We start from the raw sequence: 223,837 nt of genomic DNA, 5'->3' as shown, positions 1-223,837 counted from the left end.
ATCCACAGAAGTGCAGAGTAGTAGGATTACATCTGACAATCCCCTACACCTGGTGACCCCCTATCTAATAGTGGCAGTACTGTCATTCCATATACCCCAAATCTCATCTAGGAGTATAATTGTCAGTCTGGAAGTGGGAAAATCAGCTTTTGCTTTCAGCTCTGTTGCTAATCATCTGTTTCATATGTGTAAGTTAAATTTACCTGTTCAGTTTTTTAAGTCTCAGCGTTTTCTGTCTTGCTTTAACTCACATCCCCCCGCCCTGTATTTCCTGTTTAGATTCTAAGCGTTTAGGGGAAAGGACCTATATTAGGTGTTCACACTGTGATTAAAACAACAGGCTCCCTTATCACAGAAGATTGATGATGTATGCGAACAGTAATACATCTGGAGGTTAGTTTTAAGATTGAGTGTTTAGCAATAATATGTATCATATTGCCTCCTTTGTTGATGCCTAAGGGTGAGTCATCTCCTTCCAACTGATTTATGATATATCAAAATTCAAAAGTTATTATCACGTGTATGTGAAATGTGTATGAGAGAGTCTTTCAGATGGAGACACTTAAGCTTCTGCTTCCCTCTAAACCTTACATGGCTATCCATCCCGCTGTACTCTCTCATTGTGATCTCTGCTGAGACACCTTGCAGTTTAAACTCAGCAAAGAGCAACTACAGAGACTGAGGTGAAAAGCACTCAGGTCACTAACCACTTATTTTATGCTTTATTGAAGAAGAATAGTCAATATTGGAACAGTCTCACTGTTGAGGCAGACACTTGAAAAATAATACGCTGGAAACACGCATTTCCTTAATATAATCAATAACTTGCCTTCCATGTGAGAAAATTTATGCTATTATTTTTTCTCTTAGTTCTTGCAAAGCAGAAGTTATTACAAAGTAATTAAAAAGCATTGGCAGATAAACTGTAGACTAGGTTGAATCCTCAACCGTGCAGATCAGTTCTGTCCATGTGCAGTAGGTGTAATTCTGGTGCAAACCTGCTGTCAATGAAGTTATTCCACTGAAACTAGTGGAAACCACTTCTTGCTCATATTAAGAAAAAAAAAAAGGAAACTGGGAGCATAGATTAGGTCTCTGAACCATCAAGCTACAACACTTATTTTGTATTTTTAAAATAACTGCCACCACTTTGAACACACACCTCTGCATGAATACACCACCCATGAGAGAGCTACCAAGTGTGCCTGAAGGAGTTCCAAAATTCAAAGGAAAGTTTCATGAACTTTCCTGCTTTTCATTTCCATTCACAGGGACTTCTAATTCAGTCTCTGGAGGCTACTTTCCAACAAATAACTTATCTCTGAAGTTAACTCCATTATACATGCACATGTACTTGCTAGAGATTAAAGAAAAAATATTTTCTGTGAAGATTTTTTGAACACTTTTATTGATGTGATTTTCTTCATTTTATCTTCATATATATATTCATTCATATATATCTGTAATTCAAAGAGCTAAACAGTTGTCTAAGGCACTTGGAACTGTGTATAGCAAGAGTATCCTCCAGTACTGTAAAACTAGACAGCACACTTTTTTTTTTTGCTTGTTAAATAAAAACACCATAAACAAGCATAATATATGTAGCATATAAAAAAGATAATTCATAGTCTATTTTTCAGAGGACAATGTTTGAATATACGCGCGCACGCGTGTGTGTGTGTATCTGTAGGTATATACTACAGTATAGATAAAACCCCAAGAAGCAGCTATCATTCATTTGTAACAATTCCAGTTATTTACATTCACACTTATCAAAATACCTGTGTAAAATGCAGTATCAGACCAGCCACATCTTAAAGTTACCATATTCAGTCACTCTAAGTCAAGCTGCTAAAATACAAGTAAATGCATTCGTTTTATAATTGTTATGTAAAATACATACTGCATAAGCTGAAAAGTTTTTGGTATTAATTCTACACAGCCTCACACCTTTTGAAAGTCATTAAACACGTGGAAAGTACATTTTAAAATGCCAGCAATTCTAAGCTGATAGTGTTTCGCATACATTTTTTATAGTTATCAATAACTATCCAGCATGGAGGGCAGTGGGGAACCAAGTCTTGAATTTTGTTTTCCTCGTTTTACTTGTAAATAGGGTCATCTAGTGAAATTCAAGTGTGTTACTTAGAGCATTATTTCTTTCTATTTTTAATCAAAATAATAAAACAGTAAGTCTAAGAACTGGCTTAGTGCCTATTAATAGGTGACACTCTCCATTATGTGCTGCAAAATTTTAACTCCAATGAATTCACATGAAAATTTAATTTCAGGTGACTGTGTCCTGCTCATAGTGTATTCAGCATGTAAAAACCTCCTGGCTTTACTGGATCCTAATAAGATCCTACTGGATCTTAACCACCTGCACTGGTGTGGATGGGTTATCAAGCCCTCCTGTCATGGTTTAGCCCCAGTCAGCAGCTAAATACCACACAGCTACTCGCTCACTTCCCCCACCCCTGTAGGAAGGGGGACAGAATCAGAAGGGCCAAAGTCAGAAAACTTGTGGGTTGAGATAAGAACAGTTTAATAATTACAATAAAACAGTAATAATAATAATAATAGTCATATAATGAAAAGGAAAATAACGAGAGAGAGAGAGAGAGAGAGAGAGATATGAAACCTTGGGAGGAGGGAAGAAACATCAAACAAGAAATGATGCAATTGCTCACCACCCGCTGACTAACGCTGCGATTGCTCCAGCCCCTGCCAGCTGCCCCAGGTAACATACTGGGCATGACGTTACATAATATGAAGTATCCCTTTGGCCAGTTTGAATCCGCTCTCTTAGCTGTGCCCCATCCCCTCCCGGCTTCTTGTGCACCCCGCAGAGCATGGGAAGCTGGAAATGTCCTTGACTAGTATAAGCGCTTACCCAGCAACAACTACATCAGTGTGTTATCAACATTATTTTCATACTAAGTCCAAAGAACAGCACTATGCCCTCTGCAGTGAAGAAAATTAACTCTATCCCAGCTAAAACCATGACACCGCCTTACTGGAGTCATCTCCAAGAGGTGTCCTTGCAGACGTGAGTGGAAGAGTCATGTGTGCAAGGATTCTTAGCACTCAGTAGCACCCCGCCGCAGTGTATTGCAGCTCTGCCAGAGAAATACGCATTCTTGAATGCCAGTGTTTAAGGCACAGTTGGGCCTACAAAGCATGACATACTAATATTGCCATGATTTACTGTTTGAGCAATTGCTCCACGAAAGGCTGGGAAGGGACGCAAATTTATTAGCTCCTGGGTGTACAGCAGTGTGGGCTGCAGCATTCTTGCATCTCTCCTGGATTTGTAGTTTGGTTGTAAATGGAATTCTACTTCTCTTTTAGGGGAAAAAGAAAAAAATCTTAAAAGCTGCTTAAACTGTTGTAGGCAATTAGCATGCTCCGTCTCCGCACCCTCCCCACCCCCACTCGTACAGTTAGATGCCCATTCGAATAAGCCGTTAATACCTTTGGGTTTCAAATCACACCAGGTAAAGTTATTGTCCAAAACACAGTATTTCTTTAATTCAAAAATGTATACAAGTTTACAAATCAATATACCACCACACAAAGTAGTGACAGGAAGAGGAGATATGTTCAGCAACATCTTACTATATCATACCAATGTTCAAATATGTTAAATTTGACTTTTAATATAAAGAATTAATGATTGAACAAGGAGATACAGAGAATACCATTACTTTCTTTGTTCCTATCCAATGCAATATTTAGCTTCTAGAAAATAACGAAATATTGGTGAAATGCTGTATCTAGTTCATATGAGCTCTATTTCCATTATAATCCTGAAACAAGATGGGAACACTGACAAAGTGAAACAAGATCTTACTAATCATTAAAGTTAATAAATAGAAACCTGTCAAAACATTACAGTGAAATATTTTCTTTTTAATATATCTCTCCCATTTTCTGTATAGCTACGCTTCCATGAGATTTTTTTTACAGACACCTGTTAAGTAGAAGATTTAAACTATTCTGGGGAATTTACTTTGCTTTTTATTTGATCCTCAAAATATTTTAGTATTAACCTAATACAAACTTTTTGTTCTTGTTCATCAAAAGCTAGGTCCCAGCAGTGAGCATTGTACTGAGTTTTGTACAATAAGAATAAGGGTAGCAACGATAATGGAGCTAAATGTGGGAGCTTCTAAAGGCAGGAGGCAAATTTATTCTGTTTTTTACCCTGAGTATGTCTTTATTTTAGTTTACAGCAGTGGCACAGGTCTTAACTCCTTGAGATATGAATAAAAACAGATGATGTGAAAGCATTAAAAGACGCAGTTCTGGTATACCTGACAATTTAATGCAGAAGTAGACTTTCAGTTTGTTTTACTTTATCATTAAAGTGTTAACAGGCGCCAAGACATGGGCTCATATTCTAGTCTCTACTTAGGATGCCAGCAGTGGTCAGCCAGACCTGTCCTGGTACAGTCTGCCAGGTACCGCAGTGGCAGCGTGGCTCTCCCTACCCTGCCTCCGACCGGCTGCCAGCTGCAGCTGATGAGGGGGTTTCGGTTGAGTCCCAGGCTGCCAGACGAGATCCACCTTTTTAATCTGTGCTAGCTGGATCTTCTTTCCATTTAAGATGATATGAAAATGTGGCTCAGACCATATTTATCATCAGGTTAAGTGACAGCTATTTCAAAACAAGTTCTCTGACATAGCTGTTGTATTACTAGTGACAAGATGTGGGTTTGAAACATCCCTGCTGGAAACAAAGCACTAATCACCCCTGGAAGGAGGGCTCTAATTTCTGTAATATCAGGGACATTTTCCTCCCTTTGTTTCACAGCTTTAATTTGGTTTTCAAGGGAGAAAACAAAAAAGTAAAAACAAGAAGTCATCCGATACGGTTTTTACATGTCAACACTGAGGTTGTGGTGCTTCTCTAAGAGCTGCCCAGTGTGGCCGAAGCAGAAGGTTGGGCTGCCCTGCCCCACACCACATCAGAAGTCGGTAGAGTCCACCACAGCAAAGGACACACACAACTGTAGGTAAAGGCTAAACCCAACAAATAAATGCAATCTGGCGGACCTACAAACGGCTGTGAATAATTCAGTGATTTTGAAGAGACACTGCTCCTGGTCCTACCTTGTTTCAAATCATTGGTCAAAATGGTATTTAGTGTAAATAATCATATCATTTAGCTTAAATAATTCTTTTTTTGGTACTTGTTGAGTCAACACATGTCACAATTAGAGGAAATTCAGGCAGACTATTCTTCATTTGAAACAATGAATTTCAGTTATAAGAACTAATATATATTACCTGAAAGAAGAGAGAGATGGGAGACATTCTAGAACCATTTCAATTTGTTATGTGAAGAACAAATTAGGATTTAATTAAGTATCCATTCTTCTGCACTCACAGCAACATGCTGTGATGCGTGATCCTACTAATAATTGTTTAAGCTACTTGTTTTCCCTTTGTGTGGATGTAAGCATTGAGTTCATACCTGATTCTGTGGAATATAGGTATGTGTGTAAGGTTTGTCATATGTTGTGGATGATATTTAAAGGATTTGTCCAAGTTGATAAAAATTAACACATTGATCCCTTTTAGCAAGCTGGACTGTACTATGTGTTGCATGGAAAGTGTTATTTTTTTTCTTTGCCTTTTTTACATATTTTTATTTTTTTCCTCAAGGATTACTCACTCAGGAATTTCTCACGACTTATCCTGATCTTCCCCTTCTTACAGGCAATGCAGCACCCTAGAGAGTTAGGTACATGATGTATTATTTCCAACAGGCTGTTGTAGCAACTTGAAGACATTTGAAATCAATACAGAGGACTAGGAGATAAACTGACTACAGGCAGCTCAATAAGGTAAAGCAAACTTGCTTCACTGCACACAGTGACATACCAAAATCTTGTTATTTTTTATTGCATGGATAACACTTTACAGCTGTTGGTTTTCTGCCAGTTGATATTATAAAAATAGTATATACAATTCGAAGTCTGTGTGTGGGTACAATACACAATGGATTTTTATAGTTCTAATTCTGCAAATATACTACATTTTTACATAAGACCCAATAAAGACAACTCTTTTTGTCCAGTTACATAAATTTGCTTAACCAGTTTGCTGAATTGTGGGCCAAAGAATGCATCTGACATTTTATCACAAAAATATTAAGACATTACATATGAAATTAAAGATTAGCTCAGCATCTCTACCCAGGCTAGTAGTCTGCCTCTAGCAATGGCTTGTAGTGAATACTTTACAAAAACCCCAAATCCAAATCCAGAAGGAGGATAGAAGAAGCCTAAGTAATACCTCACCTACGTATCCTCATGTCTTCTGTCAAAATGCTGCTTGAAGAAGTTAGAGCCAGAAGCTGTATCCTCATCTTTGTGTTTTAATTCTTAAATGAGAAGGTGCCACATGTCTTGCCATCCATGGTCCAGGCCTAGTATAGAGGTATGTCTTCTTGCAAACTCAATTCATTCACTTCATCCTAAGAGTTTAACAAGTTATAGTTCGCTTATGTAACCTGTATGTATCCTGGCATGTCAGTGGAACTACTGTCATATATAAAGTCTGTACAGTCTGACTTCACCTCTGTCCAAGTTATGCTGCCTGTGCAACAGCTACCTTCCTGCCTTTAGTATCTTGGCTGCTTTCAAATGTTTGAAAGTGATTAAGGCAACACTGAGGTCTATTTAATTGCTCCACTTGTTTCCTTTGAAGTGAAATACTTACTGTGTTTTATACTTCAAAGTCAACATAGTAGGCCTCTATACGATTTTGGACACACATTTCTAAATTTGGCAACAACGACAACAAAAAGTTTAATCAGGAGAACTATTTATTAAGTGCTACTGTAAGTTTTTAAGTTTACTCTAAAATTCTAAAAACAAAAACTTAGGATTCTACCAGAATTGCTGACAAACCTTAACGCTAATGGCCTGATCATTCCTCCATGATTTAGTGCCAAAGAATACGTTTTCGCTGCTTCCTTGATGTCGAAGTGGTGTTTCTATATTTATAAAATGATGGGCCTCACAGAAGCTAAACTGTTTTCTGCAAATGGAATCCTAATGCCTCTTATTGATTCCATTAAAAAAAGAAGGTGCTGCTTCCTTTTCTTTGCTGCAAGCATGTAGATGGTTATTTTATTTGGTTATTGATAGTTTGGGGTCCATACGTCATTGGGTTTTTACTAAAATGTTAAGTGATCCTAAGTGTCATATACCTCTATCTTTTTTAAAAAAGGTTTGTCACTGTCTTTAAAAATAATAGAGTGCCAGCTGTTGCAAAGCACTCTCCTGTTACTAGAATTGCTCTTTACTAAAATAATCCACTCCATTTATGCAAACCTGGTCTTGTAAATATCAGTAAAGAGGGAGATCTAATTTTAGCCACCAAATTGCCTTCCTGCCTTTAGGCTGACATCTAAAACAGCAACCTTCAATTTTATAACCTAAAAACATTCCACAAGAATCTACTGCAGGTTCTGAGGTAAAAATGACATCTACACAGACCTTTTATTGCCTGAAAAAGAAATACTTACACTTCATAATTAAAAACTAAACAGGGCACATAAAAGACAAAAATAAATTGTAATATGTACACACATTAGAAAGGATAAATAGCAAATATATAGTAATACTGCTTTAAATGTATGCATATGTGAATTCCAGACCCCCCAAAAATGTTGTGTACATTAATTCAAAGGATAAATAAGTGCTAATATAAGAAAGAGAATTTCTTAGTGTAAACAACGCCACAGGCTTTTTAATAGGCTTTTGGGCCAACTTAGAAAAACCATGTATTGCCTTTCACACTCCATACCACTTAATTTTAATAGTACTGTATTCACATATACAATTTCAAGATAGTATAAAAAATTATTAATCTAAGAAGCATTCTTCACACTCAACAAAAACAGGCTGCAGACACTCTAAGGATTTTCCATTTGCTTTTACAAAACCACTGGCTGAAGACATACTGACACATCTGGGAGCTCTTCTTCCAAGCAGTGCAAGAGTCTTTAAACATGAGAAGTCACATTAGTAATCACTGCTGAAGCCCACCAGTGAACACTTTTGTACCCAATTTCAATTCTGATTTTGGATTCCCACTAGCATGATGTCAAAATTGTCACCACTGCCTGCCACAGGTGAGAGAGATGATGATCCCTGTGGTTTGAATGGCAAGTGACAGCAAGGAGTGTTTCTAAACATGAAGCATTTCATTGCATTCATAGTGTCACATTATTTGTCCTTCAAATCCTGTTTATGTATTTCTGAGCATCCAGAGTATGTCAACATTAAAAACCCCAAAATATATGACTTGTTCTGTATGAATGTTTGGTGTAGTTTCCTGAAGCATGCTCATTGCAATTTTAAAAAAGACAGCTGAGTTATACTAGGACTAATTTCTGGCAACTGTATTTACTGGCACCAGAGAAAATTACAGTTCTTCACTAAAGTACTGATGACATGAGGACCTGTGGCCTGCTGTCTTTCTAAGACAGGCTGCAGCCACTAAACAAAATACATGCACAGTTGCTCATACTCTCATCTTTTTTTTTTAAAACAATTCCTCCCACTGGCCAAGTGCATCGTTAAGCAGTCCCATCCATTCCACTTTTCTCTGTGGACTGACAAGCAAAGTCTCTCCTTCCCCATGCTCTCAGTCCTCTTCACACTCCTCCCTCTCAGTTACCCTCAGTCACAACGCTATGAAGTCTGATGAGTTCCTGGTAGCAGGCTCTCAAGCGATTGTCTTCAGCTCTTCCTGACTTGTGGAGCTCCGAAGAAGTCCACCGATTCATTTGTGTGGGCTAGCCACAGAACCATGGTTTGCCTTAACACTGACAAACACTTCATGTGGGTTCTCCTCCTAGACAAATAATTTGTCCATTGGTAAAGACGAGGGCCACATCGTTCGTTAACCTCAGGGTAAGCTGTAGCACACACTCACACTCAGTCAAGTTCCAGTGCAATCTCAGGTCTTCAGGACACAATGATTTCCCCAAAGAAAATTGTTACATGAAATGTGGGGTGTGGTCAAACAGTTACGGACGATGAAACCTGAAATGATAAATCATTTAAAAACTTAGAATTATATTATTTAAACTGACAATTACACCAATCCTCATCCTGCTCTCACAGTTGTTTATTTTTGTTGCTTGAACAGAGTTATTCCTGATTTTCCTGGTCTACATTGGATTAGAGTCAGCCCTATCACCCCTCACTGTCTGTCTCTCTCTCTACTAGGAAACCAAACAGGGCTATGGCATGGCTCGGGCATGTATGGTATATGTCTGTCTCTCCATACCATTAACCTCTTACTGTGGTCCCTGGCACAGTTTTGCTTGGGTCAATCAGCACTCCTCCAGATACTGCCTGGGCATGGCTGGGATTAGCACAGGCCAATAGGCAGGCTGCGTATGGGGGGGGCATCACCCTGTTTTTGGGTGGGGGAGAAGTTAACTGTATGGATTCAAGCTGTCCCAAGCCTGCTGGCCTCAGGGCCAGAGAAGAGTCTCCAGTCTGTTTTGTTTACCAATATAGATTTAGCCACGGTTGCATCCACTATTTGGAGACACTGTCAGTAAATCAGAAAAGCTTTGCTAAGCCATAAAACTTAAATTTCTGGTTTTTAATCCTTCTGCAAAATGAAGCTAACAAAAATTTTGTATTTTTTTAAGTAAGCAACAAATTTTATAGCACTGCAGATGCTTTCTTCCTATTAACAGCAACCAGCTGTGGCACATGAAGGTCCAAATACACCTCACTATTTTTCAGACTTTTAGGTAGGGTGTGTACATCACTCCAGATAGCCTGTATGATGGATAGTGAGGTGGGTTGCTTCAAAGTGTGTTACCAACCTTTCTAGAATAACTTAGGAACCTACAGCAATTGAAATTCTAACTCAGCTTAAACATAATGACTCAAAGGCAAGAAGGGCATCAGTATCAGGTGTTCAACATATCGACCACCACACTTCTAAATCTCTGTTTAAATGACTTTAAAAATGCATCTATCCATGAGGTAAGATGGAGCAAATTTACAACAGCATAGGTAGTGATGTGCCTAACACAGTAGATTTACGTAAGTTTTTGTTTGGCACATTTTCTCTTAACAGTTCCAGAGAAGAGAAAAGAAACAAGCCACACATGACCCCTGTAATGTGGTACAGTACAATACAGGGATGTACTTCTCAAAGAAAGGAGGTGTACACACGAGCTGACAGTCATAGGTATGCAGCTTATCTGCTAAGCGAGGGTACAGTGCCTTGCAGAAAAGACACTGGGTTTTTGTATTTGTGTAGAATAACTATATATTGGACTATATATAGCATTTGCATTAGAAACTCTTTATAAACATCTACTAATATCCTCTTCTCAAACTTTTATTTATTTATTTTTAGGAACTCAGTGTCTTGGATTCAAGACACTGTTATTTCGTAACAGAAGGAATCGGTCTAAATTATTGGGAGTATAGAAACAATTCAACTGACAGCCATTATGGTAAATTATGAACAATGAAAACCAGTGTTTTTTCTTTCCCAAGTTTAACAGTGAATTTTAACAATTCAAAGATATTGTAAATACTGGTTGTAATATTAGTGTCTTATATTCAATATGTAAAAATAGAAGAAACTATATGCTATAAGCTATTTTTGTTTAATAGGCAGCTTCCTTCTTGTCTCATTCTACCATAGAGCTTCACGAATAAGCCTTTGTTAACCATCTGCCAATGCAAGTGCCTTTTGGTTTATATTCTCTCAGTGATCTCCTTGAAAAAAAAATGAAAAGATGAGTAATTCATTCTCTGGCTAGCGACTTTTGCCTACAGTTTTCTTAAAACAAATCACTTCTGTTGTATCAATCCAAATGTAGTGGTGAACTACATAATTGCTAATGAGAGGTCCCAGAGGAAACAGAATCTCTTTTTATTTTCAAAATTGCAATTGACTTAAAACATCTGCATCTAATTCTGCTCTTAATTAGCTGCTTCTAGTGTTACTCTGCTGACTTCTGTGCAGTGGTTCTACAACACGACCAATGAAAAAAAGAGAGGGTGGAGAGGGAACAGAGTGCGCCTGATTTCCCTCAGGTTGAAATTCTTCCAGGACCCTATAGAATCATTGCCTATATTTATGACAATTTGGCTGTGCCTATTTTTTACTCCATATTCCAAAGCCCTTCTCAAAAAACATAATTCACTTTTTAACTCATCACTCCATTGGATCCCTCATATTTTTGGTTCAGCTCTCAAGAATCCAATTGTAATCCGTCTCAACTGTTTTCAATTCTCATGAAAAAATATCCAATTCTTTTTGTGTGACTCATGCCTAGCTGTACTTACGCTTCTATATTGCAATGCAACTCAAAAACATAACAATGTAAGCAGGGGGTTGCACTCCATCTCTCTCAGCACACAGCCAGGTTTCTATTCCTGCTCGTTTTCCTTCTCTCCTTTGGGATGCTAATTTTTTTCAAGTAGTATTTTTATATATTCTAAAGAAGATATACTACCCACTACCTGAAGAGAAAATTACATCAGAAGCCAAATGAAAATATACAAATCCATGTTTGAAAAGGACATTTTCTAATGTTCAGAATGTGATGCAAGATTAAAACTCTGCCTCATAGTTCATCTCCTGGCTTAGGTTTGCTGTCTGTGAAACTGGTTTGTTTTTCTAAAAATTAATTTATTCATGATATGTCTACACTGCAGTGAGTTTATAGTATTATAGAAAAAATCCATGTTTTGGTAAGAAAAAAAATCACTGAAGTTGTGAAATCAAGCACTGAACTAGGAGATGCCAGAAATTACCAAGCACCCATCTCCCCTTGTCGATTTCCCTTGTGACACTCTCTTTCATTACAGGATTCACACTCACTTGCTCTGATGCTGAGTTTGATTGAAACAGTAGTGGGAACAGGAAGGGACCCAGACTTGGGCAATTATTTTTATCTGACTTAACTCTGCATGGAAGTGAAGACCATACTACTATGTATGTGATGTTGGCTAATCCCAAGAGCAAGTTTTTCTCACTGGTGGCTATTTTCAGTCTTTATAACTTAAAAAATTACTGACAGATGCGATGGGGATGGCAGAAAGTGCCTCCCTGCCCCTAGGAATAACTCTGCCAAATTTGAGCTCCTGCTAAAAATCGTGGACACTTCAGAGCTCTTTAAATAGTAATGCTTCAGACAACATCTTGGTGTTAACCAAAGCAGAGAACAAACCAAATCCAGATTAACACATTGAAAGTAGCAAAGATATTAGAATCTGTCTTGTTCCCCAGAAACTGCTGCCAGGAGCCTAGGTGACCCTTAGGAAGCTCCCCAGAACATGGGTGAGCTTTTCTGATGTTCAACACATCATCTAGTTTTCACTAACCAAACACATCTACTAAAATGTATACTTTCATGAGCAAGGGAGTACTGCCAAAGAAGGACATGCCATTGTTTTTGTGCCTAAGGACTCTTAACTTCATCTGTGAGAAACGCTGAGTCCCTTCAAAGGATTATTTTTCAGATGTCCCAAACAATCTTTTTTCCACGTAGCAGCTGATCCACTGCAGTCACCTTCACTGCTGTGTCAACTACCCAGCTTCAGGGATGGAGCCAGCAACACTGGGAATCCCAACAGAATCAGTGGTGGGATTCTGGTGGGATTCAAGGGGACTTGTGGTAGGAATCCATGCAAGTCATGATACAACTGCAGAGGCCTTGCAGAAAGGCAGGGGTTCCCTGTCATACTCATGTCTCTGACTTATGCATGAAGAGGGATTCACCCACCTGGTAAATTGCCGACTTTCTTCATGTACTTCCATTTCTGTGCTTTTAAATTCATTCAGTTCTTTCCGTATTGCTGCCTAATAAACAATAATGACATATGCAGTCATGAGAAATATGAATCTTAAAGCAAGTAGAGTCTGAGAGGAACCTGGCCCTACTCTTGCAGGTTCCCTTACAGTTCCCATTTTACAGTCTCCCTTACTGTAATCCACAGCCACAGCTCTTATATATTTCTCCTCATCAACACAAATGACTTTTTTCAATTACAGCTATTTGAAGCAGTAATACACTACAAAGAGGCCCAAAGCACCAAACACTAACAATACACAAAGAAACACCAAATCTACTGCAATGGGTGAACCAACCCACCACCGAAACGCAGCACTTGCTACAGATAAAAACGGGCAAGGCACTGGGTTACCTCAACAGTCACCTGCTGGGTGTGCAATCTGAGGGGATTACATCTCCAGGCACAGCCCCTGAGGAGCTGGTGAGTCATGCTGCCTGCACAGCCACTGTACACACAGCAGGGGCCTTGTATCTCCCCACTGAAGACAGGAATTCAGGAATGCAAGATGAATAGGATTTTTTAAGTGGAACTAGTCACTCGGTTTGATCAGTTTTATGTAAAATTACATGAAATATTTGGGCATTTAAGGCTTGTGTTTTCAGTTAGCATATACTAAAGAACAGCAGAAAATCAGTGCACTTTGTAAACAACTTGTTGCTTATGTTAGAAGAGTGATAAGCAATTTAGTTCATCAGATAATACATGCAATTTCTGAAATATTCTAATATATACTACAAGGACTTTTGTTTCTATGCCATGCGCTTTCCTACCTTCACTGTGAAATGAAATGACAGTTTATTCTTACTCACTCTTTCACCATTTTAAATAAAAGCAGTATAATTTCATTAATCCCTAAAGAAATCTCATCTGGTATGCATGCCTTTCAATGCAAAACAGACAAGCAGCATGATTAAATTATAGCATCACCAGACTGCGGTCTCATAAATGAGAAACCTCATTTTAAGCAGGGGATGGTTCTGTTTAGCCACAACAGCATGCTTACATGAGGCTTCTGTAATAGCTAGGAAAGAGACAGCCATTTCTGAGCACCAAATCAGCAGCAAAGACACCAGAGCTCCAGCTCCATAATATAGTTCCAGTACAATTTTCTGCTCCCACTGGCATTAGAAAAATTACTTCCTTGGGAAAAAAGGGCAAGGGAGTTTCCTGGCAGCCCAAGGTCTGCCTTTCTGCTGAGGCCAACAAACATGGGGATCACAGAACCAGCCTTGGGCACCTCTTCGTTACGAAATGAAATCAGATTAAAAACTGCTACCCTAAAGTAGGTAGGAAACACAAGTGTTTTTCTAGTGCAGTTTACCCTGGTTGGACCTAGGTGAAAGTGGGGTTGCTGGGTGATCTAACCTCCCGCAGACTACCTGAGGACTAGAATGTGCTCAGCACCTCTTAGAACCAACATTTACAAACACTTCTGGGTACATTTTTAATGTCTCCACCTTGACTTGATATGACGTTCTCCTTTGATTATCAGGTGAGCTGGCATTAATATTAAAATAGAAGTGGAAATAAAATCAGTGCTTCACAGTCCTTACCCACAAGACAGTGGGCTCTTGCACATATCACTTTTCATGACAAGCACATCTCATAGGCTTTCCATAAAAGTTGCTTCAGATCCAGTGCTAAGGGCCAGCACTTTTTGATACATAAATCCTACAGCTTTCCTTTTATGAAGTGGTATAGGAGGGAAATGGAAGAGTTTTTTATGGCAATCTTTGAATGATTTGGTTTTTAAAAGAGAATCACAGAATCATTTGTCTCATCCTTTGTAGTTAGGCAGAGGAACTATTAACTGTAGCATGTTGGGGGAAAACTTACCAAGATGGCATGCTGCACACATACAGTCAGCTCCTGCACTGACAGTTGTGCCCAAGAACCCTTAGGAGGATGGAGCGACTTCTCCATTTTTCACTTTAATGAGCTGCAAAAGTAACTCTCGGTGGCAGTGAGGCAGGCTTCTGCCTGCAGAAACCTGGTCTGAATTCCATGGGTCATGGCCACCTTCGCTAACAGTGTGTGCCTAGCTTAGCAAGGCTTTAAAAATGCAAGAAATTCTGGCCTGAACTGCCATAATGGAAGTGGCAAATATGCTATTAATAGGCACCTGAGTGGGTTTTCTTAGCTGCAAGCAGTAGATGCAAAGTAGTACCATGGCAATCTCACTGCCTCCAGCAGATGTCATTTGTGATGTTGGCATTAAGAGAATGTAAACCAGAGGAAAGCCCCCCCCAAAAGTGACAGATGCGAGCATTTTCTTATAATCTACATTTGCCCCTTGCCTTGTCTGCGGGAGTTAACCTGGCCCAAGGCTTGTCGGCACGACGGTCATAATCCGGAGAATCTGTGACCTCCACGTACTCATTAAATCGAAGGATTCTTCTTGCTTGAAGTTCAGCCACTGTAGGCCGCAGGCTGAGCTGTAAGCAGGAGGCAAAAAATAGTACATTTAATAAGATGAAATAAAATAAAATAAAAGCAGAGGGTATGATGTAATCTCAAGAGAACTTTAATGGTATTTCTAAATAGGGTCACTTTCAGGTGTCTAAAAAAAGGTACCATCCTGGGAGCACTGCACGGGAATGGGGAAGCAGCACAACCTAATTTCTTCAATTATAAAAATAGCCTTTGTCGGGCAGGTCACAGACAATCATGACAGTTATCCCTGGAATATTAATTGTGACTTTGCAACTGTCACACTGTTTACACCACTAGGCAGTAGGTCCGTTTGCATTAATGATTACACAGTCTGCTGTGTTCAACTATAATATTGAAAATAAGGAGGATTTGGAGGTGTCTGCCTAACTAAAAAAATTGGGTTTGAACATCTGGGTGTCATTATGATGCCAAACTGTTTCAGTCACCTCAAACAATACTCCCTTTAATTAACTAAGGATGATCATATTAAGGAAACTTTATTTTTGCAGAGAAGGGCAGACTAGGGATACGTATGAAAACTCCCCCCATCCTCTCCCAGAAGTCAGGGCAGCAGATCCATAGCTGCCTGATTTCCAGGGACAATGAGCACAACCCCACCCGCAGCGGCCAAGACCACTGACGTGGTTAGAAGAACGGTGAAGGGGTTTCTGAGGGCCCACACTGGTTTGCTGCCCTGCTCTAGGGAAGAGTGGATCTACAGGTGTGGCTGCCCTCAAACATACATGACAGCAGTGGTCATGCTCACAGAGGAAACACACGTCATTTCTCTCTCCTGCTTACAGGGACAAATATTAAGCACAGCCAGACTCCGTATGCTTTTCCAGGTATGCAAAACCGGACAGGATGGAGTTTCCCCAAAGTGGACTTGGCTTGTACTGCTTTTTAAACAGGTTTCTAATCTGGGGGCATGAGTGATGGACATTTGCAGTAATATATACACACTGATTTTTAGAATCTTATAAAAAATAATCCTATGTACACAAATACACAATACAAAAACACATCATCACCTTTCTACTGAGTCTACGTTTTATTTCTCTTTTGGCTTCCTGTTCCTCTTCTTCATTCTTCTCTGTTTTCAGAAGAGATAAAAAGGAGTGAATAAGTATTATAACTGCACATACTGTTTTTCTCTTGGTTGAAAGCTTCAGGACTTCAAGTCCTGGCTCATGTTTCCTCATATTTCTGGGTGATCCTGCATGTGTTGTCTGCTTTTTGGATTTTGTGTGCTCTTATTTCTTTTCCCTATCCTCATTTCCCCTGATTCTGCAGACATCTCAAGTCACCACTTTGGGTCAGGAACACAGCGAAGAGGAGGCGTCTGTCATTTTCTTTCTGTGTAACAGCAAACAAGAAGTACCCTGAAAGAGCTGCCTAATGTTTCAATTACTTGTTCTAACATTAAAATCACTGTTGCTTTTATTTCCAAAATGCCACCTTTTGACTTTAGAGTCTAATTATTCATAAGGGTCAAGCAAACAGTTTGCTCTGAGTATCAGAATCAGCCGAGTGTCTTCTACTGCTACAGGATGCAATGAATCAATGACAATTCATTACATTGTTATTTGTTAGTGCAAAATGGGTTTGTTACTTTATAATTGTTTTTTCTGCTTTTATAATGCAGGCATATAATTCAGCACTCAAGCCCTCTTGGTTAAGGGCCACTAGCTAGACCAAATGAGTGAGTACAGCAGAAAATTAGGTGCATTTTTTGAATGTATTTGGGCATGAGACTGGAATGTGCTTTTAACAAATTTCTGTGCTAACCAAACTTGATTTGAGTGTCAGTGGAAATCACACAGGCATGTTCATATGGACTCAGCAGTATTTTAATTGATGTACATTTTGAAGAATATTTTTTGCCCTTTCAGTCTACCTCTGAGGGTTATGTGCAAAGTTAACTTTGTTGTGGCTGAAATATCCCACCTAGAGATATCCATAAAATTCTGATCCTGTTTTATTCATGGTTGGAGGTTATGGACTCCACGTTGCAGTTCACAGCTAACTATAAATTTAAAGTAATTAATCTGTCTATTGTGGATGCAGCTAACCTGTACAGATGAAAAGGCAGTTTTAAATCTTGGTATAGTCCAATTTTCCCTGTCTGCTATGGCCAGCCTGCTCTGTTAGTATAGGCAACCTGGCCACAGAGGATCTTCTGTATCATGACTGACTGATACGGTGGAGACAGCTCGATGCAGGTCACCTCATGGTACCTGCAGATTTCCTTTGCTGACTCAAAGGCTCTCATGTAAGAAGAAACAAAGGAAAGGGGAAGAGGAACAAATTATTAAAAAAAACCCCAAACAAACAAAACCCAAAAGAAGAAAGTTACAGTAGGAAAAAGGTGACACCAGCCCAAGGCCTGCTCTGTGAGAAAAGTCCAACAGCAACCCCAGGTTTCCATTAGCAAGATGCAATCACACAGGCTTGCTGCCAGGATTAGGTTGGATCTAGTGTTGACGGTGATTTTACTGAAATACTGAAATGTGAATGTTATTTATAGTTTTTAACAGTTTTTCACTTAAATGGTGAAGAAATGGATAGTCTGTTTCCACAGAGGAAGTGTAAACTGACTAAAAGTGAAGAATGGAGAGTTAAAGATTGAGCTACATTTAAAAAAAATTTTAAAATATACCTATCAATAAACAAGTTGGGTGTATTTAAGGACTTACAACTTCAAATGAGAACTGTTTTAACATCACCTAACAAAATCAAAAGCTCTCTAGCTGTTTTAGGACAGGTAAATCATCTTAGTCTTTTATTTAAACATACTGTCTTTGCAATCAATAGACATAATAACTGAGGTAATTAAACACAAACTATTAATTTGGGGTTCCATTCAGCTGGGAATCATTTGACATAAAAAATTCTGTTCCTTCATGAACTGAGTTGCTTAAGTCCTACAGAAATTCTCCAGTAGCAGACACAGCAGAAAAAATGCAGCTGGATATACACATTGCTGTACTGCCTTTTCCTTAATTTAGTTTATAAAATACATTCTGTGTTATTCATATCTTGACATTTCTTTGCTATCTAAACCATGCTGTCTCCTAAGAAGCAGCAATAAGGCGCCTGATGTAAGCAACAGCGGCTCACACTGCTTAATGTGTACCTTAAGAAACAACTACCAACAGCATGGCCACATGAAATAGTTTTTCTGTATTTTGGAGGAGGATAAAATAAATCAGAAAAGTTGATCTGGACATTTAGGGAGGTTGAAGGTTAGCTGCCTATCCCAAGTTGTGAGGCTACGTCCCTGTGGGCTGCAGACCCAGAGTACAGATGACTGCATGAAGGGGTGGCTGGACATGGGAAATCACTGAGAAATGGTAGATGAGCAGGGCCATCATCTTAGCTGCTGGGCAAAGGGTCCAGGCAGGTCCTCGAGGAGGCTGGTGAGGAGGGCTGGAAGCACACCTTTCAGGTGACAGCTCTAACAGGAGGGACCAGGAGCTTCCTTCATGCCTGGGCAAAGCAGGTGGGGATTGAACCCATGGGGAATAGTCTTCTGCGTTGAGAGGTCATGGGGCAGGATGTGATTTATATATTAAAGTGATTTTACTTCTAGGAATAAAACTCAAGAGCTAAAGGAAAGGGACTGAAATCTGGTGGCTGCTGCTAACATACTGAATCCACTGTTTAGCAAACGGTCCTCCATCTATGGCACTGACTGGTACCTAAAGCACCTATTTACCATCTCCAGCCTGCTGGGCAGGGTTTTGCATTAAAGCCAGTGCTGCAGAAACACTGCCCTGATAAAAATTCCTACCAACAATAACACCTACAGCGTATTTATGGTCTTTTAAGGTAAAAGTTTTGAAAGTTGCTGTAGTGAGTTAAGAAGCTGTGTGGTGCTAAAAAGAATGGGTCTGGTGCTCCTGCTTCCTTCAGGTGTTGTGGAAAATTCCAGCCAGAGGGCCACGTTTTGGCAGCAGGTATGAACTGACTCACTTGCCCAAACAGGAACACATTAATGCATAGGAACAGACTTCTGACTGCTTTCCACCTTAAAAGCAGATCTAATCTGTGTGATGTGGAGAAAAAAAATATAAACACAGCATTGCCAGCTGCAAGTCCCCTCCTCAGATGTCCCGCTGCTGCCGTACTGGCAAAGGATCAGCCCAGCAAGTGCCCTTTGCTTGCACAAGTCCCCAGTTAGATCCCAGCAAAACTATGGTTTCCCTGCTTCCCTGCCTGCAGCTCCTAGGAGGTCAAACTGGGATTTGACTCCTATTTTAAACAATTTTGTTTAGCGTTACTTACTGTGGCCTTTGAGTTAAAAAAAACACTAATCAAAGCAGAACAAGCAGTTTTCCTGGCACCTATACATTATTGCTCCTGCAACTTCTGCCATATTAAATCTGGTCACTTTCTGTTCTGTTGGACGTTTGTTTCATACCAGAAGGGGAAAAGAGAAGAGACAAATTGCTTTGCCTGAGGACTGCTCTGTTCTTGACCAGAAAGTACTCCTGGGGCGTAAAACCGAACTTTCCATTGTGTCCCTATGGGATTAGCTATGTTTAGACTTCTCTGTGGGCTTGCTAGGGAAAGGGGAAGAAAAGACAAATAAAGCGCTTGCCTCTTGCAGTGCTCTGGAATGCACAAAGTGGTTTCTCTTTCCTGGTTTTGCAAGCAAAGATAACCACTAATATTGCTTAACTAGCATCAAGAGCTAAACTCTGTTTTCCACAAAGCCAGGACTGGCAGGCATGCAGGTGCACAGTGCAGGAAGCCCACTGGCCCTCACAAATACAGGAAAATACAGTTATCTTAGTCCAAAATTCCTGGAAGAATAAAAGTTTCTTTGCCATAATGCAATATTGTAAATACTACTGGCTCAAAGCCAGTACACAAGAAACCTGTCTTTATTAAAAACACAGGACTTTATCTATTCCTTCAAGTGGACTCTTCAGTTATCGTAACTTTGTTTTAGTGTGGGAAGACTCGGAAGTCTGGATAGTTTTATCCAAATTGTTTTTACAGAAATCCGCCTGCAATGTCTTGCGATTGTATTCTGTAACAGGATTTTCAGTAACTGGTTTATCTGGAAGTATTATCAAAACAAAACTTCTTGCAAGACAGATTTCCTCGCTGACTGGAAATATAAAAAAGGAGAAAATGCGGACTTTTTCTGAAACTCTTAAAAGTTTTGGGTTGAACTTAATCCTGAAATAAACATTTAGACCTTTACCACTTCATGTAACCTCAAAGTCTGATAAATATTATGCAAAACAGTACTTCCCTTAGCTGCAGTTTACGTACACACAATAATATAGTCCCTTCTCCCCATCCATTGCTTAAAAATAGGAGGAAGGAAGCTTTATGAAAGAAATCCCAATTTACAGAAGCTGCCTACAACAACAAAGGCATTTAAGAGATGTAAACATTTTTGAATGATCCACAGGAAGGGAATGTAATAATTTTTATAAATAATACAACTGTCTTAGAGCTGAGAGAGAACGTGCACCCTGAAAGGGCTCTGAGTCAGACTGTCATCATAAACCATGGCTTGCTTTGGTTCACTTTGCTTTTTACAGATCACTGTCAACTCAAAATATTTGGTATTTTGGTAATGAGCAAAAAGCAGCTTTGGATACTCTACATGCTCATCAATGACTGCAATTTTTTGTGATTTATAATGCTGCTTCCCAGCCTTGATTCTTGCTCTCCCTTGCCTCTTTAAGACAGCCCCCCAGCAGCAAGGGAGAATGGCTGGAGGTATTGAGTGCAAAGCCTGGTAAGTTGCCAAAAGCTTAAAGTAAACAAGCTGAAACAGGAGAAGAAATCTATTAACTGCTTTCTAGTCTTGAGCTACTTATTGCAAAATCGGTGAATGGAATAAACAACGGCAAAAGGGCTATTAAGTACATCACAGGTTTGTTGCTAGATTAGTTATCTAGAGATTAGCCAGCCAGAGAGGGCAGTAAGAAAGCCCAGCTGGTGCTTCCAGCTCAGTGGCCAAATCCTGGCCCACCAAAGATGTTTCGGAATTACCTTTCTCACATAGTCCAGTAAAAGCGGTTTGTCATATAAAAAAAGTTAGTATTTCAAATTTTATTTACCTATGCAATCTATAGGTTCACAAATTACAGTCTTAGAAAGTCTGTTCACATTATGTCTTGGACAGGAGCCCCTTGAACCCTCTCCTGTGCACCATAATACATGTTGGTTATGTAGCTTCCCTTTTCAATATGACATGGCCCTATTTGGCTTTTGAGAGCTTAAACAACAGCAGTAGGATTTCATTAGCATGGATGGTTGCCTGAAAGCCAGTAATTGCTCTGTCTCCTTGATTTCCTGGCCTGAGCAGGTGACAGAGTGATCAGTCCGTGGCCTTTGTTGGGTAGACAGCCCATTTTCTTTTCTTCCATTAGCATGCTGTGCAGCGGGGATGCAACCAATGAACTCTGAATGATTGTTGGAAATAACAGCATTATACCTGCTCTTTCAGTTACATCGAGTGTGGAAAGTTCTTAGAGCTTAAGAATAGATGACTTTTTGGATTTGTTGCTATGTGTGAAATGCTTCCATATGCATTTTCTTCATTTATTTCTTCTACTTACATATCACGTACTAGCTACCCTTACAGAATGAACACAGAGCTAGAGAAGCTGGGCATGACAGCTGTTACAGTGTGTGTTTAGGTAACACCCATATTATGGAAAGATTCATAAAGGGATACAAAATATACCTGTTAAGAAGTGCTTGCCAGCCTAAGAAGAAAACCAACAGAAGTACATGGGAGAACAGGTACAGAGGGTAAACACCCAATGTACTTGTCCTGGTTTCAGCTGGGATAGAGTTAAATTTCTTCGTAGTAGCTAGTATGGGACTATGTTTTGGCGTTTTGCTGGAAACAGCGGTGATAATGTGGAGATGTTTTAGCTGTTGCTAAGTAGCGCTTACGCTGGTCAAGGACTTTTTCAGCTCCCTGTGCTCTGCCGGGTGCACAAGAAGCTGGGAGGGGACACAGCCGGGACAGCTGACCCCAACTGGCCAATGGGATATTCCATACCATATGACATCATGCTTAGTAAATAAGCTGGGGGAAGAAGAAGGAAGGGGGGGACATTGGGAGTGATGGCGTTTGTCTTCCCAAGTAACCGTTACGCGTGATGGAGCCCTGCTTTCCTGGAGACAGCTGAACACCTGCCTGCCCATGGGAAGTGGTGAATGAATTCCTTGTTTTGCTTTGCTTGTGTGCACGGCTTTTGCTTTACCCATTAAACTGTCTTTATCTCAAACCATGAGTTACCTCACTTTTACTCTTCCGATTCTCTCCCCCGTCCCACCAGGGGGGAGTGAGCAAGCGGCTGCGTGGTGCTTGGTTGCTGACTGGGGCTAAACCACGACAGTACTTCATTCCTCTGCCTCTGACTATTTGAATGAATGACTTAAATTTGTCAAGAGGTATACCGAGGAAGGATTTAATAAATGGGAAGATGTACAGTGAGAATGTCTCATGCAAGTTTCAGTACACAAGATGTCGGAAGTGGATATGAAGGCTAGCATGCTGAAGTAGTCAGCACTGCCACTGAATGCTTCACTTTTCCTCTTTCTACTTGACCTTCCAGCCTCTGCCCTTATATCCCACCTCTGTCTCCTACTGATATTCCCTCCTCTTCCTCATAAAAATTAGGTGGAGGGGTTTAACCAGCCTAGAAATACTTCTAAGGGGTATCTAAGTCATTCCTGGTTTTTGGGACCAGCTTCAAGAAGTGGGATTGAGACAAGCAAAATTCAGCATCTTGAATACATGCAATTTTCACAGCTTTTACAGGTTAGTATATAGATCTAGTGTTGACACGTTATTTTCTAGAACATAATTTCTCTCCAGTTATGGCTCTAACACTAGAGCAACAATGATAGGCTTCTATATGAATCCAACACATGCTCACTTTCTAAGTAAATGCTGGCTGAAACCTATAAACCTGAATAAAATACTTACGCTTTAGGATATTTCTTTGCTCTAGCTCTTCAGTTGTAGGCCTCTGGCTAAGTCTCCTGTGAGAAAAAAGTAAGTGACTGATTTAAAACCAGATCCAAATAACACATTATGATTTGTAATAAAGCTTAAAAGGTGTTTCTCATATGGCCATGCTATTCTTTGCCAGCCGTGGTATTCAACAACACAGGTAATTTACAGACACAGTTACAATAACTGTGCATGCAACCACAGTACCAAGTGGCCATTTGTTTTAAAAGATGTACTGCTGCCACTTGAATGCATAAATAACTGATACTTGCATAATATTACAGAAATTGTACAGGCAAATTTAAATTCCTCATTTACAGGTAGAATTTTATTAGAGTTCATAAACCTTTTTTGTCCCCAAGCACCATAATTATGATAAGTTGTGCAACCATAAGATTATTCTCAGATATTTTGAATGCAAACCCTATTCATTATTTTAAAAAACAAAAACCCACAACATAAGCTGTGCACTCCTCACTGATTTAGATGTATAATACAATTGGGAGTTTTAACTTAATTTTGTTTAGTTACCTATATATAACAACTGCCATTTAAAAAAAAAGATATATGAATTTTCTGGTTTGTATAGTGGAGAACATGGTTGATGCCTCTGTGTTTACTAAATGGGTTCACCTGAGAAAAGGAGCAAGGAAAATTTCAGCAATGAAATTAATCTTGCATGTGTGTTAAGGATAGATGCCTCTCTGACCTGCAACCCTCACACAGTTCACTACAGATTATTTTCAGCCTCCTTAAACCTATCTCATTCAAACCATGTTTGGGCTTTCAGATTTGGTGGGGAGAACTGGCAGGTTTACCCCAAGTAACCAGCCCCCAGTGTAGGAAGTCCCAGGCCGGGACCTGACCCAACCCTGACCAAAGTATGGGAACAGGTTTCCCATCAGACCTCGATGCTGCTGGGTGCTGACTACCATGCCAGGAATTTTTAAGGAACTGGCATCAAACTTGGCTGTGATTTCAGGCATGAGCACTGCCCTGACACACATGGATGCAGACTCCTGCCACCAAAGCAGAGCTGCGTGCGAGGAGCTCAGGGTGGGGACTGGAGCAGCTCCTGCAGTTCAAGCCCCTGAGGGAGCATCAACAAGTAGGATGTGATCACTGGAGCTAGGATTTGGTCAGGAAAGCAGTGATAACAGCCACACCGCTTTATTAGCAGAAGTAAAATGACCCTTGGGCTCTGCACAATAGATGTATCACTCTTACGGTTAAGCGTTGAAATAAATGACTTAGCCAGCCACCCGGTTCGCAGAGCAATTCAGCTCATCTTCCAAGTGCTGATGCAGGACTGCTGTACTCTGTACTGGAGCAGTACCAGCTGGACTACCCAATATCTGGAAATCTCGAACAAACACAGGACATCCTCCAAATCTGCCTAGACAACATTTCTGAGCACAAGAGAAACAAGGACAGGTCTGGGAAAATCCAGATATGTTGTAGTCTATTCTTAGAGACCATGAAAGCCAAAATTAACATTTATGAGCGTCTTTTTTTCAAAAGTTTGTAAAAATGCAAGTGAAGATTAGTCTCTTTTATGCAATGTTCTCAAGTCCAGGAAGAGAAGGTAACATATATCCCCCAGCAGTTAAACAGCATGAGAAAGACATGCCTCAGAGGTGAGCACAGTAAAACACTAAACACTGACCTACAAAATCAGCCTCACTCTATTTCTTTTGCTGGAACGAGCACATGAATAAAGAAGGAGTTAGAGAACAGGGGGAGGATGGGGAGGGCCAGGAGGGACAAACAGGCACAGGCATGCTCTGTATGTCAGGAACTACTACTCCACCTGAGATAGGGAATATACAAATGCAAGTCCCTGTAACCAACGTGAAAAAAAAAATTTGAACCATGGCACTGATTATTCTGGAGTCACTCTTATACTCTTCCTCTTTTTATAAAAACCCAGAAGCTCTCAGATTTGTTTCTTGCAGAACAAAAATGCATTATTGACATTTTGAAGTTTTTTGAGAAATGAAAATACTGTTTTCCAGGCAGTTGTACCACAAAGATCCTGCACCACACATTGGGCTGCATTTGAAATGCGAACCCAGTGTTCTTGATTGTCTTCCTCCACCTCCGCCTAGTGAAACCGCATTTACCCTGCCACGGATACCTCACTAGCTTCGTTCCAATCTGATGTCTGATTTCCTGCCTCTCCTCTTCAGATGTACGCTGCAAGATGTTTTTGTCTTCTAGTTCTTTCTTAGATGGTCTGTTGCCAAGTTTGATAGCAAGAGTATCCCTGCGACGAATTTTACTTGCCAAAGAGCCTGAGGAAAGGACGAGGAGGGTAGATTTAGTTCATTCATGCTTAGGTTACAGACACAAACTCTGAGTAAGAACTTTAATACCTCCCTAAAGCATTCTTGTTCCCACATGCAGGAAAGAAATTTTAATTAACATCAAAAGAAAAATAGTTTTAGCTTAGCTCACAACAATAAAAAGCTGAAAGACTTGGATGAAAAAGCTACCAGCCAAATTGACAGAGGAATTTTACAAACATCACCTGTCATCTGTGAAGTGATAGGATAAAAATGCCAAATCCACACATAAGTGTCTTTGAAGTCTGATACATTACAGGTTGGTTTATTTATCTACTCAATATATTTAGCAACCTGCTGCTCTTTTTTCTTCATCCTTAAATAGTTTAGTCTCTTTCTCTCATCTTTTCCCTCATTCTTTCATTTTTTTTTCAATTTAATACCACTTAGTTCTTGTATAGTGCTTTTCATCTTTAACTAATTTGTAAATTAAATGAAAAAATACAGTTTAGAAAAGTGCTCTGAGTGTTTGTAAAGTAACCTAGCAGGAACTCCCAGGCACCAAAGCAATCTGTTTATCCATAAAACAGATACAACAGGGACAAGGGCTGTGCAATTTTGCCAGTGTTAGCTTCAGCCAGCTGTGGAAGGAAGAGTGTTTTTCATGGCCTTTAGTCCTTCCTTTGTCTCTTGATATTCTGGCCAAGGGGGCTGCATAGGTACTAGGTTGGCAGGTTTTCATGACTTTAGACAGTTGGGTAAGGCCACAGGCTCCCAGCTCACTTCTCATAAGACACTGTTCTGCTGTCTGAATATAGGAATTTTTCGTTGCCACCACTTTGGATCATATTCAAACAAAACGCAGAACTGCAGAAGACTTCAGCCTCTTAAGCTAGCTGGCACTTCACCCTCTGCTGCACCAGTGTCCAAGGAAAAAAAGTGTTCGTTTTCCCTCACCCACCTCCAGTACACAGCACTTTCGTGTTCAGGCCTTCTTCACTAAGCACAGTGAAGCACCTCTTCCTGCATGGCTGTGGGCAAGGCTCTCAAGACATGCTTTGATGGTGTTTTAATTCTGACATAAGGCCACCCTGCAGGTGGTAGGGGTAGGGTTGCCCTCCTCCCTACTGCTGGCAGGTCTTTGCTGTCACCTCCCTTGCTCCAGCAAAGGTGCAACCATGTGGTGAGCTGGGTCAGGGAACCGATTCTACTGAAGATCAGCCACCGCTGAAAAACCAAACATGAACACCGGCCTAAGGGAAAAAGGAACATCTGGGAGCAGGGATGAGGCAGAGGGTGGGCAGCGCAACACCCTTCAGCAGCAGCAAGGGCTTCTGCCAAACAATATATGGTGATAATTCAGCCATGACCCTAGATGAAATTTCAAAGCTGTGAACTTAGAAGCAATCCACTGTGATCTGTTCTGACTGCTAAGGTGTTTCAGTGATTAAAAACACCCTAATCAAAGAGGAACAAATGACTTTCAGACAGTGAAGCTGCTGACCAATGAGCCTCCTCTGTTGTCTACCCCCGCTATTACTCCCACAAGAAACTCTGGGATTTCTAGGGCAGTTCAGTTGAAAGCTACACTGGTGCTTTAACAGTAGAGGCTCATGACATGGGCAAGCCAAATCAATGGCTCACTGACGCCCTAACGTGCAGGCCTTGTTCCATCCTCATGGTCTCCTGATCCTGTTCCTCCCACCTCCACTCCCATCTGTGTAATGCTTGATCTGGTCCCACCACTGCACAGGCCCAGCAGGTTTCTGATCACAATTGTCTGGGAGAAGCAGAACACTCATTTCTCAGTAGTGGTAAAATATTAAATAATCTAAAACAATTCCATGCAGCCATATCCTCCTCTCTTTACGTTGCACTAGTATGGGTCAGGCACGCTCGTGTAACGCAATGTGCAAAAGGTAGCCTGCAACTCCTTGGCAGGATGCCCTGCCAGAGAACCAGATCCTGGAACAGAATCACTCATGGACTGATGTGCTTGCTAGCAGCTCTATCCCAAAGTCTTTGCTCTCCTGAAGGACACAATTTAATGGAGGCAGCTGCACAAAATCTTGCTGAGTATAGATGTCTTTGGGCTACACTCTATCAGTAAACTCCGGTTAGCAATCTGGATACAATCAGAGTAGGCTCTCTGAGCCAGCCCAGGCCAAATATACGTATTAGATACATTCAAAGGTGACCACCCCTTCCCACTACGCCCTTCTTGTCAGGAGCTTACTTTCAGCACTTGCACTATCATCATCGTCGTCGTCGTCATCATCTGTGTATAGTATTGGTCCATCAGAGTCCGAGTCACTGCTGTGGCTCTCTCTGCTACTTTCACTCTCAGGAGGGGCAGCAGCGTCAGAAGCCTCCTCTACTGGTTCAGAGTGTGCCTGGTCAGATGCCTCCACTTCTGGGTCTTCTTTGGTAGCCAAGCTGTTAATTCAGGAGCAGACATGGTGTCACATTAATGCAAACAGCAGAGAACACAAACGGGAGACAGACAGTATAAGCAAGTATGAAAACAGAAGTTCTGTAACTCAAACTAACCTCTTTCTAAAAAACAGGCACATATAAAACATATACAAAGTATGCGTATGTGTATACGTATCTGTATGCATGTAAGTTAGGAAAAAAGATGCAAACAGTCTGGAATGATGTGCTGCAAAGCCTGTATAAAGAAAAACCCTAATTCTTTTTTATTTCTTGTGGGATGGGACCAATAGTACATAAAAGCTACTAAGAAGAGAAAAACAGCTCATAAAGTTGGGAGTGAGAGAGTGAGTTGGAGAGTGGATGGGAGTGCAAAGCTTTCTGTTCTGGGAGCCTAACTTTATTTAATGTAAATACAGTTTCACTGTTGTTATGTCCAAAATGTTCATGTCTGTCACTGATGAACGTGGAAATCAGCAGCAGAATGCTCTCTGCCTTGGGAAATCTTTATGTAAAGGAAGGGTAGTGCAAGGGGAGAAGCAGCACAGGAATGTAATGCTGGCACAGAGATACCATCAAGAATTTAAAAGAAAATCTCTAGGCCACTGGCATTAGACTAAATTCTCTTGGGTTGTTATGAAAGATGCTGATTCTTGTGGCAGGGAAAAGACATAAGCTAGTTTGTTTTTTGCTGCCAACTATTTTGCTTAAAAAATGTAATTATGACCTTGCTCTTGACTCGATTTTATAGTATCTGAGACTTAGACAAGTTATTAGGCACCAACAGCCCAAACGCCTACTAACCGAAGCCTGGAACTGTCATTTTCAAGTCTGCAAGTAAATTCAGCTATCAAATTGAGAGCTTTAGCAGTAAGATATTTAATGATATCCACAAAAAAAAAAAAAACAACCTCCTCGTAATTCAGCATCATTTCTTGTTTGCCTTTATAAGAGAGAAATTAAAGCATTATCAGCTACCAGCTGGACTGCTGACTGCAGTGGTCACATTAAGCCACGCAACGATGAAGGAGGCAGGTTATGAGCAATGACCTTCTGGGGAAACATGAGGTACTGCAGGTGAATGGCTCAAAGACATTGGCAAAGAACAAATTGTGCTGGGATGCAACACTGCCCTGGGCCTCCAAGGAAAGGACACAAACTGCTACCAGTCAGCAGAAGAAACAGACAGATCCCCATGTACCTACAGTGTCCCTTACAGGAAGAAATGTAGCTTCCTTGGCTGTGGGTCTTACCACTTACCCATGACAGCCATACATCTTACCTTGTTGTGTCTTCTCCACTAGCATCTGGACCGCCGTCCAGGGCTGTACTGCTCAGGCTCTCATCTGTGCCATGCTCAGTCTGGAGAAGAGGTTTAGTATCTGATCCAGGGACGACTGGCCCTGCCGCACAGCTGTCTGACACATCTTGGGCATCTGAGGGGACAGCAGGCTGACCGGCTGCAGCAGTAAATGGAGGTGGAAGTGGAGGTGGAGGAGGGGCAGCGGTGGGAGGAGGGGGGACGACGAGCTTGCTCGGTTGGTCTGCATCCTCCGTTTCAGAAATTACTATGGAAGGTTGCTCAGGCTCGGGTTTTTCTGCCTTTGCGTCCAACCTGTTGGCAGAGGCACCTGAGGGGGAAGAAGTAGCCCCATCTGGCGCTGTTCGTGGGGCTGACTGTTTCCCAGGCTTTTTCTTGCCCCTGGGAGTCCCTGAAGTGCCTGATTTGCTGGAAGTCTCCTTAGAGGCTTTGGGATGAGATGATGTGGACGAAGGAGATGGTGATGAAGAGGACTTGGAGACTGGTGGTTTTTTTGTGTGAGAGGAACTAGCTAAAATAGGAAAAGATAAAGTGTTTTACAGTCTTGCAACTATATGATTTTTGCACTGTTCTTTCTGCATGGATTGATGTGTGCTGATATTTAAAAAATGAAAAAATGAAAAAATTACACTTGATACTTCTACAATCCTACATCTATATTCTTGAGATGAGTAAATGTTGCAGTTCAAATTTCACCTTTAAGGTAGAAAAAACTGGAACAATTAATACTTGCCCAAGAACAATGGAGGCGATCAACCTCACAAATGGGTGTTTGAGTCTAGTATTTTTGCATTGGCCCATTACATCTTGCCCGGACATCATCTAAAAAGTCCACTACTTATTCCAAATGTGTTTAGTGCCCTATTTAAAAAAAATTGCTACCAGACAGAGAAAACTGCCTGACCTTTCCTATTACATGAAGTTTTGGTCTGAGCACTAGGAGAACACCATGATTTTCCTTATGCTTTTCAGTCAACACCTCAGGACCATTATGGATTTCAGTTAATTACCTTTCACAATGTTATTGCAAGTGGTATGCTCCTAGTTAACAGCAAGCAGCAGAGGACAGCAAAACAAGATGTACTTTCATGTCTAGCTGGGCATGTCCATAAAACAGAGGCAGAAACCATTGATCTCACTCTGCACAAATGATCTCCAGAAGGGAGGAGGCACTGAAGGCCTCCTGTATGTACTGGAGGTCTTCGTCTTACCAGTGACCAACTCAGGTAGCCTGGAAAATGTAGTGACTCAAGGTTTTGACACTAGCTGTACAAGCTGGCCAGCGATGTCGCGGTTTCATGCTGTGATACTTACTATACTGAAGCATATATGTGTCAATGCCCAAGTTTGTAAGAGATTTCAGCTAGCCTAGCCTGCATACCCACGTGAATTCCAGTCACATTTCTTTGCCTGTGTTGATGCACCCGTTATCTGGACCAGGAGCTTCAGACTTCTGACTTTCATTTTAAAAGCAATAAAAATGACAACCATCTTAACGATTCAGTCTTTTTCATCAAAATGCATCCAACTCAAACACTTCTGCTGTAGTAAAAATGCATTAACCTCAAGAGAACAAATGAAAGCATTATAAAGCTACACAGCAGCCTTGCGGCTAAGCCTACCGAGTAAAACAGAAAGTTGTAATAGAAATCTGCTGAAAGGCCTACTTTACTTATAAGCATTTAAATAAAAACAAAACCCCAGCAGATTAGGATAGAACGAAAAATACAGATACTAGCCCTAATAGGCTCACAATATAAAAATAGCTTTCACAGTGAGACTATTCTCAGTCTCAAAGAAGATGGAAAATAATTCAGACGACACATTATTCTGTTATTTTATGTAGCTGAATGTTATGGTTTATAAACATTTAGAGCCCTGTGAGGCTTTCAGTACATCTGGAAAAATCTGCAGAAACTCATGACTTCAGGCAAATCGCTGTCCCGCTTTGCGCTGCATGGTAAGTGTAAAGGGCACAGTACAGAATCTACTGATACTGCCCTAATCATCCACAACTACAAATCACTGACTTATCGGCATATCAAAAGAAAGCAAAGAAATGGTATACACAGCAGTTCATAATTGCAGTGGAAATAGATGGTGGCTCCACCTGCATATTATTTAACAGAAACCTTACTGAGTAAGTGCACGGTAGTAAGAAAGGGCTCTGGTTCTGATCCAGCAAAGCACTTAAACACAGGCTGGATGTCAACAGAACCGGTTACATGCTTACACTTAAGAACACCAGCATAATACAAATACACAGACACACTAAAATTGTTGCTGGGAAAATGTCAAAAGATGTTCCCACTGAAAAAACCCTTACATTATTCTCAGAACCTTTCTGGACCTGCAATCAGATACAGCAACTTCAAAGATTTCTCCCAGGGAAAATCCCCCCTACCCTTTCAAGTGGGTCAAAAGTGCTCTTCCTATTGTTTTCTTTGACTGGGTTGGCTGACAATTTTCTGTCATGCCTGTTTTTCAGCAGAAGACTTGAATTTTGTTTAAATGAAGAATTTCATGGCTGTTTCTTGCCTTTTGGCATGTGTCCATGCTCACGTTTAAGTCTCCCCTTCTCCCAGCGCCACTCTTTCAGTTAGGAAACCTGCTGTGGTGCCCTCAGGAGAGCCATGGCTCAGTTGTTACTCATATTCCTCTGCTTCTTCATGGGCTTGGATCACTGGCTGTATCATGCGTTCACTTGCACAGGGATCTGATAAAGCTCTTGTACATCAGCTCTATTTATTAAGTATTGCTACTTCAAATGGACACAACGTATCTAATGTTGGAAGAAATTACCCATAGAATATGTACTATTTTATATAAGGGATGCAGTGATGTATTTTATATCCATATGATCTCATGCATTGCACAACATTTCAGCAAGGCTACTAAAATACAAAGCTGGAATCTGAATGTGTTTTAATTTAAGAACTGAGCTATCTGAGAGTTTGTTACCAACCACTGGTCTAAACATTTCTTTATGTGATGGGTTGTTTTATTTATGAAAGGTCTGCTATTATAAGGTTCCTTCACCTGGGAAGAACCAAGTTTTCCAGCTGAATGTGAAATACAAACAGCAAATTCTGGGTTTTCAAAATATTTATTCTTGTGGTTGTCTGATACAGTAGGGACAGCTAATACCAAGTTAATGGGTATTTTATGGCAAAGTTATTATTGTAACTCTAGCAGTCTTGCAATGTTTTCAAACAGTCCTCTTCTGTGTGCTTCAAATATGAAATGTGCCAAAATGTACAAGCCACGAAGAGGTGTACTTGGAGAGAAAACTGGAGGAACTGAAGGGCTTTGAAAGACTGACAGACGATTGAAAACACAAGGCTTGTATAAGTTGGCCAATGCATATATACAGTCCGTTCATCATATTATTGCTTGTGTTCAAATTATATTTGGATGTTTTCATTTTGGTCATCACCTAAATTATAACCATCCAAAGTCAAGATCAGTACCTTAAGAACAGCTACTTATAATCTTTACCATAACATCACTGCTGAATTTTGGTTTGAAAGTGTAGTGATAAACACATCTGCTATGTGCCTGATGATGGACATTTTCCATTTCCAGTGCATATTTAGAATCACAGTAAGCCATCAACAAGCTCAGGGAAGCCCAGCTATTTCTAATTAATTCTTTTTTTTTTCCCAGCCAAAACAACTGCTACTCAACAGTCTTTAAAGATGTCTTAATGGTTTTATCCTTTACATCTTTGAGATCTTCTAATCTTGCCAAATTAATCAGAATAGTAGATATTTCCAGCAGAAAATTACAGCAATATCAAGGTAGTTTTACTTTGGGGCAACTCAAATGTTTGGTTTCAGAAGCCACCTTCTGCTGATTCTTCAGCAGTTCTCTGGGTCATTCTGTTGCCGGCAATCACTCTTGAGCTGGGAATTCAATATAGTCTCTGATGTGCTTGGTGTTGTGCATACGTTCATTAAACAGCAAAGTGATTTGTCTGCTGTCTGAGGTGTTTGCAGACAGCAGAACCAGAGCTCAGAGGGAAGCTAGCTAAAAAGATCCGTGGCATGCTCTTTAGTAATGCTGCTATGTACAAAGGCAGAAGTTATCTTAAGACCAAGCCAAGCACCCCCATGCACATGCACCCACTGTAACTGGCACTGCCTGTGCAGTACTCACCAGCTTCTCGATTTGCACTGTGACTTGTTGGCTTGGGCGGTGGGAGAGGAGGCTGCTTAGCAGGAGCCTTTCCCTTTTTTTTAGCATGAGGTGCTTCGTTACTTTTATGGCTGGTGGTGGTGGAAGCAGCAATAGCATTTTTTGGTGCTAGCGGAGCTTTTTTAGATTTAGGCTTAGGCTTGGGTAGTGGTGGATCATGAGATGCCGGTACTTCTGGGCAGTGATCAGTAGGGCTCTCTATGGATAAGAAAGTGAACAGAAGCCAACTGACACAGACATACGCCACATACATTCAACAGCAAGCCTGACAACAATGTCTACTTTTTGCTGCTTGAGCTCTTGGGAATCAGGAGAGAATTCTTCATCTTTTGCCTCTTACTGAAGAGGCAAATATCTCAGAAAAAAATTACCGTCATCTCAATTCAAGTCCTTCTCATGGAGGACTTCTGCCCAGCACTTCTCTCAGTCTCATCTCTTCTAGACCTCCAAAGATCACCCCTAACATCCAGTATCCTCAACTAGACCACTGGCTGCAAACTAAACAAGGGAAATGCCATTTACTCCTCTAATAAATTCCCTTGGCTTCTTTCCAGCCTTCTGAGATCAACAGACTATAAAACTCAGATTCATGTGATTCTGAATGTGAACAGGGCCATTCTCTCAACCACGGGTTCAAATATGACTATGCAGCCGAAAGTTTCCCCTGAAGCAACCCATTCTCCTAAGCTGCAGGCTGCTTGCTCATGGCAACTTTATTCTGGGTATATTTCCCAGAGTATTTCTACCCCTCAGAAAGAGATGAAGCTAAATCATATAGGATATCATTTGCCATGGGAATGTTCTTCTCTCCTGCAAGATCTTTGGGTACTGTTACAAGACTGCACTTTCAAGAATCAGCAGTTCCTTAGTCAACTGGAATTTGGACTGTACCTACATTATGTCATGCAATAGGAATGTAGAGTGAAAGAGGACCCAATGTCCACAATGTGCATTTCAGGAGACTTGACTTTGGACTAGCTTCAGGGTAGTTCTGTAGATTGCATGCCCAGTAGTCATAGGAGCGCAAGTTCCTGAATGTATCTTTTGGCTTAGTTTAATCCAAAAGAAACCTGGCTTGTGTGCTCTCCAAATCAAAAAATGGTAAGTGGGGATGACCAGGAAATTCACTTCAAAAGTGCATGCCTAATGCCAACTATAATGTTAATGTAGGTGAGCCATTTATAGTCAACATAAAATTTTGCAACATAATCGCTATGGTCATAAGACTATGATTGCAAGACATCTGGGAACAGGTACAGTTCCCAGAAGGAAATCTTTATCTATTCAATTACACGAACTCTGTGCCCATTTCGTCTCAAGATAGCCTTCCCAAACCTTCCAGAAAAAGACTATTATAAAAGCAACAGCATACCATCAGAATCACATGGGCTTTATTTGCATGCTACTAAAAACTATGGTGGTTGGGGAAGAAAGGAGCCAAGCAAATACTGCAAGGACTTCTAAGAGTCCCTTTTATCACTCAAGAGGAAACCAATTAATTTCTTGCAGTATGTTGCTGTTAGAGCCTAATGCTTACACACATTAAATGGCCTTTCCTGGATCTCCTGGCCGTTCCTTGCTCTCTTCCTTCCCATGTATAAGATTCCCAAGAGATAAGCAGCACCTTTTCATTTTAAGATTAGTAGATGAAAAACAAATGATGTGTTGGACAACAATGACATTCTTCATCTTAGAAACAAAGCCTTTTCAACCTCTAGCGTAAGGTTTGTTAACATGAACCTAATGCATCACCTGCAGTTATTAAAAGCAACATGCACACATATGTCTCTTCATGAACTGAAGAAATGAACGTTAACTGTCCAGTGTCTTCCTCCTTTATTTCCACCCCATTCTAGACTAATATGCTTTTGCTAATGTTTTGCAAGAACAATTGCATAGCAACCTTTTACAGAGTCTAACAGAGTCTTTCTAACAGAGTCTTTCGAGCACAGATTCTTGAACTGCCTCTTTGTTTTCCAGAGAAAGAACTCTGGACCAGAGAAAGACTTTGTTACATTTTGTTCTCCTCTTTTTTTTTTTTAGCAAAAAGCATCTCCTTGTGAAATTCTACCTACCTTCATTCAAAGTTGAAAAATGGATTTAATTCTGAAAAAACAGCATATTTTAAATTTTTAATTCCATGAATAACAAACACGGTAAGAGAAGATAAGATTTTCTAGTTGGAAGATCTTGAAGGACATGATGATCAGAAAGAATTTTAAGTGTAAACAATTTTTTAATATACCCTTTACTTATAGCTCCAGCAGGCTAAAATTTTAGTTACTAATAAGAAAGAATTTAAAACTTGTGTACTCACACACCATTACTGTGTTTTGTTTCCAGTCATATTAGTAGAGAAAATATTAAAAAGAGAACGATAACTTAGTAAGTATTATACCATTCACCATCTTCTGAAGTAATACAGTGCAATTATTTAGAATCTCAGTCACTCTACATTAAACTATATAACTTATTAAATAATAACTTATTAAATAATATGTATTAGAATTTATCTTCTGATTTAGGAAAAAATGTATAAAATATAAGGCTAAAGCTTTACTTAGTTGCAAATAAACATATCTTAGTGACAACCAACTATTTTCAAATTTTCTTTAGATACAGGACTAAAAACTATAAATTAAAAAAATTGGAGCAGTTAATTCACAGCAAAGTTCTTGCTTGCAGACTTCAGTTGTGATAAAAACTGGCAATTTAAGTAACATTGATTGTAACTGAAATACCTTGCCATCTCTGGAAAATCATCTTTATCTAGGACAGCTCTTTTATGTACATCATACCACAGACTGGCAGACTCTTTCTGCACAGCAGCAACCTACCTGCTCAGATAGTTACAGCTCTGATCTAGTCTTGACTGCCCCTTGATTATGTACATGCCCTTTTCTTGGCCTTGACCAATGAATCTTCTTTTTGCTCACAGCCATGAGGAAAGCTGTGGTGAAGATGATTGCCTTTCACCATATCATCCCTCTTGGCATCTTACTAGCTTTGTCATTTTTATCTTTGTTAGCTTCATCTTTTTTACCTCATCAGATATAAACTTGACTGCTCTCAGTGTCAATCCAATCTTGCCCAAACTATTTCTCATTTACCCTTGAGATACAGATTTCCAGTTCCTACCTGACTAGTCCACTATAATAGCTTTTGCCAGCGACAAGCCAAGTTTTGAAGCGGATGCTTTTCATTGCTTTGCCTCCACTGCCCCTCAGGCTTTGTGAACATTCACTGACCGTCCTCCTGCAAATTCCTCTCTGCTGTGATGCCAAAACTGACAATTTTTAGGCTGTCAGCATTGCACTTGTTATCTTGGTCTGGTCCCCTCTTGTTTTTCAGTGCCTAAACCAATGTGTCCTCTCTTTTACTGCGAGACTACAACACTTTTTACTACCACACTTTTTTGTGTTTCTCTGCATTTATGTAAGACACTACAATAAATTCCTGGTATATACATAAGTACTGTAGTAATACAAATAACTAATGATGGCAACAGTGGCTTGATCGCAAACAGTGACAGAGATGGTCTGATGTCTGTAAATGGCTCAAGATACAATTATGTTGTAATTGCACCTCTCTAACATGATTCTGCTTGAATATGGACCCTTAGTCTTCATGCCTGCTCTTTCTTTTGCATCTTTTGCCAAAACAAGGAGGCAGCTGAATCAGTTCAGACCCATCTATTTGTTCAAGCCAATCCCCCAGGTACCTCAGTACCAGCTGCAATGTATTTTTATTGCTGTTGTTTTTCTTAATGTAGACATCTGTTCATCATGAACTGACCTTTTAAGAAAAGGTCTACAAAAGACCATCAGATAGGAATATCTTTTTTTCACTGCTGTCTTGATCAAGATATCTGCTGTAAAAGGAATCTGCCTATAAATTACTCTTTAAATAGGAAAGAAAAGCAAATGTTAATGTCTCATTAAGCATTTGAATCTAGAATATATTTATGTTTAGAATAAATTTTTCAAAGGCCAGATTTTCAAGAAAGCTCACCTCACTTTGAGACCAGATTTTCTTGTTCCCACAAACTGTGACTGAGGCCAGACTCTTAAGAAAGCTGTGTTCTCATGTAAACACCTAAATGATGGTCAGGGTTACAGAGTACTCAGTGTACAACAGCTCTTGTGGGCACTCATCAAGTCTCAAAGACTTTCAGAGAGGTGTCAGCATGCCATAGGCACTGGAAAATCAGGTGGCTTATTCTGGAAACTAAATGTGGGACCTTTGCCAAACTCTGGACCAAACGGACCTATGAAAATCCTGGGCATAGTTTCCAAAGCCATATATGACTGGTTTGTATAATACAAGAATTTTTTCTTTTCTTTTGTGAACTTCTAAGGAACCAAAGGCCAAAGCTTTTCTACCCCAGGATTTTGTCATATAGTACTGGTATTTTTGTTTCTACAGCTAAAACAGTGACATGGAGCTAGCTCATGGAAAACCAGTAGTGCTGCAACACAAGCATTTAATCAATTGCAAAGCACCCTTCTCCGGGAAGATGAGCACAACTCAGTGGAGTAACTCTATGTAAAATGGAAGTTAGAAATAACATATGATTTGTTGTCTTTTGCAGGATGACTCCCTGCAAAATGAAACTCAAGAGTTTTGAGACTCACAAGTTTCCTTTCCAGCCTATGCAGAGAGCTGTGTTTTGATTAATCAAAACATTCAGCATGTTCTGTCATCCAGAAACATGGGACACAGAGCAAGACAAGGTGTCTTCTGTCTCTTTTTTGGACTCACTCACTGTGCTGATGCAGGTAATCAACTAATACAAATCCTTTCATAAACTGCAGATTTAACCAGCTCCATCTTTTGTTCCTGTTTTTGTTTCTAAAATTCTGTTCAAGAAAAGACCCATTCTAATTGTTAGAAAGCTTCCTTTAATTTCCAGCCTAGATGTATTTCAAGCCACCGTTTATTCCTTTCTACTTGTGCCAGCATTGTCCTTTAGCCATGCTCTCTCCTGGCTATATACCAACTTGTTACATTCATCAAACGCACTCAGGCTCTCTCAGGCTCTGTTTTGCTAGGGTGAACAAGAACAGCTGCCTCATGATGCTTTTTGCAGCACTCTCTGCAGTTTTGAATTCATCTTTCTTGAAGATGGATGAGCAGATCTGTACATCTGCAGACTTACAGATCTTACATACTTTATAATTTCAACAGCACCATGTGCAAGAGGTCTTGTAACAGACAGTGTAGAAAACAGAAGAGGGGAGAAAGGGAATAGGTGTAACATCTGACCTAAGGCAGCCACGTTTAGATATTTTGCATTGGTTCCAAGATAAAAAGAAAAAAAACCTGCTGACTGTCATTTTAAATGGCTAACTGGCCAACTTTTGCATAAAAAGTAAGCTTTCAAATCTTAAATTAAGAGAGAATACCTAAAACATCTTCACTGTCAGCCACATACTTTTACCATTTCTTGGTCTATGGGAGACTTGGAAAGTGAAAGGCATGTAGGCTTCTACATTCCCTTATACTTTCTGTATCAATATGCTCAAATAATTCAGTGGTTACTTCACTAAAAGCACGTCTACAGTCTTACTTCTGGAGCGACGTTAGGATATCTTTCCTATAAAAGAAAAAAAATAGCAGCTTTACAAATCAGGAGCTTTTCTCTGCCACTAAGTCAGCCTACTGTCATGAGCCAGCCTGGCTGACTTAGTGGACAGTCTCTGCCCAAATACAGCTTTATCTAGAGTAGCTTTCCTTTTAAGAAGATTTGGATTCAGCCTCATTTACATAGTTCAGGTGATGAATCAAAGATATACTATTCTTAGAAGAACTGGTTTTACTCAGCAAATAACTCAGCTGGAGGGAGAGATTCTTTGGGAGTCAGACAAAAAAGCCCCTCTTTTATGTATGGTGCGCATATAGATGATCTACAGAGCTCAGGAGTGTAGGAAGCCAGCTAGGCACACAAGAGGGAAGAAAGTCTGCCTTGTCTCTCACAGTGAGTGGTTTGCAGCATTAGTCTTCTGAGAGAAAGGAGGCTCTTTTCTGAGACCCTGGAAGGTGAGGAATACTATCTTAAACTCAACAGGTTTTGTTCCACTTCGGGGAAATAAAGCAAAGACCTCTGAGAAAAGGAACCTAGAAATTTTGACTTTGAAGAACATTCCTTGGCAGACAAACTAAAGCGTTGGTCAGCAACAATGCATGCTCATAAGACCAGAGCTTATGCTTCCAAGCTTCTTTTTTTTGGTTACCTATGAGAAAAAGAAAAGATTAAATTTAATGGCAGATTTAAGGGAGAGCAGACAAAGTATAGAGGAAAGAATGTCTGACCCAACATACCAAGACCTGGAACTTTTGCCAGCTCTCATATTGGAGTTATCCCGTGGGGAAAAAACACTCTGCACATGTATCCCATGATTTCATTTGGAAAAGGGACTACAAACTGTTTCCTCTACTGAAAGACATGAGCAAACCTGAGAGGATCAGTCTGCTATAAATGGCATGGGAACATTTCAGAAGCTTATGCTCCATGTCACCCATAACACCTACAGCACCTGCAACATAGCTCTAGCTTCCTGCAATGCAATTATTTATCAAAGCAGCATCTAATATTCCTGACTAAAGGTACGCAAAATGAAACTTCTTATTACTTCTTTCCAGGCAGTATCTTTCTAATAGTTATTGAGCCTTTCACTTCTTCAAGCCCAGGCTAACCATGAAATGTGGAAGTATCTACCAGAATCATGAAAATATTAGCTTGCTCTGATATAAATGAGTAAGATCTAAGTTTACAAACTGAACTCAGATACAAACTCTGGGCTCTCTGGTACATCTGTGTGCCAGAGACATCCTGGGAGGGTGGAAGGGAGAAAAGCACCTCTCACACAGTACCAGGAGGTTTTACAATGTGCAGCATGCATGCTGTGTCAGCATGCTATGACCCTATACCTAGGGAGGCAAACAGTGACAATTTTGACGCCTATTCTACTGCTGTGGCTTTTGGTCTTCTGCAACACTGCTGCAGGGGGCAGGAGGCAGAGTGACTCCTTGGATCCCCTTTGCGATGCTCGTACCCCACCTGGAACCTGGAGCGCTGGGGTCTGTAGGGGCTGCTGCAGCCAAGCACCACAGGTCAGGAGCCCTGGCACAATGGTACAGTCCAGTCTGCTGCCCAGGCAGCCAGGGTGTACTTTGGCATGATGCCTCTTTATTCGCTGCTCTGTATCCTTTCCAGGGTGCTCACAGAGAATGGCTACAGAGAATGGCTCTTTATTTTCTGCAAAAGATGCTATTAACTTTTGTTAGTCAAAACAAAACTGAAAAATTCAGAACTCAACCCAGCACAAACATAATGTGAATAAATGATCTAGGAAAAAGATTTCTCTGATTTCTCATCTGCAAAGCTTTATCCATCAATTACCTGTTTTATGTAAAACTGTCACCAGCTTCTTATTACCCTGCCATAAGAGAAATTTCCTTTTAAACACCCTGCTTGGATGACTGACATCTCATCGTTACTATAAACAGTAACAGTTACGCTTTTAAATTGCCAAAGGGAACTTATTCACCAAATACAAAAGGCACCTGCGAGCTGACAGGAAGCAGATGGGTGTACGGGTTATGGAACTGCTTCACAGCACAGAGAACAGCGTTGGGGTCGTCTTCTTCACCCATTTTTACATTGCATGGCTGACCCTACTGTTTGCCCTGTTGATACTGTACTTCTGTGGCTCATGCTGAAACAACTTTTTTCCTTTAACTTCTTTTAACTCCTAACATATTCAACATTCTACCATGCGTTGCTGCCAACTCTCGCTATTAAACCCATATTATCACAATGTTCCTTTATCACTTGTTCTTTTTAAGCTTCCAGTTCCAGCAGTCATATTTATCATATTTATCATATGTATATGAGAAGGACATTTTCAAACTGCACTTGAACAAGATGGTAAGTAAAGACCACCACCATTTCATAAAAACATTTTCAAATAACTTCAGAACTTTCAGGGACTGTGATGTATTTTTTGGAACATTTTGATTCAGCTGGAGCTGGAACTGCAGCACACCGTGCTACTAAACAGCAGGAATTAATCCAGTCTTCAGGTTTTATAAACATGGAAAGTGTATATAACTTCCTTCAAGATTTACACGTAAGAGTTCATGACTCTAAAAAGCCTAACATTAGCCTCACTGAAGATGAACTCCTTTCATCCATTACTCCCAATTGTCCAGCTGATAATCACTCCTCCTGTCTTTGTTCTCATGATGGACGGTTGTGATCTGGAACACCAGCATGTTTTATGGTCTGGGCAGAAAACAGTGAGGTAGGTATTCCTGCTTCAGCTCTTATCTTGATGCTCCGTGAGCATTAGCAAACCTCCACTCTCCAGTTAATTCCTCTCTCTGCCAGTGGGTGTGGGTGTAATGCAGACCTACTGCATCTTCCATAAAAAAATCACCGAGGGTTAATCTGTCAGGTGAGATGCATCTGTGAGATGCAGCGGGCCTTACTCTTCCACTGAGTTCAACAGACTGGCTCACCTTCTATCCAGTGAGTCATACTGGGTCTGCACTGTGTATCACTGTTGCTGATGTGTGAAACTGATTCTTAACACCTTTTTTGGGCAGTCTATTCCTCGGCAATAAATCTACCTTGCTCCTTTTCAGGAGACTCAAGATGTTTATGCGTAGAAGAACTCCATGTTTAGATGTAAGAGGAAAGTATACTTGAAGTGTTTTGCATCTTCTATATGGTCATATTGACATTCTATGAAGCCCAGAATACCAAATTTACTCATTTTTTGTTTTCCTTCTCCCTCCTCCATATATACTTCAGAGAGGGACTGGAGTAATAGCTATATATTCTTCTGTACTGAGTCTACTCCAGTACAGCTATCATTTTAAATTTCTCTCTGTCAGGTCAACACAATATATAGGGAGTGCAGAGTGTAATAATGTGTTTGAAATAGATATTGAACCTTTCCTGCTTCACTGGAGTTCTACATTCTGCAAAGACAGGTAGAGGGGATTTCAACATAGTTAGGAATGTGTGTTTCTAAAAAAAACCCTGTACCTTAGGAAAAACTTCAAGACTTGACAGTTCTAAAAGGCTGTATTTAGGGATGCATAAATTAATAAGTGGTCTTATCTAACCCCAAAGTTAACCTGAACCATTTTAAAGGAGTTTTCCATGGCTTTATAACTCATTTTCCCTGACCCAATACACATCTGGTTCTAGTTGGCACCAAAAGATAGTCATATTTAAATGTCATGAAAAAGGCTAATGTTGTATTTCTGTCTTGTTGGGAGACAGGAAGTACTAGAAATCTCATAAGAAAGGCAGTTCTCCTTGGACATCCAACCACTTTTTACATAGTCAAGTGATTTACATAGTTCAGAGAAGAATTCAGATTTTTGTGTTAGCCAAACTAACCCTCTCAACCTCTGGAGGCTCATTCATCACTTGGTAGAGGTTACCAGAAGACACTGGAAAGGCTGCTCCGTCTAACGGCCAGCCATAAAGTTCTTGATCTTTTGCACCCTTGCACCCTCCAGGAAAATCCAATAAATTGAACAGTATTTAGAACACTTTTTGACAAGGAAAAGAAGTGGTACACTATTCAAGAGGCTAGAGAAAAAGAAACCTTATCCAAGTCCTGTGATTCCGCATTTAATCTTCAGCTTTTTCTTACTCAGTCAAACTCTTGTTACCACGATAGATCTGAGTAAAGGTAACAAAATTAATATGGACTTTGGGACTGCTAAATATCTAGCAGTATTTGCTGCAATTTGCTGCAATATAGAAAACCTTATAGTCATAAGGTACATTTTCCATAAATGACCTAGGTTCAGTTCACAGTAGTGATATAGCCTCTTGAATGCTTCTGAAGAGCTGGACTGCAAGTGTTTAAGATTTATGAAAATCATCAGGAATGAGTTGCTGAAGTTACTTTCAAAATGATACATGTTTTTTAAGTGGCTTAAACACTTCTGGACTTTCAAACCATAAGCCACTTCTACAATGACATTGCAAGGTGGTGTATACGCACTTAGTGTCTTCTTTCACAAAAGGAAAACCTGAAACCAAAGCTTGCCCATGGCTACAAGGAAAGGCTCACACTGAATTTAGAAATCAAATGTCTCCGCACCCATTTGCATACTCAGACCATGCTTCTCTTTATGACCTTATTATATCCACAGTAAAAGGCATGCATACCAGTGATGAAATACTGATGTTTTACAAGTCGTCTTGGCAGGTTCTGCAGGCATCTTTGTGGCAGAACAGAACTCACAGCATGTATTGGTGCTAATGGAAGAACATGTTAATATTTTAAATAGGTGAAAAACAATTTGTGACAAATGTGTTCATTTACCTTTTTGATCATCTCTTTTTCCTTCCAGTAATGATGCTTTCTCTGATAAAGTACCATTATCTCCACTGCCTTTTACCACATTTTCTTCCTGTACGGTTACTTCACCAATGGCTATGGTGTGTCCATTTGAAGTTTCAAAATTCACTGTTATGTCACCATCTGAAATGAAAATTAAAAAGCTATTATCTAGTTTAACTTCTTCTTTACCATCTATTGACAACATACAGCATCCCTCTGCTTTCAAGGTTCCATGGAAGCAAAGCAGAAAGACTTACTGAAATGTGAAACGTGAGGCTGCAGATCTGCTCTGAAAAGTTAATGCTGTAAAGGAACTCTACAGGCTTCCTCATTCTTTGGTTGGAGACCTCTGCAGTAGTGGGCCTGGAAGTGCACATGGGTTTTCAGGTCCAGCTTCTTGCCTGTAGACATTAGCATCCTGTTCTCTTCCTCCCTGCATCTAGGTTTACACAGCAAAGAAATGTGTGCATGGACTACAACGGAGCTGCAACGTGTTCCAACAGGCCCCAAACCTGGACAATTAGGGGGCAGAGCTGCAGGACTACTGTGGTGCATCCAGTAGGTAAATCAGCCAGCAATTCAGACAAAAGTTCTCAGAATATGTGTGCCGAATTAATGAATAAAATACATAACCAAGTCATTATCCAGTCTTAAGAACCAAGGTGAGGTCTTCCTGTATCACTTATTACACCATTATTAAATTCTGCAAGTCAAATTCTTTCCCAGCTCTGATGATATTTTACTCACTTACCCAGACCACCTAAAAAAAACTCTTTCTCTTCCCTATTTGCCTCTATGTTCCTGAAAAATGCTACATACTCTTGCTGGCTCACGGCTTTTTCTCTTCCCTTATTTACTGATTTGTCTCTTCCACACATTTTAAAATTGCTGCTGATTTTCTTCTCTGGTCATTTCTAGGGCTTGTTATCCTTATGTTGCTCACACCACACCTGCAGTTCACGTAGATGATTGCTTTGCTTCTGCAGGATACTCTTGCTGTTGGTCCAAAAATTATGCAAATCTACCTGGGGTCTCTTCTGGTTCCTCCCGTTGTTTCTTCATTAATTGTGGTGATTCCACTCTCTTTTTCTCCTCCTCTTCCTTGCTGTGTGCTATCAGACCTGGATGCTTGGCAGTTTCCTGGTTTCAACACAATTATGCAGCCTCCACGGGTTAAGCTGATGGTTTCATTCTCACACATGCTAACTTCAACTTGACGTGTAAAAACTAAGTTCTGCCTTCTTATCCTTGCCTCATCCCCTATAGCTGACAGTCACACAAGGCTTCCTTCTTACCTTACCACAACAATCAGTTTCTTCAGCTCCTCTCTTCCAGATGTTCATAAATCCATTCTTTCCTCTCTGCCTTCACATGTGGCATCCATGTCATGGTTCTGTAAACACCTCCTGCCTCCAAGTGGCACTTGCCACTTTGCACTTCTTTCTTCTTATCCCAGGTGAGTCAGACACTTCTTCACATTTCTTACCTCTCACATTTCAAGACTCCCCTGTAATTTCCCCATCTAGCTTTCACCTCCGTAGTCATTCCTTCTACCTACCTTCATACTGCCCAACTACTGTCTTTTCTGTATCTCTTTTTTTAGCACCTTCAAACCAATCCTTCTTAAGACAGGAAGAAGACGAGAAAATTGTTCATCTCTACATCCTTTTCTCACTTTGTTCAACCGCTGTAAGGGATCCAAAGTCCCATCCCCTTTCAAGGACATTGATGACCAAAGCATACACACTTTTATCACAAATGATAGTATTTATGTTCAGACTGTTTGTAACCAAACTGAAATGTTAACACATTTCATTAACTGTCCCAGCAATCTAAATGCAATTTACAGTCACCAATGGACAAAGCCACACAGCTCCCCAGCAAAGCATGTAGCAAAAATATGTAACAAATTCACAGAGGGAGAAATTGAGGTATGGAGAGTTTGCATTTCTTCTTTTAAGTCAAAGACAGTGACAGAGACAAGTTCAGAAGCCAGCTATGCTGAACGCCATAGCCTCGTAATTAGTGAAACACTGTGAAGACAAGTGATGTCACACGTGGACAAACAAGCCCTTTACTTCTAGATATCAATGTGTACGATACAACCCTACACATTGATAGATTCACAATTCTTCAGCGCAGGCAGAGTAACACAATTTCTAGGAGAAAAATATTTTTTGCAATCATGGAGTTCTTAGACTCCTTGATAAAATGACGAATGGCTTAATTTTAAGCTACAGAAAATTATTTTACTCACTTGAATTTTATTTGATCTAGATTTCTAGAAAATCAAGAATATTAGAAAGAATACCACTAGAAACGTAAATCAGATGTAGCACAGAGGTGTTAACCATGGTTTACTCATACTTTTCGAAACACAAATTCTGGTTAACACCAGTTACTAAAACTTATAGCATTTTGAAACATGTCGTGTCTTCCACGCAGTTTTATGTTTGTGCCATTTGTGATTGTGGTGCCTGTGACAGCAGTGGGATCTGTACGATCCCAGCACTGGTACTTTTTGATACCTGAAACGGATGCGCTTGATTTGCTTGGGGATCTCAAAGCCTCTAAAATTTTTTCAGCCAAAATTTCTTGTATTGTACTCCAGTTGCTTTAGACAGCAGACCTTGACTCGAAAAATAGGTTAATCACTAATTAAAAAAATTCTGAGAAGCAATAAATAGGAACCACAGGAGTCACATTATTTACAGGGAACATCAAAATACTTAAGGATATGACCAGAAGTCAGATGGTGGACCTATGGGAGAAGCAGTTACAGAACACAAATCTCTCAACTTCAGTTTGTTGTCAGCTGGACCAAATTACCTCTCACACTCCTCAGCTTTGTCTCCCCGTACCTATTTATACTACAAGGGAACAATGCAATAGTGGCTTTATCACCCATGTTTAGCACTGAGGAACTAAATTCTAGGTAATGTGTTATCACCTTGCTCAGGCATTTCCTTCAGCACTCCCCTTCTTATCAGCTCCTCTCTGCTTTGTCTTGTCGAAATCTTCCTTTCCAACACTAAAGAAAAAGCACAGTTAAGAATAGATTTATTCTCATACTGCTGATGCTTGTGAAAAGTTTAGAAAAATATTTTTGTTTTAAAGAAAACCTGAGAAATCTTGTTTTTTCTGATTCTGCAGGAGAAACGGTCTGGGTTTTCATGGACAGTCTCTGAAAATATTCTCCCACAGTTTCAAGCACGGAAGGGGGGATTCATCTGACCCAATGCCTTCAGCTGAGCAAGGCTCTGTGAGGCTTCCTTTACAGTCAATGGAAAAAGGTACTTCCAGAGTGACACTGAACTCATCCTAGCACAGATGTTCAATACATAAAAGCGCCTCTTTACCATTGACTGAGGTGACTAGCTCAGCTGGAGACACCTCCGTCAGCTTCATATATGTTTTGAGTTGGGAAAGACAAATCCTGCTCACAGCAAGCAATCCACAGAGTAGCCTTTATGACATGCCAACTGTTTTAAAGGAAAAAAGAATAACCTTAAACAGAAGCTAGAAAGTTCTGTTCTAAAATGGAATAACATCCTCATCCAGGCTGGTCGGCTTGCATGGAAAAAACTGCAGTGTCCTGTTTTTTGGGTTAAAAAAAAGCAGCATACAACACACAAAAAAAAGACTGTGACAGGAAGCATTTCATTATTTTGTTTATTTCCCATGGGAAAAATGCTAAATAGTTTTATAGGGAAAAGCATTTACAGATGGCAAAATAGAGTAACTCCCTACTGTGCCCCACTGCCAAACCAATACAGTTTTGGTCAGTGACCTGGGAGGCCACTGTAATGATCCATGGAACCATGGTGCACGTCCATAAAATGTGAGGATCACTTGTAAAATCCTGTCTTTGTTGTTAGGAAAAGTTAATCTTCCATCCTGATCCTGTTTACATATGGACATCAAAAGCCAAGTGACGTTTGGAACTCAAGCTGAGGGCATGCAGCAAAGCTTCAGCCGTGCTGGACTTCATCCTATTAATGCTATGGGATAGGGTTATTTATCTCATCAACAAATTCAGACACTCTGGTAATCCAATTACTCTCTAGGGCCAGTCTAATTGCTCTATGCAGATTAAATACTGCAAGTATTGTCAATCTCACTTGCACCAGCCCAGCCGGAGTCAACAGCCATAGGGTGAAGTGAGGGCTCCTGTGAAGGCACAAAGAGAGGCAGTTTGGTGCTTCGAAGAAATTTACCTTCTATGCATAGCAGCTGATAAACATCTCTCCCTGCAGCAGGTAACCCCAGCTGCTGACTTGCAACCAGGCTGGCTGAACTTAGACGCCTGAAGGCATCACTTCTCACAGCTTCCCGCTCCTCTTCTCTACCAGGGAAGAGGATGGTTGAACAGAAGATGAAGCAGATACTGTGCTTCTCCAATTTACAGCACCGGTTTTATTTCTCACACTGCAAAGTGTGAGGATTCAGCAAATGCTCCACATGGGATGCATTTCCCTGCCAAAAAAGCACCGACTCCTGGAAGAAGGACTGGGGGCAGTAACCATTTTGAGTGGCCCAGCTCACGCTCTCCACGCCTGTGAGATCAACCATGCATAAATGCAAACAGTACTGGCACAAGAACATGTAAGTTGGCATTAGGTCTGTGTTTATATACTCAGGTACTTTGTGGGATCTGTCCATTAAAGGTCAAACCTTCACGGCATTCAAATCACATTTGACAATACAAAGGAGCCCATGAGTGTGGCTGCAGACTCTCTATGTAAGCCAGTGTCCTTGGGGACAGTGTGGTAGCCTGAACTCAGATCTGGTTATACTGCCTTGGGTCCTGATCCTAAATTATTCAGGAGCTCTTCCAATTTTTCTCAATGACTCTTTAAGGTATATGCCTTGCAACTGTGTGTCACACAAGTTATATGGCATGGCCAACAAAGCACAGGAGCATGCCCTATCCTTGCAAAAAGTTTTTCATGTAGGTGAACATATATATTCTTTTATTATTATTTCAGCTTTGCAAGTATAATTTACTTCCTACTACTTTTCCTCTCTGCTTACTTTTTATGTCTGTTTTCTTGGGGACAGTAAAATGACATGGTCTCTCTCATAGATTTATTTGTGGGACTTAATCCATACCACTTGAACACAATGATGCTCTTTCCATCAAGTTCAAGAACATTGACTCAGACCCCCATCAATGTCTCTCTCTAGTTTTCAGGATGATATATTTTGTCAGTTCTACAACATGGAATTAACAACTGTATCAAATTAATGATCATGGAAAATGTCAATTGGCAATAAAAGACATTAACTCCTTTACTGGAAGACCTCAAAGCATTTCATTAACATTACATAGGTTTCATAACACCCCTTAGACATAACTATCTCCATTTCACAGATTAGAAAATATATGAAGAGATAAGAAGCTTAAGCCCCAATCCTTCATCATGTAAAATGCTAGGCCTTAGTGGTGTTTTTATTTAAACTGATTAAGCTCAGTTAATTCAGTTTGAAAAGATAATTTATTTAAAATATTGTTTGGCATATGGAAAGAACATTAGAAATCATGCTAATATTCACTATGAATATTATAATTTTAATTCCTACAAAGAAAAGGCATAATTTTTATTTAAATCAAAGACACCAAAAATATCGAATCATAGAATCATTAAGGTTGGAAAAGACCTCCAGGATCACCAAGTCCAACTGTAATATGTCCCCTTGTATAAGAGGAATGAGTAGCCTGTCTGCTTATGAACCTATACTGGGTGCTATTTAGCCAGAGTGGACTCATTATTATAATTTATTGCTTATTACGGGCTTTGGACTATACAATACATTTCACATTTACACAGAGAAGTATTTTGATTACCACAGCCCAACTGCACTGAGCTATAAGGGCCTCAAATTACTCAGTTGAGATAATCACGTTTGACTACTGCTATGTTTCAGTAAACTCTCTTATTTTAAGAGAGTTACAGTGTCAAGCATTCAGAAGTCAGGAAATGTTTGAATGAAGGTTGATGGGTATGCAGATGGTACAGCTTTTATTTGCTTGTTACATATTTTATCCTTGCCATCCCTGCCTTGTTTAGGATACAGTCTGCACAGTGTTCAATGAATGGTTTCTTTGCCTAAATTTTTAACCTTACCTTTCAACCTGGGGCCCAGACCTCATCTGAGGAACAACCTAAACCTTCATTTGAACAAAAAACTCTAAGCTTTCCCAAACGTCATCCCAGCAACTGAGTGAACCAAAGACAACATGCTTTTCTCCTTGATGCCCAAGCGAGATACACAAAGGTGTTATCATGACTGTATAGATAGGCAACTTATGGCATAGAAAGATTAAGTCATATTATCAAACATGCTGACATTTGTTAGTGTTTAATTTGAGGTACCTTTTCACATGTAATATCCCACATTAAAATTGTGATAAAGAAGTAAAACAAAGAAACAAAAAACCAACCCAAAGCATAGGAATTCTAGCTGAATTGCCTACTTATGGTTCAAAGTATCTAATCAACAGAAGTGAAGCTCCGAGCACTGGCCATCTGCTGCTGAGCTAATAGAACAGACAACTGTAGAAACAGTTATCATCTACCTGAACCGCCTGGGATGCGTTTCACTATTTGTCACCTTAGAAACAGTTCAGTCTCCTGAGTTCTGTACAGGAAGAGAACTGTAGTTCAGTGCTTCCACCACTGATCTGCTTGGCATGCTCCCTCCTCTCACCACCTCTGTCATGACTTCATCACCTGGGTCTTTTTCCTTTACTTGAGAAGTTAAAACTTCTTATCTTTGGTTTCCAGACCTACCTCTCTTCTCTTCCTCTTCTTCTAGTAGAACTTGCCATGATATGCTACCCATTTGCTTCTCCCATAAGCATACCTTTGTCTCTCTATTCCTGCTGATCATCATTTTTGCAATCTCTGATCTTACAAGCTATTACCTATTCCTCACTCAGGAGTAGATGACTAGTAGTATCCTGGAACAAATATATGATAAATACTGTTAGCTGTACCACCATCATGTGGACATCCGTAAGCTGAGTGACCAGCTGATCTTATTACTACAAATCTTTTCTGTCATATGGGTATATAATAATGTGCGTGTATATATATAGATATCTGTGAATATATATATCTTAATATATGTCTGTGATATATATGATATATAGATATATATGTGTATATAGAAAAGTGTGAATATATATAACATTTCAACATTAACGTCAACATATTGTTTATAACATTAAGCAATAATAAAACAGAAGTAACCATTTCTCCATCTGTATACATGTACATATTAAGATTGATTACACAAACAAGTCAGTCCTGACTGTCAGTGTAATTGGTTATCAGTCCTTGCCTGCTGAGGAAGGCTGAGATGAAGTGGGCTCCACTCTCAGACTTCGTGCTCCAGCAGACTCAAGAAAGCTCATGCCAAAATCCTTCTCCTACTGCAGTCAAAAGCAAAGCTTCCCCTGACTTCAGGTGTAACTGTCAGGAAGCGTGTGAATTTGTCACACTGTATGCAGCCCTCATTTACTTGAGTAAATCTTACTCGTCCAAGGGATCCCACAAACATTTGAATTTTTGGCCCAATACAAATAATAGTAACAGTAATCATAAGAACAGTTTACCTCAAAACCCAGTTTCCATCCCTCCCTCCCTATCCCCTCAAAAAAGACTGCTTAGTGATAGTCAGCAACTACAAACCTCAAGCAGTCTTAAAACCCATTCTCTGACTCAAAGAGTGCTGTGAGGTTCTGGATATTCTCCAGATTCTAGTTTTTCTCTTCCAAGAGAAGCTCGAGAGAATTCCAGTTTTTGATCTTCCTCTGACCTAGTAAGAGGTAAAATCACCTTCTGCTCCCTGTCTATAGATACTCTTGCAGCAGAGCTTTGTAGTGGCATCTACTTTGTGCCAAGACACAAACTGCTGCCTTCTTTTCCCTCACAGCAAAACACTGTGGAGGGGAGAAACCCTTGAGCTGATGCCATTTTCTGTTTGTTTTTACTTAATTTTGAAAGCCCTCTAGGCAGAGTATATACTACCAGTGCCCAGAGAACAGATTTGCTGAGATACAGCATGGAAAATATGTTGCTAAAGAAAAAATTCCAACCATCATTCCCACATCGGCATAAATACTTCCACATCTAGTCCTCCATCTTTTTTTGATGTTTGTTGTGTTTGCTGTTTATTAACATCTTTCAGTTGCTAGCATAAGAGTCACATGAGATTTTTGTCAAAGCACTGCATGGCACATATTCTGGCAAGGCTGTAGCAAGAACCTATTTCGAAAAGCCTACTGAAAACCCAGATACAGCAATAAAAGCTCTTTCCAATAGCCCACATTCTGCCTTAGAAGAAACTCCTTATTCAGCTGCATACAAATTTATCAAGTTGTAGCCCTGTTAAGAGAATAGGCCATAGATGGGACGATCATCGTACTGTCCCATGGTTTCAGGCCAGGAAATCAGCTTCCTGCATGTAAGATGCACATACACACATGTACGTACACATACCCTGTTCTGTAATGTAAATACATGTCTGACTGAGCAGTCTGAGGAAGAATATTTCCTGTAGGATTTTTATTTTGTATGGATGTTTCCCATTTCTTTTTCTAGTTAGACAAGCAAATTTCTTCTGCTGTGTCAGTCAGCATGTAGCAAGGGGCAACTTGCCAATAAATGCATCTTCTCAGTCTCCCTTGGTCCTGGGTCTGTTTCCTCAAGAAATACAGGGATAACTACTTTTAATTTTTTTTCCCCTGAAACTACCATCTGAGGCAGGATGAATGCAATCCAAACAAGTTTTCATTTCAAATTCCAGCCTCACAGGAAGCACATGCACAAATATAAGTGATGCCATACATACATAGAGTTGAAAAGCGAATTAATATCTCCTTATAGCTCTGGGGCTTCCTGACAGTGAAATAGTCCCGAAACATGTAAAGATATGCTTTCGCTGCAAGCTAACCTGATTTGCACTGAAAAGCTACAGCTTATTAATGATGCAGCCGGGGACTGCACACTGTCTGTTTCTACGATTTCTGGAGACACAACTCCTTATAGTTAGTGCTGCAGAACAGTACAATTAATCCCTATTATTCTCTATACGGAAATATGTGGAGAGGTCATCTGCATTTCTGGCCAAGGCAGAGGACTACTAGCACTACTTGCAATCACTACTTGCAATCACTAATTGCACTACTGGGCAATCAGCATGAATGAAAGATCTACCTAGGCCACAGCTGGCTGCTAGCGTAGGACAGAGAGTACAGCCAGACTGGGAAGAAAAAGCTTTGTACGAAGATAGGAAGGTAAACAGCAGTAACACCTAAGCAAGACTATAAACTATATTTGCCTTGAAGATGTACTCCAAATCTTTGCTCTGTAGGGATTAATCAGTACTTAGATACATTCTTCTTTCTCAACATAAAAGCTCTGGGAACTGTCATATAGCAAAATGCCTGAATTTGTAGGTTACATGTTAGAGAGTCACACGGGGTAAAACTCTTATATGAAATTTAGGGGGGAAATAATTTGGGAACCTTTTCTTTCTTTTTAACACTCTTAAAATTAATATCATCCAGGTTTACTTTCTTTCCTTCTCCCTAGCTTAGTGAGCCAGTCTTGCTGGTGAAAGCCAAGATTTTCAGATATTACAGAACTCCCAGAGCTTCATTTTAAGAAAAAAAAAAAAAAAAAAAAAAAAAGAAATCACTAAATATTCTCATGGTTGGCAAAATGCATGTAAACTGGGGCATACAAATACAAGCTGATATATTGAATGTAAAAAATAATACAGAAGTTTTGAAAACCTGAAATTAATTCCCTATGTCACTATGTTTGTATAATTCCACCCAAATAAATTGAATTTTACAGTGTAGCAGGATGATTAAGCAGAACTTTATTAAAAATAGAGCATATATACTCTATAAAACATCAATCTACTGAATAACGAAAAAATATAAAAAATTCCCAAACCTCTTGTATAACATGTTACGTTCTGTTTGCCAAGACGTGCATTGAATTTTGTATATTTACTCCTCACAAATGATATAGGCACTGAAATACTCTAGTTTACATAATTCAGAGCATTATAATGGTTTTGTGGTTTATTAGCTGTTTTACGTTAGTAAATATAATAGCAGCCTTTACTATGTAAGAGCCTGAGTATGTACTACACCATTATCTAGCAGGATGCTAGATAAACAATGGAGTAAAAAATGAAAGGTTTTTCAGGATAATTTAAAAGTCTATATAGAAGATATTTCTAGATACACGAGGTACATTCAGCACTTATTGAACCAATTGTGTTGGTTGCTTTTTTGCCACAAAGGACTACTAAATACAAAGTCTTGTGACTGGACTTAGATTGGGGACTTCAGTTAGTCAACTAAGTGTTACCTCCTCCTGCATTAAACTTTTCCCATCCGCTACTCCATTTACAGAGATACTTTATTGTGCAGATAATGAAATTCCACTTTACAATACATAATTACATATAATCATTCATTCAATTGACCAAAAGAGCTCCCACTTATATGATCTATGGACTATACTTATTTTTCACCACCAAATCTGTTCTTCTGCCAATTTATAGTGCAAACTCTCCTAACTTCTATGGATTTCTGTTCAGCACACTGGTGCTCTCCATTTTCAATAAAAGACTGATCACAAAATAAAGTTTTAACTTTGAAAAAAAATACAAGGTGGTCTATGTTACTCTTTTAGTTTCCAGACCTGAAAGGCAGTGTTGCAAAACCACAGCTGAAATGAAAAAAATCCAGTTGTCTAAATTTTAAGAAGTCATCCAAAAGAGCGGCTCTGTTTTTCCTCTCTGCTTCACTGCACTTTATTGATAGTAATCACAAGGCTAAGACACAAATGCAAGTGGTAACCTTTGCAGAAAAGTAAAAAATACTTCTTCGTGTTATGTTTTGCTGGGTTTGTTTTTAGCTAGATCAGGTTTGTGATCTGCTCATCACAAAACTGGTGCCAGTACACAGGAGGCAGTGAAGTACAGAGACACAGCTGAGAGAACTGGGAAGACAAATTATCACTTGAAAATTAGTTTTGAGGAAGTTAAGATGGACACAGCTTCCCAATAATTACTTTTCCCTTAAGAGTAATAAATTCAGCTATGCACTGAGAGCACACAGTGGCAAAACCAGAGACTCAGAATGTAGAATGTTACACGTATTCTGCTGTAATACTACTAGTACCTTAGCTCTGATGGTCTAGGTATATCGATGTAGCAGGTTCAGGGAGAGACATGACAACCCTTATTACAAACTACTGTAGCTGTATAGCACCTGAAAAAAGATATTTTGTGGCTCAAAGTTTGTCTGTTTTTATCTATAGCATAATTTTAAAGCTTGATTTTCATTACAGTTCTGAAATTATTTAATGTTCTCTGTCCATTACACCTACTATTAGGCACCTCCATTTTTCAGGTGCTCTCCTTGAGATAAATTGTCCTTAATAACTCCATCTGAAGTCAGTACCAGTGGGAACTGTGGGTTCTCCACACTCCTGAAAGGACTTGAGGAACCACACCATTATAAACAAGACAGGCAAATTAAGTACAAGCAAATAACTACAGAGGCACTTTTGGAAATGTTAACCTTAACTTCTTTGTGCCAATTCCCTCCTTTTGTAAAAGAAATATAAACACATGCTTTGCCTTGGTATTATAAGAATTGATGTGTCATGCTTGTAAGACTGCATTGAGGCCTTCTAAAGAAAGACAGTACAACATAAGTAATACTGTATCTAACATTAATTTACCAGATACTGATTCGTAAAAAATAACTGCAAAATGACATATGCATAATTATTTAATGGCATAATGATTTAACACCTGCTAATATGTTGTGACAGTTTGGGGAATCTGTGTACACTTATCAACGGTAGTTATTCTGGAGAATTCACTGCATATAAAATCACATACCTGTCCAACAGTACCTGCAGAACATTCAGGAGTCGTTAACTAGAAATAGCTTTGCTCTAGCAGTATGATAAAAGTACTGGGGAAGCTGAAGGAAACTGGAAGCAATGATGGAGATAGCAGACTGAGGGGATTTTTTTTGATTACCACAGTGGAAGAAATTGTGGGGGTTTTGCTGCAGGGTACCCAGGAGAAAAAATAAAATCTTTAAAAAAGAAAAAAAAAAAAGAGCGCCTGAAAGAAGGATTTGAGGATCTCAGAAAGATTGTCCAAAACTTCATTTGGTATCTGGAGTGATGATGGCACCAGAGAAGATGTCTTCTTTTTGCCTTTGTGTAAACAGAGCATGTTTTAGAAGTTACACTGCAAAACCAGAGAGCTCCTTGCTGTAATTGTCAGGGGTTGCTATGTGTTTAGAATGTCAAGCAGTGACCTCCTAAGAGTTCAGGAGAGCCTCTGAGGACACTTTAAGCAATTAGTATTGGTTTTACTGCCTAGAGCCATGGAAGACAGTGGACAGACAGCTTGCACTTTGGTAATGAATCTGAAGAGCTCATAGATGCTCCCTGGACTCTGATTCGGTTTGAGTTTAGAAAAGCACAGCATCAAATGTCTGAATCCCAAAACGGAAGTTTGGGATTTGTCTGGAGAAAGCTTGGCCAGATCTGTGACACACAGACACACACACATGTATGCAGGGTGGCATGCAGTCTCCTAAACGTGGGTGTCTACAGCCACTTGAGATGCCCTGGGGTTTTGGAGATACCTGCACAGGGATGGCAAATACGATGTAGAACCTGCTGGGAGAGTGGCCAGGACACCCCAGAGCATCTCAAGTGGCACCAAGCAACTGTGTTTAGCTAACTGAATCCTAGCCTTCAATCTTCCTCTTTTTCAGAAGGAATGCAAGTCAATCAGCATTTTATTTCAAACCATTCTTCAAGCCTTGCCAATGGGGGGGTGAAAGGGTAGCGCAGCCCGTACGAAGGCAGTGGTCGCAAAGCTGGTCCTCGTTCTCTGCTGGGCACAGCCACGTCTGCTTCTACCCTCTGAACAGACCAAAATTCTGTCGCCATGAGGCAAGGTTTGTTTCATAACCCAAGTTACTGACTATTAGGAGGACATAGAGACACTTCCAACATATTTGAGGATATGTAATACAGAGCATAGTGTTTCTTAGTTTAAAAAAAGAATACTATCAACATCAAAAGAATATCACATAGAATGTATAGTAAACAAATAAACTACATATTTCTGATGATAGAAGCTGAACACGGTTAGATTTTCCCTTGTCAAGGATCAAACTGTTTTTCTGTATGTCAAATACTGTGCCGAAATAATCCCTGCCTTCTAACAAGCTCCAAAAGCTTTTCAAATACTACTCTGCAAAGCTATCACAGTGTTTTCTACTCTTTGCCACCAAAGGGTCACAGACATACCTGCTGACGTTTCTCTGAATTTGTCACTAGTCTTCTTCTTCCGCCATTTCCAAGGTTTAAAGATTTTGCCGATGGTGGAGAGTTTGCCCTTCCTCTTGAAGGGGGGAGTTTGGGATCCTGGGGCTGATCCATCCGAGTTAGCGATTGAAGCCTTATCCAAACCATCAACTGTATAAACAAGAAAAGTAAAGGTAACTGAAGGATGGGAAACAAAATGGTACCCGACACTAAACTCCTCCACTATCCGATTGCAACAGGCTGTGTGTGGGTCCATGCCTTTTTTGTTCCAGAAGGCAGCCAAAAGACACTTGACTGCAGCCTGTAGTCACAAGCCAGTCCCCACCTAGCCCTGGCCATCACTGCTGCTTGGCACCTCAGCTGCAGCAGCCCAGAACTTGCTTCTCATGACACGCATCTGGCACACCCACATGTTTCTGCAGGTTTTCATTGCTACTGGAGAACTTCTTTCGACAAATATTTGGGTGACTTCTTCCCTATAGAAAATGTCACCATATGGAAAATGAAACCCTTACAACGTGAAAAACACAAACTATTTCTTTTGGGTAAAACAACTTCTTTCTTAAACAAGCTCTAAAGATTACTGTTCTGGCAGTAGAATGGAAATAGGTCCATTTGATATCCCTGATAATCAGTCATTCACAGCACAGCCTGCCATGAGTCAGGCTTCTTATTAACAAAACGTATTTAACAATAAGCTTTTGGGCTGTAGCCAAAATTTAAAGAAGGATTACTTTTCTGCAAAAACATATTGAGTGATGTGAAAGCCAATATTTATCATTGATGGCTGCAACACGGAGTTTTGTGAACCAAATTAGGACTCATTCCACAACACACTGTAGCATACAGTTAAAATAAATTTCCCAGAAATTTCCGTGAGAAGTCTACTGTTATCTCTTTTTAATACTGTTATTTCTTTTTAAGAACTGAGGTTTCGTAGAGCCTTGCATTCATGGTCCTGCAAGCACTTCAAATGTGCTTAATTTCATTCACGTGAGCAGCTTCATTGAAGTAACTGCGCTTACGTACATAAAATTAATCACAGACTTAAATGTTTGCAGCATAAGGGCTCTGTAATTGCTTTCATTCATCTAAACATTCTAATTATAACCAATTCAGAACAGAGTTGATGCCACTGTCAACAGTAATAATGATAATCAGAGATCATTAAATCAGAAAGTGCTATTTGGAGAAGGAAATATCACTGTCCCCATTTTACAGATGGAAAATATGAAGTACAGAATTGTTAAGTACTTAATTTTGTGTTTGCCAAATGGCTTCCTGAATCCTGGTCCTGTGTCCTAGCTGCTAAAAAGATACATATTCAGACACATAACATCATGGTACAATCTTATTATTCTGTTTCTCAGACAAATGGCATTTAATGAGTCCTATATTTGTTCTAGACTTTAGATTGATCCAGGATGCTAAAAAAAAACCCAAATAAAAATCTCTTCTGTGAGAAAGCTGATGTCATGCAATCAGAGCCCAAGAAACTTTATTTTCAATGTTTTGAAATAAAGTACTGGGAAAAAAGATCCATTGTATAATTTCATTGAAATCTATGAAGTTAAAACCAGAGATAAATTTGTATGAAAATTATAGCATTTAAATCAATAAATCTGAGTTATGCTATAAAATGTAATAAATCCTGTACTGTCAGAGAGATGGAACAGAGAGATGGGAAGCTTCTCCACGGTAAATTACTGTTATTCAGATGCACTGGAATTTAAAGCTTTTTTAAAAGTGTTTTCCTTGGGTACTTTCAGGTCTATAACATGGAGATAAGATGGAAGAAAGGCTTGCAAATGGGCTTTAAATGTAAAAAGCCAAGATTCTGGTAAAGACCCAGACACATCTACCCCTTGCACAAGTATAAAACCCCAGCTTCCTCACTTTTGCATCCTAGAGAACATTACAGAGCGATCTTTATGGAGGGTTAAGCTGAGACTCCCTTAAAACGAACCAGCTGCCACCCTACAGACCCTGAGAAGCCCGGTGAGAGGTGGGGCTGAGAAGACCACTGAAGGCAGCATGCAGCTCTGCATTGAGAGAGAGGCATGGGACAGCAGAAGGACCCCTGGGGGTGTGCCTCACCTGGAATTACGGATCACACTTTTGTCTAGGCTTACAGTCGCTGCCCATGTTGTACAACCCCCTATGGAATACAGAAGCCCCTGCTGGAAACTGTGGATCTGAGAGAGAAGTACCTTTACTTGGAGGGGAGTTACAAAGATTTGAGGGCTAAATTTATCCTGGTAATTCCAGCTGATATAAGGAGCAGCAAGGGCCACAGACTGCAGCTGGGGAGAGTCAGCTTAGACGTAAGGCAAACACTTCCAGGAGGTGAGTGGCACAGGACCGGAAGAGGTCTTGGGCAGTTTTAGAGGCTCAGCCGGTGAGCCAGGGCTGACCTCACCTACTGTCAGGAATAGTCCTACTCCAGTTGAGGGACTGGACTGAGTGACCACCCAAGGTCCCTCCCAGTCAAGATTCCCATGGTGCTACGTGATGTGGAAAGACACAGTTGCTCTCTGAAATCTGCACTAGTAAATCCAAAGAATCAGAAGTGAAGTGCTGAAGCAGAGAGACCAGGATCTGGTGGCTGAAGGGTTTTGTCCTGGGACAGGAGCCAAGCATTATCTCACTGGCAGAGGCAGCCCATTGTCTCATTGGAGGGAAAAGCTACCCGCTCCTTGGGGGCAGCGGGACAAAACTCATGTTCTTGTGTCTACTGGCTTAGAAAAGCTGGGTTACTGATGTGAAGAGCCTGCACCCTGGTGACAGACAGCACGGTCTTTATTAACATAGATCTTTTCAAATCCTCCTGGGTCATGGAGTCTAGTCTACTGCAGGCAACCACTTTCACAAAAGCCTCATCTAAATTTTTTCCTCCAGTGCCTACCAGCAGAACTGGAGGAGGGTCATGGCTCCAATAGCTGCCCACAGAGAAACATGGATTTGCATCAGTCCCTGCTCTGCCCTCTGCTGAAGATGTTTAACTCTGAAATAATGATGATATTCATCCTAGCTAAAGAAATCTGCCTGCTTCAAATGAGCTAACATATGAAAAAAGGGATCCATTTAGTGGTGATTAATTCTGTTTGGGAAGACTGCACCTTTTGAAAACAGGATTCAACATTAACTCCTTCTGACAATAAAAGATGAGGAGTTGATTTATCGAATGAGTTTAACAAGTGCTCATAATTGGGAATTTACTAAACCATTGACCTTGTACTAGTGCCTTCATTTGAAGAGAGGACCGAAATATGTATCTGGAAAGGAAGAATAAGTATGACCAAACACCATAGATTGATTTCAGAAATAACCTAAGATAAAGTAACATTTCTAGGAAAAAGGACTTATTTATATTCAAAAGCAATCATAAGGTAGCACATTTTACCAATTAATAAACTGCCTAGGAAAAAAAAAGCCCAAAACTATTTCAGCAATGACGTTCCAGAGCATTTATGGAAAGATCTTTTCAAAAGCTATTACTCCTCATCTTTGAAACACTCAGCAGGAAATTTTAAGATTTACAGTTTTCTTTATGGGTCATGTACTATTTAAGAATAAAGTGGTGTATTTTTCACCTCAGAGAACTTATGTATTAATCATTATAAACGTTATACATATTCACTGAGACGAAAGGAAACAGCTTTCCAAGATTAGAAGAGCTTAATCAATTGTGTTATTCTTTTATTTGTACAGTGTCTTGAAGTCCTGCCTTTTTCCCACCATCTTAAAAAAGCCAGTGAATCACTTTGTCGCCTTCAATAAACGTAATTATTAAGTTTGACATTAGGACTTTTGACTCTACTACCTGATATGTTGTTATATCCCAGTCCTTTGCCCTGGGTGTAGATTTTACATCTGAAGGATAAAAGTATATATAAGAAGGATAAGAAGTAAGAAGGATAAGAAGTAAGTATATCAACCATGCATGTTGATGCCATGCGAAGAAGAGATCTTGTAAAAGACCAACAACAATGCTGAGATACTGTGAAGCCAAATCATGCTAGCACAGGCCATAAGCTAGATGAAGGATACAAAAAGGACAGCTTCTCCCTGAGCTTGTGGGCAGCCAGCAAAGATTAGATCAGTTTATGGATGACCAAAACTTTCCTAGAAACACCCAAAGATAGAAATGCCTGAACACATCTTATCCTAGGAAGGCTACTTGCATTAAGTAATGCTGATCTCTGTAGCTGCCTAGGAGACACTTTTCTGCTGTGAATGATCTCCAGAGATGTTGTGCAGCTGAAGCAGGCATGTGTATTTATCACAGTTTTCCCAGGGCACGGTACACGTCAGCACTTAGACGTTCATGTCGGCACTGACACACACTAATACCTTCTTCAGGTAAGAAATTACAGCTAACTTTACAAATGCAAAATGCAACAAAAAACTAGCCATCAGATCATTTCAAGCAAGTCTAATATAGATTCCTCTCAAGTAAATAGCTTTTTGAAAGCTTTGACTTAAAAAGCATTCATGATCAGAAAAAGAGGGCTACATTTATGCCAGAAGTTGTCCTGTATTTCTGCTTTTGTGTATTTTTGCTCTTGGCAGTAAAAGTGGAAAGTCAGTAGTAGAACCTAACGTCATGACTAAATACCAGGAGTAATACAAGATATATGGGACACTTCCCCCCTTCCCCTTATGTCTACATGCTATTCTTTTTCTAGTAGAACTGTATTTTAATAGTTATGAGAACAAAATTCCTTGCCTGTAGTTTACTATTGGTAATATGAGTCACTGATGATTTAAAAAAGGTCAAAGCTAACTACAGTAGGAGTACACTCAAAAGATTTGTCTGTAGAAGAATCTTTCACTGACTCTGAACAGTTTTCAGATTCTTTCTCACATTAGTCCACATTCCCATTTAGTCCCAACAAGACAGAGTTTATTAGACAGACTTTGTTGTAATCTAGTAGGGAACGTCTTATAAAATTGCTGTTTAATAATTCTTATCTGAATGGTGTTTTAACAGAGTTTGGTGTGTTGTGGCCAACAACAACACATGATATGAAAAACATGGATCATTTTAATTTAGTCTTACAGAGACTCCAAGCTGATAACAAGTACACTGGAATCAATGTTAATAAGTGAAGTTTAATTAATTTATTCTTGTCACAAAGATTCTTAAGATCCTGGAGTAAAAAGCACTCAGGTTGACATCCAAGAAAAGAAGTAAGGCAGAACTTAGGTGCATATGTCAAAAGTTATGCTATTGGAAGCCTGAGAAACTCTGCTCAGATGCTTCCTGACTCTGAAGGTACAGATGCCGTAATTCATGACATTAAAACTATCTGAAATCTCTGCTCCTCTGTATGTTAAACATCATCCCAGACTACAGTTTCAGAGCAGAGCGGCTTTGGTGATGAAGTTAGCCTGTGAAGTTTCTTCTCTGTGTTTCCATCTGCTCATTCCCGATCCAAAGAAAATATGCCATCCCTTCAGTTGTAAAAATACAACTGTTATTGGGCTTCATCACAAGTAGATCTCTGAATGATCCCAACCAAAAATGCCTCCCCCTTTCCACTCTCTTCCCTTTTTTAAAAGGTTATTTTTAATCTGGGCCACTTCAGTGTTTTAGTCTTCAGCACAATCCTACAAATGAAGTGTCAGGGCTGGGTGAGGAGTGGGCTGTGGCCTGGGGAGGGAGCTGGTGACTGGGCTGAGCAGGCAGCCTGTGTCAGCTTCACAGCCGCAGCCAGGATACCAGGACACCCCAGCCACAAACCTGAGAGCGCTACACAGCCTGGCACATACCACGTGTCTAAACCTGGGTAAGTCCACAAAATAAGCATGCTTTTGCATTCGCAGGGTAGGTGGAAGACTTGGGTTCCTCCCCCTTCCTGAACAAATAGCGTTGAAAACTACTATCCTTCCCTTCCCAAAGAAGAACACCCTAACCAGGAGTGGGAGTCATGGTTCTCTGCAGAAAGTAGTTTTGAGGCCATTCAGCCACGGGCAAGAGAGAGAACACCACGAGGAATGTGATGTTGTACTCAGGTAGTGTAGGGGAATAGACAGGGATCGGCGACTGGAAGATCACGGGATGTGACGGAAGGATAGTCTCCTCCCCATAGGAGTGGCAGGAACAGGAAGCGCAAGAGCTATATAAGCGTGTGATGCAGTTAAATAAACGGACATTTTGTATCCATCATATTGATGTCTGTGCATCACTGTCCCCAGGGTGGGTAGAGCCCTGTGTCCCGGAGATATGCGGCCCAAGATAAGTTCTCCCGTAGAAGCGTACAGCTACAAGGTAGCTAAGTTCATTCATTTACAAAGATATGGGAATTCATATACCTCATGAGTGATGCAATGTGTATGGGCCTTCTGCAAGAAAAAGATGCTGTAGTTTAGATGAGAATGTAAAATATCTTTCTCATACTAAAAAAAAAAAGGTATTACAGGATCGCAATGCTATTAAATCTTCCAAATGCATAGTCAGAAGTGTTTTTTCTTTCCTCTGTCTCTCTACTCCCCTCACCTGCACCATTCTCCACAACTGATCTACTCTTGCTGGAGCACTGGGATATATGTTTAAGGGATCTTTCTCACATTGGTGCTGTTAAGTATAAGACGCTACCGCAGAGCGGCAAGTTCTCTTCTCTTCTGACCCCTCTGGGTGCTGCACCTTTCATATCCCTCCTCCCAGCCACTCGCCTCTCAAGATTCACCCACCTGCACTGCAGTTCTGCCTTGGATCCTTGTCAAGAGAAGCAAGGCACAGAGTGGCCAGATGAAGGAACGGTCTTCCTCCAGCCTCTCCTCCCCAGCACTGGGGAACATGACCAGGAGGGGAAAAGGCACAGAACCAAGTGTTCCCCAATATCAAGGTACTAAGGTAGTACTGGCATCTAATACTTTCACTAGCATTGGTTATCTTGCAGTATCACCACGGTATCACATCACCCTTAAAGTGTGTGAGGATAAAACCTTTTTGTTGTAATGCAGATGACTCAGGGCATTGCCACCTCTAACCACAAATGAATTAAGAAACACAACAGAAGATGCAGTGGCTTCAGTTCAAAGCTACCCTATCTGTGGATTTGGGTCTGAATGATTTCTATGCTTATTAATGACCAGTTAGCTTGTACAGTTATTTTTCATCTTCCTCCCGCTGCACCCAGCTACCCTGCTGCAAAAGTCATCTTGGTTTATTGAGACCTCAAAACCTCTTGTGACAGCGTTATGATTTTCTATACAGTCTTGCCAAAGGGCACAGAGTTGAAAATCATGGTTTTTATGCCAGCAAAATCAGCATGTTTATGCAGCTGCATATTATCCCCATTTAGTGACAAGAACAATAACTCATTGACTTGCTATAGAGTATGGTAAGCTGCTTATTCCTGGAGCTTACTGGAAAAAAATCAAGTCATTGCATGGTGAAATGTTTGACATGGTCATTAAAAACCAGAAGTCATTCTGACACTATCAATGTAATTTTCAATAAATCTCTCAAATTCTGTAATGTTATATCGATTTTTCCTGACCAGAACCAGATGGAAAGACGGGTCTTTTTTCTTTCTCCCTTTTTATTTTCTACTTCGAAAGGAAAAAATGCAACTAATCCCCAGTGGATAAACTGACAAATGGGAGAGCTATAATCTGCCTCCGAGCAGCACAATGAATTGGCATCTGAATGCTTTTGCCTTGCCATACATCTGGAGTTTAACTTTGGGGAAACTCTGTCATGAGCTAATTGACTTGATTGTGTTTTAATTAAATGAAAGGAAAGAGCTGAAGTTCAGATGTAGGCGGCTGAATGGTAGTTTCCATATGGAACTGCCAATATTGCAAAATGTTAATTGGACCTCCTGCTGGTGATGAGCTAAACAGGCTGGGTAGCGGCTACTTCAGAGGGATGCTGGCTGCTGCCTTAAAAGAGCCAGAGGGGGTCCCTCCTGGGATAACCACGGCTGGAATGGATACAACTGCCTGAATGCCTCCAGGTTTCTAGAAGGACACATGCACGAACACCTTTTGGGTTGTCGGAGTCACACACGGACCAGCAGTGCCGAAGTGCAGAAAGAGCTTCAGGAGGCTGAACCCTGCACCTCCCATCTCGCCACAAGCAATACGTTACCTCGCTGCAGAAAGTCAAACACTGCAAGAGGTGGAAAATTCAGCTTTGTTACATCTGAGACAAAAGGACATACTCTGTTCTGCCCCTGCGATCAGTCCCTGCCTAAGCTCTGCAAAAAGCACAGGTGTTGCTACACAGGTATTTACAAGGGAAGGAAGGGAGCCTCTGCTCCCCTGAAAGTGATAGCACAGACATCCAAGGCTCCACGTTTCAGAGAAAAAGCCACGTGGCTTAGAGAGATGCTCAGCCACACTGTCCTCTAAGCAAAGTCCCAAGCAATGGTGCTGCCTCCCACATGCATTTATTCTAGTTCTCGCTCCCTCACCTGTACACCTGTGATTAACTTGCTCAGAGCCTGGAAGAGCTTGTTTAGCTTTCTGTCTCTTAGGTAGGAAGCCCTTGCCCCGTGAGAAACTGGTCCCCAGCAAGCAAGGAGTGGACTTTACCTTGGCTTCCTACTACCTTACACAAGAAACAGTAAATAAAACAGTGTTAACTTTAGGGCTTGAGATGTGCTTGTTTCTTCACTGGGGTAAAAAGCACCAAGGAACTATCTGCTCTTTTATTTTTTTTCTGGTCACAATAACCACACCAACTTAAGTGCTGATGGTTATTTTGTCAAGTTACAGGCTATCACATTACCACATTAGTTACCACAAGTTGTCTCTTGCTAATGCAACCCAAATGCAGATAACGCACTTTTAACGTGCAGCTTCAGAGTTACTTCATGGTATGGTTTTCAATCCCATTGGGTTAATTCTACAGGAAAAAAAAAGCAAAGTTATGGTTGTAGGGCACCCTACAGACACTGGAAATACCACAAGCAATACAGCTAGTCAGGGCTACCCAGCCTTACCAAATAACACCTCTCATGCAGAAACCTGTGCAGAGCTCGTCTGCTACATCTGTGCTGGCATGTGAGCTGCGGGGGTTCTACAGCGCATTAAGCACTGCAGTTATACCTCTACAATTAGACCACCTCTCTTCTCACCTCTTTCTTGTGTCAAAACACACTAGGGATTTGCTTAAGGTCTGAAAAAAATAAGGACCTGACCTTATGCTTACAATATGCCCAGAATCATGTGTTTGCAAATTCATTATTTATGTTTTGGAATCTTGCAGTCCTTATTAGAACACCTGCACTACTTCCTCCTCTTCAACCAAATGATTAACTTCCATCCTTTTAGCTTCCTAAGAAAGGAATAAGAGAATGCTCAGCAATCCCATTATACAGGTTTGAAAGTGATCTGGCCAAAAATCTTCTTGTTACCTCTTCTCTGACCTGAACACAGCTGGCTCTGACCAGAAGTAGGGGGATCACAGGTTTAATGCAGGCTGCTTATTCCTTTTTTTCTACCCCAATACTTGAGTGAATGGAAATGGAAAATTTCCAGACAGTTATATTTTCCAGATAGATGAAACATCAGGTCAAAGGTAAAATTCTGGATCTAAGCAACTTCTCCACAAAACGAGGGGAAAAAAATCCAGGCACAGTAACAGAGATGTGGGAGGACAGAAAAAACAACAACTAAAAGCAGGGTACATAAAAGAGCAACCAAACTACTTTGAAGAGCTGAGGATTGAAAATCAATGCTTCTTGTGTCAGAATATTAAGGGATAAATCTCCTGGGAGTACAAGGTATAGATTTCCATTTCTAGTTTAAAAAGTTTTTGGATAATTTTGTAATTCCACCTAAAAGTAAGCTGCACGTACTTATCTTGTTAAATTCTGTAATATTTTTAAAATGTCACATGTGAAAGCCAGAACTGCAGAACCAGAAATATTTCCTTATTGACTTTTCTTGGTATAGCCTTAATATGGGGGAGGAAAAAACAACAACTATAATGAGTTTACAACAAACATTTTTATCTACAGGCAAGTGGTAAAACTTCCCAGCAGACAGTGGCTAGAAGTATGAAAATAAACTGAAGCAAGTACGTGGCCCCTCTCCTGTGCGGTAATAAACGGGAATTAAAAGAGAACATTTTCATGGTAATTAATAGGTAGGTAATACTGACGCTGAGATAAAACCAGGCGAAGTGTGTCACAGGGAAGCCTTTGGCCCTGTTCCCACTTCTTCTGCTAGTGGCAAAGTTACTCTCCATCCCCCCCAGAATGGGCCAGGAGCTCTTGGATGCCCTGCCTGAGCAGCAGCGGCGCCCACTGAGGAAAGGGAAGGTGGGAGAATGTTCCTGGTGCTGGCTCGTCCCAACAACAGAGCCAAGGTGATAGGTATGCCATGTCACTGCCCTGCTGGAACGTCCCATCCCCAGTGTTCCAAGGAACTTGACAAGATGAGAAACACAGCCCACAGGAATCTGGGGAAAGGGAAACTGAAGGAAGCAAGGCAAATGCAAACCTTGTGGTCTAGTGCAAACTCTGCTGAGCAGCCCCCATACTGTCAGGCTGCTAACTCATGGGCATGTCTAGATGCTTACCTACAATGCCCCTTAATAGCCCGTTTGCCTTCAGAGAGTGAACCAGCACACTCTGAGATGGCCCTTGCTATTTGCTATCCAAGCTCAGTCAAAAATGTAGTAAAATGGTCAAAGCACAGCCAAAATTACTTGGCTGTTTCTAGCTCCTCTACTCTCCATATGCAAACGCAAGCTTGGGGCTGCTTCAGATCTCAGCTGGCTCGTTCCTCTGGAGGCATACATCATCCCAAGGGAGGGTTTTACTCTGTTAACAACTCGCCTACCCTGCAGCATTAGCTAAAGAACCCAACTGCTGATCCCTCTCTGATGCCTTTAGTCGTTCCCTCAGTGTGCCTGGAAAGACAGAGGTGTTTCCCCACAGCTCGCTGAATGTGTCTCCAGAATCCACCACCGCTGTCGGCAGAGGCCGCATGCAGGTATGGCTTGACAGAGACACTTCCTGCCCACACAAGCGGGTTCCTGGTCATCTCAGCCTGTGTTTTCACACCACCACAACAGAAACATCAGCTGAACCACCAGAGCGGTGCTGTTGACCGTTTGTGAGGCTGCAGTTTATCACTGCACTGAGCCAGAAGAAAAATAACCTTTTGCCTAGGCTTTTAAAACTGAGTCAGTTTCTACTACTGACACAGGAGGGTCAGGCAAATAGTTTTGCTGACCAGGCTGAGCTGGTGGTGTGCTGAGGAGCTGGGGCAGGAACAGAAAAGGAGGGGATGGGGGAGAAGTTTGGGAAGAGATGGAAGACTTCTGCCACAAAGTCAGCCCCTGAGCTGACACCACTGCCAGTGGGTGTGAGAGCTGCTCCTCACAGCAGCACACCGCAACCCCTTCACCACATCCAACGCTGAAGCAATGACGGCTTGAAGTGCTGACACCATTACCTATTTTCCATTTCCCATGAAGGAAGCTAGGGAAGGAGATACACATCTCCCCTCCCCATCCCACTCACGCCAACTCATGCCAGACCACCCAGCACCCTTACTAAATATAATGCTGTATGAACATTACACATGTGCTTTTCCCTTTATTATTACTAACTTTAACCAAACCTTTCACAGTTAACATGGCTATACATCTGAGAGCAGGTTTGGTTTTGTGGGCTCTGATCCCAGTGCTTCCTTGCACTTAAGTACTGTAACAAGGAGCTCTTGATCTACAAATAACAGAACATTTACATACAAAAAACCTTAGGAGCAATTTGAGCAGTCGTGTAATTAAATCCCCCATACGGGACAGCCCAGAACTCGCTGTGCTGCCTTTTAAAAGTGACATTTTCTTTTATACTGGCACCACTTCAACACCTTTTTTTCTAATACAGGAAACAGCATATTGCACTTGTCCAAATGTGTGTAAGTCAAATCCGAAGCAAATAGTTTCTTTTTGTCACCCCACTGGCCTCAGAACCCCGCGGGGGAGGTCAAGGACACTTTTAAATCCAACCAGCAAATTTCTGAGTGTTGCTGTCACTGCAAATGTTTGCACAAGCTATTAGCTCTACAGTCTTTGTAGAGCAAACTGTTCATTTTTAAATTCAGTTTTTAGCTGCCTTTAAAATGTTTGTCTTTGTTGCTAGATACTGGCTTGGATAAACGATAATAATAAAACTCCAACACGCTCAGAAGAAACTATTAATGATTAAGCACAGTTCCTCTCAAAATGCCCATTTGTCAACTCTAAAACCACAGCCTGTAAAAATTGTTCATATCACCCTGTACCTATAATATCACAGTTCTGAATACAGTGTAAGTCATCCTCTGCTATGAGGAAATGGGAATTGCCAAGTTGCAGCTGACTTTTATTCCGCATCATATTTCATTACTCTCTCCATCCCTGGACGCACAGCAAACAGCTGTTTTATTCCCTGTATCTTGTTCTTTATTAGGGCAAGGGTGGGGAAAATCAGACACAAGCTGACATATTTGTCAGCCCAGCTGCTCTTCCTTTGCCAAGTTAAACTCGGACACTCAGGGGCATGTTCATGTAAAAGGACAGGTCTGCATGCAGTTTGTGATGGGATTCAGCTATACTTCAAAAAAATAGCTTCCTACTTCCTACACAATAAAAAATAGTAATTCCATCAAGCAAGCTTGTGGCACCGTAAATCAGTACAGCAAGACCCAATGGAATTATCGTACTATCTTTATGTAGATTTGAAGGCTGCATTGAAACACATTTTGGACTACAATTTTTCCATGGAATCAGTGTTTACAGAAGCAAGGCATGGATAATCAAAAAGCTTTGGTTGGAACAAACTGCAAATGAGAAAGCTGCTCCCTTTCAGCTCTGCACACTGGGATGCTGTGCTGGGAGAGCACCCTGTTTGCAGCACTCCCTGGGGGTGCAGACACTCATGGAGGTAGGGTTAGAAACCAGGATCCCACTTCCCTGTGGGAGAGCCAGCAGTGCTCCCCTTTTAGGCCAGGCACCAGCCCAGGACTAACGAGAGCATCAAGTCCTCCTGGGAGGGAAAACGGCTAAAGAAAAAGGCTTGGTGAGGCCTTGGATGGGGAGACGTCTTGTTGTCAGAGAAGGCACTGGGAACATGCTCAGGTCTTCCAGCAGATCCTTCCCTTAGGGAGAAACAACTGCTCTGTAAGAGCATCATCAACATGGCAGATACATAATCAATACCTTCATTTCCCCACTTGCTTGTCTCATGCTGTATTCGAGGTCCCCACTTCTCCTCTGCTCTCTGTTAATAATGAATGATTGTATTATTGCAGTGCTTAAGAGAACTGGTCATAGATCAGGACCTCTTTGTGACAAAGCTGTACAAACAAAAACCATCAAGTTCACTCTTGCTCCAGCTCTAAGTATAAAACGAAAGGGAACAGCTTGAACAACAGATTCCAAATTTTTCCTTGCCACCTGCTCAGCTGCTGCATTTTTAAGAGTTTTTAGCTATCCAAAAGTCCATATGATTTTGTTTGCAGCATGTCCTTTTCTACCACCTCTCTCATTCAGACATAGGCATTGAGCAATCATAAAATACATCTTTGACATCTGTAGGCTAAAATAAAATGTCAACTTGAACTTCTGTGTGCCAGTTTAAACTGAATTGGTTTACCTGGAGCTGGACGAGCATCCCTTGAGTCTGAAAGCAACTTCCCACAGAAGAAATACCAGACCCTGTTTTCCCCCCGCCAATGCATTTCAGCGCTACGCCATCACAGAGCCTAACAACATTCATTCAGTACTTAGCTTCCATGCACATCATTAGCAAGAGTTTCAAATGCCACCAGTGGTGACGCCTGTTTGCCTGGTGGGGGGGGGTGGTGATCTGAGGCCACCCAGCTACACCAGCATGCACCACTGCCTGGGAATACCTTTCCTTTCCTTTTCCTACTGAGCCAGGCGCAGTTAGGAGTGAGCAGTCATTGCAGCCCAATGAGAAATTTTAAGTCTTCCAGTTACCATTAAGATGTATTCAAGCTTGTCCTGAATCAGATAATATATTGATTTATTTCCTTTGTACAAAACCCTATACAGACATCAAGAATAATTTAGCCTACTTTAGCCAGACTAATGCTGACAGAGGTCACTCCCACTGTATGGAATGACACATTTCACTGTATTTCATATTTTCCTAAAAACTGTCTTTAAACCCTAAAAACCTCCAGCTTTCCTTAAAAAGAATTTTTTTAAATTATTATTTATGACTGCAGAGGTAAACCAGACTAAATGACCCTTGAGTAATTACAAGCCAGAATACGAATGAAAACACCAAAATTGTTTACTTTAAGAATCTGAATGAAATTGAAGCCGTTCTCATAATTATCAGTATGTCATAAATTTTGATTACTCAAATTCTGTGGTATCTTTGTGAGTGCCATGACCATGCTGATACAGATGAACTGAACACAAAAGCTGTGTTTAGCCGCGTGCTTAAAAGTGCCATAGTAAGAACTTGATTTAAAAAAAAAGGTGGTGCAAAAAGCCTGAATATGACTGGCAAGGCCTGCACCTATTGCTAGCAACTCCAAGCAGCACTGGAAATTCAAAATCCTCCCAAGTAAAGTATGTACAGCAGCAAGGTTCACCAAATTCTTTGGCTTTATTTAAGCTCTGTAAAGTCTTCTTTTTTAAACTACTACCAAATGTTTTCCTAGAGAGGGAACATTATGTGACGGAGTGCTTGCCTGTTTCCAGCGGTCCCTGGGAAAGTGAGCCATCCCTTAGGAAAGCCTACAGGAATACTTCAGAAATTCCTGCTGGCAGTTTTTGCCTGTCCTGACTGTTTCTCGTGCTCTCATCTTGGGCTTCCCGCAACTCACTCAGCGGCTGATGCACTCAAGGGAGAGAAAGGGCTATTTATCTGTTCATTTAATAATGAATTAACATGTGGATAGAGTCTCCCACAAAGAAATGAGCAAACACTGAGTTTCCACTGGTGGTCTTTCCGTGGTGGTCTTTATCCAAGCGTTTGCCCAGAGGTGGGTAGCCCATTCCAGCAGCCAGGGCTCACCTGGGTCCCTGCTCAGCATCCCCCAAAACGGCATCGCTGCGGGGAATCCTATGAGGGAAAGGAGAGCAGAGAGCCTCCTGATGATGGGATGCTCTCGCCCCCACACCAGCAGGCTGCAGCTCTGGGCTGGCAACCGGGTCGAGCCTAGTCCCCATGCACTTCTGCAAGGCATGACATTTTCACAGTCACCCTCCAAGTGCCAGTCCAACTGCATGGCTTGTTCAGCTCCAACCTCGACCAAACGAGCAGAGGGCCTTCCTGCAGCCCCCAGCAATTTACCTCCCTCATAAAACACCTCCTGGAAAATTCTCTTTGCCATGTTGAACAAAGCTGCTGCCTAACTCCATCTCCAGCAAAACACGCTTTGTGTAAGAGCAGGTTTTGAAATAGAAAGAGGTTAATTATTACTCTTTAAGACAGCGCTTTCAAGCAGCTTACAAACAAATGACGGCAACTTTCCCGAGCTTAGGGGAGTGGCAGTGATATTTTGGAAATGAAAAGAAGCGATAAAGTGTTCAGTCACTTTTCTTGCATTGAAAAAGGTTAGTAATTTCCCCTAAACCTCCCTCTCATTCTTGCAAACATTCAAGTACCCAGCATACATATTCAACGTTTTTAGACCCTGCACTTGCTTTTCACCCTAGCTGGATGCTGAGCTCCAGGAGGGAGTGGCAGTTTTCACCCCAGGAGGGACCCAAAAAGGGACTGGCACATCATACCATGCAGCTCCTGCCCCGCACAGGCATTGCCTGCACGTGGCAGCTGCTGAGCTGACGGCAGCCCAAAGTAGCCGGCCTGTCTTCCCCCTTACATGCAGAAGGTACAGAAGGACATTGCTGGCTAGTCATACTGAACCTTTCACAGGCGGTGCTCACAAGAGCTAAGGTATTTCAGAGAAAAAGCTGAAACCGTGATGAAAACATATAGAAACCACAGAAGTAAAACTGAAGATTTCTGTGTTTGGTAAGAGATTTTCTGCATAGCAATACAGACGTATAATACAAGGAATGTAGGTAAGCACAACAGCACAGCCTGACTCAGGCTAAAAAAAATTGCTAGAAAAGCATCATTAACCTTCACTGAATATTTTCTTGTTCTAGAAGAAATAAAATTAAATTTAAACCAATTGTTAACTGGCTCTTTTTTCTTAAACTGTATAAGATCAGGAATAATATACCAAACTTGATCAGCAGAGCTATGCACAATGTAACTAACTGGAAGGTTTTTTTGCAAACCTTATGACATTTCATGTTTTTACGAATAGCAGTCACCGGGAACCAGTTCTATATGAATTTTCACTTAAACCAAAACTTTTCAGTTTCATGTCTGTGGACACGTATACGGCCCATACATCACCTTGGCATTTTAAAGACTGCCCTGTAGGGTTCTGACAGGCATCGGCATGAGGAGGAGCAGCCCAGCTGAACACCCAGCCAGTGACCCACTCTAAGTCAGCCTCCGCCAGAGTGGCTCGGCAACGCTGGAGCATCCTACTGAAGGGTTGGGTCCCTGGTTTGTGTCAGGGTCCCAGGGAGAACGGGATCCTATTTCAGGCAACACTAGCTCTTAAGAGGATGAAGAACCTTCAGATGTCTCCTTGAAGATTCCAATACAAAGAGCCTCCTTCCCACCGAGCTCCATCACTGACACTGTCTTCCTGCTCCAGTCAGTCCCTATGCTAACTTTAAGCTTCTGTCTGTTAACCCACCTGGGAATCAAAGATTTAAGTGGACTTTTAATTATCTTTCATCCCAACACAGAATTTTAAGGTATAATTGCATTTTGGGGAAGTTTGGCTTTGAAGGGAGAAAAAAAAAAAAAAGAATAAGAACAAAAAATAATGCATTACTATAGCACATACATCTTCACACTCAGAGAAAGACAAAAGACTATGTCTTAATTTACTCATGTTTTCAGGAATACCATGGTTTATCACTAATACCGCACAATTCTATGTAGACCAGTGCTGCAGCAAGGGCAGGAGGAAAGACAGGCACCAGTGCCAAGGAATGGCCACCCACAGGGCTGCAGAGCAAGCCCAGCTGTGGCTCACAGGGATGTGCGGTTCCACCCCCCAGCCACAGCAGCACCCCAAGCTCAGCACCTGTTCCCTGGGGAGGCTGCTGAGCACAGGAAAACGAATTTATGAAATATAATGTGGCTCTTGCTATTTGTGCAGATGAAAGCTCCTCATTACTGTAACTACTCTGGAGGCCATGGCCCACATGCTGGCTTTTGGAAAAGACCTTTGCCTCCACATAATATTATGACAAACCCACCTATTTCACAACTAAAACAAGCTAGAACTTAAATCCAGAGCTAAACGTACAGTTGCAGAATATGAGCTAAATGTACAATGGCAGAATACTGTCTTTTGCGTGCTTTGGTCAAGCTGCTGAAAAGAATATCATCATAATTTTATATGAAGTCAAGGTACTTTTCTGGGGAATACCTGGATGTTGTTTTTATAAGCACAGAACTACCTGCTAGTAGAAACAGGCGAGTAATCAGTGAAAATGCTGGAAGGACAACAACTAAAAGAAACATTAGTGTAGGTTTTTGTGCAAGGAAAAATCTCTCATCAATAATTTCATTGATATGACTAATTTGGGTGGCTCTCTTTTCAGGCAATTGTAGCAATGCTAGATGAAATGAAGGGCTGTATCCACAAAACTGGAGGATCCCATTTACCTCCTAGGACACCTACCCAGAACTGGGGAGACCGAGAACAAATACCTGCTATTGAAGAGGCTTTTAACCCAATCCTACCCTAAACCTACCTTACTCTACCAGCAGGGAGCTCTGGGGAGCATTGGCTGCTCACAGCTTTGGCAACTGCACTCTGCGCTGGGTTAAAAACTGGCTGGACGACCGAGCCCAGAGAGTGGTGGTGAATGGAGCCAAATCCAGTTGGCAGCCAGTCACGAGTGGTGTTCCCCAGGGCTCAGTGTTGGGGCCGGTCCTGTTAAATATCTTCACTGATGATCTGGATGAGGGGGTTGAGTTCATCCTCAGTAAGTTTGCAGATGACACTAAGCTGGGTGGAAGTGTCGATCTGCTGGAGGGCAGGAAGGCCCTACAGAGGGACCTGGTCAGGCTGGATCGTTGGGCTGGAGCCAACGGTATTAGAATCAACAAGGCCCAGTGCTGGGTCCTGCACTTGGGTCTCAACAACCCCATGCAATGCTACAGGCTTGAGGAAGAGTGGCTGGAGAGCTGCCTGGAGGAAAAGGACCTGGGGGTGTTGGCTGACAGCCGGCTGAACATGAGCCAGCAGTGTGCCTAGGTGGCCAAGAAGGCCAACGGCATCATGGCTTGTATCAGGAATAGGGTGGCCAGCAGGAGGAGGGAAGTGATCACGGCCCTCTACTCAGCACTGGTGAGGCCGCACCTCGAGGACTGTGTGCAGTTTTGGGCCCCTCAGTACAAGAGGGACATTGAGTTGCTGGAGTGTGTCCAGAGAAGGGCAACGAAGCTGGTGAAGGGTCTGGAGCACAAGTTGTATGAGGAGCAGCTGAGGGAACTGGGGTTGTTTAGTCTGGAGAAGAGGAGGCTGAGGGGAGACCTTCTTGCTCTCTACAACTACCTGAAAGGAGGTTGTAGCAAGGTAGGGGTTGGCCTCTTCTCCCTAGTAGCAAGCGATAGGACGAGAGGAAATGGCCTCAAGCTGCACCAGGGGAAGTTTAGGTTGGTCATTAGAAAAAACTTCTTCACCGAAAGGGTTGTCAAACATTGGCACAGGCTGCCCAGGGAGGTGGTTGAGTCTCCATCCCTGGAGGTATTTAAAAGACAGGTAGATGTGGTGCTTGAGGATATGGTTTAGTGGTGGACTTGGCAGTGATAGGTTAGTGGTCGGACTCAATGATCTTAAGGGTCTTTTCCAACCTTAACAATTCTATGATTCTATGATTCTCATCTTCTCTCATGTCCACTGACTTCATGTGCCCCTCCTCCAACTGCAAACAGTTCTCTACATCTAAACCCAGTTACTGCTACCAGAGCTTTGGCTTCTGTTTTAACTGATAAAAGATGAGAACTATTTTTAAAAATTGTCACAGTTTTCTTGAGAACTGTGCCACAGAAGTTTACAGCAAAATATAATGTAAACCATAATCTGATACTAAAAAACTTTTGCAATTATATGGGACTGTACATATGTGCATCTCTGTGGGAATTGAGCCATAATTCTCAGGCTAGAAAAAAAAGTTCCTGTAAATATGGCAGAAGAAAAACCATCAACACAATATCAACAATAATTGCGTTAAGATGTACTAATGGTTGGCTTTCCCACATAACTTCAGAGCAAGCTGCTGGGCTAAAGAGGGCTACTGGAAGTCCTCATAAAGACTTTTCACTTTGCTATCCATCTCCTTGAAAGGTCACCACTTGCACTGCCTCAGCACTACCTGAACTTCCCTCCCTTCTTTCTCACCCCAATACACCCTTTTTTTTCCCCCCACCCCTCAGAATGACATTTTTTGTGTCTAAACTTTTGTTGTCACCCCATATGTTAAAAAAAAAGAAGCAAAAATCGTAGGTGCAAAGATTGAATTATAAAGAAATCCACAGAGTAAGACAAAATAAACCTCTCCAGATTTGCAGGTTTTCCCCACACTGACATCTGGGCATGTAAATAATCGCTTAAGCCAGAATGAATGGGCTCCATGCTGGTATTTTTTTACTGAGATTGAACCGCCTGGTATTTATTTGTTTTTAAGAAATGGCTAATTTAATTAGCTCTACTGCCTCTGTTCTTCCTCCATTCTCCCCTCACTCCTATGTGGAATTTACTGCATAAGGAGTAAAATAATTAAACCAAAAGTAAGAAACCTCTGACCTCATATATACAGAGGGTGCATAAATTCTTAAGGGGTTAAAAAAAAAACCTGGTCTGTGCCACCAGACACCTCAGTGCTGACAAAAAGATACTGGGACCTCAGTTGTGCCCTGCTGGCATATATCCCCTGAAACAAGGCCTCAGGGGAAAAAAAAAAGTTGCCAAATATGCTGAACAGTAGCATTCCCATCCAGCAACTGTCAGAGTGTACAGATTTTATCTGCTAAACCACAGGCAGGCCGGGTCTGAGGAAGCTGCTCCCCTCGAAAAGCTAAAGGAATAGTCAGCCACAGCATGGGGTTAACTCACTAGCTGTCTTCAGCTGTATTCCTCCACTATGGTGAACTCAACAAAGGACTTAATTTATTGGGTTTTGTTCACTGCATCTTCTGGGGATGTTTCTTGCAATGTTTTTCTTCTGTGGTTGAGGAAAGCCTGAATGCACTGTAGGCTCTTGCTTGCTTGAGAGAGAGAGAGATATGTTTTTTCTACAAACATCTCTCTTAAGGATGACTGGTTGAAAGGTACAAACACAAAAATCCACAGCCTGATTTTGTTAATTTGTGCTCACTTAGTTCCTTGGTCTATGGCTTTCAGGTCTGGGATGCTCCATCTGTAGCAAGGTGATGGGATAACAACATCTAATTTTCACACAAGACCATTCTCAGGACAGATTAATGCTCATTGAAGAGTTCAGAGTCAGGAGACACAAACCCTTCCAGATCACGCCAGGGTGGAAAGCTATGGCCTTTATTATTACAGGCTAACAGATTCTGCATGAAGCACTTGGGAAAGGCTTGCACGTTAGCAAGGCTGAGCTGAGAGGCGGATAACTTCTGTCTAAGGGAAGGTAAGTGTTGGTGGGTGCATCTTCAGCCCCTGCAACCATTTCCAAACTAATAACCAGTCTATGCACTAGATAGTGTGCAGTGCTATACATGAAATTTTGTGTCCAGCTTCTGCTAATTAGAGAAGCCTGCAAAGCCCCAAACCTTTGCTTAATGGTTTAAAATGTACTGAAAATAATGCTTAGCTTTTGGAGGCTTTCCAGCGGCCTACCTCTGCATTCTCAAGGGTTTTTTCATCTTTCACGGATGACAGCTAGAAAGGTACATGCTTTTTTCCTCTTCTTTTCCTTTCAAAAAGACATGATCTTAGAGACCCAATACTGACATTGATTATTTTTATCTTCAACACATTTTATTATGCATTTCAAACTAAGCTACAGAGCTTCCAGGTGCATTAAATGTTTCAGAAGCAAACTCTTTGTCTTGCTGGGTCCGGCTGAAATATGCCCTCCTCTTCTCTGCCCTTGCCTCCAGTAGTGATGGGAAATTAAATCAGCAGGAAGAGCAGTGCCAGAAGGGAGTTAAGAGAGAGGTGTTGCTGTAAGTGTCCAAGATATTTGTTTTTCCAGTTTCAGCTCTCTATGAATTCTCCCAAACTTTTCCAACAACAACCTTCTTCATCTCTTCAGAATCATGTTCACTCTACAACACAACACTGTTACATGATGGTATTGTCCAACAAAAGGCTTGAAAAGCCAAGTGTCATGGTCATGTAGTTTCTGCAGTGCTTTGTAGTTAACACCTCTCTCCTTCTCCTGCTGGCTCATGTTCCGCTACTCTCTATGACTTTCTTCTCCAACTAAAGTATAGACCATTTTTCATTTCTGTTTGGTCCTTATCCAGCTCTTGACAAGCTGGCTTGGATATGAGAGTCTTAGTTTTCCATTTTATTGTTCACCCCCTTGCACAGATGCAGTCTCTTTCATTTCTCACCATCAGGCCTCATATATTTCTTCCATGCCCTATTTCCATGTGTCAAAAGCAGCAATATTCAAATGAGAAACAACAATAGCATATTCTTCCCAAGAAATTGAATCTGGTGTCTTGTAAGAGTCAGACCAGCCTTCTAAAACTTTTCATTTTAAGAATTTAAAGCAGAGGACCTACTCTGCAATTAGTCTGCAATTGTTTTAAATAACGTACAGATTTTTAATACTAATTATTAATACTAATATTTTCCTTCTTTTTAGCAATCATTTTAACAATTCATTGGAAAAGGAGGACCATGCATGGTGGTAGGTACATGTAGGACAAGAAAACCGCTACACCCTTCTCTGTATCAACATAAAAGAGGCCAGATTAGCAGTGCACTACAACACTGCTTCACATTTTCAGAACAAGAATATCCTTAGCATCCATGCCAAAACCAACACTTCCTTTCCCCCAGAAATGCAATAAATCTAAAAAACTCCAAGAAACAAACCAGTAATCTTCAGACACATTGAATGAATTTCCAGGAAAGGAAATGCACAGCTAGTTTTGAATTATTACCAATGAAATAAATTATAACACATTACATATGTATAATTTAAACATGCCCAATTTCTTGGCAATGGTTTGGGTTTTTTTTCTCCTTGTAAACACAGCTAGTATCTAAAAATCATTTCCCACCAGCTTACAACAACTTTAAGTGGTAACGTGACTCAGACTACTTGACTATATCCCACTGAATCTGTGTTTCATAAGCACGCAATGAAAGTGTCATTTCTTTGTTGACTCATCCAGGATCTGGGGGGGAAAAAGAAGGGAAAAAAGCCCACAGGAGATTATTTTTCAGCCTAGATGACTTTATATTGCTTGTTATGACAGAAATGCTTCAGGTAAGTTGATCTCTGGGATTTATAAGCAAGGAAAGCAACTGGGAGAAAAGTCACAAAATGGACCGTCCCTCACTATTCATGGTCACATATTTTTAAGGTGCTGCATTGGTGAACTTCACCAGTTTGGTGCCCAAGCATTAGAAACCCCTGTGCATCCCTTAGACAGTAGGGGTGGGAGGTCTGCAAGTCACACTGTAGTTTACCAGGGCCTCATGGGCAAATGCTAGGTAGGAGTAATTATCTCCGGAAACTCACTCCCCACAGTGTCTGCAAAAACTGACTTGGGGCACAGAAGGACATAACCTAGGGCTACAGCATCATGACTCTTCCATAAACTGCTATGCCTTTTGGTATCCGTGCAACAACACGCACCAACTTATATTGGTATCTAGGATACATCAGCAGAAGCTGCAGCCTGCTGAGGATGCAGACACGGACACTGGCACATGGCGCTGGCTTCCCAGCTCCTGGTTTGAGAAGGAAGATCACTGGTGCACCCAACTGCAGCAGGCTGAGCTGGAGTGCAAAGCCTGGCTCCTGTCGCCGTGGTTTGTTTCCTCAACACACCATCCTCTCCAGTGCCAGGCTGCCCTCCCGTGAAGCTTCCTGGGCATTCAGACCCAATTTCACTCATCACAAGTGCTATTTGACTTAGTTCAGCTGGTTACTGAACTGAAGTTGGGATCCAAATTGCTTTCTGTTGCCAGCCCTTGCTCCGCAGCCACCCAGGCAGAGGGAAGGAGAAGAGCCCTGTCTTCTTCAGCAGAAAAGGTCAAGTGAAATGACAATAATTTCAGTGTGCATCACAAAGTTATGGGTTGCAAACCCCCCCAAGCACAACCAGGGGTGAGAAATCCCTAGTCAAGAGTTAATTTTCTGAGCTGAAGCTTCAAGCATTAAAGAAAAATTCTTAAGGCTGAGTGTCTCTGTGCATCTCTAAGCCTTGTCAGCAATGGTTTAAGCTGAAACAGAAATTATATGATTGCAGTGAAAACATCAAATTTCATGGTCTATCAAAGTTATTCTAATCGTGCAAATTACCTAATTGGCTTAAATCAATGAACATTACAGATTGTCCGTATTTTTCATGAATTATTTCTAGACTATGAACTATGTGATTTGTTCGCACAGAGCAGTAATACCCCAGGCTTAAAAGCCCAACCAGCGTCTAAGGTCTCTGCACCATTCGTGGACTTTTACTGGGCAACACATTAAAACATTCAGATCCAGAAAATACAAAAAAGGTTAAATAATACCGAAACGAGGATGGTCTGTCTACATGACAAGGATTTGCTGACAGTTTGGGCAGTTTGTCAGAATGAAGACAGGCATCTTGCAACACTAATGAAAGAGGCACATTCTCAGGGGTGAGGGATGCAGGCTGATCTTTGGGAAGAAAACTGGTTTTGCTCACACAGTTTCAAATGTTAAGACAGTTATATCACAGTCTAACTCTGCTTGACAAAACACCGCTCTAGTTCATACGAAACCAAAGCAGGAATCAGAGAAGAAAAATGCAACACACCCCTTGCTGTTTACATCTTCTCATACAGAACTCCATTTTCACAAAGCTGTCATTGACATGGAACTCTGTATTAATACTCCAGTCTGCCAAGTAACAAAGTGTTATCACAATTTTATAGTATTATGTAGAAAAGTATTATCCAACATATACTTAGTCAACCCTTTAACAATATAGAACAGACAGCAATTCATTCTCTTCACATTTTTTCTCATTTTACTTGTGTGCAGCCTGACAGCATCCCCTAGGCTTCCACATAATGACAGAGCAACCTAGATCCTCATTTCTCCCTAGCTTTTTTTCCGCACTTACACTGATCATCACAGCTGTTCAAAGCAGTGAGAGAATACAAAGTAAGACTTCCACTTCTGACAGAGACTTCATTTCCAAGTACCCAAAAACCAAGTCAGAGACAGAAGAAATTCATTCCTATGGACAGACCTTGTATAAAGCCTGCAAGCAAGCCAAGTCTTAAATCAAAGTTTCTAATGAGCCTCCCCATGATGGACAGACGTAGTTGCACTGCCTGTGCAGACTGTTAGTCCAAAACACTCTGTGGACATTTAAATCCAGAACAAAATGGGGGTGGGGGGTGGGGAACCAACAAACAAAACCCACCACCAAACAAACAAAACCAACAAACCCAAAAGAGAACACCCAGCACTGTTACCCATGTGATTCTGGCCAGAGACAGTGCAAAGAGAAACCAGTCCATCTTCACACCGTGCATCACCTTGATGTTCACAGTGACCTTCCTACCTAGCTCCTGCTGAACCATTTCTGTCATACAACATTGCAGGAAATAGCACACTCTGGAGCCCCACTGTAATTTTACATTCACTCAAAACCACATTTGACAGTTTAGGGGTTGTAGAATTCATCTAAGAGGTGGCTTAATTTTGTTCTTTGCGTTTGATTTTGTTTTGGGGGCAAAAACCAAAATAAAAACACCCTCACTGTCTGCCTACCTTTTCTGCTGATGATTTGTACTAATATTTTCCTTCTCTTCCTTCTTCAGTTTAGCACATATTTTTAACATCAATATCTTTATGTGGCTTGAAAGCAGACCTGACTGATGGCTTCGCAGCAGCATTGGCGAAACTGAATTCTGTCGACTCAGGGGCAAAGACAAAACTGAACTGCCTCCTTCCCCGACACACACCTCCTCCCTGGCTGCTCTCTCAGCAGGGGCAGCAGCAGCCAGCCTCGGTCTCTGGGATCTGCCAGGGGCAAAGCAGACCAGAGCCACCACTGCCTGTTACTAGAGGCATTATATCGTCACCAGCAAACTACCCCCTCTCTGCCTAGTGCTGGCCCTGCCCAGACCCACGCAAATGAAAATCCCTCTGCCACACTGTCATGATCCCCATCAGAAAAAGCACAGGATCAGTAATCCCCCTTATGTCAACTAGAGAAGGCAATGAATGAACCTTCAGAAATCACTTCTCTCTACGGGACTGAATGGCAGCTGGTTGGGGCATTTCTGTGGATCAGATATTTTTTTAGCCACTGTTACAATTTGAATACAATGGGTAGAAATATGTTCTAGAAGCTGGCTGGCTGCTGAAGTATTTATTTTAAAAATGCATCAGTGATTGTCCCAAAGCATTAAGTGCACTCTATTTTTTTTAATCATCACCACCAGCATGTTCTAAAAAAACAAACAAACCTTAAAGTGAAAAATAAATCCAAATCCAGTATTGAATCAGAAGTATTTTCCAGAAATGTTACTGTTTCTTCATTTTTTAAATAATGAGAAGAATTAGTATGCAAAATTAATGAAGGACAACTCTATGTAGGTAAAAACATATTAAAAAAGATATAAATGTCCACGTCTCTTCCACTTTTAATAGGCAGGACTGTGATATGGCTCAAACAGTAATGAGGACCTGGGAGCTCTTTGGTTTCTTCCTGGTTGTGCCTTAGGTCCACCAGGTGATCACAAGCTAAGTTGTCCCACCTCCTTGTGCTCAGTTTTCCCATTTAAAGCAACAAATATTATAAGAAGGACTAGAAAGTGTTTTGAAATCTGTGAAAACACCACCTAAGAAAAATGCTATATTAGCAAGGAGCAGTAAGAAAGCCAAGGAAGAGGACCTAGGAAGGAAGGACAATTGATCCAAGGGATGGCTGAGATCCAACGAAGTGGGATCGGTTGTCAGTGGGGCTTAGCACAGGGGGCTCAGAAGGAAATTAGATCTCCTGTGAGCTTTTCATGTGGGGGAAGTATCAGGGTGGTCATCTGAGAAGACAACTCTACACAAACTCAGCCAGCCCACGGAGCTCTGCCACACTGCTTGCGCTGACCTCTTGGGACCCAGCTCTCATTCTCCTCATGGTACACGAGGAAGCTGATGATTAACACTGCGAACAGGTGATTAGTGGCTACCAAATATCAGTGCATGAAGGCATATCAGCAAGCGTGCCTGACATGAAAGGTCACGTACCCTGGCAGCTAAGTGAGGAGAATTCCTGCTCATCTTTGAAGCAGCCTCACAGTCAGAAGAGGTGAGACACCAACCTGGGGCCTGTTGAGCATTAGGCCTTTATTTTCACACGCACATATCTTCCTGCGGGTCACACACAGTTCCTGTGGTGTGGCTGGTCCCCCGTGTCCTTATAAGATCTCTGCTCTCGGCCATGCCCCACAGCAAAGGCTCAGATTGCAGCCTCCTCTGCAGTGAGTTATCAGTGCAGCTGAGAAGCTCAGTCTGGGCCAACTGGCAGCAACTGCTGAGGCATCCAGGGCACAGTTTTGCTCTGGCAGATCACGAGTATATGGCAGCACCCATGAACACGGAAATACATTTTATATTTTATAAATATGTTCTATTTACAAATGTGTACAATTTTTTTTTCTCTAGAAATAGCAATTCATTCCAGATGGTGACACTTGGACTCTAACTGACAGCACAAATCAGAATGGTTTTGGGTGCCGAGACCTACATTTTTAGTAGTTGCTATTACTTTTGGTATTTCAGCTCAAGACACACAAGGACCAATTTTTTAAATGAGCTGTTACAGTTCCCATTAGTAGAAGGCAAATTTGTGGCCACCCATTCTGTCTGAAAAACATGGGCTATTTATGCCTTTGACTAGGTGTCTAAAATATCCACTGATTAAGTGGATAAGTGCCCAAAGTCTGAGGCAAATTGCCTACTTAATTAACCCAAATTCTGGAGCTGTCACAATTGTAGCCCCACCTGACATGACTGGTAGGATGAGGAAACAGCTTCCCATCCCAAGATCCACAAAAGCTGAAAAGTTTTGATGTAAATTTAGCAGCAACTGAAAACAGAGTTCCCTTTGTACTTACAACTCCTCCATAATTTACAAAAGCATAAAGAAGGAAAAAAAGGGAATAGGATTCCCACTGCAGTATTACAAGGGTTCAGCCTCATTTCTCCCAGTCAATTTAACCCTTGGAAAAAGTAAGGATAATGAGACTCTCTGCCCAGAACTTCCTTTGTGGCTGCGGACAAGTCATTTAGGGCTTCGCATCAAGTGGGACTTGACATCTCAGCTTTCCACTCTTTTAAAGTGCACCAATAACGGAAATGACTGGCTAACAGGTGTGTTGTACCTCACTGTGCCTGTAAATACTTTGAGATGCCCTCCTGTAAAGTGCAATGGTGTCAAAGTTCTTCCGCTTTTGAAAGGAAGAGAAGCTGGAAGAGAAAAATCAACTTCATTTTTTCCTTCGTTAAGAATTATTACTGCAAGGGCTTTTGCCTGCGCATTCAGATTTGTAGTGGACTGAGTCAGGATGAGAATTTAAGGCTACGGCTGAATATCTCCATGTCCCACTCCTCGGGAACAGAAGTGTTTGCTCCAGAACAGCACCCTCTGTAAGGCTCACAAGTAGCTACTACTGGAGAGCCCTACTGGAATAACCTCTCTTGCTAGGCAAGTCCCAGAATTGCTGCGCTGATAACCAATTAGTTTGTTTACCCAACACCTAAAGCCACTGAAACAAATATTAGTTTTCCATTTCATTTCAGGATTAAGATAAGGTTGCCCGGTTAAGGCAGTTGCAATTCCTGTGCACAGTCACAGGTGAAGCTGCTGTATCTTTGTCAATGAACAGGAAATCCCATAAAGCCAAGAGAGATGAAAAAGAACAGTCTGAGAAACATGCTCACTTCTGACCTATGACAATAATTTCACTGAGTGCCAAGGTCAACAAACAACAGGATCCTTCCAGTGACTGCTTTCATCTCGTGGGGGGAGCTGGGTGGGAAACGGTTTTCCTGTGCTATCAAAGTACATTTTCATGTCCTTGAAGAAACTTTGGGTCTGTAATAGGATGAAACGCAAGCCTGACAATTTGTGCTCTGTTTCTGTAAAATACATACGATGGGAGGAACTCCCACCCACCCCAGAGTAAACAGGCAATGGATTACGCACTTGGCACTGCAGGTCAGCACAGGGATCTGACCCCAGTCTTCAGCTGGTACCCCTGAACACCCTGACCATTGGGGCAAGAGGTTCCCAAGACCTTCCCTTTGCAGCTTGTCCTTCCCCTCCACATACCCTCTGCTGTGCTCCACAGACTCCGTGCTGAGCTGACTGACCTCTGTAGATCTGTTTTTACTGTAGGTTTCATTCTCTACAAGGTATCGCTATTCAAGAAACAACAAAGATCTTTTGCCACCTAACTAGGTCTGCTTTTAAGTGTTATCTTCCCAATATGCCAATCATGCTTCCACTTGAGGACCTGGCTGTTTCCCAGTACCGTGGTTGGTACTGAACTCACCAAGAACAAATCCAAAAAGAGAGAAAAAAAAAGACTGAAAAACGTGCACAGCTCTACTGCCCTTTGATAAGCTGTAGATCAGAAGGCAGAAGTGATAGCCTTTGCACATGATGGCTGATAACCCCCAAAAGCACTAAAGTCCAGCCAATGAATGGGGAGAGAGCACGTTAATCAAGTCCCGCCAGACACAGGAAAATCACAGAAGAGGAAGGACGACAAACAAGGACAGCACGCACTCCTTCTGTTCCACATCTCTATACTGTCTTCTTGAGCCCCTCTTGCTATCACTGTTTGCTCATATTTGCTAACCATGACAAATAACATACAAGCTTTGGAAAATCTATCTAAATGACTGAAAAGCTGGAACCGAGGAGAAGGAGCAAAGGATTGCCTGGTGGGTGTCCACAGGCAGCTAAGACCTGCTTTGCTGCCCATCTACCGCTCACAGTCATGGGAGATGATCAAAGCCCTGATCCTGCTGTCCAAAATACTTCAACACCCACTCACCTGCAGCTGATGGCAAACTCTAGCGAGAGAGCACTGCTACTAAAGAAAGTTCCAATGGGGCACAAAAATCCAATTCTTCCTCTCTTTAAAAGCACTCTAATCCATCTGGTATGAGCATACATTTGCCCAGTCGAGAAGGACTTTGAGTTTTATGGTTAGGCCTCAGTATTACACTTAACCCAATGGGAAAGTGCCCCTAGGACCTTGGTCTGTTTAAGTACTTTGGTATATATTTCCCTTTCCAAGAGTAAAATCCTTTGTTTAAAGTAAATCTTAAAAAAAAATGCAGGACATTGGCTGGGGTCCATACTGACTCTTGTATTATGCATATATTTTATCTCTTCTAACACTCTGTGACTTTCAGGAAAAATCTTTTATTTCTATTTTCTACCTCAAACCGTGTTCACTATATCAGTCCACAGGAAGGCCCCATGGTGATTTACTAGTGGTGCCCTCCCCTGCACCCAGCCGACAGCCCCTCTGAACCCCGCAGGGGCACAGCAGGGATCAGAGGGCAGGATCTGAGTTCTCGCAGGCTGGCATGGCTGGGGAAGAAAAAAAAAAAAGGGAGCAAACAGGCAAGTAACTTCTCACAGCTGCTTTTGTGTGGCTCACTGGGGATCTGAATGCACTATTGATTCCCTAGCACTAAAACAGACTTGTAGCCCCTGCATGTGCAAGACAGGGATTGCCTTCAACTCTAATCTCTAGCAGCTGTCAAAGGCTTAAGTGGCTTGTAGTTGGCTGGCACGCCAAAATCAATGAAGATTTTAGGACTACTTGCCTAAGGGGCAACCAATCTGAACTGGAACCACTGGAAGTCACTCTCCTGCCCTGATTAGAGCTGGATGGGGCCTCTCAAACTTTGCAACGTACTAAGCATTCAGACCTTACCTGTGCTGCAGACTAGAGAAAACAAATGACTGCACCCCCAAGAATCCATGCCACCCAGAAACCTACCCACCCACATGGTTTCTTGTTGAGAATATATTCTCCCAACGTTTTCACTGGGGCTGAAAGTGCAGTGGGCCTGCTCTTCTGTGAAACCTCCCGCAGGCACTACTACTGGTGTCCCGTCACAAGTGCGCTGCTCTTAAAATGTCAATAAACAGAATTTACTTGGCAACACTGAGGCTGCATCACCACAGCTTACATCTTCAGGTAACTGTCTCTTACTGTTCCCGACTGAAAATCTTGGTTTCAGTTAGGAAAGAATTCGAGGGTGACTTTTTCCTTCCAGCTAGAACTAGAAATCCCATCCAATTATTATTGTCCATTAGCATTCTGCAGAGGGAATGCCGGCGCCACAGCTATGGCTATCATCAGCCAAGATATGGGCCCCCTCCCAGGCAAAATACCCTCGCAGCAGAGTTTTGCATGTAAGGGTTGGGACACATTTTTGTACAGGAAGCTTAACAAAAACTTTTAAGCAGTCCATCTGTTTCCTTACATCTGTTTCCCGACGCCTATCTTGATATAATTCTAACGTGCTGGCTGCTGGGTAAAACCTTCAACAGGATGGTGAAATTTATTGGAAATAGTCAAATTTCTCTTTCATGCAGTGTTTGGCACGAGAAAAAAATCATCCAAGATTTTGACTGGGATGGTATGACTGGAAAGTTGTTCCACTGGCAACATAATGGAGCTTTTCTGAAAATGTATGTGTTATTCCTAAAACTATTCTTGGAAATACCCGTGAAGGAAAAAAAAAAAAAAAAAAAAGAGGAAAAGGAAAGTTTGTTGCGCTGTCTCCTATTTCACAAAACATTCCCACGTTATTAGCAATAAGCAAATTAAGAATAAAGTACTGCCTTCAGGATTAAAGTCTAGAACAGTATTTGCTTATTCTTTTTAAAAGGACGGAAAGGAAACAGGCGCTGAGGAAAAACATGCGTGCAGTGACATTTTCGCAGGAAACTTCAAACCTCACTGCAGTCGATTAAGATTCTACATCCTATTGTAGGGTGGGGACACCTTCCCACTTCTGTGGGAAGAGACCCGCTCTGTTTTTCCGCCACTAAAACGCACCAAGTTATCCTAACCTGCCTCCAAACAGCACTCCCGAGCAGCTCGTCCTATCTTCAAAAACTCGCAGGCAGCTAGGGCTGCTTTATTGCGGTTGGGGGAGTTGGGAAGTTTCACTTACACGCGATTTATTTATTTTCAATAGTCTGCTTACCCATAAAATGTCCCGGAGCCAGAAGCAACCAGATGGGCGGGTTAGCGGCCGCGCTGCTGGACGAGGTGCCAGAGCTCCTAGCCCCCCGCCCCCCCTCGCAGTACTTATTAAAGGGGGGAAAAAAGGACCCCCAAGCCCCGGGGTTGGGGCACCGCGGAGCCCCTGGCCCCCCGGGGCTGCCGAGCCGGGCGGAGCAGCGCGGGTGCAGCCGCCCCTCCCCGGCAGCCGCCGCCGTCCCCGCCGCGGTCCGAGGGAACCGGCCGCCGCCTTCCCCCCCCCCCCCGCCGCCGTCGGCGCCCCGCTCCCCGGTGGCGCCGCCGGTACTCACCGCCGGCCGGCTCGGGCAGCGTGGAGACCGAGGTCTGGCCCATGGCTTGAGCCGGGAGGCGCTCACGCCGCCCGCCGGGCGCGCAGCCTCCGCCGCGGCTCTCTCCGGGGGGCCATCGCCCTTCTCACCGGGGCCGCGCTCCCCGCCGCGCCGCCCGCCGCCGGGCGGGGGGGTGGGGGGCGGCGGCTGCGGCGGGGGGCCGGCGGCTGACTGTCATTGCCGCCCCGCCGGCCGGTCCGTCCGTCGGTCGGTCGGTCGCGGGCCCCCGGCAGCAGCTCCGCTCCCCCCTCCCCGGGGCGCCGCCTCGCCCCCGCCCGGCCGCGGAGGCGGCTCCCCGCCCATGTCCCTGCTGCGGGGCGGATCGTGAAAGTCTTTAATAAATAATAATAATTAAAAAAAAAAAGAAAAAAACCCACAATTATACGGAGATTGGGAAAAGCGGCGCTTAATTGGCAAGCCTTCTCCAGCTGCTGACCTCCCAAGCCCCCTGCCTAACCCCCGCCCTTCTCCAAAATCCAAAACGTTGGGCCAGACATAAAGTTATTTCCACCCCTTCTCTGCAGGTACCGGGAAAACGTGGGGCAGCCGCAGGGAGCGGCCCCGCCGCCCGGCTGCGAGGCGCTGCCGGCTGGGAGCGGCTTTCAGGGCTTTGCTACCGCCCGAGCGGACAGGGAATGGCTGGGCAGGGCAGGTCGCGGGGTCCCTGCGAGCCCGTGTTTTCACAGAATCGCAGAATGGTGGGATTTGGAAGGCACCTCTGGAGATCATCTTGTCCAACCCCCCTGCTTGAGCAGGCACACCCAGAGCAGGGGGCACAGGAACGCGTCCAGGCGGGTTTTGAATGTCTCCAGGGAAGGAGACTCCACAGCCTCCCTGGGCAGCCTGTGCCCCTGCTCTCCGTGACAGGGGTCTGCCCAACCCTTCCCTCTCTCGCGGGTACATAATGCAGGACAAGACCACTTTTAATTTCAAAAGAAAGAAGATAGTTTAAGACAGCAGCACCCAGACAGCACTCTGCCGTAACAAGTGGCAAGGTGGGACGTAATCGATTGGATAAATCAGTGGGGAACATGGGGAGCAATAGAGATTGCAGAGCATGAGGGCAAAAGCAACAGAGGTTTTATTTTGGTCTTCTTAATGCATAACCATAATGTAGCAGTGATATAAGATTAATCCTAGAGCAAACAGGTAACTGTTACCAGTGATGGGGTGGGGGTGGGGGGAAGCTCAGGTCCCTAATATGTATTACTATACGGTATCTAGAAAGAAGCAGGGAGATGCACATGTGTCATGTGAGGATGCTCAAGGCTCATCTAAATCACACACTAAAGAACATCTATCAGAGAGACATACGATGAAATTACTATGTTTCTGAGTGGCCTGGAGGTCCTAGAGGGGTTGGCTGAAGAGATTTCTGACCTGCTGATCTTTGTGTGTTCTGTCACTGTGGCGACGTTTCAGGACAGAGACTTGTGTTAGTGTTGGGCCCACGCTCGGGAGTACCACAGGTAGCTGCAGTCTGGGTAGCCTGACATCAGTTACAAGCAGAAGAGATGTGGTCATCAGCTAATACATGGTTAATAGACAAGAATACAGCTAATGCTAGTCTTCATGGTTTTTATAGAAAATAGGTCCTGGTAAACAGGTCTTTTATTTCCTTGTTTTGTATGATTACACATTAAATTGCCAGAGGTATGGGCTTGAGTGTAATAGACTTGTGGTAGGCACTTCATATAGTAAGATGGAAAAAAGTGAGGACAACACAGAATTAATAAAGCCCAAACAGACGAAGAGCTAAATGAAAAGAAGATCAGTTGTCCAAGGAGCACTAGCATTTAGTGAAGGTGTTTCTGTTGGGGAGCTGCAGGGAGGCTTTACAGTGTTTTCATCAGTGCTTTAGAGAAGTATTATTTCAAACAGCTATAAAAGACTAAATAAATAACCACTGGCAGCAATTTTAGACCGAGTAAATATTACCAGAGCGATAATGAGAACAAGGCAGTCACAGAGTTATCTGGATTATTTAATAAACTCAGCTCTTTCAAACAAGTAAGTTTTAATAGGGTCAAAAGAAGAAAGAAATCATATTTGCAGACCGGAGCAATGCAGGCTACAGGGCCAAGGAAGGTATGTTAGAAAGCTGATCCATGTAGGGGCTCAGAGGAATTCAACACGAGCTCCTAGTGACCTAGTGCTGGTACAGAAGGAAGCCAGTATTCACATATGGATGTGCAAATAGGAAAGTGGTAGGTAGAAATCCCATCACATCATCACACTTTTTATCAGACAAAAAGTGCTCTCCCATGTCCAGTGTTGTTGTCTTCCCCTTTAGAAACAATGCTGAATCATAGGAGTCAGCGCAAAAGATACCCACAAGGGGAGACGGAAAGTGAAGGAAGGGCTCTCCAACAAAAGGCTTGACCAGTTCAGATGCGCTCAGAAAAGACTGGCATGTTGCATTTTAACCTAAAAGTGCCTTTGGAGGAGAAACTGGCATTGCAGCACTCCTGGAAGTCCAAACGCTGAAGGCAAGGCTCGTTGCTGACACCTCCAAATCCAGACCCTGTACAGAGCATGGAGTTGAAGAATCACAGGATCGCAGAATGGTAGGGGTTGGAAGGGACGTCTGGAGATCATCTTGTCCAACCCCCCTGCTTGAGCAGATGGCTGCGGCAAGAACAGAGGCACCAGGCTGAATTATGCCACAGGAGCTAAGTGGAAGGTAGGTGGCCTAACAGTCCCTTCCTGCACCTGAGGAAAGGCTTTTGGAAGGGTGGCTTGTTGAACAAACAACTCCTGTCACTCATTTCTCAGGAGAGTTTTTTGCAGTGATTTCCACATTTATTTTTCTTACCTGGAAAAATGATTTGAAAAGGTGTTGTGTTGAGAAACTCTAGTTACTTCTTTGGAGTTACTCGTAAACAGGAACATAAAAGTGTTCCTGTCTGCCTCCAGTGAACCTCATTAATTTTATCAAAGGAATTTGTGTTCCCCTGTTATGTAAAAGCCCAGTTTACAATGCAAAAGTATATATCATCTGCCGGCAATGGTTCCTGTGAGGGTAATAAACTCCTCAGGGTCGATTTGTAAGCTGATAAAATGGGCATAGTTATAACATCCTCCAGCGCATGTGAATTAGTTGCCAATTTCTTTTGTATTCGTTGTTGTTGGCTTTTGGGGTTTGTTTTGGTTTTTTTGTTTGGTGGTTTTGGGGGTTTTTTTCCCCATAAATTAACTGATGATGGTGACTCTCTTTCGTATGTTTTATTTGCAGCCATCTCATTTTTAAGGGCCCTGTCTTCATATCTCAGTGATGTTCAGTGGTATATTGCAGAATATGGTTACTTCTTTAGAAAGTAGGAGATGTCAACTCTAGTTTAGGGAAGATAAATGTTAATGTATAGCACTAACAAATTATAGACATCTTATTACATAGAATAAGAAAATGAAGCTGCTGATTATGAAAGTTTATCAAAACAAGCAATTTGTAAACAATAAATAATTTACTTGACTAAGAAAATTTAAAGGTCCTATTAAGGAGATTTTTATTTGTGGTGGACAAAATACTGGGAGCACGCAGTACTATCACCATAGATTCTTTATTCAGCTTTTGTAAAGTGGGCAAAAATAAATACTTTCTCTTGATTCTGAACATGGAATACTGGTTGAATACATAAACTAGTACTGGTCCCTACAACAGTTATGTCTCTTTCTGCTTTATCTCCTGGCTAAAGGTGTAAAGGGGCAATGTATACATCTCAGACTACTTACAGTCATTAATGATCATCAAATTAGAAAAAAAAATAGCACTCTTCTGCTTAGATCTTGCTTTTTAAGCCATTCGATTTAAGAATTCAGCTTATACATCACCAATGGGAGGAATGAACCCTGAATCCTCAACAGTATATGAAAAGACATCTACTAGTGTGACCTATGAGAGGAACTCAACTGTTGAAAGCAAATATATATTACATTTCTCCTACGTAGAGCAACATTTATGTAATTGCCTCCACACAGAAGGGATTGTAGCATCCTACTGACATTCCCATATGAGCATCCACACAAAATACATACATTTCGTTCATATTCAGTTGTCTGGAGACTTTCACTCTGCAGTATGATAGAGGTATTTTAATCTGTGCATTAAATTTCTTGCCATGTTGGTAGCTGGCATTTAGGACAGTTAAAAGTTTAAGGGTAATGTTTGATAACAACTGATTCTAGCAGAGATTTGAGATTGCACTTATGTGGATAAAATACATTTGTGTTGGGAATACTGTATTTTTAAGAATTCAGATGACTGTCTATGAAGTGTTTGGATGTATATTCCGCTTTGCCTTTAAACAACTAAGAGGATGAGACATGAAAGGGCTGCCCAGCATTTTGTAGTTATTATAGTCTTCTGGGGTTTCTGGAAATCCACAATTATTAGCAAAACAAAAATGGCCTGGGAGGATAAAAGTGAGAATTTCAGGACTAAAATTTACATGATCATTTTAGCCAGGACTAATCTTGTATTGAAAGAAATGCTGCAACAAGATGCTAAAACATGAACACATCTTCTACCAGGTGGGGAAGCTGAGGCTCACCTGGTGGGTAGAACAGGTGCCGGTAGGTCATGCCGGACTGTTCTGACACAACATCAGCCTCAATGTAGTTCCTAGACCCAGGGTCCCAGTTACATTTCAGTGCCAGGAGTAGTAATACTGCAGTTATCTGATCGCCTCATGCTGCATGCGCAGTTCTTCCCTTCTTGTCCCAAGTTATAATGTTGGGTACTGTAGTGAATACTGTTAAACAGATATTTGCTCTCCCTCAGGAACTGACATCTTCCACCAAAAGAAGAAGAATGGCTTCTTCATGAACTTCAGACATGTTTGTAAAAGGAGAATATTGCACTTGCATAAAAGTCTAGCATGAGATCTCTTCATGGAAGAGAATGTAAAACTTCAAAATTTTTCCCAAGGGAGAATGAAATAATACAAACAATAACCTGTCTCACACATCAAAGAGCAAATTCCCTCCCATCAATAAAGCTTCAAAGACAGCTGTATTTCACTCTGTTTACTATACTGGGACGACTGATGCCAACAGATGACCTACAACCAGTAAGATGCTGTTGCTCAGTCTTTAGAGTTCTGTAGGCTCACATAAAGAGGCATTTTAGAAAGGTGAATTTGTATTACTCTACTTCCAGTCACAAAGACTAATTTATGACACTAAATGCAACAGAAGCTATAGGAGGTACTACCACATTTAATCCCAGGATTCATAACGCAAGACTGGCAAATGCATTCAACGTTGTAACAGGAAAAAAATATTACCCAAGTGCTTATCAAGATAAACCAAGATGATGGCACTGACTCCTGAACAGAGGTGTTCCAGACAGGTCATTTCTTGTGTGGGCCTCCCAGCCCTCCACATCCCACCCACGACTCCTGCCAGTTTGCAGAGCTGCTGGAAGATGAACAGCATCTTATCCCCCAGGCTGCAGAGCTGCATTATTGAATGAACAAAGCAAAGGATATGACATGAGCAAATGTGAACAAGAAGCTAAGTAAATTTTTTAGTAACAGGTCACACTAAGGTTTATAACAATGACATTGAATTTGTACCTGCTGGTAGAGAACTTCCAGTTACAGAAGGGAAGAGTTTGGGGAGGGCCCCACCTAAATCAGTTTGTTTGCTTAAGACTAGAACATTAGCTGCAGTTGAACAAAAATCTAATTCTGTTTTCTGGGAAACTGAATGCAGTTCTTAAACAGGCACTGTCAAAATAAAATCACAGGCCATTTCCATTAATTATTCTGGGGTTGTATTGGTGGTTTGGGCCATTTCCTTTTAATAACTGGGGACTTTTGTAAGAACCCTAGATTATGCTCTCATTCGGAAATATTTTTCAATATATTTATGTGTCCTTTTTTATTTTGAATGGCTTAACAACGCTATGCTCTTGCCAGTGTCACCTCCCATTTCCAAGGTATAGCACAGAAAAAGAAATTTGAAATTTCTTTTAAAAATGAGGCTGTTGTCTGCAAGTGACCATCACAAGTCTATGGCTTAACCTGCCCCCCTCAAAAACCGCACTGTACATACTTTCTATACTGTAAAATGAAAGGTATCTATACAGAGGAACTACCTGAGAGAAGCTTCTGTACTTTAGTCTCTCAATTTGGAAGCTAGGGGTTCAAAGCCTTGGACCAGAGCAGTTAATCTGCAAACGAGGGCTATTCTGGTTAAAACAAATCGCAGACATTTCTTGGATGAGATTTGCTTGCTCAGACTAAGACTGCACTCGGAGACACGTAGTGAGGCCCCTACCTATGGAAGATCTGAGGGGCTCAGAGTTGTTTAGTATTCAGGTGATCTCAACTCCTGTTTCAATGTCTGTTCTTTATCCTGACCAGCCCCCGCCATCACAGGCAGGAAAAGAGCACAGCTGGGCAAACTCACTCATGGCAATTTGGCACAGGCAGGTTTTCTTTCTGCTCACAAATTAAGCGCAAATATGTTACGCACTTGCAGACTTGCTTGCTACTCTAAATTATTCACCATAACCGTTTGTAAGCAAATTTCGGAAACTGGGAAGCAAGTAAACAATTCATGGCAACAGCAGGTCAATAATTTATTATGCAGACTGTGTGCTAGGTGCCCCCAGCTGTGGGGCTCAGTTTGTGCTCTCTGACTTGGTGGTGCTGTCTGCACCTAGAGGAAACTTTCACAATAGCTGCATCAATATGGTTTTAAATGGTTAGTGATGAATGCGTATAGATCTACTCGTGTGGTTTTATCATCTGATCTCTGACTTTTCTTGTACCCTTTAACTAATGTTACTCTTGCCTGTATTAAATAACAGCTTGGAAAGTTGTTCTCGGAAAGAATTCTACAGACTTGAATATTGCAAGTATGTTGAAAAATCCCCATTTTCATTTTAATAACAGTTTGCAGTTTCTTGTGGTACTGTACTGACTGAGCTTTTAAAGTAATTTACATAATATATGTGGCTGAAAGGCAGACAATAGAAAGAAAATGGTCCCAGCACAAACATTTCAGGAGTCGCAGAGAGCAGATCTACTCATCCCCCGAGCATGCTCCTCAGCTTCAGAAGCTGCCCTGCTCCCTCACTGCGCTTTCTTCTAGTATTTCAATTTCTACATGCTCCTTCTCCACCCCAGTTCTGTTCCACAATATATTTCAAAAGTGATCCTAAAGGGAAATTCTAAAAGTTTATATCCCTCTGAGTTCTTTGACTTTTCTCCAATGTTTCTTTACTCCGCTTGTGAATATCTGGAGTCAGTTCCCTTGCTTTGCTTCAGCAAGCCTGGCGTATGCAGGAACCTTTCTTTTATCCACAAACCCAGAGCATTTAAATAGCTGGTGTATTATTACTTTCACATCTACTGTTTTAAAAGTTATCACCTGCCTGAAGGCTTATGACACAAGTAGTAGAAGTGGTGTAACCCAGGTTTTGGAGAACTTCCTGTGCAAGGTTATGAAAGGTGAGCAAATGAAAGATTCAGACTCTGATTAATCAGACTCTTCTGACACTAACAGTGTTGGGATTTTTTAATTTGAATTTACTGAAAATTAATACACTATAAGAAATGTGTGTTCTTCAGGGCAAGGATCTTTTCTTCTTTTGAGAATAGCTAAGCACTGTGCGGTTAATGCTGGAAAAAGCTACCTTCTGTCTTTGTTTAAAGAACAAGGGGAACTGACATACTAGATCACATTGTGTCCCTAACCCTAGATCAGATATGCCTGAAAAAAACTGAAGAATCCGCCCAGTAGATGGCATGACGTATTATCCAAAGTCTGTAAGGTCCCTAATACGTAATCATTTAAATGCTACAGTCCTGGTTTAAATTTTAAACCGTACATTTTCAAAAACTCTTTTACATTTTTGTTATTGTTAATAACAAGAACTCTCAATATTAATGTTGTTCATAAGTGATCAATTCCTTTGTGCCTCGTACTGACTCCTTGATCCCAGCACCTCCTGTTGCATCGCGTTTTGCCATGCAGCGGCTCCATTGTGACAGTACTGGACAGCATCTGCCTTCCAGGCAGAAAATAACCATCAGAAATTTTCCAATCAAGCATGTGTTTGTCACCAACTATCCATTTTGTCCAGGGTTCCAGATTTACGATGAAAGACGAAAAGGACTACATTAAAAAGTATAAATAGCATTCTGCCTGTCCTAGTTCAAGCCACTGGGGAAGAAAGCGGTGGTGTAAAAACGACATGCCAGAGTGTAGAGTTCCTCAAGAGTCAGGTTTCTGCCAGGTTTTCAAAGGCTTTAGCCGCTGCAAGTTCGTATCAGTAGTTACAATAAACAGAGCGGACTGGCCCCTTTACTGATACAAGCTGGCATGACCCCAACAGAGAAAATGAAGTAGTGCAGCTAAAAGCAGCTGGAGGTCTGCTCTTACTGTGGGACAACACCTTTCTTGCTCCATCTTTTCTCTCAAGGCCTGCTCATGGTGTTCACCATAGTGGTGGTCACAGAACTGGAGACCCCTAATTCATCATTTCGAGGAAAGGCTCCTACCGGCTGGACCGGTTCCCCTTAGGCATATTTTTTCTCTCCCATCTGGAGAGAAAAAATCTCTCTCATTTTTTTCTCTCCCGTGCCTCCAGATGCCTCCTGGCTGCTGCTGCTGCAGCAAAGCCCAATTATCTCAGAGAACTTCTGCACTGCCCAGTCTGCCCAGTAGTACCTCCTCACTTGGGAGGAGTCAGCCATGATACCAGCCCATCTGTACTAACTGTTTTGCTTAGGAAAACACAGCTTTCTGCTCTTCAGGGCATGTGTGGTGGTTGCTGGCTGCAGCTTTCAGTCTACGACTCCAAGCTCCTTAATGAATCACTGCTTTTTGGCACCAAAGCAAAATAAACACATCATTTTGGATGCCTTTGCCAAATGTATGTACACTTAGAGCAGGTTTTGAATGATAGAAAGCGAAAGGTTTAATGAAATGTGCAGGCTGCTTGGCTGTAAGTTACAAAAAAGCTAGAAAATGCGAATCTGAAGGTCACAACAGTCCCATTAGACCAGTAGTTTTTCACATTTTGTGTATTTTCTAGAAGACGTGGAGGAGGATTACCCCTAGTGCATCAGCTACAGCTCTCACCAGGAAAAAACAGTAATAGAAAGCAGGACCACTCATCAGCATGACTGTTAGATGCCTACCTCTTTCTTTTCTCTTCCGTTTATTGACTGGTTCAGTCTAACTACACATAGCACAGCAGATTTTTACCTGATGCTTCCTAGCCTATTTAAAGGGGGAAAGACATCAACAAAAAATTTGGCAGGCATATTGAATGAATTTTCTCAGTTGCACGAGGCAGTTGTGTGTACATACCCTGTCATGCACTTTGGCCCTTTCAAGGTGCCTGAGCCTGTCCATGACTTCAGCACATCCATTTGCTCTTGCTGACTTGAGTGAGAATTGAGAAGTTTTGAAAGTGTTTGGCACAACTGTCCCTCTAGTTCCTCGCCATTCAATCCGATTTTAGAATGAATTTAAATGTATTGCTGGACTATAATTAGCTGTGAAGGTCAGAAGACCACAGGGGACGGGCTTTTTCCTCTTCTGGGCAGCTGTAAAGACACTACCTTAACTGATATCCTGAATGCCAGCAAAGTTTGAAACCTGGACTCGTGCCTGATTAACTGCCAAAAGTGAGGATAATCTCTGCCTTTGGCAAATCAAAGTCATTCCCTATGAAGCTGATTTACTGCAGAAATCTTTAGACCAAAATATAAGTTTCAGCCTTCATTTTAATTTCCCCCCATATTTCTACTACTACAAAAATGTGGACCTCTTTTTTACCCTACTGAGAAAATGCATTTTTTCCACTCTCCCATGACTCAAAAACATCTGAAAGATTCTTCCTCCAAGCTTAAGAAAAAGGGGGAGGGAAAACCTCACCTTTTGGCAAAGATACAGAATGGAAATTTTTTACTCAAAAGAGGATTTTCAAAATAAAATAAAATATAAGAAGCATGTGAAAAAAAAAGGGTTATAATGGAAACTATTTTCATAGCCAGCTCTAAAGTAAGCACTGCTGTTCCAGAGACACATGGTACTGATGCAAACATTGGTTTGAGGCCAAAACCCCTAGCATGCTAGTGGAATCCGGAAGCACTACAATATTAAATACACCTCAAAATATATGTCAGACATCTCCCTGTGTCTGTTCCACTTACTCTGCACAGCACGACACTATACACTTAATTCATCAGTGTCTGCCGAGTAACAGAACAAGGGGCCGCTGGCAGAGGTGCTCTCCTTTTCTCAGGCTGGGTTCTTTCCTGCACCACATGCTCCCCAAATGGTCTTCTGCAATACCAGGCTTATTATTCCAATTTTGCAAATATTGAGCCATTACCCACTTTCCATCTGCAGCACTTACTTACACAGCATCTATTATTACAGCGTGTGAGCACCCCTCACTGGTCCTGGGGAAGTGTTATTATCCCCAAGGTAGGATCTCCACATTTCATCTGGAGTGAACGGGGGGAGGGAGGGTGCTACAAAAGAGGTGAGGGTGTCCTGCTCAGCTGCACTCTCCTTGTTGGCAAAGTCTTCCTGCTATCTTCAGTCTGCTGCTTCCAGCTGCTCCAAGGCATCTAGCATGGCCCTGGGCAGTTTTCTTCTGCTGCTCTGATAGAAAACCCCCTTTTTGCACCTACCATGATTACAGCTGTGGTGCGTGGCCTGCACCTTTGCTGATCCATTAGAAAAACCCAGAACCAGTTGAAAGTGTCCTAATCAAGGGTGTAAAATCGATCTTCTGCTTCTGTGCAGCCTGATCTTTCTGTGGATTTGTGGCTTTTGCTCACAGTTCTTGCCTTGCAATAAAATCCAAACACCAACTGAAAGTTTCCGCAGGAGTGGGGCTGGTCGAACATCCCCCTCTGCTACTTCAGATTCTCCAGAGGTTTAACAGGGGAGCAACGTCCCCTCCCTGTCGGCTCTGTCGGGGGCTGTCTGGCTGCAGATACACACAGGCACTTGCAGAGCACTGACTCAGGCTGGTTCTCCTATGCCAGGTCTGGTGCCAGCTCTCCACAGGGCTGAAGAGCTGTCATTAGAGGCCACCGTACTAGGGCATTTATTGTACAAGCCCATTTCCCTTGGCAAAGCAGACGAAAACCTCCAGCTTCATGCCTCCAAGCGTGTGTGTGTTGCTGCACCTACCTGCTGCCTCCAAAGGACCCAGGCTCAAGCAGGAATGACTGGCTGCTCCCTGGCTCTCTGGAGGGATGGACAGTGACTGCTGCCGAAATCACCAGGGAGTGGGAATGTGGGGACAGAAGAGAAAAAGTCACCCCATGGGTCTCTGTGCATTGGACCCATCAGCTTTTTCCTCCTCAGGAAGGGCTGGGCTGCAGGGGCAGCATGGCACAGATCAGCCTTGCGGTGCTCGCCCGCGTTGCAGCTCCTCGTAAAGTTCAATGGGTCCAAGGGGTGGTGGGGTCTGCGCAGCTCACAGACAGCAGACATGGGCAAGCGAGTGGGGCCGGCAAAGCACACAACCTGCTCTGCCGGGGAAGAGCAGCCAGCCAAGAGGGTCATGCAGCCTCATGAACATGGATGGATTCAGGGGATGTTCAGGGGATGTTGACTTTGGTGGTTGGGCCCTTTCTTTAGATGTAATGTCAAAAAGGTGTGACTGGTTCAAATACACAAGTAGATCCAATTTCATGCTTATATGCACGCAAATCACCTCCCTCCCTCCCCAGCAGTTGCTTGGGTGTTTTGTTTTGAACCTTCAGAATCAGCCACTGTCCTTCATTCTCCAAACTGGATGTAGCTTTCTTCTTAATAGGTTTTGCATACCATTCTTTTCTAAAGCCATCCTCGATGCTGAGAAACGTACCACCCCTGTTTAACTTCCATATGACTGAGTGCATTGCTGTGCACGGGGAGGGTTGTGAAGAGTCAGGTTTTGCACCCTTGCCAGTGGGCTGTAGGGGAATTCTGATCTGCTAACCTGCTAACTTCTCCCTGGAGAAGGCTGCTTTTAATGAGGTAGAAAGCCTGGCAAGCTTTGCCTCAAGCTCCTCCCATACGCATGGTGTTTGGTCTCTACGTGGTGATTGTTTAAACCAAGTGTCAATCTGTGGGTCTCCTTTTGCCTTTTAAATTCTCGTGCGTCATTCGTTTGCTTGCTGGTGGCCAGGGGAACCAGCGTGCTTTAATCACGCTAGTCCTGGCGGTTTTTTATGCTGATCCAGGCTGAGTTTAGCTCAGGTTCATTCAGTTACAAAACCCACGCATAAGTAAACTAAAACAATTATATGAACTAAAGTAGAAATGCAATATGGTTCTTGTGAAAAGTGCTTTTACTAAGACTAAACATCAATATTTCACTTTATTCTAACTACCTGCTTAATATAGCAGATCATTAATGCAGCACATTTAGTTAGTTAAAATGAACAAATTTCATTAAATTAAAATTCAGCAGCATTAAAGCCAGATGGGCTGCAGAGGGAAAAATGCAGAAATTTTTAAAGCTAATGTAAATGTAGTATTATTGTTTTCAGCTACAATCCAATTAAATTGGGCTGACAGAAGCTTTCACAGAAATAACTTGTCTGTAAGAAGAATCCATTTAAAAGAAATAGTACTTCAGACATTTTTGTAGTTCTGTGGCTCACTGAATTACATTCCTATATAGAAGCCACAAAGCTGACATGGGAGAGCCAGTAATCAGACCTTTACTGGTATGTTACTTACTGGGAGAAAAGTGACTTAATATTACAGTGTTTAAGTATTTGGGTGCATATAAAAAAAAAACCAAACAAACAACCATAAAACCAAGAAGACCCATTACCAAAGGCAGAAAATACACATTTCCAAAAACATGACCTAACCAGACACCCCTTGCTGCCTCCTCGCAGTCCCCAGCATCACGGGGAGCCAGGCTGCAATGCCAGGCACCCTCTAAAACTCTGGGTTTGTGCAAGGAGCAGCCTCATGCCATGCAGGAGTGCTTTCATGGGCAGTGAAAATAGCATCTGCTGGGCTCTGTGGCTGCAGCAGAGAAACCTTTGGTTGTATGGTATGATCCACAAAATCCAGCTTGGCATTATGCTCCAGTGTTTTGTGTAAAGTCACTCAGAGAACTATGCTATCTGGTTTAGGACTTTTCTATCACTGGGGTAAGTAAACGCTGGCCTTCTTATTCAACAGGTCGTAATGGTGTTAGGAAGAGAAGAAAAAGATACCCCACGTAAGACACCCAAACCCACTCCATTTCTCTTTTTAAACAGTCACGCTTTCCAGAAAAGCTGAGACCGTTCCTTGCATGTTGGTTGTGTACCACAGTAAAGAGTTGTTTTCTCCCAAAATAGTAAGCAAATGTCTACATAAAGTCTCACCTACCCACATAATATACTGGGGTTGGGGTGGTCGTAAGCACTCAAGCACAGATCCCACTCACTGAAATTCCTAAAATACAATGCAAAATGTCAGAGTCTCTGTTCTCCCATGAACTGCACAGTAAATATGAAACACAACCTCGATTCACACATGGTGATAAAACCCAGTGCCTGTAAATTTATTAATGTAGCTGGCAGTCATTACATACACTATGTGGAGGTCAGGTTGATGGTCCCTTCTCTGTTTATTCCTCTTATTTAATGATCCATTACTGGAGACGTGCCGAAAACTTTCAGAATGTTTTACAACATATTTATGCAACTGAGAAGTGTGTCCTGTGCTTTCCATCCCCATTATCCCGACATACTGAACATAAATCAGAGTGCAGTATGCACTTGAGGAAAGCACAGAGAGGCTTGTTTGGTTTTGGGTTTTTTTTTAATGTGTACAGAGAAAATACATGTTCCTTTCTAAAGTAGTCCTTAAGAGACATCACCTTTGGTTAAGGGACAAAACAGGGCCACCTTCATTTTGTGCAGCTGAATTCCACAAAAGCCAAATGTCTCAGCATGGGGTAGTACACCTGGATCCAGGCAGAATTCCATTCAATTCAAGACAAAGGGTGGTCAAAATCTCATTACGTTGTCAGGAGTCAGATGCCCACAGCTCAAGCCAATCAAAGTTAATTTTTTCAAAGGTACAGAGACTTAACCCTTGCTCAGCACTGTACTAACTCCTGGCCTCACGAGGCAGGTCATGTCTATGGACAAGGGCTGGATCAGTTTAAGTAAAATTGTTTATGAAGTGAGTGTATTTAGACTCATGGAATCATAGAATCATTCAGGTTGGAAAAGATCTTTAAGATTGTCAAGTCTAACCATTAACTTAGCACTGCCAAGTCCATCACTAAACCAAGTCCCTAAGCATCACATCTACACATCTTTTAAATTCCTCCAAGGATGGTGACTCCACCACCTCTCCGGGCAGCCGGTTCCAATGCCTGACCACTCTTTCAGTAAGGGCATTTTTCCTAATATCCAATCTAAACCTCTCCTGACACAACTTGAGACCATTTCCTCTTGTCCTATTTCTAGTAACTTGGCAGAAGAGACCAACATCCACCTCACTACAACCTTCTTTCAGGTAGTTGTAGAGAGCAAGAAGGTCTCCCCTCAGCCTCCTCTTCTCCAGACTAAACAACCCCAGCTCCCTCAGCCGCTTCTCATAAGCCTTGTGCTCCAGACCCTTCACCAGCTTCGTTGCCCTTCTCTGGACACACTCCAGCAACTCAATGTCCCTCTTGTACTGAGGGGCCCAAAACAGAACACAGTACTCAAGGTGTGGCCTCACCAGTGCCTGGTACAGGGGCACGATCACTTCCCTCCTCCTGCTGGCCACGCTATTCCTGATACAAGCCAGGATGCTGTTGGCTTTCTTGGCCACCTGGGCACACTGCTGGCTCATGTTCAGCTCATATTCATGCACATGTAGATATGCTAAACTGATGCAAGTCAGTTGAGTGTTGACCTAGGTAAAAAGGTAGAAAATTTCTTGTGTGGCCAGAACTACTGAAAACTTTCTCAGTGCGCAGATGTTTGTGTTAAAACATCCTATTAACCCTAGAAGTTTTTAGAAGTGTGAACAGGAGTTCCAGCAGGCACACCTGATGCAGTTCAAATCCATGGACTGGAAGTCATACAGAAAAGAAGACATATCAAAGAGATCTGTTTACCAGTCTAATAGAAAGAAAATGAAGTATCTGAATTTTAAGGTATTCTGTTATTAAATTCATAGGTGAAAAATTTTGGTGCAGACAGCAGATACAAATCTGGCATTTCCTTATCGTATTGTAAATATTAGGTGATTTTATAAATAATTTTCCCTGTCAAGTTGTCTAAGCTAATATAAAGTAACAGGATCCACAATTCATGCAAGGAATTTTTTGTTTGTATAAGTTGTCTAGTAATGTTGGTTAACTAATGGACCATAACACTGTATGAAGAAAAATTCCTACCTGTTCTGAAGTTATTTTAGGCTGGTCTATCTGTTAATTTTTACATTGAACGTAATTTGTCTGACTGCAAGGGTGTTTCTGACTGCAAAGTCTTCCAGGTGCCATGACATTATTTAACTCCGAGGTTAATGCTCACTAAAAGCTGAGCCAGTCTAAAGGACAAAAGAAAATCCAGACTATGAGGAACACAACCTTCTCTGCAGACAGAACATTTACGTGCTTACGTCATTAGTCTACTGCTAATAGCCTGATACTGAGCTGCCAAAATGAGATGTCATTCAGCTCCTCTTTGGTGCCGTTCCACTGAAGTCACTAAAATGTATTCTAGTGGCGATCAGTTTTATATCCAATGTATTACAGACTTGCTGGTCCAGTAAATAACTGGAATGCTTCAGCATGTATGCAGTGATGTGGCCACGTAGGAGCTCCAGGTCTCCCTATTCTCCCTGGTGAGGTACTTGATTTGTCTTTGTGTCGGCTCACACACCACACGAGGCCTCGTGTGTTTTCACATACACAAAAATTCCTATCTCATCGTAAATACCATCAAGCCTGTATGAAAGCTCTGGTACCAACATCAGACTATGCCCTTTCAGGGAAGAAATTTGTGTATATAATTGCCAAATCATTAAATAGCTGAAAAGAAATCAAGCATCATATGTCCTCAGGTATAAAATCAATTTCTTGCAGGAAGTTTCCAAGTTTTGAGGGTGACAGCAAAATTCCCTGTGCTCAGTCTTATCCAGTTCACCTCCTTGTGCATTTCTGATTGGCCCTTAAAAAGCTGGCACATTTTATTACATTAGAATTTAATCTAAGAAACCTGAACACATGTTCATGCTTCACTGCTTGCTTGTTATTAGAATAATCTGCAGGAAACAACATAACAACAGGGCATTGTTTGTGAATGTGAGCAAAAGGTTACAATGACAGCCTGCACCCAGACCTGACTTCTTGACTCCCAGTCCCTTTGCTATGAAGAAAGCACATGTTCTGTGTAGTAGCTATTTCCATTATGGTTAAAGTCTTTTCTGCCATTCATTGCAGGCCAGAAGAGAACAAGGTATAGGAGAAGCACATTTTGCCTGAAAACAGCATGTAGCTGGAACACTGTGCTTGATGGGAGGTAACCAGCTACGGTGCAAAGCAAATCTCAGGCTCCCCATCATTGCAATACTTGAGTACCTCACAGTACCCAGCAAACAGATCTGCTACAGGCATAATCTAGGGGGTAACAGGAGAGCCGTCTGAGAAATTACTCCCTTTTACAGAAATGTGGTTGGAGCCACAAGCACTCAGTTCCACAGTCCTCAGCCCCTGCTTCATTGCTGCCTAACCACAGAGGCACCAGAATTACCTGTACATTGAAGCTTTCAACTTTGGTAGCTAAAGGTCTGCTTAGGGGTACCACCACAGCTGTCTGCACCATAGCAATGCCCTGTTAGCACCTACACTGTTGGATAAACAGTGTCCAGTCCCTTTTAAAACGTCCTGGAGAGCAGCCTGAAGACTGCTCTTTTTGAGGAGCCTGTGCCTTTTCAAGCGATACTGGACTGTCAAAAGAATGCACTCTTGGGGAAAAAAGTTTATCCTCTCTCCTCGGGGTCTCCATTCCCAAGAGATGAGCCTACACAGCACAGTGCTGGGTAGTGAGGTACTCTGTCATTTGTGTTACAGGGGCTCTCTTTCCAGACCAAATCCCACACAAACCCAGCATTTAGATGGAGGGGACCCTTTCTGTCTGTCCATGCAGTAGCTCGGGCAGGACACAGAACAGTTTGAAGGGTCTTGACTCAAACCTCTTTTCTGCCTGAAGGGATTAATTCCTGCTTCTCCCACCTTACAACAGCCAAATCAGACAAATCTGTGTGCTGGTACAGTACAAGTATTTGGGGACTTTTGTCCTGTCAGCTGGGATTAGGGAGAAAGATTGATGATGCTTTTGCATAGAGAATAAAGCAGTGTTGGCACCTCTCTATAGCATGGTGGCGTGGGGCTGAGCTCTTGTTTCTAGTCCTCCTTCCAAAAAAGAAAGTGCTTCAGCTTTTTGAGTAGGTACTGAGTAGGATAGGTGAGTGCCCTTATCAGTAGGCTCTATTTTCGTACACATTGTCTATTTAAGGCCAAATGGACTGCTTGTGTTTGCAGATCCGGGTTTCGACAGCATTAAGCCTCACCACAACCTGTTCTGCTGCCTCCAGCTCTTTTGTCCCAGGGGGCCTCTCCTGGCAGGGGGTGCCTTGTTGTGTTGAATTCTCAGGTGCCACCCAAAGAAAGGCATCACAAACCTGAAGGAGGAGAGGACTTAAAGGTTCCTCTGGATGAAAAATAAAATTTAATAAAACTATCTCTCACCGGAGGAGAAAACCACACCATCTGCGTAAAGCAATGGTAATAAGACTGGAAAGCAGTTCCTCGCAGTATGAAAAGCAGCACCAGTAATGTGCCTCTTAAACAACCAGATTCAGCCGGTGAACCCTTCCTACTAGGCAAAACACCAAAGCATTTTTCAACCACGGTCTTCACTGCAGCCCTGTATGAGTTCCAGCTACATTGTCAGGCTGACGACGACACTGAGGAATGAGGATGGTGCCTGATTTCAGAGATGCTGGAATAATGCCAAAATCTGTCCTCCATTGGTGTGAGTGGAGATAAATGACTTAATTGGTTCTGGCTGAGCCCCATCAGCCCCACTCGCTAGTACTTACCACATAAAAGAAACATGAGTTAATGCATTGTACAGGAACCCTGGCCAGTGCTGACTCTGGGATGATGAGAAAGAACTGAGCATCCTCCATTTAACTACATGTGGACTGAGAAACAGTATAATGGGCATTATTTCAACAAGCTTTTCTCCTGCTGAGGAGGCAGGGTAGCCAAGGCTCGTATGTGTCAGCATTGGCATACCGTAGTGTCCAACAGGCAGCAATTAAGGCATATGCAGCTAGCTCCGGTGGAAACAGAGCCTTTATTAAAACTGGAAGGAAGAAGTCTGGGTGTTGATTAGGAAACATCCAGCTAGAGGCTTTCTAACACCTGGGACCCCTGACTTCCAGCCTTTTTAGCAGTCTGTCTGCTTGAAGTTGTGCAATATTGGTTTTCCCTGGTGGTAGTCAATAGTTACCTTCCTTTTCCTAATCTGAAATATATTCCGAATCACCCATTACCAGTATTTGCATGTGATTATATATAAACACCCATGTAATATATATACACACACATATATTACAGTTCCCAACAATGTACCTCTACAGATAGATCTTGGTGCTATTTAGTCATAAGCAGGAACGAAGATGTCCAAACTAGTATTTTCCAGTAAGAAACACTGAGACAGTTCTCTTTGTGGGATTATTATAGTTAGAAAGCCGCAAAAGGATTTTAGGGTGAGGTGCAAAGGAGGTTCAGAAATTTGCTTTCACCAGTCTTCGCAGTGATTCATATTGCTTAGTTACAAGGCTTTCCTGAATCCTCTCCAGATTTTTATGTTTCAAGGAAGACGTGGGACACCAAAGATTACCTAATATCCCAGGAGCAGTCATTCTAGTGCTCAAACCAGAATAAGACATCTTTCAATGTTGAAAATACATTTAAAGAGTACATTAGCTCTCAGGGACAGAGCTCATCGGCTGAACATGTGCTTCCAGCATAATGCTATTATTGTGCAAGTATCTTTCAAAATCACTGCTTCTCAACACTGAGCCTCCTGATGTGTAACTATGACCTAATTAATTTTCTCACTGATTATATGGCCTTTCATTCGTCCATACTGAGTGCATTGGTTTCTTGCCTAAAAATAATTTCATATTTTCTTGCTAGTCAGTGCTAGTAGCACCATACAGCCTGGAGCAAAGAACCAATTCTTGCTGGATACCTCCTGAATCAGACCTGATGGGTGGCAACGATTCCCAAAATATACTTGTATTTTGAAGCCTGGCATTTAGGCACAGAACAACCCATTTGATAAATAACATATTGATTTTGTATCACTTTAGGTTCTACACAGCAGAACCAAGCCAAACATCTTCTAAGGCAGCAAGATAGATGTATGAAATAATTCCCTCAAACCTGTTTTTCCTCCAATCCATGTTAATTGGAATTATTTGTATTCAATCTCTCCATTCTTTCTGGCTCAGTCCCTGTATCATCTGTTCCATATTTTTCCCTGGGACTGATGTCAGAGTCACCAGCTAATGATTACCAGTCTACCTCACTTACTCCTTTTAAAAATTTTTACAACACAGATTAATAATTTCTTTAAAAGCATGCAGCTCTCTCACAAGGGAGACCAAGGGTCCACATTGTGTGTCCTACCTGGTTACCCTCAGAAGAGGAACGATTCTGAGCCCAGGTAACTCATTGCCTTCCCAGCCCACAAACAGAAGGCCAGAAAGCTCTGCCAGCTCTGTCTCTGGGCTACAAAACAAACGGCAGCTCTGTGCCTTTGTGTGGCCAACTGACTGCAGCTCTTTCATAGCACTCTCTGGGACACTACTATATACTAAGACATCTTGCAACAGGCTGGTGCCTCTCTGCCTCCTTACCCTACTCACATCCCTCCTACACGTGTAGGAAAGGTCCACCTAGCCCAGCACCCTGTCTCCAACAGTGTCCCTAAGCACTGCAGGCTTTCCACAGGCTCTGCACTCTGGCTGAATATTGCCCGTGCAGGTCAGTCCTCCATGTGCTAAAGAGAGCGTTGTCTTGCTTGGGAAACATTTTTGCTCCCATGTGTTTGCAGTGCCTCTCCATAAAGAATGTGATGCAGCCATGCATAAATATTATGAGGAGACAGCTTGTTCTATAAATGAACACATAACAGAATTTTATTTAATGTAACATTCACTGAAATGGGAGGAAAAAATTGGGAGCAAACTGGAAGTGTTGATATATAAGTATGGTGAAAACCTTGGACTGGTCATCTTTGACACAGCAAAATCCAAAATAACTTAAGGACCACTCCTCAGCTGTGGGATGTCCTTTTGTACCAGCTGTAAAGAACCTCAGATTTCAGAACACTCAAGTCTAGCCAGTGTGACCAGGTAGTTAGCAAGCAGGGAAATCATCAGGTGCATGAAAACTTCCTTTGCTTTTTCTCTCAGCTGAGAAGGAGCCCAGTTTGACACAGGTAAGTGTTCTTTTACCATTTTGTTTCTGTGTTACTAGAAACCAAACCAGTGTTAAGATTTCACCTACTCCCCCTTCTAAATGGGGTGAGACAGCCAATGGATGACCCGTGGTAGAAGGAGTCTAGACCAGCAATTCATACGCTGTTTTACCAGTGCTAAAAATGAACTCGGAAGACTCAAGCAAACACTGGATTTGGGCACAGCAGCCTACTTTCATGGCATCAGTTGCAGAACTGGAGCTCTAGTGCACAGTGCATAGCACAACCAGGGGAAGCATAGAAAATAAGTACTCCAAATTCCTCTGCAAAGCCACAGGAAAGCTTTACGGTTGCCAAGCTACTAATATTGTCAAAATACTTATTTTCCCTTTTTACTCTGCCCATAATACAGTGTGACTGTGAAAATGGGCAGAAATAAAATTTTTAAAATAACAAAAAAAGAAACCCCAGTGATGCAGGTTCACACTGAGCATGCAGACCAGCACGGGAATATGAAAATGGAGGGGACCACAAGAGCTATCAGGACCAGTCCAACACAGTAGCAGACAATAGATGCTTTGCTGTGGGAAACAGCACTTCTTCATCCTAGGGATGCTTAGGTGCTTCCTGATAAGCTGTAAAAAGGCAAAGGTGCAAAAGACAAGTGTGGTGTGCCAGAGGGAGAGAAAAGGAGAGCCAGAGGTCACACAGCTCCCTCTGCAATGTGCTGAGAAGTTTGTGTTGCTTTTTCAGGCAAGCACACGTCAACAGTCTTTCAGGATAGTGACAGCCCTCTTCTCCATTAGCAGTCTGATCTACTGCTTGAGGTAGCACTTTTTGGTCTGGGAAAAACCTTAAAAGCAGAGCAAAGGAAAAGGAGATCACAGAAAAGAGGTAGCAATGCCACAAACCTGCAGTTAAACTCTGATTGTAACAATGATGCTAACTTCTGCCTTCACCTTGTTCACCCCCAGGGTAGTCTGAAATGGTTGCACAACCTATCTGCATCCAGAAGAGATGCACAAACTTTACCACTTGGGAGCCATCTGCTCTACCAGATGAAAAAAGCTGAACTTGCCCTCAAGTTTTCAAATTTAAATTAAAAAAACCCAAAGAAATCTAGCTGTGTTTGCAAGCAGCAATAAGGCAACTTATCCCAGAGCAATCTTTACCTCAGCTGAGCTTTTCATGTCACTGGCTTAGTAAGGTACACAACAGTTAACTGCGTGTTTCTCTGTCACAACGGGATTGCAGGGAGAAACAGACTTCACTGATGTACACACGGCATTACTAATGCAGCAGAAAAACACTACTCTTAGAAAACTGCTCTTAAATAGTAGCCGTACAACTGCCCCCCCACTCAAGCAGCATATAATTAGCTTCTTCATGGTGCAGAAGAAAGAGTGAGGCAGGCTACCAGCTGAGAGAGGGAGACAACCCTACCACCATCCTTCATTTTGGCACAGGAAGATGGAAATAACGCTGACTATTCTTCCTCCTTTAGCATTTCAAAGTAAGACTCTAAATGGTACTGAGCAGTACATCTACTTTTCCAATATTATACAATATATATATTATACATTATACCTGCCCACTCTACTTTGCAGACAAGTTTCCTCAACTACAGTATTAAAGAATATATGCAACACTTATGGAATATGAGAGTTTGCAAAGGTGACAGAAACTCGTGTGAAAATGAAGTGCCATATGTACAATTACTCCATCTCCTCTAGTATTCATGTTGAAGAATAAATGTTCAGAGCTAAAACAATGAAAATTAATAGACGTTACATTATTTTGAACTGGTAAATAATCAAGTAATGTAATATAATGATCATCACCTTCAGATGCTGATGTTGCGAAGTAAATTGTTCACCTTGAGGGGCCTCAAAATCTTGCTCAAGACTTCATCACAGTTAATTTGGCCCGAGAACTTCTCACATCTAGGTAAGAAAGTATTTTTCCCCACTATCTAGACTGTATGACCTCAGAAATTGCCAGGATGCCCTCACATGCCACCATGAGACCTTCTTTCGCTTCTAAATAAGACAGGTAATCCATCAGCACGGATAGCACCTCCAAAACCATGGGCAGGGTTGGACTGAAGCCTGTTTGCATCAATTAACATCACAGTCTTCAAAGATCCTCCAGCTAGAAGTAGAAAAGCTGTGTCCCGAGCTGGATGCCGTGCATATGTAAGACACTGCATCACACCTAACCGGAGCTGGCTAACCAGCCTGGGTGCAGCCACCAGTACTGATGTGACTATGCTATTTACTGGTTCAGATTAATGTCGGCCGGGCAAAAGGGACCACACTATATAAACACGCTCAGAGCTAGCTCAAGGACCTCTGGCATGGTGCTGGTTACACAGAGCAGACATGGCCTTTGTGGGATGCTGAAGGAGGAAAACAAACAAACAAAACACCACTGAGGTTTGTAGGAAAAGTGGGCTCTTCCATTGATTCCTATTCCCATTTTTAACCCCAAAGCCATCCTTGCTCATAAATTTTGTGATACTTTATGCCTCTTGAAGCCACACATGCCAAAGTAAACAGCCACTTTGACCTCTTGCGGGCACCACTCAGAGCCTTAGGTTGTTATGTCGGAAATTCATGTTTATGCCTTACAGAAGTCATATAATATATTCACTGTGCTAAGTGACACAAACTAGTGAATTTAGAAGTTACATTTGGCAACCTGCCCTTACTGTGCTCTAATTATTTCTTAATATCCCAATTTAAGGGCGGCATATTGGCCCCAATTTTAAATTGTCTGGCATTTATAAGTTTGTGTCACAGAATTAATGTTAAACAGTTTTCAGATTCTTTATTGAAAACTGCTGATTGTGTATTGCCTGACAAAGCAGAATGTCTCCATTAGAATAATGATTTATGGTAAATATGGTAGTACTAAGGCTGACTATTCTGGGTATTAAAATGCATGGAAAAAATCCATTGAAAAAAGTGTTATGTGAGCTGTCATAATTTGTCAGTTTAATATCTTTGTCATTTGCATTTCTTTTTAAAATGCCAAGAGCAATTAAACTTTATCCCACCACTAGAAGTTGCCAAATTTCACTTGAAATTAAAACAGAATAATGCGTCATGTTAGTTATTTTAATAATATTAAACAACAAAAACAGAAACAGAAAAGAGAAGAAAAGGAGACTTATGTAACAACTGTAGCTACAAACAAAGCAGCTAAAATATATAGGCTGGTTTTGAGATACACACAGAGACACGAAATCCCTAGGCTTCCTACCTTAACAAACCTGGACAGTGAGGCCATAGCAAAGCCTATGGTCTAAATGTCAATAAGCAACCCTCAACAACATGCATTTTCTGCTGGTTTGAGATTGCCATATTTTCAGCTCATCTCTCCACACGGGTTCCTTGCAAGCCTCCATAACAAAATACCCCTTGCTTTTTGGACCGATGCAAGTCCCAGTGAGAAAGACAGAAGGGACTTGTGAGTCAGCAGGAGCTGGAGCTAGGACGAATCGATCACAACTTTGTTTCCTGTGGAAATACCAGCTGCTGTCATATTTGTGTTTGAATTACATTGTGCAAGGCTTCTCCTAGGAATGGTCAAACCATGGATTAAAAGATTGTTTCTGGGATTGTCTCCCTCTATGTCTGCCTCTCTTTAGAGACATAGAATTGTCTTTATCATCATGAAATAGTCTGTTGCTATTCAGAAATACATACTGTAAGTTGTGAAATTTGCAAACACAGTAATTTTTTATTGTTACATTACAGGAACGGCGGTGCTGAGCAAACTAAGATTAAGCAAATATTTGGCCCTGGCCAAATATTCTCCCAGGCCTTTTGCTTTATTTGAAAATTGGGTGTGACCAGGGACCTAATGCTGCACTCAAGTCCATTGTTTGAGCTATATGTTCCCAGCAACTCAGACACCCCATTGCTGACAAGTCTGGGTCGAGTTTGTTTCCTCCGGGAGGGAAGCAGCTAACCATAAACATCATCCCTACTTTTGCTCCCTGCGAGAAGTCCTACTGCTGCTACCACTGCCCCCACAGGGTTCTTGGAGAGGATGCTTTTGTACTGGTCTCAGTACAAACCACATTAGCTTCTGTCTCCCAGTATCTGCAGAAAAGATGGAAGTTTTTTTCAAATGAATATGGCTACTTCTTTATTCTGGCATCTCCAACAGTAAATGGGACATCCCTTCCAGTGCTGAGCTGTGCCAAGAGCGAAGCATGCATAGCTCCTTGGGTTTGGAATAACAAATCCGGGTGACCCATCTCCTCTGACACCCTGCCTCTCCACAGGGCACTAGTAGGGGCTGCTTGCTTTGGCCCTGGGAGCCCCCCCATGCTCACCCAGGGGCTGCTGGGCCCCACCTGCCAGAAGGAGCAATTAGAGAGCAACTCAGCCCCTTTACTCTGGATTTATTTCTGTCTGCTGGGAGGTTGCTAGGTATTCTTGAAATCCTAAGCTACTTATATTTTCCAATTATACTTCAGGAAGAAGTCTCATAAATGTTTTATGTGAAAATATAAAAAATGGTTAAATAGTAAGACAGAGGGGGGAAAAAAAGACTTTTTTGGTAAAATTCCATCCAGTCTACTTTTAGAGCCCAAAGCAATACTTCTGCAAGTCACCCCATAATTAAGCATAAAATTTCCTAAAAGACTCACAGTTAGAGACAATGAATGATGATTAAACAGCAGCAGACTAGATCCTTATTATCAGCCACCTGCTCTTTGGTCATACAATCTTGCTTTCCCCCCTAGCAGATCACTTGCAGCCCCCTCAGTTTGGGGTGTTTGAAGCCCCTGGAGCGCAGGCTGCTTTTCTCAGAGTGATTTGCACTGTTGCCTCTCTTAATACAACCTTTCCTCCTTGGGACTGCTCTCTCATGCTGTCAAAATGGCTGGCTTCTGCAGCTATGGTCTGGTCCTTGCTAGAAGTGTATGGCAAAGTGATACCTGTCAAACAACACTTGCTTCTTCACCATAGGTGGCAATGATGAATCAGAGCCCAGAACAGGGGTCTGAGGGCAGTTTTCCAAAAAACCCCACACAACCGGAAGATGCACATATAAGGCATGAACTGAGCACCTGATGGTCTGATGTTTGCTAGCTTTTATCAGAAAACAAAATGAGAACTTATCAGAAAATAAAATCTGTATTATACCATCTCTCCAAACCAGCAGGAGCTCATGGTGCGTCTTTAGAAGAACTACTGTAGCAACTGGAACAGTTGCTTAAAATATCATGAGTGTGTCAACAGAGTGCAACCACAGTGCAACCACAGCATTTCTAGCTAAAAAGAACCATTTGAAGTAGGGTGGGTGGACCATCACTACATTAGAAGATGCACCATCATTTTAGTCCTACGTGGTATTTGGTTACTTCTAGTGCAAGCTCCTATAGAGTTATTCTGGGCTACACATTTACAGACTTGAAAATAACACTGGAAGCAACAGCATCACAAGGAAGTTTAACCCTCACAGAAATGTTTTCCAAGATGATGGCTTTATAAGCACACTGTTCCAGCTTCTGGGTAAAGGGGCATAAGCCATGAGTATTATTCTAAAATTAGAAGAAGAAATTCAACTTTCTAGCAAACAGTGACCTGTGACACACTATAGCATCTGCTTCCACTGAGGCCATGAGTGCAAGCAGGAGAAAAATAAAGATATACAATGTAGTATAAAAGAGTTGATTATTGCTTTGTATTTTAATGCCTATATGCAAACCATTTTGTGATCTATAGAACATGTCATATAAACCCAATAAAAGTCAACATGGCGTCACTGATGATATCCACAATTTTCAAGGACAATGAGTGAACTTATACATAAGAGTGAGGGGGAGAGGAAGGAGATGCTGTTGTCCCATCCAAAAACATCTTCCAATTGTTAGAGAGAACAAGAGAAGGAAAAACCCCAAGAACACATACACAAGTCACTTGGGCAAGGCACCATCAAAGATCAAAACAGAAGCTGCCAGCAGGACCCAGCTGATTTTGCTGCTGGAGTTTGGAGCTGTCATACGTGTCAAGAGCTGACAAAACCACTGTTACATCATCACTTTCTCCATTGCAAGTGGTTTTGTTTCAGTAGGTTTCCAAATTGATAGAGACAATTCAGCCAAGCTTAAGCCACAGGTGGCCAAGAAAACAGGCAACCTTAAAACACACTGAGGTGGTTATCTAGCCTAATCCTGCACACAGATCACCTGGGCCACATCAGAGAGTTTTGAACACAGTGAGTTGATGAGAAAACCAGGATCATAATCTAAAGCTTACCTCCCAGCTTGCTCTTCTAACTACCTGAATGTTTTTCTCCCCTACTTTTTAAAAAGATGCACCCTGTTTGCCTTGAATTCAGGTAAGAGACTGCAAAGTATCTAAGGTCAAATCCGTAACCAGCATTCAATCCCAGCAGTCTTATTTTTAAAGGATGCTAAGTAAGTCCTATTGACTTACTGAAAGACAAAAATAACCAGTTACTTCAAAAAGCAAGGGAATTACAGTCAGCAAACAGCTTCCTAAGTCTCTTACCCTTCCTGCCACATGTGATATCGTGCAGAAGGCGGCTAAACCAACACTTGCTCTTCACCCTGTCCAACCACATTTTAGGCCTCAGGTTAAATAGTCTTGCTTCCATGGAAAGTTCTAAGTTTCATTACTGCTCAAATATGAAGTTCGATGTGTTACTCAGAGACAGGATATTCAATGTGCAAGACCTCCAGTCCTTTTAAAACAGATTATTTACCAGAAGGCATAGCCTGCAGCCACAGCTGTAGAGCCTGCATAATCCAGGGTAACAATTAACCACAGCTACCTCATTACTAATAAAACAATATTCCAAGTGCAAAGAAGTCATATAAATCCCCAAGAAACATGAAACAAGGCCTCCTGTTTTTGTTCAGTTATAGTATGCACAACACAGCACCTTGCTATGGTGCCATTCACCCTGATGAGAACCCTCCCCCTCAGCTTTTGGCACCTCTTGTTGGCATGCTCCTTGGGTATGAATGAGTGTGTGAGACTTGTCCACTTTAAGGTGAGACGCCTGCCCAGGCAGGACACGGCTGTCTAGGAGCTCTAGGGAAAGAAATGATGCTGCTCTCACTCCTTCTTACAGGAAATCCCCCCCAAAAAGCATCACTTGGGAACACGTCTGTTTCCGCAGCTTCCCTCTTCCTGCTACCGCAAGTTTCTTGCTACTTTTATATTAACTTTCTTTCCCATGAGTTATTTTCAGCCCTTCCTTGGTTTTTAAAGCCAGTTTTATTACATCATTGCTGTTGCAGGGCTTGATGTGTCTGGCCCAAAGCAGACGTGCAGCAAAGCCAGAGCTCAGGGCCTACCAGTGAAGGCAGACAGCGGGCTGCTGCCCACCCGCCCACCCTCCCCTGCCTGTAGTGGCAGGCATCCTTGCACTTGAATACCTGCAGCCATCCCATCAGAAACAGCTGATGCCAAAATAGGCAAAAAAATACAACTAGAACTGTCCTGATGTGCCATACACAGATAGATGAATATTTTATTATTATTCCAGGAAAGGCTTTTAAAAGAACACACGAGACAATGATGATGTGGATCTGCCTTTGTATACAGATTAAAAATATAAGCAATCTGACATTTAAAGGAAAAGACTTTTTAAATTAAAACATTGATTCTTAAAACCATGGAATAGCACAGAACAAAACAGCTAAAGGGTGCGCAGGTGACCTATTAGCAACACTGATCTTTTTAAATAACAGTTTTGGCCAGAAAATTATTGTAACGATGGCACAGAAGATGAGTGATGAATTACAGAGATATTTCTGTTATGCAGAAGAGAAGATGGAGTTTTGCCCAACAATTATCCATGGTTTGACTTTGAAAGTCTCTTTGGCGGCATGATGAATTTAATAACAAAGGCCTGATTCACTGACACTGATAACCAAATTGTTATTTCCAACACTTGGTGGCTGAAACTCGCAGCTGTGCTAATATTCTGCAGTTCTGTATCACCAGAAATAGCATTTCTTTAGGAAGAATTCAGGCAGGTATCCAGTTTGTGTACATTAGCATGTTTACATTTCAGTTGGTGAACTGCCGAAGAACAAACTAATTAGGTAGTTAGTTTTATGGGTGCAGATATCCTGCTCCTTTCTGTTCAATCTCCTAAGCACCCAGATTACACCACGTGGGTTTTCAAAGTTGTGCTCGCATCCCTGTAGGAGTCAGAGGGCACGGGCCAGATCTACAGAGGTATTCAACTGCATGGTCCCCACATTGGCACCCAACTCCATTTGGCTGCAATTAGGGATGAAGAGCCCCAAAAATACCGCTGCACACCCAGCCCACTGTAGACTTCCTGGAAAGGGATTTATTCCCTACACTGCTCAAAGCATGGAATCGCTGGACTCTTGGAAGAGCTGCCTGGAGAAGAGAGTGCTCCCATGCCACGTGCGGGGCTCAAGCTTGCTGGGGGTTTGGCCAGGCTAACCACAGGCAGCAAGAAGCTCACTGGTAACCACGGTGGAAGCTGGAGCATGGCCTTACCCTCTGCCATGACATCCTCACTAAGGCTTAATTCTATCTGTTGTTATGTTGGTTTGGGTTTTTGTTTTTTTGGTTTGTTTTTTTTTTTACAACTAGCTTTTAATTCTCCTTCCAAAAGGATTATTTTAACTAATTTCACCTGTATTTACAGTGTTTTCTAAAAAAATGTAAAGTATTGGTCACTGTTTCTGCATTTTTAAAAAAATTATCTGGAGTTATTCAGCAAACTGGTGTTATAATAGGCTTTGAGAGTAGTTGGTAAAGTTGTGCAGAGAGCAAAGCCTTACATAGTTTAACTTCCAAATTTTGCAGATAGCAACCAAATCGGAATCTTCCTAAGGCAAAAAAATATATACACACAGGAAAAACTGTTTCTATGGTTTTCAGATACTAGATTCCCTCTTCACCCCCCCCAAAACTGACCTTTAAAATAAATGTGACTCATTCCAGAACAGATTCTTATAGCTGGATTAAAGTGATAGCTCTGTCAAGACTTCAATAGTATTAGTTGTTGATGCTGGGAAGTTTAAAAACCTGGAGGAATTAGCAGCTCTGCCTGCCAGGGTGTCTCTTGCCCACAGGCGTTCTGTGCTGGAGAACATGAATCCTTCGTCTCTGACCAGAAAATTCTGCCTCATCATGGAATATCGAGCACACATTTTTATAATTTATTATATGGAGGTTTCTTAAAAGCTGGCCAAAGCACAAAGTGCAAACAGTATTCCTAATGTTATTTATTTCTCAAAAATGAACATTATACTAGGACCATGTCAGTTTTTAAGTTCATAGGTACTAGCAATGTAATTTTCCATGATGCCAACATTTTAATTTCTGGGAAAACCTTTTTTTTTCCTTTTGTCTTGGGCTTTACAGAAATAAAAGCAGCAAGACCCTTTAATCTGTTTGTTGCAGAAGTCAATAGCAATACACTTGAGAGAAGATTGACCTGGACAGCTTAACGGACACAAGTAAGAGTTTTGCTATTATTATTAAACCAACAGCAAAACCCCCCCACCCACAAAACCCCACAGAAATAATCTGCTCATATACTATCACTGCTGAAATCTACTGTAGAATATTTTTTTCACACACTCTAGAGGTGGTCATCACTTTTAAGGTCGACATTAGACAAATCTGGTGATTTGAGCAGGTTTCAATGGGCACTGCATCTACTGCGGATTCTGTGTCCTAGTATGTATTGTACTAATACCAATAAATCAGTGAGACACTGACATGTTCAAGTTTTACAGCAGTCAAAGCAACGTGCAAAACATCCATCCCAAAGAGGTCTCTTTATGCTCTGCTTAGTGCTACAAGATAATGCAAAAGGGAAATGCAAATAATGCATTTCACCACAGATGCAACATTGGTATTAGAACTCCTTAGAAACCATGAAGTGCATTATTTGGCATGAAAATGCATGATCTAAAGTTGGAACATCAAAGAAAACAATTAAAATTGCAAATATATTCAATATTTTGTGTACTAAATATAAAAGAGAGCAAGGCATTATATGGAGAAAATAGAAACAGCTTAAAATAAGACAGGTGAGATACATGCATTATCTACTTTTTGTTAGCTTTATTAGTTACCTATCCTATCCACACCTACTGCAATCTGTGAGAGAGATTTTCTTACTAAAGTATACAAATTTTTCCCTTCCTGCCACATTTCCTGCATATAGCTTCTGAAATAACACTGAAAAGGCAGATCCTATGCTACAGTTTAAGTTCACATTTGCAGGAAACACAGACTTAAAGCAGAAAAAACAGACTGCTAAAGGGTTAACAACTTAAGTGTGTCATATTTTACACAGAAATTTGCTTTAATAAAGGACGCTGAAAAGGAAGAAGCCACAAAGGCTAAAGAAACACATTTCCTGCAGCAAGTGAGACAGACAAGCAAACCCTGCAGCTCCACTAAGAATGAAGATCTGTTTTATTTCACTTACCAGCATTGTCCATTTCCCCCCCTTGGTATTCAAAAAAGCAGAGTTCCCCAAAAAAGCAGCCGGTACAGTCTCAGTCTCGCTCTCGTTAATGAAGCTGGCTGCCCTTCTGGTTATTAGACCTTGCTGGCAGTCAGAGCATACTTCATGCACTGACTGCAGTAGACATCACCAGGAAATTTATATCTCCAAGGATGACAAACAGCCATTAGCTCCATTATAGGCTGATTAAGATTGTGTGAGCCTATCAAGTAGATACTTAAATTCCCCAGGGTTTTACCTCTTTGGGGAGAAAACAAAAGAACTCCAAGCCTATAATATGGAATATATGTTTCTGAAAAGTAAAAGTAATGCTAAGGAGGAAAGGTTTAATGGGTAGGAAGGCAAAACTTTAAATAAAAAAGGGATACATTACAGAGCAAAGTGCTGTGATTTATCAGTGACGGAACAGCAAAAGTTTTAAGGAGAAAACAGGGGGAGGAATCTATGGCTGAGAAACTGTTAGGTTAGATTACAGTTTGCAGCCATTAGCTTTGGCTGTGCTTTAAATCCTACAAGTTCTGCACCTGATGTTCCCTATGGTTTGTGAGAAACACAGTAGATTTGCTTATCTGCAAATGCATGTCAATATATTAATTGCCTGGAGACATTCAATATAATTATACTGTTCATAGCTGAATGCAAGGAAAGGGTGAAAAGTAACTACAGGGCTTTACTTCTTTTAAAGTCAAAGTAAAAATAGACTGGATGCTGGAGGGATTAGACTCAACAAAATCTGAATGGTATATGCTGAGGTGAACAGGTATTACTTCTAAATTTTCCACACCACCTGAGTGTCAGATGCACAGGCTTTCCCCCCATAGAAATAAACAAACAAACCAAACCAGTATAGACTCCTAAATATTTCTCTCCCCTACACTTCTAGAGTTTCTTCCTTATAAATGAAAAAATATCTTATTTTCAGTCTCTCCCTTGGCAGCAGCAAGTGAACAGCAGCAGTACATGGAGGGTACTAGGAAATTTGGGTTCCATCCTCTGTTTTGGCACTGATTTGCTGTGTAACCCTAAATAAGGCATTTTGTGACACAGTGTTTGCGCAGTGGTGGAAGGGAGACCATTACACATACTGCTTTTTGTGAAAGAGAATGTCACAAAGTACTGACACTACGTAAATGCCACACAGTATCTTCTCAATATTTTTCCCTTCTTGTAAATAATTCACTCAGCTACTTCAATCTTCTTTATTGCAATGGAAAAGAAATACAGATTTTTGTGTCTGTATTATATTGACATGAACCCCCTCAGCGCACATGAGCAAAAAAGTACATTTTCCATTCATCACCCCTTCACCGCCCCTTTGATCTTATTTGTCCTTTTTAAATGTTAAATAAATAGAGAGTTGCAGCACTGGTCTATTTACACTGATTAAGAAGTGGAGAGAATCAATGGCTGAGAGCTAAAGTCATCAGCAAGAATGGAGAATATCTAGGGCATACTGGATATGTTCTGTATTTCCAGAAAGGAAGTGCTTGGAGGGCTAAGGAGAGACTGAAGATTAGAAATTTGTCACACTTCATATTAAGCTTCTATTTATAAGTAGCTTATAAAGAGCTTATAAAAAATAGAAGTTCTCATAAGCACATTGCATGAATACATGTCACACAGAGCTACAACCACACCAATGCAGAGGGTTAAAAATGATCAATAAGGAGTTTATTCACCTGCTAGATTCTGTATCAGTTAATGACAATTGATTAATGTGCCAATTTATGTAATCGGTTAACGTGTATCTGATGAAATCTAGTTGCAAAGGAGCACTAAACCGGAGGCTGTGAGTTGGCCACTTGATACATGTGACCAGTTTTCTCTAACTCCTCTGTGGGAGGTAGCTGCTTGGAGAGTGCTGGGTTCCTGGAGAGAAAGTGAGGGCTCTTAGTGGGTTTTCAAAGCCCCACAGATCCTGGAGAGAGCTGGGGGATGTACTGCAGCACCAGCAGACTGCTTGGGAGAGAAGAGCAGAGGATTGTGCCTTTGTGGCAGGATGCAATTGCTTAACTATGGAGCCAACCAAGGGAAGAGCAAGCTGCTTGCGTAAAAGGAAGAGATTCCCTGGTCTGGAGATGGGGCTCTGCAGAGCTGCAAAACCTACAGGCGTCTGACTGAGCCCAAACAGCACGAGGGTCGGTGTCAAAGCCACCACAGGGCAGAAGGGTGTATGCATATCTTAAATCCTAGCAAGTAAGCAAGTGTCTTGTGCTGATTAAAGCTAAGAGAGATCGTTTTTGAATCCAATTAGTTTCCTTTGAGTTTCATTTAGGCTGGGAAAGCAGAGCTACGCACCTGAGCAGCCACCAGGCAATGCTGCAGTTAGAGGAAACCAGTACAGACGCTTGTGGCTGGGGATACAGGTGGGCAATAGCCTGTGCCAAAGATCCCAAGAACCCACAAGAAGATGCAAAGCTGCACCTACTTAGACCTGAGGGCAATGAAGAGCTCCAGATGGTGACTCTCTCTATGTGGCTGGCCGGTCCCAGTGTAGGTACAATGGCTGAACACCATTTGCCAAGCAGATGGGCTTCATGGCGTCCTTCAGGGTGCTGGTCCCCCAGCCAGGCAAATGAGAAGACCTACGGAAGCACACCACAGCTCCCATACTGCTTGCATGTGCAAGTTTCCTTCCAAAGAAGCTCTGGAAGATGGTAATATGTACCCACATCCCATCCTGACATGCAATTCTGATATAGTCACAGCCTCCAGTCAGCTGAGGATCAGGATTGTAAGGTGCTAACTAGAGTATGGGAAGTACCAATTACAACAGCTTGATAAGCATTGAGTTTGGGTGCTTCATCAGGGCTGTGTGACAGGTAACCATTTATTAACTCTTGAAAGCTAACTATAAATGGAAACTTAATATGATACATGACCTAAATCTCTTCCATTTGAACAGAAAATATCTTACCAGGAACCTTCCAAAATCAGATAACTTTACAAAATGCATAACTTATTCTTTTCTTGTAGGTAATTAGATTATTGCATAGACATTAACAAACATGTATGATCAGATGCTATTATTAGGGAATTAAAGCAATGTCTCCCTGACTGCACATGGGCAAAAGAAAGATACAGATACTAGGTGGGGCTGAACAGTTGACTGCAATTGTTATTTAAAGGTTAAATATACATATAGTCCAAGCATAAACTTATTTAATTTGTGAGTACAGAGCAACCCCATCACAATTCATATTTACATGACACCAAAATACCTCAGTCTGTTTAAGGGCAATTTTGGGTAAGGGTTGAGAAGATCAGGTCTGCACAGGTCCAAAGCTCTCTGCTCCCCTTCCCAAAATCTCACACTTCATTAACCTGTATCCCAGTTTTCTTCAGCTATGAGGTGGCCTTGGCTCACAGTTCATTTTGGTCATAGGCACTTAAGACTTGGATTCAATTCCCTGCTCAGCCACAGACTTTCTGAATGGCTTCGGGCAAGCTCCTCCAACATCTGACCTCCTACAGGAACGGCTCATACCACGCTCAGTCCCCACACCTCAGCTGTGTGAGGATAAACACGCTGGAGGTTGTGCGAGACCCTGGTGGTACAGTGTTAAGAGCCAATAAAGCAGCTAACTCAGATAATCAGTGCCACCTCCTAGAGAAGAAAGCATTATGGGGTGCATTAGAAGCACCGCTAATGACACAGAACCCTAATGATCCCGTTCTTCAATGTACCTGAAGTACACAGCCTGCTGCAGTAATGACATTTCACTCCTGGGAAAATCGATGAGGATTCACAGAGGCACAGCAATCTGCCCAGGTAAGAAGCAAATAGAGAAAGCCGGCTAAACAGACACCTCAGCGCCCAGCCATCAAAACCACTTTCAGTTGACAAACCTGCAGAATCGATGTACAGCTTCAGCTGTGGTGTTTCCAATCATGACAAAGACGCCTAAGAACACATTTAGAAAATGTGAAATCTGGCTCAGCTCAGCGCAGATTTGTCACTGCAAAGATCTGACTCCGTAGGATGCCATTTTGGGCAAAATGTTTCGCTTCCCTTTCACTGTGTCTGTTTCTTCCCACACAGAAACCATCATGCAGGTGTCTCTGGAAGAAGCTGTACTTGTTTTTAGATGCTGTGGGTTTGTATAGTCAATGCCAACATTCTAAATATACAGCTTCATGCAATTCTTCTAAATATCCACTAAGTCCCAGGGCAACAACCAGGCTGAGTACAAGAGGTCCATGGCCCTCCAAAAGGTGCTTCCTTCTGTGAAGTACACTTCACCAGTGGTGGGGCAGTTTCACAGGGAGGGAGGGAAGGACGGACACTTTGAAGGCATGGGAATGGCAGCAAAAGATCTGGGCTCTGCTACAGACAAATCCTAATTTTTCAGTCGGTAATGAAGATTGCCACTTACTGCAAAAGGATGCTTCACAGAATGCACCAAAATCCTTCATTAGTAACACCTCTATAAATACACAGTTGTTAGCTGCATTCTTCAGGCTTTAGGTATATGAAAACCATCTCACCTCTGGCACGTTCTTGAAAATTGCTGGGCAAAAGGGAAAGCCTCAGCAACAAAGGCCTGAATCATAAGCATGGAATTAGGTTTCCCTGGGTTAGGGCTGAGGGTTCAGCATATGGCAGGACTGACCTGTAGCAGAAGCCTTCCCTAAGCCTCAGCAACAATTCCCAGAATCACCAGGAGAAGGTTTTGCTGAATGCCTTTTCCCCATCTCACAGAGGCGTAAGAGTTTGAGAGCAGGACAGTAACAAGGATGATCTTTGCCTGGGAAGAAGCTACAGTTCAATCTAGAAATATTGTTAATATACCTCTATAAGTGCAGAGGATGCTTTATTCTGCTGAGCAAACAGGAGCCTTTTGTTCCTTGGGAAGACTTTATCCTTGAACAGCCCAGACAGATGCAGAGGTTCTGACTCTTGCTGAAAGCTGCAAGGGGAGAAGCAACACCACCGAAGTCAACAGATTTAAACTGATAGAAAACAAGGAGAGAGTGGGATCCAGACAGCCATGTGTGGTCCTTGTAGGAGGGGAGTTTCACAGCACAGATGGGTTTTCAGAGGGAGCAGGAAGGGGCTGGGCATATGTTGAGCATAGTGCAGAGACAGTGGCAGGGCTGAGTGAGGGGAGGCACAAAGGCAGCGAGCGAGGAAAGAAGGGACATGAGGAGAGGTCAAGAAGGAGGTTTCAGCATATCATGAAGAGGGGTGCTTAGTGGGAGATAAAACCAAGGACAAGAAAAATGCCTCTAAATGCTCGATTATTTAAGTAAATTCTAACTTGTTACTGAATCCCTGCTTTTACTAAACACATATCTAGACAGAGGTGTGGTACATGTTTGGTGTCACTCATCCAGAGAGAACAGCTATTTATAATGAAAGGGACACTTTGAAAAGTCTGGAAGAACAAACATATGTTTTTCTCCTTTAGTTTTCCCACTGATCCTGCTATGGAGTCAGGCAGCTTTGCACATGCCTAACTGCCTACCTAGCCCTGGAAATCTTCAGAGGACTTCTTGGACTTGGATATGCTGGAACAACTTATGCCATGCCCTGACACGACCAAAAGTAAATATATATTAAGTGTCTGCTGCTGCCACCATGAGCACAGCCGCACATCTGGCAATGCGAGCCTCAGAAACAAGACATCTAATGGCTTTAAGCATTTTTACTACTATTTAAACCAGCCCAGAACTATTGGCAGGCTTACTGTCTTCAGAGTGCAATTAAATCTACTCAGAGTCAGGTCTAATTGACGTTAAAAATGCCACAAGTCTCAAACTCATCTGTGCTCTCTCCTATCCCATTACTTCTGTACCACTTCCCCTTCTTCCCTCATCCCTCTCTCTCACGGGCACGGGCACAGGTACATACACAAACTGGGCTGTGGTTAGTCCTCCTAGTTCTTCTCTTACTGGAAGGTAAACTCTCAGTTCCTGTCAGGTACCAGACCCAAGTGGGGCTGGAAGACAAGAAAGGGGTATGGATCCGAAACTGCCACACATCTTCCACTGAACCGTCAAGTATTTGTCCTCAGAAACGAAAAGCGCCCTTCTGTTTGCTTTTAACAATCTCTCAGAATTGAAAATTACTTGAAAAAGAAAATGGCTACTAAATGGATTCAGGCTATGATCTGGGAAAGTGCAGAAGAGATCTCTTCCTCTCTGTCATAGGAGACTGGGTAAGTGTTCTTCTGGGAGAAAGGCTACCAGACCTGGACGGCCATTTGCAATCTCTGGCATGGGTGTTCATGCATTAATGTAACCTATTGCTCACATAAGTGAATTCTGTCAAGCAAACTGAAATAACCTCTCCCCTTTTCTCTTTAAATATCACAAACAAGTGTATTGAAACGCCTTACTATTCCTATGGAAACAGAAATGAGTTCCAACCGAAACCTTACCTCAGAGCATGGCCTTTGCTACCCAGAGTGCCAGGCTAAATCAGGCATAGGAAATAGGGTAAATCAGGGCAAAACAAGACTACTGAGTGTAACTGTAAGGTAGCAGGCTAACATAATCCTCAGTGTTATCTGATAATAACAAGGAATAGAAAATTTGTGTCCATATGTACATTGTGAAATAAAGTCCCCGACTCAAACCCCATTTTATGGGCTGCAGGTTTTCCACACCTAGGCTAGACAATTACAAAGCCTGTTTATAAAATGTTCTGGCTTTGAAAATCTGGGAACATCTTTGAATGTTCTGAAACCATCATGATATTTGACTAGATGCAGTATTTGTATTTGGACAGATTTTTCTATAAAAAGGCAAAACTGAAGCTCTGGATACAAGGACAGCCAGTTTTCGATCTCTGGCTCTGGCTCAGTCATACTGTGGCTGGTGCAGCAACACCTCGCTCTCAGTGTTCAGCTTGAGGAGGATGGCTAAGATGAGCAAAAATGCTTCAGCCAGTTATTGCAGTGTAAAAAGTGAAAACACATATTGAATCATAAGGGACAAGGCACCGAGTAAAACAAAAGGCCTTTTAGTCCGGCAGAGAAAGTTACAGTAAGAAACAATGCTTGGAAACTGAGAACATGCAGTTTCAAATAAAAAAAAAAACAAGTATCTATTGCAACAGCAAATGTGATTAAGCTGCCAAGGCTATCAGTGGATTTTCTGTCTCTGGAGGTCATCACATCAGGACTGGATGTCTTTCTGGATGACAACAATCAAACGTAAGTTACTGAGCTCAACAAAAGGGTAAATGAGAGTAATTTAAGGGCTTGTATTGCACAAATCAGACCTAACAACATCTCTGGCATTGGTGCTATGAATCTATGTAAAAAGGCTGGTCTTTGTTATCCTTGCTGAAATGAAATACCAAAACTTTTATCATGCCTTAGTAATAGATTTACAAAACATTTTACCCTGCTCTTTATCTTGGGACCTGATTTCTACCTTCTGCCCATCACTTTTCCTCTTGTGTGTTCTGCAGGTTTCTCTCTTATAAACTTATGTACAGTAAAAAGAGATTTAACCTTACGGAGAGGTATAAACATAGCTCTTTTTGTTTTGCCTTAAAATCTGCTAACTAATACAGTGAAGGAAAACCAAGGAAAAACAATATATCCTATTCTGAGGATCTAAGGTGGCATCCCACTCACAGTGAAGCCAAGAGCAAAACTTCCACTTCAGTGGGGTCAGGGCTTCATCTCTGGACATCAAATATGTTGTCAGGCTTATGTTAAGGATAAGGGAGATTCTGGGTACGTCAGTTTGTTTTCATTGGTATGAGTGAAAACACATGAAGAAAGACTTAAGCAATTGAATAGAAGAGTGCATTTGAGATATTCATCATCATTTGTTGTAATCCCTCTCTCCCAGTCAAAGTGAAATTTAGGCAAGTGAGAGCTAGGTAATTATCACTTAAATGTCAAATGCCGTCCATAGGAAAATGAACAAATAAATACTGAGAAAGAAAAAGAAGTCTTGCAAAATCTGAAGGCTGAAGAACAACCGCTACCATGAAGTCATGCACTGTACATTATGCAGTCTACATTTAGCCAGCAAACCTGACTGACTCTTTAGAGGTTAGTGTTTTGTAATTTGGTTCATGAGACAGAAAACTGAGCAGACATAGATTAGAAACAAACAGGAGACACTTGACAAGATCCACTACAGAGAGGTATAACTTCAGCTTGTTACCTTACTGTCTCCTCCCCTGAGGTCTTGCTGGTTATCACATAGATCTCACTGTTAACCTGCATTGCTTTTGTACTCCATACTGCACATTAAAAAAGTAAAATCCATCAGCCAGAAGTTACCATTAAATAAAGGAGCACTGTTAGGTGTTGCCAGATGTTCTGTAGTGTTTGAAAAGGAGAATGGCAGAGTAAAGCAGAGTTAAGCAGAGCAAAGGACACTGCTTGAGTGTGTTCTCCCAAGTGAGTTTAAAAAATACCTATTTATCTATACTTATATATAAATTTACTCTCTACATTACTGTACTGGGATTGCACTTTCACTTAATTGCAACTTCTATTCCACATAGAAGGGATTCACTTTACCCACATATAGCCCAGGTTATGGTGTCCATATGAGCAACTGGTATCTCTACGAGGCCTGATGGAATTATGTCTCATCTCTTCAAGCTTAGGGTTACTATTACTTCAGCCCCTGAGTTTCCATGGAGTTGCAGAGATTACTTTCCTCCCTCATGGCCAGGAGCTCAAGCTGAATGGGCTGTGTAACAGTGAGGCATGCCCACCGTGCCTGAACAGGTCCCTCTATGTCATGCAAGCACAGACCCCTGAAACAAAACACTCACCTTTTTCCCTGTGTCTATTTCACTTGCTACTTCCTGATTCAAAGTGAGATATTTATGAATAAGAACTTCCTCTGCTTGATCAACCTGCTCAAGGAATCCAGCTAGCCTAGAATCACAGCTCCAGATGCTGCCAGTACAAGGTGCTTCACACTTGCACCAAAGGATATTTCTTTTCAATGGCTAATAGTCAGAGCCTGATGTCCCTTCTCAAGTGCACAAAGTGTGGTGAATCATTTGTCCGTTGGTGTATGTGTAATTTAACTTGTCAGCCACATAAATGTCTCTGTCTTTGACTTTGGCTACTCTTATCCGTAACTGCTTCACATACCATATAGAGGATCACTTTACCTTGTACAGCTTGATGATTTTCTAAAACCAGCAACAAAACAGATATTCAAATGCACCTCAAAGGTAATGAAAGGACAGGTATATTTTAATTCTTATAAAATATATAATTGCCCTGAAAGAGGCTAGTTAACAGCACTAGTTATTTTTATTGTGATGTGATAATTAATATGTTTGCCAGAACTTACTGCAAAATCTGTGTGACAAACACCAAGCTGAACTGAGATCAGCAAAGCACATCAGACAAATTGCCAAGCTGGAGATGTGCCATATACAGGTGTTGGGAAAATATGCATTAAAGAGAGCTTGCCTTTGCTGAATGAACAGACAAGGTAAATGTTTTCCAGCTCAGGGCGCAGCTGTCTCACCATAGGCTATACTCTCACTAGACCATAGCTGGCCAGTATAGCAGAAGGAAAATGGAACCCCAGAGTCATTTCAGGTACCAATGCTGGTAATTCAGCACCCTGAACCTTTTATTCTGAGTCAAAACTCTAACAGTGCTTCACTCCATCATCGAGCCAGAGGGTAAACTACTGTTAATACAACATAAAAACTTCCACTGCTGAGAGCTGTATTATGATGAACTCAACAACTTGTTATAAATCTGGTTCAAATTGCTTGGATGCTTTGCCCAGAAGCATGTGTGTCTGGAGAAGAAGGGCAGAAAGACCAGAGAATTTAAGTGAGGAGGCAACAATGAAGCCAGGGAAACTCTGGAAGAACATCCCAAGAAAAACCTAAGGACCAAATGCCAGCTGAGAAAGACTGAGCTGTGGGCAATGAAATATGTCCTCTTGTATGACTCCTGCTGTCTTCAGGGAAACAGAACTCGGTGTACAAGCAGATGAAGAAATCAAAGACATTCCTGTTTCTATTATCAGTTTCTCCTCCTAAGTGAAACCGCATATAAGGTTGCATAAAAGTTCAAACGGGCCACATACACATGACAAGTTGGTTTGTGATATTTCTTTCCTTCCCTAGATGTTACCCAAAATACTCTGTTTATTGTAACATGCCTTTCACCTGGGCATCCATTCCCAGGGTGTCATGTGAGGCAGTTTAATCCCTTTTGCGGCAAACAAGTCAGCACTGTTTTCCTGGGGTGGTAATCAGACATAAAAAAGAACTCCAAAGCAACATTTTTACGGCATTGTTCCTTTTCTTTTCCCTTTACAATAGCACTCACTTGCAGTTGCAGTGCCTATTTGGTGTGCAATCTAAGATGCTGTAATTAACTTCTGAACACAGGTCTTTGTATTAAAGCATCAACAAAAGTGTAGGAGGGGAAATGATGTATCCTGCTTCGTTTATTTCTAAAAATAACAAAATTTCATCAGGAACATGCTGCTTGAATTTGCCCAGAGATCGTATTTAGAAATGCAGGGAAAGCTGCCCTCTTGAGAGCAATGTGAAAAAGCTCATTAAAGCTGTTACAAAAGGCAGCTAGGTATTTTAGAGCTGCGTTGCCCTTCTCTTTCCATTGCAAGGTGGTGAGAAGTATAAGCTCCCTTGCTTCAGTGAGGAAGAGAACGTTACAGAAGGTCCCTGACAAAAATATATTTCAAATATTCTTAACTGCATTATTAATATTGTTTGAATTATTAAAATGTAATGAATTTGAAATAGCTAATTATTTCACTGCTGATATCTTTTTCTTTTGCCGCTGCAGTCAGCATGGACAATGGGATTACAATGAAGATTGTTTTGTCCTATTCCTCTTATTCCCCATTTTCCATCTTGGTTTTCACGCACAGGCATACTGTCTTTAGATAATTCCCATCCTCTAATTTGCTTTCAGTTTAGCAGTGTGGGTGTATGGCACAATCATATGCAGCCTTAATCTCCCAAACCTTCTGCTCTCTACTTGTCCTCTCAGGCTGCAGTCTTCAAGTCTGACAAACCCCAAACTCTAAGCATTTTGGTGAAAACTTGAAATGGTATGTTTCTATGTGGTAGTTTCAGCATTTCTCCAAAGCATTTTTTCAACCATCTTTATTTTAAATCCTTAGAAAACCTTAGCATTGGGCATAAATTACTTGACAGTGATTAACCTCTCAAGCACTTTGGAATTTTACCTGGATTTCAATAATTCTTTCTTTATGTGCCATGGTTATGTGAAAACCAGAGCAAAGGAGTATGCCAATTGACAGAAAGCTGTATTACCTCCTTCCTTGAACTTGTGAAGACCATTTTGACTCCCAGTGCTGTCCTCCCAAATGCTTGCAACTTTTCTGGCTTGGTAATAGTTGCAAATTTTGCAAACGGACTCCGTAACCCTACATTCAAATCAAAACTGAAGTATTGTGTAGAACTGGGCCAAGGACTGCCCCCTGCAAGACCCTGCTTGAGATGCCCTTTTAGTCTGACAGAAAACTACTGATAAATATTTCTGAGAGCAGTTTATCAAACTGTCGTACACCCACCTCATGGAGATTACATCTAGGTCATGTTTCCTTAGCTTATGTCTAAAACGCAGTCCTATGAAACAGCCTCAAAACCTTTTCAATGTCAAGATATATCAAATGAAGATATATCTAGTGTTTTCCTTCACCGTGCAACTTAGCCCTCCAAAAGTAAATCAAATGGATTTACCACACATTTGCTCTCATTTAGTTGTTGGCTTTATTTTCTTCTCAGTACTTGCCAATTGTTCAACATAACTCATTCTGGAACCTTCCTGGGGTGAATTTTAGTCTAACTGGCCTCCACTTTTTGTTATAAAACACCACACTGAGACCAGGGCACTGACAAGCAACACTGATTTGCAAAACACCCTCCCAAAGATCCAAAGTCATCCACCAATGTATGTGCCCTGAGCCCATGCAACAAGCTCAGCTCCGCCGCCGTGCGGCAGGGTTCTCTGCTGCAGCTCTGCCAGCATGACCACAGCGTGGTCTGGGAAGCCCTATGTGGAAACAATAACACAGATCCAGGTAATTAATTTTCCTGTTTGGCTTCCACGGATGGAGGCAGAGGAGACAGCATGGTACACTTACTCATCCCTTCGGCCAGCCCACGTCCAACCCTGCCAGCCAATCCCAGGAAATGGACCTCCAAACAAAGTGTTGTGTTGCTACACCAAAAGGAAAAAGCTTCTTCCACATGTGGTGTGGACAATCCAGACCAAGGCGGCTGCTCGGCTGAGTGAGGGCTGTCAGGGATGGCGGAACCCTACAAAAACTAAGCACAAGAACCCATAGAGAGGCCCAGCAAATACAGGAGATAACAACGATAACAACATTAAGTGAAGTGGTTATGATGAGCACAAATGAAAATCAGTTAATGAGGCACATGCTCTGAAGCTGCTGTCATGTGGTTTACAAGATGATATGTCAGAGATGAAGTTGATCTAAAAAGAAGATTGTGCTGGCCCCACGTTTCAATGAGCCCATATAAATCAAAGAAACAATCCTGTCAATGCCTACCCGTGTGAGAAATCAGGCATGCAGCCTAGCTGCTCTCTGCAGTTATACAAGTCCCATAACATTTTAGTAATTTAACATTTTTTGTGACTTTGTATTCATTTTGCCATGCTTCTTTTGGAAAAATATGATGTTTAAAGGTAACTAAGCAAACGACATCAATTTTTGAACTAGACCAGTCCACAAAGGGACTCTCCTACTACAGATCTAATGATCACATTTCTACTTTATGAAAGAAAAGTCAAGTGCAATAGGCAAACCTTCTAATATGCTTAGCCAGAACATACAGATCCTATGGGCTTTTATGTCCAAATCAAGAACTAAATAATTTTGGAAGCATTCTGATCAGTTAACCTAAAAAGACGCATTCAGATACTACCTTGTACTAAGGCTGTGACAAGCAGTGAAGAAGGCCACCTTACTTATTGCATCCTTAGTTAAATGTTGTGTCTGAATCCAAACAGTTTAGTGCATAATTTTCAAACAGGTAATAAAAAACCCAACTATGCTTTTCATCCTGACATTGGGATATTATCAAATACACATTTCAAGACCTGGATGGCACTACACCATGCGTCCTCCCCCAGAGTCCAGGACGTGAAGGTCTTCCACCGTGCTGTACGAGCAACACAGCCTGCCCCAAAACTTTCAGAAAGCCTGCAGCAGTCCTGGATATTCTTGAGCCATCGGGGCTGACACTCACCAAGCATCCAAGCATTTCTTGTGGAGTGTTGTGGGGTGAGGGAGCTTTGGCTCCTTAGTCTTACGGATGCTGCAATGGCTGCTTGGTGGTTGCTAGAAGAGTATGACTGCTAAAGACTTGTACTTGGCTGGGACCTGGCTAATAAGAACTACTCTAAGGGCCCTTCCACACCCCCACCCCTCCCACCCCCGCCTTTATATTCATCTGCACATCTATGTGGGAGGTGGCTAGGACTTACAGCTGTAATTTACTCGACTTCTGGTTTTGTTCATACTACTTTAATACTACAATTTTATAGGGCACGGATTGCATTCTATAAAATGACACAGTCATTTTTCACTGAGTCACTTTTCATGATCATTTCAGGCAGTATTGAATAAATAATTGGAAATGTTTTGATAGTTTAGTAAGAGTGTTCTTTTCATGTTTCATTTGGAGATATGGCATGGGAAAACTGCTTTAGCTTACTTTTAGCCATATATCTAGTGTCTATACTTTTATTATTTCATATAGAAAAAAATTTCTGTGGCACACGTACTAACATACATGAACACTTTGATGTTATCTTTGATACTTATGAATTGTATATGACCCACTTAACATTACTGCAGCGGTTTTTGTGAAATACAGTCTAAAAGCAAAAATCTATCCAGGCCCTCCTCCTCCAAGAATAAATAAAGAAAAAATGAAAACAAAAGTTTTCTTCTGCCATAAAATTATTTTGAGGTTGGAAAGAGCGAGGGATGTATCTCTTTGAGGCTTCTGGGGAAAGCCTTTCGGAGTTTTCAGGCTGTGAGAAGGAATTCCTGTCTTCAGGCTCTTTCAAACCAGTCAAAGGATTCTGCATCTGCCCATAGAGCTGCATACATCAAATCTAAATCTCTAGCAGGCCAGGAAAACATCAGGGTAAGCAATACCTATTTCAGTGCACAATGCCAGTGGAGGTCTAGATGTGTATTTCTGAACACATTTTATAGATCCCATTGAGTTTTGTTTTAGAAAAGACTACTTCAGGTTCAGCACATACAAAAATTTTAGTCTGATTATTTTAATGGCTTCTTTTTCAGAAGACTACATAATAAATGAACAACTCAGCCTGAAAGTCTGCCTTTATGAATTTACTGTGGATCAGGGTCAAAGCACTCTGTACAAGTACTGGAAAACCTGGCTTTAATTAAAGCTGACATCTCTCATAATGAATCAATGTCCAGGTGTGCAACAGCCTGTCGGCAAAGAATAAGAGCTTCTGTTAGTTCCCAAACAACACAGACAACAGATCTTGCTCACCTGCTCCTCAGCATTTTCTTTGACAGATCAATACAAAACCTGCAAGCCCCGACCAAAGTACAGCAGAATCAATACTACAAGGAGATCCAATTTCACCAGTACAACCAATAATGTCAGGCTTGCAGCATTACCTTGGCTGAGGGAAGAGCGATGGCTGATAATAACATTTTGTGCTTTTTAAATATGCAATTTATGGATTAAAAAAGAAAAGGGTGGGGGGCCTTCAGGAAATTTAAAACACTGCCACACCATCCCATCCCACTCCAGCTTCGTGCTTTTAAAGACAGCCGAGTTTGCATTTAAAGACACTGAAACTAATGATGACTCTGCCATGACTTCATCCGGGAAGGAGCAGAACCTAGCCAAAACCAACCCAGGGCAATCTACCAACAATGCTGCAGAAGGGCTGCTCACTTCATATTAACAAGCCTGTATTTCAAATCCTCTCATCCGCAAGCAGGTGGGTGATCCAGGCAAGAAATCGGGCACCGGAGAGCCAGGTTTTTGCTGATCAGCATAACAACCGCCCCACCTAGTGTATCAGCCTCACACGGCAGCATCTCCCTGAGACACAAAACCTCTCACCCGCTGAGTTTTTCCCCCCTGCGGGCTCCTGGCAGCCAGCTGTGCCGATGGACAGGTTAAGGCACCTAAACAAATGCATGGAGGTGATGGGTAACGCGAGGTGCAGCAAATGGGTCAGAAGCCTGCGGGGGCAGTTGGGAGCATACGGTATAAGGCATATTGCTGGGCTCAGAGAAAGCTGTTTTGGTGGTGACATGGCCCAGTGCTGCAGTAACACATTCTGTGTTTCTTAGCAAAAAAAAAAAAAAAAAAGATTCCTCACATGAGTGAGACTCTCTTCAAATTACTATAAAGCTAACAAGTTGTTTAATGCCACCAACCTACTCATTTGCTGTTTTCTGTTGTATAGTCTGTGTTTTTAGGCTCTGCTAGAAAATCCCAGCCCATGGACAATTCTCTTCATCCCATGGCAGGGCAGAACTGGAGCTGGTAAGGGTTCAACATGTCAGCTCTGCTGGCTGCCAGAGGTAGATGGGCTCCTGCAGTAACTGATGCTAGATGGAGAGTATCCCCGCTTTTCTCACACTTCGTGGGTGTTGCAGTGCAAAAGATCTGGAGAATAAAGATTTTCCACTGAACAGGAATCAAGGGAGCAGAGCCAAAAAGTGGTTTGCTGGAGATAAAGTGGAAGAGGCAGGGCAGGATTAACTGATTTCTCTAGATGAAAAAAATCATTTGCTCTGTTTATAGACATAAGGGTGAGATTATCAAAGAACTGTCAATAATTGGAATGAAGGAATTGCTTCTGTTCCTGTTGAGGATCTTTTACATTTTAAGCTCTCTCCATTTTCCTTTCCTATCTGAGTCTGAACTTTTCTCCTCCTTTTGATAACATGATGAAGGACTAGCTGAATGGAAGGAGGTAATATCCCTCACATCAGAGAAGAAGAGCCAACACACTCCTCACTCCCACTCGCAGGCAGAAGGGATTGGAGTAACTGTGCATCATGGACAATCCCCCCATCTTCCTGTCCTTACCTAAGTAATAAAGAGCCCAGGCAGAGCTCTCATCCCACATGGAGACCCTCTCACATAATGCCAGGCTGCCTGGAGCCCCCCATGTCATCAGTTGTACCCTCACAGGGCTTTCACAGGTGTCATGATTTTGGCTGGGACAGAGTTAATTTTTCTTCACTGTAGCTGGTATAGTGTGCTTTGGATTTAGTATGAGAATAGTATTGATAATACACTGATGTTTTAGTTCTTGCTAAGTAGTTGCTAAGTGTTGCTAAGTAGTGCTTATACTGGTCAAGGACTTTTCCAGCTTCCCATGGTCTGCCAGGGGCACAGGAAGCCAGGAAGGGAGTGTGCACAGCCAAGGCAGCTGATCCAAACTGGCCAAAGGGATATTCCATAGCATACAATGTCATGCCCAGTGTATTAACTAGGGGGAGTTGGCCGGGGGAAGCAGTGATTGTGGCTCGGGGACTGGTGGCATTGGTTGGCGGGTAGTGAGCGGTTGCATCACTTGTTGTTTGGTTGGTTTTCCCACTCCCCAGGTTTTGCCTCTCTCTCTCTCTCTCATTATTTTGCTTTTTATTATTATTGTTGTTATTATTATTCTTACTATTTTATTTTAATTATTAAACTGTTCTTTTCTCAACCCACAAGTTTTCTTACTTTTGCTCTTCCCATTCGCTCTACCATCTCACTGGGGTGGGGGGAGTGAATGAGCAAGTGGCTGTGTGGTGCTTAGTTGCCAAATGGGGCTAAACCATGACAACAGGAAAAAAATAGAAGTAACTATACAATGTTACCTACTGTGAAATTGCTGTAGATGTTTTCTACTTGCTCCTTGTTTAATTTCCTTTGGAAAACAATCTCACATTTATTTTGGTCATTATTGAGCCTGGGCACTCACAGAATGTGTTAATGCATCTCATGCCTGCTCACATCCAGATTTTCTTAAGAGGCTGGAGCTGAAAAAAACCCAGTCTGGTCCCAAAGGGACTTTTGCCTTCCAAAGGACTGTGATATTGAACTTCAGGTCACCTCATCTTTGTAAATGGTTGTGAAGAGGCCTTCCTGGGATAAAAGCTGCAGCAATGTATTTCAGTCCAAGCCAAAGCCCTCTGAAGTCAATAGCAGCATTGCCAGCCACAAGTGTACAAAAAACATGAATCAGGCCTCCAGAAACATGAGGATGACATAGAAAGCATATTATAACTTCATATAAAATAATAAAAAAAAAGACCAGTAAACTTCTCCCTCTCTTTTGCCTTCTCCTAATTTCTGAATGCCTGGACATGGCAGGATCATGTTTTCAGAAGTTTTCAACACCAAAGCAGTCCAGCAGCCACTGAAAAAAACAATTGAGATTGTGCCTGTAAGAGCCAAACCAAAACAGTATTGAACACTGGAAAGTCACAATGAAATCCCAAGCCCAGAAACACTGCATTAGACTTCAGCAGCAGTGTACTGCTGCATTTAGAAGAGGAGGACTGCATGGCAGCTGAAGGTGAAGCTCAGGTGGGTTGCAGTCACAGTGATGGCTTGGCTGGACCACGCTGCCATGCTGGCACAGCCCGAGTTGCACGCTCTGTTGAAGAACGCTCACTTCCCTAAAAGTGCTTTCTCAAAGCCAATGCATTTGCTGAGGATCCAGAATGTCCGCATTATCTACTAACTCTGTACCAAATACGCTGAAATGGGAGGAAAAACGTTGGCACAGAGCTGAGGGGGAAAGAAAGGGGGTGCGCAGCCCTTTCTCCTTCCATGGTGACCTCAAAGCAGAGTGATTGAAACCTGCTTCCCTGTTCAGAGCGAGGGTCCATGTGGTCAGCCTTCAGCCTTCAGCCTTTCTCTTGGAGATGCCTGATAGCTACCAATTGGTTCCTTCCTTACCTGTGACTGTGTACCTGTATTTTCTAGCAGAGAAAGCAAGGCTCCACCAGCCTGATAGCTAGATGCTTATATGCCAGTGGTTTAGAAAAATGTCATTTAAACGAACTGGACTGAACTGAAGGTGGTTAGATATTTTTTCATCTATACACACATCATCAAACCCAAGAACCTATCAGTGCCTATGGTCAGGGCACACCTGATATGCTCTTATCCCTTGCATGTCATGAATTCTCAACAGACAAACCCCTACTGCAATTTTACATATAAAATACGCAACCCTCCTAAAAACTGCCCTGGGGTTCTATGGCAGAGTGTTTCAATGCCCACTGTCCATACAACTCAGCCAATGTTCAGTGCTGTTACAGAAATTCCCAGGCTCAGAGCCACTCTGAGCCCTCCACTTAGGGACATTACATCCCTCAGAGCATCACAGAGGGAAGATATTCCATTAGAAGACAAGCAAGGAGTTTCCGTTCCCTGAACCACATCAGCCTTTACCGCAGGAGCCTTCAGTGTCAGAGTGAATCCCACAGACATTTGGCATCTACCAAACGCCACCAAACCTGGCTTCTGATCTCTCCTTGGTACAATTATTACACTGGTTGAACCACTTCCACAGTGATCCCAAATTGCCTCAATACATGAAAGCCACTCCCAAAACTCTGTTTCAAAAAGGTTAGGCTCCCATTAACAAACGGAAGTTAGGACTACTGAAAAGAGTGCATATTTTGATAGCTTTTATTGACATTTAAAATTATTAGAATCAGAAATCATTTGCATGTATTTTTAAAACACAAGTCCTTCTTATAAATGTGCATAATTTGAAACATCTAATCCTGAGTTTGAGAGAGATGCAAAATTGACATTTACAGAGCTCTGTCTTGATCATTTTTTCCCTCTCTCACATTTTTATGATAATCAATGTTTGTATAAAAGCATTTTGGATCAAATCTCATTTACCTCATACATGATATGCATGAAGTTTAGTTTTCTGAAATTTATTTCCTCTATGGCATATATATAGCTGAGACAAATTCACGGGAGCAGAAGTATGGAGTTCTAGTAAGTATTAGAAGTATTCACTTTACTAATTAGTGCCTGAATTAAAATCTCCTTGACATCATTTCCTTGAAAATAGCAATGAGCTTAGAAGGCAGACAAAAATTGTTTGTTCGATCAACCTCTCATTGTCAAAGCACTGTTGCCTAGAATTCAGCTATTCATGTAAATTCATCTACGTATATATTTATCTTACACCTAGGGTAAAAGTGAGTATAATGCAACCCACTCACCAGGAATTTATGTGATATGGACTTGTGTAACGCTTGCAATAGATGATTTCTTATTTTAATAAATGTCCTGGCTTCAGCTGGGATAGTTAATTTTCTTCACAGTAGCTAGTATGGGGCTATGTTTTAGATTTGTGCTGAAAACAGTGTTGACAAACACAGAGACGTTTTAACTGTTGCTAAGCAGTGCTTACACTAGTCAAGAACTTTTTCAGCTCCCCGTGCTCTGCCAGGTGCACAGGAAGCCGGGAGGGGGCACAGCCGGGACAGCTGACCCCAACTGACATAAGGGATATCCCACACCATATGACGTAATGCTTAGTGTATAAAGCTGGGGGAAGAAGAAGGAAGGGGGGGATGTTCAGAGTGATGGCGTTTGTCTTCCCAAGTACTGTTACACATGACGGAGCCCAGCTTTCCTAGAGATGGCTGAACACCTGCCTGCCCATGGGAAGGAGTGAATGAATTCCTTGTTTTGCTTTGCTTGTGTGCACGGCTTTTGCTTTACCCATTAAACCATCTTTATCTCAACCCAGGCTTTTTGTCTCACTTTTACTGTTCTGATTCTCTCCCCATCCCACTGCAGGAGGAGTGAGTGAACGGTTGTGTGGTGCGTGGTTGCTGACTGGGGCTAAACCGCAACAATAAATTATAACAACTCCACCGAAGTGCAAACCCACCCAAAACAGACAATATAATTCCAAACTTCGTAGAGAGGTAAGCAAATAAATAAAGAAAATCCTTGCTTAAACTGCTGACACCAAGACTAAGCATGACGGGTCTTTTTCCCCCTGAGTTAGGCAGACTGGTTACAGGCATCTTGCCAGCACTTGCTCTGTTGGTGATGTTTCCTTTCTCTTTTTAAAAGACTGGCAGCTGCATTATTTTAGACATTTTGTTTGCATTTTACTTAACCCAGCTTGAGTTAAGAGTGATTTCAAAGTAACACCTAACTTGCTATTAGGCTATTACCTTGCTATTTTGAGATAGTGTGCCACCTTCCCTCACCCAAGGATGGGCAAATCTGCAGAGCTGCATGCCTCCTGGTGCTTCCTCCGTGGCAGGCACTGAGTGAAAGGCTTTATTTGTCCTCATGGAAGCTGCAAGGGGAGGAACTTTCTTCCAGGGTCTGGTGATGATCAGGAGAGCTCTTTGACACAGAGCCAAAAAAGGGCAGGCAGCATGGCCAAATCCCAATCTCACCCCAGAGTCTTTCACCCCTATAACTGAAAGAAAGTCATTCACTCTGCTGTTTCCCTCCAGGTCTGGCAGCTTCTGCACTGCAAGGGTATAGCTTTCAGATGCTCTCTGATAGACCACTAAATGCACAAGCTGTAGTACAACGCGCTCAGGTACCATGTGCCCAGTGATAAACATCCATACCATGGCATGAAATGGGCGCTGTTGGCTTGTAAGCCAAAATCACCTACAAAATCATATATACATTCACTAGTTCACCTGAGAAGATCCCATTAGGCAAATCCCAAGTTGACCACATGAATAAGAGAAAGCTCTGAAAATTACTGCATCAATCCTTTGGAAATCTCTCCCCCGAAAGATTTATGCTATTTGCAGATCAAAAGGCATTGTTTATCTCAACTTCCAAAGAATAAGGCAAAATTCATAGCAGATGTGTTTCCAAAGGCTTAAATAGCTGGGTGGCAGCATATTTTTTGGATTTGCTATTCACTAAAATAAACACAGTGTGAAATATTGCTGTTCAGTTTTGTTTGCAGCAAGGCATAACAGGAAGACACCATTATTTTATCAAACGTTCAGGGCTCAAAACTCAAAGAGCTGGAAGAAAAATGTCACGCCCCTGGGGAGCTGTAACTCTCCCTCTTGGCTCACTCCTAAGGATACAGAGTTGAGAGTCTACTCAGAGAAACACAGGCAGAGGTGCCTATAGCCCAAGTAAAGAAAGCAGCATGCCATGCTTCATCCTTGGGACTAGAGCAGTTCATATCATGATTTGGGATGTCCACTGGTCCCCAGTGGATTACACTTGCTCTGGCTGTGTAAGTGAAATAACTTATTTCAAATCTAACCCTTCTAAGCTTGCCAAAACTGCCTTTAATCAGAAAAAAAAGATCAGAATTATGTCTTGAGGACATTGCCTTTTCACGCTGCGCTTTGGTGGCACTCATCTTTTTTCAGATAAAAAGTTCACAGTTTCATTCGTGGTTTAAGCCACTAACATCTGTCAACCCTGACAACTGGGCAACAGAAGAAATAAATAAAAAAAATGGCAAGCAGATGACTGCTAATTATCCTTTCACTCACAAAGTTTAAATATAGCTGCCTGTGTTTGAACACAAAGAAGGCCTGCAATTAGGACACATTCAACTGCAAATGCACTGCAACCCCTTCTCCACTGTGTTAGTAGCTGATACAAAAAATACCTCAACAGCAGTTCTACTTGGTGCCTGTAATTTTCTTGAGTACGCTGCATATTAGTCACAGATGTATCTTAAAAGCTGTTATTGTCCCCCCAAAACAGAAAAAGTGAACATATGCGCTCTGGCAGGGGAGCTTTGCTCAACTGTGCTCTTTAGGGCTTGGTTCCATTAAATACTTCCTTATACATCCTTATTCTTTCAAGAAGGCATTTGAAGCTTTAAAGAATTTGATATCCAATGATTTAGCCATGAAAAAGTAAAGTGGCAGTGGTTACATTTTCCCTGTAGAGGTGGATGGGGTCCCTTAGAATAATCACATTTCTGTGCCAGGGAAATTCTGACACTTCTTTCTTCACTCCTATTCCTGGCCCCCAAACTAGAAGAAAAAAACCTCCTATATCAATTTTTCATATGGTGAAAAATTCTAAAAACCTTAGACTAATTTTTTGAAGTGACAATTTACCATTTGAAACTTTGCCAGATATTTCTCCTGAAAATACAGAAATGTGCCTGAAATCAGAATTCATTCTAAAAAAAGTGGATTTTCACAAAAGTCTCATTTCATCAGGATACATTTGTATTCAAAGAAACTTTAGCTAACCTAGCAACTTCAAATAATCTAGGGATTGTGCCAGACTTCAGCCTTTTCCTGATCCTCACCACTGTGCCAAGCTTTATTTTAAAAAGGGTCTGAAGCACTTCTCCTCCATTCCTAACTTTCAGCAAACCTGTTTTTTTCTTCAATTTTTACTAGATCTTTTCTTCCCTTCCCAATGAATTCCTAAAACTGAATGAACTTCTGCTCTGCCTATACAAATTCTCACCTTTATCTCCCTGTGACAATCAGAAAATAAAGCTTGCAGGTTCCTAGTCCATCCACATCTCAGTCTCTGGGGTCAAAGAGCCTCTAACATCTGGGAAGCACTGGAGTGCATCAGACTTGAGTGGGCAGGACAGAACCGAACACACACACAGCCAGACCTAGACAGAGGATCATCAAAAGTGGTATGTAGGCTATCGACACAATATAAATGAGATTTATTGGAAGCTGTGGAGAAGATAGAAAAGAAGCTAGTAGCGGAGAGGGGAGTGAAAGAGTGGGGAGAAGGAGAAAGGAAGAAAAACACGAGTGCCTTTTATTTCCACTACAGTTTGGATAGCAATGACTTGGGTAAAGGAGCCAAAACTGAGCTACCAACTGATGCATCCAGCTAACAGAAGCAGTGTGTGCTACTGTGCAACTGACCAAACTCCCCAAGTGGGGGCCAACACAGTTTGTGTGCGAGACTGAAGTCATGTCTGAGGTTGAAGGGGAAGGAAAAGTAACTGCTTTTAATAGGAGTCCACTTTCCCCAAATGAAGTTTTTCTTCTTGATACTGCAAATTGTGCAAATGTTAAAAAAGTGTAGGGAAAGCTGTAAAATACATGTTTAATTAAAAATAACCACTAAAGGCTACATATTCTGAAAAATAAGACATTTAGTAAAAACCACAATCATTATTTCAAACAGAAGCCATTTAGACACAGTAAAGAGTCACCACGTTGCCACCTGCGGTAGAATGCTTCCTCTTCCACATTTCCCTCCCAGCCCCCCACTGTTTGGCCCTGCAATGTGGACAAGCAGTTTTAACAACGACATGAGAAATGGGAAGGGCAATCCAGAATGTGCTAGAAATATATAAGAAACATGACAGATACGAGAGAGGGTAAGAAAGTGTCTTACCACCACAGCACGCAGTGGTTTAAGCTGCTTTTTAGCTCCGCTTTGTTATAAAGTCCTCTACCTGGGAGCTCATCAGACTTGCAAAGTGTAGTGGCTTTGAAGCTTCACGCTATATTAAAGCAGTGACAATGCTTCCGAGCCCATTACAGTAACTACTTGATACTGATATAATTTACTAACATTTCACTGCTTCAGCCTTTCAAAATTCAAAAATCCTAACAATACTAAAGACACCCGTAGAATTTATACAACACAACATATTAAAAGTCCAATTCTGCATCAAAACTGCACGATGCATGATGGGGAACAAGTTTTCTCAGCTCACCACTGAGGGAAGTGTTGACTGCCTACAGACTCTGCTTGTATTTCAGGAAGATCACAGCGCTTTCCACATGAATGAAACACATGAGCATCCCTTGTTGTGGTGGGTTTTAAGACTGACAATTTCAGAGATAAAGTAAAAAGTGATTGAACTTGGAACACTGAAGCCAGGGTTTGCCATTTTCTTCTGGATATTTTTCCTTTTGTGCCATTTAGTTTGTACCAGAGAAAAATTAACTTGTGCATCTGTTAAAAATAGCAACACACTAGGTAAAATGCTAGGGGGAAGAAAAAGAAGAAAAAATGAGAAGATTACTATTGAAGATATCTTTGCCTTATGCTAAAGCATATTCAGTGAGAACTACTAAAAATTCAGAAGCAAGGCTAATACTGGTGTTATTGAAAACTTAAATCCTACAGAGTTTCTGGCACTGAAAAAATTCTGACTTCAAAAAGCAAAAATAAATAAAAATGTAAATTCTTCATCAATCTTTAAAAAACCTGCCAACTACCCCCAGCCCTTTGACCTTAAACAGTGCCTGCTTTTTCAGGAAATAATGGCAAAAAGAGCAGGAGGTGGGGGGTGGGGAAGAAGGATAAATGATTTCTGCTAATGATGGATTTGAATGATGAAACTTTTAGGTTTTAAAATGAAAACAAATGCTTTTTTTGGAAGAAGTTGTTTACATTCAGCAAGAGAAGGAATAAAAACTCTTCTTCAGCTACTCTTTAGATCACTTCTTCAGACTACATACTTGACACGCAGTCTGATATTAAATGGTTACTTGCTAGAAGCCACAGATCAGCAGGAAGTGCTAAATGCTGAAGGGCCTTGAGAAACTAAAACACACAGAGTTGCAAAATGCTGAACAGATCCCACAGCCAGCTACTGATTAGTTGCTGCAAAATATGCATTAAATCATATGCTGCAAATGTTTGCAGTCCAATTTCTGCTTAGCCAACCATGAAGATTATGACCACATTTAGAAAATACTTTTTTCTTAATCCTGAGCCTAAGTTTGAATATTGAATTGTAAAGTTGTTGTCCCAGAAACTGGGTCATGTGTAAATGGCACATAGTATACATGGTTTGTATTTGTAAATCATAGTGTTCCCTGTGTTCCCAGAGTTCCCCGTTTCACACTTAATCAGGGTTAACACCAAGAACATACCCCAGTTATTCTGCAGGAGTTGGTGAGGAATAATGTCTTTTAGTCCAGGATAAACCAGGCAGATTCTTATTTTATATGCAATGTTGTATAAACTCGTATTAGAAATGGCACATACTTCTTCCCTCATGCCCACCTAATCTTATAAACTAAACCAGTTTTCAGGCAGCCTTAACCTTTATCAATGTCTGCACAGTAAAAAATGTTATATGATTCCTGGGTTTTTGCTCAGCACACTTCTGAAACCTCAAGTTACATGTAAGGGTGACTGGAATGAGATTTAACATTATGGGATGATGGTCTAAGCGTGTTTCCAGATTATGAAGAAGTAGATATTTCAATTCCATAAGCATATGTCAAATTTCATATGGTTATGATTGCTGCCTCTTTCTGATAGTTCAAACTTCCAAACTGATGGAAAACTATTCATGTGGACTTAGGAACAGGATGCACTGTTTCTTGGAAATTACACAGTCATGTTCAGTTTAGATTCTAAATCCCCAACAACAATGATTTGTCTTAACTTCTGCTATAGTTTTCTACCCCAAATTATCTGCTTTGGGTTTCTTGCAAAGTTGTGTACTTTGATTTGTGTTGCAAATGAGTTGATACAATGGAGAATCATGTTTTCCCATAACTCCCCTATTTTCATACAATGTACCGAAACCAGATGCTCTAGTTATTATGAGTGTCCTTCCACGTCATGAGGCTGCTCTCCCCTCACCCCCATCTGATGACTGAAAAACACCATCTTTCTAACTGCCCTTCCAAAGCACATCTGACGTCTTCTTCACAAACACTGAACTCAAATATTATAGACTTTGGTAGGGCACATACTTGCTTGGTGTATATGGAAATGGGATCTAAGAAACTGGAATCTGTAGCCATTTTGGGAAATACAAGTGTGGAGGGAAATACAGGCAAACCTTTACAGCTACATATTTACCAAGCCAATATTTACCTTTTCTCCTAGGTTCCAAGCCCCCATATAGTCAAGTCAGTCTCTAGATAAGAGTTTTTAGGGTTTCGCTCTTTCTCGATGCTCAAATACCTCCAGCTGTCAAAAACATTTTATTTTCTTTGCATAAGCCAGAAAGTTTGACCTTTAAGAAGATAACCTGACATTTGTTAAGTTCGCAAAGAGGAGCACCCTAAAAATGAAAAGCTCCAATAATTCCAAAAGTCGTCAATTTTCTTCCCATCCAACAGCAGCCACTCTGACCACTACATGAAATCTTCCCTGCTTCTTCACTGAACAGGGTGAGTTTAAGCCATCCGTTCACCCACTCTATTCTGGAGTCAGCAGCAGAAGGAATTGTAGTTGTTACTCATTATCATTTTGAATACAATAACACGTGAAGGACCACTTCGCTAGTCAAAAATTCACAGAATAATCCTGGGACGTACAGGTTTTGAGGCAGGACTGTCATTTGCACTCAGCCTTTCACTGTCTGCTGCAACCCAGCATCTGGGGTATAGCCTGAGGTATTGATGAACTGCTGCCTGAATTCTCAGGTAGGGTTTTTTTTTTTCATCTATCATCAGAAAGGTGCAAAAAAAACAAGCATGAAAAGAATGGAAATATGCATGAGAAGCTCACCTCTCTACCTGGAAGGTGTGCTTCTTAGCAGTGGAACATATTATCTGAAACTTCTACGTCTAACCATATGTCAATCCCAGAGTGGAGAAATGGGTGGTTTTTTGACTTCTGATCTGAGCAGTAAAGTTGCCTTTTCACCAAGATGCACCTCACCACAAACCTCCCCACCTTTGGAACAAAATGCAAGCCTGCATAGCAAAAACCACAACACTAAAAAGAGAGCAAACTGAAAACTCTCTACGTGGACATGCAGATAAAGAACGGGCACCGCAGTAGCTGAGGTTGGTGCCTGAGGGCTGTCATGAACAGAACCACCGGCGCCGCTTCACAACCAGAGCGCAAAGGAGGCTGATAGGAAACAGCAGCCTCGCCCTCCACCCTGCAGCCTGGGGCTGACTGCTCATGCTGAGAGCCGACCTCAGCCCCATGGCCACCAAGTCTACATTTTGGATAAGTTCTGGGAAAGAGTTTGAACAAGGTCTTTATTTCAAATGCAGTTCGGTCCCCATCTATGCTGGGCAAATCGAGAACCTTGGTCTACCTTTAAGGTGGGTTTAAATCTAGTCACTAAACATAGAAGGCTGCTTAAAGGTATGTAATTCAAGCTGCATTCTTGTAGTGGCTCTGGTGCTGCTCTGAAATTTTAGGACAATATTTTTTACTTCACTAATCTCCTAGAGACACTCTGACGAACTAGCCAGTGGTCAGGTAGGGCGTACCATGACGTTGAAGTGATGACCAGGCTATGCCTGCCACAGAAGCTCTGAGCTTCAGTGACATTGCAGGGTCTAAATCAAGAGTCTAGACTGTTGCCACCCTTATTCATCATGGGGATCACCTTATTCCTCCCAGGGTTTACCAGAAGTAAAGAAAGAGTTGGAAGGTAAAGGCCTGATACGACGACAGGTGAGGTGACAGCCCAGAGAAGGAAATTAAGTCATCTTCTACCACTACCCTAAAAGAAGAGGTCAGCTTTAAGAAGAAGAAAAAACCTGCAGATATACTGTCCTCACAAACTGGACTGCAGCTGGCGAAGTGAGATGCTGTAAAGTGATACCAGGAAGTTGCTACTTTCAGCATATGATAATAGCAGAGGAAGGAGTAGGGGTAAGAAAGCACAGGCAGCATAAACATGGGGACCACCCGACCAGCCTCGCTGTGCTCTTGAGATACATAGGGTACTGCTCTAGAACAACCAACAAACATGCATTTTATAAGCCACTGCCAAAGTTGCTTTTAGAAAGGCTATTATTGTATTTCCTTTAGCTAGAAGGGTGCCTACAAATATTGCCTCTTACAGATCCTGCACTGAGAATGGTAGATCAGGAGGTAGTAAAATAAACAGTGCAAACTGTCTATAGGAGTACCAACCCATCACTGATGGAGTGCGAGGAGACAATATCGTCTTCTCAGCACAACTGGCGACGGGATCTAGAAAACAAAGACAATATGCAAGAGAAACAGCAACTTGCGACTTCAACAGCTGCAAGTGAATCACTCCAAGAACAGTCAGTAAGCAAACATTTTGCAGGTTATTTAAAAAGCAAATTGTTCTTTTCTAAATGGAGCAGCTGAAGCACAGGTAACATCTGATGTAAATGAGTGACCTACTTTAAATTAATCAAATGGTACAGCTAGAGAAAGAGGTAGAAGAAAAAAGAATAATAAGGCTCATATTGTTTCACTAAGTGCTTCACATTTCTGTCCCCATTATAGCTGTTCTCCAGGTTAGTGGGGGAATGAAAAAGCAGGCTCTTTTAACGGCATCTCAGTATAAAAACAATTCTCTAACCACCACATTAAAAATTAAATAGTTAAGCATCTCTAATGCATACTTTCCTTTTTAAAGAGGGAATCAACAGTTGTGTGGAAGCATGTAAGTATTTCTGTTGTGCCCAGTGAGCAGGCAGAAAAAAATACAGGAAGCGACAATGGAGAAAATACAGAACGAAAGAAAAATTGTCAAAAAAATAAAAACCAGAGAAAGCTGCTCTTGTCATTTGCTGGCAGGAAGCACATCCTCAAAATTAAGAGAAAAAATCAAGTAGGGCAACAGGGAGGCCTAAATTTTGTGTGTAAGAAACTACAAATAACAACAGATCTTCAATAACACCATCGTTTTACCTCCACTGGATATGCCAGTGTCTTGTAATGAGCTGAGCTCATTGTTAGTAGTCTTTATAGTTAAGCTAACAACCAACATAGTCTAACATTGACATAGGCTCAATCTTGTCAACCTCTGCGGTGATCCCTCTGCGTCCAGGTTAAGGCATCTTGTGTACACATCAAGTCGTAGGGCGTTGCTCATACAGCACTCTTCCAGACGGTGCTGAAAGACACCTTACACCTAAAAGCAGTCCTTTCTGACTTGGACAAACCACTGGAACCTTGTCTCTCCTCCCTGCCCCAAGTGTCCTTCAACATAACTTTTGAGTAGACACAGAAAAAGGTAGAGCAGAAAATGGTGCACAAAACAGCACGTAGAGTTGTTTTTGCTCGCAGCCTCTGGCCCTACAAGCTGAATCTACTTGCTCCTATGTGACTAAGCAAGTTTTCACTCCCTCTTTCCTCATCAGGCAGCCATAGCCATATATTTGAGCTTCCCCAAGCAAATGGTCTGCTTCATCTTAACGCTTCCTGAGGAGCAAACATAAGAGGACATTGTGGTCCATTGCAGACCCGACCACGCACCGTGCTGTCCTACTTGTGCTGCAGCAGAGAAGGTTCCTCAGTGCACTCAGGAGCTTCCCTGATGGCCTTGTGGATCAGGGTACCTCTGTGCAATAGAGTGTATGGGTGCATCCAAGATACCTACACTGTTAGTGACGTATGTGCCTACAGTCTTTGTTTAGTCAACAGAACAGGGCTGATTCGCAACCATGTTAGCAGGCATTTTCACAGTGTGTGCAGCAGTATGGAGACCAGATTTTCATTTTCCTTAATACCCATCCTCAGGAAACAGCCTGAGTAAATAATAGCCCATCTGAGTATGTATTTATTTTACTTTGGCCACTGTCAAATATCAGCACTGTAAACTAGGACACTCACTTCCTCTCATTTTACAGAGCAAAGTTATCTGGAATCCTGCAGAAAGCCTACTCTGTCCCAAAAGGCCAGCTTCCACCCCCAAATCACCCCCTGCGCACCTCCTGAAGGAGGATGGCGGGATGCTGACTCACACATTTTTTTGCCTCACCTGTTAGTGTAAAACCTGAAGGCGATATGAGTGCATGCAGTAAAAAAATCCTAACACACAACTGAAGCATAACGTGTGAAGCAGCAGGACAAGGAGTTTTGATGTCCCTGCAATACACCCTGAAGACTTCCTGGGGCTTTTCTGCCCTTGCAGTCAGAGATGCTTTGGCCAATGGGTGGGTACCCACGACTTTACTGGGGTTCGTTTAAACCTGAGAACACGGGTATGAAAAGCCAGGAACTTGACGTGCATCATCTCGAGGGGGTAGATCAAGCACCATGTAATCCAGGGACCCACACTTTGGCCACCGAGAGAAGACGGTCCCAGCTCTGGGAGGGCAGGGTGTGGAAGAGGATGTCTTTTTCCCAGTTTCCCCAGTTCAGCTCGGCTCGGGGCTGGGGGGGGTGGGGGGGGGCTCGGACACAAGGACCCTCCCCTCCCTCCCCCTTACCTGAGCCGCCCACGTTGGACCGGAGCAGGCAGGTTCTCCGGGAGGAGGAGAAGGAGGAGATGTCGCTTTGGGAGCGGCCGCGGGGACCGGGCAAGGACCAGGAGGGCAGCGGTGCTCCCCCGGTGCTCCCCGGCCTCTCAGCCATCGCCGTCGGGGAGCCGAGAGGGGCAGGGAGGAGAGCAGGGGAGGGAAATAGGCGGTGAGGGAGGGGAAAGGGAAAGTTTGCAGGGGAGGAGCCGCCCCTCGCCTCCGACCGCCCCGCCGGGACGGCGGCGGGGATTTCGGGTCTGTCGGAGCCTAAATTTTGTGTTTGCACATGGGTAAAGCAAGAGCGGGGACGGACACTCCCGCGTCCCCTCCCTCCGTGCATCTGCACCCCACCAGGGTGTCTTCGTACTTCCCGCTCCCATTATTTCCAACTCTCGGGGGGGAAAAAAAAAAAGAGAATCGGTTAAAAAAAAGAGCCAAGCAACCGACACCAGCACTTCTGTTTTGTGTAACAGGGTGTCCTCCCTCCCCCCCGCCCCGGCCACCCCCACCCCCCCGTCTCACCCACAAAACCGGGAGTTTGCACAAGGCATCGCACCCCCGCAGCCGAGCGGGGAGGGGGATGAGTCAAATCTCCTGCTTCCCCCGCCACACACACACACACACACACACACACAACACCCTTCGTCTTTCTTAAGGTTTGGGTTGCAGGCAAGAGGCTTTTCACAACCAATTTTACGACCGTGTGACTCAACTTTTTGGGAGGAAAGTACTCCTGGCTTTGAAATCACAAGCAGGAGTCACACCGACTTCGGCAAAAGCAAAATCAAGCCCCGTGGTTTCGTTTTCTGGTGTTTTACAGATACACTTTCATGACACGACTCAACTTTTAAAAGGGTACTTAACTGCTTTTTTACAGGCGAATAGTTTTATATTCTGCCTTGAATACAGTCCTTGCTGCCCTGAAGCTACCAGCACAACGGCAAAGGCAGATGGGGCTTCACCCTGCGTTTTTAATGCATCCAGTGCCACGTTACCTAGCTGTCGAATACAAAAGTCCCATTCAGGCTGATGAAAATATTTTCACAAACACCACTCCCCAGGAGTAAATCAAATCCTACCGAGTCTGAAACATGCCCATGTGAAATTGCCTCTTCTTCCCACCAGGTGACCAAGTCCCCTCCCCTCAACGCCAAGCCCCATGCAGCTCCCCAAGCACGGCGGTTTTGTGGTCTTCCCAGCAATGGTATGGCTCAGGCACCCTTTGCCTTTGTCCAAGCAATCGATCCAGTACATGAGTCTCGTACGTCAGCAATTAGACAGGTCAAAAGGTCTCTTCTGCTCAGCATCTCCCAGGGAATTGCCTTCATGCATTCCTCTCCCTCTCCATCTTCCCCCCCAGCTGACAGACCAGCCCGATCCTTCCCTAGCTGCACAGAGCTTTCCCACCGGGACCATGCTGCGAGAGCGAGAGCCAGGGGCTTCTCCTCGCGGGGCACAGCAGCGAGCTCCATGCTTACAGGCCTCCTCACGGTGGCCTGGTGGCTTCAGCACCGTGTGGGCAGGCACACCGTATCCAGGTTGAGAGAGATTCCTGCGGGAGCAGGCACTGGTCTTGCGTTATTCACAAAATCTTGCAGTGTGCTATTTTTATTATTTACCCTTTGAAGCTTGCATCTTTACAGATGTGACTGTGCACTGGGGACCTTTTCCCTCGCTGGAGATTTCAGTAGCTGTGCCTGTGTGGGCTGGTGACATTTTCTGAACCTGTTTATGTCTTAATCAGAAGTGTACTCATGGCTGCTATTTACTGAACGATTTTCTAATTCCTTTTTTTTTTTTTTTTTTTTTTTCAATTTAAAGGATGTGATCAAGTTCATTATTGAAATACACAGTTCCTGCTCCAAATCTCACCAAAGTTGATGGCAGGTCACTGACGTCACTGGGCTTTGGGTCAGGACCCTGAGCTTTTTTTAAATCATTTTCCCTTCAAAGCCACAGAGCAGTTGTAACTTTGCTATGCTGTACAGAGTAAGCCTCAGAGAGCCTACTTCAAAATTCCCACACTAAGGAGCTGCTCAGTGCCTGCAATCCTTTGCAATGATCACAAAGAAAAGAGAACATGAAGAAATCCAAAGATAAACTAGAAAAGATACCATAGCAAGAGGTCAAAGGTACTTAAGGATCCCCTTTGAGAAGCAAAGTGACATCTAAAGGGGGGAAAGTAATAGAAGACGCAGAGAAAGTAGGTCAATATTGAATGTAAATGAAATATGAAGAGGCTCCTATTGTGATATCAAAGAGCTTTTGTAAATCAGAATAATGTGAGCAATCAGTCAGAAAGAATACCATGGAAGTCACAATGTTTTTTATCAGCCTGTAACTTAATACACTCATCGAGGTCTGTACATAAATGAAAATGCTAAAAAATTATGTACTTGCCATTTTCACAGCCCTTTAGATATTTCTGGATTAAATGTAACAGCTGTGGTTAATGACTTTGGAAACTGAAGTTGTTTCCATAGATGAGCAGTAAAATATACATCCATCCCAGGTGAAGAGAGATTAATTCAGTTTTCTGCTCCTTCATTTTTAACTGTTTTGATGAGATTGCCTAAGAAATTGCTACTTGTGGCGATGATTTTGGAAAGTTAGTATTTTCTTATTAAGCCAGATGATTTCACAAAGGCCATCCTATGGCTGCTGGGGTCTGATGCAAAAATACGCGATTTCGGCATCGGGAAAGATGGGAGAAATGCCAGCACGGGCTACAAAGATGCTGGAAGATGCATCTTTTAAAGTACATGCCTGCCACCCATGATATGCAGCACAAACACAAAGTGCCATCTACTGAAGCAAGGCAGCTTCAGCACAGGCTTCCTCTGAAGCCATTCTAATGGTCAAGGAAGTACCTCCTGGACAGGCTTTGGGGCACCTCTCCACCCTGAAAGCCATCACATACTGGAGCTGCAGGGAAGGGAAATGGAAATGGAAAGGGGAAGGGGGAGAGAAAAGCCTGTGGTTGGAAGCAGGTGGGAAGGGCAAGTCCAGGAGGCTGCCGAGGCCACCTCTGAAGCAGATCCTGGCCGCAGATCCAAGACTCAGGCTGGCTCAGACTGCAGATCCAGCAGACCCGGGCAGGCAGCTTTCAGGCGAGCACTGAGGGAGAACGGCCGGTGCTCTTCTCAACGAGGAAAGCAGCACCGACGCGCACAGGGCCGACCGGCGGTCAGCCTTGGGTGTCAGGGCCTGGGGTGGGAGCGGGCAGGAGGAGCGCGGTGAGGTGTCGGCCAAGGCACAACTCAGTCAATTTTCTTTAAATACTCAAAACCCAGGTGACAGTTTGTCACCGGGCTACCAGGTAAAACGGCACCGACGGGGACGAGGCCCCCAACGGGTACCGCGCTTCTCCAGGCGGAGGCGCGCTGCCGGCTCTGCGGGCCGCGGCTCGGGCGAGCTGCGGCGGGGGGCAGCGCCGCGGCCCTCCACCGGCCGGCGGCAGGACAGGCTCAGCGGCGGCCGGAGGGCGGCGGTTCCGGCGGGGAGAGGAGAGGAGAGGACAGCCCGGGCCGGCCTTGTGCCTCCCGGACGGCCGGCCCACCCCGGCCGTGTCCCCCTGCCCCGGCGCGGCCACCCAGCGCCACCACCCTGAGGCGCCTCTACCCCCCAGCCCGCCGCCGCCGCCATGTCGGGCCCGCTGGGCCGCGCCGCGCTGCTGCTGCTGGGGCTACCCGGGCTCCTGCCAGCGAGGCCGCGCTACGAGCCCACCTGGGACTCGCTGGACGCCCGCCCGCTGCCCGCCTGGTTTGACGAGGCGAAGTTTGGTATCTTCATTCACTGGGGCGTGTTCTCGGTGCCCAGCTTCGGCAGCGAGTGGTTTTGGTGAGCTCCCGGCCGTGGCCCCCGCACCGGCCGCCGCAGCCTGCCCTCCCTGCCCCGCAGCCCCCTCAGGGCCCGGCGCGCCGGGGGCGGCTGGGGGAGGGGGGGGTCGCACCGAGATAGCTGCTCTTGCGGATGGGTCCTACCAGCGATGTGAGGGTTTGCTTGGATCCCTGCTGTTGGGGCAGGCAGGGTTGGGTTTGGTGCCCCACCCCCCAAAGCCATGATTAAGTTTAAAGCCCCCCTGCAGGCTGACCTTGGAGCTGAGGTGCGGGGGAAGAGGTGTATTTCCACCTGAGGCTGCGCAGTGAGGCCACGGGCTCTGTGGTGCCGTTTATGAAGGAAGTGGTGTTTGATGTGCTTCTGGTATGTCTGGCCATCTCTCTGCCTAGCCCTGAAGCTCTTGAATATGTTGGCTAACGTTAACCAAGCTAAGCAGAGAGCTTGTAGAGCTGCAAGATGGAGTTCCCACAGCGTTAGTGGAAGAGTCGGTTGAGTGGCAGGGGGAGACCTCTCCAGGGGCTCTCCTCAGGCTCTGTGGGGACAAGCGCTGGGGAACTCGCAGGCTCCCTGAAAGAGCCTTGAGCAGCTCTTGCAGGAGGGTCGTGGGACACTGCCTGTGGGGAGCACGGGAGCCCATCGCTCCATCCCTCCCTGCATCCCTGCTCTTGTTTGGCAGACTGCCTGCAGTTTTTGCATGCATGTTTTGTGCTGTCAATGGTTTTCTTCTTTTTTATTATTATTTTTATTAAAGGGTGCATTCCCCTTCAAAGAACCTAAAGCTCTGATCCTTGAAATAATTTTATCTCAGAGGCTGAGTAAAACCTTTGTTTTGTGAGTGTCCACTGGTTCAGGCCCTGTGGCTCTAAGCATTTTTTTGCTGTCTTCTTTCCATGCGCTACTGAGTAGTTCCTGTGTGACTTCGAGAGAGTCACATTATCATTTACAATATGAAGATAGCAGCAGCTCTGTGGCAGAGCTATGGTAAACCTTAAATGCAATATTCATAAACCAAACCAATGTAAATATAAACAAACCACAGTTTTCCGAAGGCAATTTTTTGGCCTGCTTTTTTCAGAATTAGTTCAAGGGTTTCAGCACTTTTTAAAATGTGGACTCTGTTTACTAATTAGTGACTTTTGGTGGCCAGGGGGGCTAGCTTTGAGTTCAAGTCTTACTCCGAGCGCTGCGCTCCGATACTGGTACACAGATTCAGGCTCAAACATTCATTTTTTTGTTGTTGTTCTAAAAAGACCCCAGAACACTCTAATGTAGTTGATGAAGTTGTTTTTTATATGCCTGTTGCCTCCCATCCTTAGGCATGTGGGCGCAAAGCTGCTTCAGGGCCTTCTGGCAGCATGTGCAGTCAGATGGCTGAGGTCCTGTGTTAGCAGCTTCAGATGGAAGGTTGTAAACTCTGATATCACCCAGCCTGTCCTCCTTCCCTCAGAGCTGCATAACCTTGGTCAGGATGTTTCTAGAACCTAATCCTGTCAGAGCAGAAATGCTCACATTGTTAGCCAACTATGTGACAAAGGACGAGAAGCAAGGATGTTATTTGTTTCTTTGTGCAATTACATACTTTAAAGTCAGAGGTGGTTTCTTTTCAGGTTCTTTTATGGAAGGAGGCTGTCTCAGCCTCTTTCTTCTTTCTTCCCCCCCTCCCCGGCTGCCAGAGATTGTTTGTTTATGCTGAAGTCTGCTTGGAAAGGTTACAACAATATCCATAGGTTACCGTGGTCTTACAGAAGTGAGGTCAGAGTCCAGCTCAGGACAGGAGAGAGAAACACATTTCAGACATTCAGATTCTGGCCTTCAGTTTCAGTTTGTTTTCATTTATGTCTAAATTTGCGAACAGGATTTTTGCTGCTTAGCTTAATTCATAGAAAGGAAAATGCTTTCAGACCCTTTCATGTAAGTATTAACAGTCACAATGCACATTGTTGTTAGGAGGTGTCCAGCAATAAGTCTGTTTATGCAGTAAGGACTGTTGCATGCTGTTTCTGGTTTTTAAGTCTGTGTGCACTGGTCCAGCAGACCGAGGCATGCTAGACGCATTTGTAAGTGTGCGGGGTTCTTGCAGAGGCAGGTCGTTGTTGGAGGACATGCCTTCTAGTAGGGTGCCTTTGCTCCAGAGCCTCATGTGTGCAGCCGCTGCAGGGCTCTGCAGTCACAGCGCTCTCCTGCTCTGGGGCCATGGGCATCTGCTCACGCGTCGAGTTGCTCAGCTGTGTTTGGCATAGGGGACTCTAGACCAACAGAGAGGTAAAGCTGTTGGCTTGCATGTTTATGGGCGGCAGGTGTTGCAGTGTGGGGGGCAGAGCAGAGGTGCCTGATGGCTGATATGTGAGACTTGAGGAGAGTGAGTTGTTAGTCCAGAAAAAGTGCATCCCTCATGCCACCTGGGCTGCTTATGTGGATCATGTACCTGTGCTCTCTAGTATGGTTTCGAGATTTGGGTACTGAATAAGACTGTCAGGTATAGTTGCTTTGTGACATTGCTCCAGATGAAACCCTGGGATCTTTCCAAAGTGGACTGCTTGAAAGAAGCAGAGCATGGGGAAAGAGGACAGAGAAAAGGAAATCTCCGATAATCAGCACTGCTATGTTCCGAAGCAGTTTTACCCCATTGCCAGTGTCATGTACCTCTAGTCCATGTGCCTCTCAGTGTGAACAGAAATAGGAGCTAATGATTTAAATTCTTTTTTCTTTGTCTAAAGATACACCAGCAGATGTGGTTTTGGTCTATACTTTGTAGGTGGTACTGGCAGAAGGAAAAGAAAGAGCCCTATGTGAAATTTATGGAGGCCAATTACCCACCTGGGTTCAGTTATGAAGACTTTGGGCCACTGTTTACAGCAGAATTCTTTGATCCCAACCAGTGGGCAGATATTCTGAAGGCTTCAGGTGCAAAATATGTTGTGTTAACTTCAAAGCATCACGAAGGTAAGTGGAAGGTTTGTGAATGTTAGAAATTGTTGCACTTCCGTCAACAGAAGAAAAATCCACATGACTTTACTGCCTGCTAAGAGAGAGAGAGAAAGCCAGGCAGGCTTACCTGCCCCAACCCAGCCAAAGAGGAAACAAACCACTTGAGAAACAGGCATGCATTTTCCTGGCGCTTACACAAATACTATGGCCATGAAGCTTGCACAGAAGGAGAAATAGATTGTGCCATTGTTCTCTTGCTGTAGGTAAGACAGCCTGAAGTGGTGGGGGCAGCTGAACTTCCTGCAGTAGCCATAGTTTATTTTTTGTTGTGCAGTTTATTGCTCAAGGAACCACAAAAGTGAATTCTGCGCTGCTTCATGTATGGAGAGCTGCTGTGTACAGGCAGTTACTGAGCTCCAAGGAATTTAGAAGTATGTTGCAGAAGTCAGCTTCAGAGTTGGAAACATACACAGGGTGTAGCTCTTCCTGATACAGTTCACAGAAGCCAAAACCTTGAACCAGGTCTGGAACTTTACCGGCACAACTGATTTTTGGCACTGTAATTTTAAGATACTCTGCAGAGAGAAGTGAAGGAAAAGAAAGTGGTTGGAAGGAAACATGGTAGCAAAGAAAGTATAATATACCAGGATGCAGTATGACAGTACAGCTAGTGAGTGTTGATGTCTGGGGAGATGTGGGTTCAAGGCTGGCAACTAGTAACTTGTGAATTTTAATCTCGGCTCTAACACATGTAAAATCTGGATCCTGATGATGCCTGTGGCGTAATTCCCAGTGACTTCAAAAGAACCATGATTCATTTAGTCTGCCCTGTAGCCTTGGGCATGAATTTTTAGCTTCTCTGTCTAGTCGATGCAATTTCATCTATCCAGTTCACAAAATTATTGCAAGATTTATTAGGCAGTGAGTATAAAGCAGTTTGAAGTTGAAAGTGAGGCTCCTCCGGCAGTGGTGTAAGTCTGCAGTGCAGTAGTACTTGTAAGTGCTGTGCTGGATTGCTGGATGTCTAAAACATTCAATCCCTCCTGATACTTACGTTTGAAAACCTGTTCCAGGAGTTTTTGTACTCTGCTTACATACATGTACTGAGTAGTTGATTGAGCTGCTACAAATGTCAGTACAAATGAAAAGTGAACACTTGCATAAGATCTAAACAGAAGGGAGGAGAATGGTCTTTGAATGGAAATGATTGCTTGTGCATTCTGCAACCGAGACAGTGTTTTATCTTCCAATTGTTGAATGTGTATTCACAGTTCAATTTGATACAATCAGTGAAAATGGAGATGCCTCAAAAGTTGCTGTATTTTTGGTTAATTTAATTGGGGCATATGAATGGAGTGAATAATTAAGGGGAAGGAATAATTATCCTAAGCAGTGCAGAACTGGAAAATGGAATGTTTTAGATAAAAATATAAATGCGTGTGTATATTTATGAAAAAATACATAAACGTATCTGGCATGGTGTTCTGATGTTATGACTACTATCATTGTGCATAAACAGATTATAGGCATACTCTATACCATGATAACAACATTATTATATATATGATTTTTATTATTTTGTATCTGTTTTTTTGCAACACGCTTGCAAACTACTTTCCAGAAGGAGGAAATATAACTTCCGCTCTTCTGCTTCCCTTTCTTATCCTTTGATTTTTTTTTTTTTTTTTTTTTCTTTTCAGGCTTTACTTTGTGGGGCTCCAAATATTCTTGGAACTGGAATGCTGTTGATGTGGGACCGAAACGAGATCTTGTGGCTGAACTAGCAGCATCAGTTAGAAACAGGACTGACTTGCATTTTGGGTTGTATCACTCCCTGTTTGAATGGTTTAATCCCCTCTTCCTTGAGGATGCCACCAATGTCTTTAAGACAAGCAAGTTTCCAACCAGTAAATCATTACCAGAACTCTATGAAATTGTGACCAGGTACCAACCAGAAATAATTTGGTCTGATGGGGATGGAAATGCACCAGATACGTACTGGAACAGCACCAGTTTCTTGGCTTGGCTGTATAATGACAGGTACATAATGATGCTGGTTTTAGGTCCTTATCTGAAATTCTGCTCTGTGTCTAGTTTGTCTCGTTTTCTGTATATTTTGTGTAACCTACTTTTGAGGATTCAACTAAATATTAATTTTCCTGAAATCTAGAATCCAGGTCTTTCCTAGAACTATCAAAGCTTGCTTCAGAAAAAGGCTGTTTCATACTTTTTTTAACCACATTTGCAGATTAATCTGTTAAGGTGGTATTGGCTATTCTACCTAGTCATATTCTTCCCTAGGTATTTTTTACTGCACAGACAAACAGGATAGCAGGATAATTGGAGAATATGGGTACACTGTTGTCATCGCAGACTGAACATCTGGCAGTGCATGTGAAGTGCAGGCTGATTTCTGGCAGACCTCCTGTGAAAGTCTGCAGCATATTTCCCTAAGAAATGCCAGCTGGACCTTTTGCTAGGAAAGGATGAGAATAAGATTCCTGAAATTGCACTTAATCTAATTATAATAAATCAATAGCGCAGAAGTCATCCTAAATGTTAGATTCTGGGAAGGAAGGGGTGTACGTGTGGGAAGGGATTACACTGGCTGTGACTGTATTTTTTAGAGTAAAAACCAGAAACTGAACATTTCTCTTTTTCCAGCCCAGTCCGGGACATGGTTGTGACCAATGATCGCTGGGGAGTTGGCAGCATCTGTACACATGGTGGCTTCTACACTTGTAGTGACCGGTATAACCCCGGCCACCTCCTGCCTCACAAGTGGGAGAACTGTATGACTATTGACAAAAGGTCATGGGGGTACAGGAGGAATGCACAACTTGACGATTACCTTGCAATCGAGGACTTGGTGAAGGTACAGTGGGACAAAGATGTTGCCCACAACTTCTGATTCTCCCTCCTGATCATTATATCATGCTACATAACATTTCAATTACGTATCTATTTTTATGAAAAAATATTATTTGAATTGAATAATGAGATGATGAAGTAATAAATCATTTTGTCCATTTGCAGCCTAACACTGGCGGGATGGAATATCCATGTAATTTTTACCAATTTTCTAGAAATGACTAAAAGAAAAATTATCTAGTAAAAATTCAGCCTGTTTCTTAGAAGCTGTTTCCCCTGTGAGTAACTGGCCAAAGACTGATCTGGAGAGACTCATAATTGCCTTTTCTACTAAGTTTTTCTAGTAACTGCACCTCTAAGTTGGTGAGAGGCAAACAGTTGCAGTTTCACATTTCCTGTTTAGGAACTCCTGATCGAAGTCTGCATCTTCTCCCCCTTCTAGCTAGGAACAGTTTATAACTTAATAGTCTTTTTACCTTGTAGCGAGAAACTTTCCTTTCATCCCACTTAATTTAAAGAAGAGAAACCAACACGCTTATTACAGACAAATAGATAAACACTAGCAGATGCAGACAGCTGGTGTTAATAGAGCAGTGGTTCCCTTTGCTAGTTCAAGGTATTAAAAAGAGATTTGAAGCTTAGGAAAAAATGAAAGGAAGCCTGATAAATCTTTCAGATAAATGCACTTAATTGCAAGATTTAGCTAGTGAGAGGAAGATTGATTGTTATTGTTGCTTAATCCAAATTTTTCCTAGCACAGTCCTTGCAAAAGATAATTGCAAATTGAAGTAACCTCTTTTCAGAGGCAGAAGGTTTACATTCATTCAGTAGCTTGTCTCCAGCTGTCCGTTCCTCAGACTTGTGCATCTCAGTCCACGATCTCTGGAGGGCAGTGTGGATGTGAACACAAATATTTATGGACTCTGTAGAAGGCTTCCTAGTATTTTACAGATGTCCCTGTAAAATAGGGAAAGCATCAAACAGAGGAAGAAGGAAGTTGCTTCTCTCAGCTTCAGTAAAAACAAAGTGGCATCTATTAGCCTTATTATCTTCTCTATAGAGAAACTATCTGTTGTTCTATTGGTAAAACCCTCATGAAATTCCTGCAGAAGTCAAAATGTTAACAGGATGTAGGATCTGATTCTAACATAGATTCAGTCAGACATATTGGTGCAAAAATGTATTTCGGGCTGTTTTCTGCCATAAAAATTGACAGCTGATCTTCATTCTATGAGAGCTTAAGTTTTGTACTGACTGTTGAGATAACCCCAAAGTCTAAAAGTGCAGCAGTAATGTGACTTGAGTTGATTGTTCTGACGCAGCGTGCCTGGCTTTAGAAAGAACTTCAAATGTATGATTTCATTAGCTGTAACCATATGTTCTATGTGTTTAAAAACATTTCAGCAACTTGTAGAAACAGTGTCTTGCGGAGGGAATCTCCTGATGAATATCGGGCCCACTCACGATGGTCGCATCACTGTTGTGTTTGAGGAACGCCTGAGGCAGATGGGCGCCTGGCTGAAAGTCAATGGAGAAGCCATCTATGGAACGAAACCGTGGAGAGCACAGAACGACACGGTCACACCGGCAGTATGGTAAGGCTACTGAATCAAGGTGTTGGCCGTGTAAAGCAGCAGCAGCGTATGTGGTGAAACGTTGAAATTCTTAATGACATGATGCTACAGGAATCACCATCTTATTGTACGCTGTGAATAAGTTAATCCTTTTGTCTGTTTAAGTAGCTGCACATAGAAATATGTATAAAACTGTAGGTAGACAATGGGTGTCAGGGAATGTAGTCTCAGGGCGATGCCAAGGCTGAAGGGAAGGTTGCAGGCGTTCCCTTGGCAATCTTGTGATTCTTAGTGTAGTTGGGAATAGAAACTAAACCAAAAAATATAAATCCAGAAATATAAAACTGCTATGAAGTGTTTATCTGTGCAAAGGAATACTTAATGTCACTGTTTAGAGAGAAAGAAGGGAGAGAAAGAAAGTGGAAATCAGTCTAGCATGTTCTGCGTTTCTTGTTAGGGTAAAAACGCATGGGAAGATAACAGCCATTGTTTGGTCACTAAAATCAGCCAGTCTCTGGACCTGCCTCTGCCTTTGTGCCTCATAACTGCTGTAATACCTTAATGATCCACCAGGCCTTGACCCCCTTCTCTGCCTCAGTGGGACTTTTGACTTCTGTTCCCAGTAAGATTTGGACATCTGGCGTTAACCTTGAAATGCTGAACTGTTTGTTGACTGTTTAGTAAAACCACTTCCAAGAGCAATAAAAAATTGTAACAAAATGAAGGACAGAGGGAGGAATGTGTCGAATGTATGCCATGAGATTTCCAAGGACATACTGTAGATAATGTCTGCTGAAATTAATTTAAAAACTAGCTGTGCAAGGTGGAAGCTTTATTTTCACACATCCTCTTGTTTAAAAATTTTTAGTGGAATGTCTGTATGTTTGTGTATAGATGTGAACTACCAGATTTTTCTGAATATAACCCACTAACCCACAATTATCTGTTAGTGATTCCCCCTGCGCTGCAAGTACCTCCTTCCTACATGGCTGAGCAGCAGTGAGTTGTTATATGCTTAGTACAGAGGTTAAATTCAGTTCTTTAATAGTCTCTTACCTCTAGTTTGTTGGAACATATTTCCAAGAAACAGTACTTCATTAAAGGCTAGAAGTTGTCTGAAAAGAGAGTCATGCATGTGAAAAGGTAGCTAATGCTGACTTTTCAAATCTGTTTTTCCAGTCATGAAAGCATTCTATATATCACTTCAGAAATTTTACAAGGACAAACTGACAAGCATTTCTGTTCCCCATTTCCAACCAGGTACACTTTCAGCCCTAAGGAGGACAAAGTCAATGCTGTCTTCCTCAGCTGGCCAGTCTCTGGGACTCTGGAACTTGGTGAGCCACAGGCTAAGCTTGGAGAAACTCAGGTAAAAGACAGCACATGCCACACTCCCCTCTCCCCGCCTTCCCATTTAGAACAGTGAGGCTTTTAACACACAGTTCATGACATGGACATACTCTGAAGGAAAGCACCTCTAGGATTTGTCATGGTCCATCAGCGTTTGTTTTAGTTTCTGGCATCTTTGGGAACGTGTAACTCTTAGGACAGAGTACATTGGAAGAGACCCAGCAGAATGTTTGTTTTCGTTCTGAGACCTCCTTGTCATAGTCCTCCCAGTGGGATGTTTCTTTTCCAACAAAAGTTAGACCAAATTGTTGCTGGGATATGTTTTACCTTGTAAACTAAGGATCATAAAAAGAGGCCAAGTAGCAGGAAAAAAACCTGCCACCCCTCTCATTTCCTGTGTAGACTCTAATTCAGCATGACCCTTCTTTATAAATAGCCAGCCTCGTGACTTTGGTGATACTGTAATTGCTGTAATGGTGCAGTAGTTTCAAGTCAAAGCCTTGCACAAAAGGAGAGCACACAGAGGTTTTCATTGCCCAGGGACAGAATGTATCTGTCATGATAGATTTTAAACTTGACTGCTTCATGGTTGCTGTGGCCAAGGCGGTCACCTATCTCCACTTCACCCACGAGACCCTCTCTGGTAATAAGCAACAAATTGAGGAAGGCACCCTTTCTGGTCAGTTCCCTTAGTACCTGTACCAAGAAGTTGTCATCCAGATGGTTTAGGAACCTTCTGGACTTGTTTGTCCCGGCCATGTGGTATTCCCAGTTGACATCTGGCAAGTTGAAGTCCCCCATAAGGACAAGGGCGGAGTACTTAGAGGCATCCCTTAGTTCCTTAAAGAATAACTCATCGATGTCATCCTCCTGGCTGGGTGGCCTACAGTGGACTCCCGTGACAACATCTGCTGGCCCTTAATCCTTACCCAGAAGCTCTCAACTGTACCATCGCCAACTGCTCTGTGCATTCCAGCTCCTCCGTTACATACAGTGCCACACCTGTGCCTTGCCTGCCTTGCCTAGACCTCCTGAAGAGCCTGTAACCATCCATGGCACACCAGTCACGGCCCTCGTTCCACCAGGTTTCCCATATGCCAATGATACCATGCCTCTGGGACTGGGCCAAGGCTTCCAGCTTCTCTTGCTTGTTCCTCATGGCACGCTTATTTATGTAGAAACACTTCAAGTGCGGTTTGTTGTGCTCATTGCGATGTGGAGCAGTGTGAAGAGTCTCACTAGCACGCAGGTCTTTGAACTTTGGCATGTCTTCCCATTGCCTGTTGCTGACTAGCCCCCTCCTCCCCTTCCAATCCAGTTTAAGGCTCTGTCAATCAGCCCTGCTAGCTGCTGAGCAAAAACCCTTTTCCCCTTCCGAGAAAGCTGCATCCTATCAGATGCTCAGTAGTAAGCCAGTGCAACCCTATATGCGTGTCTTGGGCAGAAGTTGAGGACACTGATGCCGCACCTACGCTAGCACGTAGTGTAACCCAATGGAAGCAGATTTACAGAGCAGAAGAGCTGGTGCTCAGGACTTAATAGCAACACTGTGCATTTAAGGTGGGGATTCATTTTGGTTTAGCTCTGTCCTGGTCTTGTGCACTGGATGACCACTAGCTGCTGAAATGCATTAATGGTGTTTATCTAGACTGTCTCTTCTGGTCTAGTTCCATATGAAGACTCTAGTGCCAAGACAGTTCTGCAGTAAGGAGGAAACCTAGACCATATGTGCATAAGAGTAATGTTCCTCAGGGCCAGAGACTGGGCTTCAGCTGCTCCTATTGCTTTTCAATGTCTCTTTCAATATGCCTATTTTCAGCATTTCAGCAGCTGGCGTGAGTCTCACTATAAAGCCTATTTGTGTGTTTTTAGTGGAGAGGTTCTTCAGGTCAGCTTTGTTCTGAGATACCTGGCCGCACTCTGTAAGAAATATTGCTTACTCAAGATGACAAGTTCCACCATGGGAAACAGGCATTTCAGAAATGGGTGATACAGAGCTGTGTACTGTGGTACCTGGATTCCTGCTGAGACTCAACTCCCATCCCAAATACTTCTGAAGAGTGGTTATGTACCACTTACTTACAGACCTAAGTCCTGCTCAAGACCCAACATCACTAGCTTTATTACTTATCTACTCTGCAAGTATTTTTCTCCTACATTTAATTGTTGTTTTTATCATTTATTTGGTTGTAAGTGGCATTTAAGGATAAATGGATAGTAAAGTAGCCACAGAACAATTTTTTTTGTTAATTTTGCTATTATATGCACTTAGAACAGTGCCTTTTCAAACTATTGTGTCTGTTTCTGTCTCAGGTAAAGCTGATGGGCTACAAGGAACTGCTGAAATGGGCTGCACTGGGAGAAAAGGGAATGGTGATCGCTCTACCTCAACTAACACCTCAGCAATTGCCATGTCAGTGGGGCTGGACTTTGCGACTGACTGCTGTCAGCTGAGCCACAGGCTGCTGGAACCTTGGGTCGCAAGGGAGGCTGATGTTTGCCCACTTTCTCAGCACTGGCTTCTAACTCTTGCACTCGCTTGGCTGAGAAACATCAGCACTTCCACTTTTTTCTGAAAGGTGGGCTGTTATTGAAGGATGGAACAGAATGAACCTCACATGAAAGCTAGCACTCGATAGTTGAAGCTCTGCATAGAATTTGTTTCTTTGAACTTGTGTGGAAAAACCAAGCATCTACCTTGACCTCTCTCCTTTTTTTAGCCCGTTTCTTGCCAAGTTACCTGAAAAATGGGGGGAGGTGGAAAACAGGCACTAACTTTCTCATGACTTTAAAAAGAACAAAGCTGGGTGAAGCCAGCACTCAAATGTATGGAAGTTAGATTTCCTGCACTGAAGGTACACAGCTGAATTCCACAAAGCTGTACAGTAAAAACTGTCAGTTTTAGAGAAAAACTTTCCAGTTGTGTACAGCAGCTGGCATTTTCAGCTGAGTAGGGCAAGGTATCTGCAAGAACATTCCTCTCAGGGTTAGGAATTCATCAAACACAGGGAAGCAATGCACATGTACATCTTCATTTCTCATAATGAAAATCATTAACAACAGGAACAGGTAAAATTAATTCTGTCCATTTTGGGGATACAAGTAAAGCGTGAGGGTTTTTTTGCTGTTTTGTATAATTTCACATGGTTAAACCTGACTCTTGTTTACAGCCCTTGTTTTTACAGTTACCAGGGTGCCTGCTGTGGACTATTAAACAAAACACATACTTCAGTGGCTAACTTCTTTTTTTTTAAAAAAAAAAGGCAATCAGGGGTTGCTAGGGATCCTCAACTTTGGCAGACAGACAACAGTTCAAGCTGAGGGTACATCACATCCAACTTGAAAAATTCCCAAACTCATCCTGCGTCAGGAGGCGTAGGGACGGACCTGCAGCGTCAAGTTTGCAAAAGGGGAGGTAGAGGACAACAAAAAGCATGAGTGGTTTCAGTGTAGAGATCAAAGGTTTATTTTTCCTGAGTAATGTTAATAAGTGCAAAACTATTACTGAATAAGTTATCTTTATCCTTTCAACTCTGTCAAGATTATAAGCGATGGGCCAAAAGAGGTTATTGCCGTTCCTGCTAGCTAGCAATGTTAATACACACACAAATGTTACATTAAAATATTTTATTACAATACAGACAGTTGGGCTCAAAATTAATACAAATTAAGATAAAATATTTACAAGATAATGTGTACAGCATAGCTGTTTGAACAGCATAAACGAGAGAACCTCTAAAAATCCACATTCCTTTAGTATTAGGTAAGAGAGAGCACTCCCCCAGCTTGTTCAAGAGGAACACGCATCAGTTGGCAAAGGCTTTCTGAAGAAGGAGGGACTCTTTGGAATAACATTTGTGAAGGTAAGGGAAACAAAAAAGTTTTCTTTTATAAAAAGAAAAATTTGGGAGAAGAAGAAAGAAGCCTTACTTCAACTCTGCTCCCTGGGCTATTCTTGGATCACCATCATAACTTTTTTCCAGAACTTACACACCCCAGGCAAACAAATGGGTTTTTAGTAACTTGTCGTGATATGGCCACCAGATGCCTTTCAGTAAAAAATAATCAAATGAATTATGGAAGAGTTTAACTACTTTTTTAATAGAAAAGTCTTTACATACAATGATTCTTTCAACATGAGTATTTTTAACAGGTGCTTGAAACAGAACTGTATTACAAGTATGGCCTTGCTCGCTCTTCCTTCAGAATGTTCTTTCTGCTGGTCTACTGCTCCTACACCAGTATAAAATTAACCCAAGGCTCATCAGTAGTCACAAGGGAGTTGTTATAAATATCCAATCTATTCCTATAAATGTGCAGTTCATTTCTCTAGTTGCTGAGGGGTACTAAAAGCTTCATAAACATTAGCAGCAAAATCTTTCACTTGTTCCATCATCAACAGGTCCTGGAAGAAATTTAAAAGAACAAGTCTGCTTAATCAAACACATCTACCACTGATCTGGTTTTGCTGCAGTATGTAATTCATCCTGAGAAAAACACCTGGCACTCCCACAGAGACCTAACTCAAATTTCTTGCTTTAGAGTAAGGTTTATGGGCAGAACCTCAAGTAGAACCAAGTCGAGAGACCTTTTTGTGCTTCCACACAGTTTAGCAATTGTTTCTACTTTTTTTTAAAAAGCCACTGAAATTAAACAGAATGAAGTATGTTATGAAAAAGAAATGTACAACATTCATTTCAAAATTTTACTTGGGATATTTTAAATAGGTGAGATTCTTACCTGAACAAAGTGACTGGGTGTTTCACTGCATACTGAATGGATCTGCCCATTTATTATTGGAATTATCTTGGCTAAAGGAAGACTGACACTGGAAAGACTAGAAAAGAACAAAAAACGTTGACCTAGACTGGCTCTGACATTAGTAAAGCCACTAAACTGACTATTACAATTCTAAATAATTACTACTTCAACAGTAAGGGTTGTAAGACCACAAACTAAAACATAGAGATGAAGAGTTCCCCCCCCCAGTCAAGTCTTAATAAAGAAAAGCACCAAAGCAAGTTTCAGTTGCTGTTCCTATTACATACAGGTTCAGGCTTGCTTCTCATGCAAGAGAAATATGGTTTAGCCAGAGCCTTCAGATGCGTGTGCGCGTAAACGGGTGTTAGAAGTGCCAGTCTACAATCTCATGCTATTTCAAACTCTAAACCAGGCTAAGGACAGACAGCCAACCTACAGCCTTTGGGATATTCTAAGTGGTGTAAAGAGTATATATTTAAATAAAAACATTACTTTCTGAGAGCCATCAGTTAGTAAAATAAGCATACATAAATCCAGTTAATTCAAGGTTTTAATATTTTTGAAATCATATTTCAAGGATTCAAACTCAGCTTTTGGAACACTCTTGCTGCACTGTTTAAAACCAAAGTTAACTTCAGAATAAAAGCTATTTTTGAACAGTCTTCTAGGAAAAGGCAGAATATTCTGAACATCAGTACCTTTTTTCCAGCATACCAGCAACGAACCTAAAGCTCTGCAGGTGCTTTGGCTACGTGTATTTGGAGAACCATGCCAATTGCCCGCCTTCCTTGAGAACTACAGCAACTGACAGTGGGAGCCTGGGGCGTGCAGAGCTCATCTGCTAACGGGCGGGGAACGCTATCTTTCTCACAGCCTCGCAGGGGAGGTACTGCAGTACATCTGTCAGTAGCCACCACCCGCAGGGTCTGCCCTCCTTAGCTAGAAAGGCGGTCTGCTTGTACAGCCTCGGCAAGAAGTGGGAAGTGTAGGCCTTCTGATCTCTACTTGCAGATCTGCAAGTGATGGTGGGAAAGATACCTCATGTGAATTCCAGCAGCTTCATGGGTGAAGCGAGGAGACTGTATTTACTCTTGAAAAGCAAGAAGCAGAATCCTTTCCAGTGTGAGAACTTCAAGTAGGCAGGAAAATAAAAATTCACTCTGAACCCAAAGCATCAGTCACATGAGAAACACAACAAAAAAACACATTTACCTATTTACAGAGCCATTCTGAGAGAGGTCCTGTTCAGTAGGTCTGAAAAACTCTGCCATGTTGTCCAGCAGTCGACTGAATCCTCTATTTAAACACGTGCTTAAAACTGTACTGAAGTCCGGACTGGGAGGCAGAAGCGGGGGGGAAAAGTTTAAAAAAAAAAAAAGGTTTGATTCCTGGAATTTATTTTTTTCAAACTAAAAATGCTGCAAGTATTCAGTGCCACAGATGTCCCTCCCATAAAGGAAGATGCGTGACCCAGACAAAAGGCCATCAGTATAGCCACCTCAAGAAACACCAGCTCCCCAATATCTCCACAGCAAACCAATCAATAACCTACACTCTACCCTAAGGTTACTAAAAAAACAGATAGATCTAAAGCATTCCTCTCTTCTCTATTTCTTGCTATGTAATAACATATAAGGGACTTATTCTTAAAATGCCCCAGAAGTCTAGCAGCTAAGTTTTAAGAGTAGTTTGGCATTTGGCTCAATTGCCTCATATTCAACCTTTACTATAGAAGCCTCACTGGTAAAAGGACACACACAAGCACTCTCAAACCCATGCATTTAAAATAAATTCTGATAAGCTAAAACTGGTGTTAATTTTATCAAAGCAAGTAAACACAATAAAATTACTCTCGATTTACCCTGCTTTAGTAGAATGGAAGTACTCCTCTGTTCCTGCATAACTACAGAACAGGTGAGGAAGGGGTAAGGGGGTCTGACTGGGAAGGACCTCCTGGTCATCTTGTTAAGGCAGGGCTATTTCTTACAAATGAGTTTCAGAGCTCTCAAATTTTGAAAATCCCAGCCTACGATTAGTGAATATAAAAATTTAATGCGGTAGAGAGGTCACATTTCGCAAATGAAAGCTGACGGCTTTTATATGAAAGCATTTGTCTTATATAAACAATAGTTGTGAGGAGTTTAGTATGAATACAAGGTATTTCTCTATACCTTTCTAGCATGTCTCTGGTTTCATTAAGTAATTTAATTGTAGCAATGTCTCTTTCTGTGAGTCCACAGGCCTAGAAAAAGCAAAGACAGACATTTAGTAAGAAATCTGTTGGCAACTGTAAGAATAAGAGTAGAAGAGTTTTTTACCATGGAATTAATTCAAGATGTATAAGTCAAATCATTTAAAGTAAAATATTTAGTGTCATAAATCAGATTCTTAATATATAATGTTCTTATTTTCCTTTTAAGTGGTCAACTTAGGATATTGTTTTTTAACTAAAAACAATATTAACAGGAAATACCAGACTAATTGAGCAAAGTTTTCCACTTCTGACCTCCAAAACTGAAATAAACCCCGCATATCAGCTTAAGGAAAAGGGATAAGTACGTGCAGTCACACACTGAAGCCTAAGTTTCTTCTTTATACTAATATAGGACCAAGTTACGAATGAGTTTTCTCCAACCGGTGGTGTGGATGGAAACAAACACCTTCAGAAAATTTAGGAAATTACTTTCATGTTACAACTGAGATTAGATACACCCTTCTTTTGACTCCTGTACATTTTCCAGCCCAACACAACAAAGGGCTCCAGCACACCATGACCTTCTGGGGCATCAGCCACGATGCTACGCTTGTCCATGATCTTTGCTGGTGCACAAGCGTGAGGCAACACAGCTCGGGGCTGAGCTAAGCTGCACTGTGTTGCAGCATAAGTCACAGGCTAAAAGCAGTAATTGGGCTGTTTCTGAGCTCAAAGCTAGCACTGACGATGACACTCGTTTTCAAACAAACCTGAAGAAAGTAAAACTTTACTTTGCCTAGATTAAAGAGATAAGGATGAAGAAAAGATGAAGGAAGAGGCCTTGCCATTTGTTAGAGGGCTGTTAAGCACCCTTCCCTCCCCAAAACAAACAAATGCAGAATGAAAAGAAGGTAGGTGAAAGAAACCAAACAAGTACCTGGGTAGCCAAGGGGTTTTCTTCATCTGGCATCAGATAATGGCATAAGGGAGAGTAAGATACAATCTGATCTGAATCTTTATGTTCCACTACTTTCCTGATCTCTCTAAGTTTCTGTTCCAGCTCCAGAAGAGACAGGGTGTGCTTAAGAGAAATACTGGAAAGGAAGAAGACTACAGTGTCACTTGCAAAATGGATAATGACGCTTTGTCTTCCTACTGATAACACGTTCACAGTAACAGGATCCCAGTCTGCTCTACTGGTTTGCGCTGGCAGACATAGCCTGCTACAATAAAAAAGTTGTTCTGGAAAGTCAGTACACCTTCCTTCCCCTTCCCCCCCCCTTTTTTTTTATTCTAATATAACTCATTGTTTCGGCAACAGTCATCACAATAAAACTTAAAAGCTAACCACAGAGAAATACAGTCTCTTACCTTCCAAAGACTTTATGCACAGCTTGTTTAACAATAGTTATCAACTCAGTCAGTCCTAGAAGGAGGAAAGTATCAAAGTTATTCTAAATATTTGCTCAAGTCTAGAAAAAAAGTAAAAAGGCAGAATTTTATAGGTGTAGTTAGCTCATAATAAGCACCATACCATCTCCTAAAAGGTGCTGAATACTTGATAAATATTGCTGCTGAACTTCAGGGGGAGCTAGTGGTGTCTACAGGAAAAAAGAAAAAAACACAAACCAACAGTTCTGTGACATGTCAACATTAGAGACCAATGCAAAAATAATTTCAAACAGGTTGTGACCAATTTCCTTCACCTTTATAATACCCTGCAGCAGGTGGATTCCCTGACTCTCATGCAATTCTGTAGCTTCTGACTCTCTTCCTGTCATCAACCCATGGATAGTTCGTAAGTCCTATGGGATTCTTCTTCAATACTACACAGATCTCTCTTCCATCTTCAGTGGCACAGGAAAATCTTTCACTTTTCATTCATGTATAGGAAAGTCTCTTAAAGAAACTGCATTGCAGGTGCAACTAGACTCTCTACAACCCCAAAAATTAAACCTAGTGGAATAGGATATTTATGCTCAACCCTAACAAAAGCCTGTCTGATAGAAAAGAAGCTTTCTGGAACTGAGACAGGATCCCAGTTTGCTCCAGCAGAGTGCCTCAGTTGGCCCTGTCAACCCCATTCTCTACTGGAACAATAACAGAAAGGAAACACATTTCTAGTCCACGCTCATCTTGCCCTTTTAAAAGAGCTTTTTCAGGTTTTACAGAATGAAGCATGACCTCCATCAACCCCAGCCTCCTTAATGAAAACTTTCCTCAGGCCTGCCTTGACATCCTGTTCCTTGACTCTCAGCAGGAGCTATCACAGAGGGGCACACAACAACTAGTCAAAGTTTGTAACCATTATTTTCAGATGAGCCATCCAACAATTTGCAGGTCTTACTCTGCACAAAGGGTATGTGCTTACTGTGGGATTGATCTATTTTTATTGAGCAGTGATAGATATACTATATAAAAAACCAAGTCTTCTACCTTGCTTGGCCCCACCAAGAGACATTTAGGTAGATAGCCTTTTGGAGTTAAACAATATAGCAAGAATTTCAAAGACAACTTTTTCCTTCTTTAATCCTAGGAAAATTTAACTGTGGGAATTAACATATGTGCTTGGAAGACCTAAACATTTATATACATTTGTACACGTTATCTTGGATCATTCACACAGTATTACTGTTTCACAAAAGATTAATAAAAGAAATTATTTTATGATGGTGTTTAGATACAAAGTAACCTTCTTTAAGCAATACAAATGCAGACAAAAGGTATTCTTCAATATTGCTAGTATTTTCTTAAGCAACAGTGTCACTGAATCACCTGAATTTAGAGGCTATTAAAACACATCAATATATGTTACTTCCAGTAATGCTTCCACATCTCCAACTCTTACAAGAGCTCTTGGTTTCATTCTAATGCTCCTAAGCTACGAGCTTTTTATCTCTCACTAAATAATTCTTTCACTTCCAAGAAAGTGGAAGTTCTACCTTTGAAACAAAACAAGAAACTTACTGTGCCATTTTTGCAGAGCGCAGCATTATCTAGGTAGATGTAACCGCCAATAATATTTAACTGGACTCGCAAAAGAACTACTAGCATACAGGTACTATATACAGCTACAATGCTTCTTGTGAAACCTTGAAAAGAGAAAACAAAATAACTTCAAAGTCAAAGAAATAAGGGTGAGTCAAGGAGGGAGAGTGCTCTCCAAGACTCAAGAAGTGCTGATAACTTTTAAATACACAGTCACATTCCTCTCATTGGTTGTCATAACACATTCTCACAACACATACCCAAGATGGTCACGAGTCTAAATGTGCTGGATCTACATCTACAGTGTCCCATTTAAAGTCCTATATTCATATTATTTTGCATGTTACACAAGTTATTTTGGAAAAAAAAATAAAAAATATAGAAGTTGCTCCAGAAGGAAAATGGATGTACTTGCAAATCATCTTTCTCCATTAGGCCAGGAAACACTCCCAGTATGTTAGCCCTCATCATGCAATTAAGACACAGAAGGCATAACAGCAGCTTGGGAGAAAAAAAGCTACCTGAGGCAGAAGCAGCTAGTATCTAAAGAAAGAAAATTAAAATGAACATCAGCTACCAGCCACTAGGCAACAGAGAATGTGTGGAAGAAGGGACATGAATAAATATGGATGAATGCTGAGTAGCAAGGACATGGGAAGCAAGGAGCCAGATCAAAAGTAGGATCTGTACGGGTGTTGTGAAAAGCAGAAACGAAACAAAAAGGAAGGAAAAACAAAACCAGGGAGGTGGCAGGGATAACAAATGGCGCCAAGGAATCAGAAGTAGTAAAAAAGCTCAGTAGTATTCACTACATAATTATTTGACTTCACTATTCTTCCTTCCCTTCCGCTTCCATCAGCCAATAAATAAGAAGATGAACCGAGGGGTTCATAACCACTGCTATGGCGGTTATCTCCAACAGGCTGGAAAAGAGGAAAGTGCTGGCCATGTAAGGGCTGGCCTACATTTCTGATTGAAGTTTTCTGTTAGGTTCAGCACAGAACTTTCCAAAAGACTAGTGTTATTTTTCTGTGATGGCAAAGAAAGTTCTCACAAAGTTTTCTTGAGTATTGTAACATGAAGGCCAACAAAATTCTTCACCTTCGTCTCTGAGCTTCTAACTTCCCTCAGGGCTATGAAAAATTCATGAGGAGCTTTTGGGAGGGGGGCAGGGAGGAGATTTGTCATATACTGTGTCACACTATCTTCATATCTACTGAAACAACAACCCAGTGTAAAGTGTGCATTTTAAAGGAGGTGAAAGACATTTTAAATTTATGCTAAGTATTATGCAGACAGAATCTTTCATTTCCACTTACTTATTATCTTTAAATCTTCCCATATTTCTAACTTGTTTGCTGGCCTGTGGGAAAAATAAATAGAAATATTAAATATCAAAAAGTATGTTTTCCTTGGAAATTAACAAACATGTTAAATGAAATACCGGTGCTCTAAGGTGAGCTCATTTAGCTACTAAATTTTTCAGATCGGATTCATGTCTACATTGATTTGCCTCATTCAAGAAAGCAGTATATATACAACACGCTATGAAGTCACAGAAAAGATATTCGAACTCTAACCTATAAATGTTGTAGTTCATGATGTCAGTTATACACTTATATTATTAATTTTGAGTTACTGTGCTAAGCGGTCAGAAAAAGCCCACTGATGGTAGATACAAAGTGGACTTTCTGGGGCCTTGATCCTGTATATACTTAATGTAGGCCTCAGTTCAGTAGGGCTTTCTGTACCCCCCTCTGTATAATGAGAGCAGGACCAGAATTTCTATATCCTACCTTCTTGCAAGATTTACCGTTGCCTGACTTGGTTTTAAAGTTCAGATTTGATCATCAAAAAATAAAAAGATTGTGACCATCTGTAGAAAAGAAGCCTTGCGCCATCCACACAAATTCAAGTTGATCTTTTTTCTTTTGTTGAGGTGTGTTTACTTTTTTGACCTGACTGATTCCTAAAATTTTGTATATTCTGCAGTCAAAAGAGCAAGGCTGTAGATTGCATACGTGCACCTGAACTGCCTAGGTTACACTGTATATTTATAACTACTGCCACAGGTAATGTTAGCAACATAGCAGCAGTAGCAGAGATGAGAGCAAGCTAACCATCCAAAAAGTTTCACTGGCCATTCTCGCCGGTTAAGCGCTGTCACTAAGGAATGGCTACTGTATCTCTATCGTGGAAGCAGTAATTTGTGACAGTCACTTAGAGGAGCATTTGGTAGTGTCTTAGGATCAGAATTAACACTTAATTATTTAGGGCAGGCAGTTAACTCATGCTTAGACTTTACAGTAACCTAGTTTATAAAAAATACTACACTTTTCACCAGAAAACATTTCTTTTTACAGGCACAATTAACTATTGAGGAATGTTTTAATCTGTCTGGAATAAACGTGTACTCTGGCATTAGTTTGACCGTTATCTCACTTACATAAACAATGAATTTTTAAGCTCACCGCTATCAAATAATGCAAATGCCCTGATATAATAAACTATGAAGTCTACAACTCCAAAAGTAAAGAGACAGATTAAAGAAAGGATAGCTGGAAGAGACACAAGGATCCATGGCACATACACAAACAGTTTATATACTTCACTTTTTGCAAGATAAATCAACAGTTTTAAAAGCTATTTCAAAGCAAAACAATGGAAAAACTGTTAAAAAAACTACAGTAATAATTCTATAGATAAAACACATAACAGGACTCGAAACCATGTTTGTTGCTTATGTAAGTTTTCCATGCCAACTGAAGAGAGAAAGAGAAGCCAATGCATCAACGTCAGCCAACTACATTTGCACCTATTATGTCAAAACATTTTGTAGAGCTCACGCTTACAAAATTTCTCCTCACAACATAAGGCAACAGCCAGGTAACAGTTTAAGTCTGCAAGTATTAAGCCTAACAGTTGAAATGGATTTTTCAGCCTTCATCTGCTGCAATTTACTAAGACTCAGCTGCTACTCAGAACTCAACTTTTAGTTCACATTTATTTATTTGGAAAACCGCTATCTGCTATGGAAGCAAAAGCCAATGCAAATAAAAAAACCCACAGGTTTGGAATAAAGCTCAGTGCTGAATAGGTGGAAGATACACAACACCTGCAAGGTACAGCAGCAGGGACTTCACCTCATCTCATTCAATCACATCCTCAGCACAAATCAAAAAAGGAAGCATCAAGACACGAACTCCACTGTAAGGTGGCACTCCCAATGGACACCCATGCTTACAGGATACTGCATGTAACCAGCATTTAAAAAAAAAATATTTGTTTTCAGAAATGTGTAACAATAATATCAGAAAGTCTCATCTCTATTTTCAGTGGGATTACTGGAATTCAGAAGCATGTCACTGTACCTGTTAACTGTTTCAGCTAGTCAAACAAGTTAGGGACACCAGATATATTTTGATAGAAGAATGCATGCGAAAAAGAGCAAACAAAGGCATTATATGTCTTTGCCACTGAACAAAGAATTACAGGCCTTTGTAGACTATTTTGCTGCACTGTCCAGAAGACAAATCTGGTGATCCACAAGATCTCTTGTTCACTCCATGAGTAATGACACATTATTAAATATTCCATTAAAATTAACATTTCCTAATATCTTGTTGTTTTGGGTAAATAATATTCAATTACAGTTGCAAATTCTGAGATAATCTGTTATAAAAACATTGTTCAGGCTGCAATTCCCACTTCAAATATCACATTCTGTTGCCTTGCTGTGGGAGTTTTTTGACCGAAAAAAGACAATGACTGGGTAGGTAGTCTATTAAATGCTGGTCAGCTGTTATAGCTATATAAATAAGCCAGTGGGAGGTAAGCTAGAAAGGCAGTCTAGAGCAAGTCAGAAACCCTGTGTTAACTGCCTACATAACACTTTTACTCCATGCCAAATGCCAAGCAGCTTACTCTACTTTCAAGGTATGCTATCAGGCACTTTATGTATTTAAAAATATGCTATTTGTTCCTGCAGTTGTAAGAAAACCAAAGGTGTTTTCTGACAGGGAAGCATTCCTCTTAATGTATGACATGCCCCTATTTGTTCTACTTCAAAAAGAAAAAAAAAAATTACTTCTCATAGCTTACATCCACTTGCAATCTCATCTTGGATACTTTCCACTACTATTCACATCTGACCTTGATAAGATTACATAAACTTTTTTTTTACAAAACACAACATCAACAACTCAGTCAAGATACTCTGTTCTGTCTGAGAGGACTAGATCATGTTAAGTGCTGTAGCTGCCTATCTTACAAGCATTTCAACGAAAACCATGGCTCTCATTGCAGCATCTTAAAGGAACTATTATTTCTTTTAATGTTTGGAAAACGCCAGCCATACCTATCAAAATACATCTAACATGACACAAAATATTTACATAGTGTTTTCAAAATACTTTAAGACTACTGACTCAATGGGACACAGAACCAAAATCCTGCATGCTTTCTACACTATAAATACGGAATTTGAAAAAAAAAGGGCTCATCTTGTGATCAAAACAAGTGATCTTTAACACAATTAACAAAACAGTCTTACCTATTTTTAAGAAGGGATGTGAGACTCTCAGAATTTAATTGATGCATTAAGGCATCCCTCAATGTTGGAAGCATTGACAGCACTGTTATTAAAAGAAAAAAGGGAAAAAAACCTGTCAACAAAAAAAAATCATCATAAACCTATCCCCAGCTCTCACTCAATAGCTGCTATACAATGTAAACCGCATTGCTCAACAGGCAAAGCTAGGAGGCTGAACAAAGTAGCTGTGTAGCTTACTAACATGTTATAAGGAATAAAATAATCCTGCTGTAAAATCAGAAAGCTGGGTGCTGTTTCACACCTCAATACCACATGTAGTTTAGGGAAATACACAAAGGGTCCTGAAGTGACAAAAAATGATAACCCAGACGTATATCTGTATGCGTTACATATGGATATATTCAAACCAAGGTTTAAGATGACCTCTAGAAATCCCTTCAATCCTCCATTCTTCATATTCTGTGTTTATTATATAAAAATGACTCTATTTATGCACTAGTATTTAATTAAGAGTTTGAATTAACCTACATTTCTTATTCTTTTTCCACTGTCATTATAAAGTTTAAGTCCCCAAATAATTCCACCTATCAAGAATGGTAGCTATTTCCTTATCTTACCTGTCATATTGCACGTCCTCTGATTACTCTCAAAATGATACTGCCTTCGCGCTTGGGCGATGTACTCAGCTGCCTCTCGTTCTTGGATTTCTCTGATTTTCTTCTGCCCGTATTTTCCCAGTAAATAGACTCCTACAGAGAGATTTTCATATTAGAAGCCGCTTTAAAAAAGTGAGGAAAGCCCCTTCAGCCCCTTTCTTTGATTTTAAACCATAAGGGTATAAACTGAGTTTTTTTGGAATATGTGGGTCTTGAGTATTTTAACAGTGATTGACAAAGTAATACTCAGAAATAATGTTTTCAAAATTAATTAAAATGTCAGGGGTAATGACTTGAATCAGTATAAGAAACTTTCCTGAGAAGTTATATCTTGCCTTGCAAAGGCAGCAATTTTGGCACTACTGCACCATGAACAACTAGCACTGAAGAGACTGAAGCAAATATTGGGAAGAGAAAAAAATGCAGCATAACAAAAACAGAAAAAAGAAACTGAAATGCACAGGTCTGGAGATGGATGAAAACTTACATTTTTTTAAAAAAGATATCTTTATAAAATTAGGAGAAATTTGAGATAAAATTCAAGTCTTAAATGTGACATAAAAGTAAAATGTTACAAACACTTCCTTCATTTGGTGCCGAAACTTGTCTGTAGGAAGAACCTTTGCTTCAGTAGGCCTTGACTGTGGCCCTGTTATTCCTTACCATGCTTGGTTCCTGCTCTCCAGCCCCACTCTTTTCCTGTCCTTGAGGATCTGATCATCCCTCATCACTCTGGCTATGAATCTCTATTTCCACAAAGACCCACCAAAAAATTTTGCTCTACATTTCCTCCTCTCCCAACATATGTCACTTTGACGTTTCCCCAATTGCTCTTCCCACACGAGCAGGGGTCCAGCGATCCCTCCAAGCTGCCCACAGCCCTCTTCTCATCTTCCCTCATCTCCGTTCCCCTTTCTAAGCCATTCCTCAAGCTACCACTATGTCTCTATACTTATCCTCAGCACCTTTGCCCACTGCAAGCTGCTTTGTCTGAATTTCTCCCCCTCCATCTAGGGCTTCTCATAACACCTCCTGTGTATCAAGTTCCTTTGCTGCCTCCTGAACACACTGGTAGCAGCAGTTACCTATTTAGGCATATAACAAGCTCTCCCCATGTTCTTTCATGAAAGAATTGGGAGGGGGGAGAGAAAACGCAGGAACAAACCCCAGCAGATTGTACAAGTTGATCACCTGTCCACTGGGGAGCAATCCCCTAAGTACTGAAACTCTGTCAAGTCAATAGTGGTACACAGTATAAGTGTGAACATCAAAATTAAGTCTTTTATATTTTCCCACCAAGCACTTTCAAAGTAAACAGAGCTACAAGGTTTTCTTCAAAATTCCATTTTAATTTTTCAAAGTTAATATCTGAATGAACAAGGCATTTAACAGTTTCTGAATGCTGAAAGTTTTAAAACTATTTTTATAAGCCTGATTCATGAAAACTTAAAAAACAAACCACCAAAACAACCCCCCCAAACAACAAAACCCCAACTCCAAGATTTTGAATTCAGCTACATTTTTTAGATCATTAAAACTTTTCAATACGTTCTCCAAAACTACCAACAGTATTTCAAAAGGCTTGTCAACTTTGTGCCCCAGTATTGATGGTTGAAAAAAACCCCAGCTATTCGTATCAACATGATGTTTCCTAATAAGCATATACAAGCCAGACCAGTTTGGAACAACCACGGTCATTTCCATTTATTTCCCAAAAGCCTCATAAAATAAAACCGGTGAAGTCACTCTCTTGCTTCAGCCTTTAGGCAGACTGAGCACGTAACATGTGGAAGATTCACTCCATTAGATGCAAACTTGAATATTATGGTTCCGTATACATAAAATGCAACTTTACCATTGTAAATTATTAACCAAAATGAGACTCCACAAATAACAATTATCAATTGTTATCAATTCCTGCCAATAGTATGTATTTAGAACACAACTGTCAGGGTACTGATTTTTTTTTTCCAGCTAATATACTGAAACATCAACAATTTTTTTAGTCTTAGCAAATAATTTTTGAACACAAGATTTTTCCAATCATTTTATCCCAACACATTTTTCACATTACATTCAGACATAGTAATTTGTCCAAATAACTACTTTTGTTTATTTTTCTCCTGCAAAAGAAATCCTTTAACTCCAGGTTTTGTGGCAGAAAGGTCCCATAAGTATTAAAAAAAGGACTCTTCCTGCACGTACACAGGACACAGGCAGACATGCAAACAATCCAAGGAGAATCCTGCGCATGCCCTTGAGTGATATGCTGAAGCAGCACCTTTATAATTAAGACACCTAATTGCTTAATACTGTTAAAGCTGTGTCATTACTCTGTACTAAGAACTGCTGTGCCTCGGAGGGTCCAAAGCTGCATTAGGAGTCATCAAGGTTTAACAAGGAATTTCTGGAAAAAATGATGTCTAAAATGATGCAACATCAGCTACAGGTAGTCTTATTTCCCCTCCTCCCCCTGAACTGAGCCATAACTTTGACCCACCAATAAGAGACGTTATTTACTCCAATATCATCTTCATCTTTGGGAACACAATGCATTACAAGTTAACCAAAGTAAAAGTTACACCATCCACCCAGCTTAAGCAAAACCAATGAACAGCAACAAAGTTTGGACGTCAGCAGCGGACTGTCTCTGTTACTAACTGTGTGGCTTGTAAGTGCCTCTAAGTCGCCTGGAGGACACCACACCACACTTGGAAAATTTGAGTCTTGTTTGTGACAATGACCTTCAGCCCACTAGTTGCTCACACCTAAATGTGGCATCACAGCCTCTGCCAGCCTCTGGCTTATGGGACATTTCAAGGAGCTGGGAGTCAGTCTCCGTGCATGTTCACATTTTACTTTAGAACTACTGTGTCTGTCTATATTGATACAGGTAGCATTAATTCAGGAGACTTGAAAATAACACAGACTTCCAAGAAGTCCAGACTGAATGCATCACACGAAAACATCGTCACTTGGAGTTGGAAGCAGGACCAGATAAAGCCACATGCCAAGAACTGCCATAACATCAAGTCTGCTAATGCAACTGTGAGAAACTAGACTGACACTCTGAAAGCCTCTGTTGTCATAAACCAGCAAAGTGGACACCAACTTTTTACAATAGCTAATATAACTCAATTTACTTCTCAGTATAGCATAGGAAGTCTGCAAAAAGAGGGATCAGCAACATTTCACTCATGTCTAATTCCTAAATCGTTGCATAGAGGGAACTTCATACTGAATCTTTCCCATATATTCTATACAAAACCAGGAATTAAGAAAATTCAGCAATAATGAGACCTCCCAAAAGATAATTTCTACATAAACCTTTTTCTGCCTTCATTAAAGTGTGAACTATGCAAACTACTGTAATGCCATCACAACACTTCCAATTCACAGAGGGTTCAGAAACAGATGAGTGGTACAAACTAGGATTATATCACCTGATGCCACAACCTTCAGGTACAGCAACCTCAGTAAGGATCTTGAACTACAGTTCATACTGCTTTAAAATTGATCTACAAAGTGAAATGTATTTACACTTGTATTGGCTGTCTGTGGTGGTCTTGTCTGGGATAGAGTTAATTTTCTTCATACTAGCTAGTACAGGGCTATGTTTTAGATTCGTGCTGGAAACAGTGTTGATAATACAGGGATGTTTTAGTTGCTCCTGAGCAGTGCTTTCACAGAGCTAAGGCCTTTTCTGCTTCTCACCCCACCCCAGCAGCGAGCAGGCTGGACGGGGGGCATAAGAATCTGGGAGGGGACACAGCCAGGACCACTGACCAAAGAGATATCCAACATCACATGATGTCATGCTCAGCAACTATACTAGGGGAGCAGTTGGTGGGGGGTGGGGTGGGGTGCTGCCTGGGGGGCTGGCTGGGCATCAGGTTGGCTGGTGGTAAGCAATTGTTTTCATTTGCATCAATTGTCTTTCTTGGATTTTATTTTTCTCACTGTTATCCCCCCCTTTCCTTACAATTTATTATTATTTCTATTTTTTAACTCAACCCATAAGTTTTTGCACTTTTACCCTTCTGATTCTCTCCCCATCTCACTGAGGCAGAGGAGGATGGATGAGTGAGCGAACAGCTGTGTGGTGCTTAGTTGCCAGCTGGGGTTAAACCACAACACTCTCCTACAACACTAGGAATACCTGGGGAAGCTACACCTTGATACGTCTGAACAGTGAGTTGAGATAAAAATGCTCTAATATGTCTCTGTAGCCCTCTTGGGCTATAGCAATGTACAGTCTCTTTGCATCTAAATGTAAACAATGGAAGTAGCTTACAAAATCTGCAGGCTCTTAAGATATTCATACCAGTGACCTCAAACAGGTAGAATATTTCTGACATCACATAAGTTATGGCTTACCTCTCCCTTAGCTCTTTCCTTTCCTCACAGGTAGAATGGAGACATGAGCAGAAGAATGGTAGTGGTAACCAGTGGTAAGGAGGCATCAAGTTTTCAGGAAACCTCTTTACAACCCTATGTAACCTTTACCCTCACTGCCATACTTCCCCCAGAAAAAAAAAAATTAAGGGAAAAATTTCAGTTTTAAGAATTTCATTATATAGAAATTGCACTGACATGCAGAAACCTGCATCCTTCCAGAACATCAACAGCTCCGCAAGTTGTGGTTTGTCCTTATGTACAAGTAAACCATGCATCAACTGACATACAACTGTCCCATTGTGGTTGAAAACCATATTTAGAATAAAAAGGCACTAAAGCCTTACTCTCTTGGTCACACCAAAATGTATTTAACACCCCTGCACTCACCCACAAACCAAGACAACTTTCTTTGCTAAGCAGACAGACTTCTGAACTGAAATGCTCTTTCTGCAAGCCAAAGGTTGCAACAGGTGAAATTGAACAATAGTTAATTCATCACTGAAATCAGAACCATACATTGCAGGTACACCCTGAACTTGCTGTTCTACTGCAAGGAGATAATTTCAACAGTGAATTGTTTTGTAATATCCACTGAAATCTGCTTTGAACGCTGAGCACCAAGATAGAAGCCACTTTAAGGTAAATCCACCTATCCAATAATAAGTGAACATAACGCATCCTTCCACCTACATCATGCTAGCTCTCTCTCTGCTTTAAATATTTCTGGTGGGTTTGATCCCAGAGCACTGGATTTTGTTTGCATGCAATTTACTTTATATTGCTAAAAGAACAGACTTCTGAAGAAAGGGTTTGTACAGGGTCTTTGCTAAGTTGAGGTCTTCTCAACCTGACTCTATGATTAAGGGAAAATTACACGCATCTCAGCTGCTTTTCCCTCAGTTTGAGCTCTTACGAGTTTTGTATCTTCATCAGCAGAAAAAATCTGTTGCAGCATTGGGATTGACAGAAATTACACTAAGAATGACAGCCACTGATAACACACAAGGAGCCCATCTCAGTAAACAGAGGAAAGGCTAGGGCTACCAGCCAACTCAGACTTTGGTGCAATAACTCTTCAGTAACACAACACTGATATAATATTGTATCAGTAATAACAGACTTTTCTGTACTGTCCAACGAATCATTAAATACTCACATTAATCTCTGACCATGTGCCAGTTAGACTTAAAATCATTAAACCCTGTGATATCCTATTTTCCTTGTTACATCCTCCTTCCCAGAAAATGCACCTACAGCTCTTAATTTTTTTTTAAGAGCCCAAACACCAAAGATGTAGATTCCAGTCCCTGGTATTTAATCAGCAGATTAGGATGCTTTTCTTAAAATCATTCAGCTACTTCCAAATATTCTGTCTTCACGTTAAAGCAGCGATGTAAAGATGCATTCTACCTTCCAACATTAGGCAGTATTTTTTGGAGGAGACTCTGTTGTGGATCTCAGAGTTCTGATTCATTGGTGATGGCATTACCACAGCTCCTGGAGTTATTTTAAGGTCTGATCCATAACTAATATGTGGATGGCCAAAGCACTCAAGATTCAGCTTCTGAACAACTGTAGTGCAGCACTCTGCAGTAAATCCCTCCCCATCTTCCAGGCTGCCCTAAAATACCATGGTGCAAGTTGCAGCTGTTGGCAGCTAATGACGTTCCCCTGCTTGTGGGTGCCCTGACTAACTACAGAGTCTCAAGCAGAAAAAAGCAATTTGCTACAGAACCCTCTAATACTGCATGGCCTGAGGAAACAGGTACTTGATCCATGCTGCAGGCAATGACAGCATAGTTCAATATTTTCAGTCAGAAGTTAAAACCCTTGTTACAAGAGGGGCATCTTGGTTTTGGTTTTTTTTTTTTTTTGGATTGGTCATACTTCAAATGACTTTATTTTAGTCCCTGATTATTTTTAAGTGCACTTGATCCAGTCAGTAGCATTTTAGTGAAAGTGACACTGAACTGTACGTAAACAGCCCCAACCATAAGGGAAAAGCTGCAAATCCAGCGATATTAGGATGGTTTGCAGGCTGGCAGATGGCTACATGATGAATTTAGGCTTTCAGGCTATGAGGACTATCAAAAGCCACAAGCTCCTTGACATCTGCTCTGCCACTTGGATATTGAACCCTGTTTATGAGCTGAAACTGGGACAACTCATGTTTTTACTATTTCCATTTGCCCGCCCACCACCCTCACAAAGACAGTTAAGGTGAGGGGGTTACAGCTTGCAGGTTACAGCCTGGTATACTGAAGTAAACCTGTTCACTTAACATGGTGGGCTGTAAGCGTGGTGGCTCAGAAACTGGTGAACGTTATGTTCAACTGTACTTAGAGTCAGAAAACTCACAGGCGAAGGGATAAACTGGAGAAGCAGCCTGACAAGTACCTCAGTAAACATTGTCTAACCTATTACCGTGTACCAATCAGCACTCTGGAAAAATGCAGAAGGGATTCATACTGAAGGGATGCAGAGGACGCAACCACCAAGGCAAGCCAGAAGTATAGACAATTCACCTTCACAAGACACCCCACCTGAACACAAGACAAAACGTACTGCAAAGACCCTGTAGCCCTATGTGTAGTTCCAGTGGGTGTAAACAAATATAAACTTTCTTTAGCAACTCTATAGTATTTAATTCTGTGTTATCTGTATAAAATGTAAGCACATGTGATGACTGAGCACGCAAAGGTGTGATTCTACCTTTTGAGGAGTATCTAATCTCCAGCTGCACAGATATGCACTTTAATAGTAAACACAGAGATAGATCCAAGGTGTTCTTTTAAATCCAGTTCCGACTAAAAATAACCTTGTAATAGCTCCAAAGAAAGGAGGAGCTTACCAGACCATACCCACCCTACAGGTTAGACAAGAGCCTTAAGAGAGAAAGGACAGCTTGAATAATTAATGTAAATCCTCCCCTCCAGTGAAGTCTCGTGTCTGCAGCTGATTTTTACTTGACAATTCACCTCAACGCACAAGTCACTTTTTGAAAAGTACAGGCTTTCAGCCTCCGTCCCAAAAATAATAAACAACACAAACGCCACCCACGCTTTGCACGGTTAAACGCCGTTTCAGAGCAACACCAACACCCACCGTAAGAACACCCAGGCCGCTTGGACCCCTGTGTTCCAGGCATTAGAGGACAAGGTGTAGATTCTCCTCCCTGCCTAGGAGACCCCCCCACCCCCGAGCTCTCCCGCAGGCGGTCGGTGGGCGCGCTTTGGTCCCACCGGCGCGGCGAGGGGCTGCTCCACGCCACCGCGGCGCTCCCTCGGCGGCAGACAAGCTCTCCTGCCAGCGGGGAACCCGCCCGACCAGCGGGGAACCCGCCCGACCAGCGGGCCGAGCGCCGTCTCTGAGGGGGCCTCGCCCTGCGGGAACCGGGAGCAGGGAGGCCCCACGGCCCCGAGGTCGGCCCCGCGCCGAGCCGAGCCCCGTTACTGCCCGCCGCCGCCCCTCAGCCCGGCTGCCGGGCGCTCACCGCCGAGGAAGGTGCCAAGAACGAGGCATTTCTTCTTGTGCCGCTTGAGGAAACTCCAGAGGGACCGGAGCATCCTGCGCGCCCGGCCCGGCCGCCCCTCGCCTCGGCGGAAGGGGCGGTAGCAGCGGCCCCGCCCGCCGTGCCTCGCCGTCCGGGCCCCCGGAAACGCCGCCCGCGCTCCGCCGGTGCCGGCCATGGAGGAGGAGGAGGAGGAGAAGGCGGTGGCCTGGATAGACCAGGCCCTCGAAGTGGTCAGTGCGGACAGGGGTCGGGGCGCTCCCGCTGCGCCCCCGCCGTGAGGGCTCCGCTCTTCCGCGGTGGGGCGGGAGAGGCGGTGGGGAAGCGGCGGTGGTGGAGGAGGAGGAGGAGGAGGAGGCGGCCTGAGGGGAGCGGATGGGGGCTGGGCCGCGGCCTCCCTCACGGCGGCACGAGAGTGAAGCTTCCTTAAAGCCTGGCGCGTACCTGCTGAGGGTAACGTCCTCTTCTTTCCTTCCTTCCATCTATCTGTCCGTCCTGCAGGCTAAAGAGGCGCTGGAGAAGGGTGAGGTTCCCGTCGGCTGCCTCTTGGTGTACAACGGCGAGGTCGTAGGGAGGGGCAGCAACGAGGTTAACGAGACGAAGAACGTGAGTTGGGGGCCTTTGAAATCACCGGGGGGTTAAGCGTGAGGCAGGAGCGACCTGTGCGGCCTTTCTGCTGAAATTCTTCCCGTAGGCACTCCAGAAACAGCGTTTATAGTCCTGAGCGGACTGGCGCTTTCGTGTTTCGCGCTAAGGTTTATCTGAGAAGCAATGAAATATAAACTGGAAGTCGAACTCCGTTGCTTTGCTAGGGAAGCTGCCGTACAAATGAAGGGATAAAACGTTAATAGTCGTACGTTGGAAGGGGCGGGGGTAAGACGAGGAGTTGGGAAGTTGCGTGTTACAGAATGTGCAGGCTAACGAAATCTCACCTTTAATTTACAGAAGTTGTTCCTTTGACAAAGTTGTTCATCCTAAAAAAGACTGCCTGTAAATTTTAGATGTGAGGCTTGCAATTTTAGCCATCGAATTAGATCTTATACGCGCCAAGAGACCCATTAAAGCCAACAGGGGTTTTGTGCAACTGGAAGTTTTGTATAAATGGATCTGGTTGCAGGATCTGGCTCTAACTCAGATGTCTCAAATCTGAAAATATAACAGAAGGTGAAAATGAGCCTTCTAAGCTCAAAAACGTAACAATAAAAATGAATCATTATACTAATGTGTACTACAGGACAATCCATAACATATTAAAATAATTCTAATGCAGCTCGAGAGAGATGACGGAGAAGCTGAAGCTAGCTATCTCGAGTTAAATCAGTGTAAATACTGTGAGGAAGCAGACACTTTGTGGGAAAATTGCACCAGAGATAGTAATGCCGTGTAAAAGTCATACGGGCAGAATGTAACTGACAAGATTGATAACAAAATAATCTTAAAAACCTTAGGGAAACTTTCAGACTTTTTTTGTATTAACATCAGGGTTGCCTGAAGGTATGCACTTAAATCTAAGCAGCCTGATTTCAAAAAATTCATCTGCATTTTTGAAAGAGTAAACTGTTAATATCTTTGAAAGCCAGTCCTTTTTTCAATTTCTGTTTAGCTCAAGTTTCAATTCTTTTGTGGCTTAATTTTCATAAATGCTTATATTATAGTGATTGGAAATGCTGTGTACTTAGTGCTTCTAAATTTTGTATCAGATACTTAATTGCTCCATAGAGTCTAAAAGAAAATGTGAGCTTGAAAAAGAGGCACTTGCTGGGAAATGTGGATGCAGGAAATTGTTTTCAGTTTTCTCCTAACGATTTCTGGCATTATTTAGAAACAATCCTGGGGGGAAAAAAAAAACCCTCTTGAACCATTGAGGCAGTTCCAGCAGACACCATAAATTTGTCAAGGACCATTTTGAAACTAATTTCTTGTCCCACCTCACATTGGAGGACTTGTCTAGAACATCATTCCTCAGATGGTTAGAAAACATCTTATTTCCAGTTTTAAACTTTTTATTGTCTGTTTATATCTGTTATCTCTGTTCTTGTGCCAGCGTCATCCTTTATTTTACATAGCTTGGTGGTATTTAAAGTCGTATTCCCTTTTGGCTTTTGTTTTTTCCCAAGTCAGCTTTTTAATCTCCTCTCAGAAGATAGGCTTTCTTTCTGTGTTCATTCCAATAATTCGTATATACATCCATTCCAGCTTTGATTCATCTTTCTTGACTTCATTTAACCAGAACTGTCAACTTTATTCCAGGTAGACTTTCTCTTGTGCCTTGTTTGGTAACAATACTTCCCACTCTTCTGGAATTAAGTCAACCCATCTTTTCTGGAGCTGCCTTGGTCTTTAACACTGTTTTGTTATTCTTCATTTGTTATTTAGGTTTTTTTATACTCATCTATAAGGCCGTCCCCTTCTTGAGTGGTGCTCTGACCCTGTCTCTTTTGATGATGTCGTTCATCACATGAAAGACATCACATCGCTAGCTATTTTCTGTAGGTGTTTTTCTAGTTAAGGCCAATGTCACAACTGAAAACATTTAAGCAAACTTATCTTCAAGCATCTTTGCTAATTAGTTCCCTCTGGATAAATATTTCTCCTTTCAAAGCAACTTCTATTCTTTGCTTGCTCACCTTGCATTTCTTGTGCTATGCTGTTTTCCCCAGACTGACAATAACTTCATGTGTTGTGCTGTGCCTGGAGCTTTGTAGAAGCTCAGAGAGATGAGATGGGTGTTTCTCTTGCCTAGAAAAAACATTTGTCAAAGAAAGTTACTAGGTTAATTTAGTGTCAGCTGTCTTATGTAAATCCATATGCATTCTATGTCCTTTCCCTTTTATAGACTAGCCCTTATAATATTACCTTCAAAGTTTGTTATGCTGCATGTTTTGCTGTTGAGACTATCCTGGATCAGTAGATGTCAGGACTGTGTGTCCTTCCTGTTCTTCATTACAGTAACTCTCTTTGCTCTGACAAGCTTCAGTCACGCAATACTCTCCCTTGACACATCAAAAGCATTGCTGTGGGATTGGCAGCCTCGTGCACAAGTTCTTTAGTATTTTTCTGGTGGAGGTGATCTATCAGCTTGGGTTTTTGCCCCTCATCCCTCTTCCATGCCCTAGGCAATTCCATAATTTTAATGTCATAATTCTGTATCCCGTACACTGTAATTTCTGCTTCCATACTCTTTTTCTGCCTTTTGACCATGTTCTCTGTGTCATGTTTTTTTGAAAATGCAAAATACTGATTTTGTTTTGGAGTAGTACTATAATTGTATTTGAGCATCATCTGGAGGTCACTGTAGTAGTTGTAATTCTTCTTTCACATGTTTTGTCTCAAGACATTTTTACTTTTCATGTAATTTGTTTTGCAACGTTGATGTTTGGTGATTCTTCCTTTAGCCTTTGCTATTGGCTTTTTTCCACTCCTTGCAAGCTTTCTTTCCACTTTTAAAAAATGATCATTTATCCAGTTAGATCTGCAGTCCTTCCCTACAATTCCACCCTTGCTCAGGAATCAACTTGCCACTAGGCTTTGTGTCAAATAAATTCCCTGCCTTCTCCTTAAGTAAGTCCCTGCATCCTCTGATCCGACTGACTGGAGTTAGGAGCAGGTAGCGTCTTCTTTACACCCCCTCCTTTTCTGTTCCTAAGCTCCTTGTTTTGGCAGAAAGATTTAGTTGCTGAAAGCTCTCTGATTTTTTTTTTTTTTTTTTCCCCCCCAGTCTCTCTCCTGTCACCCTGCATACTTTGTTTCTGCCCTGCGTGTCCATAGAAGAACACAGTAATGTCAGAGATGCTGTGGGAGGACAGGAGTTTATATACAGCTGTGTTTGTTTTGTTTTATTTTTTTAGGAGCATGGCTGTGGCGTCAGCATTTCAAAATAGTTAGGCAGGTCATTACTTGCATTCATTGGGCAATAGCACAACAAATGTCTGTGTAAGACATTACTTTCAACAGCCTGGCGATACAGCCACAAGTTTGTGCCAGTACTCTGTTCCCTCTGGCAGCTCCCACACTTGCTTGTTCACAGTCTTGCCTCAGAACAACTTGAAAATTTTCTTCCTTATAACATCTGTGACCCTACCCAACTAGAATTATTTTTTTTTGGCATCTTTATTCCCATGTGTGATGCAATCATTCCCTTCCCACTAAAATGCAGTCTGTCTTAGGTCCTTTGTTGATACATGCAGATGACTTCTCCGTTGGGTCATTGTAGCACGTGTCTTTGCCCAGATCATCTTGCCAGTACGGTACATGATAATTGAAAATTAAGTATTGTTTGCACTCTGAAATTACTAAGGAAGCCACAAGATGATATAGAAGTTAGAGCTTTGGCCCCCTGTACTCTCACGTGTTAATTCTTGTCTAAGATTTAGAAGGTAAGCTTTTCAGGGCAGTGATGGTATCTTTATTTGTCTGTAAAACATTGGCCACGGTTTGGGGCACTATTTTAGAGCTTTGTCAAGGCTTTTTTCCCCACTGACATCAGCTTCAAATAATTTCTCCTTGGAACGCTATTTGCCACTCTCTAACAAGTCTCTTTTCCTTGCTACTCTACCTGCTTTTGTTTTCTTGGCTTTTAAATAACACGTAAGATTGGGCAAATTAAAAAACAGTAGGGGCTTATAGAAGCTTACGAATTGAGTCAGTGACTCAAAATGAAAGTAATCTCTTTCTGTATGTGATTTTACACATGGCAAGTCAATAAAAAAAGACTGTCTGGTCATAGCTCAATACAAAATAAAATCTTAAGGCAGACTGAGAAGGTCAGTTTTTCCCCCATATCTTGTCTTTAAGAGGGACCTTTAGCAGATGCTTAAAGTAGGACCTTGAGAAACATGAAGACATTAGTGTAAGCCTTCCCCTTGCGTAGCCTTTCCTCTTCTGAAAGTGAATGACTTAGGGACTTCCAGAGCCCAAGACTGTATCTGGATCCTTGTTTCTGATAGCTGTCTGTGCACATATCCTCCACGAATTTGTCTAAACCTTTTTTGAACTCATTTATGGTTTTGGCTTCCATAGCATCCTGTGGCAATGAGTTCCACAATTCAATTACGTGCTTTGTGAAAGAGTACTTCCTTTTGTTTGTTTTAAATCTGCTGCCTGATAATTTCATTGGGTGCCCACTTGTTATGAGAAATAATAAATAACAATTTACTGTTTGCTTTTCCACATTTTTCTTGATTTTTTTATAAACCTCTACCGTAGCCCTCTTACCTTGGAAAACTGATGACTGTGTCTGGTGAGTTGAGAGCCATAGTCTAGTTAATATCTGTACAGAGACTGTTCTGTAACTTGGATAATCCTTTCTCACCCTGTGGTGAATTTGTTGTGGTGTTCCCATGTCTTCATGAGGTGAGGTGGCCAAACAAGCATGTATTACTTAAGATGTGGGTGCACTGGAGTCTTGTAATATTCTGTGTTAGTGTAATGTCTTTTGTGTAGTTGTCTGCTATTACTGCAGAAACCGGTATGACTTACAGCAGCTGCATATGTGTTCTTAACTTGTACTCCCAAGATCAGCAGAGGTCTAAAAGCTGCTCAGTATACTCAGTAGAGAGCAGCGTTACAGGTTAGAGGCATGTTTTCTTCAGGTAATGCAGGCTTATTGCTTATATGGTTTCAATTCATGCTCAGGAGTTGAAAAGACAACATGGTATTCATGTCTCTTCTGATCCGAGGGGCGCAAAATTAGAATACCCACAGTTTACACTTGTGGATTTTGGTAGCTGTAGCAGTTCTGAGGCATCATTCTGCTGGAGGGTGTTGTGCTTTGTGCCTCCATAAGATGCGTGCACTGAGACTTCAGCTGGTGTAATCTCATTTATTCAACTAGGGAACCTTCATGGCAACATTCCACTAGTAGGTCTGGAAGAATCATGTCTGCATATTGAGATCCATGTTTTTATTCCAAGTGGGTTCATTACTATGGTAGTTCAGATCACAAGTGCACTTACGGAATAAATTTCTTGATTGTGCCTGCTTGCTGTGCTTTGGTTTGTCTCTCAGAGATGGCAAACTGTCTTCCTTTCAGATTAAACTATGCTGAAAATATATGCTCGGGGAGCATACCTAATGCACTCCAGCTGTTGCTGGGAATATACAGTCTACGGGACTAAACTGGAGCTATGCCAGTGTAAACTCCCCTGAATTGGTGTTGAGTCCTCAGCGCTGTCTTGCTCTACAGATACACTCCTCTTGCACTGCAGTATTTGCTAATGTAGGCATAGGCAACCTAGATCTCTGTAGGATTTTGAAAATATTTTTAAACAGCATTAAACTTACCAGTAACTTATTTATACATGAGCCCTTTGCCATATACTGTAGAGCATCTCACAGTTATCACCACAGATCTTCAAAGTGCTAAAATAATAACCCAGGTTCATGTATTGAGAGGAAGTTAGCTAAGGTCACATAAAGACCTATGTAGCAGAGGTACAAGTATAATTTGGATTGATTGAGTCTAAGTCTAATGCCTGTGTCAAAAACATCTATTTCCAGAATAGATTCAAAGGAAGGAAAGTACAAACAGCTTTAACTCAAATAAGCATCAGGCTTTGTAACTGGGGAGTCCTTTCATAAGTAGTACTTTGTGATGTTTTTGCTCTGACATTTGATTGGCAAAAAACACTGCTGCAGACATTTCGGAGTGATACTGGGACATTACTGATTGTGTTTATCTCTGCAATTAAAGTCAACACTTCTTTTCTGTTCAGGTTTTTGTGCCGTACCTATTGCTGTGACCTCCAAGACGCTCGTCATTCAGTTGTCTTGGATTAAAAAAAAAGATAAATCAATATTCTGTCTTTTTGTAATCAGGCATATGCTGCAATCCCTGCCTATTTCTTGTGGGATTTACTGTGCATGTACTTATTTCCTAGCAGCATTAAACCTGATGGCAGACTGAAAATACTGTGTCTACACAGTAGGCCAAGCAATTCCAGAAACATACTGAAGTCATTCATATATGAATATGCAATATATGAATGCAATATGAAGCATATTCATTCCATGGAGGCACAGTAACATTGTCAGAGGGAGGAAAAAGTAGCAGGTAGGAGCAGTTTCTTTGGATTTCCAGAGAAATTGACCTGGCCTACATTCTTGCCCTTGGAAGCACAGTGGGCTAGATGAATTGTTCTGTTGGGCTTTGTATGTCCCTTAAGCCCCAAGAAGAGCTTTCGTGTCTTGTCTTACTATGCTGGCACGACAGAGAGAGGAGAACTTCTGAGCAGGCTCCTCTGCTTAGGAACAGGTTGAAGAAAAAACTGGTTTGCGCTTGTGGATCTTGTGTGTGCTGCATATGAGATTGAGGTTGAATATGTTCTTTCTTGGTCTGAGTGGTTCTTCTGCAGCTTGGGCTGCATGAAATTTCTTCTGCAACTTGAACCAGCAAAGAGGTATACTAAAAAGAGACTTCTCAAGAAAGCATTGCATTACTTCTTGTACAGTAGCAAAAATAATTGCATTATTAATAAATCGGATGTGAGGTCATTGTACCTTTGACTTGAAAGAATAATTTCATGACATTGCCTTTTATTTTGTTTGCACAAGTGAGACGATTAAAGCTGAGAATCAATGCAAACTGTAAGAAAATGTTTATTTTTATCTCCTAGGCTACTCGACATGCTGAAATGGTGGCAATCGATCAGGTCCTTGACTGGTGCAAGCAACACAACAGAGATTATACAGAAGTGTTTGCACACTCAGTATTGTATGTAACCGTAGAGCCTTGTATCATGTGTGCAGCTGCTGTGCGCTTGATGAGTATCCTTTCATGCTTATTCGTGCTGGGAAACCATATGTCAAAATGTTACTCTTTTGGCAGTGAGCCCACAGAGGCTGTCAGACAAAGCCAACAGGGGTGCCATCTTACGTGTGAGAGTCTGCACCCACCTCCACGTACTGTGTGGTAAATAGTGAGAGACTCAAGAATGAAAGTGAAACGGTGAAATTATGACAAACAACAATTTGTCTTAGGGATGTAAAAATACATTTTAGAGATATCTGTTATTATGTAAAATGAGGTAATCTCAGTTCAGTGTTCAGTTCTGAATGCTGTAACACTTGGAAAACCATGGCTTTGTATGCCTCTGCTTTGGGATTCATGCTTCTCCTTTTCTGAGGAAGGCTGGATGTGCATCTTCAGCAAGACATCTTATGTTACTCAGAAGTAAGCTCGGATTTTATGAGGGAGGAATTGTAGTGCAAACTAATTTAGTTTGAAAAGTACAAGCACATTTTAGTGGAATTTAATGACTGCTTAAATCAGGCTACTTTACTTCCTGCTTGCTTTTCACTTTAACTTAATACCTTAACTCGTTCACATAAATTCCACGGGTCGTATATGGCTGTCGAAATGAGCGATTTGGAGGCTGTGGCTCAGTTTTGAGCATCTCATCTGATGATATGGTGGACACAGGAGAACCATTTGAAGTAAGCTATAAAATATTTTCCTTTGTTTTTCAGCTAGGGTACTGTGCCTAGCTTCATTACCGTGCTTTGAGAATGTTATGCATCAGTTTAAAAGAACTTAGATGAAAGATTATCAGAAGTGAAATAAACTTGACTTTACGAGAAAATAATATTTAAAAAATTAAGACCTTAAATTAAAGAAAATCGAGTGCATCAAAGAGGATAGGAAAGAATTATAATTGTGGAACAAGGTAAGAAATGAGTATATCTAAAAGATGTGTAATACTTAGAACAGTAAGTGTATGCTGCAGGAAGAGATGAGGGAAAAATTACTTTAAACTGCAGAATGTACAAAGACATAATCAATAAAGATCAAGTAACAGCAACTTACTAAGTTCCTCGATTTTAGCTGAGCCACTGGAAGTGATTGTATTTTTGCTGCCAGTTTATCCATATATGATGTAAAATGCATTAGCTTAGATCTCCTTCACGTAGTTCAAATCCCAAAATAAATATAGACTGCAAAAGTAGCAGAGGAGATTTAGTTTAGGATATCGGGAAACTTTCTGAACAGTGAGGATACTGAAGGACTGGAAGAGACTGGGGAGAATGACGCATCTTAGTCGCTTAAGAAAGGCTGGACAGGCATTCAGTGGAGGTATAGTATACAGAAATCTAGGTGTTTTACAGCATTATACTAGTATACCTGTATACCTATACATACCTAGAGAATGAGAGTATTTATAGCATTATATTTATTACATAATATGCAGTTGTAGATGACCCTGCCTTATACAAGGATCCTGATTAGGGTTCTTAAGAGTTCTTTCCCACACTTAACGTTTAGGATTTAACGAATGTCAAAAATAAGTAATGTATGTCAGCATTGTAAATAAGCACTAAAGGCTCGTGGCTCAAAGTATTTTGGTCAGCAAGACGATACTGTTTGGCAGTCCAGCGTAAACATATTAAGGATCTTTCTGTCAGGGTGTTCGTGAGACTAGCACCTGAATTAATTTGTATAGTCAGTATTGGAAGAGTGTTCACTTGCTAACACTTGCATGTGGTTAATTTTGCTACTGCAAATCCTTCCTTTGTTTCTGTAAGTAACTGCAGTGGGATGTATGGGTGTAATTCATCATTTTCTAGAGTGGGTGGAGATTCTCTTAGTGTTAGTGACATTTAAATTCTTTGTCGTTAATGTTCTTGGCCTGGAAAAATATTTTGGAAGGACCAAAGACGTCTGAGAGGTGACTGTTAGGAATAAAGAATAGGTGTGTGGACATATGTTGTCTGGTAGTAGCCTTATCTATAAATACCTAGGTGCATGTCTCTTACATTTTCAAGTGCTTGAAGAGCATATAAGGTAAGTTGGAGACACATTAATAAGAAAGAAATTGGAGATTGCATAAAAATTTTACTTAAGTTACTAAGAAAGTTTGTTTTGCCTAACTTTTGAGTTATTAGGGGAATTATTTACTCTGCTAAGCCTCAACGTAGTATTTTTCAAACATGAGGTATTCAACTTGAGAAGGAGATTTTCTGACCCCCAAATAGTTAAAGGCGCATGTTAAATTAGTGGAACAGACACTACAGTTGTTTACAATTATTCTGTACTTAAGCATTATTGTGAAGCATTGAATATGTTATTCTCAGATGCACTCATGAACATCATTCTTATTCGAACAGTGCGTTTCTGGCTATCGTGCCAAAGAAGCAGTGGAACTGTTAAAAGCTTTCTACAGACAAGAAAATCCCAATGGTAGGTTTCACATTAATGGATCCATTTTGATACCAACCTAATTTAAAAGGTCGCTGGCACTGGTTTTACCTTAATTTACTTCTCATGGTTTTTTTCCCTTCCTATTTCTTCTTGGCAGCACCAAAATCAAAAGTACGGAAGAAGGACCGTCGTAATTAGCCCTGCGCTGATGTGAGACAGAAACTTACCAAGAAATGATACGTGAAGGCTTCTTCAGTGTACTTTTTTTAAAATGTGCAGTCCAGTTAAACAATGTCTAATGTTCTGTACAGAGTTTTTAACAGCAGGATACTTGCCACCTGTTCTGTGTTTCTATGAGTGTGATTTCTTGTTATCATACATGACCAAGCTGAAGAATAAGCGGTTGTTTTTAGAAAGGGGAAAACTTGTGGTTCAAGTTCACTTGTTTACAGCCAGATGGATCCATTAAAATCATACCCTTCTGTACAGCACGTTCTAGAATATTTTCTTTCCTTCTGTCTGTGGAGAAGCATCTTGCTTTTCAATAGTAAATGCGTGCTTAGGCAAATCCAAGTAAATGCCTTGGAAGGTTACATTTGTAAGACCTTCACAGTCCTGGTATGTATATTTAATTAAAAGACATATAGGAATTATACAGTCCTTGAAGACTTGAGATAAGACCGTTGTAATTGTTCTTCATTGTTTTTTACACCCCCTCTAGCATAAGCCGAATTTTTAAATGTAACTTCTGGAACTCACATACATATGTAGACAGGTATAGATGAGACAGCAGTCTCTCATGTCTCCGTTTCTGTATGCTATTGCTAGTCAGCGTAAGGAAGCGTCACTTGGCTGCACAGCATCTTCATACAAAGTTGTGGATAAACTCTCTGCAACTCTCTTTAGACTGTCCACTCCTCTTGTGAATATTAGCAGAAGATATGCTTTATGGTCAAGTATCCACTAAGAAGTTGAAGTTGTTCTCAGGTACTAAATTATAGTAACCAAGATGGGCAGATACATGTGACAACCAGGAAATTAAATTGGTGACAGTATCAAGAAAATATCGTTGAGATGTTTTTGTAGCGTTGGTTGGCTTTGTCATTGCCATGCACTTTGCTTGCCCGTGCAGTAATTTGTAATCCAGAAGAGGGCCTTACAGTTCCACTAATGAATTAATACAAGTACAGTTCAGTCTTGATTATATACCTCTTAATGGATACTTAAGCATGAAACTGTAATTTATTCAGCTGATATTCAGAAATTTGAGACATGCCTTATTTTTTAGTGTAAAAGTGTGATAAGAATTCTATGACTAACAACTGAATACAATCAAACCTTTTAGATATTTCAAATACTTTCAAAAGTGTTTTTTAGAAAAGCATCAAAAGCTCCACCATTGCTCCTAATAGCTCAGAATTTGTATTTTGTGTATTTACTTATTGTTTACAAAGTGACATGGGAAAGAAGCATTTTTACCATAAAAGCTATTTTAAAAGTTTAGAAATAGTTTGCCTTTAATGGATGCCTGTAATCTACCCTATTTTGACTATTACAGCACTCTTTGAGTCTTTTCCTTTCCCTGAGCAAAAGAAGTTATGACTCTTTTGTAGATTTCATCAGCTTTGGAGCTGTGAGAGCTCATGAACCAGACAGCTAAGCTGGAAAAGCTATTCAGAAATAAAAGACCATTTTTAATGACTGTGGTGGCTTTGTTGGAAAGAAACGGTCACACTTGTGGTTATGGTATTTGGCTGGTGATATAAGGTGGCTGTTTATCTATACAGATACATACATTCAGCTATCAACTGGACCATAATTTTCTTATACATTGAAGAAGTCACTAAAGTCCAAATTAAAGGAAAATGTTGGACTTCTGCCTTGTCACTGACATCAGTGACAGCAGAAATTGGAGCCTACATATTGTTTTGGACCAGGACCTAAATCTCTCAGCATCTGTTCTTCTGCAGAGCAGCTAAGAACGCTTTCCTTCCCCACTGCCTTCTCTCAAAGAAGAATGTTTGTAGTATTTGGGTGGTGTGACAGCAGGAGCCATGTAAATAAGTAGAAAGATATGGGTAGTAGCACAAAACACACTGTAAAAGCTGTGTCCAATTATCCCGTCCTTAGAAGTGGAACAGCAATATTTTATAACAGCAGTCAGTGGTAACCTGTCCCTTAGAAAACAGTTTAAGTCCTGCTCAAAGCCAAAGGAGACTGAAGAGGGTTGCAAAAATAAAGACTTCTCTTAAGAGTGATCAAGGGTGATAATGTGCATCTTAGAAAAGGGGCACGGAAGAGGAATAACATAGCAAGCTAAAAACTGCCGTATTACAGAAAAGTTAGAAAAGAGGCTTCTATTTACTATGTAGTCTAATGTGTGAGCAAAAAAAAAAATATCCGGTCTGGTATTAAGAGCCATGTTTCTGTGTGTGGTGTTTTTTTTCCAAGTATAATAATTAGCTTGGGGAACAAACTGCTAAAAGATGACACTGAAAGCAGACGTGTAGCCCTTTCTCCTTAAAATTCTATTACTATGGGAGGAAGAACAAATACAGATACGCAGGTATTTTTATAAAGGAAAGAAATTAACTGTGTTTGAACACAAGCCGCTCATCAGAGCTGTGGCATGATATCTCAACAACCGGTAGCTACTCAGCCGTCTCCTCCTCTCTGCCCCCGCCCTGGGCAGTGCTGTCCTCCCTCCCTGCCGACGGCCAGGCTCCCACCACGGTAGCAGGACCCCACAGAGGCTGGTCCTGTTGCCCTCCACTTGCTGCTGCCCTCAGAGGTGTGTCTGGGGCAGTTGTCCCTGTCTGATGTGCTGCAGCTCTTCCTAACCATGAGGTTTGAGTTTGTCGGCGCTGTTTGGAGTCAGATTCACAAACCTGAGCGCTCCTGGGCAGAAGGCTCCAGTTTCAGGCTCAGAGAAACATCTCCGTGGCTAAGCTCAACATGGGCTGGAAGAAGGCAGCCACGACAGTTCTAACCTGATGAGCTGACAAGTTTCAGTGATCCAGATCAGAAAATGGACTTAATAAGAAAGGGAATTGGCGAACACAGAAAAAAGAATGTCAGTAAAAGAATTGACCCATTCTTGGAACGCTTATTCAGCAAGGAGGAGACAGCTGCTCGTGGCTGTGGAAGCATAGGCTTGGTTTGTAGCTTGCTACCAAATAAAATCCTGCAGCAAACCATGCCAGAGTCACCCTGGGAATCAAGAGCTGATGGGTTGGACAGCCTAGAAGAAGCGTTGGGCTGTGCGTGCTGGGTCTCAGGCTTTGGCTCTAGCCCTAAAAGAGTCCTGAGAACAACAACTTTAATTGTTACCTGGAAAAATCAGAGCAGCGACTTCTAAATGATGTTATTCATTTTCACAGTGCTTTTACTTATTTTAATCTATTTGTGTCTATATTGCCACATAGCAGGCCCCAAGAGCAGCAGTAAATCTATTCAACTGGTTTATTTAAAGAAAGGAGTTTAAATGCTTCACAGCACCATTTTTCGCTTGTTGCTTGATAAATAAATACGTAGGCGTCAGCGTTACGTTTGCCTGGGACTGCATTTTTGCCAGTTCATCACAGGCAAACATAAGTTTATTTCAGCCTTTGATTTGCTTGTCAATAGTCTGACATCAAAATATATTGAAGCAGCTGGGAGGGCAAGGAAGCAAAACAACACAGCTTTGTCTCTGCTAAACCGATTACAATTGACAATCCAAGGCTATAATAAATATGCCTTCTGACTCGCACACTAGAGGAGAGCCTGAATTTAAATTATAGCTTTGGGTTTTAAAATGCTCACTGATCCATTCCATTCCCATTAAGAGCGCCTTCCGCTCTGCAAAATTAAGTGATATCTTTACATGACAGTTTAATTTAATTAATTTATTTTTTGATATGTACATTTATTGAATTTCTCCATTAAGCTTTTGAAACGTCTCTAGGTCCTATGCATTAATGTAAATGTACCGTGGCCCATAATTACCTCTGGCAGGCTTAGGGCACTGATAAAAAGATTGTATTTTTAAAAACTAACGTCTTCAAACTTCCCCAGTGCTTGGCAGGAAATCTATTTCTGTGTTTTATTTGGAGCAAGGCTGGGGAGCCTGCAGCCAACAGCTCCAGCGTAGGCAGTAACTGTTACATTTTAGAAGAAAATACGTTTGACACTAAATGAGAGAAGGGGAGAGGAAGGCAATTAGTGCGAGAGTACTAGAAGCAGCTGTTTATTTGTTTTGCCTTGTGGCTGCCAATATATACTCTTATCATTAAAGTGCATCTAGAAATGGGGTATTTTCTATGAAATTACTTTGCAAAACATGGATCTTCGTCTTTTTAAGGGGCTGCCCCCAAGCGAGTTTATCTTCCTTTTTCACAATAGCTCTGCCCTAGCCAAGAATGCCGGATTCTCCCCTTGCCTCCTCCTCCTCCCTCCTTTCTAAAAATGAACTTTTCAGGGAAATAAGGAATTCAGAGAAGTTTGAAGGAGAGCAGATGGCCAACAGTGATCCAATAGGATGTAAAACTTCAGTTAGGTAGTCACTTGGCAGGCAAGTACAAGTGAGCCCATGATGTTTCCATAGTGATGTTTTCACATGGTCCCTTCCTTTTGTCTTTAAAAAAAATCTAAGTGATTAAAAAAGGGGGGGTGGGGGGGATGTTAAAATAAAATTATAAAATGAAGGGCTCTGTAGACCTGAACATTTAGCATGGTATAATTAACTCTGCCCTTCCCAGGTGCAATGGCTTGGGCTCGCTGCTGCTTTCAGCTGTGATGCGCTGGTCTCAGCTATGGTCACACTCGCCAGCCTCAGCCACTGCAGCACTTGTGGGGGCCGCCCGCGTTGCTGGATAAAGCCAGGACAGCTTCTGAAATTAATAAGTGACTCAGACTGTAGTGTTCTTAGAGGGGAAACTGCTTGGCCACTGATTTTTGTGGTGTCAGGATTTCACATTTACATATGGAGGAAGTTCGTGTGGCACTTCTCTAACCTTCAGAGCTTTCTCTGCCCATGGAGGCACTGTAATAAAAATTGACGCTCACCATGATATTGATTCTTACTTTCTCTTTTGAAGTCTGAGAGGTAGCCATTACAGTCACATTAATTTGTGAGGATATAAACAACTGCCATTATCTGTGCAGCCATATTGTGCAAGAGAAACAAGATTTGTGGAGAGAGGCAATATCTTTTATTAAGCTAAATGATACAGTCAGAAAAAGCAGGCAAGCTTTTCAACAACCAGCCGTAGAGACACCGATTTCAAAAGCTTACCAGCTTTTTCCACATACCTACTGGAAGTAAAATGAAAATAAGTAAGTACGTGTTTGTATATACCATCTCCCTGAAAACCTTGCTTTTCTTGAAAAAAAGAAAAAAAAAGTTTGTGAATTTGAGCAGGAAAAGAGGTTGTAGGAGACCTGAAGACCTGACTCATGTTAAACTTTGCTAAGTCCCCAGCAGACCCCCTCTGCTGCCTCTGCACAGACACATCGGTGCATGTGCCAGCACTTCGTGAGGACCCAACGCAATTTCCCCTTCCCAAAGGCCTCCCAGCGAGGTGCTGAATGCAGCAGCTCATTTACTGAGCCCCTCACCCTTGAGGGAGACTCCTGAGAAGCAGCTTCTTAGTGGGAGTGCATGGGACGGAGGGAGGGTAGTTCGTGTTACCTGTGGTTTACAAATCACAGCATGAACTCTCCCGAATGCTGTGGTACAAGTAAATGAAGTCAGTTTAGCCAGGGAACAAAATTACCTAGCTGCACTCCTGTGCTCTGGCCTCACCCATACACTCAGAGCTCCCCAGCAAGGAAACCCTCCACTTGTGTAATGGCCAGCCTATTATTACTAAACCTGACCATGGAGACAACGTACGCTTGATTTATTTTTTTTTTAAGAAATTAATTTTCTTGCCCTCTGCAACTTCTTTCCAGTCATGCTGTGCAGCACTTGTACTGGCAGCACCAGCCTGAATAAATCATTCAAAACCATACCTGTTTAGTGCACTTTTTAATATTTAAATGTGTTTATCCCATCAAGGAACTCCACTGGGATGCTCAAGCTGCCTGTGACAACGGGGAGGGCTGAAAACTCTCAGCCACGGTTGCAACAAAACCTTGATTACTTACAACGTAGGGCACTTCAGAAGCATTTCTACCACAGGGAAGAGCTGGCAACTTCAGTGTGGGCAGCTGCAGCTCAAGGAGATTCAACCTGTGGATTTACAGAGTCCTGGCAGTGCTGCAGTGCCACAGAGGGCAGAGAGGGAATGGCATCCCAATGGGTTGGAGCTGGGCCAGGTGAAGTGGCTCGGACTCATCTGTTCCCCAGCTTTACCTTAATCCTGTGCCGTGGCTGTTTTCCTCGGTGCTCACTCACTTCACTCTGTTGTACTGAAAGTTTGTTCAGTTTGTTCCTGCAGGTCTTGTTCAAGGTAGGGTGAATCTTTACTCCTCCTTTATACCCTGCGGCAGAGCTACAGAGCGCTCCCATTTGGAGCTACCTGCCTGTCCATTTCAGACCACCGTTGGGCAGTGCCATTCAGCAGCCATAAGGACTTGCCTGTGTGCCCAGGCTGTAGTTACAAACCTAACTCCAAGGTATCTTTGTGTCTGGTCCCGTGCTGAGCTGAGAACCCAGCTGTACCGAGGAATGCGCCTCCCTGTTGATCTTGTCGAACATTTTTTCCATTTTGTGCCCTATCTTCTCTTCTGCTTCACAAAAGCAGCAAGGAGCTGCGCTGCATAGCTGAGGAGCAGCAGAGGGGAGCCTCTGCCCTCCTGCCTTTCTGCTGTTCCAGCTAGAATAACGCCAGCTACGAAGAAGGAATAACCTGCAAGAAGCCTAATGAAACAGCAATCTGGCATTAAGATGTGTATATGTGTATAACATATGCCATTTGTTAAATTGACAGATGACATTTGGAACATGCAGCCCCTATTTGTTTTTTAAAGCTAAATACCCTCTTGAAATAAAGTTTTTGCCATTAGTCTTAAAGCAGATTTCCAGCCCAAACAGGGCCAGCTGTGCTGTTACACATTTTCTGGGCACAAGGTCAGATTTCTAGCAGGTATGGGATTTTTTTTTTTTTTTTTTTTGCAATGAATTGGACAATTCATGAACAATAAACAATTACCTGCCTCCCAGATTACCTTGGACCCTACCTTTATTTTTTCCCCTGCTACCTTTTAATGTAGAATTCTTTATACAAGAAAAAAACAGAGGATTTTGACAGACAGGGTTTTTTAACCAACTTGAATTTCATTATCTGCTACCTAGTCTCGCTTTTATATATCTGCAATAAGAAGGTGCCAAAGGGAAGCTCCGAACCCCTTCAGCAATAGTTTAAAATTTATTCATGAGCAACAAAGACTCAGCTTTCTTAGAGACAAATACCTCAGATAATATATATTAGGAACAGTTAAGAGTGTAAAGGGACTCGGCTCATCCAACTCAAAAGCATAGAATTCATGGTAAAGACATGATATTCCTTTATACCTTCAAATTGCTGTCAACACTTTCAATAGCATACTTAAAATAACTTCCACTTCCAACTCCTGAAATACTCAGAAGAAATAGGTGCCCAAACTTTATCAAAGTTGTACCCTTAGACAAGCACTTGGCTGTTACCTCATATGCTGCTTCATCAGTTTTATCGATAAAGATCCAGAGAATTCATCTGACACTTGTTTATTTAACGTCTTTTCAAAGTCATTCTATTTTAGCACTGGGATGTCATTCCACTACTGCTGACACTTGAGCTTATTTTTTGCACATAAAAGAGCAAAAATTAAGCCTCCCAATATGCAGAAAAGTTGATAAGTAGACGGCTACCATTGACTGAAGGGAGGGAAGCACCTTCCCTGGGTGTACGCCAGGCACAAGCGTGTAGAAGATAGCCCCATTTCATCTCACATCCTTTCAAGGACTAAACCAAGGTTGGCAAAAGCAAAGTGTCATGTGCTTTCTCCAGCAGCTAAGGCAAGAGAAGCCAAGAGTGTGGCCAGCAGACCTCTCACTCTGCACTGGATTTGCCAGGAGTCACAGCCACACGGGAGCCACAAGAGGAGCAAATGTCTGCAGAATGTTTGAGTCACAGGGACGCTTTCTTTAAGTTAAAAAACAAACAAAAAAACCCCAACAAAACACCAAACAAAAAACAAACCTTAAATGATTTACATATGAATTGCTTCTAATGAGGACATACAATCTCAGTTTTCCAGCAGACTTTCAACAAGGCCAAAATTAAGGATACAATTACATGGCAGAACACTAGACTGAGATCTTCACGGTTTTTATGTCAACAGTGAAGTCAGCCACTGCTGGTGGGTGGGAAGCAGCTCTCTTTGGGGATGTTGAGCTGGTTGATTTTCTGATTACTTCAGAGAACTTTAAAAATAGCAAATTATAATAACAGGCCTATATCCTCTGTAGCAGCTTTCTGATTAGTGTGAACCTCAGGATATATGCTAAATTCTTGTCCAATAAGGTACACAGTTCAGATATTTTCTAGATGCTATTTTAACCTGTGTCTTCTGAGTCACATTAGTCAAAAGAATTGGCCTGTAATTTAATTATTGCAAATGGTGCATCAGTGAGTTATTTCCTAGGAAAGAGAGTTAAGAAAACCCAACGCTGCAATTGATGCTGAAATGGAACCCTTTTGCTTTGGCCTTATGAAAATTTTTCCATATGACAGGAGCCAAGTGAGACTGAGACTTTAGAAAATTCTATTAGAAAGTCATCTTCACCCAGAGCTTTCCCAGAGACCAGAGGTTTTATGACTCTTTTTTATTTCTTCCTCTGCTATGGGACTACCTAACCATTCCCTAATTTCCTGCAGAATAATAGGTATTTCCAATTTACTTAAGAGACCTTGAGTCTGTTCAGCTGTGCAAATGACTCAGATTAGTTACAGGATTTTAGAACTCAAGAGACATCCTTAAGGTCCACGGGGTTTATAGCTCGTACAACAGACGACCATGCACAGGAATCGCATAACACCCTGTGCTTTCCTTCCTGAACTGTACTGTCAGCAGTTCCCAGACATTTCTTCGTGGTTCTTAGTCTTTGTTTTTCCACCATTTTGAAAGCAACGGATTCTCCACTTTTGTTTCCCATAGAAATGTAAGCACAATGCAGTTACGCACCTGAGTCCCATTAAGCAAGAGACTCTCACTATATTGCTTCTTCATAACCATGCAGCTTGATAACTTACAACAGCAGCATCTAGGACCTGAGCAGATTAATCAACAAAATCATCAGCATAAAGGATTCTCAGTGGGCTATGGAGACTCTCCCAAACTGAGGCAAGGAACATGGAAAGGTTTTTAAGCCCTGTTATGTCCGAAAGCATCAGGAGGCAAAGAGCATAGTAAGTTCCACGATCCACCTCACCAACTTTCCTTCTATACCATCGTCTTTCAACTCTACTGTGTCTCTTGTGTGTACTATGGGCCACCCATACTCTACAGACGAAGAGAAGGCCTTGCTGCACATGCTGAAATATAGTCTGCCCGTACCTAACTCATCCAGACCACCTTGGACACACATTAAGGTGATGAGTGGGCCTGGACTTTTCCCTTCAGAGATCTCCAGAACATAGCCTGTGGCCATGCTGCGTAGGTGCCATAAGCTGTTTAGGTGGTCACAAGGTTTGAACTTGTGCATGAACTCAAGAGCCCTCTTGCAGACAGCTGAGGTACACAGTGTGCGAGACACTACCACTTAGCAACTTGGCTGAACTAGCCAACCACTGCCTTAACACTTTCCACGTAGCACCCTCCAGGATAGTGTTTCATGCAATCTATGAAATATCCAAGTGATATTTGAGTTTGGCCCATAGAGTATGCTTATCTTCTTCCTGACAAAATTAAAAGATCGGAAATAGAAAGGAATAGGGAAAAAAATGGCACAGAAAAGAAAAATTCAAATAAACATGAAAGATACGGCAAGTCAAAGTGCCACAAGTGCGAAATGCTAATATGCAACAGCATTAAAGCCTTAATCCTGGGAAACGTGTAGGGCACACATGGGAGCCTGTTTTGTTTATGAGGAAAGAAAACAATCCTATTTCCAATACATTTATCTTCTAAATACCTTTTGCTAAAAACATGTTTGTTTTTAATTACTTTGGGAAAAGGCAAGAGGAAATGGGTATGGTGGAGTTGGAGGAAAATAAATACTGTGAGTTTGAACCAATCGAAAAAAATGACCCATGCACTCACAGAACGTGGTGGTGACCAGGTTTCTGCTCTTCAGCTATTTCTGGAGGCTGAAGCAGAACGAACCAACTGAACTAGTTCAACCATCCACAGCAGGGCACACCAGAAGATCTGTACGCTTTGTCCTTCAAGGTAGAGAGCAAGTCACAAGGAGATGTCATCATAATGAGCCACACCATCGACATACTCCAGGTTTTTCACTTGAACTTTTTCTGTAGTTGCTCTTTAACACATGCTGTATTTGGGGAGACTGAAAGCCTGGCATGACAAGGCTTCAGACTGGACTGGATACAATCTTCCTGTGTGGGAGAGCTAGCTGTTAAAAACTATTTCTAGTGTACTCTGCTCTCCCCCACTTCTAGCCATTTTCTAGAAACCAGTATGCTGATGCTTGTGTTGGCAGATGGCTTCACTACTCCAGGTAGACTCATAGCGGGAAACCCCACCAGCTAGAAGAAAAATCACTTCTCTCTGCCCACCCTCCCCACCCCACTTCCCCTAGAAGTCCTGATAGCTTAACATATCTATAGCCACTGGAGTCAGACTGTGTTTATTTGGCTGCACACCCCTGCTCCCTACAGCGAGCATACAGCAACCAAGCTGGGCTTTGGTGATCACACAGCACTTGATCTGCCCAGCATACATGAGCTCAGAGCCTCGAAAGTCCTCTCCACCACAGCATGTGTATGTTAATACATCTCACATGGGTTTAAGTTTAAGAGCAATTCAGACTTGTGCTTGACTGATAGAGCAGACGTACCTTTTGTTTCCAGTGTATTTATTCTTAATGTGTCCTAACTCGCTACGGTTTTCGGATCCTGTGCTTTCCTGTGTTGCAGTATAGTAAGTGAAGGCAGACAATCCAGTTCTCAGCGTCTTTGCCTGAAGAGGTATAAATCCCATTGTAGGTATTATTTCTTCACAAGTTTTCTCATTTGCTGAACAATCAAGTGTGCGCTACTGAAGGATTAATAAGTAAGCCAAGGCTACAGAACATAATGCAACTTCACAGCAAGAGACAACAATGCAATTCTTTAATACTGTAATATTATTTCATTTAGAACCAGCTGATATAAAAATCAATTCCATGCTAAACTGTGTTTTACCCTTCAGTCCTTTTCAACTTAAAAAAAAAAAAAAGTGGGAAAGATACCAACAGCCCATAAATAATCTCTAAATCATGTGTTATAGATTGATGGCAAGCGGCATTCTCACAAACCCGTATTTTTATTAAAAAACCCCATACGTGTACATTATATAGACTAACAGTTATAACAGCTGAAAGCAAAATAAATGTAATGAATGTACATCTACTTTACTATCCATTACATCTCATCTTTGTGAGATGTTGTTTTTATTCCAAGCTATATATCATATAAAGTTAACACAAACTATATTTTAGCCATATCAGAATCTTAATATCTACATCCAAGACATGCGTAATTACACAGAAGTGTATTATAAACTATACAAAAATGAGCAATAAACCACTAGTTTTTAATAGAACTCCACAGAGAAAAGACCTATCATGGATGCTTTGGCAGGTAATTGCACTTCTTTCAATAAACATGACTCTGGGGTGTGATTTTGGACAGTTATCTTCATAATATGTGACAGCTCAATATTAAGACTGCTGGGACCCAGGCTGGGTCAAAAAGGAGCCAGCCAGTTCAAAGGTTTTCACTTTTGCCTATCTCTTCGAAAGCACCTTGAAGGGCAATGTGTGCTGGTCCCCTCCCAGCTCCGAGAGTGGTACCACAAAAAGCTGTCTCTGCAGCAAGCTCAAGGCGACCAAACAAACCGCTCTCCCCTCCCAGCAGAGAGTGTTGGTCCCCTCCTCTGTGGGAAATGCTCGGCTGTTGCTAGCACAGCAATTACACTGCAGGAAAATCCACTTCCAAATAATGTAGTCTTTACTTAGAAAAAAAAAATTAAAAGCTAAAAGGTGAAGGCTAATGAGATACTGGCATGGGAATTATTTTACAGTAATAAAATACTTTGCATGTTTCTAAGGGCACAGCATCACGCACAGGTCCACAGAGTCCTTCAGAGTGATATTTCCTGAGGACCTTGCACCCATACACATAACTTGGTAGTGGAAAAGCTGCTGCTACAGCAGCCTGTCCTGTAACACTGAGAAGACAGAGTACAAGTTCATCGAGAGGACTAGGCGTAGCATGAGCAACTGAGGAAAGCAAGCAAGCAGGGAAAACCAAGAGCCTTTTCTTTTTACATTAACTTTACATGCCAAGTTTTTATGATGGTTTTTGAACCTAAAGTTGAAACTACTCCATGTTCTAGCTCTGTGGTTCCACTATTTGTGTACTTCACAAAGTTCCTTCTCACGTATAGACAGTGTTTCCCATTTGGCTGCTTTTTTCAATTAGTGTATTTTACTTTATATTTAGTATATAAATAAGCTAAATTAGTATATGCCTAACTGGGCAACTGGTAAAATGCACTGGGGAATACGAGTGCTTGCCAAGTTGTACCAGCAGCATGGATCAGGCTCCTGGTAACACGGAGACTTTTGCTATTCACTGTGATAACACCTAGGAAAGGAATGGTACAGTACAGAACTCAAGGCTTCACACCTTGCCTCTGCGACCGACCTGCGCAGACAGGGTAAGAGCTGCTCAGTGTCTCTGTTTGCTCTTCTAAATTACAGCACACTCCGTAATACATCAGCTGGGGGGCTTGAGGCTAAACTCTCGTAAACCAATTTTGATTTCTTCCATCATGTCTCTCATAAAGTGTAAAGCGCCTCCAGGGAAAGGCAGCTGATTAAACAGATTCCTCAGTGACATAATGAATTTACAAAACGCCTCCAGTTTCACTGGAGAAGTTTGAGGAAAAATATCTTCAGCCGCTGAGGGCAAAGTCCACCAAGAGGGAGAATCACTCCATTTCCTCTGCCTCAGGGCCTGACAACCTTCCCCACCTGACTCACGGCGGAGAGGAGATCCCTACTGCCTGCCGGGGTGGGGGGAGAGGAGAAGGGGCAGCAACGCAGCCATCCATTCACCTATCTGGGGCACCAGCGCAGCCGCCCGCTGTGCCCACGCTGAAGCCTGAAGGTCACAGCCTCCTTGCTTTCCCTAGCCCAGACCAGCCAGCTTCCCCACACAGCCCCAAGGTAAAGTCCTCTGAGGCTAGCTCTGCATGGAGAAGTATTGCCTCTCGGCACAGGAAAGTAGTATGAGGCTTTTTCCAGCGTTCAAATCCTGTTTTTAATGTGACTCAGCTCTGCAGAGTCCATAAGGATGACACGGGTTGTGCTTTATTAGCAGTTAGGTTAATGTTTGGAAATAAAAAGACTGATGGTTTTATCTGTTTAATCATTTGGTGCTGCCAAGAGCGACCATAAGCACAGCCCAAAGGTGCATGAAGGGAGTACAGACTGACATTAGTTTCCCACCACTAAAATCCAAACATTAGCCTACAAGTTGTGTAGCAGGCTGGCAGGGGCAGGCAGGCAGCCAGGATCACAGCTACTGGAGTGACTCAGTGATAACCATTTTTCTTCATGGAGATTTTCAGCCTCCCTGCAACGGAAGGAAATAGGGATGGATGAGGTGGGCTAATTCTGAAATTTGGCAGTTCATTTGTGTTTGCCCAGCTTTCCTATGCCCTCAGCTGAGGACTAAGAGACTCCTCTAGGTTTTCCCCAGTATTACTTCATTTTTATGTGGGGTGGTCCCCCCCACCTTTTTTAACTCTTTTTTTCTCAGGTATGATCTTTAGAAAACAGTAGCTGCAATGCAGGTTCACCACACATAACTAGGCGATGCTACTGACTTGCCACACGCAGCCAGCAGCAGATATAGCAATTTATCACTGAAAAGCGATCAGATGGCTTGATCACACAGTCAGCTGGCACTGAGACAACACTGCTGTGGCAGATGCCATCAGTGCAAAGAGCAGAGTAAGAGGCAACAGGAGCCAATGGACACAAGGTTGTTGTCTTAACAGACGATAGCTACCTCAGCTAGTGTTTATCACCATTTATCACTAAATAAGTACAGCTGTTAAACTTACTAATCCTTTGAAAGTTACACAGAGCAGATTTGAGCCATTTTTGGCAAAGTTGCCCAGAACACCCCTCCTGTACACGAAGTCAAGGGGGAGAGAAGCCACTGAAACAATCACAGTGGAGTTGGTCTCCAGGCAAAACCTCCTTGGATGTGCAAATGCACACCTTACTTCTGGGAGGGCAGGTGGCTGTATACATAATGGTCCAGCTGGCCCAACAATTCCAACAAGTGAACACTGCACCCTTGTAAAAGCGGTGCAGAGCTTATAAGCAGCCACATAAAGTGCATTTTGTAAAAGCTTCTTAGCAGCTGTGCAGGTGGGCTGCCATATAGGGGACTGGCTAAGCCCAAGAAATGAGACAGGGTTTCTGCAGGGCTGGCAGACCTGAAACACAAGGACTCCAAGACCCCTAAAGCTTCTGCAATTGTCCTGCACCTAATTTCTTTCTCCTATTTTTATTCTGTTGGCATCTACTCTTTTCAGTCAAAAGGGCAGTAGCAGCACCCATGTTTTCAGCCACCTTCTCATATGTCTGTGATATTTCTAAGAGAGGAAATGCTGTCAGGAGCTGCCCATGGCTTTAACATGTCAGCTCAACACTTTAAATCCTTTTTCCTCTGCCAGAGCTATGCCATTTGCTCCACAAAAATAAGCAGCGTCTAAGCTCTGCCCACTCTCCCTGCCTTTCCTCATATACTTACCAGAAAAATAGCTGGAGCACAACTCCCACACATTGCACAAGATCCAGACTCAAGCAGCCCTAAAACAGGCTTTTTCCTGTCCCACATCTATGCTAGAACTAGTCAAAATTAACACTTGCAAGATTATCACATCTTTAGAGCAGGGGAGGTGGGGGGAGGGGAGAATCCAAACAAACCTGAACACACCCAAAATATGCTGCCACTTCCATGACTAACAGAATCCCACAATGCTTGGCTAAAATCAAAAATAAAATAAAAAATAAAATAAAAAAGCCTACCGCCACCTCTTTAACCCCAGCCTCAAGGCCACCTCTGCTCCACAACTGCATAGTTTCCCTCCAGCTTCACATTTTCAGCCTTGCCATCCTAATGAGAAACCTTTGCCAGCTGGATCCAGCTCCCAAAGCAATCTCTGTAATGAGGACGGGCACCTGGGGACCTACCTGCCTGGCTCAGGAGGAGAATTTGGTTTGTTTTTCCAATCCCCCATACTGTGGAGTCCTTTGAGGCTGTGATAAGGGAATGCCAGACCACCTGGCAGCAAGAGCAGATGAAGAGGGAGGGGACTGATGAAGAGCTAGGATGTGGGTGGTAGCCAGGGTGGGAGGAGAGGGTTAATCAGAGCCCTTGGATACAAGCACCCAGCTTTGATCCCAAGCCTGAGAAGAGGGTGTAGGGTGCTGGTACATGTCTTGCAAATTGCCTTTTTGGTTTATAGCTTTGTCTCTTTATTATGCCTTTTTTCTCCCTTTTTTGTTCGCTGTATTTCAGTCACAGCTGGTTGGGAAGGGGAGGCTCCACTTTCTCATGAAGTTACTGTTCAGTCAAAGCCCAACTTTATAAATACATTTTCTAAATACGTACTATTCGCTCTTGTCCTCGGTAATTTGATTGGCAGCAATAAGAACAGCAAAAGCAGATCTTGTCAGTCATTCTTAAGCCTTCCTTAATATGGAAACAATCACCTGCCATTTAAACTGTATTTTTAAAGGGGCATGGTATGCTTACCAAGATGCATGCACCTGGAGTCTCAACCTCTCTTCGTTTTCTGGTAAGAACTTATTTGTGGGTATTGCAGCTGTACATAGGTGAGATAACAGATCCTTCCAGGTGGCCCCTGAAAACCCATCCAGGCCTGTTTTCTAAAATTTTCTGAAAATGCATATATGTGCACATCTGCATGTACTTTCCATCCCGCAGACACCCACTGGCACAGCTCCGAATGTCTCTCTCACGAAATCCAAAGGATGAGCGTACGCTCGTGTGCAGGGGAGGCACGGCACCGCACAGCACCTTGCGGCTGCAGGAAGTGGAAGGCACAGGCGATTGCTCTGTAGCAGCTCGCGTTGGCTCAGCGGCAAAGGTGGGCCCGATACGGAGGAGATTTTGCTATTTCATATTTTTAGGCTAAGCTTTCTTTCTTTAGGAAGCACAGCATAAGATCAGGGTCTATTCACACATGGTCATCGCTTGCATGTTGTGGACCGTGTCATGCAGTGCTCACTCGTTTCAGACCCGTCTTTCAGAAGCAGTGAGTACCCGTGGTGCCGGCTGTACTCTGAGAGACATGGAGACATGCAACAACTTTAAAAGAAGACCAAGGAAGCCTGATCTGGGGTATCAAATTATGTTTGAAGAATGGTTCCACAACAAGCAAAACATTTATTAAAAGACCTCCAAAGAATTAAACTGGAATTATTCTATGGTAAATTTAGCTGCAACGTTTCTGGGACAGGGAGTCCAGAGAACAATCATCCTTCATCTTATCATCAGAATGTCTCAATTCTGACCTGAAACACAAATTTGGTGCTACATATAGTACTGTGTTTGTAGTCTGCTGCAAATGCCAGCCAGCGAGGGAATGTGTCGGTTTATGGCACACAAGTGAAAAGCACAGAGCTAAGTTCATCTGCGTTTGCCTTTGCTGGGAAAGGAAATAATTATTCTATTTGTTTTGCTTCCAAGATGGGAATAGCAAATGTCTTTATCACCTCACTGAGAGGGAAAAATCACACCCAATATGGTTAAGGTACACCCCTTTTTACTGAGCAGCGTGACAACCTTGCAATTTGAACACAATTTTTTTTTTTTTGGCTGCTACCTTCTGGTTTTTTTTCTTTTCTTTAATGTGGTTCGTCCTTGAGAGACGCCTCATGCATGAACGTCTTGGTATGTTTCCTACAAAATCACAGAGCTCATGAATAGAAGAAATGGGCAGAGCAGAAGTGAAGCTCATTTCAAACATGCTTTTAGAGGAGCTGATCTAACCGCAATCTGCGGGCAAATACTTGGTCACAGAGGGGGAAAAAAAAAAATCTTAAAACGAGCCATGCCAGTCTGTCACCAGGAGTGGGCAGGTTGGTCCTTCCTAAGGGGCTGTGGTGATTCTCTCTGGGAGGATGTGAGCTGCAGAACCACGGAGGCTGCTGCTTTTATTTGTTTGCTTTTTCAGTGAACATGCTGCAGCTGAGATCACCTTTTCCAAAGCTCAGATACGCCTTCTGGAAAGTCAGTGGCCAGATGAGCATTTTGATGTTTGTGTCCCGTGACCAAGGGCAGGGCTTTGGGAGAAAAATGGGAGCACAGCAGATGTTTGGACTGGGAATGGCCCTAGCACTGCTGCTTTTTGACTTACTTCATGACCCTTTTGGGGACCCTCCTTCATTTTTCAGCCACTGGATGCCATGGCACAAATTTCTTCTTGTGTGGTGTGGCTTCCTCTGAATGAAGGTCCTGTGAAAGGGGAGCGCTTCGGCACAGCTTGTGCATGAATCCCCTCCTCCCCTCAGCTCCAGTGACGGCAACCTGTGTCCCCGCGTTACTTCTTGGCCTCGGTCCCCTTGCAGTAAGGCAATCCACAAAGTGAACACTAGAAGGTGTTTTCTGGGCCAAGGATTTCCCCCTGGCAGGTTTCAGAAAGGCCCATCTGCTTCTCTCGGGGCTGGAGGTAACGCCAGCCAGCCTCCACAGCTAAGCGCCGTCCCTGGTGTGAGCCAGCAGTCACTGCCCCAGCTGCATTTCATTCTGGCTGCGGTATTTTGATCAATCAAAGGAAAACAAGGGCAGGTCAAAGCCAGGCACCACATGGATCTGCTCATCCAGCTCACGTCTCACCCCTAACCATGAGCTGGACAAATTCCTCCTCAGCCTGCGTTGCTTTCTTCGCAGTTTTTGCTCCAACCACGGTGATGCTGATGACAAGGGAGGAAACCCGGCTCTGTGAGCAGAGACACACAGAAAAGAGCTGCATTACACTTAAGTCCCAAGCGTCTCACTGAACCAGGACTTCACAGCACAAAGACACGTCGTTGCTCCCCCCGTGGCTGAGGTGCAGCCCCGTCTCCTCCCTGGAAGCAGGGAGGGGAGCACGGCTCAGCCAGAGGCGGCAGGGGCCGCAGCCAGCGGGTCCGACGTACCGCCCGAGCTGCCATACCAGGCACGTGGTGGGTGAATTAAGGACATACTTTCAGCCTTAATTCTGAGTTTCCTAGGTTTTGTCAGTTTAAGCCAGATTCCTAATGTTATTTTAATGGAGTTGTTTTGTGTGTGAATAATATGCTTTCTATGCCAAACCACAAGCCCTGGAACTAATATCTCATAAAAATGCCTAGAGTCCAAAGCTAATAGCTGTTATTCACTGATCGAGTAATGCCTAAAAAGTTACAGATTAATGCTGTTCCCCAGGGGAAGGTAAAATTAAACGCAACTTCTGATGGGGCTGGGTGCTATTTTGCATAGTGTCTGAGGCCAGGCTGGGGGATGCAGCTCGCTGCAGACCCTGGGTGCCCCGTGGCAGGGCTTGTCACTGTGAACCTGTGCAGCAAGTGCTGTCCGGGGTCTACCTGGAGTCCTGGTGGGCAGAGGTTGGCAGTATGTGAGGGATTTTATTCAGTTTTCCCTTAAAAAAGCCCCCGCCCTTCCAGCAACACCCCACCCAGCGATGGGTCACTACAGCTCATCATTGCCCAGCTCTGCAGCTGTGGGCAGTGATTCAGGGGACGCCAAAAAGGTGGGGGGGAGATGCTCACTCGCTCGCTCCCCATCCCGGCGGTGTCTGGGTGAGTGGGGCTGCGGTGGGGTCAGGTCCCAGGACGACACCAGCCTGGCGTGGTGAGCTGGGGCTGGGGCTGGAGCCACCAAGGGGGCAGATGCCTTGTCTCCTCCCAGGGCCAGCACTGGAGGGTTTGGATGGGGCATCAGTGACCCGCAGGGAGCGGAGGGGACGTGCAGAAGGGACAGGCGATGGGGGAGAAGCTGTCCCTTCGCGCTCCTTCCAGGCAGGGAAATCAAGCCACAGGATGTCAGTGCAGCCTGTGCGAACGCCACGCTTGCCGAAAGAAACGACTGCCTCCCCTCAAGAGCACACAGGAAGATCGCTTTCCCAGAACATCATCTTATTTAGGAAACTCACATCATGGCAGCAAAGCTGAATGCTTATTTGGGAATAAGAAAATGAGATGTCTCCCCAAGTCAGTGCTTGCGTGTAGGCACCGTGGCAGAAAGTTTGGGGACACACCAGGGGCAGCTGCTCTCTCACAATAACAAACACAGAGCTGGATGGGCTGGAGGCCGGGACAGCTGCTGTTTGCTGCCTGTGTCCTCCGATACTGTCTGCGGAGTTCTAAGGCATCGATTATTTTTCTGTTACAACACAAAGGGATTAGCTAGATTAGCTTCTGCGGAGGTGAGAAAGAAATGTGTCATGTAGACTGTTTATTTTGCTCTAATTGGATTCACACCCTCTTTCTGAATAAATCTCATTTTACTCCAGCTCTTGTGGTTTTTCATGGCCATGAATGCTGAGGAGCTCTTCCAGGGACGGGCAAGTGATTCTCAGCTTCAGCGGGGAAAGCAAAGGCGTAGTGCTGCAGTCACTAGAGGCAGGCAGCCTGCAAACAGCACGGTCGAGGAAGCTCTCATGGTCATGTCCCAGACGATGCTTCACGGTCATGGACAGCTTTTGGCAGCACGAGGTAAAAGCTGCTCTTTGAACAGAGAAATCTCGGCTTTCCAGTCCTTCCAGACACGACACCCTCACCTGCTCTGGGAGAGCTGCCGCACAACATCGCGGCCCAGAGGCACGGCGATGCTGCCCATCAGAAAGCAGCATATGCTGGTCCCCCTTCAGCAGGGTGAGCGGCGCTGTATACTAAAATTGTCAGCAAATTTTCTGCTGCAGTTCATCATCTTTTCTAGCTGGTGCGGAACACTGTAGGAAAATCATCTTCATCTGCTGTTTTTCTTGGCCTGCTCACTCAGAAACACGGAAAGTACCTGCAGCGGGGGGGCTCATCAAGTTCGTCCTTTAAATCTCTGGAAACAAAATCAGCTCAGATGGAAAAGAAAGAGGAGCATAGTTTATGAATCCTAGCTCTGGGTGGCTGCAAACTGCTAAGCGTCCTCTCTGTGTTAATCCCACTAAACAAGTAAATGCTTTTCACTCCGCACTGTGGAAACTTGTCGTCTCTGTACTGGCCACTGTGGTTTGAAGCTCTGCCTCTGAGCCAGATGGGTATAAAAAAACCTCAGACCAGCTGGACTGAGAAATTCTCTATTGATGAGCACAGCAGAAACCAGACACAAAATAAATAATTAAGTCAATGAGATTCTTTTGGGGTGTCTAAATTATGCCTGCATATGCATTACAGGGTTAAGCCTTAAATATTAAATTCTTCCATTTATTTCTTGTTCCTACAGAGAACAAATGAATGCTACATCAGGAAGGCACATTTCTCTGGAGAGCACCTGCTCCTGCAGTTTTCAAAGGTTCTGTATTTGCTGATGCCTTTTCACAGTTCACCTGTGACTTGTCTGAGAGAGTTCGGTAGGTCTTACTGAAATTTGTGCACACATACTAAACCTGAAATAAAATTTCTCTTTTATTGCTGTTTTGGTCATGTTTCTCCCCATGACAGATTGTTATATTTTCTGTTGGCTTTGTTACTCTATAACTGGACACTGAAGCATCACATAAATCCGTATGCTGGGTACATTCTCCATTTGAGGTGGGTATTGGAGTGATTTGGTGTATAGATTGCCATAATTTTCAATGACACTTTTTGCCTTGCTCATTCGCTCTTGCAGAACTCATTTGTTTTAGTACTTTTAGAGCCCACGGGAGGTGCTAAATAAACATTTCAAATGACAAAAAAAGTTACTGGCCAACTGTGAAGTGGTAAAGTTAAGCAACTTACCCAGCACCACACACATAAGCAGAGCATCCAGTTCTGCAGACCAACCTTCAGATTCCCCCCCTTTCTCTTCCTGTGCTGTCCTGCCTCATTTATGGCACATCATATGAAGCTTTTACATCCTCCCTCCCTGCACAGTTCCCTAGGGCAGTATCCATCCTGACTGGAAAAAAAAGACCAGAAGAAAAAAAAACCCAAAATAAAAACAACAGGATCAACTAATTTGAAGGAACTTTTTAAAATGTGGACAATACAGTCTTTTTTTTTTTTCTTTATCTTCATTTTTGGAGCGCCTGAGCCATCTTAGAAAATTTCCTCCCATTATTTAGCCTGAATGAACCATGTAGAATTTTCCTAGCAGAGAATATTCCAGTCTACAAAATGAAAGTTAGGTAAAAGGAAAATAACTGAAGTCAGAGGCTGCTACTAGAAAATATGATACAACCTGGACAATGGGGAACACCATAGTGCAGGGATTGCTGCATCTACTGAAGTTTGCCATCTCTGCAGTGGAGCTGCCAGTTGCTTTGGTTCCGCAAAGCAGTGCTATACAGACTTTCAGGGCAGGAAGCAAACCAGAATATTACTTCTAAGGGAAATCAAAGGTGCATTAGGACAGCTGGTGGTAAAGGCATATCTTTCCCATCACAGTACCCACAGAGCACAGTGGGAAAGGCTCAATGGTACAAGCAGGGACAGGACGGGCTCTAAGGGTCGCCTAGCTTAAAAGTTGGTAGGGGAAACCAAGAGGCTTGCAGTCCCTCTCTCACTGTCCGGATGGGGGAAATGTAAACGGGAACAGGCGACTCCTCTGCAGATTGAAAGTAAAGATTTATAGATTACTTGACCCAGAACTTTATAAAACAGCAAGATGACTTTTTGAAATGCAGAAAGACCCATCTGTCTGTTGCCTTCTTAGCGAGTTAGACATTGAAGGACACTGTATACGCTGAGGGAAAACTCTAACAGTTTTCAGCACAAAATTCAGTTAAATCTCTGCCTTCAGCAGCTTCCAAATCACAGAAGCCTTGGGACTATAGCAGGACTGGGGCATGGGGCCTTAAGAAGCCAGGGCAGAAAACAATGTTGTCTCCTTTCAAGAGAAACTATAAATAGTATTTAGCGTCTCCAAGCAGGCAAGTTCATAAGTGAGCCTGCCTGATTGTGGACTGGCTTCTTCGTCAACTTAGTATTCAGGAAAGGGAAGAATTGCCATAGCAACATTCCCATCTTCTGACATGTATCATGCAGATCATGTAGTCAAGGCAGCGCAGCACCCTCTCACACATGTGCTCTGTGAACTTTTGTATTCCTGACAATATTAAAGAGAGAACTATGTCTCATGATTGACACACTTGCCTGTGTGTCTTTATGATTCCTTAAAAAAAATATGCTTCCCTTCCCCCATCCTCCTCCTTTGAACTGTTTTCTCTTCTCCATCCCACTGAAACGATGAGAACAGCTCATGCCCCAGATCTGCAGATATATGTTCCTGACAGTAGTCCTACGCTATGCAAATGTGTAAACTGCAAAATGTAGAGGGTTTTAAAAAATTAAGTATATCCAGCAGAATCTAAATTCTGCATAAAAGGAAATAGAATTCTGCTGAAAGGAAGTAGAAATCTTCCAGTACCTGCATGAGTAATGCCCTATTACACAAAGCCTTACATCTTTTTCCTTTTGGTTTTATTTTTTTTTTTTTTCCTTTGAGTTAGTTTGCAATCTGCAGACGCACATGCCAACCATACCTATGGCACATGTCAATATATATGCTGCCTTACGTGGGAGCTGAGTTCACAAGCAGAGCAGAATACGTGTTTGCAGGCAACATCTGTCTAACCGCTGGGATGGCTTGGGCTACGTGGACTTCCCACTGAAGGAGAAGCACCACACATTACACCGGGCTTAGCTGTGGGCCAGTACAAATGGGATGCTGCAACACTGTGCAGTAAAACTGCGTTTGCAACCCTGACGAAGTGACAGCCAGGTACTTGACTTTACAAGTGTCCTTGATTTAATCATATCACAGTCCATGCAGTGGACCTCTTTCTAAGCTTACCGCCTATTCAGTATTGTGGCTCCCTTCATAAACTCCGTAACACTACAAATAGCTGGAACATAATCATACCACTATATATATGCCTCTAACTATGCCCATCGCACCAGTGGTTCTGACATTAAAAGTATCACAATATACTGTCACATGCCTACGTATTATTTTCCTCAGACCTGGGATTTTACACGCTGTGCTGTTCTTGGCAGGAGGCCTATGGCACCATTTCTACGTAAGGGCTGGCTTCAGCAGCCTCTTCTCGAAGGAATGGGACCCAAATCCTGTGTAACTCTATGGTCTCAGCAGAGAGAGACCAAACCCCACTTTGAGTGCTTCTCTAAGGACTGGAGGTTAGATTATCTTTTCTCAGTCTTCTTCTTTCTAACACAGGTCCCCAGAGCTGCCTCATGAGCGCTCGCTGCAAAATGTACCTGTTGAGTGGCAGAAGCTCCCACTACCTGTGCCAAGGGAGCTCCTTTGTATAACCATCTGCTGGGGGGAAGTCACCTTTAGATGGCTACACCTTTTTATATCTTCCTGCCCTTCCCTGCATTCCTGCCCTCCCCACCACTCCTCTCCAATGTTTAGGGTCACCGTACAAAGCTTTGGTACCTTACCTTCCCCAGACAGGGAGGATGTAATTATGTTGTGGTCAGTATTGCTTAATGGTTCAGCTGGGATTACGTGTCCAATGAACTCCTGAGCATCACCCAGGTTTGAGAGCCCTCCCTGCCTTTGTATAGTCCATGGCTGCTCGTTCCAAGAAATAACCATTCAAGAAATTCCTTCTTTATAACTTGTCCCATGGTGATTCTTGGCCAGACTACGTACAGGTAGTTGAGGTCCTACATTATCATAATTTTTGCTGCCACTCTTAAGTATTGTGTGCTTAATTGCCTCTTCCTACTCTATGACTAATAATACTCCTGTTCTGTTAAGCCACCTTTAGAGAAAATGGTTTGCAGCTTAACACTGGTGGCAGAGAAGGGGTGACCTCCCCCTCTTTTATCCCATTACATCTGTCAGGTGTAAACTTAGAAGCCAAATGGGGAACCATTATTAAATAAGAACAATTTATTTTATTTTACACAGTAAATATGCTAAGACGATTATATGTGCAAAGATAGCCAGGCACTGCTCTGCCTGCAAAATTAAACACCCAGAAATGCAGTACTGCAAAGTGCTGCAGCTGCAGATCGTCCCTGTTGCTACAGGCAGGATGGCCAGCAGCTCACCAGCCTCACTCCCAGGGGAAAAGTGGGAGCACAAGGAGCTGCCAGTTTGGAGTTATGGTGGAATTACTGTCCATGTCAAGAACGATACCTTTCACAGTGCCTGATTTCCTTCCATGTTAAGCAAGTAACTACCATTTAACACCTGACTGCCACTATTCTTTTCTACAGAAGATCATGTGTGTCTATATGTATATGTGTAGGTGTGTATATATATCTTTGTATGCATGTGTTTAACTTTTATGTACACAATATACATACAGTGGGGACTATCATCTGCATATTAAAAAAGCAAAGAGATATTATGTCCTAGTACTGACTGTACCACGGCAATCTCTATATTTAGAACGCAAACTGCGGAGATACTTCTCCAGCCTAATGGTAGATGTTTACTTTTAAATACACAAGCTATATATAAAATGCTGAACTTGGACACCATGACTAGCTATAATACAAATTATACGAAAAAGATGCTATTTTACTTCTGTCTTATTTTACACAGCTCTAAGGAACAGCAGATACCTCCTCCAGTGGGCCACAAAGCCTGTGGCCTACCTTTCAAACTTCCTACTGGCATTTATTGTGTTGAAGTTCAAATCTCTTTACAGCTGTGGTCTGAACAAGAAAAGGGCACTTAAGGGAATAAGACAACTTGCTCTTCTGAGTAGCATTAAAATCCATTGATTTCCATCTGTTACTTGAACAAAACAGATAAAAATAATATAGCTTATTTTGGAGAATATACATTAAATATATTTTATGTTTATGGTCTGTAAATTGGACAGTTCTGTTCTTCTTAGAGTTACTTAATAATACAAATAAAAGGAAGTCACTATGCACAAAAGACCTATTTTCACCCTAAGCACAAAAAGCTCTTTCATTTCATCACATCATTAGAGCCACTACAGAAAGCATCCCACCTGCAAGCCCACTTGCCGTCTCATGCAGCAAAGCCCCTGTGCTGAAAAGCACCTGTGTGTGTGCTTTGAGTTCAGCAAGTGCCCAAGTACTTTTCTAAACAGATGTCAACAGCTAGATCTTTTTGCTTTCCAGGCTAATTTCATTTTCCCTTTGCTCCTCTCGCCTCATAAAGAGGAGAGATCATTGCCACTGTAGAAAGTTGACCAAGCCTGCAACTGCTTTTTTTCCTGGGACTTCTGCAATAGCCAAACCCCAGGTTTAATACTGCAGACACATTGAAGACACCCAAGCTTTTACAACACAACAGGCATGTTGGGCCAAACCTAATCGACCAAATATATAGTACTCACAGGTTTCTTTCCTTCCCTGCAATGCCTGTGACCCAGTTTAAGTGGCTGGTTACAGCAGCATGTGAAGCTTTGAATCTCAGGAGCAGAGCAGAGCAGCTGGGATACCCCAGCTGAGATGACCTCGTCTACTAGCATCCATTCCGCTTTGATTAGGAGCTTCCTTCTGCTGCTGCAGATAGTAAATATCTGTCACCAACATTTGCCCTGTTCACATGAAACACGGGACCATTAAAAGACAGGATTAGTAGCATAACTTCTCCAAGGCTGCATTCAGAGGCGACCTCACCTACACGTCTCCTACTGCTTGCTCCTTTACTCCCAGGGCAGAAACACCAAACCTACCTCAGTGATGCTAACCTCAGGTTGATGGTCTCTTCAGAATATACTTTAAATGAAGTTTTAGATTATAGATCCTTTCAGTGTTCAGTCTAATGGTATCCGAGTCTTCATAGGATACCAAATTGTGTATCAGAGCCCTGCAGACTGACCAATCTTCATAGAAAATAAAAGGCAAAGAAGAAAATTTTGTTAGGATTTGAAATAGTCTTTGAATAGCAAATTCAAAAGGAAAAATGAACTAAGGAGCATATGCCTTATATGCTGTCATTACTAACTGCCACATGGGAGCCTGGAGGATGGTTAGCCATTTTTCAGTCTACTCAGTGCCCAAGTGGCCTTGATGTACACTGCTGGTAATTCAGCTAATATTACTCATGTGGGCAGAGAAGCAAAGAATCAACCTAAAATTAGGGAAAATATTTATCATTTTCCTTTAAAATAAGGCAACGGTTGCTATAGAGAGACAGCAAACTATGGTTTTATCACACACAAGCTAAATCATAGACTAAAATAGTTTTGAAATTATGGCAAAAGTTTGCAAATTATGGCAACCTCTCTGTAACAGAGTGGAACGGGGACTATGCGTATATGTTTTGGGGTAGCTAAATGCATGCAGAAAGTGAGGATGAACTTTCCAAAGCCAATTAGGGGATACAGTCATACTGAAATTCATGGCAACTCTGTGGCTAGACTTTCTAGCCAGCCTCAAAAAAAACCCCAACTCTCCTTTTTTGTGTTCTGTACTAGGTCAAGAGAGTATTATTAAGATTGACAAGTCAGGCATTCAAGAGTGAGGTAATGTCAGAATTAAGGCCGTCTGTTCAACCTTAATTTGGCCCCTTGTGAATATGAATTATGATATTGCCTTTAATTACATGATCACACAATATTTTTTCCTATGCCTCATTCATAACACATGATTGATGGTGCTCACTGAATGATGAAACTGTATTTTGTTTTTTCCTTGTGGATCAAGGTGTGGCAGCCTGCCTTATTTACTGCATGCTATATTCTTCTCTGACAACAGAACTGATGATTCCTTCACAGTGTTTTCTATGTGGTTTATCATTACAGCTATGACATACTCAACAAACATTACTAATTTAATTTTACTGCAGTCCTCAAGGGAAAAGCTAGTGTTTTTTTCATAGTTTATCCATCTAGAACCTATTCTCATTGCTCAGGTTTTCATCAAAGCTTTGCTTCCTTCATATTTGGTCTAGGCAGCTTTATATGCATCAGCTTTGGGGAGGTACTGGCAATACATGGCAACCAAAGTCAGGGTCCCCGTTCTGGTGTGTGTCTTGGGTAGTCAGGCCTGGAGAAGGTCAACAGACCAGGGACCGCAGGGAAAATCCTGTTCAGCCACAAGATGGACCATTCCCAAAGCTGATAAACACTCTGGAGGATTACCTGTGCATTACAGAGAAGTGCAGGCATATTTTTCTAAAACTTGGACAAAGATGAATAGATTTTTCCCCATAAATTCAGAAGTGTTACGAACACAAATGCTATCCTTCTTTCAAAGACCCAGCTCCACAGCAAGAGAAAAGTAGAGAAAAGTTTTCCAGACATGATTTTTTTTCTTTCGTAGACTTGCACTTGGAAATAGATTACTTGTTCTGACAAAAAGTTTTCCACCAAAAAAATAGTTCCCCCAAGAGAAATACCTTTCAGGGACAGTTTCAGCCAAGATGGTTGAAATTTGGCAAGCTTACAAGTGACTTTTACTTTAGTCATCATTCATCCATCATCTTTCTTAAGAATGATGGATTGTGTAATTCT

At 42.0% G+C, this 223,837-nt stretch overlaps 4 protein-coding genes across 10 annotated transcripts; 2 read left to right on the top strand and 2 right to left on the bottom strand.

Annotated features, from left to right (window-relative positions):
• Positions 1 to 6,817: 6,817 nt before the first annotated feature.
• PHACTR2 (phosphatase and actin regulator 2) lies at positions 6,818 to 150,378 on the bottom strand. 5 transcript variants are annotated; one of them, XM_075087808.1, is made up of 13 exons: positions 150,219 to 150,378; positions 57,278 to 57,445; positions 46,852 to 46,932; positions 43,884 to 44,042; positions 33,490 to 33,726; positions 29,293 to 29,842; positions 27,814 to 28,013; positions 25,430 to 25,586; positions 23,266 to 23,321; positions 16,325 to 16,386; positions 15,158 to 15,295; positions 12,791 to 12,867; positions 6,818 to 9,065 (listed from the first exon to the last, which is right to left on the bottom strand). In XM_075087808.1, the coding sequence occupies exons 1-13, from the start codon at positions 150,361 to 150,363 to the stop codon at positions 9,050 to 9,052; spliced, it is 2,046 nt and encodes a 681-aa protein (XP_074943909.1). In that variant the 5' UTR covers positions 150,364 to 150,378; the 3' UTR covers positions 6,818 to 9,049. The 5 variants fall into 5 exon arrangements, with proteins under 5 accessions (XP_074943909.1, XP_074943913.1, XP_074943911.1 ...); XM_075087812.1 differs by lacking the exon at positions 150,219 to 150,378 and adding an exon at positions 120,090 to 120,139; XM_075087810.1 differs by lacking the exon at positions 150,219 to 150,378 and adding an exon at positions 89,098 to 89,266.
• A 3,342-nt stretch (positions 150,379 to 153,720) lies between these two features.
• FUCA2 (alpha-L-fucosidase 2) lies at positions 153,721 to 166,058 on the top strand. 2 transcript variants are annotated; one of them, XM_075087814.1, is made up of 7 exons: positions 153,721 to 154,088; positions 156,844 to 157,031; positions 158,717 to 159,056; positions 159,681 to 159,891; positions 161,292 to 161,482; positions 162,722 to 162,830; positions 165,125 to 166,058. In XM_075087814.1, the coding sequence occupies exons 1-7, from the start codon at positions 153,892 to 153,894 to the stop codon at positions 165,263 to 165,265; spliced, it is 1,377 nt and encodes a 458-aa protein (XP_074943915.1). In that variant the 5' UTR covers positions 153,721 to 153,891; the 3' UTR covers positions 165,266 to 166,058. The 2 variants fall into 2 exon arrangements, with proteins under 2 accessions (XP_074943915.1, XP_074943916.1); XM_075087815.1 differs by lacking the exon at positions 153,721 to 154,088 and adding an exon at positions 155,908 to 155,999.
• A 365-nt stretch (positions 166,059 to 166,423) lies between these two features.
• PEX3 (peroxisomal biogenesis factor 3) lies at positions 166,424 to 186,049 on the bottom strand. The gene is made up of 12 exons (XM_075087816.1): positions 185,854 to 186,049; positions 177,924 to 178,055; positions 177,307 to 177,388; positions 174,074 to 174,117; positions 172,734 to 172,858; positions 171,301 to 171,367; positions 171,138 to 171,192; positions 170,704 to 170,860; positions 169,744 to 169,814; positions 168,785 to 168,907; positions 167,552 to 167,648; positions 166,424 to 167,216 (listed from the first exon to the last, which is right to left on the bottom strand). The coding sequence occupies exons 1-12, from the start codon at positions 186,047 to 186,049 to the stop codon at positions 167,133 to 167,135; spliced, it is 1,233 nt and encodes a 410-aa protein (XP_074943917.1). The 3' UTR covers positions 166,424 to 167,132.
• On the top strand, positions 185,981 to 196,497 carry ADAT2 (adenosine deaminase tRNA specific 2). 2 transcript variants are annotated; one of them, XM_075087817.1, is made up of 6 exons: positions 185,981 to 186,104; positions 186,373 to 186,477; positions 193,485 to 193,635; positions 194,198 to 194,304; positions 195,973 to 196,045; positions 196,164 to 196,497. In XM_075087817.1, the coding sequence occupies exons 1-6, from the start codon at positions 186,048 to 186,050 to the stop codon at positions 196,202 to 196,204; spliced, it is 534 nt and encodes a 177-aa protein (XP_074943918.1). In that variant the 5' UTR covers positions 185,981 to 186,047; the 3' UTR covers positions 196,205 to 196,497. The 2 variants fall into 2 exon arrangements, with proteins under 2 accessions (XP_074943918.1, XP_074943919.1); XM_075087818.1 differs by lacking the exons at positions 185,981 to 186,104; positions 186,373 to 186,477 and adding an exon at positions 186,203 to 186,324.
• Positions 196,498 to 223,837: the final 27,340 nt, after the last annotated feature.

Source organism: Phalacrocorax aristotelis, chromosome 3 (assembly GCF_949628215.1).
Source record: "Phalacrocorax aristotelis chromosome 3, bGulAri2.1, whole genome shotgun sequence".
In the NCBI taxonomy this organism is placed as follows: domain Eukaryota; kingdom Metazoa; phylum Chordata; class Aves; order Suliformes; family Phalacrocoracidae; genus Phalacrocorax; species Phalacrocorax aristotelis.
This window is presented reverse-complemented; position numbering and strand designations above follow the sequence as displayed.

Coding starts and splice junctions, on each gene's coding strand:
- PHACTR2 (XM_075087808.1), bottom strand. CDS start 150,363: ATGGCTGAGAGGCCGGGGAGCACCGGGGGAGCACCGCTGCCCTCCTGG. Junction 46,933..57,277: donor ATTCAGAGAAACGTCAGCAG/GTATGTCTGTGA, acceptor CTTTTTCTTTAG/TGTTGGAAAGGAAGATTTCG. Junction 44,043..46,851: donor GAAGGAAATGCCTGAGCAAG/GTGATAACACAT, acceptor TTTTCATTTCAG/ATGGTGACATAACAGTGAAT.
- FUCA2 (XM_075087814.1), top strand. CDS start 153,892: ATGTCGGGCCCGCTGGGCCGCGCCGCGCTGCTGCTGCTGGGGCTACCC. Junction 154,089..156,843: donor TTCGGCAGCGAGTGGTTTTG/GTGAGCTCCCGG, acceptor TATACTTTGTAG/GTGGTACTGGCAGAAGGAAA. Junction 159,057..159,680: donor GCTTGGCTGTATAATGACAG/GTACATAATGAT, acceptor CTCTTTTTCCAG/CCCAGTCCGGGACATGGTTG.
- ADAT2 (XM_075087817.1), top strand. CDS start 186,048: ATGGAGGAGGAGGAGGAGGAGAAGGCGGTGGCCTGGATAGACCAGGCC. Junction 186,105..186,372: donor TAGACCAGGCCCTCGAAGTG/GTCAGTGCGGAC, acceptor TCCGTCCTGCAG/GCTAAAGAGGCGCTGGAGAA. Junction 193,636..194,197: donor AGCTGCTGTGCGCTTGATGA/GTATCCTTTCAT, acceptor ACTCGTTCACAT/AAATTCCACGGGTCGTATAT.
- PEX3 (XM_075087816.1), bottom strand. CDS start 186,049: ATGGCCGGCACCGGCGGAGCGCGGGCGGCGTTTCCGGGGGCCCGGACG. Junction 168,908..169,743: donor ACCAGAGACATGCTAGAAAG/GTATAGAGAAAT, acceptor TCTGCCTCCCAG/TCCGGACTTCAGTACAGTTT. Junction 167,217..167,551: donor CACCCAGTCACTTTGTTCAG/GTAAGAATCTCA, acceptor AATTTCTTCCAG/GACCTGTTGATGATGGAACA.